The 220,849-nt window shown below is 32.0% G+C and overlaps 14 protein-coding genes and 2 long non-coding RNA genes across 20 annotated transcripts; 9 read left to right on the top strand and 7 right to left on the bottom strand.

Moving 5' to 3' along the window:
* The first annotated feature begins 7,095 nt into the window (after positions 1-7,095).
* LOC126739977 (membrane alanyl aminopeptidase-like) lies at positions 7,096-20,549 on the top strand. Its single transcript, XM_050445821.1, has 16 exons — positions 7,096-7,215; positions 7,275-7,474; positions 8,536-8,694; positions 12,131-12,377; positions 12,429-12,619; positions 12,675-12,813; positions 13,568-13,751; positions 13,802-13,973; positions 14,022-14,103; positions 14,159-14,342; positions 19,025-19,193; positions 19,252-19,396; positions 19,447-19,582; positions 19,634-19,818; positions 19,869-20,042; positions 20,372-20,549. The coding sequence occupies exons 2-16, from the start codon at positions 7,285-7,287 to the stop codon at positions 20,505-20,507; spliced, it is 2,493 nt and encodes an 830-aa protein (XP_050301778.1). The 5' UTR covers positions 7,096-7,215; positions 7,275-7,284; the 3' UTR covers positions 20,508-20,549.
* Positions 20,550-24,717: 4,168 nt separating this feature from the next.
* LOC126739978 (uncharacterized) lies at positions 24,718-37,857 on the bottom strand. The gene is made up of 8 exons (XM_050445822.1): positions 37,479-37,857; positions 37,158-37,419; positions 34,377-34,486; positions 34,164-34,316; positions 33,938-34,104; positions 33,713-33,890; positions 28,730-28,994; positions 24,718-25,354 (listed from the first exon to the last, which is right to left on the bottom strand). The coding sequence occupies exons 1-8, from the start codon at positions 37,698-37,700 to the stop codon at positions 25,104-25,106; spliced, it is 1,608 nt and encodes a 535-aa protein (XP_050301779.1). The 5' UTR covers positions 37,701-37,857; the 3' UTR covers positions 24,718-25,103.
* On the top strand, positions 29,122-31,770 carry LOC126739987 (E3 ubiquitin-protein ligase MARCHF3-like). The gene is made up of 2 exons (XM_050445831.1): positions 29,122-29,427; positions 31,360-31,770. The coding sequence occupies exons 1-2, from the start codon at positions 29,147-29,149 to the stop codon at positions 31,742-31,744; spliced, it is 666 nt and encodes a 221-aa protein (XP_050301788.1). The 5' UTR covers positions 29,122-29,146; the 3' UTR covers positions 31,745-31,770.
* A 2,962-nt stretch (positions 37,858-40,819) lies between the features above and the next one.
* On the top strand, positions 40,820-46,519 carry LOC126739979 (sialin-like). Its single transcript, XM_050445823.1, has 7 exons — positions 40,820-41,335; positions 41,405-41,582; positions 44,633-45,041; positions 45,095-45,355; positions 45,607-45,883; positions 46,116-46,239; positions 46,302-46,519. Exons 1-7 carry the CDS (start codon positions 41,277-41,279, stop codon positions 46,500-46,502), a joined length of 1,509 nt encoding a protein of 502 aa, XP_050301780.1. The 5' UTR covers positions 40,820-41,276; the 3' UTR covers positions 46,503-46,519.
* A 6,205-nt stretch (positions 46,520-52,724) lies between these two features.
* LOC126739981 (endoplasmic reticulum junction formation protein lunapark) lies at positions 52,725-75,946 on the top strand. 2 transcript variants are annotated; one of them, XR_007661756.1, is made up of 7 exons: positions 52,725-53,010; positions 53,072-53,301; positions 53,354-53,598; positions 58,066-58,371; positions 58,423-58,604; positions 60,097-60,313; positions 75,937-75,946. XR_007661756.1 is itself a non-coding variant. In XM_050445825.1 (6 exons), exons 1-6 carry the CDS (start codon positions 52,984-52,986, stop codon positions 60,250-60,252), a joined length of 1,146 nt encoding a protein of 381 aa, XP_050301782.1. In that variant the 5' UTR covers positions 52,725-52,983; the 3' UTR covers positions 60,253-60,636. The 2 variants fall into 2 exon arrangements, 1 of the variants encoding a protein (XP_050301782.1); XM_050445825.1 differs by lacking the exon at positions 75,937-75,946 and having other exon boundaries at positions 60,097-60,636.
* On the top strand, positions 67,518-93,489 carry LOC126739984 (uncharacterized). 3 transcript variants are annotated; one of them, XM_050445829.1, is made up of 5 exons: positions 67,518-67,732; positions 79,131-79,288; positions 83,447-83,697; positions 88,453-88,663; positions 92,990-93,489. In XM_050445829.1, exons 1-5 carry the CDS (start codon positions 67,722-67,724, stop codon positions 93,322-93,324), a joined length of 966 nt encoding a protein of 321 aa, XP_050301786.1. In that variant the 5' UTR covers positions 67,518-67,721; the 3' UTR covers positions 93,325-93,489. The 3 variants fall into 3 exon arrangements, with proteins under 3 accessions (XP_050301786.1, XP_050301785.1, XP_050301784.1); XM_050445828.1 differs by lacking the exon at positions 67,518-67,732 and adding an exon at positions 75,149-75,466; XM_050445827.1 differs by lacking the exon at positions 67,518-67,732 and adding an exon at positions 78,902-79,065.
* On the bottom strand, positions 83,855-88,459 carry LOC126739988 (uncharacterized). The gene is made up of 2 exons (XR_007661757.1): positions 88,111-88,459; positions 83,855-86,564 (listed from the first exon to the last, which is right to left on the bottom strand). It is a non-coding gene; the product is annotated as an uncharacterized LOC126739988 (long non-coding RNA).
* Positions 93,490-97,514: 4,025 nt separating the features above from the next.
* LOC126739133 (protein phosphatase 1A) lies at positions 97,515-129,039 on the bottom strand. Its single transcript, XM_050444659.1, has 9 exons — positions 128,872-129,039; positions 128,589-128,749; positions 123,337-123,572; positions 123,028-123,273; positions 116,381-116,649; positions 116,198-116,315; positions 107,552-107,657; positions 99,776-99,830; positions 97,515-99,213 (listed from the first exon to the last, which is right to left on the bottom strand). Exons 2-9 carry the CDS (start codon positions 128,654-128,656, stop codon positions 99,193-99,195), a joined length of 1,119 nt encoding a protein of 372 aa, XP_050300616.1. The 5' UTR covers positions 128,657-128,749; positions 128,872-129,039; the 3' UTR covers positions 97,515-99,192.
* A 203-nt stretch (positions 129,040-129,242) lies between these two features.
* Positions 129,243-131,919, bottom strand: LOC126739132 (uncharacterized). The gene is made up of 2 exons (XM_050444658.1): positions 131,539-131,919; positions 129,243-130,607 (listed from the first exon to the last, which is right to left on the bottom strand). Exons 1-2 carry the CDS (start codon positions 131,850-131,852, stop codon positions 129,698-129,700), a joined length of 1,224 nt encoding a protein of 407 aa, XP_050300615.1. The 5' UTR covers positions 131,853-131,919; the 3' UTR covers positions 129,243-129,697.
* Positions 131,920-138,026: 6,107 nt separating this feature from the next.
* LOC126739134 (uncharacterized) lies at positions 138,027-145,725 on the top strand. The gene is made up of 3 exons (XM_050444660.1): positions 138,027-138,340; positions 145,241-145,369; positions 145,422-145,725. The coding sequence occupies exons 1-3, from the start codon at positions 138,200-138,202 to the stop codon at positions 145,497-145,499; spliced, it is 348 nt and encodes a 115-aa protein (XP_050300617.1). The 5' UTR covers positions 138,027-138,199; the 3' UTR covers positions 145,500-145,725.
* Positions 145,726-148,715: 2,990 nt separating this feature from the next.
* Positions 148,716-153,148, bottom strand: LOC126739472 (cyclin-dependent kinase 20-like). Of its 2 annotated transcripts, none has more exons than XM_050445150.1 (5): positions 152,891-153,148; positions 149,497-149,679; positions 149,201-149,440; positions 148,898-149,146; positions 148,716-148,838 (listed from the first exon to the last, which is right to left on the bottom strand). In XM_050445150.1, the coding sequence occupies exons 1-5, from the start codon at positions 153,071-153,073 to the stop codon at positions 148,833-148,835; spliced, it is 861 nt and encodes a 286-aa protein (XP_050301107.1). In that variant the 5' UTR covers positions 153,074-153,148; the 3' UTR covers positions 148,716-148,832. The 2 variants fall into 2 exon arrangements, with proteins under 2 accessions (XP_050301107.1, XP_050301106.1); XM_050445149.1 differs by having other exon boundaries at positions 148,716-148,861; positions 148,919-149,146.
* A 417-nt stretch (positions 153,149-153,565) lies between these two features.
* Positions 153,566-159,843, top strand: LOC126739746 (26S proteasome regulatory subunit 6B). Its single transcript, XM_050445546.1, has 6 exons — positions 153,566-153,726; positions 153,832-154,075; positions 155,511-155,882; positions 157,723-157,967; positions 159,360-159,512; positions 159,566-159,843. The coding sequence occupies exons 1-6, from the start codon at positions 153,694-153,696 to the stop codon at positions 159,749-159,751; spliced, it is 1,233 nt and encodes a 410-aa protein (XP_050301503.1). The 5' UTR covers positions 153,566-153,693; the 3' UTR covers positions 159,752-159,843.
* A 7,334-nt stretch (positions 159,844-167,177) lies between these two features.
* LOC126739718 (uncharacterized) lies at positions 167,178-168,171 on the bottom strand. Its single transcript, XR_007661690.1, has 3 exons — positions 168,015-168,171; positions 167,713-167,950; positions 167,178-167,653 (listed from the first exon to the last, which is right to left on the bottom strand). It is a non-coding gene; the product is annotated as an uncharacterized LOC126739718 (long non-coding RNA).
* A 5,545-nt stretch (positions 168,172-173,716) lies between these two features.
* LOC126739304 (translation initiation factor eIF-2B subunit delta) lies at positions 173,717-178,144 on the bottom strand. The gene is made up of 6 exons (XM_050444931.1): positions 177,985-178,144; positions 177,246-177,922; positions 175,566-175,795; positions 175,268-175,509; positions 174,120-174,236; positions 173,717-174,060 (listed from the first exon to the last, which is right to left on the bottom strand). Exons 1-6 carry the CDS (start codon positions 178,007-178,009, stop codon positions 173,846-173,848), a joined length of 1,506 nt encoding a protein of 501 aa, XP_050300888.1. The 5' UTR covers positions 178,010-178,144; the 3' UTR covers positions 173,717-173,845.
* A 6,117-nt stretch (positions 178,145-184,261) lies between these two features.
* Positions 184,262-206,793, top strand: LOC126739164 (uncharacterized). Its single transcript, XM_050444719.1, has 3 exons — positions 184,262-184,659; positions 197,535-197,698; positions 206,449-206,793. The coding sequence occupies exons 1-3, from the start codon at positions 184,530-184,532 to the stop codon at positions 206,467-206,469; spliced, it is 315 nt and encodes a 104-aa protein (XP_050300676.1). The 5' UTR covers positions 184,262-184,529; the 3' UTR covers positions 206,470-206,793.
* A 5,068-nt stretch (positions 206,794-211,861) lies between these two features.
* LOC126739163 (uncharacterized) lies at positions 211,862-212,552 on the top strand. The gene is made up of 2 exons (XM_050444717.1): positions 211,862-212,331; positions 212,382-212,552. The coding sequence occupies exons 1-2, from the start codon at positions 212,006-212,008 to the stop codon at positions 212,542-212,544; spliced, it is 489 nt and encodes a 162-aa protein (XP_050300674.1). The 5' UTR covers positions 211,862-212,005; the 3' UTR covers positions 212,545-212,552.
* The last annotated feature ends 8,297 nt before the right edge of the window (positions 212,553-220,849 follow it).

Below are 220,849 nucleotides of genomic sequence, written 5' to 3'. Positions count from 1 at the left end.
TTTAACGTTACTACTGTTAACGTAAGTACTATTAATAACGTTAGACATGGACTGCATTTCATAAACACATCTTTACAAACTAGCAATCTTCCTATTGATTGAAAAATTTGGATAGTAACTATTGGTAATATGGGATAAATAAAAACACTGATATTTAGTTTTTCAAGAACTTTTAATTTATCAAGAGAGAAACACTCGGAAGGTACCCGCGCTATATATCTTAACCGACTAACTCTATAAAAGTCTTTCATATTCAATAACGGATAAAATAAACAAACTTGATTTCATGCCCTAAGACCTAGTCAGCCTTTTTATATTTTGGTTGATGTCACATTAAGAAGTAATTTATGTGTCCGGCGAGTTCACAGTAAATAAAGCAAGTTCAGCTATATGAATAGAACAAAAAATAGATTGATTTTTGTATATATATTCCAACAGTAACAGCCAACAAAGTATAGTCAATTCTTAAAATGGCGTTGGTGCCCATTTTTTGGGCTCAAAAACGATGTCGAAAAATGACCTTTTGCAAATTTTCAAAGTGCTCTCATTCCCTTAGTTCTGCTCAAAACCCGTTATAACGCGGTGTTTTCGTAATGTACGTGGTAGGAACAAGCCGCTGGTACAGTTAGTTCCAATTCGAAAAAATTAAATTTCCCTGAAAAAAATATACCCGAAAAATGAAAAAACCCAAATTTTGAAGATTGATATCTCGGTTTCTACGAGCACTATCGAAAAAATTCTAACGGTTCTGTCTTAGTTGCGTCCTTCTGAATCCAACGAGGCTATCCGCAAGGTCATAGCTATTATATTAGCCGAGATATCGTATTTTTAGAGATCATTTTTGGGCTCAAAAACGAGGTCAAAAAATGACTTTTTCCGAATTTCCAAAGTGCTCTCATTCCCTTGGTTATGCTCGGATCCTCTTATAGGCTGGTGTTTTTGTAATAAACGTTCATCTTTTCCGTCTTTCTTTCTATTGTGAATAATGAATATGGTAACTTTCTATGAATGTGATTATTAGCTTTCTCATCCTTGCCAACAATTGCAAAGTCTTGAGGGTGCCTTGTATGCATTGATAAACCTACATAGGAAGTGAAAGACTGTAGAGAATAAATACGAATATGGCATACGAATATGGCATATGATGATGTTAATAATTATAAAAAATTTTATAAAAAAAAGCACTCGAGAATATTCGTAGGTACCGAATTAAGATCTGGAATCTATATCGAGGATACATGTTGTCTAAGATAGTTGAAAAAAGTGTAGGTATTTGACTACCCTCTTAACCTTATTTTGAGAGTGTGATAAGTCATTTAAACCTTAGTGCTAGTAAATCTGTCTATGATAGCAAACATATTCCGTATCGTAAATTACATATTCAGACGTACGCGAGTTATTTATATATATACATATATTTTCGAAATTTATCAAAACATTCCCTTTTATTTTTCAACAATTATGTTTTAGATTCTTCTTAAGCACATTATTCGTCAAATGTCCATCCAGAAATTGAAGAAACCCAAGCCCATTTTCTATCGGAAATAGAAAAAACCCAAAATCGACAAGATTTGGACACAGACACAGAAGATTCAGAAGAGTCTTATGGTTATTTTAATCTAGTGATTTAAACAAACCGTATTATCAGTTCTATTGGTTATGAGCAGATCGTTAAAGCAAATCGTACTCCTCTGCATGGGTTAACCGTGTTTCCGTTAGAAGCAATTTTACTTAAACTATACTTGACCATCAAAAAGTCACAGCAGCATATTATTATGCATCCTTATCTTATAATAATTGGTTACACGGAAATACCATCGATACTGTGCATTCGGGAGAGATGTATTGCATCGTATAATTAATGTTATAATTACTTTAGCGTCTTGTAATCTACTTTTAAGAGGTCAAGTCTTTTAAGATGCTGATTCTGGAAATTTTATGGCAATTTTACGTTTGGTACCTAATTATGATGCAACTTTAAAAGAACTTCTTCGAAACCCTGAAGGCAAGGTACATGAAATGTACCGTAGTTAGGAACCATATTATTTCAGAAATTAAAGCTCTTTTTCTAACAATAATTCTAGATACAACACAAGACTTGTCAAAAATTGACCAACTTTCTGTAGCTTTTCGATACGTCTGAATTACAGAAAATGATAATGTGCTTAAAGAATTCAAAATCCAAGAGTCCTTTTTGGGGCTTACAGCAGTATGCGATTGCAGTGCTGAAGAATTTAAAACTGAAATTTTAAATACAATTAATGGAATTGATTTGACCAAATGTAGAGGACAGAATTACGATGGAGCAAATATTATATCGGTATTCATGGAGGATTACAAACCCTAATAAAAGAGCGTACTCCTAATGCCGATTATGTTTATTATTCTGATTATTTTAGCGAAATATATTCGTAGAGCGTCGACTTTTTTTGGTAATTTTGAAAAAATTATCGAACATGACAAATATACTTTTCTGCATTCCTAGCATCTAAGAGGTAGTACAACATTTAAAGTTACACCACGTAGAACCGCGTAATCGATTCTAGTTTTGATTTCGAAGGACCACAACTATAGGTTAAATTTTATCCCAGGAAAGGCAAAAGTTACATTGAAACACACTTAAGGGTTATTTCTTTACATCTCTTTAATATTATAAAAAGATCCATTTAGTTTTTAGACAGCACTATTTCGAATGCATAATACTTTATTTACCCAACACTTACATTTCTAATATTAAAATTACTTTCGCCTTTAACAATACTTAAAGTGAGGAAAACTGCTAGTAAAAAAGCCAATATTTAAACCTTCTACTATTTTTAGAAATTCCGGAAAATATTTCTTATACAGAGATCGAGCGCATCGCCTACTACTTGATCTACTACTAGACTTTCTTCGCGTTCGGAGCTACGTAGGCAATCGTTAAGCACGGTTCATACTTATTAGTCAATAGCGTATTTGTTGCAAATACTTAATTCTGACAGTTTCGTGGTTTTCACAACAAAATAAAACTCTGCCAATGTTAAGTAACAATTCATCTGAAAAATATTTAGTTACCCTTAAAAAGGTATGTCCTATCAGAAGGTCTTCAACGAACGACGCTTTATTATCGGTAAAGACAAATTATTTATAAGTCATGAAACTTTGTACCAACTAAATTTAATTTCAAATATAAAAGATAAACGTGAAAAATGTAAAAATATAATATTAACATTTTAAAAAGTTATTATTTCTTAGCGTTTGTCACATTTTTTTTTCACTATTTAAAATCGTTAATCCTGTTTCTAAATCTCTATAGCATGAAAATATTGACTTACAGAAAACTTGTATTTTATTAAGTAATCTTTTGAATAGACTGTGCGAATTCAAAATTCATTCAATAGCTTACTAAATGAGTCCAAAGATTTAGCGAGTAAGCAGTAACCCGGAATCCTATTTGAAAGTCAATATATATTATTGCTGTTTAGATACATAATTTTTTCAAACTAAATAAAGATATCAGAGCCTTTCCAATTTGAGTAGTAAGTTCGAAATATTACAACCGGAGAAATTCCTGTCTTCTTTAAACGAAAAAATATTAAATGCTTCCGGAAAACTGTCGGCTAAATACAACTTCTCAGTTAATCTTTAAGACCCATTAAAGGCTCTAAAAACATGATTAAAATCTGAAATTAAAAAAATTAATTCCATCAGGTCATTGAATGCATGTTATTTGACCACTTCGAGTAACCCATTTTCTGCATTAGACTTTCATAACTTTTAAAAAGGCTAATTACCCTTTGCTTTATAAACTCCTCTCGGAGACCAATTGGTAGTTTATAACTACTGCGTCTGATGTTAATTTGGCAGTATCAAACAGTAAATAGTAAACATAGTAAACAGTGCTTCTTTTTAAATACAACAAATACAAAATAAAATACCCTGTATGGTATACAAATAAAATTATCAAAAATTTGGAAAGAAGGAAAAACTTCATAAAATACACAGAAAAAATAAACTTCATTTTAACTATATTGCATTCTCTAATATTATAAGACTAACAAAAATTAAAATTGATAATGCCTATAAATCCTTTATTAAAAGAACTGAGTCGGTTGTTAAAAATGATCCCAAAAAATTTCGGAAATACGTTAATCAAAGGAAAAACATTTCCCGAATGCCTGCTTCAGTGGTTCTGGGTCGGTCCTCATTAACAGCACCCCAATGCATTGTCAATGGTTTTGCTCTGACTTTTTCAAAGGTGTTTACGTGGACTGGCGCATCCAGTGCCTACACACCTTGGCCTGCTCCCATAACATATTAAAAAACTCTTTAACTGAAGAAGAGGTGAAGACTACACTGCAAAAAATGAAAAACAAACACACAGCTGGACATGATATGATCCCTTCTTTTATTCTTCGAGATTGTGCGCAATGTTTCACAGCTTCCCTGCTCCTCATATTCAAACTCCTCATTTCCACTCTTCCAGATGTTTGAAAGAGTTCTAAAATTACGCCAATCCATAAGAGCGGTGGAACAGACAATATTGAAGTTATAGACCTGTCTCCATACTTCTCGAAGGTCTTTGAAATGTGATCTATGACAGCTTATTTCATTAACTAAAAAATAATATTTCCCTAAAACAACACGGTTTCTTCAGTAGGAGATCGACCGTCACGAATCTCACGTGTTTTCTACAAAAAGTTGTGAGACATAGGAGACAATTGGATGTTGTGTACTCAGATTTTTCGAAGGCCTTTGATAGGTTGGACCATGGTCTTATCATTGAAAAAAATTATATCTATGGATTTCCATCATGGTCTTGTAAAACTCTTTGTCTTCTATCTGAAAGATCGTTCCCAGTTTGTTAAATTCAATGGCTTTAAGTCAAATTGTTATCCCGCACTAAGTGGTGCCCCTCAAGAAAGCAATCTTGCCCCATTCATTATTTCTATATTCGTCAATGATATCACTGGTACCGTGATGCCTGAGTGTCTTTTATTTGCAGATGGCTTAAAAATATTTCGTATAATAGAATCTAAAGAGGATTGTGCTCTATTGCAAAGAGACATTGATGCTTTAGCACACTGGTGCACAATAAATAAACTCTCTGAATATTAAAAAGTGCAAGTGTATGTCAATCTCAAATATTCACAATGAAATTAAGCAGTATTAGAGTTATACGTTAGGTAATACTTCCCTAGAAAAGGTCGACTCTATGAGGGATCTAAGGGGCATAGTATTGTTGATAACAAACTGACATTCCACAAACACATCGATGAAGTTGTTAAATCTTCCTTGAAAACTCTTGGTTTCATAATCAGATCAGAAGGTTGGACAGTCTTGTTAATTTGTATAATGGCCTAATTAGGTCTAAATTACTTTATGCAGCAATGGTATGGTTTCCTAACTCTAATGTCCATATAGATAGACTAAAGCTTTTCTTGTTTAAACTATGCAACTATAAAATTGATGCACCTGATCTTTAAAGGAACTTAAACTTTTTGTTCCCTCTATACACGACAGAAAATACCCTCGTTTTTAATAAGAAAATAAACCTACTAACTTAGCAAGAAATGCACCTTTATATCGAGCTTGCTTATGGTTTCATATTTTACATAGCAATAATGATATTGGCCTGTTTAATAACACTATAGGTACTAATTATTTAGTACTATATTATTAATTATTTTAATACTAAGTATTTCGTTTTTTTTAGTTTATTAGTTATGTATAATTACTTTTCATTTGTTAAGCATATGTTGTCTTATTATTAGGAATTTCCTGTTAGACAATGTTTGGTAAAAAATAAATAAAAAATAAAAATTACATTTGAGGCATAATTGAGGTCATAATTCAACATTTGGAGAAAGAACTTAGAAGGGATTAATATTAGGCCGCATAATGATTGTATTGAATTTTTGAACATATAATTTAAATTAGTTATATCGGATTAAAACAAAATGTATACAATAGTTTTTATAGCTACAGCATTAAACCATTTAATGGTTAAGCTAATTTCTTTATGGCTTTGCAATATCATTTGGCAATGGCATCAAAAAAAATGTGTGCCATTAGTAGTTAAAAAAAATTTAAAAGAATGCGCTTTTACCAAAAACTTACGGTTGATTTTTATTGACCCATGTTTATGGCGGCAATAAAAATTTATGTTTTCTAATTTTAGATTGTAGTTTTGCAAATTAATATTTGCAATAATAAAATTATTTATGAATATCGGATTCTTCTTCATATGTATGGTAACATGCTTGTAAAATCTACAATTAAGCCATAAAAGACGGTCATAAATTACATAGATAGGTGTAGCTTCGTTTAACCTTTAACATAAACATAGAATTTTAAATCTGGTAAAACATTAATTTTTTTTAGTAACGTAATTTTAATTAAAAATATATTGTCACTGTTTTGTAACTTAAATTTAGATTAGATAATTCATGAAAAATACTACTAATAATAATAATTTACACTATAGTCTGATCACCTACCTTTATACCCACAATTTATAAAGTACTCACAACAAAAAGTTTACAAGCAGATGACGAACCTACGGCTATACAGTGCTTTTATCGATTATCAGAAAGCGTTCGATTCAGTTCCCCATTATTGATTGCTCAAGACCTTAAAAATTTATTAAGTAACTCCAATCATTATTAATTTACTTCCAGAGTTGATAAATAAGTGAAAGACCCAACTACTACTGACAAAATGATGACAGATCTACTAGACGAGGGATATATCAAGGAAACTCATTGAGTTCCTCCTGGTTTTGTCTTGCTCTGAACTCTATATCCCGCTTGTTACACAATAGTGGCCATGGATTTACTGTAAACAAAGATAGATTCAACTCAATATGAAGTGTCACAGCTATTATACATAGACGTTATTAAGATTTATTAAGTACATCTCTGCATAGAAGTTCATTGTTAAAGTTCGTGTGGTGTGAGTGTGGAATTAAAGCAAGCTTGACCAAAAAACATTTGATACTCGTACCTTAAGTAGACAAGATCCTTTATGAACATACCAAAATATATACATAATAAAGTTCAATTACCACTCTTATTATTTATCATATCTCAACAAAACATATAGTTTTAAGTATCTAATTCCAGTTGATATGATGCTTAGATAAGTGATATATTTAAATAAATGATATCGATATATTGTATCAGTTTAATTTTTTCATTTGGTCAAATTTATTCCAAGATTAAAGATTCTAAAACGGTAAGATTAATATTTCTGAATAAAATTAATTTCTAATAAAAATTAATCTTGCAATCCAGCATTTTAGCCATGAAGGGGTACGTTTTACCTCTACTAGTAATCTCAGTAACGAATCTACTGGGCGTTCGAGGATTTAATTTAAGCAACTATAGACTTCCAACGAATACTTACCCTGTTGAATATTACCTAACATTGGATTTAACCAAACCTGAATTGGATACTTATCATGCTCAGAGTTGGATTGTTATGAATGTTACAGGTAGGACACACACGCAATCGGGAGTAATGGACCACTATTTAAAACTAGTTTTACGTAAAAACAAATATGGAAATAAGGAATTAAGGCCTAATATAGCATAAGAACTTTCCTTTTTTAATAATTTTCTACAGAATTTCATTTGCTTACATTAAAATATAGTACTCTGACGTTAACAACTCATAACTAAAAGATATATGCTGACCACCGAAATGAATTAAAATCATTCTAAGAAATATTTAGGAAATGATGCTCAGCTATATCTCTAATCTACAAGTCAGTCGTTATTTTGAAATTCTTGATTTTTCATGGATTATTAATCATTATACCGGGTGGTGCGTCGCCGAGCGGAACATAGGAAAAAAAAATTTGGTAATTTTGCAATTACATTTAATTGAATAATTCAAGATTCGATTATTAAAATTTTTTGAAACTTTGCATAAGGGTTTGCCAGATTGGGCTCTTCAAAAAGTTATGTTACATTTTTTCTGTAAAATGTACAGGGAAGCCAATAATTGACCCCCTTAAAATTTACATGGGATTTCCTATGTTCCGCTCGGCGACGCACCAGGTATGTCATTCCTATTAAAACTGGTACTGAAATTATTTTTTATCTAGAGAAATTACTATAGCATAGATAGATGTCTATGAAATATACTACTTTCTAAAATGTAGTAAGTTTCTTAATGTCACCTTATTTCTATTGTTTTTGTGTTTCTTTTATGGTCCTGAATCCTGATTAGGTGATATCGGCTCTATTATTAAAGTGTATACAGACGTTCATTAGGAAAATCGGTAATAAGATAATCGCTATAGCCCTCTATAATATTTACAGAAATTTTTCTCATTAGTGCCTAGTCTAACTGCGGTTATATCAGTTTAATTGTTTCATAATTTACTGTTAAGATTGCGAAATATTAATCATATAATTTGACGAAATATTTTATAAAAAATTGATACATCGTTTTTCTGTGATGCTTTAATCAAATATTGCTATTTTTTTGTTATTTGCTAAATCATATTTGCTTTATCCTGTTGTTATCATTTTTCTATTAAAATTTTAGAAGAAGATACGTACGACTTCACATTTAGTGTGAATCCAGAATACGTCAATCTTACCAGCTTGGAACTAGAGGCATACACGGTTACTTTTATTTGCCATTTAGCAGAATCCAATAACGTTACTCAACTTATGGGTGTGAGTTGTATGTATGATATGTTTGGTAAGTATAATATTGAATATAAAAAACGAGAAAGGGAAAGTTCCAGACCCTTTTGGAGATTTCAATTTTCCACCGCGTCACCACTACTATTGGGTACCAGAGCATCCCATATTTATTTAGATGCTTTACTATTTTATTCGTTACTTAGTATAAATTAATCTCAGTATAAAACAGTATGTAAATTAGGTATATTCAAAAAGCTTCAGGTATCAGCCTTTGAGCATTGAATATATTAAGTGGCGGAGCAATGATTTTTTTTAAATCAATACCCGTCATTCTTGATTGCTAGTCGAGCTTTCAACAACACTTTAGTAGTCCTTTATCTTTTGTAAAATTTGTTAATGGGTTAAAGTTAGGTAAGGTTTTTGATACTATTATTGAGAAAATCTTTTATCTAAACTAACTTATTAGGTTAGGCGGTAGTTTCGGTTTTTAGTATTAGTGCAGAGATCTGTATCAGGGCCATTTCTTTTTTTTCAGTATATGTAACAGATATACACACTTTAGATAAGCCAAAATACATACAGCCTTATGCTGATGACTTTCAGATATATCTCACCATCCGTGTTTAGGTGTTTTCTTTAAAGGTAAAGAACGTCCTAGACATTACAAGTTACCTCAACTATCAGATGCAACGTTAGAAAGGCTAACTTTTTACTGATGTGATAATATACATTTGCCTCCCAGAATTGGGACCATGTACTGATGTTAATATCGACACTGACACTTTCTATTCTACACTTTATGAAATATTTTAATAAATCAGTATCTCAAAAAAATAGAAAATACTCAGTGTACTGTACCACTAAGATTATCAAAGTTATTAAGCTTAAGCATAAACTTCATCTTAAATCAAGAAAATCCAGATCTTTCTACTGAACATCCAGCCGTCATTTTACAAGAGCTTCTGTTAAAACTAAAATTAAAGTTGCCTACATCAACTATCTAAGAGACGTGAAATCTGCGTTATGAACAAATCCCAAAATATTTTGGACCTTTGTGAAATCCTTGAGAGATTCGGAAGATATCATGGAGGAAATGACATTTGGGGACAGAATTTATTCAGGTCCTCAAGAGGTGGTAGCAAGTCCGTGTATATTAATGATAACCTTAGAATATTAACCATAGAACAAGTTTCTATTCTATCTTTATGATGATAGTATCATGATGTTATGACACCATCAGTATTTACTTGTGAAAAGATTAGCTTGAATCGCCTTTTTTCTATGTTGTGGCACAAAGCGCACAAGTTTTTACCATCGTAAAGCGGCCCACATACGACCAATATTTTTGCGCAATAATTCATATTATACAATAATATTGACCGTTTATGATTTATATTGAGAGGTTGTGTCAATCAAAAAGAGTTTGATTTTTATTGTGCATTGGTACTTTATTGTATCGTGTGTGGACAATATTGCACATTTATTTCATGAAAATTGCAGTTTTTTGTTTTTATATTTGTCACAAAAACAAATAAATATAGGTTTAAAGGCAAAAGACGAAAAACAAAAACTGATACTAGAAGTAATAGAAGTTTACCATTCTTTGCCAGCTTTGTGGAATATAAAAAGCAAAGACTATAATAACAGGGATAAAAAAAATGAGCAGTATGAAACATTGTTGCGGAAATATAGGGAGAATTACCCAGAAGCTGATAGGAAACAATTAATCAGTAGACTAAATTCATTACGATCATCAACCAATTTCAGGAAAGAACTGAAAAAAATTAATGATTCAAAAAGTAGTGGAGTAGGTACAAGTGATGTAGTTGAGCAAACATGCTGGTATTTCAATGAAATGAAATTCCTAATAGCTTTTGAAAAACCATGCACATCGCAGAATACCATGGAAATTGAAAACGTTAGGAGCCAGGATGTATCTAATAATACTAATATATCAGCAAGAAATGAAGAAGAAACAGTAAGTATTTATAGTACATCAGTCATAATAGTTCACAAAAACACTCAAACGAGACCTTTTCTATTTTTTAGTTAAAAACTAAAGAAAAAACGCAGTACCTCACAAATGCCCATCAACAAAATCATAGGGAACAAGGCTATTGGTCCAGATGGAATTCCAGCTAGTATCTTTTCACCAAGTATTGAAAAATTTTACCATGATAATTTGGTGAAGCCGTTGGATTTTTTTTTTATATTATTCTCCGGATTTCAATTTATCCAAATAGGTGGAAAATTACCAAAATAAATCCTATACCTACAAATCTTGCTCTAGAGATGAAATTAAGAACTATCGCCCAATTATTAGTATGAGTTTATTAATTGATTATCTTTGAGCACCCATTTAATGAAATAGCTGGTCGTATTACTTCTTATGCTTTTATTAAAAAAACAACATTCACTTATCTTACCTTATTCTGTCAATATGTCCATAGAGCTGTTGATGGAATGGCATTTGATAGAGTGAGACAGTGTATGTACAATCCTAAAATCTTTGTCAGGCTTAGATGTATCTGCTTCTATTACCTGCCTAATTCAGTTATATCTCAGTTGTAGATTTCAATATGTTGAAATTAAATGTTCCAAGTCATGTATATTTAAAAGGACTGCTCCAATCTTTAGACCACTTTTGCTTTTGGCTGCTGTCAACGGTCTGACTTTCAAGGAGATTATTGTTTGCTGACGATTTCAAGTGTTTCCTTCAGATTTAGTGAGGGAAGATTCATTTTATGATGTTGTGAGCTGATGCGAGTTCAATAATTTCAGATTAATTATCAGTAAATGTGCTTATCACCGTAAATAGTAATCCCATATTTTTTAATTACACCTCAAATGATGCACAACTTCAAAGAGTACCCCAGCATAGGGAGCTAGGAGTAATTTTTGACCCGATTCTTTTATTTTCTAAACACATTTTATCTAAAGTAGAAAATGCCCAAAATATTTCTGGATTTATTGTTGGAACCACTGAGGAGCTAAGTGTTGAAGTGAATATTCATCTTTTTGATAGCTTAATCTTGAAATATGGAACCATTATTTGGTTCCTTCAGTAAAGTATCTGGGTGGCAATGGTTGAAGGCGTTCAGAGGAGGTTTTTAAAGTGCATATATTTTAGGAAACTTGGTATATATCCCCAGAGAGGCTATGATAATGATAATAAAGTGTTTATAATATTTCTTTATATTTTGGTGCATGTCCAAGGTCCTCCCTGACACCTAAAGCTTCTAAACGACAGCCTCGAAATTTGCACTTCTTGCCTTTAGATTTTATTTTATTTTATATGTTACTAAATACAAATATTGCATATTATACCAGTGAATATAAAAGTTTATTTCAAACAAGCTTGTAGGTAACCAAGTCTTGTAAATCGGTTATATAATCGCAAACCTTTAAATGACTTAGGTATATGCTGTATATATAATATTGTAACTATGCGATATTCTTTATTCTCAGTGATTTAATTAATACTTTTGTAGAAAATGACACCACTTCAATAGTAATGAACTACCGAGCAAACTACTCCACAGATGAACCACGCGGGTTAATCAAGAAAAATTTTACTATCAATGATACAGACAATTGGGTAATCTACACTCAATTTGAACCGACTAGTTTCAGAAAAGTATTTCCCTCATTCGACGAACCTTCATTTAAAGCACCAATGAGGCTTTTTGTTGAACATCACCTGAATTTGACGGTTATTAGTAACATGGAAGCTCTGGAGTAAATATCTGGAAAATTTATTTTTATTTTTGTAAATTTAGTTTTTTCCAGTACATTTCAAACGAACCATTTTTTGCAAAGTACCAGTTTTAAGGACACGCCTAAAATGTCTACATATTTACTAGCCGTAGTCGCTGGACCAAATGATACTTGGAGCGAATACTATAGCCCACAAAATGAAAATCATAGTTTTTCGATATTTGCTCAGAAGATTTTTGAGGAAAATCTTTCTGTTGCCATGGGTGTGTTTAATAAATTGCTTAATTTAATATAATTGTAATCAATTGTTATCTATAGAAAATGGTCCGAAGCTACTGGATCTAATAGGCACCTGGACTGGATTGCCATATGAATCTTTAGGTAATCCTAAAATGACCTTTGCAGCCTTGCCTGGACCCGGAGGTGCCATGGAAAACTGGGGGTTGGTGGTCTTTGCGTAAGTTAATACATAATAAATAATAATTCCTTGAGCTCCTTAATCATTTTATAATAAAATATTTACATTCTGTTTTTGAAGGTGGTAGACAATAGTACAGTGAAAACATCTTGTCGGGCTTGCATTGTCTTATTTATTTAATGTAACACGACGTTTCGGTTGGTAAGTATCTCCAACCGTTATCAAGTGTAAACTAATACTGTATACTGTTTACACTTGATAAAGGTTGGAGATACTTACCAACCAAAACGTCGTGTTACATTAAATAAATAAGACAATGCAAGTCCGACAAGATGTTTTCAAAATATTTACAGTTTCGTGTTTGTGACCTAATATCTTCAATATTGCAGAGGGTTGTTGGGTGGGGTCAGAAATAAAACAGAAACATGTTTACTTAAATGTCGACGTTTCGACTTATATTAACTCATTCTCAGGACACTGAAATGGATTCAAGTAATCACAGAGATCAAACAAAGTAATTCCAAGTACATAAAAAACACTATTAAAATAAATGTTCTTTACGTGTACAAAAATTAAAACAATAAAAAAAACAAAAACCACGACACAATTAAAATGACATTTAGGTACAATCTGTTAAAAAAATTTATATAAGTCGAAATGTCGACATTTAAGTAAACAGGGTTTGTTTTATTTCTGACCCCATCCAACAACCCTCCGCAATATAAAATATTTAGTTTCTATATTGCCTAGAAATAGCCAAAACCAAACTATTTATCAAACTATATATTTTTAGAGAACAAATAATAATAGACGAAGGCTCTAAAACAACAGAAAAGACTCTAGAATCCTCACTAAAAATCATGGCCCATGAGCTGTCTCACCAATGGTTTGGTGATTACGTTACCCTAAACTGGTGGTCGGAATTATGGCTTAATGAAGGTTTCGCCACGTATTTCCAATATTATTTTGGTCACTTGGTAATATTTTTTGAAATCATTTGACAGTAATATTATCTAATATTTTTCAGCTATCAGAAGACTTAGGTCTTGATAAAACATTCGTAATTGAAAATTTACAAACTGCTCTTGAAGCAGATGGTGCTGATACAATACCTTTATCTAATGATGATGCAAATGTTAATAGTGAACAGGAAGCTACTGATGGTCTAAACAAGTATTCTAAAATAACTTATGCTAAAGGTATTGTAACGTTTTGAGGCATTTCGCCTTGTAATAAGTGCTTTTTAGGTGCATCAATTTTAAGAATGATCCGGTATACATTGGGAGATGACGTGTTTCAGAAAGCTATTCAAAACTATTTGCAAGAACAGTAATATTAAACCTACATATTTAGCAATAACTCAAATAATTTCTTTAATTTATAGTGCCTTAGGTAATGTCAGGGCATCAGATTTTATTCAGCAGCTACAGAGTGCGCTCAGTACAGATACTCAACAACCTGATCTCTCGACATACTTACATGCCTGGATATATCAGCCAGGCTATCCAGTTTTAAAAACTAGTTTTTCTAGTGACGAATCCGAAAATGTTACTATCACCATAAATGCGGTAAGTGTGTACTCTGTACACTTTGTTCCATTTTAATTGTAATTACACGATGTCTTCCTTACTATTAAAGATAGATTCTTGCAGTATTGAGTAACTTGTGTTACTTTTTTCAAACTTGAATGAAAAGTTTCAATTTTAAAGCTGATAGGACATTTTTTACGACTTCAGTGAAGGAGTCAGATTTAAAATTAGGTCGTTTCTTGGATATATGACCGAAACTTCCTTTTTTTTAATGATACATCCTTAATTTTTTGACATCAGACTGACTTCTTTTATTAAAAGAAATCAGTTTAATGAAAAAAGTACAAGTTCGTGAAAACTGCCAAGCTTTATCAATAACAGTAAGAAAATACCATGCAATTACAACCATGGGACACATTATACTTACATTAAAATACATGCTGATCTACTTAGAAATAAAATATATTTTATAAATATTTTTAAATAAATAAATAAATTATAAGTCGTAGGTAAATAATGACTGTGATACTGGGGTGCTGAATTGACTATTCCTTCTAAATATATTTCGAAAATCTGTTACCTTTGTAAAGCCATTTAAAAATTCCTTTTTCTTATTAGGACACTCTGTTTGGTTGAAACTGTAATAAGAGATAGGCGAAGATGCGTAAAGTGGAAATTTATTGTTTAGGTCCAAGTTCTTCTTATAATAGTTATCATCGGGAGTAAATCCATCCGCTTTAAAATTTCCATGGTATTCTGTACAGTAATCCAGTTGCTCTTCCGGTTCCTCGAGTTGTTTTAATATTTCTGTTTTAGCCTCCTCCTCAAATTTCTTTAACAGCATTTCTCTTTTTTTACCGATATTTTTAGCTTCCAGTTCCCTTTCCTCGTGTAAATTGGGGTATTGATAAGATCCTCTCATGGTTGAATACAAAGGTTTCTTTGGAGTGTACACTGAGCCATCTCTTATCAGCCATTTTCGGCTTGCTCCCTTATATTCCTCAGTCCAACATTTTTCTAATAAGCTCTCGTTGGCCATCTCTTCCTTTATGCTTTCATTTCTAGCGATTTGTTGCTGACAGTCTGGCTTGATTTTTGCTAAAATATATTTCTCTTCCATTCTATTTGTACAATAAATAAAGTTATGAAAATAATTATGTCATAAATTGAAAATTAAAGTTTACGTTGTAGGTGTTTTTAATTGTTGTTTACCTGATCAACTACAATGCTCTATCGAAATGTCAACTAAGATCATAAGTTTAGTGTTTAAAAGTATTTTCTTATGCCATTCATGAATTGAATAAATGAATTTATAGCTTTATCACTCATAATCAGTGATATAATATTAGTGATTAATTGATTCTAAAAGTTCGTCGATCTGTAGTAATTGCAATATTTACTTTCAAAAACTTGAATTTCGCGCCTTTAGCTATAACGTCATATGTTGGCAGTTATTACGTTTTGTTAGGTTGGTATGAGTGATGTGAATTGACACGTAGAGATGATGACGTGACTCGATTATGGCGAGACGTATTAATTTATTTATACGAAGTTATAAATTTATAAATTATGAGTAATAATGTATGTATTTGTTTTACCGAATAAAAAGGCCATGATAACTTTTTTATTTTATATCAGCAGTTCGTTGATTGGACTAATAGTAAAATGTTTTTTCTTTAATATCTTGCAATAAAAAAAATATTTACCTAAGCGATGATTTTTAATTATACTGTAGCGCTTTTACCGTTCTTTAGCTGTGTGTTGAAGCAATCGATGCACGAAACGTCAACTCATTTATTTACACACTTACACTACTTAACACCATGACTTACGACTACGAGAAATATTAATTTTCACCGTATTTAATACTACTATTTAAATATCGCGCCAATATTCCAAATTGCACTGCACGGAACTGTCAACTGTCAACTGACGCGGCTCCTTGTATACTCGCCTGACCATGATTCCGGAAGACTCGACCTTTCACGCGTCTCCAGATACAGTTGTGTCATTCCGGAATAATGGAGAACAGCTGATATTCTCGTTGTTTCCAATATCGTTAACCTGGCGTCAGTGTGGTGACATTTATCTGTTCTTTAAGTGTGGTGGGGTATGTCATACCCCAAATAAATTAATTTAAAATTAAAAATATTTAGTTGTTTTAGGTAGATTTTTTGGATGCAATATATATTAATACATCATATCAGATAAAGAATAAGTAATAAAATAAAAGTAACATCAATAAAAAAAAAATTATTACGAAAAATTGAACCTATTGTCAAAAACAAAGTGTATTTTTTCTAAATCAAGATATTCAACAAAATAATATTTTCTAGGAGTAAACAGTATTAATTTAACCTTAAATATAAGTACAGAATGAAACAGAAAATAACATGTTACTCAGATATACAATTTTGACAGTTCTCACATATAGTAAAAGAATGCTGAACGCAAACAAAATTTGAGCATTTTACACAAGTAAAGAAAGATTTACGATCATTACTTCGTGTACAAATCGTGCATCTTCTTGCAAATCTCTGGGGTTTTCCTGGTGGATCTAATGCCGTGGGTTTTCCTGGTGGATCTAATAAATTCGTGTTGTCTTTTAAACATCTTACTCTGCAGTTCCCTTGGTAACCTTGGATTTTGACAGCGCGTTTCAGTATAATCAGCAATGAGCTGATAGGCTAGGTTTTTCAAAAATACTCTACTCTTTATTTCATTTTGAGTATTAGCTCTATATATGACTAAAGAGTTAATTCCCGCGCAATTCAATAGAGCATAAAATATAGTGAGTGGCCAACGCCTACTATAACGGGATACATCATAGGACGCAGAGAGTTCATCTACTACATCCATCCCCCCCCCCCCCCACTGGCTAAAATTATAAAAAGTTATAATTTCAGGCTTTTTCTTTTCTGCGGTTGACGCATCAATATCGAGAGTGTGATGTAAAGTGGACATAACTAAAACAATTTTTTGTTTGTTTGGTATGTAGGACGTGTTTTTGGTATGTAGGACGTGTTATTGGTTTACCAGCTTTGAAATTTCAATGTCTTTTTAAAATTTCAAATTTCTTTGACGTTTCTCCCTGAGCCTGAAATTGGTGCGACAAGTCTATTTACGACATCAAATGGTTTATTACTAACTGTATAGGGTCCTTCAGGTTGCGCACCTACATATACTTCCATATTCAAAACATAGTGAGTTCTTGCATCAACCAAAGCGAAAATTTTAATGCTGTATCTTGCCGGCTTGTTAGGCATATATTGCCGAAATGCACAGCGTCCCTAACTACTTCTAGCTTTTGATCTATAGTTAGATACTCGCTTGTGGTGTAATTGATTTGACTGTTTTGTATAAAGCGCTCAAAGACTGCCCGAATAGCGGCAAATTTATCAGTTGCTTTACGTTCATTTCTATTGTCAATATTATCAAATCTCAAACAAGAAAGAAGTATAGTGAATCTTTGTAATGACATGGTCTTACGAAATTTTTCTATTCCAGAACCATCCGAACAAAAGAGATCATCTAAATTTAATCTTGCCGATTTATATTTCCCTGCTAAAAACAAAAGATCAATTACTGCCTTTATTTCATTTAAACTGGTCTCTTTTACAACGTATTGGTGATTTTCATTATAAAACTTAGACTTTTCTGCAAGTTTTTTATTAGTCCACTTGACAATATCGTTAATCATATCATTATCCATGAATAACTCAAATCATTCTAAAGGTGTTTTTGCATTTTTGCCATTAGCTTTAACACGTGGTAAATGTGTTATAATATTTTCACTACGAGTCCTTACATTTCTAGGGTAGCATATCTTAGCCCATTTTGTCCCATCTTTTCCTATGTAGTGCAGATTTCGTTTCGCCTTACCTCCATTTTCGGTTGTTGTTTCTTGCGTTTTTTCTTTTCGATCTCTTTCACATGTGCTGATTGAGTCGTGCTTAGGTTGTTAATTTCTTCTTCTCCCTCTCCATCATTTACATCTATCATAGCGTCTTCCTCGCTATAACTGCAGTGATCACTTCCGCTTTCGTAGTCCTCTTCTCCTTCACTTTCTGAACCTATTGGCGCTTCTCCTTCGTCTAAATCTTGCCATAACTTAATAAGACGCTCTTGCTATTCTTCAAAGTCACCCATTACTAAAAATGCAATAAAACACATTTAAAATATCACCCACTAAAAAAAACTAACAATTTCACAGAGTATTGAAAAATTAATTTACCTGTGTGGTGGGGTATGTGATACCCCAGACAACTTTGAAGACGTGTGGTCGCTACAGAATCAACAGGAGCACTGATTTTGCCGCGGGGACAGGATGACTGAAGTATAATTGGAAGGTACTAAGGCGCTCGGCGCGCTCCTACAGTGTGCTAGAAAATCGCGCTTAATTTAAATTTACTGGGGTATGTCATACCCCACCACACTGACGCCGGGTTAATATACGATGGAACTAACAGAAAAACTAATATTAAGTATTGGTTATTACTATTTATGTTTGTTTATCGACTAGCTATTATCTATCATTTTTTTTTTTCATTTTTTAGCTTGGAAATAAATAAATATTTATCGTAATATAAATTAAATAATTTATATATTATTTGTTTTAGTAATGACTGTAATAGAGGAACTTGTCACATATTTACCTCAACACTGATTTTTAAAATTAAAAACTGAAAAAGAACCTTTGTTAATAACTTCATTCGTTTTAGTATAAGTTTAATACAACAGAAGAGTCAATATGGTATATACCATTTACTTATGTTTCATCAGACAATCCAGAAAAAGTAGAAACAGTTTGGATAGAACCTGGAAAATCGTTTAATTATACCTTAACCAGTTCCGCTAACTCATGGTCTGTTATTAATCCTGACGCTAGAGGTATATAAATATTTATAAACTGTGAATGGATGAGGTATTCAAATTTAATGCATTTTAGGTTTTTATAGGGTGGAATATGATTCAGAATCAGTATCAAGAATAATCAATGTTCTAAATAACTCTTTGACTTATGCAAATATTTCGGTTTTGAGCAGGGCTCAGATTTTGGATGATATATTTGCATTCGCAATTGTAAATAATGGGTAAGAGCAAAAAATCTGTTTTCACTAAAGATGGAATTATTTTTTTTTAGGACATATGAAACTGCCCTTTCAGTAGGCTCTTATCTTCGATATGAAACGGATTATCATCCTTGGTACGTGTTTTTGAATGAAATAGAGCTGCTTTTGGATACTGTTCAAGATACTGATCAAATAGAATACATTAAGGTAAAACAAATAAATAATATAGTTTCTAGTTATGAAGTAGATTGTTTTCAGACTGAAGTGCTCGCTTTAGTTGAATCCCAGTTAGTAATTCCACAAGGCCAGAGCTCGAAAAATTTAAGTCACACTGAAATTTTAAAGCGCAACTTGCTTTTACACTGGGCATGTAAATTAAATCAAAGTGACGCAATCGAATATGTAAAGGGCCAATATTCGAGCTTTAAAAACAATACCGATAGGTATATAGATATCACCTTTAGCAAGAAAATCTTTAAATATATTTTTTTAGCATTGATACCGATTTCCGTGACGTAATTATTTGCCATGGTATTGTAAACAGCGATAATTCAACAGAGGAGATGAATGAGATGGTAGAATTATTCCAAGCTACTGTAAACCCACAAAAGAAGTATGATGTGGTAAAAGGATTGACTTGCGCAGAAAATGGACACCTATTTGCTAGGTTAGTTCAGCGTTATTTTAAAATACATATAAATGCTAAACAATTTAAGTGGATTTATCGGTTATGGTAACTAAATGATTATTCCTCTCAGACAGAAAACGAAATACAGAGGGTACATGGGATATAACTTTTACTTCATTTTTACTTAATATTTAGATTCTTTATTCAATAAATAGGTATATAAACAATATATTCTCTTCAATGCGAGTTAAGAAAATTGTTTATATCCAATACATAAATTATTGGATATAAACAATTTTCTAGTAGTAAGTATTTTTTCATAAAAGGTCTACATTACAATTATATCAATATATCTTGCTCATTTTTAGTTATTTAAAATCAGCCTCAGCAGAGAATCTTCCAATAGGAAAACAGTTTTGGGCTGATACCGTGCATGCATTAAAAGAAAGGTGCGCCAAGGACTCACTGTCATCTCTATCTTGCTTAGATTTGTATAAACTGTAGATAAACTTGTAATTAAATTAAAATAAATGTAATTGAGTTTTATTTTATTGCGTTTTGGCATCAGCAAAACCGTATATATTAATTTTTCAATGATTTATTCCTTAGAACATTGCGTGGCTAGAATGCGTAAATAACGACTTTGTCCGAGTTCAACATGTGCACAGGGACAAGGGGGTGTTTTGTTTACAAACATATTTATATTCTCTATTGTCAAGTTTACACGCATTTTCAAAATGGAAATTTTAAGCTTTATATCAACACATATATTAATGTTAATTTAAGTTATTGATGTTAGATTTTGGATTAAAAATAAAAAGTAGAAATAAATATATGTTATTCTAAGCGAAAAACAACAACTTTAAAGCAAGAAAAAAATTAATAATATTCTCATTCCTAAAACCTTCTAAAAATTTGAAATGGCAACACAGCAGGCAAAAGCTCATGCCATCTTGCGAAATGTCATCTTAACAAACTTATTAAAAAATCTATAAAGTAATTATAAAATATTCAATTTCCATAAAAATGCCTTTTATTAGGTAAGTACCTACCTTTTAAAGTGCTTCGTTAACTTTAAAAAAACGCATAGAGTTCATAAACGGTACTACTCGTATTATTTATAATTTAAAACATAATCTATTAAAAACAAATATTTTTTGACGACGTCACTGGTAAAGATTACTTGTGTACGTGGAATCAACAATGCGATCGAGCAACGTTGCGATGTTGTTGCCTTTTTCTCTAATATACGGACGTTATCTATATTCTTTAACTTTGAATGTTGATTTCTTTATAGAGTATCTTAAATTTTATGAAAAAAAAGCTTCATATTTTATTTTGCGCCTTTCAAAATAAATGTTAAAGGTTTTTTGATATTATAATATCATTAACGGCAATGCTAGGAATTGTACCCTTTCAATGTTCTAAGATTTACTATATCTTAATAATAATGGAAGATGTAAATCTATACTATGTTCGATATCACTACGAAATCATAGAATATTTTATTAGAAAGATCTGAAAGGTAATAAGCATGTATTATGAAGTCTAATGCAGATAGACTGTTGCTGCGAACAAACCCTTGTCTCGCCAATAAAGGCGCATATTTTCATTTTTCCGCATTTAATAAAATAAATTATTTGAACTGAACTGAACGAATTAAAATAAATTCCCAACTAAAATAACTGAAAGTAGATTATTAATTAAGAAAAATGTATTTCTAAAAAAAATATATCAAACTGGCGAAATCTAGCAAATTCTGCTATTTTACTTACCCTTCACTTTATATAAAAAAAATTAGTTCCCCACAACAAATTAAAATTATACTATAGGTCCATGATACCATTACCAATTATAACAAAACATGAGACAAGACTACTTTCTAAATTTCAATCTTCAACTTATTTTTAAAATTAACAAGGATTTAAGCGTGGTGACAAAAGAAAGATGACACATTAAATTATAAATAATTAAGAGAACTTAACAAAAAAAACATAAATAGTAGTTTAAAACTGCAGAAGACGAACATGCATAATAGATAAAAGATTTTGATGCAGAAAGGCACCCAAATGTTGTCTTCAGAGGTTTTCCATTCTTTTGAATAGACCCAATTTTTGAGATAAGAGGGTGAGAGACGCCCCTTTTTAGACCAAAAATAAGTCTACAACATGCATTTTGCATTACTTCAACTTTATTTTGTTAAAGGAAAATATATAGTTATCATAGTTGAACTTTTATAAAACTACAGACTCAGACAATACCTTTCTTAAATTAAAATTAAGATATTCACAATTTAAATGCAACCTTAAATTATAAAATGCTTTCTCCAAACTTCAGCAACGTGGCATTTAGTTATTAATCCAATATAAGACTTAAATTGCGAGCCACGTCCACATATCCAACCGTAATATGACCCATACAAATCTATACATTATATATTGCTTGCATTGTATATTGCTAATCTATGCATTGTATATTGCTTTTCAAAAAATCAGCCTTACCCTTACTTGCAAACAACATCACGTTAGATTTATTATGGTTTAAAATCAAATTATATTCTGGTGATAAATGGTAAATTTGTGCAAGTTCGTTATTAGCCTCATTACCGACTTCAATGAAGTTATTAGGGTCAAGTGAAAAATGGCAGTGTTTATAAAGGTGCCAAAAAAAATTAAGCCCTGCAGAACTTATTTAACTTATTTAACGCATAAAATATTTAACTTTTCGAAACAATTACCTTTATAAGATATGCGTTCTTTTCTTTGAGATAGATAAGATGTAAGTAATTCCAGATCAGGTAAATCAAAGACATAAAATTTAAAAGTTTAGAATTCACTAACGCAGTTGCTGCACTAATGTTAATTAAAGAGTGCTTCAAATTTCACCTTACTTAATTTATAAATAAGTATAATTTAATATCTAATAAACAATACGGGTTTAGGGAAAATTACAGCACGCAGGGTGCTCTTATAAAGGCAACTGACTGCATGGTCTCTGGTTTGAACGAAAGCATGAAATATATGACCATCTTTATTGATTTAGCTTTATTGAAAAGCGTTTGATGCTGTACCTCGAGGTGTTCTGCTGAAACCTCTAGAAGATATGGGTATCATTGGACTACCAAATCAGTTATTGATTAATGGTTTGTTTTCGGTTATTCCAAGGGACAGTCTAAAGAGATACTTACCTAATTAGTAGATGATCTCAAAGGTCAAAGATTGGCACCTTAAACACTGATAAATCAAAGTTTATGTATTATGCTATGAGTAGATCTAGCCCGCTAAATTTCACTACAATATGTTCACATAATTCTGATTGTCCAAATTCCTATCACTACTCTACATACACTAAATTAGATTGTGAAAAATATTTAGGAGTATATTTTGACAGTTTACTTAAACGGAAGGTTAAAAAATATCTATCAACTGACCTGTTTGAAAAGGCAGGAGTTTTTCAAATTTATCACCAACAATTTACAATATTATGCCTCTTGAATTTAGAATAAAACCCTAGTTCATAATTAGATATAAAATTAAGTCTTGGACCCTCTTAACAAGTCTTGAGCAATTGCTTTCATTAATAATGAGGGGCTTGGGGCAACAAGGTACATAAGGCACATTTTACTGAAAATCGAGAATTCTTTAACTGGACTTAACAGGTAACAAGCCATTTGCAAAGTACTTTAATAGGCACTCAAATTATTTTGTTGTTTCTACAGAATATATTGAATATTTTCAGTTAAAGTGGTCACACAATTTGTCTGAATGTATTCAAATGAGTATAGCAGGCAGAGATTACTATCCAACTGATAATGAGCTTGAATGACTCTCTGAATCTAAAATAATATTAAGTAAACAAAATTGTGTCTCAAAAAATTTCAAAAAAGAATTTTCAGCAAGCAATTTGTATAAAAAAAGACAAATTTAAGTTAGGAGAAGCTAACATTTACATACATATTGGAGAGAAACTTGTTGCCATCTGAAAATATTTAAGTATTGGATTGGCCTTCCCGATCACCTGATTTGAACCCTATAGAGAATTTCTGGCTGCTCTTGGAAAACAAAATTAGAAAAAGAAATATGGAATACTCAGAAGATCTATGGCTAGTCTTATAGAAAGAAAAATAGAATGAATAGTAGTTTGTTTTTGTTTATATTTTATTTTATATGTTTATTTATGTTTCCATATATTTGTTCGCCACAGTCAGTATTTTTAAAGACTATTGATAATCAAAAATATGTTAAATAATATTTTTAACTTGAGTGTTTCTTATTGTAACCAAAGAAATTCTAGAACTTATTTTGTACTAAGTTACCTACTACCATTTTCAACTTTCTGTTGAAAATGTGTAGTTTTATTTTGACACGAAAAAGAGATACCATCTTTAAAGCTGTTTTTCTTAAAAATTACTGAATGTGGCCTATGTCCCTCTGTTGCCCCGAGCGTTTCAATCATAAAATAAACAATAATAAAAATATAAATATATAATAAATATATATTATAAAATAAAAAATAATTCATCCAAAATTCTTTAATTTAGGACACTCTCTAAAATTTACCAAAGTCTTTGAACCCAATTAGGGATAAATCAACCAAAATGATACTCTAAATCCCAGTTTTCTGTGAATTAACCTCTTTGAATGCTCCTCATTTTAGTAACTTATTGATATCCATTTATTGCTAGTGTCAATCAAAGGGTAAATAAAACAAGCAATTTCTCATAGAGCTATTATATTCGACATCAAATTCAAATTAGTACTTAACAGGAATAGGTCACTTACGTAATATAAGAATAGAACTATCAAAATACCTAACAGTCTGGAAAGTCACGGTTTATATTACTAGTAGATTGATACAACATTCAGTGCATTTAGAGAAAATTTTATAAAGTTTACTTATTCTGGTGGGAGGGTACACACAAATACCCGGATCACTTTATGACTTATATCAAAAACCTAAAATCTGTCTTCACTTTAAAACCGATAACATTTGTTTTCGATAAACGCCATTCAGCAAACAAAAAAATATGATGTTTGTTTTCAGCAAACATCATTTAACAAACCGAAAAAAAAACACACAGAAGGTACGTGAAAATGCACCTTATTTGTTCCCGTACAATTTCGGCAACTCCTCCTCCAACCTCAAAACTTTGACGTAACTGACAAGATGCCAGTCCTCGCCCCTCCTTATGTATGAACTGTAAAAGTTCACCAGCTCTCTGCTATTATCGTTTTCCAGATCCTGAACCAGTAAGCTATCACTCTGGTTTTCAACGCTCGGTTGACAGTTGGAATCGTGTTTTTTACAGATCTGGTTTATGTCAGTCAGAGAAGCATTTATGACGTTGACATCTGTTAAAAAAAAACAAAATAATGTAAAACAAGTTTATTAAAATCTTTGAGACTTTTTTATTTTATACAAAGGGTTGCAAGTTAATAGTTAAAAATGTTAACCGCATATTCATTATTTTAACATTTTTATTTCTGAGACAAAGCAGGATCTTTGAAATTGTTGAGATAGAAGAACTCCGATTATTCCTGCTCCATAGTACCGGACGTGGCACAGTAAATTACAAAGCACGAATAATCCGAACATTTATTTATTATTTACCTACTATTTCTATATAATTATGCTTTTACACTAAATTATAAAAATAACTACATAAGTAGGTTAATTTACATTCACATATAGTACAAAAGGCAGGTATACTTTAACAAAGTCACACACACACACTCTAGCCTGTGTTAAAATTCTTTCGATTATTTTCAATCTTCTGACATATTCTGCGCACATTCAAAATGTCTACAAGATCTAAATTTTCTCGTTGCTTCAAATAGCTTAGCTTCATCAGCATCCTAGTTAATTACTCTTATGATTAGTTTCAGTAGTTAGGTTTAATATTATGGTAATATAATTTTGATTGTCTTGACTGTCATTTTCTGATTAATTAGACTGTGACCTACAGGACTGATTTAAGACTCTTTCGATAATATCGTTGTTGTTATTAAAGAAGTCCATTTCGGAAGTGTAGAATAAAAACAATTTCTTCCAAATTAACGCTCAGAATTCTGCTGTTCTTCTTCGGTTTGAGTTTATCTCTATTCATTGCAGAAGTTTTAATGCTGTTTGTTAAGAAAAAGGTCTCAGAATGCTTTTCTTTTGATAAGTTTGTCAAGTGCTGGTACACAGGGATACGTGGATGATATTTTTACAACCTTTACCAGATCTGAGGATGACTAGGAGTTTTGTACAAAAAAATGTGTTTTCACAACTCCATTAAGTTTACCTATAAAAAAGAAAAAATAGGTTCATTATTCTTTCTCGATTAAAAGCCTAAGTACCAATTCACTTGAATTCGAAATTTATATAGAACCTACAAGAACCGATAATGTAACTTACTTTTCTTCCAACCACCCTATTAACCAAAAATGTTATGCGTTTAATTCATTAAATAAAACATCAAAATAAATTCTTAAATAAAAAATTTCTTTGTAGAAACACTAAAGAAGTCGAATTTATGTACCTTTATTATAAGTATCAGTCGATAAGTATCACATTTTATGATAAAATTTCCAAATCAGGTGGCTAACAGTTTTAGAGAAATTGTAGTCGAAAATGAAATGTTTGTTTCAAGACCTCCAACTCCTTGTCAAAGCATCTTATCAACACCAAAAGATTCATGTCACTCACAGATCTGGAGTTTACAGGCTAAAATGTTCTCATCATTACTGTATATTAAATAGGTAAAAGCAGAAGGATAATTTAAACTCATGTAAAAGAAGATACTAAATTAATAGAAAACAATTTATATGCGTTTGTTACTAATTCTCCTTTCGCTAATCACTAATATCCCGCATGTTTGTCAAAAGGGGTTGGGCTTGAATCTTTTGGAAGTTCTAAAAGTTAATAACTACTTTTTAAGTCAACTTTCGTAATAAAGAAGTTTTTACAGGGATTTAAAGGTAATAATTTTTCAATTTGTTTGGACCTTAAGTACAAAAATGCCCATAACTCCCTCAAAAGTCGTCTATTATTGATCAAACTTCCACCAAAGTATTAAGAAGACTTGGTTTTATTATAAAAACTACATTTCAAGTTAATTTTTTAAAGAAGACATTTTTTAGAAAGAGTCAAAGACGATGGTAACAATTTTTCAATTTTTCTAGACCTCAAGTACAAAAATGTCTGTTATTCTCTCAAAAATTTCTTAAACTATATTTTTAGAAAAGAAGAGAAAACTTTATTTTATCATAAAAACAACCTTTTAACTCAACTTTCTTAATAAAAAAAATTTACAGGTATTTAAAGAGAATAGTAATGATTTTCCAATTTTTTTTGGACCGCCCATAACTCTTTCAAAAATTGTCCAAAATTGCTCAAACTTCCACCAGATTGTTAGAAAAACTCCATTTTATTATAAAAATAACATTTGAAATTAAGATAAAAATTTCAAATGTTATTTAAAAATACTTTTTTTAGTAAGAAATTTTTTACAGGAACTCAAACATGATGATAATATGTTAAGAACACTTTGTCTTATTATGAAAACAACATTTCATGTTAATTTTCTTAACAAGAATAATTGTTCAAACTTATTTAAATAATAGTAATGATTTTTCAATTTTTTTGGACCTTGAGCACAAAAACGCCCATAACTCCCTCAAAAATTGTCCAAAATTGCTCAAACTTCCACCAGATTATTAGGAAAACTACATTTTATTAAAAAAATAACATTTGAAATCAATTTTCTTAGTAAGAAATTTTTTACATGGAGTCAAACATGATGGTAATATATTGATTTTTTGGACCTCAAGTACAACTTCCGCGAAAATTGTCTGAAACTCTTCAAACTTTTACCAAATTGTTAAGAAAGCTTTACTTTATTATAAGAGCGACATTTCAAGTTAATGTTACTAATAGAACATTTTTTAAAGGAAGTTAAAGATGATGGTAACAATTTTTCATTTTTTTTTGGACCTTGAGTACAACTCCTTTAAAAATTGTTTAGAATTGCTCAAATTGTTAAAAGCACTTTGTTTTATTATAAAAACAATATTTCAAGTTAATTTTCTTAACAAGAAATTTTTTACCTAATTTTTGTACACCTTAAGTACAAAAACGTCTGTAATTCCCTCAAAAATTTTCCAAAATTGCTTAAACTTTCACCAAATTCTTGAGAAATTCAACATTTCAAGTCAATTTTTTTAATGAAGAATTTTTTACAGGAATTTAAAATTAATAGTAAAAATTTTTCAATTTCTTTGGACTTTAAGTACAAAAACGCCCATAACTTCCTCAAAAATAGTCCAAAATTGCTCAAACTTCCACCAGATTGTTAGAAAAATTCATTTTATTACAAAAATAACATTTTAAATTAATTTTCCATTTTAATTCTAATTTTGCATTTAATTTTTGTAATTAAATGCCCGTAAAAGGAGAAGACCTATTTAACAAATTTTAATATCACCCTCGTTCACTGTAGGTCAATTGTAGGTCAATTCCCCAGAACACTGTTTAAATAATTTTTGAGTAGTAGAATATCAGTTCAGTTTTGGATATGTTTTTAATAGATTTAAAACCAAATGATATCTTTAAAATATATCTTCAACTCAAGGTTTGAAGCTTTATACTTATATTCTTTATACTTATGACAAACAAGGAAAAAATTGAATCCAGTAGTTCCAAACTAAAGTAGTTTATACACGATTATTACATTTTAAGCTTACCTGTATCATTAAACGTAATTAACACAACTCTAGCAGTAACCTCAGTAGAAAAAAATGTCTCGTTGGCGCTGCTGTATATTAGTCCTCTTTTATTGATCCGTTGGGTGGGTCGCAGTTTTCTATAATGCTCAGACCATTGCCATATTTTTATTATGAATCCATTTAAATGACCCCTTAGTTTAGCTTTTTTGGCAGCGGTTGGTTCGAATGAAAAACTCTTTGGATTCATAATGTAGGCATTGTTGTAGGACCATTTATGAGAAGTCTAAAAGTAATTACAGAATATTAGCTTACATTCAGAAAATTAGCTGATCTTTAAAAATAAGCCCTCCAGTGTAGAACACCCTTAACGTTAAAAACCTTTCCAAGTCCTATGACACCTGTATTTAATGTCATCAATCACAATCAAAAGTGAAAATGTCGCAAATCATATTAGAAAACAGTAACAAAAATTCAGTTCCGGTCACAGAACCCGTCAGGAACCCCACGAAGGAAATAGTGATAACGAATGCAAAAATAGCGCCAAATTTATCGTTTAGTAATATTCCAGTGTGTCGCATTTGTCAGACGAATAGTGCAACGGAACATTTGATTTCGCCCTGCAACTGTAAGGGTACTTTGGCTTATATCCATTTAACTTGTTTGGAAAGATGGCTGAACCAGTCCGGTAGAAATTTTTGTGAACTTTGTCATTTCAGGTAAGAAAGTGTATGTTTTTAAAAATAAAATGTTTTTAAACTAAGATCTAGGTATATTGTTGCTTTAAGGCAGGATATTGTAGCGTTTTATTTTTTTGGTTGCTTTTATATTGTATGAAAATGTACTGATCATGACATCTGGTGTCAAGTCGCTTAGTGACCTTGTAAAAAAATAAGAACTCCTAGATGGCGTTGGGCGACTCTCGCTTTGAATGCAATTAAGTTGTTTTTCTCTCTCTCTCTCTCTCTCTCTGACTAACGTGATTTTTCTATCTGTCTGTCTTTGTCATTGGTCACGTACGCATGCTTAAGGATTAACTTTTTATGTATTGGCATTTTAAATCTAAGTGGAGCAATGTTGTATTGTCAATTCTTGTAAAACTGAGCCTGCGTGGGATTATCCATTAGAGATGTACCCAGAAATTGCGTTTTGGCTTTCTTTCCAAATGGTATGGTCTTCAGGTTAACAAGTTCAATTTCTCGAGGTTGGGCCTTCGACTTATAGTTACCTCATGGCAACACTGGCCATGTAATATGAACATTACTTTAATATACTTTATAGAAGATCCTCCAACATTCTTGAGGTAAGCTTGATTCCTATTTTTTCGTTTTCTCATGGTTTTTAAGGCCGCCAATTTTACATCATTAATATCTTATGCTGGGTCCTAAACCAGATTTTATGCAGGGTCTTAAGCCTAGTCTTAGGCCAAGTGTTAAGTCTTAAGGGCCATCTCAAGACTATCCCGAGCCATCCCAGGTGCTGTTCCCAGTCTCCATCATGTATTAGAGCTTTATCAGGATTTATTACTTCTTCATGACGTTATTGATTAAAACTTAGTCAGCTGTTCTTCTTGCATCTGCACAGTGGGTTACTTTGTTATTGGTATTTGGATTTTGAGCCTAGTCATGTTGGCTAATTTATATCATTTAAAGGGCTCCTTATTTATTAATTATTGTCTAGTGCTTAAAGCTCTTTCTTGGCAATTTGCACTGTAATGTAAATTGCATATCTACTGAAATAATATTTTACTTTATCCGTATTATATGTAAGTAACCGCACTGAAAGGTATATTTATTTTTAATTGATTTAGTACATGTTGTAAAGTGTACTGTGCGGTAGGTTACTGACTTTGGTCAAATGGTAGTTACATACTAGCAGAATATTGACTTTTTTAATGTTTTAGAACTTTGGTGCATAAAGTTTTGATTTCAGAGGTTGCAGTTTTAACAAGAAAAGTGAAAGATTAAACATCTCTAGAATAATTCATGCCAACCCACCACCAATTAAGGTTCTCCAGACTGATAAGCTACTGTTAGCATATGTGCCACTCTATTAAAGACTTTCAACATCAGTCAATTTTTATTAAAAGCAAAAATCTAATAAAAAGTGGTTACAATATTCCCAGATTCTAGAGATTCCACCATATACAGTAACACTCGTGAATCTTATGCACATAACACTCCATGAATCTTAGTCTAATGCGTAGGTACAGACTTCTATTTGTGAACATTGCAGTGTAAGAAATAAATGTCTTCCGAGCCATTTCTATCCTGAACCTGATTTCTTCGCCTGGATCTAGTACGTCATTAATGTTCCTAGATATTTGTATTTTTGGATTTGGACCCACTTAATTAGTGTAATAACAGGGTGAATATTAGGGTGTTTACTTATTTACATGGATTTCGTTTTTTTTATGTTGATAAGTCCTACTTTTTCACATGCTCCGTTAACTCTCTTGAGTAGGGTGTGTAGCTTTTTTGTACTCTCTATCATTATTGCCGAATTGTCCGCTAATCACAAACTGAGAATATAAGTTAAAGACTGCATCCTGCGACAGGACACTTGTCCATATCTTCAACCTGTTGTTTCCTGTCAACCTGTTTCATTAAAACAATAAATATTTATAAACATTCACGGGCCTCTAATTTCAGGTACGAAGCAGTTCAAACTCAACGTTACGGACTTTGCGAAGGTCTAAGAATATGGATCTGTCACCCACGAAATCGCACTCACATCCGTTCAGATTTGGTAATAGGGGTGCTCCTATCTCTAGTTACATCAGGCCTCCTATTTATTTGTATCTACGGCATGGACTACTTTACCTACCAGGCGGAAAAAGTGGGGATTGATAAGGCTTGGATTAGATTCACCCTTATCACGTTTTTAGTTATAATTTTACTGGGTTACGTCACGTCCATATATCTACTATTGAGGGATCATTTTGTTCCTTGGTACCATTGGTGGACCCACGCGATGAATATAACTCTTCAAATTCCCTGTAGAAGACAGTGTAGACAAGCAACGGATGTTTCATAAAATAGTAATAAAGTATGTAAAAAGAATTGGAGTTTTTTTTTAAACATGTCCAAGCAATTGATCACATATTATTATCGTTAAATATATATTTATTCAAAGATTTTTAAGTACATTTTTGGTTCTGGTATATTAATCAGCCGTAATGGTCAAGGTATATTTATTTACAAAAGGGAGAAAATATCGGAATTTAATATAAATGACACTGGATTTAATAACTAGTTTTTAAACTCGATTACTACACCTCACATATTTCATGAAATTCTTCTGAAAAATCCCTGTTTTCCGTCCATATTATCTAATAACGCTATTTTTTATACTAAATGTTTAGATATAAAATTATATCAAATTTAAATAAACAGTGTTATTAAATTAAATATTGCATTTACATTCTCAGCAAAAACAATGATTTTTATCAGCACAACCCTTACCTTGCCACCCACCCTAAACATTTTTCCAGTAAAAAAATCACTTTCGTCCAAATGGGAGAAAATTTCGGCATTTAAAAAAATTGACAATGGATTTGCATATCTCATTTTTAAACTCAACTAGTACACCTCAAATATTTGATGAAATGACCAGATAGTATACCAAAATTTACGATTAAAATGAAGGCTTTATACTGTTTTTTTATAACTAAATATTCAACATTTCGGTGATGTAAGTATATTTGTTTAGAAGCTGCTTCCATTAAACGCATTTTATAAACGTCTTTAAATAATATACAATATACCATACTTAATAATTGAATATTATTAACATGTAATAAGCCTTCTTGTTAAACCAAAAATAAACGTTAATTTAACTATCATGTGTTGCTTGTGTAAATTATATTATTAAAGCTCAGATAGTTGTTTTGTGAAAAATACTTCACTAATTATAACTAGGTTGAATATCACTACTAAATACAATTTTGCTTTTTTGTCTCAGCCTTTAAATTTTAAGATATTTATTTTGCAAAGGAATTATAATATTAATTAATAAATTATAATTTATAAATATTAACTGAATTAAATATTGAGATAAACTAAAAAAATATGTTACAGAGCAGAGATGATGCTGAATTGACTATTATAAAAATTAAATAAGCCAAAACTGCACCATACATTAAAAAATATACCAAAGTGTGAAGAATGAAACAGGTACTCAAAGAAATAAAAATGTTAAAAAATATGAAAATACTTAGTGACCTCAAATATTTTGCTAATGTTGGTCGAAAGCAAGAAAAAGAGTACCACAACCTTTTGAACTAAGCCTTAATACCATTTATTTTACCATTTACCATTTATTATTTTAACATATAAAGTACATATCAAATCAAATTCTTCTACGAGTATGGATGGTATATCTTACAACCTAATGAAAGATATCATTAAAACACCTTATAAAACTACAATTTAAATGTAAATATAAGTAAAAGAACAATAGCTATTAAAGAAGTAAATATAGCATGTAGAGTTAATGATACTCCCGTCTTACGAAGTACGACATGAAGCAAGAAAGGTGATACCTGCCGACACTTGTTTTTGCTTCCTCGTCAGGGCAGAACTGCCAGAAAATCAAAGGAAAAATAGAAAAAAGCATAAGACATCACGAATAGCCTCCGGTTTGGGAAGAAAAATAGCATTGGAATTTATACTTCCTTAGTGTAGATACTGTATACATATCTTAAATTTCGAATGTAGCTGACATTGTATTTTGTATTTTTAGCCATATAAATTTGATTAATCAAAAAATACACTATAGTTATTGCCCTAGTTAAACTACACCTAGAAATTTCAAAAAACGATGGAACCATTAAAGATAGAAGACCGCATTAAAGATAGAAGTTTTTATTTTAAAATACTCCGAATACATTCCTCTAAATTTAAATTTAAAACTAAAGAAAGAAGCTAAATAACATTTTAATAAGCGAATAATGACGGTTTCACATGACTTCAATAGTTTAAAACTCCCATCCTGTTACCTTACCTGATCTTTTTCATAAAATAGGGTCAAATTACAATGACATTTGGGACAGTTTTTCCCATTCTCAACAACCAATTTTCTATTTCCAACATAGTACACGTTTTCCTCGATTTCCTCGGGAACTTGCTCAGCTGTCATGTGGTACTGAGGATTTGTAACAGTTTTCTCTATTTCTGAAATACTATTTAAAAATTTAAACCAGGCCAAATCTTTTACCCAAATTTGTACCTCACTCTGAATATCAATGAATTTCCCGAACTGTTGATGCATCTATAAGTTACCGAATCTGCGGTAGTTGCCTTACTTTTATATATTTCCTTAATATTTTCACAGTGTGCCAAGGGAATCTTCGAAAGAGCTTTTCCAGTTCTACCCGAAATAACTAAGAATTCATACTAGAAAGGAACTAAATGAATACAACCCATCCTAATATGAATGAAACCTCTTAAAATACTTTTTGATATATGCTTAACAGTTCATTAACGCCATCAGCATTAAGATCGGGAATTGCAATGGGCAGATCTAAATCTTTCACTAATTGATTTTCTTCAGCGGAATGAGCGTGCCATAAAGCTTGTCCTGATGCAGTCTCGATAGCCTTTAGACCCTTTTATTTAAAAAAAATATTGTAAAATTGATGTATTAAGGTGTCATATGATAAGCCTACTTTAGAGTCGACTACCAAACATTCCAAGCTACCATCTTTGTTGGTATCAATTATATTACAGTCCATCTGTAGAGGTTCGACCTCTTGTTCAAAGTACCAAGCTACATTACCTGTGGAGAATAAAGTCAATTTTAAATAAAATAAACATTAAGATGTTAAGTCTTAGTTGTCATCTATGAAGGTCATCCAAGGTAAATATAATTGTAAAACTAATGAAACAATTAAGTGCTGGAAAATTATGCCTGATTTTACATGGTTTTACATTATGCCTTTATGCTCATCTGTGAATAAAAAAATATCTAAAACTGAATTAAGGAATCATATATTTGTGCCATTCCAAGGAGACATGGTGTAAATTAAATTTATTTTTCACAAGAGATCTAATGATAAAGGTAACTAATGTTGAGAGTTTAATTTTTTAAAGATGTAACTTTTGTTTTACTGTGCAATGTAAGAATAGAAAAATTAAAATTTCAGGCATATGGTTATACTTGCAGAATAAACAAGAAAAATTAGGTTATGGTAGAAATATAAAGTAGTGTATGTAAGTGTATTAATCAGTTTACTGTATTAATTACTGTATATCAAAGTTAGAAGAGTTTTGTGACAGTGAACAGCAGTTGTGTTTAATCTAAACTAACTTCTTGCAGTTATGCATTTTAATTTCTTTTTTTACCTATTAGTATGTATATTGTATTTTATAAATATTACTGATATATATTATCATTTTTCTGTGTATATGTACATTTTTCTACATTTCTTTTAGGGATTGGTGTGTTGATAATATCGTTGAGAAATCGTATTTTTACAGCCCATTTTTGAGCTCAAAAACGAGGTCAAAAAATGACGGCTTTTTCTGAATTTTCAAAGTACTCTCATTTCCTTAGTTCTGCTCGAATCCCGTTATAACCCGGAGTTTTCATGATTTAGGTGATACTGGTTTGACTCAAATTCTCTAGCTCTAAATTTAAATAAAACTGTAAATATTGAATTCAGCTTAAAGAAACAATCAACAAATATTAGGCAAATAAAAAGTAAGTTCTTTGTATAATACTGCACAAAAAACTTTCTTTTAAGCCTCATATTAACAGCTTATGTAACAAACTGGCCAGCTACTCAGAAGAATAATGCAGGTTACTAATGCAGATATTGAAAGAGTTGCTTATATGGATGTTTTAAAACCTTATAATTTATGGTACCTTAGCAAACACCACACCACAGAGGCTTTAACTGTTTTGTGCAAAGAAGATTTCTAAAGTGTATGTATTACAGGAAATTTGGTGTTTATCCCCCTAGAGGTTTGCGACAATGAACACTTATTGTTGGTGTTTGACAGGCTCTCTTTGAGTAAAAGGCGAATTAAGATATTCTTTTTAACTAGGTACTTATAAAATATTAAAAAACAATATTGATTGTCCTGACATTCTTCTCAACATGACATTCATCATCCCCCTTTTGACACTAATAGATTAAATTCTCATAATTCCAGAATGTTTTACTTAACATATCCACATACAAACTTTTTCAAAAACTCACCCACAAATAAACTCCGCTATTGTTTTAATTTATATGCTTCAGATATAGATATTGACTCGACTAGCCTCAATCAATTTAGGACACTCATTACGAATAAACTCAAATCAACATAACATCTTGTTTCTCCTATTTTTTTATTTTTTTTTTTAAATCCTGTTGTAAGAGAATTTCGAGTGGCTGTATGTTTTTTTTTGTTGTTTTTGTATTAACTTTAAATACTCTTAATCATGCAATTCTAATCATTTTAATCTGTTATGTAAATGTCAGATATGACTTAGTTGGTACATTTTACTTTAGTGTTTAATTGTTTTTTTTCCTATTAACTTAGTATACTTTTTAATATTTAGTATTTAGGTTGGTATCTGTAAGTAGCTTTTGGCTGTTGATACTGTTATTAAATAAATAAATAAATAGGAAAAGAAAGTAATAAGGATAAGATCCAAAATAACCCAATGTGAGTCTTGTTGTCCTCACTTTAAGAATATACTCCTTCAATACACATCCAATAGACTCTTCTGTACGCTAGACAGAACTTAATGGCCTTGACACATCAATCAATTCACTCTTGTGAGACAAGAAATAAAAATTAAGTACAGTCTAGATAAGACTTTAAAGTTTTTTTCTATCTATCAAGTTGTTTAATTGTCTCCCAAAAAAGGTAAAGGCCCTAATATCTAACAAGTTTAAATTTACAATCAAAAAACTATTGCATGAGTTCTTAGAGTTTGACTGGGGTACACTCCCTTCAACCATTTTGCCTGGTGTAGTTAAAATTTAAAAACTGGATTTTATCTTTTTAAAAGGTTGTATAGTTTTTAAATGTGGAATATAGATTTTATGGCAAGTTTTATAGTATAGATTTTATAAGTTGAATCTTTTTAAGATGTGTATCATGTGTGTGTATTTTTTTTTTTAATCTAATAATGTTACATTTTATTTTTGCAATTTTTCTTCTTATAGTTGACAATGCTTAAACTAAATTGTATGATTTTGTTTCGACTATGTTGCACATTTTTTTAATAAAATTGATTCATTCAAAATCAGCTTAAATGAGTAGATTACTCAAAAGAGCTTTCCTCAATTAAAATAGAACAACTTATAATAGCAATATAAATGCAATTAAAAACAGTGTCTAAATTATATAATTTTACGAAGGAAAATGAGGATTACAAAAATATGTAAATCCAGGCATTATAAAATAACTGATAATAAATACATAATGAAATCATGGAAAATAAAACTCACCTGTAAGTCCCATAAATGATATGATTCCATTTTTCAATGTCTTTGGACTATTAAAACTACCCTTATAAAGCATAGCTAAATTGTAGTTAGTTTTATATACTCCACTAACAACATTTATTGGTCCCTTAAGTTCAATATCTTCTTGTTCATATTCCCAATTTGTTATTTTTACTGGGCAGGTGTGCAACTCATTGCACGGCAATACCCACAAGAAAATAAATATCGGCGACAAACATAAGATTATTGAGCATACAAATGCAACCTAAAAAAACAGATTTCAATTTACAAAGGGCAACCTACCAAGGTTTAGGATCAAACTACTTTTCTGGCCAGAGACATTTTACTGGCTCCTCTTTTGATTTTCACCACATCACCATCCAATTGAATACTATGACCGTTCTGTCTATAAGACTCCTCAAAATTAGCTTTAGAGTTATAACTGGTGCAAATTGGCTCCATACTAATTTCCTTCTCAGATTCTGAATCACTTAGAGACTGAGGCAGGGGTGCGTAAATTCCCTGCATCGAATGAGCCATCTTCATCTTGAAGTGGTTTGATGTTTTGGGGCCCCCGTATGCAACAATTTTCCTTTGTGACAACACTGGCCGTATTGTATTGATCTTAGTACTGAGAAAGCAGGGGAAGTTTTTCTTTTTGTTTTGATTTGGTATATTTTGACGTTTTAAAGTAAGGTTAGGATGATGGGACATGACAAATAGTAGGAAGTTTAGATTAAGAACATGAAGAAAGTAAAATAAGTGGAGGAGTTAATCACATATATACCAGATGGCACCACATTCATGACGCTACTACAATTGGAACTAATTGAAATATAAATATGAATAATCGATATTACAGATAGCTACAATAGCTATATTTGTGTTCTATGGCTATAATACAAAAAAACACTACAATTAACGCGGTATTTTTTAATTGATTATGGGCGGGAGATTTAAATTTAAAGCGTGCAGCTACTACACATTCATGACCAATATATCTCGCAAATTATATGAGATAAGGAAAAGGTTATATTTAGAGAAAATATATCTATATTGGATCAAAAGGAATTTTCAAATCTTCTCTAGCACATTAAAGAGAAATACAATTTATTTTACTTTCTCTATGAGAAGAATCAGGAATAAACAAAACAGGCAATCTTGCCTCTTCGCAGATATTCATGAGGTTAGTTTTACATGGAGCGATTTGTTTTATTAAATAACACAAAAGGGTCTAAACGTATTTTATGAAAATGAGTCAGAAATTGCTTAAACTTTCATTCCTTCGGATGATATAGCTGTGAGTGAATTTTTGCATATCCTGGAAAGACCATATTTAGTAATTTTCGTAAAAAAATACATTTGTTTAAAAAAAACCAAATACATGAAATAAAATGCATTAAAAAAAAAACAAATTCAGTTTATACAAGTAAAAAATTTAAAAAAATATACAGGGTGGTACACCCCTATTAGTGTTTCTCCTGCTATATTTTGAGGACATTATCACAGTAACAAGACTTTACTTTAAAATTAAACAACCCTCCGAATATTAAAAAATCGAAACATAACTTAGAGTTTACACGTACTTAAAGTTAAAGTAAAAATTAATTTACCATTAAAGGGTAGGTCAATGTGGTAATAAGTGCTGGAAGTGGTGTCCATTTACCTCCATGCAATAATATAGATTTTGTTCGAATCTATTCGTCATGTTTTTAAGCATGTCTTGTATGGAATCTGGGCTTCCTACCTACTAAAAATGTTACTTTTCATATGCCTCTAAAGAAAGTAATCTAAAGGATTTAGGTCTGGAGATCTCGGCGGCCACTCAATGGGGCCTGGTCTGCCTATCCAATGATTTGGGAAATGCGTGTCCAAAAACTGTCGGTCTGGAACCACATAATGTCAATGTATTTTTCATTACAATTAACGTAATTTTCTATTATTTTCGGTAATTTGTATTTTCTAATTTGTCCAAGTACCTTTTACCGGTCAACCTTCCAGGATATTAAGAAAGGTATTACAATATATAACTTCCGAAAATGCCGACTCACACATTTGTTTGTTCAGGACATTGCGAGTTTATCACGAAACAATTGTGGACTCGAATCACTCCAATATCGAGAGTTATGTGTATTTACAGCATCATGTAAATAGAGCATACACTCATTCGAGAAATAAATATTTAATAACAGATTTGCGTTGCTAATAATACGTTAAGACATTAGTTCGCAGAATTCCAACCTTCTATTAAAATCATAAAATCGTCTTCATGAAGCTCATGGATAAGTTTTATCTTTTACGGGTGAAATGTATTGTCTTTCAAAATTCTCTGTACTATTGCGCCTGTAAATTCTGAAAAAATAGCCTCTTCATGAGTGCTTTAAGTGTTATCAAGTGGCCCAAAATTTATATTTTTCCGGCTTCATTTCTAACTTGTCTATGAGTATTAGGCACAGATCCAGTTTCTTCAAATTTACTTATCAACATACTTAATTACATAAGTTCTACTATAATACTACATAAGCTCTACTATGGCTCTAATCTTATAGGGTGACGGTTCAGAGATGTTCTGCGCACCCAGAGTGTTAAATATTGGCCTCCAATAGGCATCGGTACCAGGCTCCTTTATTTTTTAAGTATGTAAATGATTTGCCAAGCATTGATTATACTTTAATCCCTACTATCTTTGTGGATTTACCACTGTCCTGGAAAGCACTTCTGTGCAAGAAATTAAACAACGATCTCTTTATGTTGCAGAGTCGGTCTAGTTATATGTCAGTTAAGGTATTGAAAACTGCCTGCCATGCTGTGTTCTAGTACTGAGAATCATTGCAAGACTTTGACATAGCGACGAATTTTGATTAAGCAATAAAGATCAAGAACATCCCTGTTTTCCCACAGTACCTTCTTGATCATTTTATATGTATTAAGGTCATATATCGAAGTCACACAAACTAAAAATCTAATATATGTCAGCCTACTAGAAGCTGAAAAGGTGTTAAGAAATTGAATCGAGGTTCGGGACATTTTTATCAATAATGCGACTGTATTTCGATGAATGCTTATAATTAAGTAAATGCAAACACGATCAAGGAAGGATGGGCTAGACTAAGACCTTACCGGACAAATTTTGGGTCAAGCGGTCTCAGTTAGCTCTTCATGATAAGCTTTTTGTTAAAAAAAAATTAATCTCGCGAACTCTTTGACATATATTTATTTAATCCAAATTCAATTTTCAGAGAATATTGTTAAGTTCCTGGTATAAGAAAAAGTACCAAGCTTTATACATAATATAGCCGTCATTTATAGAATAATTTTTGATAAGGTAGGATATTATTATTCGATAAATAATTTGGAAAAACACATTATAGAGAATAATATGATATTATTTTATTGTTATGATTTTATCCTATTATAATGCAAAAAAAACTTCTTATAAACTTAATTGGAGTTTAAGCATAAGCCTTTGTAAATAAACAGCTATCATTAAAAGCTAATTAATTTACAATCGTATAAATATATTATAATTCACTTCAAATATTTACTTCTTACGATTTTTATGAAGCAAATATCGTAATACTCATCATATACTCAGATTTATAAAATGATGTATGAAAAGTTAAAAGATAGTATCTATGCACATATATAAATGTGCTCTTCTTAAAAATCTTCTCAAAACATCAATCTCTATATAGAAGTTGATAAATGTTGATCACCTAAGTGCTTTTTATAATATTGTTTTAGTGGGGGCATCACAAATCATAGCAAATAATACTTTATTTAATAATACCATCATTATTTCAAATCATTTTATTACCGGTGCGCGTTGTCCTCGAATTTGCAGTCGGTATCATTGGGTAAACGAAAATGTGGTTTAGACATTTTGAACGTAACTGATTGTCCAAATAGATAAGTTATTGTTAAGTTGTCATTTAGGTTTTTACGTCCAGTATACAGTCGCATAATTGCCAGTAAGAAAACAAAAATCCTCGATGGATTAAAAGTATAATAAGAATTTAATCAATATAAAACAATGAGATGTGCTATGTTAAAATAATTTGCTTCAACTAATTATACAAAAGGTTCAGCTCGCACTATTTATATTTTTGTTCGGTATATAAAATGGTTGCAATTAGCGAAAATATAAATGGAGAAATAAAAGAAAATACTTGTGAAATCAGGTGAGTATTTATTGTTTAGTCAAATTGATTTCAAATATTTACTAAACTTTATTATTATTTAATTTTTAGACCAGAAGCAACACATCCATCATGGAAAATTTGGAAAAAACGAAGATATTTAGTGGCAATCATGGGATTCTGTGGGTTCTTTAACGTGTATATTTTAAGGGTAAATCTTAGTATAGCCATAGTTGCCATGACTCAAGACAGATATACCACATTAGAAAATGGAACCCTTGTAAACATGGTAAGTTTTGACAACATTTGCTAGAAGGATTATTCATAATTTTTTTTAATAATATATATACTTACAAGTTAATAAATACTTATCCGGTCTAATAATAGCCATCAATATTGCTATTTTAAACATCCTATATATTATTAATTATTCAGAATATTCTAAACATATTTAATTTTCCTCTATACTCAACTATTAAATAGGCTTTATTAATCTGTTTCAGATTTATTGTAAATATTAACATATATTTTTTTGTGATTACAGAAATTCGCTAAAAGTCAATATTTAATTTTCTTTTCCCAGAAAGTTAGCAATAATAATTTCAGCTTTCTATTTTACTGATATGAAATTTAAACAAAGTATAAATGTTTGTTGTCTGGTTATGAAGATGTTAAAATGCACACATACCGGGTGGTGCGTCGCCGAGCGGAGCATAGGAAAACCCATGTAAATTTTAAGGGGGTCAATTATTGGCTTTCCTGTACATTTTATAGAAAAAATGTAAGATAACTTTTTGAAGAGACTAATCTGGCAAACCGTTGTGCAAAGTTTCAAAAACTTTTAATAAGCGAATCTTGAATTATTCAATTAAATGTAATTGCAAAATTAGCAAATTTTCGGTTCAGGTAAAACCAAACGGGCACCAGTAAAATGAATATTGTTACTGACGTGAGGAAAAGTGTCAATAAATCAGTGACAGTCGATATTTGAAAACAAGTATGAATTATTCAATCGACGAAAAAAATAGCCATAATTAAGTGGCATTATGCGGGAAACGGTTTTAGAGCAGTATCTGAAATGTTTTCAGTTTATTTCCCCACCAATATAAAAAAAACATTTCTTGTATTCGGTTGTACGTCAGATTTGACAAAGCCTTATAACAAATTGTTTGCTGGTGGCTGGTGTCTGGTTTTACCTGAACCGAAAATTTGGTAATTTTGCAATTACATTTAATTGAATAATTCAAGATTCGCTTATTAAAATTTTTTGAGACTTTACACAAGGGGTTTGCCAGATTGGTCTCTTCAAAAAGTTATCTTACATTTTTTCTGTAAAATGTACAGGGAAGCCAATAATTGACCCCTTTAAAATTTACATGGGATTTCCTATGTTCCGCTCGGCGATGCACCACCCGGTATAATTAGCATATAAATATTTTTTACAGGTATATAGGTATATTTAACTCTCATATTGTGCAGTGAAATTTCGAAATAAAACTTTGAAAATATTATGTAAGTCACTTTTGACTGTCATTTTTTGACAGGGCATTTTTAATGCTTCTATGACTAGGTGGCCAGAAAAACTACTAACCATTTAATGGGGTTGCGTGATTACTAGATATTTTTTACCTGATTTTGTCAAAAATTACGAAATTCTGAATAAACCAAAGATTGTTTTGATTTCGATTCAATTTTAAGACAGCCTCCCAAATATCTGTTCTACTTTCCTATAAGTCAAATAAATATGAAAATCATATCTAAATATAAAATACGCCCACGCTTCAGTAGCTGCCATTTTCCGATTGTTGTTTTACGACATCTGATGTTTTTTAAATAAACAAACGTTTGCCTATTCGATCATCAGATAGTTTTATTAAAAAGTTTAATTTAACGCTGTCTCTGTTCCTTTAAATGATGACTTAAATCTTCTAAGTGGGCTCTCATTTGAACATAAACCTAATCTATTCTATAAATGATTGACTCTCAATTACGTTCTTAGTTTACATGTGAAGATTTAAGGCATTAGGCATTTTTGAGGTTTTAAGGCTAAATATTATATTATATTTATTTTTTTCTATTAGATTTGTATTAATATACACTTTTCAAACTTAGAAAAATGTTAACCGAATTGCTCGTTTTATAATTTTGCGCAGTCGAACTAAATACTGCAGAGCGTAGTAAGAAACTGTGATGAAACGATGAGATTAAAGAAATGGTGTATCAGAAGAAAAAAAATATATCGAAAATGGTTGAGCTGCCAGCAGAATAAAAGAGACCAATACTTACCAGAACAAGTGTAATGAAATTAACACCTATATAGGCAGAAAAAAGTGCTCAGAATCCTGGAATGAATAGATCACTATCAAAAGCTGTTGAGTTAAAACAGAGAAGAATATCTGTAAACACACCTGCGAATGTAATGGTAGAGGGTGAATCAATTATGGTCAATATTGACCAAATCAATAATGCAGTACGAAATTTGAAAAAACGGGTTAATTGGTATTATTCAGGGCTTATAAAAATACCATTGAAACCAGATGCATACATTTTGTTAAGCATCTGTGTTTTTATAAACCCATAATCTTTTGTATGCAAGACGTCTATTTAGACAATTGTTTTATTTTTTCCCATTTTAATGCATATCTAATTTATTTTTTTGATTACCATCAATTTCCATTATTAGTTAATCCACTAGACCGTGAAGTGTATAATCCTATCCTTTTTTTCTGTTTTTCACGTAAATTTTCCCATGAGAATTTTTAAACAAGGTTTCAGTTTTGATTTATTTCACTGGGTTATTAAACTAGAATGTATTTATTATAATAATTATGCTATCTATAATATGAAATTAGTTATAGTGGTTGTATGCGCAATGTTCAAAGCTAATCAACCCAAAAAAAAAACTTTACAACTTAATAAGCGAATCTTTCGGAACCATGGTCTAAGAAGTATATAAGGAGCCCTCGCCGCCAGGAGTTCAGACAGAATATTGGCGCGACTTTTAAAATCGACATGAGTAGTAACAGATAAATACAATGTACATATATATTTCTAGTAGTCATACGTAGGTAATTGTTTGTAGTGTATACGTGTAAAATAAATCAGTTAACTATTTTCGTTCATCAAGTGTTTTACCTGTGTGACTTAATTTTTTTTTTTAAATTACAGCTTTTGCTACGAAAAATTGTTGTAGTTGAACACATAATTATATATCTATATTAATATCTTGGTATAAAACTTGTCGGTGCGTCATTATTATGACAAGGATAGAATCAATATTTATATAAATTTTTAATTATTTTAACAAATGATAAATTATTAGCACACGAAACTTTTTAGGGTCCAGAATTTGACTGGAACAACGAACTCCAAGGACATATCCTGAGTTCTTTCTTCTATGGTTATCTAGCAACTCAATTCGCTGGAGGACTTCTAGCCCCTAAAATAGGTGGCAAAAAGTTGTTCGGTTTTGGGGTGGCTGTTACTGCTGCTCTTACTGTTATTACACCTTGGCTCACTGGCATACATGTATATTTTCTTATAGCTGTTAGAGTAATTGAAGGGCTATTTGAAGGTATAACGTATCCGTCATTTCACAATATTTGGTCAAAATGGGCACCACCATTAGAAAGGGCTAGACTGGCTCTTACCACCTTTTCCGGCTGTTTTGTAGGAACGGTAGTTGCTATGCCTGCCTGTGCCTACTTAGCAGATAACTTGGGTTGGCAGAGCGTGTTTTACATTTGTGGTAAGATTTAGAAAGGTTTTTAAATTAAATTTTATAAATATTTCTCATTTTAGGAGCCTCAGGTTTGTTGTGGTTCTTAGCCTGGACCCTTTTAATAGCGGGTACTCCAGAGGAAGACTCTAGAATCTCTAATGAAGAATTAGTTTACATTCGAGAGTCTATTAAGAAGGTTGCAATGAGCCAAAACTTCAATACCACAGTTCCGTGGAGGAAAATTTTTACCTCAATACCAGTATGGGCCATAGTTGTTTCACATTCATGTGAAAATTGGGGATTTTATACAATGCTTACCCAATTACCAAAGTATTTAAAAGGTGATGTATATTGATAAATTACATCAAATATATATTAGCTAATAACAGTGTGTGGCATGGAAGAACCCTTAAAACTTTAGCCTGGTATAATGTTAAATCAAAGTGTATAATACTAAACGTTTTAGACGATTTCAGCCAACTAGGATGAGGTTTTGTTTGTTATGAGGTTGAGTAAAGTTGGTTGTGAAAAGATTTTTTTTCTTTGAATCATAATTTACCATATCCTTAAAAATAATTTTATTAATTTTTAGATGTGTATAAATATGATTTGACAAAATCCGGATTTCTCTCAGCCTTGCCTTATTTAGTAATGGCAGTATTGATGCAACTATGTGGATTATGGGCTGATTGGTTTCTCGTTAAAGGAATATTAAATACTACACAGGTCAGAAAAGCATTTAACTGCTTTGGATTTTTATCCCAAACATGTTTTATGCTCACTGCCGCCCTTTGGAATGATAGAATTGGGTCTGTTTTTTGCATAACGATGGCTGTTGGGCTTGGGGCATTTGCTTGGCCAGGATTTAGGTAAATATAATGAATATATCTATGCACGGCTGGCCAGTCTCTTACTTGGGTGCAACCTAAAATCGAAGGCAAATCTTAAGTCAAAGAGAGAACGAAAACGCTTTACAAATTTCTCTTTATAGCATGTGACTTAGATTAAATACTTCAAGTTAATTCATTGATTTCTGCCCTAAGTTTTGAGTTGGCAGGGCGTGTATATGAATTCGTTTTTAATAAATCAAAATAATTCTAGCATAAACCATTTGGATTTAGCTCCACAGTACGCTGGCATTCTCATGGGTATAGGTAATACTTTTGCAACCATTCCAGGAATCATTAGTCCCACAATAACTGGATATATTGTGAAATCTCCTGCAGTAAGTTACTTTTAAATAAAAACATGAGGTAAAATATTTTAGTCTTGCGCTATAATTTTTAGACGGTTCAGCAATGGCAAACCGTGTTTTATATAGCAGCTGGAATTTATTTATTTGGAGCGGTTTTTTATGGTACTTTTGCCTCTGGAAACTTACAATCTTGGGCCTTAGAAAAGAACGAACCTTCGATCAAAAAAGCAAAAAATGAACACACAAAACATTTTACTACTCGCAATGTGCTCCAAGGGGAAGAAAAGTTTTAATAAAGAGTTAAAAACTATGAGTAGTAGCAATTGTTCAATAAAACCCTTTATTCTTCATAGCAAATATTAGAGCATCGTGATTATTCCTCCTAGTTGAAATAATTTGTGTTGTACAATATTTCTAGTGGACAGAATAAAACAAATATAAATAATAAACAGTTTAAAGTAATAAAATGTATAAATTAAATAATGAATTAAGAGACACAAACTTGTATTTTATTCTTTTTTGAAAGGTGTCGAATTTTTGAGCATAAAAATCATGTTTTCGTGTTGCATCTCGGCTAGTTCCAGGGAAACTATTACATCAGACTTAAATCTGCACCATTCACCTGGGAGAATGGTCCATTTTCCCAAATTTTCAGTATCAACACACCCTCTGAAAAAAATATCTAATGCTAGAGGTCTTCCAGTTGTGCAGGGCAGATGTTGCTTTAACAGTCGATACTGCTGTTTCCACTTTCACGCAATTGGTTTTTCGTATATTCGAAATGTTTTTTACCATAATACCAAACACATTTTCCGAAAATCTCCGGGATCGAGAAAGCCTATTATTAAAAATACGTTACTGCAATGAGAGAGAGGCACTTCTTGAATATATGGTTTAAAAAGTTTTGTCTGCAATAGGAAAAAATCATCACCTAAGAAAATGCCGTCAGGCGGAATCTTAAATAAATTTAATTCCTCAGCCTGAGACATCAATGATTTCTAAAATACCTGAGCATCACTTACTCTACATTAGTTTCTACATCGATATATGTAAAGGCGTAATTAGCGTCAACTAACGCAAATAAAATGATGCTGCAACATTGTTTATAGTTATATTAGTTTGAATCTGTCTATGATGACGCGCTAATTACACACATCAGATAGAATTTTAGAGGGAATGCCTCATTACCTACAGCAACATAAGGAGCCTCGATAGCTGTATCTGATAATGGTGCATGGTGTGGTACAAATAAGCTGTTATTTTGTAATGCTTTTCCCAGAAGAAGGTCTTGTGAAAATGCCTCTATTGCTACTTTTGCCATACACACCAACATCAACAGCTACGAACTTGTAATATGCATCAATAAGTGCTAACAATACAATCAAGAAGGTTTTCTTGTAAAAAAATGTGATCTACTGTTTGGGGGTGCTTGAATTGAAGACTCTGACGCAAAAAGGGGATAAGTAACATTTATTAGATTTTACAGAAGGGGCAAAAAACTTTTTTATTTTTTTAGGTTGATTTTAATGTTATTTAAAAAAGAGTTGAGAGTTGAAACTGATTGTTTTGATCTATACTATGTAAAATTATTTTCAGAAATAAGGTAGAAATTTGCGAAAAAAGATTTGTGGTGCATAAACGGGATATGTTAATCTTTTTTAAATATATTTTTTAAAGAAGGTGCAAGAAAGGGATAGGTAAAAAATATTATTGTTTTAAATGAAACTTCATTTTTAGTTTTCTAATACTTTACTTTAGATAAAAACATAACCTTTTATAAAAGAGCGAAGCTGCTAAAAAATAAAAACTAAAAATATGGTAATGTAAAAGTAACACACATTTCAGTACTTCTAGATATAGAAATATTGCTTTGTAAAAATACGTTCAAATTTACAACAAAAATCCTAGGATAAAAAATCTTATTCAACATCTGAATTATCGGATTCGCTAACCACCCAATCTTGATTATTTGAACACTTATCTGATTTAAGAGACAAATAAAAGTTTATATAATTTTTTCCTACATATTCATTGGCCAGCACCATTACATTTTTATATTTCAAATCGTTCAAAGCCAACTTATCTAAGTAAGCATTTTCCATATTAGTTAATGTAGGATTTACATTATTTTTTAACACTGCAAAATTTATTACAGGAGCATCGGCGCTAGCTGACGTGCTACAAGCAACTTCACCCATGTTTTTGAAGTATTTGAATACCCTATAGGAGGAAATTGCAAACTTTTCTTTTGTTTCAGATTTTGGAGATGGATGAAAACAACTTTTTAAATGATCAGTGTAGTTAAAAACTATAGATTGTTTAAGTTCAATAACATGAAATTTTCGTGAACATGACTTAACAATTTGCATATAGTCTTGCGGTAAAAAAGCTCTATCTACACAACGTTTTCTCTTCTCTATTATGCCGAAAAACCTATCGCATGGTAAGAAACTATGCCCTGGCTCAGGAAAACGATGCACGATTGTATCAAATCTTCCTGTATAACACAAAGTTACTAAAAACCTAACCAGGGTATGGTTTTTATTTTAAGCGCATAGTTATCACTAAATAAGTACAGAATTTTTACGTTTGCGCTGAGTATGTTCTCAATATAATATTGTAAAAAGCTTAAAACATCGTTGGCTCCTTTTTTACAAATAGTTTCATCATACATAAAGAAATGTCCCGATTTTTTTTCGCCGAATGAAAACAAAAATTTTGAACCCATAGCTGACGCAAATAAAAAGCATCTCCAGATGGTACTTTGGGAAGTGGCATATTTTGCTGAAGTCAAAAGACAGAAGTTCAACATGATCATTTTCTTCTGCCTCTTTTGATTTTTCTTTCAGTTCCTTGTAGAACCACTCAGACTTTAGAACATGTAGTTTTTTTTGGGTTTCGAAAATTTTCTTCTCGTCTTCTGATTCAGCTCCCTGAATCTTGTTTTCGAACATATCACGTATCTTTCCTTGGACGGCCAAAACTGATATTAAAATTTTCCCGAAAATAACGACCATAAAAATCATAACATATTTTAGGTTTAAACGGTAGTTTGTCTTGTTTTAGTTTGTAATTTTCTGGCTCACATTTTTTCAGGTATAGATCGTACATGATTGTAAGATTTAAATCAGGAGACAAATACTGCTTGCTGCTTTTTGCTCGAGAATAATGCAATATTTGGTTAGGAAAGCTCCCAATATGCTCACGAACTTGCTTTCTTAAAAATTCCGGAATCATATTTGGTCTATCACCGTGCTTACCTATTTTATCTTGAACAGGAGTTACGTTGGCTGTTAAATGACTTGCTATGCGTTCCAAGCGCTTTTTGCCGATTCCATGGATTAAACATAAAGCTTGCTTACAGACTGGTAACTCGAATGCTCCCTTTCTAAGCTAAAATAAGAATAAAATATCAATAATAAAACAAGATGCAAAACCCTCAGTGGCTTACCTTATACTTGTAGGGTATAATTTCTTTGTGGATTAATGTTTAAATTATTTTTACGACGTCTTTTAATCTGGCTAACCGTTATTTATTTATTTATTTATTTATACTCTTACAAACACATTTGAAATGTAATTATATGTGGGAGTGCTTACTGGATTGCAGAAAGAAAAAGGAAAACCAATAATAATGATGAAACTAAACCTACACTAAAACTAATAGCATTTAATAAAATACACCTACTTACAATTAAAAAACAAAAAGAACAGATTAACAAGTAAATGATTAATCAGATAAGGATACAAAATCAGTCTTAATTTGGCGAATACTAATATTAAAGAGATCTATATCATATTTTTGTATATAATTATTACATTCTTGCATCATTATATTAAATGGCGAACAACTTGAGGGTGAACACTGAAAAAGATTGTTATTTCTTTTTCTCAAATTGATTTTAGGAACAGCAAATGATAGATGATTAATTAAAGAACAGTTCTTATATTTTAAGTTGTTAGTTATGTAGTAAATAAATAAGACATCATTCATATTACGCCTAACACTCAATCGTACCATTTTAAATTCAATTAGCATACTATTATAGGAGATCATATAAAGATTTTCATTATGTGTTCTTAAGTACAGGTATCTTAAAATCTTTTTTGGACCCTTTCAATCATATTAATATGCACCATTGCTTTAGGTGCCCAGATAACTGAGGCATACTCCAAGATCGGTCTGACCAGTGAGTTGTACAGAATTATTATTGATTTTATTTCTTTAAAATGTTTTGTATTTCTTATTACAAAACCAAGAAGCTTATATGCTTTGTTTACAATAGTTTCATAGTGTTGCTTAAATTTGAGATTTGTTTGAAAACAGACTCCAAGATCCCTAAATTTACTTTTCCTAGTTAACGATAAATTATCAATTTTGTAATCAAAATTTATAAATTGCATTTTTCTTGTGAAGGTTAGAATTTGACATTTATCTATGTTTAATGACATTTTATTTTCTCTGAACCACTGGGCCACCAAGTTCAAATCAATTTGCAGCTCAAGACAATCAATAAGAGATGTTATGTGCATAAATAATTTAAAATCATCAGCAAACACGAGACATCTAGCATGCTATATACAGTTTGGCAAATCGTTAGATAAAAAAAAGATTAAAAGCTAGATAGATATGAATCATGTTTTTCTTGATCTGCAAGGTTATTAAATAATGAAAATAGTTAATTTTTCTCATCAGGAGAAAGCCTTTTTATACACTCCTTTTCATTTGCAGTCACTGCCTTGTGTTCTTGCTGGTACTATTTTTCCCGACGTTATGGACTTATAGGTTTTCCCTTTAGCTCTTTTTACCTTTTGCATATTCCTTTTCCAACTTTTCACATCACGCTTTTTTTTCTTTATAGTTCCGTTGGCTTCTGGTACTTCTACTGGTTCGACAGTTTCACATTCAGAAGATGAATTTTGTGAGGATGGTTGATATTCGCTCTCCGAACTCTGAAAAGGCTCACTATCCTCTTTTTCACTTTCAGTACTCATAATAATTTATTCTTTATTTTTAAAACAACAATGCAACAAAAACTGCATCAAAAACCAACCTGAATTACAACGCGCGAAGCTTTCTTGTCTACGAAAACAAAATAGTAACTACTTATCCAACAGCGTTCCCGCGCACTCCGTCGCTTGTAAACAAATATAACCGTTTTACTGCTGCAGGGAAGGGATGTGGTATTTATATCATAAAATGAAAAGTATTTGTGGTGCAAGAACAGGATAAGTTACATTACACATATACCCTTAATGCACCAGTACATCATAGGGGATATATGTTTTCCTTTAATAACATGCTAGGTATTCATCGGACATGTACCATATTTGCAGCACAATGAAAGAACATATTTTCTAAACTACAGCCAAAATAACCTTAATTTTCCAAATTTTGCACATATCCCCTTCTTGCATCATAGTCTTCAATTGTAAAATATTCATCATTTCATACTTTTCCACATGTCTTTTGGAAGTTGCAGTAGCATTTCATTTATAAGATTTTTAGTTATGATTTTGCAACTTTCCATTACCATGCTTTGTATTGTGCAATGCTTCATTCGGTAGCTAAATGATATAGTTTTGAAAAAATATCCAGAAGCCTAAAACAAACCAAATTTTTATTATAAAAATATTCAATTTTTTTTCTCTATTTCTATAAAAATTTCAGGGTAAGTATATAAGGCGAGGTGGAATAATATAAGAAACGATTACAGGAAATGTCTCAAAAAAATTAAACTTTATAAATACGCCGAGACATTGAGATTTCTAAAAAAATTTGTTGATTAAAGAGATACAAAAGGAAATATTGAATTCGAAAACCATGAGATTGAGGAACAGGAAGATTGTGGAGAACAAGTCAGTGAAGAACAAAACATAGTACATGATATGAATACTCCTACTGTTGCAAAAAAAACTGATGATTTTTTGTTAATTATAAGTACAAATAAGTTGCATATTTAGATAAAGTACTTCACGTTTCATAAATAAAAACTGTTTAATTTTTACTTACCTTAAGCCAACTGCTAACCGTCCCTCGATGTAACAGCTTTTCTCTAATGTGTATCTTGTTTTATTAAATGTCTTGCTATTTTATGAAGCAATATCTTAACACAATTTTGAGACATTCTAAAATATTCGAAAAATTTAGTTTCATGGTCTATGAAATCTTTATCTTTTTTGTTTGGTTTTCTTGTTCTTCCTCATTTATTGATATGGCAATAATAGCTAATTCTTGGCCACTAAGAGAAGCCACCCTACACCAAATTCTAATATTTTATTGAAAGCGTGTTACGAACTACAGACGGATGTGTGTAAATTGTTACCACTGATAAAGCATGATTAGCCGTGATTTATTCATTATTAATATTGACTAATGATAATGCGCCTTCTACAAAGCCCTGTAGTAGGGGGCGCTCGCATCACGAGAAATTCTCAGACAACTTGCTCGTATGCATCTCTATTGTTATGTTTTTTATGGATGACAGTAGTGACAAGTGACAGTAATGACGTTTCTGTACGTTGGCAAAAACATTTCATCAAAAAAAAAATATTCAAAGAATCTGAACTGAAAAATCACCTCCAAATCGCGGTGGGAGGGAAAGGCGAAAGGCGGATAATTTATTCTATTCTTTATAGTTGCAATGTTACAATAGTGATTCAATAAATTTGACGCCAACCTAAACCCCGGTCATGTAATATCCCGATTTAACTTAAAAATATTGTAGGGTTAGCTTTCTAGAGTTTTATTTTGTTCATACAAAAACCGGAAGTATGGGAGTCATAATAAGTAGATTTAGGGTAAGTGGCTCTGTAGTTATAAATATACAAAACCAGTTATGTAAATACCGATTAATTTTAGAAAAAACCGAGTACAATTGATGTACTAACGAAACTTGAAGATGAAATCACTTCCATCGAAGAGTTCCAGCAAAGAACCAAACAGACTCAACGCAAGATAGTTTTTAGGTTTCTCATCTTAGCAATAATTATTTATGCAGCACTGGCCTTTCTTTTATATTTGTATTTTTCACAAATATCACCAAATCAATGGTTTTTGTGCAGTATACCACTAATCGCTTTTCCTCTTGTGTGAGTACCACATAAGTATTAACGGCTAAGTTGTCACATTAATGGGTTTCAGCATATGGTTCATTAAGAAGTTCTTAACGTGGTACTACAACAGGAAAATAAAAAAAAATGAAAACAAACTAGTGTCGCTGAAAGAAAAAAAGAAAAAAATTCTAGAAAATGTTATGGAAAATGAAACTTATAAGGTTGCAAAGCAGATATTGGACAAATTTGCAAATGAACCAAAAAAACCTTTGGTTTTACCCACACCAGTGGTTCAAAGGGGTACTCCGATGCCCACAACTGCACCAGATACAGGTAATTTTCCTAGTTTAGATTTAATCAAATATTTTTTATTAAATTTAATGGCCTTTATTTAGGTTACACTTTAAATTCAGTGTTAATTAGTGCATTAACTAGGTATTGTAAAAATTGCAAATATCACAAATGAATTTAATGCATGCTAATTTAACGGAAAAATATTAATTTCTTTTTAGAAATTGATTAATTTATAAATTTTTTATTGCTACAGTAAAGTTATTTTTAAGCTGTTTCTTTAATTTTTATTAAAATAAAAAGCAAAAAATCTTCTGTTCTTTTTATGTTGTCATTTACTTATATCTTATGTTTATTTAAATATATGTTATGTGTTTTTTTAAATATGCACTAACTAATTAGTGAAGAAAAACTTTTATCCTGAAAGAAGACAACAAATATTATTGGTTTTCTTTCTAACATTTCTGATAAATTTTCCTTGCAGATATGTCCAGCATAACTGTTGATATCTAAATATAGTAGTACTAGTAGTAATATTTTTTTTATTTGCTAATTTTTGGTACATAATTAAAGCAAATAAGGTTACAATAAAGAATAATAATAAAATATTTTTTAAACCTAAACTAAAATAGAGTATGCAAAGTACCTATTTGCCTAAATGTGACTATAATAATATACAACTGTAATTACAATGAAAATTACTTTAACAAATTTAATTCAACAGCAATAAATTTCATTTAATCAATGTTAGTGCTAAAACTCAACAAGTGCGATAAATTATAAAACATGTCTAGATCCTTAAGTTTAGTGTATCAGCTGTATAAGATTTAGAAAGTTGTAATATTAAGAGATTCGTCTACCTGACAATGATTAATATCATCCACACCCTGATGTTTCTTAAACAATATAGGTATATCATGAAACTTCTGAGAGCCATTAAGAAAATCTCTTGTGCAACATTTAATAAAACCCAAGATTTGTAGAAACTTTGAAACACAGATATATGAGGTACATTTGATGTATGTGACCATGAAGTATAATTTCCAAGTCTCTATATTGGGACACACTAACCAAAGGACATTCATGTATGCTGTAAACATGGTCAATAGGATTTCTACTATGACTAAAATCCATTGAATGACACTTCTTGAAGTTAAGCTCCATAATATTTGGACACATTATTGAATCAAGAGGTCTAAATCCACCTAAAGTTAAAGCAATAATCCTTTTTGTGAACCGACATCATATAGAATTTCAGATAATCTGCAAACATAAGAAAATTTGTATGAAGAACTCAAGAATAACATATTAACATAAATGTTAAAGAATAATGGACCAAGATGAGAACCATGTACTGTAGAATGTACCATAATCTCCATTGAATGAAAATTTTTAAGTTGCACCATCTGTGTTCTACCAGTCAGGAAAGGCTTTAATCACATTAAAAACTGATCATGTATGCCAATAGTTTCCAACTTGCATGGTTAACTCAATTAAATGCTTTGAAGAAATCTAAATAAAGGGTGAATACATGGCAACTTTCTTCCAATGATTCCAGCAAATGGGTGTAATGAAACTTACTTTCTTCCACTATTAAGGGGCATATTGAAAATTATAAAAAGTTATGAATAGGAGGAACACCATTAGGACAAGGTCCCTTATTTATGTCCAGGGATGATAGTTTCTTATAAATCATGGATATAGAGAATTGGCAAGATAAGTTAATAGTACATTGTAGAAAAGTTTTATCAGGTGGGTCTAGGTGCCAGAATACGAATTTTATTGTTGGGTAAGAGGCCATAAGTTCATTGTAAAAAAAAAACTTGTCATATAATCTTTCATACATAATTTATACTCTATTTCAGAAGTGTGTAGAGCAATAAAACCTCATTAGGTATGCAAAAGTGGTACCTGGTGATCCACCAATATTTTATGCCACTACCTTAGTTGGGTATTAGTTTCAATGTAAAATTCTTTCTTTTCGTTGATTGCAGGTAGTGCCACCCGGTTTTGGGTCAATTTATGAGTTTTGATCATTGTTACCCACTGATAAACATTGAAAACGGTTCGCCAAAGGCGTGCAACTGGGACTTGTTTTTTACCTTATAATTAATGTACTTAAATGCTATTTTATTTTAGAAAGTTACTTTTGTTCAAATGGAATAATATATTTTTTTCACAAATTTATTGAACATAATATGTAGAGTAAAACAGTTGAAAATGTCACTTTTGGATCTGGCACTTTTTGAACAGTGTATAACAATTTTAAATTATAATAGATTGTAGTCTTCTTCGTCATCTGACGAACTGTCATCACCTCTTGACATTATAATTAAAGGATCGACTGTCTGATCGATGAGGTTGTCAAGATCCCACATTTTGTCCTCTTGCTTAATTACATGCTGGACTGCTTTTCGCCAATTCTCTGGTGTCGCTTCCGTAATGGCTTGATCAAACAGTAGCTTAACATCCTTCATTTTAAAAGTCGTGTTTTGTCTTGCTACAAATCCTTTTACCTGCGCCCATATCAGTTCTATAGGATTTAGTTCGCAATAATATGGCGGTAAGCGCAGTACAGTTATATTATATTTTTCGGCTATATCTTCCACGGCGTATTTCATGAAACGAGTTTTGTGTAAGTTTGCTATTGCCAGCAGTTCTTTTTTTATCAAATTTGCTTCAAACGCAATACCTTTTGCAGTCAGCCAATCGATAATTTCTTGCTTTCTCCAACTTGAAGTTGGCGTCTTCTCTATTCGCCGTGAATGATAGCTTGCGTTATCCATAACCACCACCGAATTAGCCGGAAGAAATTTTATCATTTCACCAAAATAGTCCTCGAAAACTTCTGAGTTCATGTCTTCATGGTAATCTCCTGTGCGAGTCGACTCAAAGGTTAGCAGACCTTCTTTTAAAAATCCCTCTTCGCTTCCAATATGTGTGATTATAAGTCTTTTTCCTTTTCCCGAAGGTACTTTAATACCCGTAGACAGGCCTTCTATGAAAGGTTGGCGAGCACTGGTTATATTTTTGTCTTGCCACATTTTTTCGACTATATAACCTTCGTTAATCCACGTCTCATCAAGATAAAAAACTTTCTTTTGCTCCCTGCGGTACTGCTTGATACTTCTCAAGTATTGTCGTCTCCAACAAACAATTTCGTCGCTCTCTAGTAAAAGTGCTTTGCGGTTATGCTTTTCCCAGGCAAAATCCATATTTTTTAAAGTTTTCCATAAAAGTTTTCTACTTATCAACGGAATACTGTCATCTCGGCCAAGCTCCATTAAAATTTTGTCTAGGGTGGGTATTTCCTTTTTAAAATAAAAAGAGTGAACTTTTCTTCGAATTATACATTTAGCATTTTCATCAAGGACTTTTGTAGGTCGTCCTGGCTTTTGCTTGGGAGATTCCACTTGACCTGCTACTTTTCTTTCCCGCAACAATTTGAAAATGGTGGACTTTCCAATTCCACTCATTCGAGAACATTTTTCAACAATTTCTTGCACAGTAAAACTAGGGTAATCGTGTTTTATGCAATCATGTACATTTAAAATAATAACTTTTTCACTCAGCGATAGTGGAGAATTTTTAGTACATCTTTTCGTTGGACTGAATACCTCCATTTTTTAAATATTGGGATAATAATATTGTGATTACACTACAGCGTAGCAGTGACTACTAACGTTTAAAATATGATTTAAAAGTATTTATAGTCTGTATATATTACCTGTCCCCATTTTTGCATGTTACAAAGCGTTAAAAGATAGGTACCTATACAAAAGGATTAAAAGTATTTATTTAGTATTTAACTCTTTCAAAATAAAGGCATTTAATCCGTGAAAATTAAATTCATAAATATTATAAGTACCTGCGCCTATGAACTACCACGAAATGTAGCCAAACAGAACGGAATTCCCCAGTTTATTGCTCTATACACTTCTGAAATAGAGTATAGCTGGTTTTTTGAAGATTATAATCTAGATGTAAAACTAGAAGGAAAAAACGTAATAATTAGACATTAAAAAAAAAATTTTGGGTTTTGAAGTAGTTAAAAAAAAAATTTGGTAAAAGAATACAGAAATTTTTATTTGTGGGTATCAATATAATCAACATCTAACTTAGAACTTAGTTGTAAATTACCTATTGCACTGCATATTACTATTTAATATGTTATTAAAATAAATTGTGGTAAATGAAGTAATCAGATCTTGATAAAAGAGACATAAACTGGGCAGCTTGATATTAAATATATACATAAATGTAATTCCCTGTATACAATATAAATCTAGTAATAACTAAATCTTCGAACTTGCAATGCCTTTATTTTTAAATTTAACTCGACGTTTCGGTTGATGTGTATCTCCAACTTCGTGTTTAATTAAAAAATAAAGGCCTAAAGGATTAAATAAGGATTAATAAAGGATTAAATTATAAATAAGTTTGAAGGTTTAGTTATTACTACTGTACCAATGTCTATCACCTTCAAAACTTGATATGAATCTCTTTTAGCTCTGAGACAAAGGTATGCAGCAACTCAAAACCTTTTAAGGGGTCGAGCGTCTTTTGGGGGTGCTGCAGAGACTCCCGTACCTCCACAAAGACAATTAGCCCTACAACAATCTAGTAATGTGTTGCAACAGACTCCAATAAGAATTCAACCTGTGAGAAGTCCGCCGTCAATTGTCACCCCAATCCTACCTAGAGGTATCTTACCCAAAAACCGGTCAATTTTGGATAAGATGGTCGATTTTCTTGTCGGAGACGGACCGTCCAATAGATATGCGTTGATTTGTCACAGTTGTAGTGGTCATAACGGTAAGTCTCGGTTTCCTAGTTCCTTGCAGAACCAATTATTCTTTCTTGTAGGTATGGCACTAAAAGAAGAATTTGAATATTTCTCTTTCCGGTGTGTTTATTGCAATACTTTTAATCCGGCCAGGAAAAAAAGGCCAGAGGGTCCTAAATTCGACAGCCCACTTATGTTGACACCCGCAAGACAACCAGATGAATCTCAGTCTGAGGATGAATCAAGTTCATCTGATTCTGAGGTAAATTTCTCGTATTTTCTTTTGATGTTAGGCCATTTTTTTATTATTAGCTAATGAAAAGCACCTAATTATTTTTTTTAATCAGAACAGGCAACCAAAAGATGTAATTATTTATATGCAAATAACTCAAAAAGTATTGGTGGTATCGAAAAAATATGTTATTAAAAAATGTTATTAAATATGCAACAAAAAAGTTATGTAATTAGGTATGTACCAAAATTTGCAACGAATTTTATGTTAAGGAAAAAGTCCATTCTGAAGTGGAGTCAATATAATATTGAAAAGTTAGTAGGGGGAAGTCTTTTCTCCACAAATAAAATGCTAATCCTCTAATTTCAGGAGTGATGCATTTCGGCAAGCATGTGAAGAATTATTATTAAGCCCCTATTAAATCCGGTAATAGTAATGATTTATATACAGTCAACCTTTGCCTAAAGTTTTGGATGTACTTGTAACCGAGAAATTGTCATTGCAGTGTAAAACCCAAATTATCAACAACATGGTTTTCAAAAAGGTCGTTCCACTGTTACTAAGTTATTATGTTATGAAGATTGTCTGTTTGATGCTTTTGGTAAAGGTTCACAAGTTGATGCTGTATATATGGATTTTTCGAAGGCTCACACTTTTTACTTTGATTTGAATTATTCTGTTATTAATAACTTAAATTTTATTATGATTATTATTTGAGGTAATTAATTATGATACTACTACAATAAATACTTGTACTCTGAAATAAAAACTTTTTGTAATTAAAAATTATTTTCCACTTTTTAGTTCGATTAGCAATAAAAGCGTGTTCTTTTAGTTTTTTTTAATTATTATTTAATTTCTATTTTTTAGTTGGATTAGCAATAAAAACGTGCTTTTTTAGTTTTTTTAAACAATCATTTATTATTTTATTTTTATTTATATGGGATCAACCCCATTACAAAAAAGAATAATACAACATAATAATTCATTTAACCTAAGCACAATAATAAACTTTTAAATTCTAACAATTAACAACCATATTAACCATTTAATTGTCATTAACACTGATTTGGCTCTGATAACTTAACTACAACCCATTAATGAATATAAAAAAGAACAATGACTAAAAGCTCATATCAGAAATATTAAAAATTAAGATACCTTCCATAATCAAAAGTAAAAAAATGGAAAAAAAAATTAACAAAAAGTTTCAAATAATTTCTTTAATTTGATGCCTAAACTGAGACAAGGTAATGCCCAAAATATCCACTTCACCAATCTTAGTTAGTATAACAATCTTAAAGTCCTCTCAATTGGAGAGTGAGATGCATAATTATCTTGTTGCAAGCATCTTATATATTATTATATAATAACTATTAGTTATTTCAAATTTAACCGACATCGTATCTCTCACGTATTCATGATAGCCGTAGTGGTATTACATAAAATGGGTACTAATTATGACATAATAAGAATCAATTGGATATAACTTGCTTGCAATTTGACCATATCTCTGTTTCAGCCAATCGTAGAGGAGCCTCCGAGTGACTCTCCTGAGCCGCCCATGCGATCAGATTCCGAAAGCGAATCAAAAATGGAGGTGGAAGAATCGGAACCCGCGAAAACTGCCAAAGTCACGGAGAGCGGCGATGCCGCCCACCCAATAAATCAAGACTGATTTTAATTTATTTAATTTATTATTCGGGTTCAGATTGTTTTGTTTTTTAATGTTTTTTTTTTACCTTTTCGGGGAGCATGAATGAATGCCTCGAATCACATATTGACTGATCGGTCATTATCGTGACCTTTTTGTCATATGTCATTTGAAATGGCAGTTCATTTGTCAAATTACTTTGAGTCAATATTTTTTTGAAGACTAGAGTAAGCCAAGTGTCTTACATTCTATTATTTAATCGTTTTTGTTTTACGTGCATGTAATATACGTCGTCTTTAACCATTTGTAGGAAAGTTTAATCAATGGTTTTGGTTTTTCTAAAGGAATGTTTTTAACGGTGATGTTTGTCTTTCTCGCACTTATTAATAAAAACTTGCTTTTTTGTTATACTTTCTTTCTTTCAACGTTTGAGCCGGATTAAAATCACTCGATATGATTCTGACCGTAAAATATTTAAAAAAAAACATTCAGTGTGTTATAAATCTTACTGCTCTTCACAATATAAAGAGTAGCATACAGTAGTAGCATACTAGCATACAGGGTGGGCATTTTATAAGAGTGCACCTTTTCTCACAATTTACATGAGTTACCTTAATACGGTTCCTAAAGACTTGCCCTGTAATATAGTCGCAAGGCGGTTCGCGACTATGCGTATAAAAAAAATTATATAGAACCAAAAAATTCATACTTTTTGAGAAATTGAAATAGTCATCTCTTTGGGTGTTTAGATAACGAAATGTTGAAATTTGGCATGTTCCCTCTCAATACATTAAGCACATAATTTCACCCTAAAGTAAAAAAAAAAATCGGTAAACAAAATCGTAAAATTTAATGCTTCGCTCAGAACTCAATTTTAAATCATTCAAACCACTTAAAATTTTCAGGCATGACAGCCTTTATGTAAAATAAATTAAAACTGTTCTAGAAACTGATCGAAAATTTGGGTTGAGATTTTTTTTAATAAAGAAAGTTCTGGCAGTTTTTAAAGTTCTTTAGTTTTTTGGACTTGTATGGTGCCTAATTCAAAATAAAAGTTTTTTTTATAAAAAAGGTTCATAATTTAATAAATTCAATATAACTTAAATTGTTATGAACCAAAACGGCGAGCAATAATGAGCTTTTCCCAAGAAGATCAAACAAAATTTAATTTTTTTTTAATAGCTGAATTCTTGAATTTCATTTGAAGTTTATAGTTTTTCAGTTATTCGAACTTTTGCGTTTAATTTCAGGGTCTCTGCACTTTGAGAGGAACATTTTTTACTTCATGACGGATTTCCGGGACTTATTTTATAATTATAATAATAATTAGGAAAATTATGCTTATTTGTCCAGAGAAAGTGGCAAAGTTTGACGTCTTTAAAAAGTTGCGTTTATTTTATTTAAACCTCATGCCTTGAATCAAACTTTCAATCATTTTTTAACTTATAAAAAATCGAATTAATGCTAGTTGAATGGTTTTTTTTCTCTACGGAACAGACTGGCACAAAAGGGAAAAGCCTACGGTACTCTAGTATCACGCGAGTAGTGCAAGTTGTAATGTTCGGGAGAGATGTGCTTTTGAAGTTGATTCTACAGACTTGCACTTCTCCATAAAAAGAAATCCCGCATATTGACGTTCTAGGCGTCTGCAGATGCACTTTATATTATTATTATTGTCGAGAATTGATTCATTGATAGGGTAAGAAAGAAAGAAAGAAAATGTGCTATATTACGTAAGACAACAAAATCTTGTGTACAAGCATCCTAAAAACTAAAAAAATAAACACAGGTTAAAAGGTATCATTAAAAAAATCGTCAAGGCTATAATATGCCCTGGATAATAAAAGTGATTTTAATTCCTTTTTGAATCTCTTAACTTCTAAAATTTGTCTGATACATAGAGGAACATGGTTGTAAATCTTTTTGCTAAGGTATATAAGTGAGTTCTTGGTGAGGGAGGATGTAGGGATTGGTAAGGGAAAATCGTTAACCTGGCGAGTCATATGACCAGTGTTAGAGGGAGGTTTAGGACATTTATGAATAAGAGTAGCTGTTTCTAAGATAAAAAGAGTTAGGATTTTTTGAGATATAAAGAGAGGTTTACAAGAATCTCTTAACCCAGCGGAACATAGGTATCTAACTGCCTTTTTTTGAATCACAAAAATTATGTTTAATAATCCCTTGTTGCTTAAACCCCAAAAAGGCAAGCCATAACGAAGGTGGGACTCAATAAGAGAAAAGTACACTGAACGTGCAACTACCCCTCCCAGCTCATGCCCCGCCATTCTTACTGCAAAGCATCCAGAGGATAATTTTGATGCAAGATTTAGGATATGATCTTCGAAGCGAAGGCGACCATCAATGGTAATACCAAGGAACTTACAGCTTTCTTTGTTTTGCAAGGGGGAGTTTTCACTAAACATAAGGCCCTGAACGTCACACTTAAATCCCATAATAAAGGTTGTGCCCACATTAAATACAAGCCTGTTTGCAGCACACCACTCCGATAAAATCTTAAGATCCTTAAAAACCTGGGCTCTAACATTATCAGAATCTCTATGATTCCATAAAATGGTGGTATCATCAGCAAACTGAACCACTTTGCCCTGCAGTTTTAATGAACCCAAATCATTTACATAGAGCAAAAATAATAGTGGTCCTAACACTGAACCCTGAGGTACTCCAGTTTTAAGGGATCTGGAATCGGATAAACATCCAGATACTGTAACTTTTTGGGTACGATTAGACAGATAGGATTCCAGCCATTGCAATGCCACACCTCTAAAGCCATAACTATTGAGCTTAGACAGCAGTATTCCATGATCTATACAATCAAATGCCTTGGATAAATCGCAAAACACTGCCGCCGCGGACTCTCCAGAATTTAAGGACACATAGACACTCTCCAAAAAGCCGAAAACAGCGTCATGAGTCCCTTTTCCCGTTTGAAATCCAAACTGATTTGCAGATAAAATGCAATTATGTTGCAAAAAAGATAAAATTCTGATTTTTGCAATTTTTTCAACTATCTTGGAGAGGGTAGACAATATAGAAATTGGACGAAAATTACAAGGCTCACTCACATCTCCACCCTTATAAAGAGGGATAACCACTGCCTCCTTCAAACATGCTGGAAAGATGCCATTATGAAAGGAATTGTTTATGGCAGAAGCTAAGGCATTCAATGCTGAGTCAGGCAAAAGGAGTAGTAATTTTGATGATATTCCATCAGCTCCAGCTGATTTATGGTTTTTTAAGCTTTTAATTGCATCTCTAACATCAGTAAGGCTAACAGGATAAAAGAAAAAAGAATTTTGAACTGACACTTGTTGAATATAATGCAAAGGATCAATATTAGTATTCACATCCTTGAGCAATAAATGAGGAATATTACAGTAATAATCATTTAAACTATTTGGTTTTACTTCTGGTTCTGAAACTTTCTTGTGAGAATGCCTGAAGTCATTTATAATTGACCAACATTCTCTCTGCCTAGTTGAGGACATATTCAAGCGGTCACTATAATATTTAACCTTAGCTGCTTTTATCGTCTTTCTATATAGACTACGATATTTCTGATGATAAAGAATAATGTTTGCATTAGTTGTAAACTTGCACAGCTTAGCCAAAAAACGGAGGTTTTTAGATGAAATTCTGAGGCCTGCTGTGACCCATGGTTTTCTATTTTTCATTTTAAGCCTCTTTTTAGGAAAACACTGATTGATCTTGTCACATAGCACATGAAATAACAAAGTAAACGGGTCAGGAGCCATTTCAACTGCATTCCAATTAACCAAAGCTGCAGTAGAAGAAAAAGCATTAAAATTTGCTCTGCTGAAAATTCTTCCTATATAATGAGATGAAGGAAATACAGTGTTGCATGGAATCCTAGCGAGAATGGCTTCATGGTCAGAAATACCAGATAAGGGAAAAGATGCATCCCTGAGGGACACCTGCGTTAATTTGAAATCTGCGAGGTGTGTCCATCAACAATTTGATGAACGGATCGGTTCTCGGGAAAGCTTCAAACCCAAGCAACGAGAGTTGAAGCCAAGTCCTAAAACAACAGTTTTTTAAGAGCTTTTTATGCCAGACTATCAAATGCCTTTGAAATATCCAGAGCTTTTCATTTCTCATCTCTCATTTAGCCCTGGTCCAAATATGAGTGACATAGGTAAACAGAACACCAGTAGACCTGTGTTTTCGAAAACCATATTGACGGTTGTTAATGATGTTGGTGGACTGCGAGTATTTTAAAATTTGCTGGTTGACAAGTTAAAAAGCAATTGGACGGCAATTAATGGGCACCCGTAATTTTTTTAAATACTGTTGACGGTATTCCATCAGGGTCGGTAGCCGTATTAGTCTGTAACACCTTTGAAAACCTTTTCAACATCTCTGTAACGGAAGACTTTCTCTGCCATCGAAGAAGGCTTTCTTGGCAGAGTCGTGGTGTTTTCCCTTGTCGGTCTAAGATAGAGTTTGAGGTGAACATTTGACCCAGCACGTCTGCCATTTCCATTGCGGTCATTCCAATGGAACCATCATTCCTAGTGAATGGTGGAATTTTTGATGTACAGAAACCTTGCTCAACTGCTTGTTATAGCCAGAACGATCTTAAGTCACTTTGACAATTTTTTCTTTGCAATTATCGACTGTATGCTTGCACGCGTTTCTCAAGGCAACAAAGTTCATACGATTTGCAGGGCTTGGGTCTTGGCACCATTATTTGCGCACAAGAAGAATTTTTGTTGTTTTTGCCTCGGTGCAACTTTTATCGAACCACGGTTTGCTGCCTGAAGAACTTTTGAAGATGTTCGAAATGTAAGCCTCCGTAGCTGCCGAAATCACCTCTGAAATCTTGCTCGCATACACTGAAGGATCATTGGTTCTGGACAGACATCATTCAAAGGAAACGAAGAAACTGTTTGAAATGTTTTCTTCGCTGGTTTATAATGCCAAACTTTACGCAGCATCGGTGGATCCTGAGTTTTCATTTCTAGTTCACATACTGAGGTTATTAATTTGTGATATATTTTTTCTAGTGGTGCATGTACGGTAATATAGTATGAGTCAAGATTTGTCGCGAGAAATAAATCCAGGATTTAATTATAAATGATAATTGTATTATTTTATCATTTCAATCTTTGTACTATCTTTTTTTCTTGGTGGAGGTACTAGTGCTGATAACACAAATTGGTGGTTCGCTTCTGTTCGTGATTCCCTATGTTTTTTCCTTGTTTTCTGAAACTCTTTCTTTGGTGTTATTGTATGGTTTTCACTACGGATCTTTGATTCGATCAGTTGTGTCAGTATTAATAGTGCATATTTCAATTGTCTGATTATTTTGTGCGGATAAATTTAACGGCCCACCTTTATGAAAATAATGAACTAGTGGACATAATACTTACCTATGGACAACAAAATGCAGCCGTAACATGCAAAGTTTTCCTAAAATAAAAAATAATCCGGCCGCACGTATATTTGTAAATTTGTTTATTCATGACACAAGGTATATAAAAGAACAAGGTCCGCAAGGTCGAGGATATGCTGGAAGAGCTGCCCAACCTGAAATGTTACAAAAATTGAAGAGGATATTTTACAAATGGTCGAAGAATCAAAGAGTATTATTGGTTTCCCTAAAGAAGTCAATAAACAGAAACACATCTCGGACGGTACCTCTTTTCGACTTCAGAAAATCCCGATAAATCAGTTCCTTTCAGAGTGATTGCTTTAAGAAAACATCGCAGATGGGATCTATGGAAGCAGGTATGTCAAAGTCGAAATATACTTTATTTACTAAGTTTACAGACTTGTGCTAAAAGCTTTCTAATTCTAAAATTTACAATGACAGTAGTTATTTGGTTACATTTAAAACAATACAGAATCCATTCTGATTATATGTAAAAAAAGCAAGAACCAACATTAAACAAGAATTAAAAAAATCTGATCAACAGATACATAATTTATTTTAGGTATCAAAATTAATCATTAAAATACTCTTCAATGCTGTAATAAGCTTTTGGTAAGATGAATTGTTTTAGTTCTCTCCCAACTTCTTAAGGTCTGTAATAGTCTTAATCGAGAGAGGAACATGATTAAATATTTTACGATTTATAAGAGAGTTTGTGTAAGTGAGGAGGTGAGGATTAGAAAAGATTTTGAAGAAGTTGTTTACTTGATGAGTATTATGACTAGTGCAAGATGGTGAACTAACGGACTTATGTATGAGTGTAGCAGTTTCCAATATAAAGAATGAGAAAACTGTTAAAATTTTTTCAGTGTTAAAATATCTGTACCTTAATGCTTTTTTCTGAATAGTAAAATAATGTTAAGGAATCCTTTGGAGCACAAGCCCCAAAATGGCTACCGATACCGGATTTGAGAGTCTATTAAGGCAAAATAAACTGACTGAGTAAACAACCCCCCTAGCTCATGCCTGGCAACCCTAGCTGCAGAACAACCGGAAGAAAGTTTAGCAGTGAGATTTAAGGTTATTAAACTTCCATCAATAAAGAGGCCCAGAGTTCGACAATATTCTCTATTATTTAGGGCTCTTCTCTTTAAATAAAAGACCTTCCACATCACACTTAAACTCTAGAACAAAGGTTTTATCAACATTGAATACAAAACAATTACATACGCACCATTCTTTAATTTTGCGAAGGTCCTCTACTATGAGAGATCTAACATCTAACTATTTTTTTTAATCTTTGTTATGCCACAGAATTGTGGTATCATCCGCAAACTGAAACATGCGTAAGCAAGGGAGCTGACTATCAAGGCTATCGGCAAAGAGCTCAGCCTTTTTCTAGGAATCGTGAATGCTTACAGTGAGCACAGTTAACTAAATACGCATTTCAAGTCTTTAATAAAAAGATAAATTTAGATAATGTTTTTTAAATACAGCTTGGAGGCTGTCCAATAAAATATAGGGTGATAAAAAGTATCAGACTTCTCTTCCCTATCAACAAAATATGCAAGAACTTCCTAAGAAAACTGTATTATGCATATATTATGTTACCCTACCTAGATCTGCTCCAAACTATATACCTTCACACAAATCAAAGAAGATGGTATACTAGTATAGTACTAAGTCGTGGTCCGCCACTGTTGTCATCTAATTAACGGCCGTTGCCCATGGCCCTTTCGACCTATCACCATCAAGGGGATCGTCATAAGCCATCGGCAACAAGAAAAAAGACCCAAAAACCCTGTCAAGGTGAAAGGAAGCCGGCTTCTATTCAATGTCAGAATATATAACGTACACAGCGAGAAAACACAACATCAACGCCAGTCGCCGAGATTTCACGTGCTAAATCCAATAAACGATCACGGGATAGAAAAATCGAAATTATTGTTGATAATAATATATAGTTTTGTGGATAGATGATCGCCGGTGTTGTTTTTTTTTTTTGTGTAAAGTGTAGATCGCGTCAATCGGTGTAGTTTTTCTGGCGCTAATTAGTTTTTATTGACACTTGGATACGCGGATGTTTATTGGGTAATTATGATGATCATTATTTTTTTAAAAGTGCATTATTGCGGTTAAAAAGTGCCCTATATTTTTATGAAGTAAGTCTTTTTCATTAAAGCTTCAGGTTTATTCGTTTTGGTAAAAATCTATACATATGCGTCCATTGGCTTAAATAGCAGAAAATTGATTCATAAAAAATATACGACTCAAAAAAATATTTAAAAGTATAATATATGTTTATAGCTTACTATTACTTAATTACTTAATTTTATAGGCACTTATGAGTACTTTTTGTAATTTTTTTGCTTGGAGATTTTTTTCATTAGGTTTTAATTTTAATGAAATAATTAATGTTAATTTATAAGAATATAATGAAACACATAATAATAACAATAAGTGGCAATAAAGAAATAACATTAATCAATAATATGGAATGGAAAAATCTATAAAAAAGTAAAAAAATACGGAAACGTAAAACATAAACCTATATAGACAATTTCAGCTCTTTATTAATTTAAACAGATATTTTGCTTTAAATAAAGCCGTCATCTGACCTGAACTGTATACCACAACTACAAGACATACCCACTCACTTATTTCCAATATTCTGCACTATAAATTAAGTTTTCATGGGAGATTCTTTTTTTAGAATCACTCAATTTACCTTTAAGTGCCTGGAAGAGACTTGAGAGTAGTTAAAGAATTACTCCAGTTACTCGATGCGGCTCAAAAGTTCGGAAAAATATTCGTAAATTCTCGACTTGCTCATGTTATCTTAACTTGCCTGGAAGAGTTAGGTACATTTAAAGTAACTCAGATGCGTAGAAAAGGGCTCGAATTCAAAGATCTACTCTAGAAATACTTAGTTTACCTTCGATTGCCTGGAAGACACTTGAGAGAAGTTAAAAAATTATTCCAGGCACTCAAAGTGGCTCAGGAGGCTAAAAAAATATTCTTGAGAAATTTGCTTAGATTAACTTTACTTGCCTGGAAGAGTTATTATAGTTAATTTAAATGAATTAACAGAGTTATCTACGAAAGGGTCAAAATTAAGCTCTAATCATTCTGGGGATTGGACAACAGAAACCCTATGGTGATCCCATGATGGAAGGGCAAATAAAACATAGCAGGATTCTGAACTCTTTGGATTCTGAACTTTGAATGAGTTCACTCAGTTTTTCAGTTTACTCAGAGTTTCACTCATAAAAATAAAAAAAAAGATAAATAAAAAAAAACTTCGCGGTCACACTTTAAAATTAAAAAAACAAATGTATAAAACAAAAACACGTCAAATGTTTTTGCCTAATAGAGTGTTTGATGTTTAGAATTTCGTTACCCGTAGATGTCATAACTGCTCCTTCTGTAAACTGTTTCAAGAACCGTCTGGATAAATTGTACATGTTTAGTGTTTAAATTGGGAATCTGACATTTGAAGATTTATTCAAATATATTGTAATGCCTACTTAGTTCATAGAGCTATACAGAATGTAAATACTTGGCTGTTATCCAACAAAATAATAATAATAATAATAATAAGGATAAGTGTCGTATTAACAACATTGTACGAGGAAAGATGCAGCCGGGATCCTTCGAGATGCAGGATGGCCAAACTATAGATGCCATGGAAGAGGGTGATACATACAAATACCTGGGAATGGTGCAGGCAGCGCGAATAGACCACCGAACAATGAAAGATAAACTCACTGCTGAGTTTACAACAACAGTAAAGCACATAGTGAAAACGAGCCTCAACAGTAAGAATCTATTTAAGGCGTTGAAAACGTATGCCTGTACAGCACTAACATATTCCTTTGGAGTTGTGGGATGGAGCAAGACGGACATCCAGAACTTGCAACGGAAGGCACGAACATTATTGACTAAGGCTCAAAAACACTACCCTCAAAGTGCCACAGAAAGAACTACGCTACCAAGACATCAGGGAGGTAGAGGATTGGCAGACATTGGCAAACAGTTAGACCGACAAATTTCAGTTCTGAGAAATTTCTTTCATGAAAAGGCTAGATCGTCCGCTCTGCACCGTGCTATATGCGAGGTCGATGACTCTACACCTCTGAAACTGAAGAATCGCAAAATCGAAAGTCACCACGTCACTGATGAAGAAAAACATCGATCATGGGCACAAAAACCACTGCACGGGAGACACGTCAACGAGGTTAGCCAGGGACATGTCGACACCAACGCGTCGAACTACTGGTTAACTTCGGGACAACTGTTTCCCGAAACGGAAGGTTTCCTCTTGGCCATACAAGACCAAGTTATTTCAACTAGAAACTACTTGAAGTGCATTATTTCGGATCCTTCAGTACAGAGTGACAAATGTCGATATGGATGCCAAGTGACAGAATCCATCCAACACATAACGGGAGGATGTCAAACGTTTGCCCAAACTGAGTATAAGGTACGTCATGACTGCGTTGGAAAAATACTGCACCAAGAACTTGCAGTTAAACTGAACCTCTTGAGGACGGACAAAGTTCCATATTACAATTATACTCCAGAGCCAGTTCTTGAAAATGGCGAGTATAAATTGTACTGGGACCGAACTGTTCTCACCGACCAAAGAACTGTCAACAATAGACCAGATCTTATCCTGGTGGATAAGCGACTAAGGAGAACCACGCTGATTGACGTTGCTATACCTAATAACAATAACCTCCAAGGAAAATACAACGAAAAGATCATCAAATATCGAGATCTTGAAGGGCAAATCAGACGGCAATGGGAGATGGAGCATGTTCAAACAATTCCGATAATAATCTCGTCAACTGGACTTATACCAAAAACCCTTGTAGAGAACCTCAAACAACTGGGACTAAGTGAGCACCACTACAAAAACATGCAAAAAGCGGTGCTACTGGGGACAGCACGGGTCGTCAGAAAGTTCATGGGTACAGAAGACCGAACACCAGCCAGGGCCCGACAACCTGGAAAGGGTCTCCTCAGAGCTTAATCCTTTTGATATCTTAGATATCTGGGATAAGTGAATGTTCCCCCTAAAACGGGAGTGTGATTGCCGCAAGGCAAAAATAAAAAATAATAATAGTAATAATGTATATAAGTCTCTAAGCTAGTTTATTTTTAATAGCAATTTAATTTTAATAACATAAATATAATAATATTTTTAATAACAATTAGAATCTATAAAGTATTTAATTTCAACTATTATTTTATGCTATATAGTTAAATACCTGCGGTAATAGATATTTTGTCATTTATAACAAAATAACTTTCTTGGTTTTCATGCCTTTTTTTAAATTTTAAGTGCAAAGAATTTAAAAGCTATTAACTTAAAATATCTCGTTGTTAAATGCATTAAAAGACCTTTAAAATTGTGTGTCTCCTCTCACGGGGTTGTGAGTTTGTGACTGACAGTATAAGATGCTCCCTAAAAATAAAATTGACGTGTCCGGCTATTTATTTTTGAATAATATTGTTTGGTTGTTTTCGTTACGCTACCTATATACAGGGTGTGCCAACAAGGTGTACGGCTAAAATAGCGCCTTAACTATACGAGGTAGAGCAAAAAGTTCTACAGCAAAGTTGTAGGGTTGACAAAAACCTACGAACTAAAAATATTTTTATGTATACTGGGTGTGTCACAAAAAAGTTACTATGAAATATGATTTTTTTTAAATGGTACGCCCTGTATATTATGGTACTAAAATGTGAGGCAAAAAGAGTACTTTACTTTGGTATAACGTTTTTAAAATTTCCGTGCGGCGTTGCAACGTAATTAATTTTTTTATGTTATTTTTTGCCCTTTAGAGGGTTCGTTTAAAAAATTATAATTAACTTAAAATTTATTCTGCGTCTATGAAACTTGTACCACAGTTAGTCTAGGGTACCTCCTCTAGACTGACTATGATAATTTGTAATTTTTTAATACAGGGTGTTTTTAAAGAACTTTCAAACTTGCTGAAATTAAATACGCAATATCTCAAATTTTTCAAATGGAACACCCTGTATATTTGTATCTAATTAAGTTTGTTCCTCAAATACCTTCATTTTTTATTTAATATGTCCTGTAGCTAAACCAAGTACTTTTTGACATATTTAAACTTTTCTGTAAAATACTATGCATAAAACGGGTATTATCTTATTATCAAAAAACATATTCTTAAAGCGTTCGTACGTCAGATCTGACCACAGATGTTAATCGCTTCCATTGCGACATAGATACTTATATAACTTTTATGTCTGACCAGGCTATAAAATAAAAATATAATTTTTCCAAATTTTTTAATTAAATTTATCATGAAATTTGTGGCAAGCTTGTATTTGGACTTTTGAAATTATTTAATTTTAGGCCATTTTTTTTAATAGCGAAAAAATAAAACATAGAAAGCATATTGAAATACCTTCTAAAAGGATAAGATAGTACAAAAAGTAAGTTTAATAAGAGGTGTTTAATAAATAAATTCATTACTGATTTTTTTTACCAAGCTTTTCGAGCATTTCATAAGGCCACATTTGCATGAAGGTTATAATAATTGAATAGATCCCTCATTTACTCCTGAGAAATACAATAATGGATACCAGGACGAGAAACAGTAATTGAATACTTTCTCATACCATTAAATATTTTAACTGGCCTTAAATAACCCTGGAAGATATTTGATACATTTACTAAAATATTCTAGAAATATTAATGTACCTGGAATATGTAGGTGCGGGTAATGGTTTTATTATTTGTGTTTAATGTATGATATTTTAGAAAAAACACACTTTTTTAAATTGCTGATATTCTTTTTAGCTATTTTTTCACATTCGTATTATTATTTATTAATTTTTGGTATATCATATTATATTTTTTTTAAATTTATTTATTTTTTTATCATTGTTCGTGGTATCAATGAGAAAAAATTTGGTAATACAAAATTATAAAATTAAAAAGCGCCTACTAATACAAAAATTAATTCTTACATACAATTAAATTACTTCTTACCTAAGGTAAAAGGGTAAAGAATTAAATACACTTATACAATAAAATACAGATTAAAATTTGACAAGTTAAAATAACATTCTTATTAAACTAGAAAGAAATAAGTTAAAATACTTAACTTATTGCATCAACACACGATGACCGAACTCGTATCTGGGTTTCAACTACAACATTAATGGAGTTTTTTTATCATACTAACAGTATAAGAGAGATAGACAGAGATAAAGCCGTATTATATGTTAAGGGTAATAGAAAAACTCTGTGAACAACTTCTTGCACAACTCGCGACTCGACTCACACATTTTTTTATAACACGTACATATTTCATGAAAAAAGTCTAGCAGCCTTATAGAGCGCAAGTTTAATGGGAATTGATGGCTTAAATTTATGATGTCAGCTTTTAAGAGTTACTAATTGAAACTGATTGCGTTATAATCATTAGGAACCAAAATCTAATAACAGTAAATATATCTTCATGGCAGAAAAGGGTGATGTCGGGCTGTTTCCCACAGAACTGTTAACTTTCTAAGCAGTTATAAAGTATATAAAAAGAAATTTTAGCTTATCGGAGATCTTGATCGCCTCTTGGGCTAATATTTTGAGGAGATGGTATTATCAGCCCAATATTTATAACAGGAAATTTAAATGTATGCTGAAATGCTAGAGAGGTATATTGAACCACTAATAGTGCAGAAATTATAAAAGCAGATGACGAACACGACAGATGACAAAATTTATCTTTAGAAGAACGCTTACTACTATTCCAATACAATAATTCTAATAGGATGGAGCACCTCCTTATTATGTAATTTCCGGAACACAATGGTTGGACGGACGTTATCCTAACCAGTGTATTATTAGAAAAGGTCCTATTGAATGGCCACCTAGATCTCCAAAACTAGCAATAAAAGGTTACTAATGTAGAGTTATGTTTCTCGTATAGACTTTATGTTTGTATAAAAAAAACATCAATATCTTATTTGGTTCATAAACTGTTAAGAAAAGTAGTATATAATAATACTCCCGGGGTAATGGAACTTCTGATGTAAAAACTTCAAACAAAACAGATTTTATCACTTTACGAAGTACGTTATTTTCCAGTTGATAACTTAACTATTTTGGCTAACCAACTTTCTCAGGTACTAAAAATGTGTGAATTAAAGCGTAATATTAGGTACTGCCTAGTATTTAAGAATGTTTTTAGTAGTAATAGTTTATTTTTAATCTGACGTGTCGAGTGATAAGTAATTTTGTAAAGTATTTCGGTTAAGTGTTATTACCTGTATTGATAAATAAATAATGCCACGTCATCTCTTGGGGTTTTTTTAATGATTTCTTAATTATTAATTCGAGAACTCTTTCATTTCCTGAAATGAAATTGTATTTTACATGATTAAAAATCAATAAAGCGCACATAAATTTATAATTTAAATGGTACCACACCACCTTATTTTCTTATTTTTACTTCCGCCAAGACTAAGATTGACCTTAGGTTATACGACCTTGGTTAGAAATGGTACCATTGTAATCGCGATCTTGATGAATTTTTTACTCTTGCTGCTAAAGAGATTTAATGATGTAACAAGCCAATAAGCAGTGAAAAACCCAGGCCATTAAATGTAGAAAAACCACAGGTTATTAAAATGCAATTAAAATTGTAGTGTGCATGACATATTTTCTTGTATTATATTTTTTGAAAAAATTTACTTAAATACCATGCCAGATTTTTTCATTAAGTTTCACAATAATTTAATTACTATAAGTTACTTTTGCGAGACAGTTTTAATATCTGTTCTTCGAAATGAATGCTAATTATTGCTTGTATATATATGTAATCGAGTTGTACCATCGACCTTAATCTCGCTGAAAAATGCATCTCTGTGCGGAATGGAAAATTGAAAAAAAATATGCGAGTGAAGGCTGACCCAGTTGTATGTATTGTCGCTAATAAACTATTTTATAACCTCCTATATCCGCGTTTGAGTTCGCTGTATTTGATTAATAAAGTTTCTTGCTACATTAATAAACCAAATGTCGATCCTAAATTAGTAAGATAATTAAATGGCTCAATAAATTAATTTCATGGAAATCGTTTACGTAATATGTAATGCTTTGTTTGTATACAGTACATGTCAAATTTAAATTCATAAAAGTCTCACATTTGTATTATAAACCGTTTACACATATCTCTTATCAAGAAAAAAATAGAAAAAATGTTTTTTTCTAGTACCGATAACAAAGAAACATCAACCACATAAGTAATTAGTCAACTGCAAAACCACGGATTTTCCTTACTCATTAGTAGCTAGTTTAATAAAGTTGACATTGAACCTGTATTACTAACTCTTGATTCGTATCATGGGAGCCAACTAATTATTACTAATAGTCTGAGAATACGTAAGATGAATAAATTAAGCGAAACAATGCGTACCTACACACTCTCGACCGATTATTTCATTACGGTTCGGATTTTATTTAATCCGACAAACGGATTCTTGAACGAAACCCTATTTTAAGCGCGCGGTCAAATGCCTCCGTCACATCCCGAGAGATGCATTTTACTTTAACAATAACATCAACGGTTTTATATTAAGGATCCTTCAGGGTTATACGTTGTGGCTCAGGTTTTTAGTGATTTATGACTATTGTGAAAAAAAATGTGACAGGAGAGAGATTAAATTTTATATCTTATCGAAAGATAGTATCAAAGTTATGTGCGTTAATTAATTGTTCACCTGCGATGGTAGTGCTCGACATAAATTGATTCTATAAGTGAAAATGTGCAAATGCTGTCTACAGTGAGTTTTTATTTTTGTTTTTACAGTGATATAATTTTTTTGTTTATAAATTTATCTAGATGTATGTATCTGATAGTACTCTAAAGCATTAAAACTTTTGCCACGATTTTATAATGATACAATTAGTTTGTGATAAAACTATGTCTGGATTTTGACCACTACAACTAAAACCATTCTCCATAAAATATAATAATTGTAAAAAAATTCCTATTATAAGAATTCCATAATTTTTTCTTTGTTAAAATTAAATGTAGGTAAGCAAAACCTATTCATTCTTAAAAAAAAACAATATTAACTTTATTTATTACAAATCTTAATTAAATGCGTTATTGCAAGTATCCTGTTTCGGGTCCAAGGAATTTTTTTTTTTACATGACCAAACTATCAGCAACAAACATCTTTGTTGTTTTTTTATAAAATATTTAAGGCTTATTTTTAAGCGAACTTTAAGACCATAAAAGCGACAAATAACGTTTTCGACTTTAATCTCTTTGTTGATCCTGAAACGCAATTAGTGTTACTTTAAAATTTAATTTAATTTGTGATACTTATTTATTTAATGCACACCCGGAAATATAATTAATAGGACTTGTGTACTTCTGCAGTACAATATTTAATTAAAAAATTAATAGCTCTGATCCTTCTACTTTATAACATTATATCATAAATTAATAATCCACTTACAAGTACGTACAATTTGAGAATCCATTATAGCTCGTACGAAAACTTTTAAAGGCATACTGAGTCGTAGCTATTTCATATCTTAATAAATGTCGAGACTCCGAGTTAATCCATTGATAAAAATAACAAATATTGACAACAGGAAAGAAATAGTGGCCTAATCTATTGTAGCGTTTTTCTCATTCGTTAGGTGTGAATTCAATCAACTAATTTATTTACACCTTTTATTTAAATCTGGCGCCAATATTTCAAACTTTTCTTCACTGAATTGACATTTATCGGCGATTGTATACTCGGCAGAACGCTATTCCGAAGAAACTCGCCAACCTTCGAGACGTCGTCAACTTGTCAACTTGTGTCATTCCGTGTTTACAATGTCGTTACACCATATTGATCTAAAAAAATTAACTCTTTTTAACAAGACAAAGTTTTCTATATCCCTCGATAGATAGATACTATGCTGCTCAAATGCCATATTTTAAAAACGTTTTCTGTATATAGAGATCGTATTCTAACTGAATTTTTTTTTGAAAAACGCTCAAATAGGTGTCCAATTAATTTAAATGGAAAATCTGCATACGAATTTTCAAATGTGTAAGTTGAGTGGTTTTTGAGTGATGGACAGTTTGTGGAAATGTTAAACGTGTAAGTTGAGTAGTTTTTGGGTTATGGACAATGGTTGGACTTTTTATGAAATAAAATCATCCTGGAATATTTGTTTTTTTTTAATTTTGAATATTTTTTGAAAAACGCTGAAATAGGTATTCCATCAATTTAAATGGAGAATCTGCATACGAATTTGCAAATGTGTAAGTTGAGTAGTTTTTGGGTTATGGACAATTGTTGGACTTTTTATGAAATAAAATCATCCTGGAATAATTTTTTTTTTCTTCAAAATGTTGAATATTTTCTAATCAATTTAAATGGAAAATCTGTATACGAACTTGCAAATGTGTAAGTTGAGTAGTTCTTGAGTTATGAAGCATTTTTTTTTATGAAATAAAATCATTCTGGAATAAAATATTTTTTCTCAAAATTTGAAATATTTTTTGAAAAACGCTGAAATAGGTGTCTAATCAATTTAAATGGAGAATCTGTATACGAATTTTCAAATATGTAAGTTGAGCAGTTTTTGGGTCATGGACAATTGTTGGACTTTTTATGAAATAAAATCATCCTGGAATAAATTTGTTTTTTCAAAATTTTGAATATTTTTTTATAAACCCCGAAATAGGTGTCCAATCAATTTAAATGGAGAATCTGCATACGAATTTTCAAATGTGTAAGTTGAGTAGTTTTTGAGTAATGTACAATTTTTGGAATTTTTATGAAATAAAATCATGCTAAATTTTTTTTTTCAAAATTTTGAATATTTTTTGAAAAACGCTGAAATAGGTGTCTAATCAATTTAAATGGAAAATCTGTATACGAACTTGCAAATGTGTAAGTTGAGTAGTTCTTGAGTTATGAAGCATTTTTTTTATGAAATAAAATCATTCTGGAATAAAATTTTTTTTTTCAAAATTTGAAATATTTTTTGAAAAACGCTGAAATAGGTGTCTAATCAATTTAAATGGAGAATCTGTATACGAATTTTCAAATATGTAAGTTGAGCAGTTTTTGGGTCATGGACAATTGTTGGACTTTTTATGAAATAAAATCATCCTGGAATAATTTTTTTTTTCAAAATTTTGAATAATTTTTAAAAAACCCCGAAATAGGTGTCCAATCAGTTTAAATGGAGAATCTGTATACGAATTTGCAAATGTTTAAGTTGAGTAGTTTTTGAGTTATTAACAATTTTTTGAATTTTTATGAAATAAAATCATCCTGGAATAAAATATTTTTTTTTTCAAAATTTTAAATATTTTTTTAAAACGCTCAAATACGTGTCCAATTAATTTAAATGGAGAATCTGCATGCCATATTTTAAATGTGTCAGTTGAGTGTTTTTTGAGTGATGGGCAGTTTTTAGAATTTTCATGAAATAAAATCATCCTGGAATAAAATATTTTTTTTTTCAAAATTTTGAATATTTTTTGAAAAACGCTCAAATAGGTATCCAATCAATTTAAATGGAGAATCTGCATACGAATTTGCAAATATATAAGCTGAGTAGTTTTTGAGTTATTAACAGTTTATGGAATTTTCATGAAATAAAATCATGCTGGAAAAAAATACCCCATCACCCATATTTCAATTTGGTGCTTACTAGGGTGTAGTATAAAGTTTTTAAGCAATCTATATTCATAAATGCCATGCAATTTCATAAAATTAAACCAAACATTTTTGGGGATCAGAGATGATCCTCTCAATATGATTTTATTTGCATCCAAAACACTATGCGCTCGTTTTAAGATATTTTCGTTTATATTTTAATTGTGTATTAGAATCTAAATACGATTACCGAACATTTAGCTGTAATAAGCGACAGTCTGTTTGCGTTATATCAGGTATACACAGAATTAAACCTTTACGTACAGGGTGGCCAACTAAGAATGCGAGGTACTGTATCTCGGAACGTACTCATCGCAGGGGCTTGCGGTGAGTAAATAGTATTCAGATTACAATTATAAACTTAATTATTAATAGAAGGCTAATAACCCCTGTATTTTTTTTTTAATTTAAAAATTTAAGTACAAAATAATCAAGCACTACTCATACGCAGATCAATTGATTATTACGGATTAAAAATAAAACTGACTATTGCCTGAACAAATTCACACTTCTGATGATCTCGATCGTTAATACTATTTACACTTATTAACAAAACATCAAGTTTTACCGATCGTCAGTTGCTGACAATAAATTTAAGCGGTTTCATGTTTTATCGTTGTTTAAAGATCGGTTTTACGAGATTTTCGTTTAAAATTTGAGATAAACATCATCATGCATTTATGCCACGTTTGTCCCAAATGGTCGGTAAATTTCCTTCGAATATTATATATATATTATTTGCATAAATTTTAATTTGTTTTTTTAGCTGTCTAGAATCATGCTACTGGAACTTGATAGAGGAGAAATTCTGCTTCGACGTAAACATCGCCCTCTACGAGGAACCGGTCAAGCATATACCAGAAGGCGAAAAAAATAATAATATATTTGACAATATGGCGTTTTACGACAGTGTGTCGGTTATAGGTAAGCCTAATTTAATTTTATACCTTATTATTAATTAGTTTTACATTATATCATATGTGTCCCAGAATAGTGCATCAGCATTCAAAATTATGAAATCAAACTGAATGTCTCTAGAGGTATCTCATCGAAAATCTCTTTCTTAATCAACAGAAAAATGGTATTAATCGAAAATAAGCATATAATTTTGTTTACACACTTCATTACGAAAACACGATCACTCACGACTACTAGAGATATTTGTTTTTACGGTATTTATTTACAACTATTTAAATCTCGCGCCAATATTCCGAAGTTTACTTCAATGAACTGATAATTGACATTGGCAGAACGATGTTTCGGAAGATTCTCTCAAACCTTCGAGACGTCGTGCGGTGTAACGCTTGTCTCATTTCGGAATGATGGAGAATCAGCTAGTTTCTCAGTATTTACAATATCGTTACAGTATTTATGCATATCTCTCTGAAGAGTAACCCGTTCTATAATTTTTTTAGCAAATACTCTCCAGAATAAATGCGGAAGGAAAAGCTAAAAAATCCAAAGCCACAGAGGCATCCCTGCAGTCCTCCCGAAAAGAATACTCGCTAAATAAGCGAACTACTGAAGCCATTCGATCAAGATTTATACCCAAAAATTTGACAGATTCGTCATCCCGGATCCCTCAGTTTAGTTCTTGTTTAATACAAGCCTCTTAGCCTGTAACCAATGGTCAGTTCTTAGCTGTACATCCACCACAGCACTCTAAAATTCATAGAATGGGTGCTTTTAAGGGAGATTGTAAAGGTAGATGTATATCAAAAAAATTAGGGCCCAAGAACGGATCCTTGCAGCACTCCTATTTTCACTTTCCTCTCTGGTGACATCATCATTTTCACCACTTAAACTATCTAGCTTCGGCACTCAAGATATGATGCAAGAAGCTGTAATCCAGACATGTCAATTAAATTAATTGTCTCTTAACATTAATATATGTCACTATCACTAAAGCATGTGGACTTAGTAAAGGATTGGTGTCTATTTGGACCTTAACCTTCGTTTTTCTCATCACTTTAATCATATTTTATTGTTAAGGTAAATAGAACGTGGGGCTTTGTAAGGAAATCATGTAGAGATTTCAGTAGTATTCCTGTATTTAAATCTTTGTATATATCTCATCTTGAGTTTTCTAATATAATATAATAGCATTAAATAGTCAGGTATATAAGATTTATCCTTTAAAAATAAGGTACATTTCTTTCTACTGATCAGACAATATCATATATATCACTAAGTCCTTTGTCAAGTAGAAGAGAGTACTATGATGTATGTTTTGCTTTAAAGGTTTTAAATCCAATGACAAGATGTTCTGACTGCCTTGCTCTCTTCTCAATAAATGTTCCACCTTACTCAACCCGAAATCATTTACTTCTCTATGTCCCTTTCTGCCGAACAACATATTGTTTAAATAATCGAGTCAACAGATTTTCTACAACAGTTAAGTCTTAAGAATTCATTTTTTAAGTGATAAATGTATATATATATATATACCTTTGCATTCTAAATACTGAAACCAAAATATACAAATTTTAAAATATATATTTAGGGTAAGTCTTCAGGAACCACATCAACCGTCTGCAGGAAAAATAGAACACCCTATGTATTATTACTTTCTTGAAATCTACATGGGAATTTAAACATTTCTTGTGTATTGCGGCGTTTTTCCCGTTCGTTAGGTGTGAATTAAAAACAATCGAAAATAGTCAACTAATTTATTTACACATTTCACCACGAAAACACAACCACTAACGACTACTAGAGATAGTTATTTTTACTGTATTTATTCACAACTTTTTAATTTCGCGCCAATAATTCTAAATTTACTTCACCGAACTGACAACTGACTACTATCGGTGATGCAGCCATTTATATACTCGGCAAAACGATGTTCCGAAAGATTCTCACCAACCTTCGAGACGTTTTGCGATGTACCACTTGTGTCATTCCAGAAGGACAGAGCATCAGCTGATTTCTTGTTGTTTACAGTATCGTTACAGTATACGCTCCTGTAACTAAGTCTTACTATTTTACGTAACTTATTAACAATATTGCAAACACTGAGAAACCAGTTGATTCTCCATCATTTCGGAATGACACACACCGCACGACGTCTCGAAGGTTAATAATAATCTTCCGGAACAGCATTCTGCCGAGTATATAAAGAACCACATCGCTGAGAGTTGTCAGTTCAGTGAAGTAAAGTTCGAAATATTGGCGCGAGATTTAAATAGTAATAAAAATAAATATTTTACCATGTTACCCTAAAGTGGTTTTTTAGTGTGTATTTGATATATGGTTTTCCTGTAAATTAATGTTGACCATTGTTTTAATTTTTAATTTAGGTCTGACGATGCCGTAAGGCGAAATGCATAATCCAACAAATAGGCAGCGTTTATATTTTAGTTATAATTTTTTAGAGTTTAAGTTTTTTTTGTTCTTTAAAGAACATTCCTATTGCTAATAATAATTTTTGTCACGGTATTAAAACATACCATTTTCAGACATTGACAGTTATTGTTAATACTCTTAGGTATAGGTATTAAAACTCTTTTATAGCTTTTATAACGTCAAATAGAAATTTGCCAGATGAATGAGGAAAAATAAAAGGAACTAGCGTTATTACTTTAAAAATTTGACAGCTGCAGAAGGACCAGTTCTTTCCTTGTGGTTAGGCAAATTCCAAATTTTGATTACATTTTTGTCAAATTGTCAATTGGATATCTGTTTATGTAAGACGGTACTTGTACCTAATTTAATAACCGTTAAGACTTGTGAGAAACGTACCCTTAGTTATTTTACAATCGATTTTCCAAAGTTTAATTTTTTTATAGTGATTTTTTTTTAATTACCGGTTACCCATTACTGATGACTCTAATTCGGGTTTATAATGCTGACAGTTAAACCAAAATAAGAGAAATAAACCGTTCTAGGGATGAACATTTCAACATGTTATTCTCAAGAATGTAAAACGTCTCAAGAATACCCTATAACGTCTAGGATATTGCTTTATATCCTAGTAAATACCTATGTATAGGGATAACATTTCTAGAATTTCCTATTTATAATAAACTATTAGAATAAATTATATTATAATGTTTATGTTTTTTTTATTCATTTTTTTAATCATAATTTTTTCGTTCCAGATTTAAAAAGAAATAAATATTGATTTTTTAAAAAGGCACAACGGAAAATAACCATCTCGTTATCCTGCTCTTATAAATTATTAACTATTATTTATTTAATAAATTATTAATTCGATATATTTTTGGATCATCCCAGGTATGACTATTGGCAACATTTTTAGTTTTTTAACGTATGCAGCATAGTATAAAATTTGAATGGTTTACAGGTCAAACTATAATCGAGCTTTGAAATACGCAGAAGTTGCTTGAATGTTCTTCGATTTTAGAATAACAATATTTTTTTAAATATTTTTCTGTTATACTTGGTCCTCTGAAATATTTGTCTCTTTTAAAAACGTAATGCTTTAAATTGAAGTTTCTTACAGTCATTTCCAAACGAGTCACAGGCCAAATTACGTTTTGCGACCATAAGATTAAAAAATAGTTTTAATAGCACATTTTCTGTTTTATAACCATCAAACCTTTTATTATGACTTATTTTTCTTCATGTGTTTTGTCCATTTTGGATATTCGTTATTGTCGTTGCTATTTTGATTTTGGAAATTGCAGCCTTAAATAGATATTTATTGCCTTCCAATAGATATTATGAATTATTGTAGTTTTTTTTTACTTCGTATAAGATTTCTACGTACTCTTTCATTCATGTCAGAACTTCCAATATGCCCACACGTCCTATCTATGAAATTTTCGATATTCTTCGTTGATCTATATTTCGAGAGTCTATATACGATGCAAAAGAACTGGAAATGTCATGTACATTTTATCATTCAAATTCTTAGGTCTCGACTACAGATTTACGTTCTTGATCTGCCCAAAGATTGTTTGTATTTCTACGTATATTTTAATAGTTCCATTACTTATTACCCTCTCTATAAATTATGGTATCGATATACCAATACTATGAAACCTGGTATCATTTATTTGCCACTAAATATTCCACCATACGAAACCTTCTTCTTTTTTATTTTACATTTCTTTACAGCCGGTCGCTCAATAGTTACGATCGACCCCAAAGACACGCCAAAAAAGAAACTGGAACTCCGACAGCCTGTTGTGATCGAGCAACAGCCTAAAAAAAGACTGAAATGGCCCGAAAAGAATTCCAAGGATCTCGGGACCGATTATTTAAACGGTGCATTGTTTACACAGGAAGAAAAGCACAATAATTTACCAACTACTGATTCTGAAGGGAGCAACGAAAGCGAGACTCAGCAGAAGCTTATTCAGAAAAAAGTAAGTTTTTCTGAGTAATCCAACAAAATTAGTTTTAACAATTTAACAAACACATTTCTTCATCTTTATCGGTTGGATCGTCCATCACTATTATTTAGATTTATATCTATATTTACTTTATCTGATAAGGATTTTATTATGTAATAAAACACTGAAATATTAAATATGATTGTTTATTCCTTTTGTAGGTTCAAATAATTTTATAGGCGTCGCATACCTGTAAATCCATAAAAATTAAAAACAAAATCAGCCTTAGATGTGATAAATGTCGGTTGTTTATTGAGGTGTGATTTTATGGCAGGTTTTATGCATTTATTATAGAAGATACAATTATGTTACTTAAAACTTATAATTAGTTTAATAATTGTGACTTGTTAGTTAAAATTCACTAGTATCCCCTTTATATTTAATAGTCACTCCCTCTCTTAACCTTTTACTTTCGAGAGAGTATGTTGAAATCATGTTTCACTTGCTCGGATCGTAGTTCTCAGGCTTGAAGAGAAGCTTCCTGCAGGCTGTGATCAATGATTTCTTCGATTTGATCCACCTAGAGTCGAAGACCTTCCTCTTCATCGTTTACTATTGATTTTTCTACTCCACAATAAGCAGTTTCAGCCCATTCGTTCTTCTTGAAATGTGTCCAAAATACCGTAGATATGATTGGTTGATAACCTGGTCGATGTTCTCTATATGATATTCGCAGCATTGTTCTGTAGGCCCACATTTCAAAAGCATCTATTCGATTGGCCATTTTTAAAGTCTAGGTCTCATTTTGGCAATAAGAGAGATCAATAGGTTTAATAACTTCAGTTTGTTGGCTTTGTTTGTGATAAGTGATCCCAAATAATCAAATTTCTCAATCATTTTAAAATTATCGACCTTCTCATTCTCATGATTCCTATAAATTCCTTGGAACGAGCTAGTATTAAGGTGTCATTTGCATATCTGAGATAAATAATTCTTTTCCACCTACGGTTAATCCCCCTCGCCAGTCTGGCAGAACTTTTCTCATTATTTACTCTTCATATACAGGGTGAGTCATTAATATTGCACGAAAGTTTAAGGGTGTATTCCTTGGGTCAAAATATTAAAAAAACTTCCAATATAAACATAATATGTCCGAAAATGCTTCCCTGGGCAACGATAGACACAGATATACGTTGAAATTTTAATTTAGTTTTCAATTTTTCTAAATAAGTGGAAAGTAAACGAGAATAGCAATATACAATTAGGCACAGATACATCTGTGCAATTAGGTATAGGAAGGTTTTGTAAGGTGCTAAATTTTGTTGATAGTTTTAATGTCACTAATAGAGAGCGCCACGTTTTACATTTTGAGTTTTTAAATACAACCATGAAAATAACAATTATTCAATTTAATTCTTATAAAATCAAAAGTTTTTAGAAAAGAGAAAAGTCAGTAACATGACGTAAAACACAAGCGAGATGAGCTCCACAAACGTGGTCTCCGAGATCTCCCGACTTAAACTCATTAGACTTTTTCCTCTGGGGGTTACCTAAAACAATTAGTTTATACTACCCCAATTGAAAATGTTGAAGAGTTTAGAAATAAGATAGTGGCAAATTGCGCAACAATTCGAAACACAGCAGTGCGGCAATCAGTGGTTCGTACGGTAGTTGCTTGCATTGAAGTTAAAGGGCAACACTTTTAACAACTTTTATAACCTCTACTCCTAGTTTGTGTATTACGTCATGTTAATCACTTTTCCCTTCTTTTGTAAAAAAACCTTTGATTTTATAAGAATTAAATTGAATAAAGAAAATGATTATGATTAAAATTTCAACGCTCAGTATCTCTACAGCGACGCATTTTCGGACATAGGTTTATAGGAATTTTTCCAATATTTTAACCTTTTGCCCTTAAATATTCGTGCAATATAAATGACTCGCCCTGTACATAGAAGAGTATCGGTGACACAATTCAGCCCTCTTACACCTCACTGTGGACTTAAAGACTCAGATAGCGTGTTGTTGATTTTAACCTTTCTGCAACTGTTGTTGCAGAGATTTTTAAGCAAAATAATCATGTTTTCTCACTCCCATGTTATAAGCCACAAATTCTTCCATTTTACACAGGCCGAATGCCTTACTGTAATCGACAAATTCATATGCCTTTTCTATTATTTGTCAATCAGCATTTGTTCCCTTTTCTCCACCTGGAACAAGACCAAAGTCATTTTTTATGTCTTTATTTATTTTAAGTTATTATAGCTTGATTATATGTTATTGAATTTTTGCTGTACATGTACGCATCTGTCATCAACTTCGGCAAATAAGGAATTCCCTTTACTATCATCCTGCAAAGGGTTATGTCTGTAAAACTCCAAATCTCTATTAGCAAGTATTAGATATTCAGTAAGCTTTATCATTAATGCAACAATTTTTTCTAATTATGTATTTCTTACTTCATTGTCCTCTTTATATCCTGTAAAATAACTTCTTAAGATTCTTGGTGTTCTTAAGCACTTTGCAAGGTCAGCACATTTTTGGGTTAGTAGTTCAATTTCAGTAACCAATTCTCTAACTCTTTGAGATCGGTGGATACCTCCGCTTTCTTTTCCACTTCGGTAAGTCGTTTATCTCTTGGTCTTTATCAATTATTTCTGATTGTAAAGAGATCTTAATTTCGCTTTTGCAATATGCAACTTTTTATTAAGTCTCAGATTCAGAATTTCTACCGATATTCACAAACCAGTGCATCATTTAACTTAGCTTGTCTATTGCATTCATATAGGTTTTGTTTAGGTTCTTCTAATTTTCTTTTCTTAAATGTTTGTTCTGCATGCTCCATTTCTGTAGGTACCTTTTCTGCTTTGTCTATAGAACTCCAGATAATTTTGTAAAAGCTGAAAACAAACAGAACAACATTCAGCAAGTATAGCCACAAACTTTTTGAATGGTCACTAACTCAACTGTAAATTCTTAATTACTGATTAAATTTTTTTTTAATTACAAAGAAAAATTTAACGTTTTTTTTTTTGACGTGATTAAAGAATGTTCTTTTCATTTTTATATGTAGTTACTCTAAAAAAGTGATTTTTTATAATTTTAGAAGTATGAAGTATAATATGGAAGAAACTGTGACAACCAACTACTTAAAAAGTTTTTGTTTTCAAGTATTTTAAGTGATTTTTGGTTATCTTGAAGTATAATTTAAAAAGCTCAATTGCCTTGCTGACTTGCAACATATAAATTGATTTTTCTTTTCAAGTAGTTTAAGTTATTTTTAGGATTTTTTGAAGTATCAATTAATTTCTTTTAATTAAAAAAATATATGAAAATCGGTTAATCTCGAACGATTGACAATTGTAGACTGTATCATTATTTCCATTGTAAGTTAATACCTTGATTTCCTCTAAACTTAATTTTGTATGCCTCCAGAAATTAAACTGTTTTTTCTTTGACAATTTCCAGTGGTCTGGAGTCATGCAGGCATTTGATGGTAATTGTTGATTTTCCAGGGTGGAAAATATATTTTCCATATTCTAAAACTTATACACAGTAATATTCTTATAATAGAGTTCATAGCAATAACGTTTTCATTTTGTATTATTATATTTCGTATCAATTAAAGGTCTCAATCAATGAACTGTAAAACGCTTTAAAAAATATTTAAAAAAACGTATGTTTCAATAGTAAGGAATACAGTTTTAATATAAAAAAAACTAATTTATTTAAATTAACAACAAAAAATAAAAGAAAATTAAATACATCTAATAAAAAGAAAATAATTTTCGTTCCTTATTGTTGAACTAAAACTTATTAAATTCTTCGTTTTAAAAAGGCAGTTCCATTCATAAAACTGCCTGGAATAATTTTTTTAAGTACTTTAAGCGATTTTTGATATCGTCTAAAGTATCAATTCATTCGTTGAATTTCATTTAGTAGTAAGTAATTTTAGGAAATTGAAGTAAATTTAGAATTTTCGTAAGTAATTAAAGTGAAATATACAAAATGTATTAATTGAAATTAACATTCACAAAGAAAGAATAAAGGATATATTTTGGTTTAAATGAATCCTTAAGTGTTTTGACTTCATATTTAGAAAAAGAAACAATTTTTAAATGGATAAAATTGGTTATTGGTTATGATTTTCAATAGAATTTAAATAAAAAAGAACAAAAACTTTCTTATAATTAGTTAGAGGTCACGTTTCAGTCCATTTTTTATCAAACATTTAATAAACATACCTTATATACTATAACGTTTTCATTTCGTATTTTTACATTTCTTATCAATTAAATGTCTCATATTACAATAGTGGGTATTACAGTTTAAATATAAATTAATTAATTTGAATTGCTCTTTTTTATAAATCCTTACAAGATATGACAAAAAATACATATAGTTTAACAAAAAACATTTACCACAATAATATTAAAATATAATTACCAAAACAACCTATAAATAAAAATTATACTAGACATCCTCTTATGTTGTTACTTAGACACAGTAAACGCTAAAACAATAACGTTCCCACTCGTCTCGATGGCACTGAAAAACTGAAAAAATCACAGACAAACCATTACACTCAACACCATTATCTTAATCGCTCTAGATTTTATTACATTAAAAAAAGCCGCATAAACAAAATAAAATTGATTAGATAAAATGTCATTTAATTGATGCACTTGTTTTTCCCATTGTTAACTTATAAATAGAAAACTTTATCATATAGCTATCTCACAAGGTGTTACCGGAAATTATTTCGATAATATTTTTTCTTTGTTTCAGTCACCCCAAAAGTTGACAGAAAAATTCCCGATAAAAAAATCGGTGAGTTTTCACAACATTCCTGATAAAACGTCTTCCAGTTCGGGGGAGGAGAGTGACTGTAAAACAAAAAGCGATAGCCTCACTGTTCCAGAGGAGGAGGAAGTGACTCTCAGAGGGAAATCTTTAAGAGAACGCCGGATGTCTAAAAGTTTATCTTTAAAGATTGGAGGTATGTTAAGATAATATTGAAGGGTTTTTCCCGTTCGTTCAGTAGGAATCGAAAATAGTCAACTAATTTATTTACACACTTTTTTACGAAAACACAATTACTCACGACTACTAGAGCAATTTATTTTTACTGTATTTATTTACAACTTTTTAAATCGACTTAACTTAACTAAAAAAACTTAAACTTCACTAAACTGACAACTATGGGCGATGCGGCTCCTTATATACTCGGCAGAATGCTGTTCCGGAAGATTCCGGCTTTACCTTTAAGATGTTGATAGATAGTGGATATGGATATCAGCAAAAAGTTCCTCTCTTGCACCTGGACCTCTTCTAGAAATAACAATCAACGGTTTTCTCCAGAGAACGACGTTGGGAAGTATAACAGCACACCAGAACTTGCACGCCTGTAGACCTGAGAGATTTTCCCTGGTCCTTTAGTTTAAAAATTCAGAGGCTCAAGTGGCAAGATGGATAGAGAGACGATGTTTAGTGTCAAATAAACTCCTGTAGCCTCTCTATCCATCTTGCCACTTGAGCCTCTGAATTTTTAAACTAAAGGAACCATTTTAAAGCTGCATGATTAGTTCGCAGCAAAAACTCTATTTTTCTTTGTCCAGCGAGTAACGCAATAGTTCACGCTCTAGTTTCGACAGCGTCTTACTAGAATAGCCAATGACTTTTTCTTCTTGGTCATCCTGGATTTGCGATGTTGGCAAATTGCTCCACATAGCATCGGTAGTAAGTGCATAATCCCAAGAAGAATGCGTAGCTCATGTTTGGGAACTTTGACAATCTGAGCCTTTGCCTTGTCAACCACAACTCGTTGATTGGAGACAATGTGACCCAGATACTGCACAGTTGACAGAGATACTGACATTTCTTTATGGGCTCAACTTTAACCGAGAACCTCGTAGCTTCAGGAACACTTCTTCAAGATTGTTTATGTGGTCCTCAAACTATTTGCCTACTATAGTAATGTCATCATGATAAACCACGCAAGTCTTCCAGGACAGTCCTCCTAAAAAGTGGCAGGAGCATTACACAGTCCAAACTGCATCACGTTTAATTGCCAGCAATAAACAGCACCCACAGGGTGAAAGCCGTTTTTTCTTGATCTTCAGAAGCCAACTCAACTTGCCAGTATCCAGTTTTCAGTCAGGGTATCCAAAGTGTCATCAATACGAGGAAGAAGTTAGCTGTCTTTTTGAGTCACGTTATTAAGCTGTTGGTAATCTACACAGAATGTGGTCGAGCCGTCTTTCTTTTTTACCAGTACCACCGGTGAAGACTAGATTATGGTTGCCCTCTCTCTTGGTCGGATGGGACGAGCATGTTCTTCCTTTCTTTCCAGTATCAAAAACTTATCATATCTACGGACCAAATGCCTTTGCCTCCTTCTTTGGTCTGGCCTTAGACCGGTGCCCTATAACGATGTCAGCTCTTTTAGTTCTTTCGGAATGGCTTCCCGGTTGATGTCCACAGCTGCACCTTATTGTAACATTATAACACAGGATAATGATTAATATTCACTACTCTCACAGGAATACTCCTTTCAGCACGCACAGGGACTTTTGATTGGTATTGTTTGACCAACAGCCTCATCATGTATTGCAGGTTTGAAAATTTCTTTTTCACCATCGGTAGTCTTGCTATTAACACAGCAGCCCTTCAGAACGATCTCGCTCCGTTATGATGTTAAAGCTTTCTCTGGAAATAGGACTCAAACGATGCAAAAAAACAACCCCATCGTCTATTTTCAGCACCCCCTACTTAAATCCTTCTTTAGTTTTCTTAATTGACGGGAGTGGAACTAGCTGCTTTTTCTTAACGGCTCTTTGGCCTCTGTGTTAAAAGCAGTATCGCTTTGTTTGGCAAACCTTGTGGAGCTCGTGCTGCCTGTAAGTCATGTTCTGCATAAAGGAGTCAACCATTCGTATATGGTACCCAGAAAAGTTGTCTTGGAGATGTCGAGGCAGATTGCACCTGCAGAAGCACGATTTGCTCTATCTAAGATGTTAGAGGAGTCTTATTATTTGGGAATGCTCCCTCTGGAATCCAAGCTGTCCAGACTAACACCTCCTGGACAGTGTCTGCTTATGTGACCTGCCTTCCCACATTTTCAATAGTCCAACTTCAAACTCACGCTGATAAACGTTCCAGGATGTATTACTCTCAAACTGAGGCGGTTTGAGGCACATCAACCCAACAGATTCCATATTGGGACAAACTTCGCTCTTGTGGTTCACTGCTAAAGGTCTACAGGGCAGTTCATCACTAATATTTATTTTTCACCAATGTCTAGTTAACTGACGTTCAATTCACACCCCATACCTGACACTAATGTAGCCTTTTTTCCGGTTCGTTAGGTGTGAAATAAATACTCGATTGCACAAAAAAATAGTCAACTAATTTATTTACACACTTACACTACGAAACACGATCACTTATGACTACTAGGAATGTCTGGTTTAAATTTTGCGCAATATTCTTTAGTGCACTGAATTGACTCCCTGCGGTGACGCGGCTCCCTATATACTTGACTGACCGACATTCCGGAAGATTCGCTGACCTTCGAGACATCGTGCGGTATGCCACTTGCGTCATTTCGTAATGATGGAGAATCAGCTGATTTCTCGGCATTTCCAATATCGTTACAATTACTAAGTTTACACGTGACATTAATGCCAATTAAAGCAAAAACGGTATGTTTGCACAACGGTTTTAACGTTGACGTTAACCAGCTATTTTTTAATGCCAACCTAAATAGTTTATCAATAAATTCTTTGAGTAAAAATATATCTAATAAAAGAATATAATTCTTTAAATTTTGCGAAAACATAATAAGACAAGAACATTTTTTCTCCCTGGCTCGGTTTTTAATTTTTTGTTAGTTGGCAACACTGAAAATTAAGGTGAATTTGGATATTCTCCCGTATACACAAAACACGTATATACGTGTATATCCCGTACATAAGTACTACAGCAGCATCATCCACATACATAAAACGCTTTAAAATAATACGAATCCTGAATGCTAAAACGTTTTACGGGTATCTACACATGCCTTTTATCTTAATTCGCATTTCGCTAATGCGCATTAATAGTAGTATGTAAACATGGTAAATATTATACACATTGAGATATTCGAGAGGTTACAAAGGAAGTTAAAGATTTTTCTCGTTTCATTTTAACATTCCAATCCTGATTATTATCTATAATTCAGTCTCACTTACTTACACCACTTATTATCATTATACAGGGTGTAAATAAATAGATGCGAAAAAAATCAGGAGCTGATTCTTGGGTAAATTTTAAGAAAAAAACTTTATATGAACGTATGTGCTAAAAGTACTAACTTTTGAGGTATCGGGTGGTAAAGATTGAAGAAAAATATGTTTTTTTTACAATACCTGTGAAACGCCTGTAGATATTTTATTAATTTTTGGTATGCATTTTCTATGCAACAAAAGGCATTTTCTGAGGCTCACTAATTTTTTTTTTATCAGTGTCCGGTACTGGATATCGACGACTTGAGAAATCGAGTCATTAATTCACGTGCCGTAATTCAAAATTCTCCCGGAATTTTTTATCAGATTCGTCGACAAATGCGGCGACGTAAAGACTTGCATAATGGCAGAGGGTGGTCATTTCCAACATTTCTTATAATTATTTAATTTATTTTTCTTTCATTTGGTTTAATCTAAACATTAATAATAAACACGTGATACATTTAGATGGATGGATTTATTTAATCGAAACCTCGGACAAAAGAAAGTCAAGAGATCAAATTTGCTCAGAAATAACTGAGAAAAATTAAAAAAAAGTGTGGTACCATATTTGTCATCAAAAATATTTAGTTTAAACCTTACGCGAACGTCACTGGTACAAATAAAAAAAATTTGTGCGCCTCAGAAAATGCCTTTTGATGCATTGAAAATGCATACCAAATGTTATTAAAATATCTACAAGGTTTTTACGGGTATTATAAAAAAAACATATATTTTTCTTCAATCTTTACCACCCAGTATCTCAAAAGTTACGCCTTTTAGGACATACGTTTATATACAGTTTTTTTCTTAAGATTTACGCAAGAATCAACCTTTGAATTTTTTCGCATATATTTATATACACCCTGTATAAACGTCGGATAATGTCAAATTTTATAGGTAATTTTTATATTACATAAATTCAAAATATCTTATGGATTTACAAAAAATTATATTTTGTTTTCCTCTCTTAGGTGAAAGTCTAAAATTGTCTAACAATACCTTTATCAATACTCTGTTACTAGAAAGTATTAATTTTTGTGATTCTTCTTTTCAAGACTTCCACAAGGAACTACCTATCATCCGCCAAAACTCCATGCCGAAATTCTATCTAGACACTCCAGACGAGAACCAATTAAAGGACTCGACACTAGTAAAAAGCACCCCCCTACAAGCGCTAAAAAGTCCGATGACCTCATCCAGTGAGTTCAATTTTGACTTGTACTCAGTAGTTCAGATCGAAAAGGACAGACAGAGTACACAAGCTAAGCACCCTCCTGTCCCTATACATAGGGAAACTTCTAAGTTAAACTTAATTAAGGATAAGTTCTTGCTAAAGAAAAGTAAGAGCACTGTGAGCGCGAGTAATTTGCCTTATAGTAATTATATGTAATGTGAGAGTAATTTATTTTAGATGGAAATCTTCTGTTAATTTTCTTAGACTATCCAGTTATATTTTGCCGCAGATTTTCATTTTAGACTGATTTGACCTTTTGTAAATATTTCTTTAATTTATATATACGCGTGCCTTGTAGTTAATAAAATAGATTTAAAATTAGTGTTTTTTCTTAACCTTTTTGTCCTTATCAAACATACTATTTTAGTATTCCAGGTAAGCAACGTTAAAAGGTGGCGTTGTCAGGAATTAGCTAAACCGAAAAACCACAATACATTTGACTTGAAATACATTTCTTAACCCTTAACAGCGGACCATGAGCACAGATGTAAGTAGCTCCGCACTCTGTGTAAGTTTTTTTTTTTTTTTTTTTTTTTTTGGTAAGGTGAGGGAATGCTCTTTTACGCACACCCAGCTTGAGCTGGGTAGTGTGGGACTCTCCTATATAGGCATACCCACTAAACCACTCACCAAGCAAGGTTTGACCTCTCACCTCCACTGCCCGGTTACGGGTCGGAAAACCTGCTTAACCGGAACCTCTATGTTCGGTTGCCTCTTGCTCTTTTCTAGAAGAGCGCCTCTTTTCAGAGTGCTGTTTCTTCCCTGTAGCCAGATGGCGTTCGTTGCTGCCGTTTCGGGTACCTTTCGCGCTTTTAGTCCCACAGAACACAGAACACAAAGAGGAAAAGGTCCTTGGTCTGTTTTCTGTGTTTAGTTCTCTACCACGTCTGAAAGTGATATTATTGCCAAATTTTTCTTTCTTGGCTTTTTCGTGTTTCGAAGTCTGTCAGACTCAGTGTCCGTACGAGAGGTTACGTAGTGTCCTACATTATGGAGAGCCCGTGTGCTCTATTCTGTGCCCGGAACATCGAAGCAAGCAAATGTTTTTGATTCCGATTTTGAGAAGAAAGTTAAGTCATGGTACAACGAAATCAATTCTGATAATAGTGACATTGAGGAAGATAGTATTCTGTGTTTAGAGAGTGATCATGATTCTGCAAGTGAACAAGAAGCTAGTGATGATGAACACGAACAGGAATATGTGCCCAACGAAAATAGCATGTCTGAAAATAACAAAGCCCCTAGTGACAGTGACTCTGAAAAAAGTGATGATGAAGCAGAACTAATAAAAAGTGGACCTAAAGCAAGTGATAGTAGTCGACAAGAACTAAAATCGACTCAAAAATATATCTATGGAAAAAACCGTTTTAAATGGAGTACGCTGGAACCTGTGAGGAATGTTCGCACCCAAAAGCATAACATATTACAGTTGCCATTGTCTCGTTTAGATATAGAAGATCGGACTAATCCAAAAATATTTTTCAATAAACTTTTTTCTGCAGAAATGTATGGGTTATATATTAAGTTATTATCAGTGGCGAAGCGTGAACTTTTTTTTCGGGTAGACAATCAATAAAAATTGTTAATTAGAAAAAAATGTGTATTCAATATTATTCACTTTAATGAAATAGAGAATGAAAGCGCATTAAATATTAACTCAAAGAGAAAAATTATGTAGTGATATAAAAAAGAAAAAAATATTTACTACTAGCATAAAGAGATAGATGGATAAAAATAAATACTACTTTCAAAAAAACACAACATAGGTATAACCATTACCTATAAATCCATAATATCCATTATTTTAAAATTAATTAAAGACAAATAAAAACACAACTAAAATACAATTGCCAATATCGAACAGTCGTTCATAAATAACCACTAAAATATTCACTAAAAAAACCTTTTCTTATACACCCAAAAATAAATAAATAAATAATAATAAAAAATAAAAAAATATTTAATATAAAAAAATAATATAAAAAAAAATTATTGCAGCACGCGCCCGCACCAAATGCCAAATGCAGATTCATCAAAACAAAACAAAACTGAAGATGTATTGCGGCCGACCAGATCAACCGTGTCCATAAACAATAACCCTCAACAGCATAATAAAATAGCTGGTCGACTTCGATAGACAAAAGCTCCAATGTCTTTCCCGCGAGTTAAATTTCGCAGCCACTGATGCGACCGGACCTCTGTCACCTGCTTGATGCTTATTTGGTTCGATTAGATGCTCCAAATTTCGGAAGACAAATATCAATGTGTCTTTCTGGGTCTCGTATACATTAATTGGGTGTCAGTCCTGCATTTTTATTTTAATTGGTGCGTCAGGCCAGGATTAATCATGTTTAGATGCTATATAATATTAGTAAGGAGAGCGACTACGTTCTGTGTTAATTTTTTTTTAAATTTTAATTGAACAATTATACGAAATAATTACGTGATAAATTAATGACAAATAACTGGATAATTTTGGGTAGACAGTGTCTACCTTGTCTACTCGTACGCTTCGCCACTGGTTATTATAACCCATACAAATAAAAAAACTAGAAAATATGAGGCAAAATTACAAGCGGCTTGACAGACCTGAACTTTCTAAACTTACAATTGATGAGCTAAACGCTTTTATAGGCTTACTACTATATACAGCAATTTTTAAGTCGAATGATGAAGACATCCGAAGTATTTTCGCTACAGATGGTAGAGGTCGAGATATTTTTCGAGCGATAATGTCAATGAAAGAAAGCAAACCAACCCAGCAGCAGCAATTAGTGAGATTTTTAACATGTTTGTTGAAAATGCCAAAAACTCATATATAATCGGAGCTACAGCTTGCGTGGACGAAATGCTGGTAGGATTTCGAGGAAAATGCTATCGAGGAAAAGTTTCAAATGTATATGCCATCGAAACCTGAAAAATATGGGCTAAAAGTTATGGCATTGACAGATGCCAGAACTCAATATCTTTATAATGCATATATATACACAGGGAAAGATACTGATGGCCACGGATTAACAATGAGTGAAAAAAAACTTAGCAAACCTTCGCAATCAATTGTGAGATTAGCTAAGCCCTTATTTAATTCAAATAGAAATCTTTCCGCTGACAACTGGTTTTCGTCTATAGAACTTGCAGAATATTTGCTAAAAAATGGACTTACATTTGTAGGAACTCTAAAGAAAAATAAAAAGGAGATTCCTCCAGAATTACAACCGAAAAGTAGGTGACACCCTTTATGGATTCAAAACAAATATGACCATGGTTTCGTATGCAACTAAAAAAAATAAAGCAGTCATCCTGCTATCGTCCATGCACCATTCGAAATCTACTGATCCTAAATCTGGAAAACCTGAGAATATAAGCTTTTTTAACTCCACAAAAGGTGGGGTTGATGCTATGGACGAGAAATGCGCTAAATATAGCTGCAGTCGACGTACTAGGAGGTAGCCTATGGCAATATTTTATAAGTTGTTGGATATTTGTAGTGTAAACGCCTTTATAATTTACTCATCATATCCAAATAATGACATGAGGCGTTTTGATTTTGTAAAAAAATTAGCAAATCAGTTGATAGAAAATCATTTACGCACAAGAGTACAAAAACATAGTTATCTAAAGAAATAAAACTTTTGATTCGTCGAATTTTACAAATCCCTAGCGAGACGCCTGAAATGAATGAAGAAAGACTTCCAACTCGAAAGTATTGCTATATTATGTCCTTCTAAATTAAGAAGAAAGACTGCGTTCACATGTTTATTATGTAAGCGGCCTATTTGTTTGCAATGTTCAAAGAAATGTAGTATACACTGTATGGATAAGCGAGATTGAACACAAAAAGTCGGGTCATCAATTGACTTGCAGGTTTTTTTCAAAGAATATTTATTTTAGTTTGGTATTTTTGTATAAGTATTTTATCTGGAGCGTGGTTCAGTGTTTTCTCTAATTATAAATCCTCATTTTTCTTTAGTTTTATATGAAACATTTATACTTTTTTGTAATAAATAAATAAATAAAAAGTACATTGGGAATTTATTATTTACCAAAAAAAAAAAAATTTTTTTAAATTGAAGCACATTACACACGGAGTCAGGCAGACTCCGTGTCCGTAGTTGTGTAATAAAAGTTGATGTCCGTAGTCGAGGGTTAACCAATATTTTCTCAAATATTCTGTGTGACAAAAAATGATCACCCATACCTTTCTGAAACTTACAGCAAATTCCTGAGTCAAGTTTCAGTAAACATTAGTTAGAACTGTTTATATTTTACTAATTTTTGTTGTTATTTAAAATACTGACTTCATAGGATAGGTTCCATTAAAAACTTAGTAAATAAAACGAAAAACATACTTAAATATTTTTTACTTAGAGTATTTCTATCTTAAAATATACAGCAGACACATCCTGATCTTTTTACATGTTTGTAAGTAGTTAAAAATATAGATTCAACGGACTAGTGCGAGCTAAACGACATTAAATTTTAATCTGTACATTTTACCAATCGACCTATTTATATATATATATGTATATTAATTTTATAATTGTATACAGGGTGTTGAAAAATAATTTTTACACCCCCAGTATTATTTATCCCCTGACAAACTATGAGCACTATTAACACCGATACAAAATCTATTAAATTGTGTCACTGGCCTAACCTCGACCTGATAAAAACACGTTCAATAAAGTATTTCTGTACATATCTTTAAATAGGAAAAATAGAGTGTGTGTGTTTTATTCAAATGCGAAACAAAAATCGATAACAAATAAAATTATTGTCTTTGCACTACAGATTATTTGTGCACCAGACATATCGGAACAAAATAAGTAACAATTAGCACGAAAAAAAAGAACAATAAAACAGGCTTGAGACACACATGAGACTTTTTAAGTATAATAAGTATGCCGCCTTAAGAACCAACAATTTGATATGCTCAAACAAAAATCCGTGTGAGTCAAGCCACGATTAAGGCTTGGGTAAGGATAAATCTCCACCTCTAAACTTACAAAGAGGGCGAACCAATAAATAAAAAACTTTTTTTAGTTTTTATTGATTTACCCTATTGTATTTATATTTAAGTTCGTTTTAAAACAGGTACAATTCAGTTTTTTTTACAAGTACATGACGTTTGGGACTTTTGCAGTATTGGCAAGCAAATACTATTAATAGGTATATATTGGACCTTATGAAAACATGCTTGATTGGTATAAAACGAACATCAATGATTTTTAAATAATTAGATATTGGGTATATATAATAATTTAGCGTAACAATTAAACAGACTATATAAATTTAAAATAGTTTAACAATTATAATAAATACAAACATTAAATAGGTAAATTAATAATTACACTGCGGACGTACAGCTTTTATTAAATCGCTATTTAGGTAAACCAATTTTTGTGTCAAATCTAGTACCAAACATAGTTAACAAAGAACAAGAAAATTAGAGACACTGAAGTTAAGTTAATTTAAGATTTATAGTTTTGTTTTTCTACAATTGACTATTCATAGCTTTGATATACTTAATTTTCACTATTGGTTGTGATATATTTAAGATTCACTAGAACTCAAGAGCCGCATGGATTTTAATAACATTATTTGAAATTTAAGGTAATTTGACACTTAATTGGTTTAGCTTTACAATTTGACAATTTTTTCTATTTTATGAAAGAACACTTAACAATGAAAGAATTTTTAATGCAAGACATTCCAAATTTTGTAAATGTAGACAATAGGATTTGAAAATTTACTGTAAATCCACAGATTTATTTTATAAGTTTAAAAAAGTAATGCAGCAATTGTAACTTTCAAGTAAAACCAATGCCTTGACTAGGATATATATTCTAAAAAATTACGAAATATCTAAGCCAGAAAACATTCAATAATATTTTTTTTGTTTTTGCCTTACCTCCTGTAAAAGTCCCAATCACAACCTAAATTACAAAAAAAAAAATAATAAAACTAATCATCACTTTACAAACCAACTGAATACCATTTATAACATCCGTCCTGCTTAACTTACTAGTTGAAAGTGTCCATGTCCTATAAATGATAGAAGGGTATTTTGTAATTCTACAAAGTAGTATACTACACACTTGAATGCAAAAAATTATAAACAAAGCTATAGTCAATTGGGCAACAATGAGACCTATTGGTTTCCAAAATATATATCAACAAAAAATCACCTTATGAGTGATAAAATGAATGTCAATAAAGCATTAAATACTGGATGGCCCAAACAAACCTGTGCCATTTTTTTTTTAAATTAGATAGTAATTAAGCTAAGAGGATAAAAACAATGAACATATATTTTCTCAAATTTTGTTTGTTTGTTTTAAGATTGTGTAAATATGAAGATATTCATTTGGGTCATCCTTTATATTCTCCTAGCCCCTATCAAAAAATAAAGCAAACCAACAACACAACCACAACCAAATACAAACAACTAAAGGCACATACACCCTAATATGCAACAAAATTATAATAAACCTGTTAGCTAACGTTTATTAAATAGGCATACAAAACTATTAACAATAACAACTCATTTGAACATGTCAGATAATCGTGAATTAAATGGACTATCAATATTTAAGGTGACACTTACTGTATCTGCTCGGTCAGGTAGCATTTGTTTGTACAATTGTTCAATGAGCCCCCGCCTGGAATTAGAAATAGTAGGTAATTGTTTATTAAAGTAAAAGTCATAAAAAATATATTAAGATTCATATAAAATTATGAAAAGAAGTTTGGAAACTTTAGGACAGTTAGTATATTTGTTCTTGGTAACTTATTATAGCCTACACGTAATTATAATATTAATTAGATAGGTATAAAAGGTGGTGGAAAAGTACAGTTACATTTCAGAAGCTCGTTCTTTATTGAACAGTAATCTCAGAGAAAGTGTCACACAAGAAACAGTTATAAAATATCTTTGTATGCCATTTTTAAATAATATTCTCACTACAAATAATTCCCAAGTAAAGAACATGTCCCTAATCTAAAATTCTACATTATGATAAATCATAATGTAAGCAAAATTTTAGTAAATTCTAAGGACAGAGATAATAATATATTAGATAAAAGTGATGTCTACAAGTTAAAGAGAATGCGAAACATCGTATGTTGGGAGAACTTGTGATCATTAAATATTAGGATTGATGAACACCTAAAAAATCCTAATAAGTCCCCATTTGGACCATATAAACTTCTCTAACACAGATTTGAATCAGACAAAGATTCAAAAATTTTAGTCAATGTCAAGAATAAAAATTTTATGCGTTGGGATTTCTCGGAAGACATAGAAATCAATAATGACATTTCTTCTAATGACAAGTACTTAAATACACCAATAAAATAGACTTCATTCACTTTAATCATGAAATTTGCATAGTGTTGCCGCAAGAGACGAGAGATTCTCGTCTCTCGTCTTGTCTGGACCTCTCTCGACGAGACGAGAGAACAAATTTCTCTCGAACTAAAACACGAGACGAGACTAGAGAAACACCTTCTCTCGACGAGAAATTCTCGTTTCTCTCGGTCTCTCTCGTAAAAAAATTTTTTATATGATCTTTCAAATAGGTACATGAAAAGCATAACTTTAGTACTCTGTACCGATACGCTAATAATAAATGTAGGTGTTTTATTTACAAAATGTGGATTTATGTACCTAATTTCGTAAACACCTTAACCACTTTAACCACAGATATAACTAGCTAACGCAAGCGTTAGCTAGTTATATCTGTGGTTTTCCCCACCAGTTTGGCTAAATAAGGTAAGGTAAATATGAGTTCTTTTGATCATATTTGATGGTTACTATTTGATCATACTTTGATGGTAATTAAAGTATTAAATTTCCTTATTTTTATGCAAGGATTACACCCTCGACAAGATGCCGCTTACCTTTAAATCACCCTGTATAGATCAGCGTCCTGTCTTTTTTTTTTTTTTGGTATTTTTGTTATGTTTTAACGAGAGGTACGAGAGAAACGAGAGACGAGACAAGAGAAGGCTTCTCTCGGATGAGAATATCGTCCTCTCGTCGAGACAAGAGAATAATTTTCTCTCGTCCGACGAGACGAGAGAGGGTCTTTTCTCGTCTCGTCTCGTCTTGGCGGCAACACTAAATTTGCACACCCACATTGGCTCATCTAATAGAATACTTTGTTTATTTACCATCCAATCCTATAGACTAATAAAAACAATTCCAAATATTAATACTATTCATCAGATTATCGTTATACTCACTTTTATTACATTTTAAACACATAATTTTTTTAACCGTTGTATCTCTGTATATACAGTCTTTTAATTGTTTTCTGTTGTGTTGAATGTTTGAAATTTTAAATTATATAAGTTTTGCTAATTTTAAATTGTGACGTACGTTTGTTTAAATAGTGCGTTTTGTCATGATATTTCACGTTTTGACTTCTTTAGGGAGAAGATTTTCTGTTAAATTTTGACCTGTAAGTTTGATAATTTTAGTTCTTAAGTTATATCCTTTACACCTTTTAGGTAGCACTGATGATGGCTATTTCTTAGTCGAAAGCGTTTAGCTGGAATATATATACACGCTATAAACACGAAATCTCTTATCGCATTTTATTTTGTGCTTTTTTTTTTAATAAATTGCTCAATGGATGAAATGAAAATGGGGTTAAACTTCATGTGATACCTTTATTTAATGGTCATCAAATTCTCTTTTCAACAGGTCCAACAACAAAATAAAATAATATTTTCTATATGTCTCATCACATTTGTAACCAAAAATAGCAAAGAAGAAAAAAAAACACAAAATGTCAATTTTGTCTAAAATTCATCGTTTATGATAAGTGCGCAAAGTGTTGACATCCTGCATCTACACAATATAATAAAGATTTTGTTCAAAACCATCAATGATAGCGTTATTCATTTGACTCTACTAAGTTTTATAAATTTTTCTTTTTAAGTGACACCATAAAAAAATCTAAGTGGGTCAAGTCAGGTGATCTTGCGGGCCACTCTATTGGTCCTCTTCGGCCGAATAGCTCGAACAGCAGTAATGAGGAGGTGCACCATCTTGTTGAAATCTTGACATTTCGGCAACGTAATTATCATTATTTTCTATATTCATTAACGTTTCCGTCAATGCAGAACCGATCGCGCCTTTTAATGATTATTGTAGATACAGTTCTCCATTAAGATTTCCTTGAATAAACAAAGGACCAATTAAACAATCGCCAATAAAATTGTGACAGTTACCAATTCCATTTAGGAAAACCGAACACTCATCGGTAAAAAAATGTCAAATAATAAATTTGGAATATTTACTATTTGTTCGGTCATAATATCGCAAAATTCCAAAAATCTGTCAAAATCATCTTTGTTTAATAGTTGAAGAAGATAAATTTTGTAGGATTCAAATTTATCTTTAAAATTCTGCGAATGCTCGTACGAGATACGCCACATGCTAAAAGTAATTGCCCTGGGCTTAATCTACGAGGGTGGTCCCAGAAGTACCCGACCCTAGAAAAAAAACACGAAAATTTTGGAAACAAATGTATTTATTTTTCAACATATTCTCCTTTTAGCTCTATACACTTTTCCCAGCGATGTTTTATAAGTTCGATACCCTTTTTATAATAAGAACTGTCTTGCGCCTCGAAATAGCCATTAACTGCAGACATCACTTCTTCATCGTTGGAAAATCTTTGACCACTGAGCCAGTTTTTTTAATTTAGAAACAGAAAATAATCTGAGGGGGCTAAATAGGGTGCATGAGGTAGCAATTCAAACTTTAATTCGTTAATTTTGGCCATTGCAATAACGGATTTGTGAGCTGGTGCATTGTCTTGATGAAACAACACTTTCTTCTTAAACAAATGCGGCCGTTTTTGCTTGATTTCTTCGCTCAAACGTTGCAATAAGTTCGCATAATACTCGCCGTTGATAGTTTTACCTTTTTCAAGGTAGTCAATGAAAATTATCCCTCGCGCATCCCAAAAAACCGACGCCATGACCTTGCCTGCAGATGACACGGTTTTCGCCTTCTTTGGAGCCGGTTCTCCCTTTTGAGTCCATTGTTTTGATTATTCTTTTGTCTCAAGTGTGAAGTGATGGACATGTTTCATCCATGGTTATGAAACGACGCAAAAATTCTGCTTTGTTGCTATTAAATTTCGCTAAACACTCAATTGAAACATCTTCACGACACAGTTTTTGCTTGAGTGTGAGCAAACGCGGCACCCATCTTGCACAGAGCTTTCTCATGTGAAAATTTTCAGTTAATATGCGATGTACCGCACTTTTTGAAATGCCTACTATGTCCGCTAGCTCGCGCACTTTCAGTCGACGATCATCCAGTACCACTTTGTGAATTTTCTTTAAAATTTCTGGCGTCGTCAGCTCATTTGGTCGACCACTGCGATGCTCGTCTTGGCAGCTCGTACGGCCTCGTTTAAACTCTGCTACCCAATATTTTACTGTTGTTAACGAAGGAGCAGACTCAACCACAGTAGAATTCAGTTCAGCTTTTATATTGGTTGGGCTGAGGCGTTTCAAATAAAAGTATTGTATCACGTAACGATGACCAATTTTCTCCATTTTCACAAATTCACTGAAAACGTTCACTATTGATGGCTGCCAAACAAATACTAAACAACGTGGCGTCTTCAAACTTGACCACGTCGAGTAACCCACATATAATAAAATATAACGTGGCGACCATTTTATAATATACCCGCGAATTTCACAAAGCCTCTTATTTATGGCGGCTAAATGGGTTTAGACAACAATGGCGAGAAACGAAACACGAGAGATCGTGTAGGTATTTCCTAAACTATAACCGAACCTTTGGCTTTAATTCACAACTAATTATTATTTATTATTATTGGGTATTGCACACGATAACTTTGCTTTTACCAGCTGGATGTTGGGACATAGGCGGTCCTTCGAGGGAAAAAATGCAATAGAAGAGAGTCTTGCTTTGATATCACAGGGGCGACTCATACCATTTACAGATGAGTAATCTGAAGGAAAATTATTGTGGAGGCCCTAGAAACTCTCTATCCACACACAACATATGCTTTATAGATTGTATACTTTCTAATACACTGATATTTTTCAAACTACTACCGACATCTCTAGGTCAGGCCGGGTACTTCTGGGACCACCCTCGTACAGTTAAGAAAAGTCTACCTTAAAAAAAATGAAGGGGCTAAAGTCAGATGATCTTGCGGGCCACTCTATTGGTCCTCCTCGGCCGAATAACTCGAACAGCAATATTGAGGAGGTGTACCATCTTGTTGAAATCTTAAGTATTCGGCAATATAATTATCATTCTGCGATTTAAAAGATTTGTTTATTTTTACGAACTTTTTAATAGCTGATTCCTGTATTTTGGAGGTAGTCCACTATATACATCATTAAAACCTTCGGTCCCAGCTTGATCGTCAGATTTTATGCAAACGGCGACTTCGATTTGGGTTTTAGGGTCATTGGCGCCTTAACGTTTGCAGATGATACCAATGACACTAGTTGGCAGAAATACAGCAATTTCCATAAATTTGTTTCCAACTATCTATAGATCTGGAGCGATTGATTGATTTTCGATTTGCAACAGATCCTGTCTCTCTAAAACTTAGCACCAGCTCAAGTATGGATTTTCGGTGAACATGTTTAGCTAGATCCGTTTGATAAAATATCTGAGCTCTTAAAACATTGAATACACTAGAATAAACATTAGCTGGTTTGGATTGAGCGCATATTTGGTGGATAAACATGCTTAGTATTCCATGTGGCCAGTGATTGCTCAATTTTAACAGAAGAAAATAAAGTCTTCAAAAAGTCTAAAAAGTTTTGTTAATTCATTATAAAATTAAAAACTTCCTTTTTACTGAAAAATGATAAAGATGTTTGAACTGGGTCCTATATATTGGGAAAAAGGAAATTGAAATCGTTTCACAGGCAAGTTAGGTGTCATCCTTATAACTAGTAATATTATAAAAGACGACATATTTGTTAAACAAATTATCCAAAATTAAGCTTTTCCCCTAATTTCTTTTAGAAAAATATTAATAAAAATGTGTAATTAAGTATATTATTATAATCTGGCAAATTTTTCGCTTATTCGAACCAGTAAACACCGCAAAAATAAAGCTAGTGTCCGGTCGACATCCAGCAACCAAAATGACATCGCAGCGTAGGTCCTTTGCCAGCAACCTCAAATTCAAATTTTTTATTAATTTAAATGCACAGAGTAGTACTTCACAAGTCGCATTAAAAATGGTACAAAGTAGAATACAAAATCTGTCTATACCATTTAAAATTGTTCAAAGAAAAGGTACATATATAAAAGTTAAAAATTGTTATGCAAAAATTCTTCAAATGAATAAAAGGATTCCTGAACTAAAGAATAAAAGAAATAAAAGTATTCGCAAAGTATATATTATTAGTTAGCAAATCAAAGAAAATTTTAAACAGTACGTTTTTGAGCTGTTACAAAATACAGCACATTAAAAAAATATTCAGTGGATTAAGAAAAACCTATTTTGTATTAAAAATTGGAAAATCGATTTGTCTGAGAGATGGTGAACTCAAACACCTCGCATATGGTTTGCAGCTAGGCTTATTCTAGGCATTCAATGTTCTAATGAGGGGCAACATTAGCACATTTTCGTAATATACAGTATTGGCCATAATAGTTGGAACTTTTGAAAATTTATTATATTTTGTGTGCCTTTTAATTAGCATTTTATTTTCTTTTATAAAGTTGTTGTACACGAAAAACTAGTGTTAATTAATTTAAATGTTGACAAAAATTCAGCACCAGTAGCAGTTCGGAATAAAAATTTAAAAAAAGCTGGACAAAATACTTGGAACTAAATGATTTTTATGCAAAAACGACATAAAACATAACTTATTGAAACCATAATGTTATAATTAATATTTGGTATGGTAACCCTTAGCGTTAATTACTGCCTACATTCTTCTGGGCATTGATTCAATCAAATTTTCAATTATTTGTCTGTCAATGTGAGTCTAGGCTTCAACAAGCTTATGAAATAGTTCATCAGCATTTTTGACTGTTCCAGATGCCCGAATTTTGCTATCCAGATGTTCCCATAAATTTTCAATCGGGTTTAAGTCTGGAATCTGGGCCGACCACTTTAAAACTGTGATCTTTTCTTGATCCAACCATTCTTTTACCAATTTTAACGAATGTTTTGGATCGTTATCATGATGGAATACAAAATTTACTGGCATAGACTCAAATGTGTAAGGCTCCATTATATTTCGCAAAATATCCCGATACATAAATCGATCCATTTTCCCCACAATTGTCTGTATTGGCCCAGTACTATACCAAGAAAAGCATCCCCATACTATCACATTACCACCTCCATGTTTAACCGTAGGTCGAATAAACTTTTTTTTGAGTCTTTCACCTTTCGGTCGTCTTACATGAAGTATTCCATCACTGGAAAACAGATTGAACTTAGATTCGTCACTGAATAGCACTTTTTTCCAATCTTGTACAGTCCAGTTAAGATGATCCATTGCAAATTGTAGGCGTAACTTGACATTTTTCTTCCGGAGCAAAGGTTTTTTAGCAGGTCTGTAGCTGTTAAGTCCACCAGAACACAATCGCCTTCTTACGGTTCTTGCAGAGATATTGGAAGGCTCACCTTCATTTAATTTTGGTAAAATTTTGGAGGATGACAAAAATGGGTCAATCTGGGAAATATTTCAAATTTGCCTATCTACACGGGCAGTCGTGGTTTTAGGTCTTCCAGTGCTTTTACCTGGTACCACATTTCCAAATATACGATATTTCTTAATTATCCGTGACACGGTGTTCTTAGAAACGTTTAGTCTTTGAGCAATATTACGCTGCCTTACACCCTGATTGTAAAAATCTAAAATTCTTTGGCGAATGTCGCTGGAATAAGCCTTGCCTTTTCCCATGGTAACAGAAAATAAAATAAATAAAAAGAACCAACTTGCACACTGGTGTGTCAAAGACTGCCTGTAAAATACATCTTCCAAGCATTTTGTTCAGCACAAAAATTTAAAGTATTTCTTATTGTCTGAAACAAGATAAGGTTGAAATTCTGGTATGCTTTTTGTTTACTTATAAATATGTTTATTGATTGGATGTACAAAAATAAAATATAAATTTAAAACATTGGAAAAATTTAAAATTTTTAAAAGTTCCAACTTTTATGGCCAATACTGTAGTTCAATAAGCGATACTCTTTCAGCAGTTGAATAAACCATTTTAAAGTTAAATAAAATTTAGTCAAAAACGCTTCTGAATAATTGAGCAGGAATGTTGTTTTTTCAAAAATCTTCTCATTTATAAAAAAAAATTGGCCAATACAAAAAAACCTGTTCAAAAACTTACTTAGAATGCAATCCCCCTCCGGGGGGCAGTCCCTCGATCTCAAAGTCAGAGTCAAGCTTTAAAAGTAACTGAGAATAATCAATGTCCCGGTTCTGTTCAATGATTTCTGAAAAAACAAAAAAGAAAACCGGTATCAATAAAACGCCAATTCGTCTTTCGGAAATCACGTTTATTCACTAAAGAAAAACAGGTGTCGTTTTACGTGGTGATAGTGAACGGTTTTACAATCGGGTGATTTTTTTAAATAATTTAATGAATCTATATGGCGGGGTGAAAAAACTACGAGGTGACTCAGACCTAATTAAAAAAATCTCTCAACCGGCTCTGAGACAGCCCACAAAATAGAAGTATACTTATTGGAACTAGATAAACTATTATTTTTGCTAGATATTTTTAAGTTTTGGTCAAAAACGATTTAAAAAAAAAATTAAAAAATAATAGTTTATCCTTAACTACGGGGGCACTTCGGTGAGTGGTAACTAGAAATAAAATAAACCGTAAAATACTTAGCATATTCCGTTTATCGCAACAGAATATGCTAAAAGTAACTTCGTTAACTATAATTTAATTTTTTCCTAAAAATCACATTAATTATTGCTCTAAGATTATTGCTTTGGTCATTTTACTCACTTTAATACTCTAGTAAGTTTAAAAATGTGTGTTAAAGCTTATTTTAATAAATTAATATCAGGAAGACAGAATATCTTATTTTATATCATTGCTTTCGAGTGTGAAGATTTATTAAAACTTAGTGTTAAAAAAATAGCTGTTTGAGTGCTAATTAAATTATTTCTTTTTTTTTTTAACCTTTCTAAAGTACTTTTACAGGAAGCAATAGAAACGTCAAGAATTTTCAACAATAATTAATGAATAAGAATAGAAGAATAGCTATGTTGATATTCCAAAATTTATGTGGACAGAGTTAAATCTGTCCCTTGTGGCTTCTATACAAGCAGAATGTTTCTGTATATTGCTTCAAATAAATTATAACTATTATTTTTTATTCTAATCTCACTTTTATCATAAGACAAAAGCTATATTATCACAGGAAAAGTTTGCCTAGTCTAATTCATCAACTCAATCCAAAAAAAAATCTGTATATGGATAATTAATAGTTTCGTTGCTAATTCTTACCATTGCCATTAAAAATACAAATTTAAAATGTGAAAATAAAATGTTTCGAATTTAATTAAGCTCGGGACAGAAAATCACAAGTAATACTTTAAGTATTCGGTATAACTACACAATTTTGGAATGTAATATTCTAAGTTGTTATTTGGTAAAAAATTCAAAGCTAATTGTTTTTTTTTTTTTGATTTTCAAACATTAATTAATAGGAAAAATTTCAAAGAATAATAATTAGAAACTACAAGTTCATACGACCTTTTAATTTGGATACATTAACAAATACATTTCTGACGTTTTAGTGGCATTTTTATCGTATTTACAACATATTACTTGTGATGCATTATTAAAAATGGAATTTTGCAAATTTTTAAAAATGTAAAAACCAAACACGGCGCCTATAAGAAAAAACAATGTTGGTTTTCAAAAGACGAAATTTCAATTTTTTCAAAATTTCAATCAACAGAAATTTCAATCAATTTTTCGAAAAATGATGGTTGGCAAAAGACGAAACGTCGTATTACAAATCTAGAAAACACCATCATGTAGCACGAAAAAAGTGCCAATGCAAAAGTGTAAATTATTTTAAAATCGGATAAGAAATAAATTCATATTTCTTATAGATTCCGGGATCCCCATGTTGATATTAATTTGTGTTAATTCAAAATTTAAACCAGTAAAATCAGTTGCTAAATCTGACCTATTATTATATATACAGACAAACTCCTAAAAGTGCGATAAAAATTAGATAAATATATAGCACTATAGTACTGAAACAAAGTGTCAAACGTATGTCATAATTCATCTTATTAAACATAATATAAATTGTTTGCCTACTGATTCTGGTTTTCTTAGATATTAGGTAAAAAGATCAGTTAACAATAAGAACACTTTTTGAATTGTCGACGTTTCGGTATATTTTAAACAATCTTCAGGAGTCTAGTGAGAAAGTATTGGAACTCATTATCCTAAGGGTTTCTTAATGGCTTTCAGAAAATAGAAGAAATATACTTCTATGGCAAATTTGAAATATTGGAATTTCAACATTTACGAAAGGAAAGTGGTATATCTGTTGCCATTCAAAATGTAATAAACTGCGGATTAATTAGTCACATTAGTACACATTAATAATATACACCTGGCAGTTGTCCTTTGTTTTTCAATTTTAACTAGAACATATGTGTAATTTTGGCTCATTCCATAGCAATAAAAAATGTAATTTAAATACATAGATACGATAAACTCTATAGTTGTTGGCATAACAGCAATTTTTCCTATTTATCAAAAATATTATTAGCCTTTAATCTTTTACGCCATAAAAGTAATAGTGTAAACCCCACTTAATTAATTGGTAACCCCACTTTCACATATTTTCATAACCTTAAAAAGATAATGCCTTACGTTTGTTAGAAAATCAGGATTAAGGACATCTCAGAGGATTTGTACGGATAGAAAGAATGAATGGTAGCGAAATAATAGAATGAATGGAAATGAAATGGTTGTATCACTCACATCACTGTAACAGCATTTGAGAAAAGTACTAGGTGTCCTAAGTTTTTCAACAATCTCCCAGATAATCTCAGTTTGCTGACCTTTGATCACCCTTCGAAGGTCTTTTGTCAGGAATATTAAAAGATTTTTGTGTGATACAGAGCCATATAGTTCGAAAGAATATATCGACCGCAACTAGTCGCCTTTATGCCTGTTTGAAAGTTTTATATAGTCTCTTTCTGTGTTTTAATTTTGGTCTTGTCCACACCTTATTTTTGTTTTATGTTTTAAATTTGTTATCACTTTGTAAGGTAACATTTCCTATTTTTAGATTGTTTTACTGTTTGGACCTGTTTCTTAGATTTTTCTTGTATAGCTATATTAATTTTGAAAAATAAATGCTATTTTGATTTGATTTATTTAATTTTTGTCAAACAACAAATCTGCAGTTGGAAAACTGCTTTATTTCCACGAATAATATAACTCTATCTGCGAAGGGTGTTTATTGTAAAACTTGTAATAGAACATAACATATCAATTGTATAAAAAGAATTGATCAAAATGTGGTTTTATTACAAATTTTGAGATGCAAAACTTGAAAGGATAAAGAAAATGCCGTAAAAAAAACTAGCTAACAGTTTTTAACCTGTTTTAAAACCTATTTTTTTTCATTTACGCACCTATACCAATCATTGGTTTGCTCCTAACCAAGAAACAGGACTCCATAAATTAAAAGAACTCTTCACCTTCAATAAAATATTAATGGCATTTTTAAACTATATCAAATCCATTAGAAAAGCAATTTTATTCATTTATATGAAAGTGACAATAATAGCTAGTTGCAAGCATTTTCTTTGACACGAATTGTTAATCTACGCAAAGCAAATAGAATAAACCATGAAAAATATAAATAATTAAGTTGTAACTTGGCTACATGCTTTCTTTGTTATTTGGTTATACAATCTTAGTTTCCAAGACGTAAGTGTGAAAATACGGTTTTTAACAAATTCATAATTGATTAAATACAACATGTAATAAGCAGTTAGAAAACCTTGTAGTGCTTAAAGATTAAAGCATTTCATGGAAGAAAATTACTTTACAAGAGAGTAACTAGTACTTTAAGAACAAAAATAGGTAAAAAATCTACCACAGCTAAACGTTTTTCCAGTTATAGACTATATATGTGTAGTAATCTGGATGTATAAAACTAGCCAAAAATAGCATGACTAATAATAAAAATGGACTGGTCAATTACTATAAATTTATCCTATAGATAGAATTTTATCCTTAAACAAATTTCACAGTTTAAGCGCTTGTTTTGGCCAAATTCGTCAGATAAATAGTAGTATCTAAAATGTATAACTATTAAAGTTTATCTTAATCATAAATGATATGTATGAATTTTAGGCCTATTTTGAAAAGTTTTTTATTAAATCCTGTAAAATCATCTTTTGGTTGATACGACCTTCGGACAGGAAACCTCCGAAATAATAAATGGAGCGGCTGTCAAGCATTACTGTGCAAAGAACACACGTCTTTTGCAGGTTTTTTATGTTATCAGTGCAAAGAAGCAGACGCTTATAGTCTATTTAAAATGAATTTGGACAGCAAAAAAACCAAATCACAATGAATAAGCGGCATCTTCTTTATAAAGCATAGGCGTGCAAAAAATAGAGAGCTATTATTTCTTAAAATATTTTAAAAATCCATTAATTGGTTATATTTATTAAAATTTTTACCTTCGATTTTACATGTAAAATCAGTGGCTTAAGCCTAAAGCGGAGCTTAAAGACAACGGTGCATATGGCCATAAATTACTTTATTTTAGGATAGTTATTGCCTGTAATGTTACGCATGTTTTATTATTTAGCTAATATTTTATATACTTTTTTTAGTAGTTCTGTTATAACATATTGAACTTAAATTTGAATAGGTACCCTGTATAGATAAAAACTAGTTATATTCAGTAAAAGTAAGCGATGTATGGATAATGTCTTTCAAATGATTTATACGAGGATTTATAAACTTATTATATTTATTATTATTCATTATACATTATACTTATTTTTTGCCTTTTTATAAGGGTGGTGATCGTTCTAGTCCATCCAACTATAGGCCGATTTCAATTTTGTCTACTTTACCTAAGTTAATTGAAAGACTTATGAAGGATCGTCTTTTAAGGTTTCTTCTGGGGGAAGGGGTTCTTCGAGATGAACAATTTGGTTTTCTATCAGGGAAAAGCACCTCTGACGCTATGTTTGATTTCTTGTCCAAACTTCTCCAGGGTGTTAATGGAAGAGAGGCGACTGCGGCGGTGTTCTGTGACTTGTCCAAAGCTTTTGATTGTGTGAGTCATAGGATACTGCTTCAGAAGCTTTCTGCTTATGGAGTTAGGGGTGTTGCACTGAAGTGGTTTGAGTGCTATTTGTCTGGTCGCGAGCAGTCTGTGTACCTTAAAGGTGACTTTTCTGGTAGGGAGTCTGTGGATTGTGGTGTTCCACAGGGGTCAGTTCTTGGTCCCCTTCTATTTCTTGTATACATTAATGATCTTATTACTCTTAGCATATGTGGACATTTTACACTGTTTGCTGACGACACAACGGTTTTATGGTGAAATAAAGATCCCAAGCAGCTTGTCAGAGATGTTGCAGCCGATTTCCTGATCAGAAGTTTATTTAAGGCCCATTCTAGAATGCATTGTGGTAATCTTTTCAAAGAGAGCCGTATTTTGACCCTACCATCATTATTTATTTTGGAAACTGCATGTTTAATATTCAAAAATAAGAACAGTTTTCCAATCCGACATCACAGTTATCCTACCAGACAGATTAATAATATTCCCCTTCCTATTCCTCATTTTACATCTATCAAAGATTCATTTATATATCGCGGTTTAATGATTTATAATCACATTAGCGTGGAATTAAGAAGTGTTCAGTCTTTGCGCCAGTTTCGTTCGTAAACTGAAGTCATATTTGCTTCTAAAAGCCTTTTATTCGATTGAAGACTTTTTTAAGGCTGAGGATGTTGTGTAGTAGATGCTAAGCTTTTAATCTGTTAATTTTAATTTTGAACATACCTTTATGTGTATATATTATCTCTGCTACATTTGTCTACATGCATATATTTTGTTTTATAAAGATTTTGTTTGTAACATTTTTCTCTTGCATTTTTTTTTTTTAGGCATTTTATATGTTGTATAAATTTTTTATATTTGTTTTGTAAAATCTGATTTGATTGTATTTATTTTCTGAAGCTTTGTCAATAAAATTCGTGTACATGTACCAAATTTTCGACAATAAAGTGCTTGGAAAAGAAAAAAAAAATACTTAGTAATTTATATACTTATAATAAAAATGTTTATAAAAAAACTCAAAAATCACTGTTTGAATCTTCGGAACTGGAGTCCAAACTTGGATTTATAATAATGGGGTTAACATGAGGTAAAATACCATACTCATTCTCTTTTTCAATAACACTCCGAACACAATTCCTCCATATGTCTGTTTTATTAATTTCTTCTACAACTGCCCTTATAGTTTCTAATACGAAAGTATAGTTAGTTGGAGATTGATTATATTTTCTAATTCCGTCCTTTAAAGTAGCCCAAATCATCTCTATGGGATTAAAAATACAGTAGTACGGCGGTAGACGTAATACGGTGTGGCCATTTGCCTCGCGGAGTTTATCGATAACGTATTCTTTTTTAAAATGTTCATTTTTTATGGATTCTAATAAAAAAATTTTTGTGGCTTTTTGTGGAATGCTCATATTTTTGCTTTCCATAAATTTAAGAATTTCATCCTTTTTTGTGGAATTATTTGGGATTTTTTGATGTAAACGCGAATGGTACGACGCGTTGTCCATCACAATCACCGAGTTTTCAGGTAAATTGGAAATCAATTGCTCAGCAAACCATTTTTCAAATAGATTGGCTGCCATGTCCTTATGGTAATCATCCGACAACGCATTGGGGATGAAGCCGTTATCACCACCTGCGTGTAAAATTATAACACGTTTACCGCGAGAACTTGGTCCACTTAGTGAGCACTTTTTAGTGTCGTCCGCCTAACCATACTTAACGACATTATGAGTATCATACCAAGTTTCATCTAGGTAAACTATGTTCCTGTTTAATTGACGGTATTCCTTTATTTTTTCTAAATATTCCTATCGCCGTGTTACAATTCGAGGAGATTCCATAATAACCATCCTTTTATCTAACTTTTTATATTTAAATCCACATTCTACTAATACACAACGTAATGTAGCAAGACTTTTATATTTGTAGTGGGGATAATCCGTTAGTAGCTTTCTTTGAATGTCTTCTAATGATGGAACTTTGTTTTCACTATAAAATTGATAAATAGATCGATAAATAACATTTTTGTCGCTATCATCAATTTTTCTAAGTTTTTTATCACATTTTTTTCGTTTTACAGAATGATCAATGACATTTCCTGCTTTTATCACACTGTAAACGGTGGTACGAGCCAGCTTAGTAAGCTCACAAATTCTTGTTAAAATTTGATTTTGTGAGGCTTCAGGCATTTCACTTTTCAAGCAATTAAAAATATTTAATATTAACGACAAAAAAACGTATTTAGCAACAAAAACAGCAACACAGCAGCAACAACCACAACAACAGCAAAAACAGAACAAAAAACAGCTTATAAAAAGAACTGCCAAAGACTACAAAATAAAGCGATAAAGGAACGACAATAAGGGAGCACACTTTTAAGTATCTGCCAAACAGACATTTAAATATAAAATAATAGAAATTAGAAATAAAATATCATCCCCAGCCGGCCGCACATGTAAAACCACGGCCCGTCCAACAATCAAACCCTCGAGCTCGACTTCGCAGTCTTTTTCCTCGTCTGTTACACGATATTGCGCTCTCATCGGCGTATCTCTCGCCGCCAAAAAATTGATCGTTGAACGGTCCGGAGCCTGGTGATTCCGTGGCCAGACAGCTTAAAGTATACCAGGACGGCTAGCATATATTTTTTTTAGTACCTTGTTGTGGATTCTTGACCGTTCCCCAATTTTAGCGCCGTTCGAAATCATTTTAAATAAACTATACTTCCATGTTATTATTGTAATAATAAGTTTTATTCTCAGTTCATTAGTGGTTCCTTAGTTTTACTTTATTCTCTATTTATTATTTGTAAGGATTGTTTATTTTACATTCCGCATTGAAATTAAAGTACCTTTTTTCAGAGATATGTAAAAAATCTTCATGTTAGTTAAAGACTACATGCATGAGCTAGCTTAAAAAAAATCTATTTCAATAATTTAGCAGCTTTGGAATAGGCTGCTAAAAAAAAATTGTTAATAACTTGCTTGTTCTCAATACGACTTCTAACTTTTCCCATTTTTAAACAAAGAAGTTAGTTGTAAAGTTTAGCTTAAATGATTTTGAAAAACATTGAATAAACAAAGTCAGGTCATCAGCACCCAAACAGCATTATTTTTTCATATCACTAATTTAAAGCTCTAAAGATTAGTGAATTATCACCTTACGCTAAAAATATGTAACATTCCTTAAACCATCAAAAAATAATACTGACGATTCCTTTTTGTCATTTTATCGAAGGAACAACATTGAGAAGGAACAAAAAAGAATGAACACTTGGTAGAGGAACATAAATATCCTACATTAATATTGACTAGAACGGTTTCATTTGACTAGAAAACTTATTATCCGCTTGAATACCTTCCATTTTATAGAAACAAGAAAATGACAAGTCTGACAATTAATTAAAGACATATAATATGACAATAAATGTGTTTAAGCAGAAGGGGCGTATTTTGATAGTGACCACTTTGATTTGAATGAATAAAGTATATTTCATGAGTAAGATTATACGTCTACTTAATAAATTGTCATACCTTGTAGGTGACAAAATGTAAGACATTCAAGCAAATAAAAAACAGTGGAGGAGACAAGGGAGCCTTTAAGAGGCCACTTTGTCTCCTAAGTAATTCAAAAAAGATACTCTTGGCAAGTAATGTAATTAAGACAACCTTTAACGCGCCTTTCCAGGGTGGCATCCAACTCTTTTTCCGCCTGGATCGCCTCGGCAAAGGGCCGTGGCGCTCCCGGAAATACAACCAACACTATGGACATGTTATCTCTGCTGCCCTGTAACAAGAAGAGGCGAAATTAGACGGTTTTTCACACCCGAAAAGCTTAGCTGATTTACTTACTTTAAATAAACAAGTATCGATAACCTGTCCGGTGACCTCCCTAAGGTCATCCGTAACCTGCAAACGACTCCTAACGTACGCGCACAGGTCCGCGTTACTCATCACGTCCCAAATACCGTCGCAGGCCAACACCAGAAACTCGTCCAATCGTTCGTCTCTCTCTTGCACGAAAATTTCCGGTTCCGGTGATACGAGCTGCTCGCAAGGACCCTTGTCTTTTACGTTTTTGTACTCGAAGTCCCCTAGGGCTCTGCTAACGGCTAAGCTACCTAAAAGCCAGTTCCAAGGTAGACATTTTTTGTTTTTTTTTTTGTAGTAAAACTTCTTTACGCACGCTTGAGTTGGGGTGTACTATTCTGTAGCCGGCAAAAGAATGTTAAGAATGCAATAGTCGGGTTCAACCGAGTTACCAATTTGAGCTATATTATGCATACTTTTTACCTTACTCTATTTGAATCTTAAAAAAAGAAAAATAGGACTGACAACAGTGCTTTTTTTTTAACGTTTAACCATGAACTTTTACGAGTACATACAGTAGTGGCCAAAATTATAGCAACAAATCTGAATTTTACTAATATTTAATAATAACTATTGTATGTATGTTTTAATCGTAAAAGTACGCCACTGGTTTAGATGGCCTCTTAATATTTAAACAAAATTTCTCATTCAAATAAAAAAAAGCCTACCTGTTTTTTTGCTGACAATAAATATTTGTAATTCCAAATATTTCACCTGGTCATAATTATAGCAACATTTGAAATTTAGTGCTCTTTCAATCTGTTGAAGTGCAATATTGAAACAATTTATATTGTGATTTCTTGGTAGTTATTAACTTATTTAAATAACAGTATGAGTCGTGGTAAAACCGTGTCTGTTGAAGTGAGGCAACTTATAATCAATCAGTATAAGTCGGGCATCAAACAGTCATCCATTGCAAAAAATTTTGCTCTTCACAGATCAGTTGTATCACGTATAGTGAAAAGATACAATAACACAGGGCTGGTAGTACCCAAAAAAAATTCGGGACGTCCCCGGAAAACTTAAAAAAAAAGTGACAAAATGATTGTTTGGATTTCCAGGCAAAACCCATTTTTGTCCTCTTCAAAAATTAAAGGGCTTTTGGATGGCAGTGGGTGTTCCGATCTTTCTCCGTGAACGATCCATAAGGCGGCGTCTATTTGAAAATAAGTTGTTTGGACGCAGACCAGCAAAAAAGCCTCTTCTTTCCAAGAAGAACGTGAAGGCCCGACTTGAATTTGCTCGAGAACACCAGGGCTGGACTATTGATCAGTGGCGCAGAGTTATTTTTAGCGATGAATCAAAATTCAATTTATTTAAAAGTGATGGTGCTGCATACGTTCGACGTCCTGTAGGCAAAAGATTTAATCCTCGGTACACTTCTCCTACAGTTAAGCATGGTGGTGTTGTTTTTCGGGGTATGGTATGGGACCTCTTCACAGAATAGAAGGGATTATGGATCGATTTATGTACAAGGATATATTAAAGAATGTTATGTTACCCTATTCTGAAGAAAATATGCCGCTGTTATATCAATTTCAACATGACAATGATCCAAAACATTCTTCAAGGCTAATAAAAGAGTTTCTCCATGATGAAAAAATTAATGTTATGAAGTGGCCCTCCCAATCTCCGGATTTAAATCCAATAGAAAATCTTTGGGAAATTGTGGATAACAGGTGTAGAACCAGGAATTTCAAAAATGCTGGAGAACTTTTCGAAACTCTTCAGGATACTTGGTTGTCAATCGATCATGATGTTATAAACAAACTTATCCATTTATCCATGCCAAAAAGATGCATTGCTGTTATAAGGGCTAAAGGGTACTATACTAAATACTGAAGAATATTATTGTATTGTAATCTTATTTTGACTTTGGAGAATAAATAAATTGATTTTTCTAAAATGTGTTGCTATAATTTTGTCCAACCCGTTTCCTAAAAAAATTCCCATTTTTTATTTCTTTTATAAAGTAACAAAAAAATAAACATAAATAAAAAGCTTTGTAAAAAATACATCATAATATATACCAGTTTTTTCTCTAATCTACCACATCATATAATTTGAAGGAAAAATGTACTTGTTGCTATAATTATGGCCACTACTGTATATCGCGAGAGCCGTAACATTTTCAATAGGTTATGAGGAAAAACATAGACCCACTGGCGTCGCACCTGGAATTACCCATAAATTATGGTATACAGTAGCGGCCAAAAGTAGAGAAACTTTTGATTATTTTTAAAAAAATATTGATAGATTACTTTTTAAAAATATATTTTATTGTTTTAGGTGGAACACAAATACAACATAAAAAATAAATAACTAGTGTATAAGAAAATTATTTATAAACCCACAAAAAATTTTTTTTTTATTTTTTAAGCGGTCAAAAGTAGAGAAACTTAAGCAAAATATTACAAATACTTAAAATAAACCTAATATTTGGTAGCAAAACCTTTGTTTTTAATAACTTCTGCACATCTTCTGGGCATCGACTCCAACAATTTTACAATTTTTTCTTCTGGTATTTCCTGCCAGGCCTGCGATAATGCGCAAAATAGTTCTTCTTTGTTTTTAAATTTTTCGGGATATTTACGCCTAACATCTAACTCCAATTGTTCCCATAGGTTTTCAATGGGATTTAAGTCGGGGCTTTGTGGAGGCCAGGCTAAAACGTTGAGCTGTTCCTCCGCAAAAAAATCTTTAACAATTTTAGCTGTATGTTTAGGATCATTATCCTGTTGAAATTTCCAAATTAGTGGAAGGTTTTCTTCGGCGTAAGGTATCATATGATTCTTGAGGATCTGTAAATATTGATATCTGTCCATAATACCCTCAACTTTTATTAGCGGACCTAGTCCATGCCCAGAAAAAGAACCCCATACCATGACATTACCTCCACCATGTTTTATGGTTGGCCTAGTGTATTTAGGATTGAATCTTTGATGTGGGGGACGCCTTACATACTTTATTCCATCCGACCCAAATAAATTAAATTTACTTTCATCGGACCAAAGTATGTTTTTCCATTGGTTATAAGTCCAAGTGGAATGTTCTCTAGCAAATTTTAAACGAGCATGCCGATTTTTCTTGGAAATGAATGGTTTCTTTGCCGGTCGTCTGGCTTGGAGGTTTCCTTCGCCTAAGCGTCTTCTTATGGAACGGATGGATAGTGAAATGGAAGGGTTTCCTTTTTTAATATCCACGGCAGTAAAGAAAGGATTTTTTTGGGAACATCTTCTTATTACTTTATCATCTGAAGGAGTAGTCTTTCGCGGCCTTCCGGTCTTAGGTTTAATTAAAGAACCTCCACGTTCTTTGTACATCTTGATTTGTTTAGATATAACACTTTTATTAAGCTTTAAATCAATTGCAATTTGATTTTGTTTCAATCCATCTTGATATTTTTTTATAATTAGTTCTTTTAACTGAACTGACAAATGAATACCTCGTGGCATCTTACTCGACTAATACTAACACACGACTAAAATATTATTCTCTTTATTCAAAAACTGTTTGTTTAGGAATGATCGGAAAAAAAGTTTCTCTACTTATGGCCGCAAAAAAATGAAAAATATTTTGGTATTTTCGTCATGTGTTAAAGAATGTGTTTATTTTTATATCATTATAAGTAACTTAAGGTACCCAATGATTTAGTGATGAAATTAAAACTTTTTATTTAACCTATTAATTAATTTTTTAAAAAATTAAAAGTTTCTCTACATTTGGCCGCTACTGTATGTATATGCAGGTATTAAATTAGTTTAATTATCAATTTATTAGTATATTGTAATAGTTGGATTATCAAGGAAAGGGAAATTTAGTACCTATATATTTATAAAATAATTAATAATTTATGACCTGCACCTGCCGTTAATCCTTTTTGTATCCTTATTATACCTTTAGAGTTGTCTTGTTATTTATTATTTACCAGTTATATCTTAAAGGGCTAATTTGATAACAGTAGGTAATCCAAACATGTATTATCTTATTATTTACGGTATATATTCATATTGGTAAATGATTTGGGGACAGGGTTATTAATCGTTTTTTTTTTATTTAAACCTGCCAATGTAGCATAGGTACACACTACTATTTTAGAACCGCCCTTTTTTTTCTGAAAGTGTGCAACTATCTGTTTAATTTTTCATTTATTGATCATGTTGTGATATCGCGTTAATTTTGTTCCTTGGTGTTCATATTAGTTTTTGTGTGATATCGTGGTTTCTTAATTAGTAATATGGAACATTTAAAAAATAAAGTTTAGAAAGGTCAGACTCATGAGGTTATTGCAAATGTAATAAGAATTGGTGATGAGGAAAGTGCCAATAATGCTTTTAAGCTACCCTTAAAAAATAAAACAGAACAAGCATCTATGTATTGTAGAGTAGAGCGATCTACTATAATTAAAATTAGAAAAGAAGATCAAGATCGACGTGAGTTTGACCCTACAGAGCCTTTATCGACTCCAGGAAAAAACACGTAAAAGATTATTAGTACTGAAAAAAATTGATGATTTTTGATATAAAGTAATACCAATTTTAGGAAAGATGCTGGCGAAAATTAAGGAGAAAATTGAATTTCCATATGAAAAAGACTCATTGCGAAGATTATTAAAAAGTAATGGATTTTATTGGAGAAGATGTCAAAACCGGCGCAAAATTTTAATGGAATATTCGGAATAGCGGAAAACATTAGTTCGAGTGGTCGCTACATTTTCGTACATGCCGAAAACTCAGTTATAAAAGAGGATGATGATGAAAGTGATGCTAGCTGAGTTAGTGCTAGTTTAGCTAATGAGTTAGACGATTGAGAAGAAGAAAACATTGATCCTGATTCTGACTAAGAAACAATGACAATTTTTTTGTGTTTATTGTTTTTTGTTTATTAGTATAAATTTAAGTAAGATTACTATTTGTAAAATTATACATCTATATTATTTATTATGTATAAAGTCTTTTAAGTTCGATTGTAGTGTTTAATTTCACTTGTGTTTTGTTTATTTTTTTTGTTTTATGATGAAAATAAAAACAATTAAAAAATTTACTTCAAATCATGTTCAATTCAACAGAATCAATTACTTTTATTCTTGGTGATAAAAATAAAAAACAGGTAAGTAGAAAGTAAAAAGGTAAAATATCCAATATTTTTTTAATTGATAGCGTGCACCACTGAAAATGCCTCAAGACCAAGTTCGAAATGGGTTTTTTACGGTATTTATGGCCTTCTTCCCCCTTTCGTCGCGGTTACAGTTACCGCAGATGAATAGTATATATACTTCATACAAAATAAAAAGCGTTGCACATCACAGGGGGTGGGATTAACCCGGCCTGGTAATACCAACCCCCAAATCAACTGTAACGGGTCGATTACATTGAATATTAAATTCCCCTGTGGGCTATTCGTTGTTCGTAAGTTGGCAATAGATGCCGAACCGATATTGATTGGGGATATTGATTTTGATACCGACAAGATGTTCTTCCTTTCGTATTATTATATATTATTTTAATATATTTTATATTTGTTAAAAAGCTTTTTGTTTCTTTGCCCCAAAAAAAACATGGAAAAAAACTTAAAATTTAGACAACATTTTTAGGCATTTATTCTTTAAACTAAAGTGGGTATTAATACTTATTATACTTTAATAATTTAAAATTTAACAATATTTTATAAATAAAGTGTTTTACCTGATTACCAGGTACATAATACGAGATCAGGTAAATTTAGGCTAATAAAACAGATAATTCAAATAAAACAAAATTATAACTTATAATAATAATTATTAAAACTTATAATTTTTTTCTCCCTTAGTTTATCAGATTATAACCCGAAAAACCTTTATTCCCATACTCTTCTAATTCTCACACTGAGATACAAAAAGTACATGAATTTTACATCATAAAAGAAATTGAGAGATGTTTAAAATATGGGATCACTCGATGCCTCTTTTTAATTAAGATTTTAGGGGTGGTTCAACCCCCGCCCAGGCGGCGTTTTTTCAAAAAGAAACTGAACTGGCAGTAAATGTCTCTGTTTGCTTTTTAAATGCGCCACCCTGTATATGTACAGAATAATGCCTTGTAATATCAGGATGCTCTTTTTTACATGCAGAATGTATCCGAGTTCTTAATATTCTTAATAAATAAATAAGTGTGGAATGAAAGGCCTTGAAGATCTTACCAGGGACATGACGCTTGTGTTTCTGTAAAAAATTTGTAACAATGGTATAAGTTGTAATAGGTTATTAAGCCAATTCTCCTAGCAACCAACTGAAAGCAGGTATTATTTAAGTAAAACTACACAGGATTAAATATGACCAGCCAGTAAGATTCACTAATACTAAAACAGGACAACAATGAATCATTTGATTTCAATTTATTGGTTTAGACTTTAATTAATACTTTTAATCTGTTTTTTCTTTTTTTTAATTGAAAACCTAATTAAAAGTAGACATACTATTTAAAATGTGTTAATCTGTGGTGTTTGGTGTTGAATTAGACCTATTTAGTAATAAACCTAAAAAAAATTAGTAAATGTAATTAGTAAAAACCTTAGAAATAAACCTGTTAGTAAATATAGAACAAATCTGCATAAATAAAAAATTCATCATCAAACAGAGTCGAAAATCTTACCATTGACTCTCTGAATCATAACACTTCCTCCAGCTTTTACGATTCTATCACGTTCCGAAGGTAAACCGGGTTTGTGGTCTTGCGTACTAAATGCGGGACGGCCGTTCCTACAAAGAACTGCCCTAGAATCGCCGCAATTCGCTATAAACAATCCTTTGGGAGAAATAAATGCGCACACCGCGGTCGTGCCGGACTTGTCCTCGCCGGAGGACATTTCCGGTAAGTTTCGCATCTTGTTGTCTAAATCTAAAGGCAAGAAAAGAAATTTAATACGCGCATCATTTAAACGGAACAAACGATTTTACGCACCTAAAAATCCCTGTCGGATGCCTTTGATAACGTCCTCGCCGAACTGCTCCTGCGCGACGATGGCGTCTAAGAGGTGGTCGGCACAGTGCGCAGACACTCTGGCGCCTGCGTGTCCGTCGAAAACGGCGAAGTACGACCAATCACGGAGACGTTCGTCGCTGCCGAGGCCTGCGCAACGGGCAGAGTGCGCGTCTTCCATTTCCACCCGCCAGCCTTGCATACTGGCCACACCATATCTGACATGACAAATGAAAAATATGTTTAAACCTATTCTAAAATACGTTACCTTAATCCACCATTGTTAATTGTCATACTTAATAGGTATTGTATTTATATATTATGTTAAAGTTATTTTTTGTGAACTTCTATGCATCGCGAGGTACATTCGGAGGTTCAAATAATTTCTAATATTTTACCTGTATAGGTAGAAAAGTTTATAAAGAACCGGCTGCTCAATATGCGCACAAACCCATTTTTCAACACAAAATCGATAGAAAATCCGGTGGCAGAGAGAAAAGACGACCGCAATATATTTTCTCTCGCTTCTTATTAAAGAAACCGCAAGAACAAAGCAGCCGCCTTACTTCGTTTCTTTGTACCTGCCGGGAATTTAAAGCCTATGACGTAGCCTGAAGGCCTACTCAGTGTCGTCTCGTACGGAAAGTGAGTTAATCGTGTTATAAGGCATTTAAAATCTGTTGTGTGTTTTTTTTAAAGTATAATAGTGAAATAGACTACAGTTTTTTTAGTTAGACTATCCGATTTTTATTGTAAAAGGTAAGTAAAATTGGTTTAAATTATTCAATTGTCTAATAATTTAAAAAAATAAATGAAAATTAATTACTGTTAAAAATTATATTATTTAAAATATACTTTGATTTTAAGTGTCAAAATAATAGGTATTTAACTTATATGTACAGCCTAACTAACTATATATGTACAGCCTAGAGTGTGCATGTGTATATTAATTTTTTTACTTTCTAATTTTTTTTTTAGATGTCACCTAAGAAAGTAGGCAAACAGGGACAAATAATTCGCAGCTAAGGGAGAGAGATTATTTCAGTTAATTCCAAATTTACTACCTAATTCCATCCTAGTATTAGACAATGCAGCTTATCGCAGTGTGCCTGTAGTCAAGAATGTTACATCTGGAAATAAAAAGCAGGAAATAGTTGACTGGCTCAAGGAACATAATTTTACATTTGATGCAAAACTCACCAAGACAGAGTTATATGAAATAGTGTCTGAAAATAAAAAAAGTATGTAACTGTACGGTAAAAACCAAGTTGGACGACCTAATGGAAAAGCATGGACATATTGTGTTACGTTTGCCTCCATATACTACCCAGAGCTTAATCCGATAGAAAAAATTTGGGCAACTGTTAAGAATTGGGTAGCAAACAGAAATTCCACTTTTAAATTGGCGGATGTCGAAACTTTGACAAGGCATAAATTTGCGGAAATTTCGAATGATGAGTGGATAAATATTTGCAACCATATAGACAACATAGAAAAACAATATTTCAAAAGTCATCACCTTTTTGATGAAGCATTGGATTCTTTAAAATTTACAGTAAATACAGGCTCATCTGATGAAGAGATCGAATGGTCTTCATCGGATGAATCTGATTTAGGTTTTAATACACTATCTGATAGTGAATAAAAATATATAATATGTAAAATAATGAAATAAAACTTTAAGCTTATACCAATTTGTTTCTTTACACAAGTCGTTTAAAATACCTAATCCTTAAAAAAATGCGAATAAAGAATAATTTTCAGCTACCTATTTGAAGTCCTGTTTTAAAAATAATTAGCGAACTGCATCCTCCTGTAAGTAAAACTATTTTTTATTAGATTTTTTATGGGCACATCACAATGCTAAAAAATATAATTTTAATTTATCTACATTTTTTTAAACGAATCCCGGAGCAATTAAATTAATATATATGCATTCTTAGTTGGTATTTCAACTAAATCAAACGCACTTATAATATCGCTAGCTATACCTACTAAAAATCTAGGGCTATTTAAACTCTAGTACAAATAAATATTAATAATTTCAACAAGTGTGCCGCCTCCACTGTCTTCAGACCTCGACATAGTCATCGGACCCGATCGATAGAATAACGAGATGCGCGCCTGTTGATGTCACCGGTTCTTTATAAACTTTTCTAACTATGGCATTCGTGAGCAATTTGAACTAAATATATTCCAAGAAAAATGTAATACACCATTAGTTTTTCTTAAAGGTAAATTTATTTTTAAAAACCTTATTATTTTTAAAGGACATCTACTCTCTTAGATTATTGTCATCTGATTCACCAAAAGTCAGTGGCAGCTGCTGGCAGGGGTACAAACCCACCTATTTTTTTAATAAAATAAAATTAAAAATATTAAATCCACTAAAAATCAACAGTTTAAACCAATAAACTGCCCTCGTGACCTACATAATTAACCTCCCATCCAAGCCCAAACCCTCAGCCGGATCCGCGTACAGCGAGATTTATCGGAAAATAATTTTGAGTATTTCCGCAAAAGTAAAATAATGAGTGGACGTTGGTGGTAGCTAAAGTAAACTTTACTTCCACAGAGTCTTGAGTCGAATGCAACCCGATGTGACGTCACGCGAAGCACGTCGGCCAATAAATCATAGAGTAGATCTGTTGTTGCCATACCAATGAGAAGCCTCATGCATCTGCTATAGTCTCAAAGTGTTTGCAACCTTTCCTAGTTTCCAGCGTTGCCTAAATTGTTTATTTTCATTACAAAACTTGTCGTCGTTTCGGTTGAACTTATTTTTTTATGTTAAATGTAAATAAGATCAATAATGAATACTATTAAATATATTTTAGAAAATAGGCCGCCATCCTTTGAAGAAAAAGTTGGAAGATTTTCAAATATACAAAAGAGTACAAATAATCATCATCAATTGGACTTACATGTATATATTCTAAATTGAGGTGATTTTAATTTCCTTTCAGAAGCCCTTCATCATAACTCCACAGGTTGAAATATTTCTTAATTCAGATCACTCAAAAAAATGCAGTTACTATATAGGTATGTAATAATTTTAGAAAAGTACTACAGGAAATTCAAAGTCACAAAATTGATTTACCATTCCAACAAGGTAACAATGAAAATAACAAACAAATGCAAAAACGACAATGCATTCAATTGCATGAATGAAATAGACTAATTTTGAAAAAATACTGTCCCATTTTGGTTTTTTTTAACTCTAAAAATAAATAAGTGTTTTTTAAGAAGTATGATGGGGATATGATCTGTTGTTGTAGTTTTTGTTCTTTAAAATTTTTTTTTTTTACATTGGGTTTCACCTGGCTTAATATGAATGCTCCAAAAATGTTTTTTTTTTAACTTTTGGTCAAGAATTTGGTCACGGAATCTTCAGTATTTTTAGCCTCCGGGGAATCGCCTACGCCACCCCTTTTTTATCCTTTATGCCATATTACCATTTAGTTACTTAACCCCACAAATCAAAAATCCACAAACCACCACTCTAAAAAAATGTAATAAATGTGTAATATCTGTTTGATGATCCTTTTGTTATAAAAGGGAAGTTTTAAGTAAATTTATATTATAAAACCAAATTCCCTTTCTGAACCTTGTAACAGTAATTCAATATTAAAAATGTATTTAATATTAAGCAGATTTGAAAGTCTTCATTAAAATATTGATTTTATAAACCCTTGACAAAGTGTAAAATGTGTAATTTTGGAGATATGTTTAATTGCCCTACAATAGCCAATAAAATGATTCCACAAAATATTTTGATTGGATGTTTGACATGCCCTCAGCAAAAGAAATCAAGAGTATTTAGGTCTGGGGATTGTGGAGATTAAAATTGCATGCCTCCATAACCAATCCTAAGATGTGCATATGCAATATAATAATATGTAACTTGTCAGAGGATATCTGAGTCTGTTGGAGGGAGAACTCTGCTGATCAATCTTGCAGGCTCATTATCTAATGAAGTATGTGTGCCATCAGGGGTACCACTGTTTTGCTTTGCCTCTTAATTGATTTAGCAATTTAAATTTTTTATTTAAATTTTAGTGTTTTGATGTTTGTGATGATGTCAAACTTTTTAGAGGTATTGAGTCTTTCAATGATGTTGTTACAACAGGATCTGCAATTATTTTTTAATTGGTGTGATTTTAACATGTCACTTAATTGTATTAATAAATGCCATGAGAAAACTTATAAATTTTATTTACTTAATAAATATTCTTCCAATTGGCTCTAACACAGAAGTTTTGGATTTGAAAATCTGGATGGATGCAAAATTCTCATTACAGGTTCATATCAGTGATGTAACAAACTGGGAAATGAAGGTGGTTGGTTTCATTTAGAGATCAAGTCTTGTGTCTATGTTTACTGTCAGAATGTTTTATTTCTTCCTTGCTAGATGAATATTGCAGTATGGATCAGTTGTTTGGTTGCAATCTTACAATTACTTAAATATTTCTATAGATCGTTTTCAAAAATTCTTTCTTTAAATAATTAGGTCTGGAACTTTGGTAATACCATTTCACCACACTAACTACAGCCTGAATGACCCAATTACATGACTAGTTTGCAGTGCTATTGGCATACTAGGACAAATAAGTCAGTTTGACTAGAAATTTAGTGCTTATTGTGATTTTGAGTAATATATGGATTTTTTATATTGAATAATCTGGAGTGTGATACTTTTCACTAAACTTTGATCTAACTTATATAATTTTATAATTACAATGTAGATGGATTCTGTTGATAAATAAATGATATTTCCTTTTCCACCAGTACAGTCTTTTATTCCCAATTATAAATTACCCAGATTAGCAATGATGTTTGGATAGACTATTCACAATTTATTGCACAAGATTGCAACATGTAATGTTGGCAAGTAATTGCCAGGCTGGTATACTCATGTGCACAAATTGTTAACTAAGTACATATTATGATTTTTCTTGAAACAAATCTAAGGACCATATTATTACAATAAAATTGATTTTTTTTAGTTCTTCTTCAAGAAATGTTTAACCCACAAAAAGGTAAAAAATACTTGGCAATCCAATATACAAATGATTAACAGAAAAATGGGATGCAGTTGCTTTCAATCACTCATAGAAGCACATAAACATCATACACTTTATGTAATACTTCACTATTATGATATCAGTTTAGATTTCAAATAATAATCTCAGTCTATTTTAAGAAAAAATAATAATAAACAGCAGAGTCATTACCTAAGCCCATTGCCTTCACCAGCCTCTTGGAACTTGTCTGTTTTTGGCTTGTCAAGGAATGCCCCCATTTCAATTTACTAGGTACTGTTTGTGGTTTTCGTATTTTATAGACTTGCTTCTTTCCTAGCGAAATTTCATCTTTTTCGTACACCGCTCGAACGCTGAAACAAAACCAAAATTACTTGTAAATGTATTTAAAACGATTTACACACGTGGGGTGACTCCTTTACTTTATTTTGTTTACAAACTCGCACCCCTCGAAGATTTTTAGGTTAGGAATTACCTGCAAGGCCCCCACGGTCGAATCACTGTAGAGGCACGCCACTTTCCATGATCGCACCCGATTTTTTTGAAAATTCCTATTTTTGTGCACAGTCAACAAATAAATTATAAAAATGGCGGAAATTGAAGGACGCGTGCGCTTCGCTAAAAATAGGATTTTGACAGTGACGTAATTTATGACCAATCGACGCGTGCAGCCTCGCAATTTTTCGAAGAGGCACTATCAGCTGTTTAGGTCAATAACGATTTTGAAAATGTGGCAACAGTGCAGGAATTGATTAGGAACACTTAAGGTCTATTCACACATCTCAGTCAGTTCCGTCTTAAGGCTAGCGTCCACTATACGGATAGCATCGGGTCTCATCGCAACGCAATGATACTCTCACGTGGAAACAAATAAGAGTGCGTCCACTCGAGGCGCGTCGCATCGGGGCGGAACGCAACGGATTTTTGTTTTGCCTCATAGGCGGATTATTGCGGACGGCACGTTGCGACCCGTCTCAAGTTAACGTAGAGCGATAGCAGCACAAACGCATTTTAGTATTTTTGGTTAATTATTTATTGCTTTGCCCACAAATTAACTAGGTAATTAATTAGAAATGGACGAAGAATTGCTAATATCATTAGTGTCCCAGTATAAGGAACTGTACGACACGGAAGATGCGAGGTACCACGACGAACAGAGGAGAAACAATATATGGCAAGAAATTGCAGATTTAATGAAATTAAGGGGTAAGTACATAGGTATTTCAGACGCATTTATTTACCTAATGAAATAATAATATGTCAGATACATATATGTAAAATAGACGGTAGCGAAGTATATATTATTCGTGATGACGAAATCCTCTTCTTACGACCTGTAATTGCCAAGGTAGTGATCCGAAATTCGATACAAAATATTGTTTAAACTTGTCCCGAATACTGAGAGCAAGTTGTGTTGCATTTCCACCAAAGTGTGGTAAATTCACTAATCCTTCCAATGTTTCATTATTTTCTTTTAAATCGTCTTGTAACCCCACATTGGTAATTAAAAAGTTATGTAAACAACACGTTGCTGCCACTACAATGTTAATATGTTCAGGGGTCATGGATAATCGTCTTTCGTATATTCTAAACCTTCTGCATAGTATGCCAAACGCATTTTCACTGACCCGTCGTGCTCGGCTTAGCCTATAATTAAACACTTTCTTCTCTTCAGAGGCTAAAGTCTGGTTACCAGGATATGGTCTCATTAAATGCCTTCCCAAAGGAAATGCTGCATCTCCAATGATAACATGAGGCATTGCATCTTCCGTGCCAGGAAGTGGTTTGTCATGAGGAATGTTCAGTCTGTTCTCTGCTAGCGCTTTTCCGAAATTGGAATTCGAAAAAATATTTCCATCGGAGTTTTTCCCTAGGCCGCCAATGTCGACCACCAGAAATTTATAATCGGCGCCTACCAAAGCTAATAAAACCACACAAAATGTTTTTTTATAGCCAAAGAATTTCGATCCACTTTTTGCGAGACATTCTATAACAACTTGTTTCCCGTCTAACGAACCTATACAGTTGGGAAAATTCCATTTATCCCAAAACTGACAAGCTATTGTTTCCCATTGTTCTTCCGAAGGTGTGTCAATTTTCATTCTCTGCCATATTGCTGTACAAGTTTCGTAGACTATAGCTCTTACAGTCTTTTCTCCTAAACGAAAACTGAAAGCAAGTGATCGAAAAGAGTTGCCAGTCGCCAAAAACCTGGAAAAGATTTTAATTATTAGTGTTTATACCCGCAAAAAAAATGAATATTGTTTATTTAATATATCCATACATTTTCTTTTTAGCATCCGAATGTCGAGACCGCTGGAAAAGGCTAAGAGACAACTTTAGGCACGCAAAAAATTTGCGAAAAACCAAGAGTGGACAAGCCGCTACAAAGAATAAGCCTATTAAATATGAGAAAGAAATGCAATTTCTAACTTGTTATTTGGAAACTCAGGAAAAATGTTTAACAAACATTTCGAGACAGTCGAGCCTCGGCAAAAACACTGTTTCAGTCCTATATTAAGAAAAAGTATGACCAACCTTGCCAAGAACCTGGCACAGTTGTTGACTTTTTTACTAATTTGGGGCGTACAGTGAAAACTTTTCCTGAAGACATCCAAATTCGTGTGAAAGGTTCCGTTTTTAAAATTATAAATGACGCTGAATTGAAAATGTTACAGCGAAAAGCAAGCCATGAACAATATTTTAATCGTCCTACTGTGCGGAGCCATTATCAAGAACCAGTCCGAATGCCCGTGTTACAGACAGGTCAAATTGCAACAACTGGATCAAATACTATGGTCCAAAGCAATGAACTTAGTGATTCGTTAGGATCGCAAGTTTATTCTCCAGTTTCACCTGGACAATCCTCACAAGCTGAACCAGCTGATCATGCAAACAAGACATATATACAGATGGGAGAATTTCTAACGTTTCCTGAACGTTGATGTTAGAAGACTAAAAACTTAATACATTTATATAGAAATTAGAATAAAATGTAGTAAGTATGAAAAATATGAATTAAAGTTTATCATCGCAGAAATAATAGTTTTTGATTTCATGCCGTGGAACATTAAAAAATGAGCTATGATCACTTTGCATAAAATTATTCTGATGCATGTTTATTAATAAGAATACTACTTACCTGAGACAGACAGCCAGTCGTTCATATGGCTCTACTGGTTCTCTAAATTTAGATTTTTGTTTTATAAGGTCGTTATTTAAAATATGCAGTAATTCTTCAAATTTTTCTTCTGACATACGAAAATATTCAAAAAATTTTGTAGGGTCTTTTTTCAAATCTGGAATTAAATGGTGAAATTCTCCGTATAGTTTTCTTTCCCTGCAAATATCGTGAACCCACATTTTATGTTTACGTTTCTTTTTTTCCGTTTTTTCTTCCTCTTCCAGCAATATTTGAAACAGGAACAACTCTTCATCAGACGTATCTATTTCCATTTCAGGACTTTTTTATCAGTTCAATGATTAAAATAACTCAAATTTGAATAGTGTCGAAAACGCTCGTCCCACCCCATCCACAATAAACACAAAAACGACTAAACTGAAACTGGCTAAATATACAGTATACCTAAAAATATCCGTCTTGCTACGTCTATAGTGAACGCAGTTGCAAGAAATGCGGCCCAGTCCGCCCCGCCGCGATCCGTCTGAAGTGGACGCTAGCCTTTAGTGTACGGCCAGACTGAATTGCGGGCGGGCGTGAAACGGGCGATAAGAGAGCGAGCGATTTTTTCAAAAGCTAATGCACAGATGCAAATAGCCACACCGACGCTTAGCGGGCGGGCAAAAATTGAGCGTGCAGCGTGCGATAAAAGAGTAATATTAAACTTGTTTTGAAATTCTAGCGAGCGTGTTTGGATTTTTGGATAGTTGGCTGCTGTGTTTCTCGTAAAACAGATGTAAATAAAAAGAAATAAAATGTGTAGCAGTAATAAACATGAACAGAAGGAGCTCCAGATATCTGAAGTTCATACCAGAAAACCTTTGTGGCAAGATAGTCACCCTTTATATGAAAGTAAAAATGCTGTTGATAAATTATGGCAAGAAGTGGCCGAAGCATGTAATTGTAATGGTAAGGAAACACTTTTTTTGAACACAGGTCTATATTATACTTATCAATACATAATTATTTAATTACACACACAATCACATAATTATTTAATACATAGTAGATGTGTAATTAAGTTGGCAAGTGGAATAAGTAGTCAGCAAGTTGTTCTCCAATTTCAATTACTCTTGAACTCCCTCGATTATTCCTTCTTCCATTAAAGGCAGGTTGATTATTTTCCAGATATTGCTCCGATATATGACGATAGTGGAGATCACTGTCGCGATCTTTGTCTCTTACTAAATTATGCAGGATACAAGCACACTTAATAAGTATGCAAGCTTTGTCAGGCAGTGTTTCTATGTCTTTATTTAAAAAACGCCATTTGGCACACAGTATTCCAAAAGCACACTCGATACATTTTCTAGCAGTGGAGAGGCATTTGTTAAAGTATTCTTTTTTGGGATTAAGTCGGCGTCTCGAATAAGGCCTCATTAAATATGATTTTAGAGGGTACGCTTCGTCACCTATTTAAAAATGTGGCAATTCTATATTTGTGTTCGGTAAATTAGTAGGACGAGGGACATTAAACAAATTACTTTCTAACAAATTGAATATCGTTGATCCTGCAAATGTTCCACCGTCACTTTGTTTACCACGGCCTCCAACTTCAATGGTTAAAAATTTTTTGTCCGCATCTGCTACAGCTTGTAGCACGACAGAGAAATAGTGTAGATAATTAAAATAATTAGATCCAGAATTTGGTAGGCATCTTATTTGATAGTGTTTTCCATCTATCGAACCGAAACAATTTGGACATTTCCATCGATTGAAGTAGTCAGCTATAACTTTCTTTAAACAGTTCTCAGTTGGAATTGGCATAAATTCTTCCACTAGTACTTCCCAAATAATTTGGCAGGTTTCAAAAACTATGTTGCTTACTGTAGATTTTCCCATTCGAAAAGCAAATGTTAACGATCTGAACGATAAAACCGTTGCCAAGTACCTAAAAAAATCTATAAATAAGTATAAATATCACCAAAAGTTTTGTAAATATAAAAATCATAAATTAGCTATAATAGTGTATTAAATTATATTTTCTTTTTAGTTACGGATGCCAGAAACAGGTGGAAAAATTTAAAAGATCAGTTCAGAAAGGAGGTGAAAAAAATACCCATTCCCAGATCGGGAGCCAGTGCACCACCTGTAAGACCAAAGTGGCAGTATTTTGAACAAATGTATTTTTTAAAAGATTTTGTTACTCCTTCTCCTACACAGCGGAATTTGTTTTCTTATAATGAAGATTCAAATGAAATCGAAGAACTTCATTCCGTTGAAAATAATGAAAACATTGAAGCCAGCGATCTACATTCACAACCTTCTTCACCCTTATCAATGCCACTAAGAACACCATCTAGAAGCAGCTCAATTTCTCAAGTCCGTAAAAGGACCAAAAAAGACATCCAAGAAGAATTTTTAAGTTTAGAAACTAAAAAAATTGAAATGTGGCAAAACAAAGAGAAAGACAATGATAACGCCGATTTACTGTTCTCTTAAAAGTCTATTGCCCCATACGACTGATTTCACAGAATTTGGAAAACTAGAAATTAAGTCGGATATCATGTCATTAATTTTGAATAAAAAGAAAAAAAAGCTGCCAGAGCAGCAGCAGCAGCAGATTTGACAACTTCCGCTTTTGAAAACTGGTAACTTGGAAAACCAAGCAGGATGCAGTAACGCCCCAGGTTTATATTTAACGTATAATATTATATAATGTGGTTTTTGTTAGAAAATTTGGTTAATTAGCCTGTTATAATAAAATTAAATAAAAACTTATTTCTATAACTAGCATTTCATTATTATATATAAAAAGAATATGTTCTTACCTTAATGTTACTACCAGTCTTTCTTCTGCTGATATAGGAGATCGATAATTTGTGGTAATTTTCGTAAGCTTCCTATTAACCTTACTAAAATCATATGTGCTTATGGACATTCTTAAGTATTCAAAGTTTTTGTCCGGGTATTCTCTTAATTTGCGGTGAAATTCTCAAAATTTTTTTTTCCTTTTATTAATAGGATGTATTCCATATCTACAAGACTTCTCCAAAAATAATTTCCACTTCATATAGGGGTTACTGTCTATTAAAATATTTCTTTTTAGTTTTGATAAGGGCTTCATGTTTACTGGCGACAGAACACCACTAATCTGCAATTTTCTATTTTTAGTATGGCCAAAAAATCGCCTTGCGATTTTTTGCTCGCTTATCGCCTGCTTCACGCCCGCCCGCAATTCAGTCTGGCCGTACACTTAGACTTATTCAGTCAGTGGCGTAAATTTTAAAGTTAATATAAGAATATTAGTGTAAATATAACTGTAAACGGTTTAGGAAATTAGTTAAGACATTTTGATTGAGCAAATATATTATAGCTTGGAAAATTTTTATAAGAACTACAGATTACTGTCATGAAATACTTTTCATTTTTATCTTATCTTGTTTTTATTTTATATTTTTATACCGAGTATCTGCGAAAGGTTAAGAAATCTCAAGTACCCCAAAAGAAAATACAGTAACCCAAAGAAAATTACAATGTGTTACAATGTTTAATTAATAATAAAATATAATAATCAACAATGGATATGAGAATAGTCACTCGACTCTTTACCGAGAAAGTTTCATATCTTTGTGCGTGTTCTTATTATAAGTAGATTTGATTGTTACTTCTTTGTATTTTTCATGATTTTATGTTCAATATTTCTTTATGATTTCGTAATTAGTACCCAGTTTTCGTATTCTATAACTTTATAAATTTGTTTGCAAACCATCTGCTCTTTAGTATTCAAGATCTTTATATTTGCTGAGTGATGTTTGTATTTCTATAGCAAACATAATTCGATTATTGATAATTGATATGAACAGTAAAAGGAGTTCTCATAACAGTATTTTCTATTTTCACTCACGTGTAATTTTAAATTAAAATTGAAGCTACTTAGTTCGGTGCAATGTGCCTAGAAATAGGTGAGTTAGGTAGAAATTGAGAACTAATTACTTTATATCGCCGAGATTATATTTATCGAAATACAGTGTTTTCAAAAATTCACAAATTGATAATTTCAATTCATAATTTTTGAGTTTTTTGATAATGATCAAGATATAGGGCTACGTCAGCTTAGTAGCTAATTTCATGACCAACTAGACCAACATGTCGTTTCGCAATGATCAATAAAAAATTTTGGTTGAGAAAAACAGTTGAGCATTTACAGTGTAATCTTTTTTCTTCGCAAAAGTATCTAGTACTTGATCACTAGTCACTGTAATATCAATATGATGTATGTAGTAACGCTAACCTATTCAGTCGTTCCTCTTCAGTCTTGTTACGCAAACATATCTTATTTTTCGTAATATTGAAAATGATCATTCAGTTGAATCTACTATGACTGCCAGTCTGCAGTTGCACATAGATAGTTTAAGTATAGTTTATAGTGTGTGCTTCAACTAAAAAGATTTACATCATGGAGTATAGGTTTGTTTAATACTCTGATATGCATTTAATGTACAGATTGGAAGATATAATGCTTTAAAAGTAGGAAGATTGTACGCTGACAAATTCCATATTAGACACTTATCTAATTCAAAGGCTTGTCAACGTTTGGATCAGCGGTTACGAGAAACTGGTACGAAATGATTATAGCCTTATTTTTGAGTAGTAAAAACAATTTGGATTTTAGGTAGTTTTGCTCCAAATATGGGCCAACATAGTGGAGCTCCCAAAACTGTACGTACAGTTGAATTTAAAGAAAATATTTTATAGATGCTGTCGTTGAAAATGCTACAGTTGGGTTTAGGAATTTTGCTTGAGAATGTGTATTAAATATTTCAAGAGCAACTTTTTAAGCGCGAATGATTACCCCGCAAGGGTAGAATTTTGTATATGGCTCTTAAAGAAGTTTAACTACGACAATGGATTTACAACATTAATATTATTTTCGGACGAAATAGAATTTCGAAAGGATGGGTCGTCGAACTCGCATAATTTGCACATCTAAATAAAGTTTATCCAGACTAGTGGATGAACAGATCAGGACCTGTATCATGGCCGGCTAGATTACCATATTTAAATCCTATGAAAGCGTTTACGATAGCCCAGTGGAAACTAAAGATGATCTTCGACAAAGAATTGTCACCAGAGCCAGGAAATTAAAAATACCATCCAAATACCTTGGAGACTACAGCAAGTATTAATTCATCGATCTCGAGAGTGTAGCAGGCAAGGAGGTGCTCACTTTGAGCAATTTTTGTAGTTAGTATTTTGCTTTATTAGTTTTGTTGCCATACTCATTTATTACTATTAGAAACCGTAGTTAAGAAGAACCAAGAAACGAGGCAATAATATACTCAACCAAAACAAAAAGAGAGTGCTGATCTTTGCAAATTTTTAAATACCTTAATTAAGAAGCCTTCTCAACTCCGTTTATATTTTATATTTTATCTCTCGAAAGATATCTGTAATTTCTTCGACTGCAGCAACGAAGTAGAATGATTCCTTAGTCGCATGTTTAACGAAAATTAAGGGATCAATCAAAGAAGTTGGAATGTCTTGAATCAACTGAGCAGTAGAATTTGTTTATTGTATCAGTATATAGGTGAGAATTCCGATGAAAACATCCGAATGCCAGATGATCGAGCTGGTAAGAAATATCAACAAATGAGTTGGGCGCTGGGCGGGCGATATACAGTGTTCAAACTCTATTTACACACGATTTTTTTTCGCCCCTGTATGATATGAAAAAAAGTTAAGATGTAAAGTGTTTGTTTGGAAATACTAACTTTGTTGACAGTATTGGCAAATGTACAGAGTGTCTCTAAAACAAAGTTTTAAATGTAAGGGTAATTTTTTTTAATGAAACAAACAACCCTGTATATCTTACCAAATTTTTACTCTTCATTTAATTCTACATAAAAAATGTATAATACACTACACGTCAAATATTGATGGTTTGAAATAATTACTTATTATGATGATATCATTTAATTCTTTTTCAATATACTATTAAAATACTTAAAAAATTATAAAATTAGAATAATTTAAAAAACCGTTCTCGGTTTGACAGAGTTCGTATTTTTTTGTATTAGCTCAGTGGTACAGGCGCTTCTTATTACTTCTTCCGAAATGTCTCTATAAGTACGTGTAAGTTTGTTTTTCAAATCCTCCAATTTTCTTAGCTCTTCAGTGTAAACAGGTCTCTTTAAATATCCCCACAAGAAAAATCTAGCGGTGTTAAATCAGGTGATCGCGCTGGCCATCTGACAGAACCTCTTTTTCCGATCGAGTACCTTCCAAATCTATTGTCAAGGAAATTTGATGCAAAAAAAAACCCTGCGTAAATAGAGTTAGGACACCCTGTATACAAACAATATATAAATTTAAAATTTCTTAAAAACTCAGGAGTTTATACGTATATGGAATAAATAATATGATTTTCTACACAAGTGGAAAACGCTATTAAAATATGTGAAATCTGACAACACCGACTAGTTTGACCTGGGGGTGCTGTCATTCAAAAGTAAACATTTGTCATTAACCACGGTCAAAACAACACATTTCCGTAATAAATATAAAAAGTGAAATTGATTAAATCTACATTGACCTACATATTGCCAATCCAACAAATCATACCAAACCCTAGGCTTAGCTTAATATCACGCAGTATAAAGACAACCGCGTATAAAGCAATATGGGGAGTACGGGGCAAGCGACCATGACCGGATTCATATGTCGATTGTGTTCTAAGCAAAGAAAAATCGTAATACATCTTTACACATCCAGAGCAAAGAAACTGGACCTTATCAACAAAATTAAATTATTACCTATTTCGGTAAGAAATTTGCAGTATCAAACCTTTTTAAAGTTTTAGATTTGTTAGTTAAAATATGAGAAGCTTTAACTTCTAAGATTCTTTTTCTAGTATTTTGTACTTTAATCTTTGATCTTATTTGTTTTGTAGTTTTAAATATCTTTCAATAGAATTTTTTGCAATGATAGTCAAGGCTTACAATAAGGTTGCTCTGCAAGGTACTCAGGATATTACAGACAAATCACTTATATTTTTCAAATATTGTATAAAAGAGTTGTCCCTGTATGAAATTAATTAGATATACATAGGTAGGGTGAATTCGCCAGTGCTCAGACAGGTAATATGATGTGAAAGTAAACTTTAAATTGATGCCAAAAAATAATTATTTGTTGAAACCTTACAAATAAGAGTTTGTTGTATAGCTTAATGTTTTCTTTACATAATGCTTTGCAGTAAGAATGGCGGGGCATGAGCTGGGAGGGGTAGTTGCACGTTCAGTGTACTTTTCTCTTATTGAGTCCCACCTTCGTTATGGCTTGCCTTTTTGGGGTTTAAGCATTAAGGGATTATTAAACATAATTTTTGTGATTCAAAAAAAGGCAGTTAGATACCTATGTTCTGCTGGGTTAAGAGATTCTTATAAACCTCTCTTTATATCTCAAAAAATCCTAACTCTTTTTTCTCTTTTTATCTTAGAAACAGCTACTCATTATTCATAAATGTCCTAAACCTCCCTCTAACACTGGTCATATGACTCGCCAGGTTAACGATTTTCCCTTACCAATCCCTACATCCTCCCTCACGAAGAACTCACTTATATACCTCAGCAAAAAAATTTACAACCATGTTCCTCTATGTATCAGACAAATTTTAGAAGTTAAGAGATTCAAAAAGGAATTAAAATCACTTTTATTATCCAGGGCATATTATAGCCTTGACGATTTTTTTAATGATACCTTTTAACCTGTGCTCTGACATCATTTTAGTGTTTTAGTTTTGTTTCCTGTTAAATAATGTAATTTACTTCTTCTAAATTCTGTTTTATTGACAGCTTTACTTATTTTTTAATGAAATTTATCAAAAAGATGCTTTTTTTTCTCAATCTGTTTTGTTATGATTAATTTTGGTAATGTGTGTAAATTTTACGGTAAAGTGTTTTAGAAGTTATGTTTGTTTGAAATTTAAAGTGAATTTGGAATTTTTTAGTTTTTAGGATGCTTGTACACAAGATTTTGTTGTCTTACGTAATATAGCACATTTTCTTTCTTTCTTTCTTAATGGCTAAATTAGACATTTTATACGATAACTTATGTATTTAAAAAAAAAATATCCAAAAAATTTGCTTTTTTCCAGTGAACTGACAGTGCCAGCTAGTAGTCAACCAGGCTATGCTATAGATGGTTGAGGGTCTTCATCAGTAACTGCCGTGCTTTGCAACAGATGCTTTTCCGTTTTAATACTTTTAGTTTTATCCGCATTTTCAATTAATTGAAGATTGGATGTAGATGGTTGAGGGTTTTCATAAATATTAACTATGCTTGGATTGCTTGGCAATAGACGATTTTCTAAGACCACAGTTTTGGCTCATCGTTAGCAACTGGCTCCAATATTCCGCGCGTCATAGCCAACCTCATACTCAACTTCCATCACATTTTCTAATAAGTTTGGTTCCAACATTTCATCAATAAAAACTTCTTTGTGTTCCTCTAAAATTACGTCAGGACGCTCGACCTTTTCTTCTTCAGCTTCATCTATTTTCAACATTATTATCATATTTAACAAAACATCAATATCAATTCCATTTTTCAGCAAATCCGGTTTCAAAATAGTTATCACTTTTGATGCACTTTCTAAATCTTTTAAAGTTATTTTGGTTTTAAGGTTTACTGTTTCATTAAGGTTGTAATTTTGCTGCATGTCTTCAAGCATATTTTGTACACATTTACTGGGGCCTCTGGGTCAAATGGATAAAGTCCACAAGCCCTAAACCCATTTTTTATGTTGGTCGGCATGTTTGGGTGTTCTAAAACCTTAAGGAATATAGGACAAAACTCACTTTTAGTAACAATTTTATTGTGTTCTGCTTGCCATTCTCGTACATATTGTCGCCAATATTCTTTCATAGGCTTGAATACTGAAACATCTGCTGGCTGAATTAAATGCGTTGCATTTGGGAGCAATGCATAAAGGATAATTTGATTTTCGTCACAAAATCGATTTACTTCCATAGACATATGGGAGCGGTGACCATCCACTAAAAATAAAATGGGTCTCTGTATATCTTGTTCAGTCAACCAATTATTGAGGCTGTTGGCAACAAATTCAAAAAATATATCCGAACGCATCCAACCTGACTCAGATTTTCCCAAAACCCAATGTTCAGGCATGCTGTCTACGACTGCTTTTGGCGGCCGTACATAAGGGAAAACAACTACAGGTGAACATATTTTGCCATTGGCTGTAATTGTCATTAGAACCGTGAGATTCTCCTTCTCGTTTCCTTTTTTTAAAAAGGAAATATTGTCCTAATATTCTGCCAGATTTAGGATAAAGACTAAAACCTGATTCGTCGGCATTTAGAATTCGACTTGCATCCTTTAATAGATCAGCACAGCCACATTTTTCTAGATTTTTTTCTAAATTTTGGAACCATAATTTAATATATTCTTTGGTTATTTTGGCTCTTGAAGAATCCAGTGATTCTGCTGACGTCATTGCCAATTTTGGATCTTAGTAGTCTTCATAGAAATCCAGAAAACCATTTCTGGCCAAGGCTTCCATCTTTAAATGGTGTATTTAAGTTACCCTTTTTAACAATTTTTTGAATTGCTAGTAATAATTCCTCTTTTTCAAAGGAAATCCACATTTTGCTAAGGTTGTTAACCATGTTACTCTTTTTTCTTCGTTATTGGTACTCAAAACTGGATCAGGCCCCATACGACATTTAACGTCCATTTTTACACGACCCTTAATTCGGTCCAGGACAGTCGACTTCGGAATACCATACTGGCGACAAACTTCTCTTAATTTTTGGCCGTTGCGGACTTCTTGGCAGGCGGCAATTAAATTGTCTTCTGAGTAAGCAGCTCGTGTTCGTTTTTTATAGGAATTCATGGCTTGTTTTTCACCTTTAACGAGAAAAATCCTAAATTAGGGAAAGAAACATAGAAAAAAATATGTGGACGAATACTGGAAACAATACCGAAAACGAAAAAGCCCAGTGGTCGGACACAAACATGTGTGCATTTATTTTTAAAACATGGTACAAAAAAGTGTCCGTCCACTGGCTAGTACAAACTAAAATACCATTTTCCATTGTTAATAAAAAGAAACACCAATACATACTTTTCACAAAACAGATACAGAAACATAAGATCACTAATGATTAAATTTACCGGTAAGCGGACACCTGTCCGACTACTGGAAATTTCGCAGACAATATATTCCAATATCCGACCACCACGTTTTTTAAAATAAATGAGAAAAATCTCGCTGTTTTAAAGAATAGTTCGCATCTTTATGCTATGACTAATACATGCACGTCTAGAATTGATGATTTAAACTCTAATTAGGTATATTAACTTACCATATAAATGTGCACTTCTACTATTTTTTTTTAATGAACATCACAGACACTTAACAGCTGATTTTTAACGGTCGTTTGGATCATGAATATTTTAGGTTTTGATGCTTAAAATGTTTGAGTCTGCGCATATAACATGGATGGACAGTGACGTGCATTTACACCATCTATAAATTTCGCGTATATGTTATTATTTGAAGTTAAAGGCCATTTGTCCGCTAACTGGTTATGTCCTGCTTACTGGCGAAGTCACCCTATACCATGTATTCCAACTTTACACATAACATACTTTTAATCTAGATATTTTCCTCTGTATTATTTTATGCTATAAATATTCTTTTTCATGGTAAAAGTAACACACAGTTTTACTTACAAATTTACAGTTTTTTTTTTACTTATGAAAAAAATGGAGAGTGAAACTAGCAGAGAGAAAACAATTAAATAGAGTATGAGCAGTTTATAACATAAATCTCATACTAAGTTGCAGTTGCTTCTATTACTATGTTTGTGAAAATAAAATGAGAACACCCTATTAATTATTTAATAAATAATGTCATAGTGACATTTTGTCAATTCACACAGCATTCCATGCCATCAAAAGTCTGCTATATGGCCTTAGTTTTACATTTAAAGTTATAAAATGCTCCTATCTGATATTTTGTAATATTGTTTTTGTGAAGTTATTTGTTAGTGAATTCTAATTGAACACCAAAATATTCGGAAAAGTATAATTGTTTTTAGAATATCATTTTCTATCGAAATATGTGAAATTAATTATTACTGACTTTTTTTTTTGTAAATAATAAATAAATACACACATTTCAGGGTAATGATAAAATTAGCACAAGTTCATCTTCTTTATTATCCGAGTAAGGGATTTTTGGTAGATTTTATACCACAGACTTGTTGACTTTATTAATCAATAAAATGTCATTACAAAGCATCAATTTGGCTTTAAAAAAAATTGATTAACTTAACTCAACAAGCTTAGAATTTTAAGAGCCATTACTTATAATATTGACAAGTTAAAAACAATTAAATGATTAAGTATTCCTTAGACACAATATCTATAATATACAGATTATAAATGTATGTAATAAAAATGGCATAAATATGATTTTACAAAAGTCATTTGTGGAAAACTCCTACAATCCTAAAAAGCTTTGGCAAACTGTAAGGGAGATATTGGGGCACTATAAAGCTTGTTAATGATGGTAAAGACATTTCAGATCCACTTACAATTTAATAAATTTTTCAGTATTATATGTGGTAAATTGGTTGGTAAAATTGATCTTCTGAATGTTGGGCTATATATGCGTCTTATCCTAATTGCAGAAAATGAATTAATAACTTCTTTAATTCTTTAAACAATAGCTCAGTGGGAGGATATTATGAAATGTAACCATAGATATTTAACTGAATGTCTTAAGCATCTTTTAGATAGCGGTTTCAGTACTGCAGTTTACCCAGATATTTTTAAAATGTCAACTGTTATACCAATATACAAGTCAGGTGAAATTAAAGAAAAGACTGAAGAGGATGCTTTGGCCGAGGTAACAAATTTTGTGATTGATACAAGCTATTCTCAGTCTTCTTCGACTTGTCATTGGCAAAATCACTTTGTAGATGATATTGTACAATAAGTCAGAGTTTGAATATGGAATGATGCATTTGCGGAGTGTGAGGAAGAACTGTCAAGTGTTAAATGTTGGTTTGTTACCAATCTGTTAACACTAAACACAGAAAAAACTAATTTTGTCACCTTTGATATGTCTTCTATGAACTTGCCTGTTAAACAAAGTTCTATTTTACATAAGTACAATTACACTCATAAGAGGTGCTTCCTGTTCATGTATACAAATAATCAAAAGAAAAAGTAGTGTAAAATATGTAGGGATATCACACAGGGCAGTCATATAAATTTCTGAAATATAATCATTAGAGTTCTATAAATTAAGACATGTAAATTCCTATTATTTTTTGAGGATGTGTTATAAGGCCCTTGTTAAGTCAATTTTAACATATGGTCTAACAGCTTGTGGCTCTGCTTGAAAAAGCTTTTTATTGCCTCCTTTTATTACACAAAAGTATGTTGTTAAGATAAAGCTTTTTAAAAATATAATGTATCCATTAGCAATATTAATTAGAAAGGCTAATTCTTTAAATACATGACAACTGTACATTAGAAATATAATTAGATTTAAAATTAGAAATAAAATTTGGTAATGTTGTTTGCCATCACTCTATTGGAACAATGTCTAATGATAATAGAATGCTTAGAACCCCCAATATTTATTTCCTGCAACCCAAAAGCATATTTCATTTATTTTGCCTAAAATTTTCAACATACCCTGTATGAACTGAAATATGCAAAAGAGTCTCAATAAAATTAAAGGCAAGTTTGATTTATGTCTATAGCATGTAAACTAAACTATTCATAGTATATACAGACATTTAGTCCATCATGCGCCATATCTTTAAATAGTAAATATTTATTCTATAGGGCATTCCGAGGACCTTCTTTTAGGAGCATTGACAATTTGGCGCTAAAGCGGTTTTTTAGTGGTTAAAGGACTTTCACACAATTGATTACAGGACTTCATTAGAAAAGGTCAAGAGATTTAAGAGTAAAGGGCTTTCTACTCCTGTCTTGAAATTATTCCAAAGCGATAAACAACGGTTCGTCAAATATTGGTTGTTGTTTGAACAGTTGGATTCACCCATTTTAAAATTCTCACAGTTTCAACTGAATAAATATATCCTAGGGGCACAAATTGACACCAAAACCTGTGTAGTCGATTTTAGAACTAATACCTCCCTTCTTATGAAATTGAATAACAGTAAATTAGTATTTTATTAATTTAATGCAGTATTCTTACAACTAGCAAAAATTGGCATGTTCTTTATTCATTAGGCAAGTTATTAAAAGACTTATGATAACCTCTTATGATAAATTGAATTTAGTCCTTACATTCATATAAGTTTTATTTATGAAAGATATTTATTTGCTCCCATTTATGTGAGTAAAGTGATGAAGCTTTATGTTTTTATTTTTAATACAACACATTTGCCATATACAATATGTATATGGCTTTCAAATATAAGACATATTTTGCTTATATTAAAAAAAAAAAAATTGTACTGAGATGTCTAGAGACTTAATTATGAGCCAAGAGATAATTTTGAAAGTATCTTCTTTAGTAGATGATTATATTAGTTAGATTTAGATGAACATAAATCCTATTTGTGAATATTAGAAAAATGTTAATTCTACATTGGAATATTGAATTGCCTTATTCTTTTCATAATACTCACAACTCAAATTAATAATTTTCTAGTTGCAATTGCATGACAACCTGCCCAAAACAATCTGTGAGCCTTGCATAGAGAAACTGGAAATGCAATACAGACTAGTGAAAAAAATTAGAGAAAGTAACAAACTGTATCAAGTTCACCGAATTTACCATGTAAGTATTGCACATTTTAATTAAAATATTAATTAAATAAAACTCGCTTTAGGGTGACGCTCGCTCTTGCGATCCTTGTTGCCCTCTTCACGAAAGACATTTTGAGCCAGAGGATGACGAAAATGACTGACAGAAGAGTAACTGATAGTTGCTTTTCTTTTGTAAATATTTTGTATTAATGTCTCCTTCGTTTTTCTTTCTGTATACTGTGATTATTTGAGTGTGTAAGTTTTGTTTGTAAAAACAGAATTTTTCCTGTTAATGTATCCCTAAAAATGTGTAATTTCACATTTATTTTTAAACTATTTGTATCATTGATACCTTAAAGTCTTAAGTAAAGTAATTTTTAAATTTAAGACATTTTTATTTATCCTTATAAAAATAAAAGAGTTATTAAGAATTACATTATAACCAGATAAATAGAAGAAATAGGACTGTATGACAAGTAACTCTATACTCACTATTGTATTAATATACAATATTAGTATTAAGTTCTGGTATGTATTAGAATTATGATTTATATCATGAGTTAACCATAATGCGATAAAAAAACGTATACAAATATTCCAAAGACAAAATGGAACAAGAAATAAGCTAAGAAGGTCAAGATGGTGAAATAAAATCCAGCGATTTATATTTAGGGTAATGTAGTTTTAAAAAGGTATATCAAATAAAAAAAAGTATAGACTTAGAAATTTGAATTTACTGAAAGAAATTGGTGATAAACGATATTCCTATAGACAAGCATTGATAAAACAAGCTTTTCTAGGTAATATTCAGTTTTTGATGAACAATATTCTTTAAGTAATTTATTTTTACATGAGGAGCAAGATATGTCAAATTTGTGTGTATTTGAAATGAGACGACATCATTCTTCTTTTGGCGCTTATATTTGGATGATAGTAGTTATTGTGATATTTAGTATTATTGTGAGCGGACTTACTATCTCCTAATGTGAAGGTTGCTTTAGTGTTCCCATGTAAAGGCAATCTAAGATGTCAATGTTTACAAATGTATAGCGCATCTGTTATCGTCATATCATCTCTCGTATTTTCATGACATAAAAAAAGATGAGCCTTCATTGTTTGATCCCTAATTTGTTGGTACTTATTTAATTTATAATATTTACTAAGGAACATTACTAGAGAATTGAATATGCAGTAATTTTTTAGTGACCTTTATACATTAATTTACTATAATCCTGAATAAATCCTGACTTAAAAAGTTTGTTCTTCAACACACTAACAACAAAGTTCGTAATTAAGTTCTAAATTTGTACATTATGGATTTTGAGAAGAGTTTTTATATTTTATTTAATGTTTTAACAAGCGTGTAGAACTGTTGATTTTTATACTAAAACTTATGCATTTTTTGCTATAATCTCTTCTTATAATATGGTAATACATTTTGTGAATATTTCTTGTTTCATTTGTAAAACCCAGACCTATCTATTTGTTAGAAAATGTATGGGCCTTTCGGAAATCCTAGTATGCAAAGAGAAAAAGTGACAAATCGAGGACTTGTCACTTGAGAAAAAACGAAAAAAAGTTGTACATGTTTCCCACTCATTTTAAGCCCACGGTATAGTAGAGCAAAATTTAAAATAGGCACCATAATCAAATTTTAAATTACGCGCTATTATGACGCCACAAAGCCATTTTCACTTCCAGTTAGTACTACTGCTCGACATTCAGGGGACGCAACCATAGGCAACATTTATCGTTTTGCATTACGTGTTCAAAATGCGCTGCTTTTCTAGTTTCTATCGATGTTAAAATTTCTAATTGGTGTCCAATTTGTTCTAGAACTGTTTCATTGGTTACAAGATAAATTCAAGATATTTGAAGCATGCGTTGATAACACCACATTTCAAATGCTTTTAGTCCGAGACTCTGCAACATATATGACAGGTCAGAAACGACAAAACAACGAAATATTCTTAATGGCAAACATATTCATTTTCATATTGCATGTAGGATACTCATGCATGCGCTTGACTGCATTCAACTAAGGGACATTCCAAAATTTTTGAGTAACAGTGCGAGATAAGTTGTAAGATATGTAATGAGTTAGAATAATTATAGCACAATAAACTCATGGAGAATCTGGTGATTGAAAATATAAAATAAAAAATAAGCTTTTGATCGGGTTAACCATGGGGTACTCTTGCAGAAGCTTAGGGCTTTAGGTATTGTGGGGCCTCTTCTTCAGTGGATCTCGGGATTCATCAGAGGTAGAACCCAGATTGTTAATCTTGGAGGTACATGTTCCTCTGAAATTTTGGTACCATCTGGGGTGCCACAGGGCTCTCACTCGGGCCCTGTTTTGTTTTGCCTCTTTTTGATTTATTTAGTTTGGAAACTTGAAGATTGTCGTGTGCTAATGTTTGCTGATGATGTGAAGCTATTTAGGCTTATCACATCCCTTTCTGATGCTGTGCTCCTGCAAAAAGACCTCAATTTATTCTTTGATTGGTGCCGCTTGAATAGAATGTCCCTTAATATCAATAAGTGCCATAAGATTACTTTTTCTAAGCAAAGAAACCCTATTGCTTTTCTTTATAAAATAAATAATGTAGCAATTTGTGTCAAAACAGAGGTTTCTGACTTAGGAATATTTATTGACTCCAGGTTGTCTTTTAAAAGTCACATCAATCAGGTGACTGGTAGGGCAATGAAAATGCTGGGTTTTATCCAACGGTCTACAACTGATTTGTCTTTGTTTACTTTATTGCTCTCTTGTTAGGCCCATCTTGGAGTATGGCTCAATTGTGTGGTCCCCGTCATATAACTGCTACATTGAGCAGATTGAAAAAGCTCAAAATAAATTTTTAAGGGTGGCGGCTTTTAGATGTGGTTACAGGAGACAGGAGTATTACTATTAGTGGGTCAGGGATAACCTGAACTTACCCACATTAGAGTCACGAAGAACATTACTCGACTTATGTTTTATGCATAAGATTTTAAATGCTACTATAGATTGTCCCGAGTTATTATCTCTTTTTAAACTTAGGGTGCCTTCCAGATTGAATAGACAATCAGAAATATTTTCAGTCCCATTCCACCATACCAATTATGGCATTAATGAGCCAATTACACAAATGGCTCGAAGTGCTAATGGTCTGTCAGGACAGATAAACTTTTTTGACTCTAGGATAACATCTTTTAAGGGGCAGTTAAAGAATATTATTTCATAGGGGCTTTAATTAATTAACTCATCTACACCTTTCACTGATTTATAGATAGTTTTGTATCTGAATATATATGTTTGTATGGGTATGCTATGTAATACTTTTGTAAATGGTTTCCGTTAATAAATAAATAAATAAATAAACATAATAAGAAACACAATAATTCATATTTTATTTATTTCTTTTATGATTTCATCAAAATCACTGAAGCTCACCACTTCTTCGGCATGTTCTTTAGGATCAGGCATATCTTTGAGCTTCGCTGGTCTTGGATTATCTCTAAAAAACTGATGTGAAAGACACTAAAAAATATGAATATATAGTGCTAATCTGTATACCCCGAATAAATTACCATAAACCTGTTTAGCAGTAGGTCGCCTACGACCATCATAAATAATAATTTTCTTTAATAGATCCAATGTTGAAGAATCCGCTCCCGGTATTATACGCTTCCAAGGTTTTCCGGGGCTAGAGATAAAGGAAATTTTATTGTAATCAGGCAGCTGTGGTAAATCAGGCCAAGACTCCTTAGTGGGCGTACCTAGGGTGCTTAGAACAATTGCTAGTTGCTCTATGTCTGTCTCTCCCTAAAATTATAAAAGTAGACTATAATATACCGACATAAAAAAACTAAATCTTACCGGAAACAACGGCGTTGTATTAATCATTTCAGCAATAATGCAGCCTACAGACCACACATCTACAGAAGGTGTATATGTTCTAGACCCATATAACAACTCTGGTGCGCGGTACCACCTCGTAGCGACCTGATGGGAATATTGTCTCAACGGCTCTTGCTGATTGTAAATTCTTGCTAGGCCAAAATCTGCTATTTTTAATATTTTTTTAGGGGAAATAAGCAGATTTGCTGGCTTAATGTCCTAAAAAATAAGTTGGTCCTATATAGAGCATGGCAAATAAAGTGGTAAAAACATACTCTATGCATTATATGATTGCTATGCATAAAATCCACTCCGTTTAAAATCATTTTTGAATAGGATTTTGTTTGTGGAACAGACAGTTTGGTAGTTTTTAAAATTTCCTGAAGGCTGCACGGCAGAAACTCCATTATAAATACAACGGAGCTGCCCATGCTAGTTATTTCAAACAGTTTTACTATCTGAAAAAAAATTAACAAAAGATAATGTATACGTGTTTAAACCAATTTCTCACACTGTATTATTAGAAAAATGCCACTGTATAATAATGAGAGTAATATCTTGATATAGGGCGGCCGATCTAAAAACATTTTAAGTTTAAGGGCTTCAATATAAAAGGGCTTATTTTAAAGGGAACATATATTTTTACATGAAAATTCCTAAACTAATCCATTACTATAACTTCAGCCCCTCAGCGGGCATTCATACCATAGTTTTTCAAACGGGAAGGCAAAGTTGATAATTACTTATTTCCAGTATATTATGTACCAATCTCGTTTTACAAGTTATCCTATATCCTAGTTATCCCGGTATTGGACGGGAGCCTGTGGAACAGACCACGCCCCCTCAGATTGCGGAACTTTTAGCTAGCGAGAAAAGGTCGGGCGGAGGTGTGAATGTAACCGGTCATTTACGGTGTTTTTGGTGATGGATTAGGTTTTTGACGGTCGGATTGGGTTTTGTATAGGTTTATTTTTGTATGGTTATTAAGGATAGGAATTGGGATTTGAACACGTTAGGAAGGAAACGAACGGACACTGCGAGAGACTAGACCTCGACTCCCAGCAATAGCTTGATAGCCGGGTTAGAATTTAATCTCTCAAGTTTTGCCATTAGGTTATCTATTTTCTTTTCTTAGATCCCGTCCGGCAAGCTTAGAAGGTTCAGGAGATTTGTGTTTTTAATTGACAAATCGGGCCGTTTCATGTGCAATGATGTATTGCCGTTTTAAACCAGCCCAGTTCCTCCGGCTCAAATCCCTTTGCCCTCAGCTCCTCCTCGACCTCTTCTAGCTTGAAGTTTTGGTCAAGTCCTCTCAATATCACGTTCAGCTTCCTGTCCTCCTCAAGGAAGAAGGAATGGAATTCCATTCCCTCCCCCTTGAGAAGACCTGTTAATGCTCGGTGGTCATTTGGAGTTTTGGGTAAGAGTGCTAATACCAGTCTGTCTTTTTGCACTTTTACAATGTTTTTTTTTTCACAAAATAACTTTTATTTTGCGGCCCAGTTTTTTGTGTCTCTTAACACTACTTTTGGGACTTTATTTATATTTGTGATGGGATCAGTGCTCTTCCCCTTGGCCGCCAAGGAGTGGGTTATTTAAGGGCATGTAGAGTGGATTTTTTTTTTTAACTTTGGAAAGGGATTTTCAGTGGAGTTTTTGGTAGGATCTGCAGCTGACGATGTTGAGGGGCCTGGCTCCCTGTTTGTAGTTATCTCAGGGTAAACCGGTTCCGAGGCCGGCTCGTCTCCGTCTTGTGAAGGCGGAGACAGGCCCGCGTCTTCCCTGGTTCTTTTATTTTTGTGTATTTCTTTTTGATTTTTATCGCTAGCCAGACCCCCCTGATCTGTCAGTTTCTCTTTCAGTTTAGAGTTTTTGATGGTAAGGGTTTCATTTTGGATCAGCACCTCCCCGAGTTTACCTTTCAGGTCCGAGATCTGCCCATTGAGAGATTGATTCTCTGAGATTAACTTATTAATCTTCTGTTCAAATAGTTGTATTCTCTCAATGATCTGAGAGTTTTTAAGCTTAATCTCATTCATCTCGTTAGCACTTTTCTCAATTTGCAAATCTCGTTCCCGAATCTTCTCCTCGAGTTTGCGTACTCTCTCCTCGCTTTGCCTATCTTCCGCACTCTGGGGTGGCGTTTTGCCAGTTCCCTGGTCGGGGTTTGGTGTGGTTTTGATTATTTTGGAGGATAGTCTAGGATAACGGGATTTATATTGAGGTTTAAGGAACTTAGAGGAGTCGTCCAAAGTCTTACCCCTCTCTCTCTCTTGTCTACTTGTCATTCTCTTTCGGTCTTCACTTTTGGAGGATCTATCCGTATCCATCTGACATGTCCATTGTTTGCTTTTCTTCTTTTTTCCGGCGATGGTTGTGCCCCCCACTAACGATGGGGGGCGAGTCGACGTTTTTCTCCGTCGTTCTTGCTTTTGAGTCTTCTCTGGTTATTGTGCGAATTGGGTGTTCCACGCTGTGTATTTCAATGGATGAACTTTACTGACTGACGTGCACTTATGGCGACTGAGTGTCGAATAATTTTTAACACCTTGTAGAACTCGTCAAAAGAAGTTAATATGCCAAATTAGTTATATACAAAAACTGCATAATAAGCGAGTTAAATGGTTACCGTTTAAAAAAAATGATTCAAAATTATATGTTATTAACTGTTATATGTCCAAGACTATTAATATGACATTATCATTAATTTGTATTTTATTATAAATTAACAATGTTAATTATATATGTATTGTATTAGAATACTTGAAATCTTGTATTTTCATTTTCTAGATCATTACATACTATATTTCTATTTACATAAAATTATACAGTTATATTTTATTTATATACCTCTAAATTAAGTAAATATTACTATTAAAGGGACTTTTTGGATTCTTTGCATATTACACATATGCACCAGTATTACCTGAAAGTATTTTTTGAAATAAAATGTTGATACAAAAGTTAAATTTACCTACATAAAATTAAGGAAACTACCTACATAAAATTGCAGTCGGTTTCTGCTTGGTTAAAATAGTTTTGCCTTAACTAAGTAAAGTAAATTAACTATTGTAAGTATTGAAAACACTAATCTGTTTAAATCGAGTAGAGTACCCATAGGCTATTGCATTTACTAGTTTTTTTCAAGTTCGGCGGGTTTAGAATTCGAATTTCCCGTCCCTAATTGAATTCACATTTGGCGCCGGACTTCTTTACGCTTTCCTTCAAATCTGATTGGTTAAACAGGTTGCTAATAGAGTTATGGGCATATATTTGTAGGTACGAGTAGGTATATATTTTCGTGTGATTAGGGTTGTTCTGCGACATACATTTTTGTAGTTTATTGTATATTTTAGTAAAAATAGTGATTTTTTTTATCAACCCTTCCCTACTCCTGTGTCCATTATATAGACTACGCTCAAAAGAAAAATGGTCACCCGATTTAAAATACCAATGCCTTATTTAGTATTGGAAGTTTACATGCATAAGTGCAGACCAATGTTATCAAATGTTAATAACCATCAATTGTACTGTAGATATAATTACAATACTTCATTTTTAGTTTATATAACCGCCATCGGGTGGTGTATCGTTTACATTTTATTGCCAGTCAATACGATAGCTGAACACGAAAACTCTCAGCCTCAATAAATACGAAAATTTACTTACATTTTTGGCCTTTAATGCTCGTAAAGCACACATTTCCCTAACAGTATTTTTAGGAATACCTAACTCAGTATTAATGGAGATTTTTTTCAATGCGACAATTTTATCGGACCTTTTGTCTAAACCTTTATAGACGCATCCGTGAGCCCCCTCGCCCGCCCTTCCAGTTATTTTGTAACTTTCCATATTATGTTATTCAATTTTGCATATTCGATTCAAACACAATTCCAAGTAAACTGTTTATTATGAGGTTAATGTAATGTTTGTATTATGCTTTTAAAGTTTCCAGGGTTACCCAATATGGTGAGGCTATAGGTGCTTAGATAAGGATGGTGACGGGAACTTAGGAAGTCGCTGTTTTAATGGATAACTTGATTAGCATTTAAAAATGCTCTTTATAACATGGTTAAAGTTTTCATAAATTAAGCTAATTAATTTAGTAAACCTCCATTTTCCAAAAATCAAGATATCAAAATTATTAAATATGATTAAAACTAATAAAGATTGGCATAAAATAGGGTGGACCATCAAAAACGTGTGTATAGCAATCGTTTGATATGGAGGAAATTTAAATGGAAATCTGTAAAATGGAAAATCTAGGCAATCCGTTGGTTGCCTATAAAACACAATTGAAGTGGCAACACTGCGTCATATGTTAGACTTAGTTGCTCATGCCAAAGTCATTATCATTAGTGTCAACATTTCTAACCCTATTTTTTGTTGTCAAAAACTTGATCGTCATTCTAAACTCGAAAATCCTACCCAAACAAAGTTGAAAATCATTTTACCAGTCTTATATAGGCAAAATGGAAGCTATGGATGTTGTTTTACCGGAAAAGGTAAGAAAGGCTGCTTATTTCAGTTATTATCCAACCCAATGGGCCATCTTTTTCTTTTCTCTCATTAAACTCATAACTGTATATAGCATCCTATTCAAATTTTAGGAAGAAGGTAGTCCCTCAGATACGACAAAGCAAACCCTGCAGGACTTGGACACGGAGGATCTCTATACAAAATACAAAAAACTCCAGCAAATGCTCGAGTTTCTTGAAGTGCAAGAGGAGTACATTAAAGATGAACAGAGGAACTTAAAAAAGGAGTATTTACATGCCCAGGAGGAAGTTAAGAGAATTCAAAGTGTCCCACTTGTCATTGGACAGTTCTTGGAAGCAGTTGATCAAAACACTGGTAAGTGTAGTATCATTAATTTAAATAAGCTATTTATTAGAGATACAGGTGCAAGACCTTTGCTAGCATCTGTTTATGATGATGCTTCTTCTCTCTGAGGATCATTAGTGTGATAAACATCAGATTTAGCCTCCAACTAAATTGAAGCAATTTTTACTTGATTATGCTGAGTTTTACCAAAAACAACTAGTGATTTTAGAATATCTTTACACCAGAATTAATGAAACTGTGAATTTTATATATTTCTTTATCACAGCTTATTAATTAAATTTTGTCCAGTGTCTACTAAAGGTTGTTTACAATCATTTCTATGTTCAAATAAATGACTTAAAATTCTAGTGTTATTAAAATCTGCTTAAAAATCTCAAAGCAATATATTTTTGAGGTTAACTTGAATGGTAGTGTTTTCTTGTAATTGATAAAAGTATTGCTTCAGATTCTATCAATTTGGCTTTGAACCATTATAGTTATTAAATGATTTATCAATTTATAATCAGATCAATGAGAGTGTTCCACAGAATCGAGTTGTTTTTTAAAACATAGTTTGTTATTAAATGATTAATAAAATATCATGGATTTTTTTGAAATTCCTTATTTATTACACAAATTTCACCAACACCTAGAATGATTAATAAATGTACCACTATATCTAATATATCCAGGTTTCTGTGAAAAAAAATTTTACTAGAACAAGTAAAAAAGGTTAATCTCTGATACATTTGCTCTTTAAAAATATAAACACATGTCTTTTTTAGAGTATTAGTATAACTATTTTAATATTAGTTTTGAAAAAACTTTCAAACTGTTGCATATAAATATAAATTATACATAAAGATATGATATAAAATCTTAACCCTTCCTTGTATATACATTCTTAACTGTCTGTTGAAATTCATAAAAGCAAAGATAGTTATAAAAAAAATATAGATTTTCACTCTAATAACACAAGAACTGCACAACACATAAGTCCCCCTTATTTAAAACTACAAAAATCAAAGAATAATTCACTGACCCTTAGTCTTTACAACAAATTACAATGTTTTACTTGTCAGAGATACTCTTCTAGAACACAACTTTTATTCTGTTGATGAGTTTATAACCATGCCTCTGAATGAATGACAAATGTACTCAGATCTTGACAGATTTTTTGTCAAATTTTATTGTACTTTTTTATTACTATTATAACTTTGTTCAGCAACAGTGTATATTTTTGTTTATATTTTTTGTCTATATATGTTTTTGTTTGTATTTGATTTTAAATTTGTGTAATGACTTATAGGTATGTAATTTTTTTTTCAATTGTTGTTGAACTGTATTTTTAGCTTCTGCATACACTGTTTTTCTTGTTTAGTTTTGTAACTTGTGTAAGACTGTAATGTTACTAGCATCAATAAACTACTCTACTCTACTCTATATATTTTCTGTTTTACCTTAGGCATTGTTGGTTCGACTACTGGCTCGAATTACTACGTTAGAATTCTGTCAACCATTGACAGAGAACTGCTTAAACCCAGTGCAAGTGTGGCATTGCACAAACACAGCAATGCTTTAGTAGATGTACTGCCTCCAGAGGCAGACTCTTCAATAAGCATGCTTCAGGCTGACGAGAAACCAGATGTTAGTTATGCAGATATTGGTGGTATGGATATGCAGAAACAAGAAATTAGGGAAGCAGTGGAGTTGCCTTTGACTCACTTTGAGCTGTATAAGCAAATTGGAATTGACCCTCCCAGAGGTGTCTTGATGTACGGCCCACCTGGATGTGGCAAAACTATGTTGGCAAAGGCTGTTGCTCATCATACAACTGGTAAGAGACTTATGTTGTTTATAGGCAACAGTGTTTGAAATGGTTTTTAAATTTGACGTATTGGTTTTTAAGTTACCAGAAAGTCTAAAATATAAGTTTTATTCATAAAGTGGCATATTAGTTGAATGATAATTATATTAGGAAGCAGAGTTAAAATGAATTCTTGATTTGATGTATTCAATAATTTATTTTTTAATGAATATTAAATAATTAATGGTTTAATCAAAATTTCTTACTAGATGCATATTTCAATAGCATTTTCTTTTTAAACTCAGTGATCTGGATTTTGCATACCAAGATTTGCTTTATACACACAATTTCAAATATTTTATTTCTTTGTATGATTGTATGAACAGGCAGATTAATTAACATTTATTCCTTTTCAAATACATTTTGATATATAAGTAATTTTGAACTTTAGCTACTAGTACTAGCAAATACCAGTTAGAATAATAGTTCAATATATTCAACTTCAATATAAAATATTACAATTCTAAGAATATAATGCACCTAGATACCAGAGTATCTGTATGTGCTATGGTAGAAACAATTCAAAAATTCTAATATATCAATGTTGTTACCCTTAGCAGACTAGCCGTTATATAAATTAGTTCACAATATTTAACATTTTAAATAAGTTTACCCAAAACTACATAACAAAAATCAAAAACCAGACAATAAAAATGAGAAAAAAAGGAAAAAAAAAAAAAAAAAAAGATTCATATACTATATACACATATACATTTTACCTACAAAGGTATTATGTAGTATTTTACAGAATTTTCTAGTCTTTGGTACCTAAAACCTATAATATTTGAAACAAAATAAATAATTGAATAAATGTCCATACTGAGATTTTTTTCTTTTTCCCTTATGTATTTATGTTGTGATTGCTATCGAGTAAGAAAATAAAAAGTTTGGTGAAAAGCAGAATATTGATACAAGCACTTATGATCAATCAACAAAATTTTCTTTTGTTTCCTAATATATAACTTAGGGCATGCTCATTAAACTTTTTGAAGTATTTCTGTTGTTTGACATTTTCTGGGAGAAGGTTATAAAATTTTGGAGCTAAAAATACTGCCGAATGTTGACCAAAATCTCGAATCATATAAGGTAGTACAATTTGCTGGTGTTTATTAGCTCGGGTTTGGTGTCTATGGTTTATTATACTTTGTTTACCATAGAATTTATGAACATAAGAGCAACAGGTTGTTATAAAAAGAGTTTTCAAATCTTGCAAGATTTCAGAATTATATAATTGCTTTGTTGAAAATAACCTAGGTCTCTTTAACATTATCTTTACTATTGAGTTTTGTATTGTTTTAAGATTTTTTAGACTGTTTTCATATGCCCCACCCCAAATCAATATCCCATACCTTAATCGGGGTTCCACGAGAGCTTTATAGATCAACACAATGAGTTTTCTGCACAAAATTTCCCTTAATAAATAAAATTTATGTAAGAGTGCCTTTATCTTTTTTGTTAAATAATCAATGTGTATATCCCATTTTAGATGTTAGTCTATATGGACTCCCAAATATTTTATAGAGTTTACCTGTGCAATTGGTTCATTAATATTGTTTACAATAATATTTTGAAAGTTTGGTCTATTTGAACTGTTTATGGAAAATGCTATATATTTAGATTTTTTTGGATTTAGTGACAATTTAAAGGTGTCGAAAAAATTTTTGATTAATGATAGACCTTCTTGAAACTTAACTTTTTTGCTTCTTGCCATGTGTTTCCAATAAGCAAGAGAATGACGCAGAAATTTTGTCAAATACCAAGTTTGGCGTTTAAAAAACTGAAATAAAATGTTTGCTTTATTTGATTTCAGCTGCCTTCATTCGTGTGGTGGGTTCCGAATTCGTCCAAAAGTACCTTGGCGAGGGCCCTAGGATGGTGAGAGACGTGTTCAGGCTTGCAAAAGAAAACTCTCCAGCTATTATTTTTATTGATGAAATCGATGCTATCGCCACAAAACGTTTCGACGCCCAAACTGGTGCCGATCGTGAAGTACAACGTATTCTTTTGGAACTTTTAAATCAGATGGACGGATTTGACCAAACTACCAATGTGAAGGTGAATAGTTGTCTGGAAAGAATGCGTATTTTTTTCTATTGGATAATTTTTTCGTTTTATTACAACTATCATTAAATGAGCCTGTGTTAATTGACCATAACGTCCTGTTCAACTGTGTTCATTAAGATAAAAAAAAACCTTTAATGTTTGCCTTTCTTAAGAAAAGGTCATGTAAAACAAATAATCGATCTTTATCAAAGTACTCTTAATTATTATGGTAATTAAAAGTTAAATTTATTTAACATAGATTTTTAAGAAAATTAAGACTAAATAATTAATGCCAGTCTGAAAAATACCTATAATAGAATCCGAAAAAAATGTACAAAAGTAAATTGCGGTGAACTCCACGCCAAAAGAAAAAAATACGGTCACGAAAAAATAGTGTGTACATAATTAAAAAACAATTTATTAAATCTAATTCAAAAAGAGGAATGTAGAGGCCCTTTTGTACTTTTGATCAAAAATTTAGTCCCATAAAATCAATATTTTAGTGAAATTTTACGTTAAGAAATATGGCCGTTGCTTTAATTGTTTTAATGTTTTTGAACTCCAAATTTTACTTGCCTAATTAGACAAAAACAAGATAATTACTGTTTAGATTAAAATTAAAAGTATTCAGTCGAATTTGCAGCGACAATTTTCTTCCATATAGTCCTTTTACTTTATTAAGTAAAGAAATTTTTTGGTATTTAAATATATTAGTTCAGTGAATTTAAATCTACACGGTTGCCTACTTTTAATTAGTAAAATAATATATACCACCTAAACCGTGTCAGTTCTGCAATATAAAACATATAATGTTTATTGGGCCAAGAATTTACAACCACTTGCCAATACAAGTAAAAAATGTTGCTAAATTAAATTGTCGTTATTTAAATCAAATTTCTACCTGGATAAAAAGCCAGCAAATATTTTTAATTCTCCCAATGTTACGATGTTAAGAATTGATGTTGGATATTAGTTAGAAATTATAATTTTTTACTTTTAACTTATTTTAGTTTATCTTTGGTTTGTGTTTCCAAAACTTCTTGCTTGTAGTGTTCTTTTTTCATTTATTTTATTCCAAATTTAGTATAATGATTCTATTGAGATTCGTATTTTGTACTTTTTTTCTATAAATAAATGTTATAATATTTAAGTAGAATCCAGGCAAGCTATGTGTAGCTTAAGGTTTCATTGTCATATTTTTTTCTGAAAAGTAGTGCAATATTGTTTATATTAATAAAGAATTTCGACTTTGAATATAATATAAAAAGATGTATAAATATGGACAATAAAGTGAAAAATAGTATTGGTTCATATTAATCATGAATCACAGCATCCAACTGGAAAAAATTACCAAATTGATCATTCAATCTAAACTTTTCGATAAATGTTGACTTTACTTGTTAGGTGATCATGGCAACTAATAGGGCAGACACTTTAGATCCTGCTCTGTTGCGTCCGGGCCGTTTGGATAGAAAAATCGAATTTCCCCTCCCCGATAGGAGACAGAAACGATTGGTTTTCAGCACCATCACTTCCAGAATGAACTTGTCCGAAGAGGTATGTAAACCATCAACTGGTTCTTAAGCAAATTTGACGAATAATTGTTTCAGGTTGACTTGGAGGATTACGTGGCAAGGCCTGATAAAATATCCGGTGCTGATATTAACGCCATTTGTCAGGAGGCGGGAATGCACGCCGTAAGGGAAAACCGATATATCGTATTGCCTAAAGATTTCGAAAAGGGATATAAAAATAACATTAAGAAGGACGAGAGTGAACACGAGTTTTATAAATAAAATATTTAGTGTTCAGAAGTGTCTGCTTAATAACTTTTCTTTCTGTATTTGTGTTTAAATATGCTAATTATAAAATGATAATAAAGATATAAGAGTTTTTTTTTGTTCCTGGCATTGCTATTGGCGCATAGTAGAATTTTGGATATTGTAAAGGTTTTAGGCCTGTGATTTCTGGTCAGGTCGTAAATTATCTAATAAAGAAGATCAAGTGGGAATTAGAAGTTATAAAAATTTTCCTCGTTCCTTTCAAAAGGATTAAATTAATCTTTTGGTTAAATCGTTAAAACAAGACGTCGTAGATCAAACACAGGGTTAAAGAGATATCCACTTGGAATTAAATTGGAACCAATAGATATAACCCAAGTAACAATTTAGGTTCTAAAAAGGTTATAAATAAGTCCTAGAACCTGTTTAAGAAAAATTATTGATTATACCATTAAGCACAAACAACGTTATTTATTAGCCCGCATAACCTCCTGTAGTAAAAAAAAGCCCAGCCCTAAAGAGGTTATCGTTGCCAATAGGCCCTGGCCAATTTCAAACCAGATCGCATATCACAGAACCTATATAGCTAATAGAAATAACCTTTATCGAACCCGAAGATGCCTAAAAGTAACCTGTGTAGAACCTGAAAGCTTTTACGCCTACCTGTTTACAACTCTTTAGCAAAGTCCTTTTAGGTGGTTATATAGTTTGGCCTGTTCACCGGCTTTTGGCATTTCAGATACATATTGAAGTATTAAAATTTTGCCATTTAGTTTTAAATATGGTATTTCAGAGATACCAAAGTATAAAAATCTGACCTTTTAGTTTTAAATATGATACAGCCATGGTAAAATTAAGACAACACCAAAATAAAAAGCAATGGTGACATTTTCAGTAAGTATGACTTTATTTTAGAAAAAAATATATTATACTGGAATAGATGACCGATTTTGATTGCGCACACCAGTTTCTTGAAAAAGTTGGGTGTAATTTAACTGTAAAACACGCGCGCCTTTGATATCTTACAAATTAAACATTATTCAGTGCCAATAAAAAAATAAAAAATTTATATATTTTTATTTCTGAGATGCTTTAGTGATAATATGTACTTAAATGCTCCAGTGTCTTTATATATTATCTAAATTGTTTACATATTACATTATTTTTGCCTGTATTTGAATAGCTTATAAAAATGGAAGAATTACATTTTTTCTTCAAAATGGACGCCTAGCAGGATATGCTTTTAAGCTGCTATAATAACTTAACTAAGTATCAAAAGCTATGTCGTAGGACAGAAGGCTTAAAAAAATGCTAGTGGGTTTTAAAAAAAGCTAAAACAGGGCTAACTAGCATCTTCCAGGACTTATAGGCCACTTTTAATAACCAATTAGCTGGCAAAGTCTGGGCGAATTTCAATAAATGGGTTTTAGGCATTTAGTAGGATCTATTGGCATTATTTATTACTACGCGGGATTTCTTGATTCTTCTTTATTGCAATTCAGTTTGCGTTTGGTTTTGGTGGTTTCAGTTACTGTGAAAATAAAAGTGTGTTTTTTTATCGTTCAAATTGCATACAGGGCTGTATTTAGGTACATAAAAAGGTAAGTTCATTTTAGTTCATATAATAAAGATAGATAAAGCGATTTTGATAAAGATAAATACATACATGTTTAGAGGTTGTGAGTACCAAATCATTTTTCTTTTAACACACCCATGCAATATTTCAATTCAAAGTATATTAGCACCACAAAAAAATTGAAGAAATATAATGATTGTAAGATTGTATGTATTTCCAATAAATTAATACGATGTGAATCCCCGAAAATCAACACCTTGTTGCTAAAGGACCGTTTATACTTAATATTAACGCTAACGCTATGGGATCGTTTAAATTTTTGAGTAACGTTCGGATTCATGCTTATTCGTGCTGTTGAGGATAAACGTCACGAATAAGTCGTGAACGTTCACAACACTAGTCATAACAAATTACATTTTTCATTTAATTTTACTCTTTTTTAATAGGTTTTGACTTTTTAAAGTTAAAAAAAAACTTCAACAATAAAGGTAATTTACGTTTAGATTTATATTCTTTATAAATTTTGGATTTTTTTATTAGTAAATTTAATAAATACAAAAATATAATACATATAAAAAGCAGATTTTTAAATATTTAAAACTTAAAAATTGTATAGTATTGGACTTCATATTTTTGTTTTTCTGTTAAGCCACTGGTACTGGCATCGTGAATATCTGATTCTAGAGGATCAGGTTCAATGCCAAGACCGCCATCAGTTAAATTACGAGAATTATCTTCTTCCGGTGTATCTATTGCAAACTAAATTTTTTTTTACGTTATAATCTACCAAAATTATCAATATTTTATTTGTCATATTTACCTGACCAGTTGTATTTCGTTGGAAATTTTTTTTTTTAAAGAAAAGTGATTTTCGAAAAATCACTTTTCTTTTAAAATTACCACTTCTTACAATTTTTTGCCAAGACATCCCTGTATTCTAAGAATAAATGACGTAGGATTTAATAGTCGAGACCGTCCGCAAACTGTGTTTTATTGTGACTAGTTGGTTAAACCTTATCCCATAAAGTTATCTTATTATCCATATGACTTTTGATTGCCAAATTAATGCTGAAATATAACCTCACCAAAACCTATCAAGCCCTCGTTTATGGCCATAACACCGTTATTGTTGACACTTGACTAGAACTAATTAGATTTTTAATTTACCTAAGGTTCCTAGTTTCACAAAATTTAACCTAAATAGTTCCATCAAGCAAGCCAATGACTATTGCAGAACCTTGGTGCGGCTAAAAGGCAATTTTAAAAACCAACTGCTTGAAAAAATGTTACTTGGGAAAGAGGTTGTGGTATCTATTACGTTTGAAATATTTTATGGACTTTTCTCTCAGTTTAGATTTTCTTTAAGTTATTTAAATCCTATGAAATTTCTTTTTATGAAATCATGAGAAATCCGGTTTTTCTTCTAAATGTTTTAGGGAATGCAACGTCCATTTTTTGTAAAAAGAATTTTTTAATTTAGGTTTAAAAAATCCCTTAACATGAAAGAGCGCTATAGTAGTTGGCTTGAAAAAATAGTTCCAGTAATTCTTTAGATTTTGATATTTGAAGCATGCTTTCACTTATAAGGTTCAAAAAGTATTATATAAAAAAGTTCATGTTCTTAAAATTTTAGCCTAAACTGGCTCAAAATTTTTGTTAAAAAAATACTCTCCTTAATGCCAGTCTTTATATTTTATTAAAATATTATTATTAACTTAGCAGAAACTACATAACCCTGTTAATTCGGAAAGCAAGAATTTATTGGTATATTTTACCTAATATATTTAATTCCTCACCACATTAAGCCCTGAACTATATAATTCAACTTGTCAGATCCATACAAACAGCTGCCTGCAAGTCTAGTTTTCCTCAAAATATCTGATATTGCAGTATGTTATATACAAGGAGAGAAGTTAACGGGATATTCTGCAAAATGTAACGCAGAATAATAGAGGGATAGTATCTAAGGATAGTAATCATCGACACGTGTTTCTGATTATTGGCTTCTTCAAGACAACGTAAGAATATAAAGGTTAATTCAATCCTGGTCAGAATCAGCGACCCTAAAAACTACAGTTTACTGTAGTGATACCTAGTTAATTGGCCTATTTCTGAATTTGCAGGTGTTGTTTTTATGGGTTTCAAAGATTGGCGAATAAGCGTTTCAGGGCTTAATGTGATATTGTATGGTGTGGAATTTTGTGCCGAATGATTGTGCGAAAGCTTCTGTTTTGATAGGGGTGATTTTTAAGATTTAGGGGAGGACTTACCTCAGAAGCCATGGAGTTCCGGGACTCTTAATCAGGGGACCAAAATATACAACATACTACAATATCAAAAAATTTAAATGAACAGCGTTCTACCGAGTATATAAGGAGCCGCATCGCCGGGAGTATTCAGTTGTCAGTTCAGTGAAGTAAAGTTCGGAATATAGGCGCAAAATTTAAATAGGTTTTTGTGGGGAACTGTGTAAGTAAATTACTTGACTACTTCCGATTGTTTTAATTTACATCTAATGAACAGGAAAAACAGTACAATATTTTTAAAGGAAACTTTTTTCAGGAACAACTAGAAGGAAAATATTTAAAAAAAACTGTAAAGTGACCGCGTTGAAGAGTCTTTTTTCGGTTTATTCCCTACTTTAGAATCATTTTTAAAAACCGCCAAAGAAACTTTGCCTTGAAAAGTTCAGCTCATCATTTGCGACTTGGCTGTAAGTTTCCAACAAATGATAGTGTGTGTAAATAAGAATCGGTTTCATACTGCTTCAGATCTTTTGCATGTACATTTAAAGAAAAATTAAATGATATTGTACGGCTTTTTCCACTCGTTAGTGCAATTAAAACAATCGGAAATAGTCAACTAATTTATTTACACACTTCACTAAAAAAACATAATCACTCACGACTTCTAGAGATATTTATTTTTCCTGTATACTATTTAAATCTCGCGCCAATATTCCTAACTTTACTTCACTAAATTGACAACTGACTTCCATCGGCGATGCGGCTCCTTATATACTCAGCTGTTCCGGAAGATTCCCGCTAACATTCAAGACGTCGTGCGGTGTACCATTTGTGTCATTCGAGAATGACGGAAAATCAGCTGGTTTCACAGTGTTTACAATATCGTTACAATGCCATTAGTAAGAGGTCTGCGAGGTTCAGTAATTTCTAATTTTGGGGTCGTCAATCTTAGTAAGATTGGAACCACTGGTTTAAAAAATATGCAATAAAAATTTAGAGGAATCGACTCTTATTAAAAGTGAAAGTGGTTTATCTAAATGTTGTAAACCCTTTTTATTCCATTGGCATAGAAATCTGAAACAAGCGATTATTAAAAAGACCAAATTCCAATCTCGTGATTGTGACATCGTTTTATTTACTCCATAAAAGTTATCAAAGTACAAAATTTCGGAAAAATGGTATGAGCTGTTTTTAAAAAATGATTTTAAAATTGTCATTTTAGGGTCATCTAGCGCCCACACTAAGCCGTTTGGTTGTCACTTATAAGTAAAGTTAGAAATATTGGCGCGAGATTTGAATAAATTGAAATAATCGTGAATGATCGTGTTTTTGTAGTTAAGTGTGTAAATATATTAATGGAGCATTTTCGATAGTATTAATTCACACCTAACGGATGGAAAAACGCTCAATATTATTCGCCTTTACTTGGAATATACAGGTTGTCCGGTAATTAATGGTACTTGCAAAAAATCACAGCCTGCTTATGCAAAAATTAACGTTTAAGTTAAGTTAAAGGTTCTGACCTAAATTATAATTTAGGTCACAACATTTTTATGCATCACTGCCTTTTTCCATTTTTTTTTGTAAAAATCCCATATACTACATTGAACTGGCTCAAAGCTACCGTTTTAGAGTTACTCTTGTTTAAAATTGTTCCACTGCCTAGTTTTTAACAATTTTTACCTAGTAAATAAGTATATTTAAGACAAATAAATGGAAATGATCTTTATTTCAAATAAAACTAAGAAAAACGAAAAAAAAAATTTGAAGGGAAACATCCACGTTACTTTCAGTTAATTATTATTTAAAAATCAGAAATTCTTCAATTTCGTTGATAAGTATCGTCTAATAACTATAGGATGCCAATTCCCCTTGATAATAGACAATATTTATATTAAATTTTGTAGCTTTTTCATAGGTATACACTTGCTTGAAGCAATATTTATAATTTCCTTACAGTTTATAGTAATCCCTATTTTATAATTATTTTAAGAATCGTTTAAAAAAATTGCATTTAATTATTTTGGGAAATTCATTTGGGGTTATATCTTATAGACAAACTCAAACGATAAATTAAATATAATTATATATTTATGGTTTGTTACTATATATTTAAAACCGAAGGTATAGTTATAATGAAGAAGATAAAAATGTTTAATATAATCTCCTAAAAAAGATGACTTAACAAAAAATATCCCTTACATATGTTTTGTTTTAGAATAGGTTTAAATAAATATCGTCTTTATTTAAACTTTATAATGTATACAATAAATGATTAATTACATATTGCAAATAAGACACAATTGGTGAATTTTAACACTAAGGCCACTCATCTACTTAATAATTACACAACACAAATAAGCCAACCGAATCCCCGTAATAAAATTACAGCCCTCTATTGATTTTTAAAACAACAAAAAATCTTTAAAAAATTATTTTACATTGTAATATTTTTAATAATTGAATTTCAGCCATATTTTAATTTAACCACTATAATATAAATTTGTGAAAGTAATGTAAATCAAAAAAATTATAAAAACTATATTCAGACTTATTTCTATTAGAATAAAAGCAAGCAGTTGGTTTTTCAGTTTAATGTGCAGCAATCTTCAGTTTTAAATTTTAACCCAAAAAGTTATAGTTAATTAATTTATAGATAGTTACTGCGTTACAAGTTTTTTTTTCCCAAACTTCTTTAAAGAAAAGAAAGTTTGTCGTCAAAAAATCCAGATATATCTTATATTACAGTAGTGCATCGAGGAGGTAAATTATTGATGATGCCCTAATTATTTTAAAAATAAATTTTACAGTTTGTATAGCTTAACTATATTAGATATCCTCATTTAATTCGTTTGAAATATTTTCATACTTTTTGCAAACATTTTGAATGTACTGTAGCCTATTTTTTCATTTTTGAGACCTCCAAACAAGGGTAGTACATAATAATGCAGACTCACGGACCTTTTTTTGCTGTTTTCGAACTATTTGAATATATAAAGGACTTTTGATTTTGAAGAAGTCTAATTCTGTTTAATGTAAATTTAAAATAGAATAAATTTACCTGAAACATTATCACAACTGTCAAATGCATATATTAAATACAGTAGCTGGCCCAGTCTACAATAATTAAGAGTTAAAGAAATGTATTACGTAAAAGGCTCTAAGATAGGGTGTTATTTAAAAATTTTACCACTAAGTTTTCCTAAGGATTAAAATTGATAAGCACCAGGATGACAAATTGTTATTAAAATGAAAGTTTAACACACACATTTAAGTAAATCTCTCTTTCTGTACTTCTCATTTTTTAGATAATACCTTTAACAGTAATTTAATACACAGATAAGGAGCTATATAGAACATGTGATTAACATTCAGTAATTATTTCAGAAATATTGATATTGCAGACACAGATTATCGCCTGAATGTTCACAGCTATTTAAAAACATTTGTTCTAACTGAAATTTGGTAAATATTCGCAAAATATATTGTGATATCATTACGTTTTTATTTATTCGAACTTATTTTTTCTTTATTTAAATTTGTTCTGTGAGTTTTAGCTTAAAACAATAACTACATTGAACCAGAGGTAGACTAACCACTTTATAATAAAACAAGTTACTTTAACGTTAAAACCACATTTTATTAATATCAAAGAATAGCAAAATTACGGTACTCCAATCATGGCTGCACAAAGAATAAATTCATGAAAATATGTATCGGAAGCAGTAGTCCCGACTTTGGTAATTTTATTATTAACACACCAGCTTAGATTATTATTAATAGTATCAATTGCTGTTTGAACTTTAACAAAAATACCTGCAAAGATCTGAAGTTGTGTAGTTGATAATTTTTTTATTATTATATTTAGTTCTTCGTAGCATTTGTATTCTTCTATATAATTTCCCGAGCAAGCGAACGGTTTAGCTTCTAAAGCAAGTAATTCCTTTTCCAATTTGTTCACTTTCGAGTGTGCGGACATCTTCAGTTTTTGAAAAGATGCAATTTGTTCAGTGACGCAACTGAGAAATTCACCTCCCATTGTTAAACTTTCGATCGTGAAAAACTTGTCGACAGGGCTGGAACAACTACTAAGATCTAAAAATTATTTTTTTAAAAATATACCAATTGATATCTCTTTTTTATTTGATAGGTACCATTTCCTGCCTCTTCTGCATCTTGTATTACTCTATAGGCAATTAAATATAACGGTATTAGAATTCCATTTAATTCCTTAGCAGCCACTGCTGGTAAGTTGGCTAATTTATTCTTAAAGTCCTTTAAAGCAGTTGCCAAATCATTATCCAGTTTTACTGACAACTTTGCAATATTCCTCATATGCTTATGAAGATTATTGATCACTTGTGTTTTAGAAGTTGCTTCAGAAAAGTATAACTAATATAAAATAAATGTTAAATATAAAATTTTAAGAAAATACATGTATGTATATTTATTTTACCTGAAACATTACCAAAACTATAACATGGAAGAAGATGTATAATAACGGCTTAGACATGTTTACTGTGATTGTGTTTTAGCAAAAGCTGCAAGTACACTAAACACATTTAGAGCATCATCGGTGAACCATGTTTAAAAGCAATTTCAAAAAATTTATTATTTTACGTGACCTGTATGACTGAGTGTAAATAACTTAAGGATTTTTGCCTGTTTAATAAATTATATATTTCTTTAATTTTAGGTAATTTATGCCAACTAATATCGGTATATTTTTATTTGCATGCATTTTTTACATAATTGATCAAATAACGTCATATTTTTAATAGCACCACCTAAAATAAAACTAATTAAAATATTAAATTTTTTAACTCTAAAACAAAGCTGATTACAACACAAAGATTATGCAAAGACGTCTCTTGGCGTCATTTTAGGAAGGCCACTTTGACGTCTTTATATCGTCCTGATTGGTCAAAACAAAATTTTAAAGTAGTAAAAGAAGTAAAAAAATTAAAAAGAACAGACAATGTCGAGAATTCAACCCGGGATCACCTTCATCGTATTTGCTGTACAACAAATAATTTTCAACACTTAGTTTTTTTCTCCTTATGGGCTTATTTATCAACCGATTTAAAAAATAATCATATAAAATTATTGGGAAAAAGAAACCGCATTTCAAAAGTGGTTGTTCCCAATAATGTACTGTTTAAAAAAATAAAGTAAATGCCAAAATTAATGGTTTGGACAGTTTACAAAGATTTAGGTTATGCAATGAAAACTATTTTTTCGTGATTACTTGATTAAAAATTAAAACTTTAAATGCATTCATGGCACCCTATTTTAAAATATAAAAAAATATTTTTTCTATGAGTATAAAACAAAAAGTAGAAAATACAGTATCATTGTAAATTACAGTAACATCAACTATTCTATTGATCTACCAAATTTCATTCGTTTATATTGAAAAGTAACAAAGTTATTTAGTGTTCCCTTTTTTCTGTGTCACCCGGTATATACCTTAGAAATATTTATTATATATCCTGGAATATTATAAATGTATTTGTATATTCTATAAAGATACATGTAACAGAAACATAGAATATAATAGATGTTTATGAGACATCCATAGAATATGTAACTCTTGGATATAGTTTAAATATCTAGTGTATTTAGGATATACACTGTACATACTAATAGTATATTTCATGTATTACCTAGTGTGTGACAAATGTATATTTATTTCATATCCATAAAATAAACAGAGCATTAAAAATAGACATTGTATGTATATACGTCAGGATATTATGAATATACATAGAATTTACATATAATATTTGTTTGCTATGTGGCTTGTTAATCGATTTTCATACAACCATCGCTGTACTTTTGCAAATTCTAGTGTGGCGAGCTCCACTGTTGATTTCCACGTGTGTAAAGAGTGCTGTATCATCTGCATAGGAAATTAGTTTACTGAATGCAGTGAGTCTTTAAAGGACATTGATACAGATTGAGAATAAGAGTGAGCAAATTACAGTACCTTGCAGGACACCACATAGAGCCAACTCTCATCAATTCTTACACATGGAATGTCATGTGAAATGGTGTCAAAGGCTTTAGTTAAATCAATAAAGATTGCAAGAGGCTTCTTATCTTTATCTATAGAACTATAAATAAAGTTTAATACCTCAAAGAGCGCGTCTTCTGTTGACATTCCTTGTCGGAAACCCAATTGGTTAGATGATAAAATATCATTTTTATCTACGTGTTTTATGATTCTATCTCTGATGCAGTGTTCTAATATTGCTAATAAAAGATTATTGGGTGATAATTCCCGGGTAAATGCCTCTCTTTTCCTTAATGAACAGGGATTACAACCGTTTTTTTTATTGAACCGGTATCTTTCCAGTTGATATTGAAGAATTAAAGATATGGGCAAGAGGCTTGGCTATGTAATCTTTTATAATTGTTAACTACCAATACCTTCCAGTCCAGATGCAGAGTTATTTTTTAATGAAATTATATTTTTTAATAGTTCTTCCTCTGATACAGGTGTCATAAATAAACTAGGATAATTATTATTATGTGCTGAATACTGGCACGATTTATTTTGCATTCTCTATAGCACTATGCATAGAGTCTGCCTCCATGTATGAATGGCCAGATTCTAAGAAATTATGCTGTATAGTTAACGATAAGTTAGTATTTTGTACAACAAACATAAATAGAGCAGCAATAAATTGGTTTCGTAATTTCTATTTCGGTAATATTTTATGGCAAATTGTGCATGAATGTAAGCACGCAAGTTCCGATTTTTACTCGTTGGCCATTAATTTCCACGCATAGCAGTGAACTGAAAAAAGACTTAAACAGTTTTAATCTTCTCCCGAAGATGCTAACATTGTTAGCGAAACACGTGTCGAAAGTAAAAATAAAGAGTTTTGGTCAGTGGTAAAACTGTCTCGTAATTCAAGTCGTAATAGTCAATTTTTACCTAAAAATATTAATTATTTTTTCATTTTTAGGCATACAGAAAAGGGAGTTAAGTCCACTTGATCAGTTTTTCCTGAAAATAATTCGGTTGTCATGACTTGTATATTTTAATATAATGTGTGGCAACATCAGTTTTTGAATTTGACTTGGTCACTTTTACCAGATATTCGGCAACTCCTTATTTATTTATTTATTTATTTATTTACACCACATAAACAGATTACAAAATCCAATTATTTAGTGGGAAAAATATCATAATTACAACTTAAAATTAACTATCCAAATACAAAACTAACGTACAATGAATAAAGATAACAATTTAATGAACTTAAACTACAAAGTTTAGATTTTTAATATTTCTAATGCTGCAGCTAAATATGTCACACTGGCTCTGCACAGCATTATATCCCCAGCTCTGCGCAAGGAAGAAAATTTAGAAATATTAGTTGTGGCTCTTGTTGAGGAAAAGGTAGGAGGATTTCTTGTTAAGACCATTGGAAGGTGAAAGTTTAACATTCCCAACAAGTCTGGTGAGTCGATCAAGTGGTTTACCAATTTATATAAAAACTGCAGATCAACTGATTTACGTCGAACATTAAGCGGTCATATGGAAAATCTGTCAAGTAAAGTTTGCTGTAAAAACCGATCTCCGGATACACTTTGTCACATTTAAACCAGAGATATTTCAAAAATTTTCGTTGGACATTTTCGATATCTTGAATATGACATTGATAAAAAGGAGACCAAACTTGCGAAGCATATTCAAGAATGGTTCTAACGAGCGAAAAATATAATCATTTTAACGTAAATATATTGTTAAAATGCTGTGTATTTCGAATAATAAATCCCAAGATTTTATAGCATCGGCTCACTTTATCTGCAATATATGGAACAAAAGATAGACTGGTATCGAATGTAATTCCCAAGTCCTTAAACACCTCTGATCTAGGAATAGGTACATTGTCTATAGAGTATTCGTAGTGTATGGGATTTTTCTTCAAAGTATATGAGATCACAGTGCACTTGGCAACATTAAGAGGAAGATTGTTGTTTTTACACCAGGTGTTGAGGAATCATTTTGAAGTACAAGGCAATCAGATATATTGTTGCTTTTAAAATATATTTTATTATCATCAGCAAACAATAGACTCTCCACTTTAAGATGCTTGGACATATTATTAATAAATTAATCAAAAAATAGTGGCCCCAAAATTGAGCCCTGAGGTACACCAGATGTGGGAATTATTTTAACCGAGGTGTGACCATAGCACTCAACATGCTGTATGCGTTTTGTTAAATAGGAAATAAAAAAATTATTTAACTGTGTGGAAAAGCCATAATATTGATCAAGATTATTTATGAGAATGCTATGGTCAAGTCGGTCAAAAGCCTTAGAAAATTCGGTGTATATCACGTCTATTTGAGAATTTGAGTCGGAAATAAATTATAAATTGGTTTCGATTAGTTACTTAGTTACTAAACTAAATTCGTGGTAGTTGATCTACCCTTCATGAATCCATGTTGGCGAATATCAATTATATTTTTCATGCGTGGATAAAGTATAGAATGCAGAGTTCGTTCAAAACACTTTGAAAAATTATTGATAATAGTTATAGGCCGATAGTTTTCAATTTTATTTTTATCATTATTTTTATGTACAGGAATAATTTTTGAAGCTTTCCATAAATCTGGAAATGTTTCTGATTTTAAAGACAAATTAAAAAGTACTGTTAGGGGCTTGGCAAGTACGTGTGCACAGTCAGAAATAAAAAATACTGGAATCTTATCTGGTCCCACAATACTTTTAGGTTTGGTTGTTTTTAAGGCACATAATACTTCTTTTTCTGTAAATACTGTTATGTTAATTGTGTCGGCATTACTATTGCTATTATTTTCCATATTAAGGGTATGTGTAGAAGTGGTATATGAGCTTTGAAAGAATTTAGCAAATGCATCAGACATATTCTGGGGTAGAGTATTATTGCGTTGTGAACTTATGCCTTATTACCTTGAAATTGTTAAAAATTTGACTTGGTCATTTTTCACAGTACACCCACGATATGTTAAAACTAAATTAGTCAAATAAAAGACATTAATGAGACTTAGGAACTTGAGATTAAAGAAGACTTGAGAGAAAATGTGATTTTTTTCCAAAAAAATCTACCAACATGCCCATAACTCAAAAACGAAGAGAGTTGAAAATTTAAATGAATATTCTTCAATTAAAATGATTGGACACCTATTTCAGGATTTTTTTAAAAAATGTACAAGAAAATGAAAAAGATTTTTTTTTGAGAAAATGTGATTTAAAAAAAAATCTACCAACATGGTTATAACTCAAAAACGGAGAAAGCTAGTAAGTTGAAAATTTTTACAAAAATTCCTCAATTAAAATAATTAAGACACCTATTTCAGCGTTTCTTAAAAAATGTACAAGAAGATGCAAAATAATTTTTTTTGAGAAAATACGATAAGATTTTTTTTTCAAAAAATCCTATCAGCATGCCCATAACTCAAAAACGGAGAAAGTTAGAGAGTTGAAAATTTGTACAAAAATTCCTCAATTAAAATAATTAGACAAGTATTTCAGCGTTTTTTAAAAAAATGTACAAGGAGATGAAAAATAATTTTTTTTGAGAAAATACGATTACGATAAGATTTTTTTTCAAAAAATCCTATCAGCATGCCCATAACTCAAAAACGGAAAGTTAGAGAGTTGAAAATTTGTTTAAAAATTGCCCAATTAAAATATTACCAAATTAAATTATACCATATTACCTTGCCCAATTAGACACCTATTTTAGCGTTTTTAAAAAATGTACAAGATGAAAAAGAATTTTTTTTTGAGAAAATGAGATTTTTTTTCGAAAAACCCTACCAACATTCCCATAACTCGAAAACGAATAGAGTTAGAGAGTTGAAAATTTAAATAAAAATCCCTCAATTAAAATGATTCAGGGATAAACCTATTTCAGGGTTTTTTAAAAGATTTACAAGGAGATAAAAAAACTATTTTTTTCGAAAAAATTTAATTTTTCAAAGTCAATTTTTATTTTATGAAAAATTTATTGCAAACTTACCATTATAATCACGATTTTAACAAATTATCTCAAACTAAAAAAAAAAAAAATATAAATATTTCTTAAAAGGTCTATTTTACTCTATAAAACACGTGAACCAACCGCTGGAATAAATAGACAACCAATTCTAGGCAAATTCATGAGAGAAAATTATAATCGTATATTAATTTATGTAAATAAAATAACAAGATAAATCAAACAGAAAACTTGTTATAAAGTCAAAATATATATTTAAATATCAGCAATTAAAATAATTCTCACAACGCTAGGAGGGCACATTTTCCCCGGCATTGATCCTCAAAACGACTGGCACACTCGTACAAGGCAAAATGGCCAACTCGGTCACTACAGCTGTCACTAAATCCGGTGGAGTAACGTCATAAAGTAAATTCAAAATTTTCAATTTGGGATTGTCTTTTTGAGCCTGTAAAGGACTTGGCGTGCTCGCGGTGTCGATTGTACAAAGTGAACTTGGGTCATCTAATGAATTTAATATATTGTAGGAAAATTAACTATTTTAACATGTTTTCTTTTCTTACCTATTTCATTGTAAACGAAAGAGTCAGTTTGTACCCTCTCGCTAAACTTGTAGGTTTCGCAACAGACTAGTACAGGTTTGTTGTACGCTTGAGCTACCAGAGCCACTTGTGCGGTACCTAAAAATTATTATTAAGACGTTTTTATATGTATTTAATAGAATCATATACAGGTTGGGGAATTGAAGATTACGCATTAGCCAAAATAATGACTGCACACAGTACTGTTGAATTTTGAACCGCTATTTTCTTTTTTTTAAATTTATTATTTATTTTATTCAATTTATACTCCTTCCGAAAGAGTACGAGTTTGTTTTCTATTACATTTGAAAATAGACCGATTCCTTGCGAAAAATAATTTTGAGACATCAAGACCCTTCTATCGAAAGGATCCAGAAGGAAGACCGACTGGAAGAAACAGTTGGGCTATTTTTTATTGATATATTTTAAACGAAATTTTTGGTAAAAAAATTCGATACGCGGGAAATGATAAATACCAAACTTTGGAGGTCAATATCTCGGCTTCTATGAGAACTGTCGGGAATATTTCAACGGTTTTGTCTTAGTTTCATCCTTCCGAATCCAACGAGACCATCCACAAGAATGTAGCTTTGTTAGTAGCCGAGATATCGCATTTTTGGTGTCCATTTTTGGCCTCAAAACCGACGTCTCAAATATTCCAGAAATGTGGAGTAATTTTTACAATTTTATTCTAGGCATTTTTACTTTCTTCCTAGTACTTTTCCTCGCAATTTTAAACAAAAGAAAAATGTTGATTTTTCGTTGTATGTACACGTCATCCGAGTGACGGTGGTGTCACCCCCGCCCAGGGGACTCCACGTGTTAACGTGAATGTTAAACTTTTGAACTTGTGTCCCTCTAGCAAGCAAAATAGACGGGTCAAGAAGTTTTTAAAAAAAAAAATTAATATGAAAATACGAATTTTAAAAATACAATTCTCTGAAACTTATTTTGGATTTTCTCTATTTATAAAGATGTAGTAAAAATTGAAAACGAAAACGGTAATCTCCAATTTTGTCCGGATATGCAATTTTAACCCAATTGAAACTCTTACTTTCTTTTAAAATGAACAACACCACAGCTTTCACATAAAAATGTATGTTCAAGTATATTTTGCAATTATACTGTACCTATTCTAGACATCACGCTGCCATTAGTCAACAAAGCATGCGCCCCTAACAAAACTTTGGTGACGTGTTTCATGACACAACTCAGGCCTCCGATTAAGGTGTATCTACACTTGACCCCGGCCGTGACGAGCCTTCTAAGCATTTCCCTGCCTTCTAAGAGGGGCCTGTTGTCCGCTATTATAACTGAGAATTTTTTGCCCTCCTTGTTTGCTTCTATGAGGATATTTCTTATTAGGGAGGAGCTAAAACAAGAAGCAACATGAAGAAAAAAATGTTTTAACAACTGATGAAAGCTTACCATCCATAAATTAAAATAACATCTCCATCGACGATTTTTTTAGTAACTTTAATACTAATTGCCTCCCATGCTTTCCTAAGGTCGTTTTTAATATAGGTGTCGATGGCGTCGATGAGTTTGGCTCGTTTTTCGTTGTCCGACATGTTTGTTTCTTTGTCGATGCTTTGCCTTAGATGTTGTTTAAACGTTCTTAAAGCGTTCGTCATTGAAACAGCAAAAGGTCTACATTCCTGAAGATCATTTAGAGATTAAAAGACTTTTAACCTGTGATTCATTAAGAATGAAGATTTTGCAAAATAATGTTCTAAAAATATTGTGTAATTATAAAAGACGCAGTAAAACAGAAATTTTGTATCAAGATTTAACATACCAAAACTTAATGTGATCCATTTATTTGTATAATAACTGATTTACATGTTACAGGATGATTAAGGAATCCTTTTAATCAGGCATGTAAAGTATACAAAAACCATTTTTAGATATTATTCAGTTGTAAATTATCGGTTAGTATAGGGATACATAAGATTTTAGAGGCCATCAGATCTCTGAGCACTGGGCAGATAATATTTAATAACCTAAATGGCTTACAAAAAATTTGTTTATATATATATATTATTGTTTTTCTGTTTGTACATCTGTTTTGCTAATGTAAAATGAAAATCCTTTAGTCTCCCTCTCCATCTCCTTAACTTAAAATTCCCTACATGTTTTGGACACAGTGGTGTCCATCATCGGGTAAAAGGTTTAAAATTGGTAACAGGCACACACCCCTGGGTTTGATTATGTATTAAAAACTCTCCGTTTAATATTATTCACATTAATAATAATAATAGAGGTTTACTATTAAGAAAATGAAGCTATGATATAGAAAAAGGTGGAAGTCATATTCTCATTTATATATCCTTATCTCAGTTTGAGAATTAGAAGCATATGGGAATGAAGTGATGTTTTTCGGGTATATTTTGACAAATTAAAGCAGAAAAACAATATTTCCAGGTGGTCCAAACACTATTAAAAGAATAATACAACTATGTTGACACATAACTCTCTAACGTCAAAGTTCTTTTGCTTTACTAAATAAAGTAATAGGCTAATAACATACTATATAAATAGGCTATGTAAGTCCTTTGGAATAACTGGGTTTTTTAAAAACTATGCCTTTACAATATTCAATTTTTTTTTTTAAATTTAGAATAGGGTTACAGAACTGTAATTTATAATTTATCAATGCTATAGAATTTCCTGTTTTTAAGGGTGAAAAAAAGCTTCCATTATAAACTGACAAATTTATGAAATAAGTCTGTGGAGAACTAAGTGGGAAGTAAAGAGAACCAAGCATATCCTTAGATCCACATGAATTTTTCTTTTTAAGGCTAATAGTTGAAAATTTAATTATAATTTTATAGAGAAAATTAATAACTAACTATTGGTAGTATAATAAACTAACACTACTAAACATTGCTGATGACAAACTAATGAAAAATATGTTTTCAACTATGTTTTAATGCTGCAACCAATTTACAACAAAAATGCTTACATCTGACTGGAGTAATCAGTAATCATACTGAACATATTAAACATATTTTTGAATTTTAAAAAATATTTCTAATTTGACTTTCTTAAAGTTTTTATATACCACAACAGTTTATTGTATAACTTTTTATAGTCTTTGTGACTCACCTGTAAATAATTTGTGCAGCTTTGCAAGATTCCTTGGGTATACCTAAAAAACTCATGTTTCTGTGGGGCCTGCAAATCATTTATAAGAGTTCTAATAGCAGCCAACAATGCTAAACACCTTGCATTTGATCCTATTATTGTTTTTTCTGCATACTGAACACCTAACTTTACAAAAGCTGGATGAATATCTTTAAAATTTACTAGTTTGTTAGCATAGTCAGGATGGGGTTCTCTGTAGAGGTGCTGAACAAGTTGCACATGTTTTTTTTTAGGTTTTTTCATATCTATGGGCTTCTTAACTGGTGTTTTTTGCTCGGCTGGTCTAGCAGGCCTAGGTTCAGATGGTTTCGGTTTCTCTACTTTTGACTTTTCTTCCTTTTTGTCCTTTTCGACTTTTGCCTGCCTCTGGGCCTCTTGCTGTTCGCGCCTCTTGGCTTTTAGTTCAGCTTTGCTTAAACTTTCTTTACCATCTGGTGTCTCAGCCTTGCCTTTTTGCTCACTAAGTTTTTTTTCCCATTCCAGCTTTCTGAGCTGTTTTTCTGTTAGTTTGTCATTGGCAGCACCTTCAGTTGTGGTAATGTTTGGGTTTTGGTCCCTATGGGGCTTGTTTTTCTGCTTTTTTGACTCTTTCTGTGATTTGGCATGGTCCTGGGTTGCATCAGCAATATCAGCATTCGCTGAAAATATATTTTATATAACTTTTTTTCTCATAATAAAATCAATGCTTTTTATTATGTACCTTTGTCTAAACTGTTTTGATTCATGGTGTGCAGGTTTTAAAAAAATAATTTTATTTAAATATAATTGGAAAAGTAAACATTAAACATAACCTAAAAACAATATTATGATGGACACATACAGAATGACAGGAAAGCATAGAATAAATAAGAGGGACTTCAAATGACATGCATATTTCCGATATCTTATTTTTCACACTTGACGGTTAGTAGTTCCAATCGCTCGAAAGGGTGGCGTGACTGACGCGAGGACTTGATATTAACAGCTGATATTGATTGACATTGTCAAACCTGTCAATGTTTGTCTAGTTTTCTTTATAATTCATATAATTGATATTAAATTGTAATATAATCAGTAAAATCTTACATTTTACTTGTTAGTGACTTAATTAGTCAAAATGTCAGTAGTCTGTTTCCCGTGAAACACTGGAGAAAATCTTCATGAAAAATCTACAGATAAGTACTTCTTAAATGTGTGTATATTAATTTTATATTTTTAAGTTTATTACTTGAAATTCTAAAAAAAACAAAGAAAATAAATTTTAAGAGGCAAATGTGTAATTTGTTATTGTTTTTATTTGTACTTTATAATAATACCTAAATGTTTTGTGTTGACATGTAAAATCATTTCCAATCCAAATGGAAATTATTATGCAACTTATGATGCAACTTCAAATGGTTTCTGAGGAAACAATAGATTAAATTAACCCATACATCAGAGTTATATCAGGTACGTAGTACATTGAATTTTTAATTTAAGTAGAATATACTTTTATGTTAACTCATAACCAATTTCTTTTTAGTTTTTGTTATCTCTTGTGGACTTTAGCTTTTATCTTCTCTGATATAAAGTGTATTTTTGATTACCAATTGAAAAAACATTATTATATATAAATTATTGAGAATACTTTTTTGTTTTCTTTATTGTGTTATATTTTTATTTATTACAGGGAACTATTTTCATATTGTTTTTATTGATCTCATTATCATTTATGTTGGATGGCAACAGTAAACTGTATTGTAAAAATTATCTCTACCTGAACTTATTGGCAGTGCCCATTGTCTCGGGGGATTTGGAGATGAGAATAATAGCATATGTAATCAGAGATAATTACTGTAATGTTAGAGATTAAATTATAATAGACTAACAGCTGTTAGTATAGCTCATGCGCTGTACTTATTTTTTTTGGTGATTTACCGATATTTTCTGTTTTCGAATCTGAATTCGAATAATTGTTATAGACTATTAGATTACTAATATGCCGAATTTACACTTGAAGTCGCATTTGGCCCGTGGATTGATTATGAATACAGATTAAGTATGAGGAGGTCCACTTAAGCAGAGCTTATATTATCTTTTCTTGGAATATATGATGTGAACAGCTCTTATTATCTTACCTTATCTATCTCTCCAATTAATTTTGATAGTGATGTTGCATAAATTATGCCAATACTGCCGTCATTAGGTAAAACGCCGTATCTGAGAAAATGGCTGAACGAAGTATTTGCAGGTTTTGCTTAACTTCATAGCCGTTGTAAGTTTGAGATCCGAGGTTGGCAATAAATATTGGATATTCATAAAATTTTCTCGGAAATTCATATTTTGGCAAAAAAAAGTTAAATAAACATGTACATCACAAATTATGGAAGATGCCGCGTTTTCTCTAAACACTTACAGCATGGGCATGATGATTAACTGATTAGAAAAAATGCAGTACTGCGTTTCTCCTAAGCTGTTTATAAGCAAAACAAAAACGTAATAGTTTTGTATTTTGTTTATTTGACATATTTATTACAAAAAATGGTATTCTAACAAAACTTCAATTCTTAACAAAATAATTTATTCTTAACAAAATTCAGGTGCATTGAAACAGCAATATTAAATTAAAAAAGCTTAATTCCTGAGAAAAGGAAGTCAAGTTGAAGTTGGATTTTTGGATAAATTCCAAAACGTTTTTCGATTTTCTGGCAAAACCTCATTAAGGTTTTGTAAGATATTATCCCTTTTCTCTCTTGGGAATCCCCGTGGTTGCATTAAGCATTCTGGAAGCTTCATTCCATTTGGTTTTGTGGCTTTAATTTGCAAAAAGTCTAGGCAATTTAAAGGTTCCATATTATCGTACGAAACCTTATAGAGCAGGTGATACGCGCCCCTGATTGCGGTGAATTGAACTATGTTTTTTAAATATACCCGGCATGGTGGCTCCTTTAGTTTTTTTCTGAGAAACATGGGACTTCCAATTATAAAAATCTTTAGTTGCCATTTCTTTCACATCCACCTTACCTTTATTTGCGGTTGAAACTGCATCCACAAAATCTCCAAAATCGTATGTTTTGCCTTGCTTCCTTAGGGATAGTTCCACCTAGTGGTGGAATCTATCCGCCGACATAAAGGTGTGGCCGGGTCCGAAATAATGAATGTTAATTTCATTAGCAGTGATATCGCTTGAATTAATTAAGTAAACAAGAAACCTTGCAAAACACCAATTTTTGTTTTGACTCGAACAGTTGTCGAGCCAAATACTGACACATTTGGAATCCCGTTGTTTAATGAAAAATGCGTAAAATGCACTTATGAGGTCTTCCTGACATCTACCACTAATTCCTTCATGCCAAAGAACTGCCAATGGCTTGGATTGCTTATTACTGTTACCCAGAGGAACAAAACTTTCGTTATACACAGAAAGTCTTTTAATAAATAAAACTTTTTTAAATGAGTCAACTCTTGGCAGCATTATAACTTTCTGAAGATCTGCCGAAAAGTGTGTGTTTGTTTCTGGATTTTTAGCAACGTGTTGACGATAAAGTTCTCGGGACCCGTTAGCCAAGTCGATGTGCTCTTTCCAAGATCTACATAATTCGCAAGTCTCAAGTTGAGGCTGAGTCTCTTTGTGATCGTGCAATTTCATACCCTCATAATGCTCACACTCCTCATTGCCGAGTTTTGTAAAAAATATATTTTTTTTCTTCACCTCGCATCGGTACCGCATTATATAAAACGTTAATTGCCAGGAATTTTTCTAAAAAAATAGCGTGCATGTACCTAATCGTTACATCACTATGTAAATATCTGACATTTAGCGCGTGTTCACGACGATAATGTGATATAACGGAATTAAAAGATTCTATATGTTCATTAATTTCATTTTTAGGGATAAAATTAACTGGTTTTCTTTTACCACGTTTATCTGCTACTGGTGTAATGCTTCCTCTCGGTGTTTTCGAAGGAACTTCGTAAATGAATCTATCGTTACTTGGTTTATACCCTAACGTACATAAATAAAAATGTTTACAGACATGCTTTGTTATTCCTGAGTCATAAGCCTTTCAAAGTATATTTAAAAGAATTATTTCTAGTGTATCCTTCAAAGTCTACTTGTTTTGTTCTTTTTTTATTTCAAGACGCTCACAGGATTGTAAAATAAAAGCTCGTCTGTTCATATAGGATAGACTCCAAAACTCATTATTAATTTTGATCCGCAAATCTTTTGAAAAAGACAAGGAACACTGCAATTTACATTTCGAATTACACGGAGAAAGGACAGCATGTTTTTTTCTGATTAAGTCAGCATTATGTTGTTTTCGCGTTTCAACACTATCTTTTATTTTTTTTCTCTTTCGTATTGCTCCAAGTTTCGTATGAGTTATGACAGGCACCTAAAAAAATTAATCATATCTTACCTGAGGCACTTCTTCTATCGCGTTAACATTAAAGTTATTTAAAACAGCCATGCCAGCTTTAGGTATAGATAAATCCTAAAATTTAAAAAAACTATAACTTTAAGCACAGCATAAAGAAACTTAGTTTCTTTATGCTGTGCTTTAAGAATAATAATATAAATTTAGAAATGCCAACCTGAGGTATTTTTTCTGTAAACAAAATCTGATTCACACCTCCAGCTCCGTCTATTTCAGGATTATTTATTTCAGAGCATAATGATTGGTTTTTATCATAAATTAACAATTTCGCTGCAATCAATAAGTACTTTTTCCCCTAAAATGACTTCATTGTCGATATACGTCGTTCCGTCCTCTGTTATAATTGGGATGTTATTTATATCCTGAACAATTATTATAGGTGTATCATTTAAATTGGTATCAAAAGAGTTATTACATTGAACTTCAGGAGTATCCAAACTATTACCGCAGTTAAAGTGTAGATTAGAGTTTGTGATTGGCATTAAAAACTGCTGTTGTTCTTGACAATAACAATTATCATTATTTGGTGAATTATTTAAATCACTGGATATTTCCATTGCAGCAGCAGAAGTCGATGGTATTATGATGGGGCATTCACTTTGTTGTTTGCCAAGGTCATAATAAGTTTCGTTCGTTAAGACATTCCTAGCTATTACTAAATCTTTACTCCTTTGCACGAGCCTTTGCACTAATAAATGTTAAAAATAACACCATAAAGCAACACCAAACTTGAGAAAAAACTCAATCTTAATGCTTGAAATACAAACAGAAACTAACACAAAACAAAAAATGATTACAAAAACAGCGACAACGTGCAGACCGCGTAAAAAAAGCAGTCTAAATGTAGCATAAACGGGCTAAATGATTTGTGCTTAGGAAAAACGCCGCATAAGGGGCTGAGTTAAATACCGCATTTTTTCTAAGCTAGCAAGCGATGCCGCGTTATTTCTAAGTACAAATGGAACTTTGAATCAGATACCGCAAAAATAGATCGTTATTTCTATTTTGGTGATGTTTGCGGCGTTTTACCTAAGTTATAATGATAGAATTTAAAATAATTAACGAATATACCAATATCTCATTTTTTAAGAATTTTGCCGCGTTTTCGCTAAGCACGGCAGAATAACATCAATTACTCCAGCACACATTTTTAATGTAGGTATATGGCTCATAAAAGAGAAAGGCGATTTTAAACCATACAACCCTCCTGTTTTATTAATGTACTACAATTCAATCCCAATTACTTTTTTTAATATGTTTTATAAGTATAGGATTATTTTATTTTGAACTGTATAAATTTGGTCTTGAATAGTTGATTTAATTTTATCAACTGACAACTTGGTTTTTGTTTCTTTTTTGGAAGAAATATTTATTATGATCCCTATGAGCAGTCAGATGATAAACAGTGAGAATACAATTCATTAGTAAAGTCTAAATTAATGTATGGCTCTATGTTGTGGTTCCCCATCTATGATGTTCATGTTAACAGACTGGAGTATGTACAGCGCAGATTCTTAAAGTTACTTTCTGTTAAGTTGGATGGAGAATATCCAGTAAGAGGTGTGGAACAGGAGTACCTGCTGAATAGATTCAACTATTTGTCACTAAAGCAAAATACTATTCTCTCTAGTCAGATATTTTTATATAAACTTTGCAATAATAAAATTGATTGTTCTGATCTCTTAGAGAGGCTACCTCTATTTGCTCCTCCTGCCAATACAAGGAGGCACCATATATTTTATCCCTCTCTTAACTTAACAAATCGGTCCAGCAAAGCTCCACTGTGCCGTGCTTGTACATGGTATTAACAGATGAATGCTATAGATGTCGACATCTTTAGCAGCACTGAATATGTTTTTAAAAAAAGGATGTGTTCCTCTCTTAATTTGAATGATACCTGATTATTTTTCTGTGATTGTTATCATTTGGTTAGTGTGTCTTATATTCTTACAATTATGCTATTGTTTTAAATTTTAAATTTTGTAATCACTCTATATTGGATCTTATATAATTTTTTTATATTATTTTTTTTGTACTACTTATTTAAGGTGTTTATAACTTGTACTGTTTTAATTTTAATTATTTCGATTGTCTTGTAATTGGGAATTTTCCTGTTGGACAATAAACTATTTGAATTTGAATTTGAATTTGAAATATGATAATGCGGCATAAATAAAGATGAGAAAAATTGTATTTCTTATTAATGTGCTCGGAAAGATTTGAAAACTAATTTTGCTTTATTATCCACATATTTTATCTAAATGTAACCTTTTCTGTATGTTTGTAATTTGCGAGATATATGGTGTGTAGTACCTGTACGTTTTAAATTTTAATTCTCCCGCCTTATACTGAATTCGAAAATTCCGCGTTTTTCTTGACATCGTTAACGTTTGACGCATTCATGTCTCAATATCGATTATTCATATTCATGTTTCAAATAGTTCCAATGGCTGAGAAAGATGCGGTGTATTCGCGTCGTAAACGTGATCCCAGTTGGTAAAGCGATTTCCTGTACTACTAATGTTATGGCTTTCCACAAACACGAATAGAGGGCGCCGGCAGTACCTTAGACTTTGACAACTCAACAAGTAAACAAAAACTGACAACTGTGAGTGTTTTATGGGGAAAACTTTTAATTTCCTGTTTATTTTCATACAAAAAAAGTAAATAAACCCGTTTTTTCATTTAGCTTTTGTCGTGAATCAATTACTTTGAAAACCACCTGTGGATAGTGACGGCAGTGTCGATAGACCAAGGGGGGCGGACGATCGGATGTACGTTTTAAATCTATTTAACCTCAATGCTGGCAAATTTTAATTAATCATACCTCGGAGGGTTTTTCTAATTAATGATCGGGGATAGACAGAAAATGGGAAAACCGGATCAAATTGGCGAAAATATGCCGGGTCTCTCGCCCCAAACGGAGGCCAGTAAATTGCTGGAACAGGCACTTATGCAGATGGATGGCATCATTTCAGGTACTAACAGTTTTTTAATTAGAATTTTTGCTAAGGATCTGATTTGTTACGTAAACTGATAATGCAAATGATTATAAAGCTAACAAGTCATTTGTATTTGTCCATGGAATGTTAAAAAGAGCAAGTTTCATTAAGTTTAACATTACCATTTGCATTTCCTGTTGATTTCATAATGTGGTGTCAAAAGATGGACTTTTTATAATAGACTAGCAGATCCTGGAAGAGATCTCTCTGAGGGTCTTTTGGAAAATAATGTATTTTCTTTGTTATCTTCTCAGATGCTATGACTATGTTATTAAGTGATGTAATAATAAACACAATCCATAAATTTGGTTTTTGTGTGTAAATGCATGATGGAAGTTGTTTTGATGATTTTAATTTTGTGCCTATAATTACACTGCCACACCTATTTAGTCATTTTATAATAAAAATATTTAAATTTATTAGAATCATTAAAGATCAATCATTCAAGACAAAAAAAAATCTCTACAGTACTATAGTACAGTGTCTATTTATTTTAATTATTTATAAAAATGGTGACTTAATTTGCCTTAAGAGAATTATCATACCTGAAATGCACATCAAAAATTAAATCATACAACAATAGACAAACTTAATGTATGATATTTTTCTCATCCACTAATTGTTGAGCAGTTGTCATATGAGTTTATATTATAATTAAAACAAAGCTACAAAGTAGTTACTAAAGTAATAATTTATACAAAGTAAGATTGAGCTATACAGGGTGCATCCATTATTAAGTTGGCACTATTACTATCTGTAGAGTTATAGAAGATTTTTCAAACAGAACAAATTTTTTAAAATTTAGTAACATAACTTGTATAAGGTAAAACATCTGTTAGTCATAACAAAGAGACTGAAAATATAGTCTAGAAAATAAGACTACAAATAAACAATACTGTAGGTAGAGACACTCAGCAACATCTAATTAGGGCTTTGAAACCTTTAAAGTTATTTGCCAGAAACCCATAACAAATTTTATTTCAATTTAAAAAAAAACAAACAGATTCCTTACACAGATGCCCACTGATCAATTATTCAATAAAATCCATCCTGATCATCCTCCAATATCGTTGCCTTGCAGACAAAGGGGAGTAACTCATAATTTGAATTTTTTTGGATTTTGCATGGAGGTTGACAAATTTGGTGTTTTCTAGCTGCTCTCAAAAGGGCGTAACTCAATATAATTTATTGCCTGGGTTATGCACGCAAACTGTTTAGGCGTATCTCATCAAGTCATTTTAAAACAGCAGACAAAAAGGCGTATCTTAGATATGGCCAAAAAAAGACTTGTGTAGTCTATGTACTACATATCGTGAAGGAAATGCTTCTGAGAAAATGAAACTAGAAGAAAGATACCAATTACACATTAAGGACAAAGAAAAAATTAGAAAAATAAAACAAGAAAGTAAAGGTAAATCTATTGATGATAATTCCTTTTTAAGTGCAGTGTTTGATTTACAATAAGTCATTTATTTGCCAAAAACAAACGAAAGTGCCGTGTTTTATAAGAGACGTCTAGCAGCTTACAACTTTACATTATACAATTTGGCATCTAAGGAATGTTTTTGCTATACATGAAGTGAAATTGACAGCAAAAGAGGCTCATCGGAAATATCAACATGTATCTACAAATTTTTGATGCATTATGATGAAAAAGAGGTTAAATCTGCAGATCTATTTGCCGATGGCTGTAGTGGCCAAAATAAAAATTCCATAGTCACTATAATGTTACTATATTTTGTAAGAAGCAGCAAGAACATTAGGCAAATTCGTCTTCGAATTTTTGAGCCCTTTCATGGTCAAAGTGAAGGGGACTCAGTCCATAGTGCCATAGAAAGAAAGAAAGAAAGAAAGAAAATGTGCTATATTACGTAAGACAACAAAATCTTGTGTACAAGCATCCTAAAAACTAAAAAATTCCAAATTTACTTTAAATTTCAAATTTCAAACAAACATAACATCTAAAACACTTTACCATAACATTTACACACATTACCAAAATTAATCATAACAAAACAGATTGAGAAAAAAAAAAGCATCTTTTTGATAAATTTCATTAAAAAATAAGTAAAGCTGTCAATAAAACAGAATTTAGAAGAAGTAAATTAAATTATTTAACAGGAAACAAAACTAAAACACTAAAATGATGTCAGAGCACAGGTTAAAAGGTATCATTGAAAAAATCGTCAAGGCTATAATATGCCCTGGATAATAAAAGTGATTTTAATTCCTTTTTGAATCTCTTAACTTCTAAAATTTGTCTGATACATAGAGGAACATGGTTGGAAATTTTTTTGCTAAGGTATATAAGTGAGTTCTTGGTGAGGGAGGATGTAGGGATTGGTAAGGGAAAATCAACCTGGCGAGTCATATGACCAGTGTTAGAGGGAGGTTTAGGACATTTATGAATAAGAGTAGCTGTTTCTAAGATAAAAAGAGAAAAAAGAGTTAGGATTTTTTGAGATATAAAGAGAGGTTTACAAGAATCTCATAAGTACTGCCATTTCGCGTTCAGGAAACATATTTGTTCCATCTCAGTTGATTCCGATTTTTAGACTAGCTAGGGCTAAAAATCCCTATAATGTAAATATCAATGAATTATTCCGATTTCATAAATTTTAAAGGCTTGTCGAAAGATTTAAGAGTTTTAAGCATACACCAAGAGACAGAAACCAAATCAACTGGACAGAAATCTTTGAAATTAAAGTTGAAAAGGAAAGTCCAGATAATATTTTTTTTAAAGTGTCTCACTGTGATGAACATTATAGAAGCCTCACATTGAATAGAACAAACATAGATCATTTTTCCCTCAGAGAACTTAACAATGAACGACCAAAGATAACATGTCTCAAATATCAGGACCTAATTTCTTTGTGCAGTGGAGAAATTCCTGTAATTCGATCTCAGGAGCATGTCTATTCAAAAGCATTTTAAGAGCAAACATCTTAAAATGCTTTTCCTGTAAAATACAAATATTTCAGATACGCCCCTATGTGTGCAAGGCGACGATATGTCAAGGAGTGCTAAGTAGAATACAGGCTGAATTTAGAGAATTCGGTCATGTTAGAGATCTGCCGAAATCTAGTTGTCATGCTCGAGATGAAAATAAACAAGTTGATGGTTTGCTTTCTTTGGAAGATAATCCATGCACTCCTTTGTCACAGATTGGGGCTAATTTACACATGGTCAAATCTGAAGTTGACTGAATAGTTAAAAGGCACAAATATCACCCATATACAGTTATTCCAGTACAAGAGGTCTTTGATGACGATTTTGATATGCAAAATGGGTTTTGTGAATGCGCTTTGAATAATTTATTAGCAGAAAATAAATATAACAGAGTTTTCATTTACTATATAATACAAAATTTCTCTACCCATTACTAAATTGGCAAATTCAAGTCAATACAAACATAAAAATACCCAGTAACAAAAAGAAAATTCACCCAAATTTGCATTGAATTAGATGCACAACCAATATAGTTCTACAGTCTGCTAACCATTTGGTGCACAAATATATTTAAAATATTCTGTGTGCACCATCAACATCTCAAGATTAAAAATTTACAATAAGAGGTTGTAATACTTAGTTGTAAAACACAAAGGATATATCTTAAAGCAGATAAGAGATTCTATAATTACTGTTTAATATCTATTCAGTAATTTTAGACTTGGCTTTAGAGTAACTTTAAACTGTAAAGTTGGCAGGCAGGTCATTAAATACTTTAGGGCCTACACAATAATGATTCTGACATCGCGCATGTTTGGGGTTCTGCAAAGCAAAGTCAAAGTCAAAATATACTTTATTTGCTATGTTTACAAACTTGTGCTAAAAGCTTCCTAATCCTAGAATTTATAATACTAGTATTTATTTGGTTATACAGGATACAGGATAAAAACAGAATACAGAATCGATTTTGATTGTACATAGAAGCATATTTTATATAATCAAAGAAAAAATAAAAAAGAAGAAAAGAAAAGACACGAACCAACATAAAACAAGAATAATTAAAAAAAAAATCTGATCAACAGATTAATTTTAAATATTAAAATGAGTCAATAAAATACTCTTCAATGCTGTAGTAAGCTTTTGGTAAGATTAATTTCTTTAGTTCTCTCCTAAACTTTTGAAGGTCTGTAACAGTCCTAATCGAAGAAGGAACATGATTAAATAGTTTACGACTAATAAATATAAGAGAGTTTCTCGTAAGTGAGGAGGCTTAAAGCTTTTTTCTGAATAGTAAAAATTATGTTAAGGAGTCCCTTTATACTATATACTTTATATTTCCCTTTATGCTAGATATGTGCAACATTTCCATGTCGCACATATCTAGTATTCCATCAGTGAGCTATAATTCTTCTATAAAGTAACTATTTATTAACATAAATCTGTCTGTGGGATGCCTCTTATTTTTATAAAGAATAATTTTTAAAACCCATATCTGTGCTACATACAACTTTGAAAATATTGATGAACCAGCATTACCCCAAACAACAATACCATAATTTAAAATTGATTCGACAAATCTTAAAGCATAAGATATTCCTTAGTTCATAAAATTTATTAATTGGTTTTCTATTTTTTTAGTAACATAGTTGATATGGTCCCTTCAGTTCAATAATAATTTAGTAACATAAGTAGTAGCTCTGTTTTATTAGTTAAATGAACAGACAAAATTATTGAGCATCAGAAAATCTAAATTGGATGATGAAGATGAGCATCCAGTATCCTCAAAAACTAAATGTGTGGAATAGTGCGCGGTAATAGGTCCATTAGGATTTTAAGGGGACATGTGTATCTGGATTTTCTCCAAAAATATTTTTGAATGAAACTTTTCCTAATCGGTGGATAGTAAGAAGAGGACCGATCGCCTGCTAGGTGGCCTGATCTAACACCAAGGGACTTTTTTTGTGCAGAGTCTAACGTATTTGTTAATAGGCTAAATAATCTAGGCGACTTGAAAGAGAGGATTCGTAGAGAACTGCGCGCCGTAATTCGAAAAATGATTGAAAATGTGAAATGAGAGTTTATTGATCGCCTTCGATATTGTCAAGCCGTGAATGGCAACCATTTTGAATATTTAATTTAATTTTTGTGTTTTTTTTTGTTTGTTACATGAAGCGTGTTTTTTTCAATTGAATTCGAATCATTTGAACCATGTTTTTGAGAGGAGTTGGGTAGGACGTGGTAATCCACAAGGTTGGCCAGCAGGATCACCAGATCTTAATCCACTAGATTTTTTGAAAACTTTGGTTTACTGAGTATTAACCGTCAGTCCCAATCAAATTCGTACAACACCATGGATATTCCACAAGAAGAGCACATGTCCGCATTGAAATGAGTGGTATGATCACTTTTGTGTATTTACTATGAACGGATTAAGGAATGCATTATTTTAATATGGAATTTTGGTAGTTGGTTTGTTTCGTTTTTTAAAGCAATAAGATATTTTAAAAATCATTAAATTTTGATTTTTCAATTAATTATTTAATATAACTACTTGAACCATCGCTCCGGGTGATGTGCAACAAGAGTACTCTTTTTGTACGAAAAAGGATGTAGTTTTCAAAAAACGAACCCATCACGTTGTACGAAAAATAACTTCAAAAAGTTATCACGAGACAACCCCCTACCCTTGCAAAGACTACCCTTTCCGATTTTCCAAATATTTTTTTATTATTATCAATTGATTAAGGGGCATAATTTATGTCAGAGGATATTTTTTCGAATTCTTATCTCGTTTTTTAAGCCTACAATAAAAAAAAAACCCTATCTCCCTTAATAGGCATTTTCCGCCCTATACTTATAAGAACTTTTTTTACTAATTCTAGGAGTAGTATCACCTCCAATTTTTTTTACATTATTTCAATGACACCCTGTATATACTCTACCACTATGTAACATTCGCGCATTTACCTCGTGTAGTAGGCAACAAGTAGGCCCAACGTTCCCCAACGGCCTCTCAGTCGCGATTTTCATCCCCCATCAGGAACACTCCCGGAGTCCTGTTTTACGAGTTCTTTGGGCCTCGGCGCGTCTTTAAAAACTACCCGTTTATACAAAGTCCGTTTCTTCTGACTTGTCGGTGCTTGCTTGTTTCTTCTGTACGTTTATGGAGTATGTGTGTGGAATAGTGAAAAAAAAACTATATTCTTTCAATGTTTTGTGTTTATATCAAGTGGCAGATTCTTATTACGCACTAATGGAGAAAGATTGCTGTTTCCCTAAAAAGGGGCTCTAGGCATCTAATGAATAACGCGCCTACATGACTCGTTGGTGGTGGCTCAACATGTGCCACTCGGGCGGTGCTCACAGCCAGACCCCCGAAGACAACAATGTGGTCGTCAATATAAATGGTAGATCTACTTTTTTAAGTAAAGATTTCGTTATTTGTTGTGATTATTTTAACGTAACTTAAGTTGAGGTCGATAAAAGCTCTATAGCATTCTCTATTTTTAATTAAAAATGTGCTTTTTAGAACAATAGTGCTAAGAGAAATGCCTGAAGCCGAGTTCCAAGATTAAAAGATTGTTTACAAAAAGATTTTGCACATATCTTCTTTAAAATGATTTTCATATTTTTTTTTTACAATTTTAAAATTAATTGCTATGAAATGCCCTCGCTAGATGGTCTTTACACACATAGCAAGTATCAAATAATTTTTAATTAGTGCCAGATGCTAGTTTGGAAAACTGTTTAAATAATCCTTTGCTCAAAGATGAGCTTCCTGTTTTTTTAATTATAGAGTTATGTGAGATTTGTATAAGGAGTTAGAAACTACCGGACGTCTTGTCACAGGGTGTTTGTTAAAGGTTGGGAAATCTCGAAACTGGAGATACTACAGGCTAAAATATTTGAATTGACCCAAACAAATTTTAGTACAAAAGTTGATAGTTTACGAGATACAGGGTGTAGAAGGTTTCAATTTTATTTTTAATTTTTCCTTATTGCTTGAGAAGCATTTTAGATTTTGGCATAAAACTCGATATAGGAAGGGTTTCTGGTGTGACAAACAAGAGTCCGTTTTTTTTCTATGGTCAAACTTCTAGAGAGCGTCACTTTACATTACTATTTCGGTAAATAACTTATAACTTTGTTGTGCTATCCTGTATACTACAACTCACCGAAAAATCTTATTTTCTCGTATTGTCGCAAAAAAAAAGGTCCATTTATTTATCGAGATATTTGATTTCAAAATTTCCAATGCATTATATCCACCATGATGATCTGAGTAGTGTTGCCTTATTTTTAGACCTCACTAAAGCGTTTGACTGTGTCACACATACCATTCTTTTAAAATATTACATTATTATAATTTCCAGGACAGTGCAATTTAGCTACTTGAGTCATATCTTTCAGACAGGGAACAGTATGTCAATTTCAATAAGTGTGATTCTGAAAAACCACATTTATAGTTTGGTGTACCACAAGGGTCAGTGTTGGGTCCCATACTGTTTCTCATTTATATAATTGGTCTTTCTTTCTGTCTAAGTCAGGAATTCAACACTGTACTATTTGCAGATGATACTACCTTTTATGTCATTATAAGTTATCATCCTTCAGAAATTCACAATATTAACTACCATGCGTCACAAAGTGTAAATGTTTCTCTTAGCAACCCTACTAATGTTCCCCAGCCTTTGTTACCTGGGAAGAACATCTGAATAATCTGTAGAATCAACCTTTTTAGAAACCTTGTTCAGTTAACTTCTAGAGAAACCCTTTTAACAGCTTATCACAGCAATTTCCATTCCCATTTAACATATGCCATCGCGAGGTCATTCCTTCCATATGGAAAAAGCTTTTGGACAACAAAGAAAATGCATACACGTCATGTCTGGTCTTGGCTATAGGGATGAATGTCAAAATTCTTTTAAATCTTTAAAAATTAGAAATTCTTTTGATTCTTAGTCATATTGTTGCAGACTACAAAGTCTTTTCAGAGACTTGTTACCAGAACTTTATTTCAAATTTGGACCAATTACTCCAAAAGTTTTTGGTATAAGTTTAATAACAGAAGAGCAACAAATAGGCTTCCTGATTTGATGATCTATAATAATGAGGAGTTTGCAGGTTGTGAACAAATTGCAGAGGGGTTTGCCAAGGTTTTTCTACTGTCTATAATGGAGATAATAATATCGTACCTTCTCGGTAGCCTGGTCTAAACATGACCATTCCAAATCCCTAATTATATCTGTTGGATTAATTTTTGATAAGATCTTTCAATTACCCCTTAAACTTAGTGCTGGCCCTGATGGTATACCCAATTATTTTTTGAGAAAATGTGTATGCGCCCTTTCTTATCCCCTCTTTATTTTATTCAGTAGGTCATTAGACTTGACAATTTTTCCATCCCAGTGGAAACTCAGTTCTATTACGCCTATATTTAAATGTGGTGCTGCTAATGAAATGATCATTTACAGGAGTGTGTGCGTACACTCTGCCATTCCAAAACTTCTGGACAGTCTTATTTATTACCAAATCAATTTTTATTGCAAAGAACTTGATTGAGTGAACAGCATGGCTTCAGTCGTGGCTAGTCCGCTATTACAAACTTGTTGTTGTATCAGGGTGCTCTGTTGTGGATGCTTTGGAGAGGGGTGAACAAGTGGATGTAATATATACAGATTTTTCCAAGGCATTTGACAGTGTCAACGATAGCTTGAGACTTTTTGGCTTTTCAGATTGTTTCGTGGTCTGGTTTGCGAGTTTTCTTTCTGACAGATTTCAGCAGGTACAAATTGGTGACTGAAAATCACACCTTATCAGTGTGACCTTTGGGGTTCCACAAGGTGGTCATTGTTCTCCTCTGTTGTTCAATATTTTCATTAATGATATTTTGGTTTGCTTTAAAAATAGTAATTTTTTGTTGTTTGCCGACGATTTAAAGTTTTATAGGATGATCAGTTCAGAACAAGACAGGGTTCGCTTGCAAGATGATCTGAATAGATTGTGTGAATGGTGTGTTGGTAATAGTTTGGCTTTGAATGTGGGTAAATGCAGTTACATTAGTTTCTACAAAAGAAACAAACAGGTAATTTCCTCTTATCTTATCTTAGGTACACAGAAGTAGTAAAGGACCTTGGTATCTTTTTTGATGAAAAATGGAATTTTAATACCCATGTGAATACTATTATAACTAAAACATCTAAGGTCCTTGGTTTTGTCCTGCGTAAAGACCTGTCGGTTAAAACTTGCCAAAGGTTGTACATATCACTTGTTGTCTCTTTGTTGGAGTATGGATCAATCATTTGGTCACCTCTTTTCATGAATAATTGCATGGCACTGGAGAGAGTTCAAAATACATTTTTACGTTTCTGTCTTTATAAACTTCACATTCCAGTTCCTAATGACCATTGTTATGATGAATCAATGAACTTGCTGAATATGCGAAGTTTACTTAAAAGACGCACTGAGAACGATTAAGTGTTTATTTATAAACTTTTGAATGGCCTTGTGATTTGTTCTGAACTACTTAATAAAATTTCATTTAATATTCCACACCGAAATCTGAGGGTAAATCGATTTTTTTCTTTACCTCATTGTACCAACTATGCTATGCACTCGCCTGTCGAAAGATCCTTGAGGCTAGTAAACTATACTGGAATTGAAGTTTTGGGAATTTCCTTATTGCATTTAAGGAGTCTTATTAAGAATTTGTAGGATTTTGTTTTTTGAAATAATTTTGCTCCATGATTAATAATTTGAAGTACATTTGATCATTGTCATTGATAATAATATATTTTGTTTTTTCTTAGCTAATTTTGCATTGCTAATTGGTCAGATTTTGAGAGATTATTATTACTACTTGTCAAACAGTTTAATTATTATTAGTGGTTAGGTAGTCTAGCTTTTATTTCTTTTTCAGAAATATTTATATTTTTTGTAATTGGGTTGATCCTGTCTATTGATTAAATAAATAAATAAAAATAATGACTCTACCATGTATGTACATTATGCAGTGTCTGTTACATATCAAGCAAAATTTGAACCCTCTCTATAATGCTCATGAAGTCGTCCAATTATCCTACAAGGGACAACACCAATCTTGTACCTGATTTCTGTCGACTTGAAAGATCCAGAAGCTCCAGAAAGATACAGGCTCGAGATACCTTTGTGTAAAGTTCTATAACTGTGTACCAGCCAGATTAAAGGTTTTACATATTTTGAACCAATATAAAAAGGAAATTAAATGTTTTCTTTTAGAAAAAGCTTTTTTTTCACTTGGGGAGTACTTAGAATCAAATTTTAATTTTGTTTTAGTTCTTTTAATGTGTTTTGAAAGTGTATTTTAATTGAATTTTATCACTAATGATAGCCAATTTGAATTTTAAACTTTTGATATTTCTATTTTATATTTTTATATGTATATATGTACTTACAAACTATGTAGCAGCTTTATTTTTTTTAAATATAATATATAATTATAAGTTTCATTACATATTTTATTTGACTTGTAAAAGTTATTGTTTGTATATTATTACTAATAATCTAAATATATGGTTCTAATGTTAATCATAATTTAGAATAATAATAATGATAATAATAATAATATAGGTATTAATATTAACACCATGGAGTATACGTTTGTTTAATTGTTAATACGTTTGATTAGCAAGATGTAATGCTTTAAAAGCATGACGATTGTATGTTGACAGATTCTTTAATAGACACTTACCTAATTCAAAGGCTTTCCAATGTATTGATCAGTTGGGAACATTTTGGGTGTTATTAACTGACATTCGTTAACAATTCTATTTTAAAGATATTAAAGGGAGTTAGACAAAGGCGTTGTTTCTTAGATGACCCCATAAAAAAATCCAAAGAGGTAAGATCGGGAGATCTAGCAGGCCATTCTACCGGTCAATCCATCGTCCAGGAAATACGTCGTTCAAAAAATTACGAACCGGAAAAACTTCAAGTCAAAAATGCTGAAAATAGAGTTATAAAAGTAGTACTTGATTAAGATAATCAGATTTAGGCGTTACGGCTATCCACAATAATGGTTTGTATTTTGTATGCGAAAACCGTACATCGGGCGAAAAATTACCAAGAGACCAGATATGCTGTATAAGAAATGAAGAATACAATTTTTTTTTTTATTTCAAGAAAAACCAGTGGCGTACAGTTTTCTTTTAAAGAAATATTCAGTTAAAAGTCCGCATGAGCGCCAATAGCGAATCTGAAAATTTAAATTGTTTATAGCAAAAATGCTAAGGATGCTTAGAAAATGCGTACCAATTTTCAGAAAAATATCTACAGGGTTATCAAAAAGAGTAAGTTCTTTTTTCGACTTTACCACCCTGTAGTGTAAAATTTAAGACGTTTAGAGCATAGGTATGTTCATCGAAACTTTTGCTTGATTTCATCCAAGGAACACGCTTCTGAATTTGATCCTAATATTAAAAGAACACCTCTAACTTCAAACCAATAACTTAATACTTTTAATTTTAAAGCAGACCACTTTCCGGTGCACTTCAGTGCTGGAAAACTAGCCGATATATCATTATTTAACACACTGCAGTTGACGTTAACTCTCAATCTGTAACGAAGCTGGATTTATGTACCTATAACTACTCTATGAAACTATTGCAAAGCTTTATTCCAGCTGCAGATTGAACGATTAAGCTTCCGGATTAAACGATTAATCTTTTAATCTCTCTACAGGGTTATGACAAGGAAAGCAAAATATTTTCTGGACATGGCTATAAAGTTTCAAGGGAATCTTTTATTTTGGTCGAGAAAATATTATGTGCTATTAAACAATAAACCGTAATTTAAAGAAGTAATAATACTATGAAAGGATGATATATGTATTTCTTAATACAGGCTCTAAAATGCTTAATTAAAAATGATGGTAGTTAAGATTCTTCAGCGCGACATAAATATGCACACACCAAGATGCTTATCCACTTAGAATATTGAAAGGCTTTCAATGTTACAAGCTTATTCATGTGAATTCCCAAAAAATCTGGTGGTTGTTAGATGTTTAATTGTGCGTCCACGATCATGCAAGGACCAATCATTAGTTGTTTCGTAAAATTGAGGATTATGTTGTTCTCATTAATATGTGAAGCCTGGTTTACACATTCAACTGCACAGGCTTTAAGAAAAACAATCAGAGATGAATAAGGATTGCATATCATCAGCAAGCATCACTGAAAATCCTGCTAGGAGATATTTAAGTATCACCAATAAATGATAAAAAAATATAGGTCCAGTTCTCTTTTTGAGGTAACTCCTCAGTTTGGGTTTTCTAGATTTAGAAAGCTGACACACCTTTAACTGTAAGGATCACTTGTTAAGACCACTCGTGATATGAGAAGACTTAAGAGAATACAGTTTTTGTCAATGCCATAGTCATTAAGCTTACTCATTGAGATAATGTGGGATAAAGGCTGCGCTTAAATTTTGATTGTAGAATCATATTGCAGAACTTTTTTTATCTTGGATATTCTATTTTTTTTTAAAATCTATGGCAAATCTGGTAATACGTTGTTCGACTTGATAAAAGACACTCAGCAAGAAGGTTCTTCTATAGTTATAAATAGTTTCAATGTTGTGCTTTTTATGGATTGGATAGACTAGAACTGCTAGAAGTTATTTGGAAAATTACCATAAAAAAGCCATTTTACAAGTTCAGGGGGAAACTGATTAACTTAATCTGTAATCATTAATTTATTAGGTGGTTTACTTACTGGCAATACAATAGTTGTGTGCCTCAACACAATGCTTCTCCTAATCATTGATTTCATGAGTATTATCGTAAGTCTTAAGGGCTTAATCTTTAAAAGAGAAATATAGTGGAATTCGTGATGTTCGCAGATAAAAATTCGGAACTTTTCTTACAGGTTCAGGGACCCTTACAGCTCATTCTCCCGAATATGGGTTTCCTCCAAATCCTCCCGGGGTCAGGGAGGCAGCGACTCAATTGGCGACTGCGCTTCAAAACACCGCGTTGCCCCCACCACCGGACCCCAGCATTGCTGCGGTAATCTTAAGCTGGATCCAACAGGTGAGTTTCTTAAAATTGTCCTAAAATCTTTTCGGCTTATGTTTCTTCCCTCGTCTAACATAAATACTAGTATTCATTATTAGACAACTAGATTTAAACCTTCTGATCCCTTAAATCTATATATTCCACGAAATCCCGTTACATTTCTCGCAGTCGGGGATTTTCCAGGGAATTAAGATTATTCAAACGTTTGCCCTTGGGGGTTCGAGGATGAATAATATTAAGATTTCTGGCAATTTATGATAGTTTATGTCATGTCTTGAAGTGTAGGCCTCGTACCGTGGCTTACGAAATGAAACGATATTTTAAGTTTTTGATTTACAATTAGCCCTCATGAAACAACCATAAATAAAATATTAAACTTCATAACTTACATATTAATTGCAATTAAGAAAAAAATATAGAATTTTAAACGCATGACAGCACTAAGAAAACCCACTAATAAGTTTCAAGGTCGATGCAAAATTTAAATCTCTTAATAAATATTTAGTGATTACAGTGATAGCGGACTATTAGTTAAAAACAGTAATTTAAACAATTAACAATATTCAGGAGTAAAACATGGGTGGTTCCAACCATTATCATTTTAAATGGAAAAATCATACAACAAAAACTCCTTAATGCTTTAGAAACAATTTTCCAGAAGAATCTTTTTTATGGCATTGCTGATAATGCCAAGATCTTGACTTGTTCTAATGAATTGACAATAATACTTTACTTTTCAATCTTAAGAAGTCGATTGTAACTTCACCCAAAAATATGCCTAGACGGCATCGTGAGCACCCCAAGCTTAGAAAAAGTCTTCCTAATATCACAGATATAACTAGCTAACGCAAGTTAGCTAGTTATATCTGTGCTAGTATCCTCACAGTGCTCCTGCAACGAGCAGAAAAGCCATTTTAGACAGTTTTTTGGCCATATCACTATTTCAGTTCTTTAATATCTTCGGTATCATTCTAAAATTGTGTTTTTCTATTGTGGCTTATCCAACATATCATTGGCACTCCATTTTCAGCTTTTCTGTGAGTTTTTGTCTAAACTTCTTACTTCTGACCAACTCATCTCGCTTATTCTCGTTATGTCGGTAATCATTCTCCTTATTTCTTGGATGGCGTTGTCTATTTTTCGTGCTTTTACCATAGTTTTTAGCATTGTGATTGATGATTTCTACTAGGACTATCCTAGTAGGATCTTTAATGTAGGTTGTCCCTTGCCATCTACATCCTTATGCTGTTAACTAATTTTGTATTTCATCCGCCTTTAAGGTCGATGTTTCTATATAGTGCATTATTTTGACTAATGCCCTTAATAATATATTTAGAAGCGTAAAATAGTTGCTTAAGGATACCTTATCTTCTTCAAGGATGTAGTGATATATCAACTTGATTTGTGATATATCAAGTGATATATCAACGACACCCAATTTTGACATTTTTATTATATATCATGTGTAAATACTTTGCTTTATCAACTTGATGTTTTGTGGTTTTGTCAAAATCGACTTTTTCGGACATATCCCCATCTCAGCTCTTTAATATCTTCGGTATCATTCTAAAATTGTGTTTTTCTATTGTGCCTTATCCAATCACGTAAGAAAACAATAATTTTATAATAAATCTGCACTTATTTTTACACTGCGTTCGTGATATAGGTCTTACGAGAGTAAAAATTTCAACTTTTTAGCCGATTTTTCGGACATATCCCTGTCTCAGTTTTAAATTATTTTTCTTAAGAGTAAGAGGAATTATGGATCTGACCTGATCATTTATCTTTAATATTTGCATATGTGAAACATTTTTTATATTTTTTTCTCACTTGCATTGTATTGACTATTCTAAAAAATTTAAATTGAAAAGCCATATATACAGTGCTTTTCTTTAATGTCCCTCCCCATTTATTTTTTGAACGGATCAATTTAAAATATTGAAACTTGAGGTAATACAATTGATGAATGAATACTATGTTTTAAAGCAAAATTGACAGGTGAAAATTTGAAGAGGGCTGCTGGGCGCCATCTTGGAAAAAAAAATTAAATGGAATGGGTGGTCTTGTGGCACATTATTCTGCAGCCCCTAACGAGTACTTTATAACCCTAAAATATAAATTCAATATCTTTATCTTCTACAAAATGGTGGTACATTTAATAATTACCAGAAAACATTAATATTTAACTTGATACATCAAATAAATACTTTGAGTTCAATTGAGAAGATGCCAGACATGGTTGCCTTGAACTTCTTGACACAAGAACAGTCGGTCCAAAATTTCACACAGAACATTTTCAAATACACTAACATCGATATTTCTACAAATATTTGTTAAGCAGGTTCAGTTTCGTACACCTTTTGCTTCAAATAGCCCCATAAAAAAAAGTCTAGAGGTGTCAAATCTGGCGAGCGAGCTGGTCATTCCACAGGTCCTCGACAGCCAATACAACGACCGGGAAATTGTTCCGATCTAAATAGTTCCGAACTTGGAGTAGTGTGGTGGAGCTCCATCTTGCTGGAATACAATATCCATATCGAATTCATTAGGATTCGTTTCAATTGAACTCAATGTATTTATTCGATATATCATGTTAATGTATTCAGGTAATTATTAAATGTACCACCATTTTGTACTAGGTAAAGATATTGAATTTATATTCTAGGGTTATAAAGTACTCGTCATAAGCTTCAAAATGATGTGCCACAAGATCACTCTTTCCATTTAATTTTTTCTTCCAAGATGGCGCCCAGCAGCCATCTTGAAATTGTCATCTGTCAATATTGCTTTAAAACATAGTATTCATTCATCAATTACATTACCTTAAGTTTCAATATTTTGAATTGATCCGTTCAAAAAATAAGGGGGGGGGAGGGAGTACATTCAAGAAAAGCTCTGTATAATGCTGATCGGACGTTTTCCATGCCATTTACTGTATTAGTCTTATGAAATAAAGACTTGATTTATTTATTTATTTATCACTATAGTTGCTCATACAAACCCATAAAAACTAATGCTTAGAGAAAACCTAATTCTATTTTTTTTATATGAATATTTCCTACGCTCGTACCACCAGCGGTTAATTTTGCCGCACAGGCTTCGCCTTAATTGGAGCATGCATAAATGCGAGGCGTGGAATGCGAAGTCAGAAAATAATTTATTTAAAGACTAAAATTTGAATTAATTATAATTAAAATTGAATTTCTCTTTGTTTTCGGCGAGTGTATAATACACCCCCGTTGTATAATAATAATCGGTTGCCCTCAAGTTGGAGGAAGCGAGGTTGATTGGACGGTTTTATTAAATTCTCAATTATTAGAAGTGAGCTAAGGAGAAATGGTTATCACTTCGCCGATGGTGTACCTTAATTATCTGACAAATAAACGCCTCTTTCCCGTTCTTCGGACTTTGACAAACTCGTTAAAATTAAAAAGCACTAACGACCGCGTCATTATTCGCAGGATTATTAATTATCCATCTGCTTTTTAATTTAATCGATGTGCACCATTCGTTTTCTGAAAAATAAGAGAGTACTATCGGATAATCTGCAATTCAAACAGAACAGGGGTGTAATGTATCAATCCACTTATCGTTTCAGTCTTAGAACCTTGAAAGGCTAGAATTAGTAAACAACAACTTTGTTTGAGTTCAACATGTGCATGCACAGGGGCAAGAGGAGTGTTTTGCTTACAAACATATTCATCGGTTCTCTGTTGTCAAGTTTACACGCATTTTCAAAAGAGGAAATTTTCTGCTATATATCAATACATATATTAATGTTAATTTAACTTATTGATGTTAGATATTCATTTCAGTGTTTTTGTGAACTGTTACGATAGTGAAAACTTGGGTCATTTGTGCTGCACCATGGAAAAAAGGCGACTTAAACCCCTCTCTAATTTAAAAATTAAAATCTTTTTACAAGTAAATACCGATATTGTCATAACACCATATCAAGGGACAACCGTCGTCATAAACGTAGAATAATAAAAACGTATTAAGAAATCTATAATAATTATAAAATATTTAATTTCCATAAAAATGCTTTAGTACCTTTACTTTAATAAAGTATGTTAAAAAACGCGTAAAGAGTCCATAAACGGTAATATTGTTTATAATTTAAAGCATAATCTATTAACAATAAATATTTATCATGTAAATATTTTTTGACGACGTCACTGGTAAAGATTACTTGTGTCGGTGGAATCAACAATGCGATCGAGCGGCGTTGCGATGTTGTTTCCTTTTTCTCTAATATAGAGACGTTATCTATATTCATTTAACTTTGAATGTTGACTTCTTTATAAAGTATCTTATCATATTTTATAAGAAAAATGCTTCATATTTTAATAACGAGGAATAGTATTGTTTTGTGCCTGTTAAAATAAGTGACTTTTTTTTACGATATTATAAAGTGTGTTTTTTTGCCATTTCTACATAGGCATTTGGCCTCATTGCATCAGAAATGTTGCAAGCAAACAAACTACCCATAGTTCCACGGCAATGCTAATTCTAGCCTTTCAATGTTCTAAAGTTTTAAGTAGATCGATCGTATATATATATATGCCTGTAATCTAAAAGACGACCGGATTTCATCCAGACAATCCGTGGATTGTCTGGATTCGATTGTGTGAATTAATGGTTTATCCCTCGGGACATCCTCGTGTATGTCTGTTCTTTGCTTTCCTTTTTTTGTTTAACGTGTTATAACCCACAAACTGTTTGGTTTAATACTTATGGCGATTTTCCATAATCAACCCTCCATCAGCCGTTTTTATGGCGCTTTTATGTAAATACCTATATCCCTTATGTCCTTGTAATATCCCATGCCGAATATCCTTGCTCCCTATTTTAATATATTTATGATGGAAATCACGTAGCCTTAATGGGCACGTGTCAGAGCGAGAGGGCCGCTGTTTATAGTCAATAAATTCCCGTCATTCCGAATATGGAGTTCGAATAATTTCACGTATATACATATATCATTTAGTTTAATTACTCCCGGTAAATGGTTTTGGAGTTGCGTTTAATATGCTTAAAATGTACGCCTACAGCTGATCAAAATATTTGTGTGGTGAAAGAGATATTTGGATCAAGTATTTCCTGAAATATTTATTTGGCAAACTTGGAACGTCTTAACGCAGTTTAATTAATAAAATAGTTTTATTGGTTCAGTATCTTAGCTATGCCTCCTAATAAATCCGGCGATGAGGTTGCGATTTTAGATAGTTGATTAAGTCTTGTTGTAGAAGCAAAATGCAGCCAATTTGACTGTTATATAATTTCATTATCTTCAGCGGATAAAATCTAATAAATAATGTAAAATGACATGACATGACCGCCGCCATTTTAAAGTTTTGCAAAATGAGCTAGGGGCCAAAAAGTATTATTTAGGTTGCTCATGGGTGTGTGCCAAATTTCAGATTTTTATATAAACGCATTTAAAAGATAAGAGGGTGGCAGGGACAATTTTATTAAGAGCCGCACTGTATAAATGATAATTCATCATCTGAAAGTAGTGTTTTTCGGGCATAATTGGTCTAATTATACTAGAAAAATATCACTTTACTATCATCCTCCTTTAATTTTCAGACCGAGATAAGGATATATAAATGAGAATTCAACGTTTCCCCCTATTTTCTATATCATGGTTTCAATTTATTAATAGTGTTTGGATCATTTGGAAATAGTGTTTTTCGGACATAATTGGTCTAATTATACTAGAAAAATATCACTTTACTCTCATCCTCCTTTAATTTTCAGACTGAGATAGGGATATATAAATGAGAATTCAACTTTTCCTCCTATTTTCTATATCATGGTTTTAATTTATTAATAGTGTTTGGATCATTTGGAAATAGTGTTTTTCGGACATAATTGGTCTAATTATACTAGAAAAATATCACTTTACTATCATCCTCCTTTAATTTTCAGACCGAGATAAGGATATATAAATGAGAATTCAACGTTTGCCCCTATTTTCTATATCATGGTTTCAATTTATTAATAGTGTTTGGATCATTTGGAAATAGTGTTTTTCGGACATAATTGGTCTAATTATACTAGAAAAATATCACTTTACTCTCATCCTCCTTTAATTTTCAGACTGAGATAGGGATATATAAATGAGAATTCAACTTTTCCTCCTATTTTCTATATCATGGTTTCAATTTATTAATAGTGTTTGGATCATTTGGAAATAGTGTTTTTCGGACATAATTGGTCTAATTATACTAGAAAAATATCACTTTACTATCATCCTCCTTTAATTTTCAGACCGAGATAAGGATATATAAATGAGAATTCAACGTTTCCCCCTATTTTCTATATCATGGTTTCAATTTATTAATAGTGTTTGGATCATTTGGAAATAGTGTTTTTCGGACATAATTGGTCTAATTATACTAGAAAAATATCACTTTACTCTCATCCTCCTTTAATTTTCAGACTGAGATAGGGATATACAGGGTGTCATTGAAATGGTGTAAAAAAATTCTGGGGGTGATAGTACTTCTAAAAATTTTTAAAAAAGTTCCTATAACTATAGGGTGGAAAATGCATATTAAGGGAGTTAGGGGCACTGAAAGGGTAAATTTAAAAAATGGTTTTTTGAAATTGTAGGCTTAAAAAACGAGATAAAATTTCGAAAAAAAATCCTCTGCCATAAATTTTGACCCAAAATCAAATGGTGATACTGAAAAATAATTTGGAAAATCGGAAAGGGTAGTTTTTGCAAGGGTAGGGGGTTAATTCGTGAATAACTTTTTTTAGGTTATTTTCTTCGCAACGTGGGTTCATTTTTTAAAAACTACATACTTTTTTCTACAAAAAAGGTACTCTTGTTGCACATCGCCCAGAACGATGGTTTTCGAGAAAATTGAAGGCAAAAAGTTTGCTCTGATGGGCTGCTAACTGGTTAAACAACATAAACTTATGAAAGTTATGGGGTTTCAAAAGTAAACAAGTAGTTATTAAATAATTAATTGAAAAATCTAAATTTCATGATTTTTAAACATCGTATTGCTTTAAAAAAACGAAATAAACCCTTGCAAAAACTACCCTTTCCGATTTTCCAAATTATTTTTCAGTATCACCATTTGATTTTGGGTCAAAATTTATGGCAGAGGATTTTTTTTCGAAATTTTATCTCGTTTTTTAAGCCTACAATTTCAAAAAACCGTTTTTTAAATTTACCCTTTCAGTGCCCCTAACTCCCTTAATATGCATTTTCCGCCCTATAGTTATAGGAACTTTTTTTAAAATTTTTAGGAGTACTATCACCCCCCGAATTTTTTTACACCATTTCAATGACACCCTGTATAAATGAGAATTCAACTTTTCCTCCTATTTTCTATATCATGGTTTCAATTTATTAATAGTGTTTGGATCATTTGGAAATAGTGTTTTTCGGACATAATTGGTCTAATTATACTAGAAAAATATCACTTTACTATCATCCTCCTTTAATTTTCAGACCGAGATAGGGATATATAAATGAGAATTCAACTTTTCCCCCTATTTTCTATATCATGGTTTCAATTTATTAATAGTGTTTTTTGGGCATAATTGGTCTAATTATACTAGAAAAATATCACCTTACTCTCATCATCCTTTAATTTTCAGACTGAGATAGAGATATACATATAAATGAGAATTAATTCAATTTTTTCCATCTTTTGGAACACCTTTTATTCGCAACGATTTATCAATTATATAAAATCATGACACCTCTTGAAGTTGAAACCTATTTAATAGAAAATCATTATCAAATCAAAGGTAACAGTGGCAAACTAATTTAAAATTTAAAAAAAAAATTGTCTAAGTTAAAATTTTACCACCGAATAAGAAATAAAAAATAACCAGACAAACCACAAAAAAGGTGTGAAGTGGAAGATATAAAACATTCAACACCACTCGCTTGTCGTCCCGAATTTAAAATTCCCTTCTGGCCGAGAAATTCTCCCTATCGTTTTTAATTTTTTATTCGCCGTATTAAATTTTGTAAAACGTGGAATTTCAAAATTGCTTTAATTCGGTTTTATTAATATGAGCTCGTGTGTGTTTGCCAATACGCGAATGCCTGTATAGCGCTGATAACCCTTCATGTATATTGCTAGTCATATTTGCGTATGGCAGTGATATTTACCATGCTCAACAGACTGGGAGCAATAACCTCATGTAGGTGATTATAATATGATAAGAATATGCTGGTTTTTTCCCCATTTCAGTCTAATCTTGTTTTACCTCTTTAATTTAAAGTATATAGAGGTCTGCTTTTCGAAGAGCGTAAATAACTCCTTGCGCTTTTTCTCAATAAATCTAAACATTTCAAACTCGTATTTGCCCGATATTTCCATACAAACCGATTTGATTGTGCCGGCATATGATACCGCATTTTAGCGTCAATTTCGCCGATATTTCTCGGATAAAATATTTTTCTATAAAAGCCTGGAGAGAAATCCCTCTATTTTCTCTTGCGGATCGATTTTAGAAATTTTATTGCTTCTAGCGGTGGCTTTCGTTCTGGACATGAAGTAAAATTATATACAATGTCTGGAATGTTATATTTAAAGTGCCAGGATATATGATCCTTCATTGTCTGTTTTTAAAATGAAAATAAAAAATTCTATGCGATAATGGTTTTGTAACGCGGCTTCTCCCTTTTTCTCAGAGTATGAGAACGAGGAAATATTATGATAGTAATAGAACTTACTATACTGTTAAAGTTTGATTTTTAAATGCCGTTTATGAACTTTTTTTTTCAGATCTCCCTGAAGAAGCTTTAAATCTAGTTATAACAGAATCCAACAGTTTACCCCAGAATAATACTGAAAACATTGTTATGAGTGATAAAGAAAATCTGGTTAAAATAAGTGAAAATGACGATGAAAGCCGTTATTCTGATTTATTTTTAAGTTTGTCAGGTACTGGTTCAGATGAAGATATGGAAATTGGGTTGGGTAGGATTGGGTAGGATTTTCTATTTATTTTTTGATGACGAGTTTTGATTCCCTTTAAAATAACTCGATGACTTTTCGATAGTGACATCATTTTCCTAAAAGGAATAAATTTTACAGTGCAAAAATTACATATTTAAGAATTGTGAAGAAAAAAATTAATAAAAAAGGAAGAAAATATAAACTGGTTGTTGTTTCCTTTTATACTTTTCAAACCACTCTCAAGCCATTGAAATTGAATCCGATATTAGTGTCAAAACATCCAATTGAATATTCCATACGAAAACTACTGTCTCGCCTGTCCATTTTAACAATCTCCTGGTGAATTCAGACGGTTAAAGAGGGAAAATCGATACGATCACTCGAGTGCATAATGTTTCTCCGCTTATCGTAGGCCCTACAAAGGGAGCCCGAATTGGGGAACGATAATTCATAGAGGAAGTATACCGAGGCATTTCCTGGATCATTTTAAAATGTGACAAATTGGTAAGGGTAGATATGTATAATAGTGGATATGAATAATTTAATGGAAAAAAATACATCTACGCTAGTCTGTTGAGAACTGTTGACTTGTTTCTTGATAAATCCAGGTCTCTTAAATTCTGTTTTATAACCCCCCAGATAAAATAGGGCTCATCTCAGCAATTTTTTCCAGTTCTCGAAGCACTTCGATTATTAGCTTTTGGATATAGTCTTGAGGATTCCGTTCTATATGTCGCCTCAATCACGGAAAAACGTCATTCTTTCATGATCAGTTTTGGAAACAGGAAGAAATACGATATCTCAGGTTTAATTTTTGTCAAAAAGTGGCTATCATAGTGAGGTAGGTTGGTAGGTAAGCAATGACATCTGAAGTAGCTCATTGTCATACAAGAATTGTTGTTCAGTCTGAATTCTTCTAGACCCAAAGTCTGGAAGTTTTAACCATATTTCCAAGTTGTTTCAACACCAATTATGATCACTTTGTTGTCATTTAATAACTCCTGGGCTGTTAAATAAACTGTTAATGATGTACTGTTATTTAAAAAAAAATTTGAATAGAACATATAAAACCAATCTGCAACCTTTAACTGTGACTCACACAGACCTAGTTAGTGTTACGTCATCTGCAAAAAGAATAAGATCAGTGCTCTCAAGATCATAAAACAGAAAGAAACGGTTCCTGTACTGATCACTAAGGGACTTTAAACTGTAATTTAGCAAAGCCTAATTTTCCAAATGTAGACCAAATATTTCTAAACTCTAACTCATTTGCATTGAAGGGTACTTTATATTCAATGTAACCTGTTATCTTACGTTTGAAAGATTTTTGAAAAAAAAGCGTACTGTATATTATGTATCTGCTAATAAAAAATCCTTGTTATTTACTTTTTATCTTGAGCAATGTCTCTATGAGCTGCATAAGATAAAAAAAAGAAATCATTAGAAGTGATACATGGAAAAGTCTGAAAATTGAAAACATAGACTACTTTTCACTACTACTATATACTATACTACCTAAAACTATTAATTATCCAATGCACGGCTTTGGGTTAACAAAAGGCATTTTTGGTTTTGAAAGATCTTAAAGAAATTTCATCAGTGGTGTCGATACTGGATTTTGAACTGAATATTCTTAAAGAAAAAACGATACGCCAATACTTTTTCTAAAAACACAAATTATTTCTAAAAGCCTCTTCAATTTAGAGTAAAAAAATACAAACCATGTTCAAGGACATTAATTTTATCATCATAAGCATTTTCAAGTTCTTTTTTCTCTGATAACTATTCAGAAATCCATCCTAATCGTTGCGTAAACTTCTGATTCATGTCAGTACCACCAATGGATATAACTCATTCATTAATCAGTCGTTTTTTGAGAGCAAGTTTTAAGCTTCCTAGGTTGCCTCTCAGAATTTGCCTGTCATTTATGCCCACGAATGTGAGCTCCAATTAAAATTTCCTTGGAGAAGTTGGAATGTTCTGCAAGGATATTCTTCATTCAATTCAGATAAGGATGAAAAAAGCTCAAAGTCTTTACATCTAATCTAAAATGAGAAACCAAATTGAGTCATTAGCATTGTCAAGTTATTTAGCTGTTGATAACTCTTAGTGGGGCTCAGAACTTCACCAATATTCTTCAGTGCACTTCTGACCCTGTCAATAGTTCCAATCGACAGAATCCATAGAAGCCATGAGACAAGAACACTTTATTGGCTTTTCCCTAAGTGCCTTTGACCTTATCTTTGAATATTTCAGTAAAATTCCAGTGATCCATCATGAGTCTTATTTTCACATTTTGGTACTAAGATAAGTACTCTTTAATTTTCTTTTCCTTATAAGTTACTTAGGCCTTTGAATATTTGATTCTGAAGAGTTCAACATATCCAGGAATTATTCATAGTAACATCAGAAAATTATACTGATAACTATTCAGATATTCAACCATTTTGGCTTTGCTGCATTCTTTCATTGCATGGAATTTATCGATGAATCAATCATTTTTAGCAGTGAGTTAAAAGTTATTGATTCAGGATCATGGATGCGATACATCTTATCTCTAGTAATATTTTTCTTTAAGCAGTGCGGGAAGTTTTCATTTTCATGTAAATTGACATAGAACCTGCAGAACGTGGTTTTTGTTTTTTTATTGGTAAACCTTGCATCCTACAAAAAAATGAAAGGGAACTAAACTTGTTCCAAACTGAATGAAGATTGGAGAAATCATTTTTGTTTTTAGAAAGCATTGGCTTATACCATTTTTAATCAAGAATATTTAATTGAAAATCACTGTTTTTAAATCTTTCATAATTAAAAGTAATTTTAGAAAAAATTCTATTGTATGTATTACATGGATATTGCGTGGAAATTTTAGCAAAAAAAAATCTTAGCTCTACACCGTTATAAATCAATATTTGTAATAAATTGTATTTAATTAATTAAAATTGTTATTTAATATAAGTTTTCTATTAAAGCTTTACATGAACTATATTATTATAACCAACTGTCCCGAAATACTTATTTGCGAGTCGCAGCATATACAGCGCGGTTTCTGTAAAATTAAAAGCTTTTGCCTGTAATTCCGCTGCTGCTGATGTTGATTAAAGCTTATAATATGTTATGTTTACGGGTCATTTATTTTTTGGGTTAATATTGATGTTATCTAATTAAGGCTTAAATCGTTAAGCTAACGACACGTTTATTTAATAAAACTGCAAGATTTCTTGTGTATTAAGCTTTAATACATTAAAAGGCTCTTAAGCCAGGAACTCCGAGTACACCTGCGAAGATTTTACCATTTTCACAAAACTCACAGCATAAAACCCTCTTTGAAAAGATAAATTGACGGTTTTAGTGCAGACAGGGACTTTCGATTTCGAACCAACGAAGAAGGTAAAATCCGATGTTGAATCCCGTGGGATTTTTATAAGAACTGATTATAACTATGGCGAAAAACGAGTTAATGTCACTAGAGTATACAAAATAATATTACATTGGATTATGGAAATTCGGTATACATCAGTAGATAACTAATTCGGTTATTAAGGTTAGATTTTTTATATCTTGTCATTAAGGGAGTTGTATTGTAAAAGTTATGAAACATGATATATTTTTGAAGGTGCACACTCTGTACATTTTTATTTATTTCAGTAGTTTTTGAATACATTTTTAAATTTATATATATAACGATTTATATAGTTAAATGTTATGGTATAGTAAAATAAAATTAAAATCAACCATTTAAAGAGTGAATCGTAGCTAGATTTTTGAAGTGTACCTTTTTTATGAAAAATTCTATGACATAATTTTAAAAAAGGATAATTTTAAGATTTTCCATATAATAAAAATCTTTTATCTAAATGTTGTTAAAAACGAAGAATAAATGCTATATTTATAGCCAAAATTAAAAATAAATTACATTAAGCTTATCACCCTGGTCTTCGTTATGTTAAAAAAACAATTTTTTTTCTGGAAGTTTGGCATTTTTGTATCTAGAAATGGGGTTTTCCAGGTAAATTGTTCTAAAATAGTTCAAGTTCATATGAACTTCTCGTCTTAAAATAAGTTTTTCAGTAGAGAGTCCTGGTACAAGAAAACTGGACACTCTACCAGGTGTCTTAGGAAAGTGGTTCGCCCTTAAACCTTTTTTATTTTTTAAGTTAAAAAAATTAAATTTGGTAAGTGGGTGTAGCATCTAAATTGAGATTGGCTGACGTATTCAGTTGTTTTCTGTCACTTTCGGTTTAACCGTAAACGATCCTAACTTTTTCCCCACCCACCTTTTTTTATCATATTTTGATAGGTAATTACAATCTAAGAAAAATTACACTCTAGATTGAAATATGAAAAATTAAATAATTTAAAGGCTAGGTATCAAAAGTTGACATATGGGGTATCAATTTTCTTAGAATGTCATTTTCTATCAAATTAACTCAATAAAATTAGGGAATCTTATTTAAAATAAGAAAGTTAGGGTCATTTCCGGTTAAAACGGAAGTGACAGAAAACAACTGAATACGTCAGCCAATCCCAATTTGGGTGGTATGCCCACGTACCAAATTTCATTTTTTCACTTAAAAATTGAAAAAGTTATAGAGGCGAACCACTTTCCTAAGACACCCGGTATATGTAAATCATCATGAATCAGCTGAGCCTAAAGAGCCTTAAAATAAAATTCAAATTTCGCGGGCAGTTTCAGTCAAAATGCTTTTAGCGCTATCTGCGTTCATCTTTGATGACGCTAAAAAAAGATTGATATATGGATCATAATTTACTGTTGACTTGCGCGTCTCGTTGTTTGTCTCTGCTACTAGACCGTACGAGTACTAAGTACCTTTTACACCAGTCTCCAGTTGCAACAAGGGCCCTTGTCATTTATTTGTTTCATTTATTTGACGGAATGGTAAAACTATTTGTTTTTTTTTTAAAGGTTATTGGTGATTGTTAAACTATAATAGTTATGTGTGAATATTAAAAGTAAATGGCTACTTATTATTAAAACTGTTTAAAGCCTATTTTGTGTTTAACTGAGTCTTATATTTCATTCGATCCTTTACTCACGGCAAACTTTTGCCACTTCTTAAGCTTGACTTGTAGAGGACAAACTCTCGATCTCCGACTACGTTAAACTGAAAATCTTAGAGGTACCGAAAACCATCCAAAAATAGTATCCAGAAAATATATAATTTTCGAGTCGCCATGCCTACGATTTTTATAATAAACACCGGGACACCGATACGCGGCTGTTAACCTCCGTTGTCTCGCCACATTTTGTAGTTTGTTTCGATTATTTTATTTGTCATGTGTAACATCTGTACCGATTAGTCTTTTCGTGTTTGACCCGATTTGTGTCGTGAAATTAATGATGATGGTGTAGATTTGCAAAATGGCTCATCTCAATCGCTCACCTTCCTCTTCTGAAGATGAGGATGAAGTTACTTTCCTTCTTCGTTTTAAACCTGCCCCCACACCTCCAACCAGACGTCGAAAGAACCTCCTCCCACCAACTGGTACTGCTATTTCAACCCCCAATGGTTGGGATGTGGTGATTGAGAAAAAAGATAGTCCTAGTAGGTCGGTATGCTCAAGTCCGGTGAGACAAAGAAGGAGTAGCGTTGAGGAGTGTCCTCCACCAGTTCCTCCTAGGTTCAAACCATCTGCCCCTCCGCAGGAGGTGGATGGGTATTCCTGGTGGGGTCAATATCCTGGAGGGTAAGCCTGAGTTGAGGTAGAAGTATGAGTATTAAGGAGTTGTTTTTTAGGTTTCCTGGAAATAGTTATTATAATATGGTACCTTATGGGATTGATTTTGACAAAATAAATGGTAATGCTGGTAAAAACGGTTGTCTGCTTGATTTGGCTAACAAAATAGTGGCATGCATTATTTTACTAATACAATATTTGATAGGTAAAGTATTAAATTGACAAAATAACGCCGCTATCTTTTTCTTTATTTGGTTAATGTTTATCGGACATATCCCCGTCTCAGTTCTTTAATATCTTCGGTATCATTCTAAAATTGTGTTTTTTTAACAGTTTATTCAATCACTTACGAAAACACTCACTTTATGATAAATCTTCGCTTATTTTTAAACTGCGTATAGGATATAGGTCTTAGGAGAGGCAAAATCTCGACTTTTTCGGACATATCCCTGTCTCAGTACTTTAATATCTTCGGTATCATTCTGAAATTGTATTTTTCTATCGTGGATTATACAGTCAAATATAATGACACTCATTTTATAATAATTTTGTATTCATTTTTAAACTGCGTCCATGATATAGGTCTTAGGAGAGGCAAAATCTCGACTTTTTCGGACATATCCCTGTCTCAGTTCTTTAATATCCTCCGTATCTTTCTAAAGCTGTGTTTTCTATTGAGGTTTATTCAATTACGTATGAAAACACTCATTTTATAAAAATTATTCGCCTATTTTCAAACTGTGTCCATGATATAGGTCTTAGGAGGTCCAAAATCTGGACTGTTTGGCCGGTTTTTTGAACATATCACTGTCTCGGTTCTTTGTCATCTTATTTCTTTAATAATAATTCCGATATAAGCTTTATACATGTGATTGTAACCATCACTTACTATTTTTATTAATGTTAAAAAAATTGATAATTTCTTATTCTAAAACCAACACAAAAACAATAGTAGATGTGTCTTAATTTTCAGATTACATATTTCTTGCTTGCTAAAGACATTATCAAATCACGATAGTAAATAAACGACACACAACAAATTCTAAATAACATCTTTAAAATGTTAATTTAAGTTGCTATAATCAGGTAAACGTTCCTCGTTAGTACTTCTCGGCATCAGATGTTTCTGTTTACAAAACAGGTTATTCAAATTGGGTTTCTGCGAGGAAAAGGGCTCTTGGCACAGTAAATTACTGCGTCGCGTCGCCCTAAATTTCGTTTCCATAACACAAGACATCTCAATCCTAAGCGGCTCTTCTGCAAGAAAAATGCATATTCATAAATTTTGGGAATCCTTCTCTGCCGTCGGACTTATTTGCTCTTCTTGTGCCATGTTGTAATTTTATTTTCTGGTTGAAAGTTAATGATGATTTTTTTTAAGTCAATTCACTTAATCGTTAAATCAAATCTGAATAAAATTGGATATTAACAATGTCTATTTAGTAATTAATATTAATTTACTGTTAGGCAGATTTTTTACTGTCCTTATATTTTCTTAAATTTTCTTGAGTGAATTGAATTGAGTCTGAAGATTTCTAAATGTTTGCTCTACCGCTTGCTTCTCGACGTTAAATTCTTTAGCAATTTTCATACTGGCATTGTGCCTCAAGTTTCCATTCTTAGTTTTTAGCTACAATGTCAACAAGTCAAAACGTCACTGAATACTGCAGTTTCATTTTGTCAAATGTCGAACTTCAAAGAATACGTCCACACACTAAAGTCATATTTTAGCGAGTAAGCGCCTTACTCCGTTGCCTTACGATATCTTAAGCGTTACGTCATTATATGGTTGCGCTCGAATGACGTCATGTCTAACAGCTGTCAGAATCTAAATGTTATCTATAGCTTTCATCGGTATTAAAGTCGTTTTGACCTAAACCATGAAAACACCCATTTGTCTTTCAAAGCGTTTTGAGTCTAAATCCAATGTCATACATTTTTAGGATCAGATCTAGATCGTAACAAAATACAAATTAATTTCGCCCTGAAAACATTTTTAAAGGGCAAACATTTGCCCAAGAGGAAGTACAATAAACAAAAAAGTTACTGGCCTAAACGTGACCTCACTCATATTTTTTTTCCACAAAAATAAACACAAACTAATCAAAAATCAATTTAAAAATATATCCGTGCAACCTTTACGTTCTGCACTGTATTTTTTGCAAATCTATTCGCTCTTTTAATAATTTATTCTTTTCTGCATTTTTATTTAGTTTGGATGTCTTAACTGTCTCATATCCATTAATATTAAATAAATTACAACTAATACTAAGAAATTTAATGCTTCTCAACTCTAAAAAAATATCATTTGACATATCGAGTTTATTAGCGGTCTCGGGAAACCGCTAACAAACGCTTAAAGACTTGATCGCTCGAATGAGATGTCTTAAAGACGCTTATAGCCGCTTACTCGCTAAAAATATGGCTTAAATTCGATTGACTGTTCTTTCAGTTTACCGACAAGTGATGGAAAACAGATCGACACAGGTGATTGCTACGTACACACCAAGTCGAAAACGTCGATCAACAGGGTCGACTCGGTGGGGACGCAGCTTTAAACCTACTCCGGTCTACAACTTTATGCCATAGCACTACAACGGAATATAACTAATAAAAAAACATATTTATCAAACAAGGGCGTCAAACTCGAACGAAATATCCAAAAACTTTATTCATTTTAGAGAGAGAGTTTCGCCGTTAAATTCAATTAAGCGCTTTTAGCTAGAATGGAAAAGTATTACCGCCATTTTAAGCTTCTCTAGCCTTGTCTGTTAATTAAGCAGAGAAAATCGATTTTAAAAGCTTCAACATTTCTTTAGTTTTACAAAATAAACAATAATTAAAGAAATTAAAAATATTTCTTTAGGAGTACAAGTTATCGACAGCATCTGTTAGTAAATAAATACTGACTTAATATAGTAACAAATGAGCCTTATTCGTTAATTGTATAAAATACTACAAAATAATTAAAACTTAAGAAAATAAATTATAACTTGGTCAAAGACATAATGGACCTCTGATTCAAATATAAAACATTTACCAGTAAAAAGATAAATCGAACTAAATATGCGAGCTTTTTAAATTAATCGACTTTATTATTAATTAAAGTGGATGATAATTGATATAAAACTTAATACAAAAAACAGCCTTTTTTTATTTAAAAAAAATATAACCGCATTTCTCACTCTTTAATTCAAACCTAGATCCCTTCAGAGCTAAATTAACTGTTCAAATTCAATTATTATTCGTTCTATTCTGCTTTACTCTCATTTTACAATTAAGCTCCAGACAAAGAACGCCTCTTTCACTAAAAAAGACGGTGTATAGCGGAGAGCCACTAATAATAATCAATGCTGCTTTCTAAAAAGGCATTCGAGATGCGAGCCCTAGTACGGCCTTTTTAAAAAGGGAAAATCTTGAAAAGTTGAGGTATTTTTTTAAATTCATAGAACGATGTACTAAAGATGAATGTAGGCGAATTAAAACTCTCCAATTATGGCTCTTTTTTGTTATAAAACCTTACAAGATTCTTGTCGCAGCAATAAATAATAAGCAATAGAATCGTGCTTATTCAAAATAGATTGATGGAGTGTCTCTGAAAGAACACTGGAAAACTGCAATAATTTCGTTGAAAATTCATTATCATGATCATTCTGCAGGAAAAGTATTATGTGCATATTAAGCATACTTTACAATTATTAATACATATAACAATTATTACAGTGCCTCCCAAAAGTTATGTCTAAATTCATTTATAATTAAGCGATGGGGTTTTTGCAGAAACTCTTGGATCCGTCGATTTTTTTTCAAGTTGCGCTTTTTCCTACGTAAAGTTTGTGTATACAGGGTTGCTCAAAAGTAAATTTCGACCGTCAACTTAATTTTTTCAAATGAAGGCACCTTTTTTTTATTTCGCGATGAATTCTATGTATGTTTCATGCATCATGTCTAATATCTAAAGTCAGCAGTTATTAAAAAAAAAACACGGCCGAACATTATTATTGAAAGTCACACCTTATAATAATTTTTATAAACAGAGCAAAATTTCATTCATTCCTGTTTTCTTAATGTTGGTGGGTGACTTTTTATAGAAATTGTATGACATGTTGCGGTTTTCACAATGTTGAAGTTACAGTAGACTCTCGTTTATTGCAACTATCGCCAAACGCAACGCAACACTCCTGTTTATTGCAATTTACCCTCATTTGTTTGATGCCCCATCAATCTGCAGTGTAGCGTAACTCCGACTAATCAAATGCCGAAGTGGGAATGGCGCGAGTTTGAATTGTGCGACAATTGACCAACCAACACAGTACCCTCAAAAACTAAATGTGTAGTGTGGAATAGTGCGCGGAAGAGTAATAGGTCCATTTTTCTTTGATCAGACAAGTGTATCTCGATTTTCTTCAATTTGAATTATTTAGTTCCAGCATTACTAGTTTTATTTCCAAATCCATTTTACCCAGACTGTCCTGACGAAGAACGAATTTTCCAGCAAGATGGTGCTTCTCCACACTGTGCGTACATTTTCGGATAAACTCTTTCCCAATCGGTGGGTAGGAAGAAGACCCATCGAATGGCCTGCTAGGTCGCCTGACCTAACACCAATGGACTTTTTTTACCTCAAGTCGAAGGTATTTGTTAATAGGCCAAATAATCTAGAAGACTTGAATGAAAGAGAGTTTTCGCAAAGAAGTAACTCGGGAAATAATTGAGTAATAAATAAAGTGTGCAACGAGAGTTTATTGATCGTCTTGAATATTGTCAAGTAGGTGAATGGCAACCATTTTGAATATTTAATTTTTATTCTTTTTTTATTTGTTACATGAATCGTGTTTTTTTCGATTTTTCGATCGAACTGTTGATTTTAAGTATAGGACATGATGCATTGAACATACGTAGAATTCCACGCGATATTCAAAAAACATAAATAAAAATTCTTTAATTTGAAAAAATGAAGTTGATGGTCGAAATTTATTTTTGAGCAATCCTTTATATACAAATTTTACGCACAAAGAAGCGCAACTTGAAATAAAAACAAACGAGTCTAAGCATTTTTGTAAAAAACCCATCGCTTAATTTTAAATGAGTTTAGACTTTTGGGACGCACTATATCTTAAAGGCTCGCTACAGAAAGAAACCAATGTTTATGAACTAAAAAGTGAATTAAAGTATTGGAAAAACGCATATATTTTTGCAAAATTTGTTTTTCATATAAATAAACAAATGTACAGTATGGTCCAAAAAAGTGCGAACCTTATAAATGTAGTTCAGAGTCAGTAAAAAAATCGTAGAACGCACTGATTGCTAGGAATCAATACTGACTTTTTTTGCACTTTAAGTGCGTCTTATTCCAATTCTGATCATAGTCTTAAAGTAAGCGAAACACGTCTTATCAACTTAATATATTGAATCTGACTTTCATCTTGAGCCTTTCTGCTTTTACGTACGCCTTCAACCACTTTGAGATTAGGAACAATCTCAATATCAGGTCTGTTTCAGCGAAATCGACCATATTAAGGTATGTTACGAACAATTTTATTTAAAAAAAAACATTTGCGTCGTTTGTACATACTGTAGCTTGGGTTTTATTCTACAGGGTGTAAAACCAACAATAGTTCACAGAAATAGGCCTTGAAGCCAGACTAAGTATTAAAATAACGCTTTGTATAAATGAATTAATGTTCTCGTCTAACTTATTCTAGAATTCTAAAAATCCAAAACAAATTTGCTTTTATAGACCTTAAATACACGGATACTCCATTGTATCAGGTGTCAACACAACCGGAACAAATGGAAATCCCATCCCTCGTTCCTTAGGGAAACTGTCCCGATGGTCCCCTTTAACAAAATCCCAAGAGATAGAAAAGAAAATCGATGATGTGATCACTCAGAGGCATCCCGATACTACGCTTATCCTAGGCCCTTCATCAAAGGCAGACAAATTAGAGAACGATAATTCATGCAGGAAATGTACTGACGCGTTACTATCACGAATTCCTTCAAAACGCAAATTGATAAAAGTTTTAACGAGGGTGGATATGAAGCGTTTTATGGGATACGCAGTATATAATTATAAATTCCCTATATACCTTTACATGATGATGTATTAATTTCCTGTTTAGGCGGGTGAGAAAATGTTGGAAAAGGACGAGTTACAAATATTTTCCAAACAGATAACTGTACATTGGATGTAAAACCAGTTAAAGAAATTTTTTTCGTTAGGGCTGATCATCCCAAAGGATAGAAAAGCTTATAAGAGCACAGGTGACTGCAGTGCATACTTTTTTGACCAATTTTAATTTGATCAGCACAGTCCAAAGCTTTAGAAAAAATCATTGGGAACAAATTAGGACGAATATGGTAAAATATAAGGTATCCTACTCGAAAGAGAGTTGGTAAGGATACAGTTGTTTTATTAAAACTTGACGTAGTGGACGATATGACTCTGGCAGGACAACTGATTATAGCACAAACAATTCCATTTTTTGGAAAAACATGTATGTCACACAAAAAAAAATGACGTAAAACATATAAAACGTAAACAACATATTGACGTAAGTCTTTTGTAAGAGGAACATTTATGGGTATCTGGAATCTCAGTCAAATTGGATTTCACACAATGCAGCCATATTTTATTTTTGACCTGATAAAACAGGTAAAAGCACTTCACATTAAAGCTCTGAGAGTTTCTAATTATCAACCCGAGTGTCTTCATGGCTTCCATCACAAGATTATAAAAATGTGGTGTAAAGTGATATCAAGATCAATAACCTGACTAAGCTTGTCAAAATGGTGTTGATAGAGTAGCTCTAAATAATAAGAGACCATCTTTAATCTTTTGCTCATTGCACTTTGCCGTATGCCTGTTATCAGCACACTAAGTCTCCAAAAAATCCAGACAATTTTGATGAAATAGCCGTGGCAGACAACACACTGAGGATACTTAAATGTGACAGTACTGCAATTGGATGGAAATGATGCCATATTTTTAGCTTTTTTTAAGTACTAAAGTTTATCAACCATCCATAATCTGTAAGAAGATCTTCCCACGCGATCTCTCATTATTTCCCATATAAGAAATTTTCAAACAGGACGATGAGAGAATCATCAAACCATATTTAACATAGAATCTAGAAAGAATAATAATTTTAACTGTCAAAACAACCTCTAAACAAATTTTAATTTGACGTAATTGTTTCTTATGAAATTAAGTATAATTAGTATGTTTATTATTATAATTTAATTGCAATCGTCTAATTCAAAGAATAAATATTTGATTACTAAGAAGTTTAATATTTTTGGGATATTCTATACCTTTTAAGTAACAAAAAGAAACTCAGATAAAAAAGAGTTTAATAAATATATTACAATACAAAAAATTACTATACATTTTTAATTTGATCGTGATTTCATTATTATATTTTTAATAAATTGTAATCGAAACAACCATTCTATAACAATATAATCAATTCGGAGAAGTTCAGGTGTGTCAAGGAGATGCCATTAGGCTAAAATAGTGTTCAATAAACTTAAATCCTTATTCAGTAAATTTAATAAACTATTATATAATTTTTTTTTCTGTTTTATTCTATAAAATATGGTTTAAATAACTTTTTACACAATAGGCTGGCTTTTCAACGTTTCGATCCAACAAATTAAAACAACTATTTAAAATTAACTCCTATATCTTTAATTGGCTTTTATTGCATGTTTATTAAAACGTTAACATAATAGAGATTTGAATTTCGGTAGATATATTCAATTAAATACTTTAACTCTTGTTAATTGTTTTATTTTTAACCAAAAATGTTGGAATGCATTTTTAGCTCAAGCCCAATTTTTTCATAACCCAATATTCCAACCAATATCAGTGCAAAACAATCGGCGTTCCATCGCAAGACCAAGTTTGCCTCAACCTATACCAGGTCGGCCATTATCTTCCCCAAGACTATCATCTTCACTGCCGGATGAACATCACTTCGAAGGACCAAATGCTGTGAGGGTGGACTCTTTAGGAAATAGGGATCTAGTTGTGGGGAAACCACCTAAACCGTTGCCTAGAACATTTTTTAGAGATCGTAATGAGGGGGTTAGTGCAAGTGTGGATTAACGGTTGTGCAAACTAATGCTTTGTTAACGATGTTGTGTTTATTCTTTAGCTTATTACTCTGTTCTTACTTTGTCTATAAAAAATGCAATATTAAGCACAGCAGTCATATTGCCAAAGAGAAGAAGTGATCGGACTGTAGATGACATTATGCAATTTTTGGATCATGTCTTCCAGAAGCATGGTTAACAGCTTAGATGAGATTGTGTCTCCCTGTCGAACTCCACATTGCATGTTAAATTCATCGGTTTTCTCATACACTCTTACACTTGCTGTTGCTTGGTTGTAGATATGTTGTAGGATGGCAGAGTATCAACTCGGCAGTCATCAAGTGCATTGCACATCTTGTTGTGTTTTGATAGAATCAAAGGCTTTTTCATAGTCTACAAACACTATCACCGTCGGTTTGTTTTATTT

Source organism: Anthonomus grandis, chromosome 8 (genome assembly GCF_022605725.1).
Source record: "Anthonomus grandis grandis chromosome 8, icAntGran1.3, whole genome shotgun sequence".
Lineage (NCBI taxonomy): Eukaryota > Metazoa > Arthropoda > Insecta > Coleoptera > Curculionidae > Anthonomus > Anthonomus grandis.
Note: the sequence above shows the minus strand (reverse complement) of the source record. Positions and strands in the feature narration are given on the sequence as shown.

What these genes read in the sequence shown, in the direction of transcription:
- LOC126739164 (XM_050444719.1), top strand. Translation starts at nt 184,530, where the DNA reads ATGATCGGGGATAGACAGAAAATGGGAAAACCGGATCAAATTGGCGAA. An exon ending in GATGGATGGCATCATTTCAG is followed by an intron (nt 184,660 to 197,534) that starts GTACTAACAGTT and finishes CTTTTCTTACAG; the next exon opens with GTTCAGGGACCCTTACAGCT. An exon ending in TCTTAAGCTGGATCCAACAG is followed by an intron (nt 197,699 to 206,448) that starts GTGAGTTTCTTA and finishes TTTTTTTTTCAG; the next exon opens with ATCTCCCTGAAGAAGCTTTA.
- LOC126739977 (XM_050445821.1), top strand. Translation starts at nt 7,285, where the DNA reads ATGAAGGGGTACGTTTTACCTCTACTAGTAATCTCAGTAACGAATCTA. An exon ending in TTACTATCACCATAAATGCG is followed by an intron (nt 14,343 to 19,024) that starts GTAAGTGTGTAC and finishes CATTCGTTTTAG; the next exon opens with TATAAGTTTAATACAACAGA. An exon ending in TTTAAAAACAATACCGATAG is followed by an intron (nt 19,819 to 19,868) that starts GTATATAGATAT and finishes ATATTTTTTTAG; the next exon opens with CATTGATACCGATTTCCGTG.
- LOC126739984 (XM_050445827.1), top strand. Translation starts at nt 79,037, where the DNA reads ATGCATTTATGCCACGTTTGTCCCAAATG. An exon ending in AGAAGCTTATTCAGAAAAAA is followed by an intron (nt 83,698 to 88,452) that starts GTAAGTTTTTCT and finishes TCTTTGTTTCAG; the next exon opens with TCACCCCAAAAGTTGACAGA. An exon ending in TTTATCTTTAAAGATTGGAG is followed by an intron (nt 88,664 to 92,989) that starts GTATGTTAAGAT and finishes CTTCTTTTCAAG; the next exon opens with ACTTCCACAAGGAACTACCT.
- LOC126739472 (XM_050445149.1), bottom strand. Translation starts at nt 153,073, where the DNA reads ATGGAAAGTTACAAAATAACTGGAAGGGCGGGCGAGGGGGCTCACGGA. An exon ending in GCAATCATATAATGCATAGA is followed by an intron (nt 149,441 to 149,496) that starts GTATGTTTTTAC and finishes CTTATTTTTTAG; the next exon opens with GACATTAAGCCAGCAAATCT. An exon ending in ATACAACGCCGTTGTTTCCG is followed by an intron (nt 149,147 to 149,200) that starts GTAAGATTTAGT and finishes TTATAATTTTAG; the next exon opens with GGAGAGACAGACATAGAGCA.
- LOC126739163 (XM_050444717.1), top strand. Translation starts at nt 212,006, where the DNA reads ATGGCTCATCTCAATCGCTCACCTTCCTCTTCTGAAGATGAGGATGAA. An exon ending in TGGGGTCAATATCCTGGAGG is followed by an intron (nt 212,332 to 212,381) that starts GTAAGCCTGAGT and finishes GTTGTTTTTTAG; the next exon opens with GTTTCCTGGAAATAGTTATT.
- LOC126739979 (XM_050445823.1), top strand. Translation starts at nt 41,277, where the DNA reads ATGGTTGCAATTAGCGAAAATATAAATGGAGAAATAAAAGAAAATACT. An exon ending in GAAAATACTTGTGAAATCAG is followed by an intron (nt 41,336 to 41,404) that starts GTGAGTATTTAT and finishes TTTAATTTTTAG; the next exon opens with ACCAGAAGCAACACATCCAT. An exon ending in GAGCGTGTTTTACATTTGTG is followed by an intron (nt 45,042 to 45,094) that starts GTAAGATTTAGA and finishes TTCTCATTTTAG; the next exon opens with GAGCCTCAGGTTTGTTGTGG.
- LOC126739304 (XM_050444931.1), bottom strand. Translation starts at nt 178,009, where the DNA reads ATGAATCAAAACAGTTTAGACAAAG. An exon ending in TCAAAACAGTTTAGACAAAG is followed by an intron (nt 177,923 to 177,984) that starts GTACATAATAAA and finishes ATATATTTTCAG; the next exon opens with CGAATGCTGATATTGCTGAT. An exon ending in GTTATTTTAATTTATGGATG is followed by an intron (nt 175,510 to 175,565) that starts GTAAGCTTTCAT and finishes TTCTTGTTTTAG; the next exon opens with CTCCTCCCTAATAAGAAATA.
- LOC126739133 (XM_050444659.1), bottom strand. Translation starts at nt 128,656, where the DNA reads ATGGGGGCATTCCTTGACAAGCCAAAAACAGACAAGTTCCAAGAGGCT. An exon ending in GGTGAAGGCAATGGGCTTAG is followed by an intron (nt 123,573 to 128,588) that starts GTAATGACTCTG and finishes TTGTCATGTCAG; the next exon opens with ATATGGTGTGGCCAGTATGC. An exon ending in TCGATACTTGTTTATTTAAA is followed by an intron (nt 116,316 to 116,380) that starts GTAAGTAAATCA and finishes TTCTTGTTACAG; the next exon opens with GGCAGCAGAGATAACATGTC.
- LOC126739134 (XM_050444660.1), top strand. Translation starts at nt 138,200, where the DNA reads ATGGGGAGTACGGGGCAAGCGACCATGACCGGATTCATATGTCGATTG. An exon ending in TTAAATTATTACCTATTTCG is followed by an intron (nt 138,341 to 145,240) that starts GTAAGAAATTTG and finishes ATAATTTTCTAG; the next exon opens with TTGCAATTGCATGACAACCT. An exon ending in AAGTTCACCGAATTTACCAT is followed by an intron (nt 145,370 to 145,421) that starts GTAAGTATTGCA and finishes AACTCGCTTTAG; the next exon opens with GGTGACGCTCGCTCTTGCGA.
- LOC126739981 (XM_050445825.1), top strand. Translation starts at nt 52,984, where the DNA reads ATGGGAGTCATAATAAGTAGATTTAGG. An exon ending in TCATAATAAGTAGATTTAGG is followed by an intron (nt 53,011 to 53,071) that starts GTAAGTGGCTCT and finishes GATTAATTTTAG; the next exon opens with AAAAAACCGAGTACAATTGA. An exon ending in CACAACTGCACCAGATACAG is followed by an intron (nt 53,599 to 58,065) that starts GTAATTTTCCTA and finishes AATCTCTTTTAG; the next exon opens with CTCTGAGACAAAGGTATGCA.
- LOC126739978 (XM_050445822.1), bottom strand. Translation starts at nt 37,700, where the DNA reads ATGAAGATGGCTCATTCGATGCAGGGAATTTACGCACCCCTGCCTCAG. An exon ending in AAATGTCTCTGGCCAGAAAA is followed by an intron (nt 37,420 to 37,478) that starts GTAGTTTGATCC and finishes CTGTTTTTTTAG; the next exon opens with GTTGCATTTGTATGCTCAAT. An exon ending in AATTACGTTTAATGATACAG is followed by an intron (nt 25,355 to 28,729) that starts GTAAGCTTAAAA and finishes TTTTTTTAACAG; the next exon opens with ATGTCAACGTCATAAATGCT.
- LOC126739987 (XM_050445831.1), top strand. Translation starts at nt 29,147, where the DNA reads ATGTCGCAAATCATATTAGAAAACAGTAACAAAAATTCAGTTCCGGTC. An exon ending in TGTGAACTTTGTCATTTCAG is followed by an intron (nt 29,428 to 31,359) that starts GTAAGAAAGTGT and finishes CTCTAATTTCAG; the next exon opens with GTACGAAGCAGTTCAAACTC.
- LOC126739746 (XM_050445546.1), top strand. Translation starts at nt 153,694, where the DNA reads ATGGAAGCTATGGATGTTGTTTTACCGGAAAAG. An exon ending in ATGTTGTTTTACCGGAAAAG is followed by an intron (nt 153,727 to 153,831) that starts GTAAGAAAGGCT and finishes TTCAAATTTTAG; the next exon opens with GAAGAAGGTAGTCCCTCAGA. An exon ending in GAATGAACTTGTCCGAAGAG is followed by an intron (nt 159,513 to 159,565) that starts GTATGTAAACCA and finishes TAATTGTTTCAG; the next exon opens with GTTGACTTGGAGGATTACGT.
- LOC126739132 (XM_050444658.1), bottom strand. Translation starts at nt 131,852, where the DNA reads ATGGAAATAGATACGTCTGATGAAGAGTTGTTCCTGTTTCAAATATTG. An exon ending in CGACTGGCTGTCTGTCTCAG is followed by an intron (nt 130,608 to 131,538) that starts GTAAGTAGTATT and finishes AATCTTTTCCAG; the next exon opens with GTTTTTGGCGACTGGCAACT.